General features: G+C 40.6%; 8 protein-coding genes and 3 long non-coding RNA genes across 22 annotated transcripts; 6 read left to right on the forward strand and 5 right to left on the reverse strand.

Moving 5' to 3' along the window:
* The first annotated feature begins 843 nt into the window (after positions 1 to 843).
* Positions 844 to 6046, forward strand: PDP2 (pyruvate dehydrogenase phosphatase catalytic subunit 2). Of its 6 annotated transcripts, none has more exons than XM_051629120.1 (3): positions 1231 to 1262; positions 2400 to 2450; positions 3871 to 6046. In XM_051629120.1, the coding sequence occupies exon 3, from the start codon at positions 3925 to 3927 to the stop codon at positions 5527 to 5529; it is 1605 nt and encodes a 534-aa protein (XP_051485080.1). In that variant the 5' UTR covers positions 1231 to 1262; positions 2400 to 2450; positions 3871 to 3924; the 3' UTR covers positions 5530 to 6046. The 6 variants fall into 6 exon arrangements, with proteins under 6 accessions (XP_051485077.1, XP_051485076.1, XP_051485081.1 ...); XM_051629119.1 differs by lacking the exon at positions 1231 to 1262 and adding an exon at positions 1615 to 2167; XM_051629117.1 differs by lacking the exons at positions 1231 to 1262; positions 2400 to 2450 and adding an exon at positions 844 to 1028.
* Positions 6047 to 7288: 1242 nt separating this feature from the next.
* LOC127389035 (uncharacterized) lies at positions 7289 to 19882 on the reverse strand. The gene is made up of 4 exons (XR_007890543.1): positions 19787 to 19882; positions 19643 to 19686; positions 14940 to 14992; positions 7289 to 7376 (listed from the first exon to the last, which is right to left on the reverse strand). It is a non-coding gene; the product is annotated as an uncharacterized LOC127389035 (long non-coding RNA).
* A 60064-nt stretch (positions 19883 to 79946) lies between these two features.
* On the reverse strand, positions 79947 to 83857 carry RRAD (RRAD, Ras related glycolysis inhibitor and calcium channel regulator). The gene is made up of 5 exons (XM_051629311.1): positions 83782 to 83857; positions 83305 to 83670; positions 83039 to 83112; positions 82311 to 82515; positions 79947 to 80841 (listed from the first exon to the last, which is right to left on the reverse strand). Exons 2-5 carry the CDS (start codon positions 83657 to 83659, stop codon positions 80564 to 80566), a joined length of 912 nt encoding a protein of 303 aa, XP_051485271.1. The 5' UTR covers positions 83660 to 83670; positions 83782 to 83857; the 3' UTR covers positions 79947 to 80563.
* Positions 83858 to 100070: 16213 nt separating this feature from the next.
* Positions 100071 to 102142, reverse strand: CIAO2B (cytosolic iron-sulfur assembly component 2B). The gene is made up of 5 exons (XM_051629312.1): positions 101913 to 102142; positions 101733 to 101810; positions 101337 to 101462; positions 100803 to 100848; positions 100071 to 100289 (listed from the first exon to the last, which is right to left on the reverse strand). Exons 1-5 carry the CDS (start codon positions 102054 to 102056, stop codon positions 100192 to 100194), a joined length of 492 nt encoding a protein of 163 aa, XP_051485272.1. The 5' UTR covers positions 102057 to 102142; the 3' UTR covers positions 100071 to 100191.
* Positions 102143 to 104572: 2430 nt separating this feature from the next.
* On the forward strand, positions 104573 to 114876 carry CES2 (carboxylesterase 2). The gene is made up of 13 exons (XM_051629685.1): positions 104573 to 104691; positions 105166 to 105370; positions 105801 to 105939; positions 106200 to 106333; positions 106845 to 106998; positions 107258 to 107359; positions 108235 to 108333; positions 108813 to 108953; positions 109942 to 110022; positions 110862 to 111009; positions 111808 to 111957; positions 114107 to 114179; positions 114330 to 114876. The coding sequence occupies exons 1-13, from the start codon at positions 104616 to 104618 to the stop codon at positions 114517 to 114519; spliced, it is 1692 nt and encodes a 563-aa protein (XP_051485645.1). The 5' UTR covers positions 104573 to 104615; the 3' UTR covers positions 114520 to 114876.
* On the reverse strand, positions 106762 to 115739 carry LOC127389316 (uncharacterized). The gene is made up of 3 exons (XR_007890618.1): positions 115629 to 115739; positions 112383 to 112449; positions 106762 to 110774 (listed from the first exon to the last, which is right to left on the reverse strand). It is a non-coding gene; the product is annotated as an uncharacterized LOC127389316 (long non-coding RNA).
* Positions 115740 to 116967: 1228 nt separating this feature from the next.
* Positions 116968 to 126215, forward strand: LOC127389313 (fatty acyl-CoA hydrolase precursor, medium chain-like). Of its 2 annotated transcripts, XM_051629683.1 has the most exons (14): positions 116968 to 117085; positions 117859 to 118063; positions 118625 to 118769; positions 119187 to 119320; positions 119661 to 119814; positions 120623 to 120724; positions 121659 to 121763; positions 121895 to 121945; positions 122841 to 122981; positions 123066 to 123152; positions 124172 to 124319; positions 124524 to 124655; positions 124967 to 125039; positions 125459 to 126215. In XM_051629683.1, exons 1-14 carry the CDS (start codon positions 117013 to 117015, stop codon positions 125631 to 125633), a joined length of 1725 nt encoding a protein of 574 aa, XP_051485643.1. In that variant the 5' UTR covers positions 116968 to 117012; the 3' UTR covers positions 125634 to 126215. The 2 variants fall into 2 exon arrangements, with proteins under 2 accessions (XP_051485643.1, XP_051485644.1); XM_051629684.1 differs by lacking the exon at positions 121895 to 121945.
* A 307-nt stretch (positions 126216 to 126522) lies between these two features.
* On the forward strand, positions 126523 to 131405 carry PDCD2L (programmed cell death 2 like). Its single transcript, XM_051629686.1, has 7 exons — positions 126523 to 127210; positions 127349 to 127512; positions 127623 to 127692; positions 128067 to 128470; positions 129557 to 129670; positions 130601 to 130749; positions 131250 to 131405. The coding sequence occupies exons 1-7, from the start codon at positions 127085 to 127087 to the stop codon at positions 131378 to 131380; spliced, it is 1158 nt and encodes a 385-aa protein (XP_051485646.1). The 5' UTR covers positions 126523 to 127084; the 3' UTR covers positions 131381 to 131405.
* Positions 131406 to 132272: 867 nt separating this feature from the next.
* Positions 132273 to 150727, forward strand: UBA2 (ubiquitin like modifier activating enzyme 2). Of its 3 annotated transcripts, XR_007890617.1 has the most exons (18): positions 132657 to 132874; positions 136991 to 137074; positions 137341 to 137411; positions 138533 to 138597; positions 139035 to 139135; positions 139282 to 139403; positions 140020 to 140087; positions 142454 to 142575; positions 143421 to 143520; positions 144062 to 144222; positions 145050 to 145143; positions 145242 to 145354; positions 145820 to 145975; positions 146557 to 146653; positions 147238 to 147343; positions 148148 to 148284; positions 149432 to 149557; positions 149645 to 149682. XR_007890617.1 is itself a non-coding variant. In XM_051629682.1 (17 exons), the coding sequence occupies exons 3-17, from the start codon at positions 137407 to 137409 to the stop codon at positions 149824 to 149826; spliced, it is 1629 nt and encodes a 542-aa protein (XP_051485642.1). In that variant the 5' UTR covers positions 132273 to 132279; positions 136991 to 137074; positions 137341 to 137406; the 3' UTR covers positions 149827 to 150727. The 3 variants fall into 3 exon arrangements, 2 of the variants coding, with proteins under 2 accessions (XP_051485642.1, XP_051485641.1); XM_051629682.1 differs by lacking the exons at positions 132657 to 132874; positions 149432 to 149557 and adding an exon at positions 132273 to 132279 and having other exon boundaries at positions 149645 to 150727; XM_051629681.1 differs by lacking the exon at positions 149432 to 149557 and having other exon boundaries at positions 149645 to 150727.
* A 9088-nt stretch (positions 150728 to 159815) lies between these two features.
* Positions 159816 to 241300, forward strand: WTIP (WT1 interacting protein). 4 transcript variants are annotated; one of them, XM_051629612.1, is made up of 9 exons: positions 159816 to 159964; positions 160092 to 161618; positions 190295 to 190396; positions 217477 to 217544; positions 229375 to 229437; positions 231747 to 231877; positions 232889 to 232940; positions 234693 to 234761; positions 237117 to 241300. In XM_051629612.1, exons 2-9 carry the CDS (start codon positions 160145 to 160147, stop codon positions 237267 to 237269), a joined length of 2112 nt encoding a protein of 703 aa, XP_051485572.1. In that variant the 5' UTR covers positions 159816 to 159964; positions 160092 to 160144; the 3' UTR covers positions 237270 to 241300. The 4 variants fall into 4 exon arrangements, with proteins under 4 accessions (XP_051485572.1, XP_051485574.1, XP_051485576.1 ...); XM_051629614.1 differs by lacking the exon at positions 159816 to 159964 and having other exon boundaries at positions 160082 to 161618; XM_051629616.1 differs by lacking the exons at positions 159816 to 159964; positions 160092 to 161618 and adding an exon at positions 181695 to 181736.
* On the reverse strand, positions 237200 to 243346 carry LOC127389277 (uncharacterized). The gene is made up of 4 exons (XR_007890606.1): positions 243208 to 243346; positions 241793 to 241956; positions 239312 to 239884; positions 237200 to 237265 (listed from the first exon to the last, which is right to left on the reverse strand). It is a non-coding gene; the product is annotated as an uncharacterized LOC127389277 (long non-coding RNA).
* Between the last annotated feature and the right edge of the window lie 447 nt (positions 243347 to 243793).

Consider the following 243793-nt stretch of genomic DNA (forward strand, 5'->3'; position numbering starts at 1 on the left):
TTGACAAACAAATTAAATAATTACATCAAACTTAAGATAATTGTTTTCATGTGTGCTATAATATTGTCCTGAAATCTTTAAGGTGACCTTTTTTTTTTTTTTTCTTGGTTTGGTCTGCCATCTGACATGAAACTATGTTTAATTGAATTAATAATAAAAAAAAAAAAGAAACAGATGAATGCTCAGACTCACAAAGTTGATCCTAGATCCTTTCACTTGAGATAACCAGGGAACACATTTATCTCATGCAGGGTATCTGCAACACATTATTTAAACAAAAAACGCTTCAGTGCAAGAAGGCAGGAGAATGAAGAAATGCACTTGTCGTACCAGAGACTCTTGTGACTTGTGACCCTCTGTTTTTGCAAAATCACTGTTACAGGTTAAGGCAAGGACTACTTAGTAACCAGGCCGTAATACACAATAACTACTTATTAACCAGAACGCACTTTGGGCCCATTCCTTGTCTAAAACCACTCAGTAGAAATTGTAACCAGGACAAGCAGTCACATGAAACCAAGAACAGCGCCAGCAGAACGAGCCTCTGTGCTTGTATGGCCCGTAATTTTCAAAAGGGCTTTGAGATTTTGAGCCTCGTCAGCAGGTGGCCTCACACTGAAGAGTGTATTTAAAAATATATCGAAAAAAACCCGAAACAAACAAAAATCCTAAGGACCCTTCCTCAAGAGGATAACACTTCTTGAACGTTTTTAATGGGGAAAAAAAATCAGCAAGTTGTGTTGTTTTTTTTCCCCTAACACACCTCATCTCCCTGCGCTTATCGCTGCCGCTACCACCGGGCCCGGGCCCAGACCCAGGCGGGACGCAGGAGGGGCCGCCCCGGGCCCTCCCTCCGCGCTCCGGGGCCGCGGCGCCCCGGGCGGGCCCGGGCAGGGAGGCGGCGGCGGGGCCCCTCCCGCAGGACCGCTCCTCACCCTCGGGCCTGGCGGCTCCTCCGGGACGGGCTTTACCTCGACCCTCCGCAGCCGTGCCCGAGCTCTCCGGCCGAGGAGCTGCTGCGGGGAAAGGCAAGCGCTGGGGAGAACATGGCGGAGGGGCGGAGAGCGCCGGGCTCGGCTCCCGCCACCCGTCCCGCCGCGCCCTGACAGGAGCCCCGCGCCGGCCGTCGCTCGGGGCGGGGCGGGGCGGGGCGGCCGGGGCGGCTCTGGCGCTGGGGCGCGGCTTGGTCGGTCAGCGCTGCCGCCCGCGCCGAGCCGGTGAGCCCGGAGCCTGCGGGGGTCGTGCGGCGGCTGCTGCGGGCGGTGGGTGCGCTGCGCGGGGCTGGCGGGGCGGTTATGGCGGTTATGGCGGTTGTGGCGGGCAGCCGCCTGAGCCGGGGCGGGAAGGAAGCGTCGCTGCCGGGCCGGGCGCTGCGGCCGGTTCCCGGGGGCTGGCCTGGGCGGTGGCCGCCAGCCCTGTGGGGAAAAGCCGCGGGATGCGTGCGGGGTAGGGGCTGTGTGTGTGATGGGGGCGGCTGGGGAGCTGGAGTGGGGTGGGGGTTGGTGTGCGCGGACCGTGTGGGGTAAGGGTTGGGTGTTTATAGAGGGTGTGGGGCAAGTGTCCAGAGTGTGCGTGAGGGGAATGTGGGGACTGGGGGGCTGTATGTGGTGAGGCCTGGGGGAGCTGTAAAGCTAAATGTGACGAATACGTGTTATTTCATTGGAAACGAAGTCGGCGTTCCTCCTCTGTGAGCCCCCAGTGCGTGCCTGACTGCCCAGCGGCAGCCGAGCTGTGGTGTGGGGGCAGTCAGGGTTTCAATGACTGCACTAGTTCGCCTGATGAGGAAGTGCCGCCGTGGTGCTGGGGCGGTAGGTGTGCCAGGCAGGGCGCCTGAGGTTTGTGTCATTGGCTCTTACATAATGGGCCTTTGCACGTGGCTTTTGTTACCGCTGCTGCCGTGTTTTAATGCGGCTTGTGCTGGAGTGGCCACTGGATGGGTGTCCCGGGCAGAAGCAGTGGGGTCTGCACACTGTGAGTGGGTAGGAAGCTAAGGATGCCAACACTGTCGTTACAGGCAGTGAGTAGCAGTGGTTCAGAACTGTGCTCCAGCTCTGATCGGTGCTACTTGACCTTAGGCAAACACGTGTGCACAGAGTATTAGGCAATTCTGCTGCTAGGAAAAAACCCTCCACGTCGCTGCGTCTGTCAGCCAGATGATGTGAACAGGGTAAGTTTGTTTAACTGTTTCTGTTGGGCTTTTGAGTCAAGAACATAAACGTCGTCTATATTTCAACCTCACGTGCCTTGGAAGAGCATGAAGAGAAAGAATCAAAAACAAGATGGGAAAAGATTGGCAACTAAAGGCTTGTCTTGCACTGTTGGTGCTTTTGCCTGGTGGTGGAGTTAGCAGTGTCAGCTCTCTTCCAGTTAGCTTTATTTTGGTTGTGTTTTCTCTGCAGTATGACAAAAGGTGTTGTGTTGGGAGATGCCAGTGTCCCAGGAGACTGCAGGTGAGCCTCCAGCAATGAACTGGCATTGCCTTTTCCATCTGCTCTCCTGACATAAGCAGTAAGATGTTGCTGTGTCTTCACCTGTTCTCATAGGGACCCCGGAATTATGGTTCTTCTTGGTGGGGGCTTGCCTACTCTTTTCTGTTGTTAAGTTTGTTTTTAGGTCCTGCTGATTTCTTAGAACCAATTTCATGCAACTGGCTGGGCTGGCATCTTCCTATTTCTCATTCAGTGCCTGGATAAAGAAGCAATATTGCAGTAGTATGTAGCATCTTTGGCCTGAGACCATGTTAAAACAATATAGTTTTATTTAAACTCTGAACCACTTTCAGGTGGGCTGTAGCACTTTGTGCTCTAGGTCTCATGTCATACTAGCATGATCTTTTGGGAATAATTGTACTTGCAGTGCTACAATACAGTTAGCTTTGAAATCCACGGGGAAAGTTCTGTTGTGGTGTTAGCAGGTGGTTGTGCTTAGCAATTTCCCACAGTTTGAATACCTTATTTAAACTAGGAGACAATATGAGATAATTCCCCCATGGCAACTGAAGAACTTCAGCTGTTCAGGTGTCTAGGTTTTAGTGCTGTTGGGAGCAGAACTCTTCACATCTGCTTGTTCTGATTGCAGTCTAAAGTAACAAGTCAAATTGTAACATGTAAAAGTTGTCAGTGTAACTTTGCTATACCTTTCACTGCATGAGCATGCACGTGCTGTGATAAAATGCATTAATTAACCAGTGGTGGAATCTGCCTTCAGCTGTGCAAACAATCCTACTTGCATGAAAGCTGGTTAAGATCCTGAAGGTAAAAAAAAAAAAAAAAAAAAAAAAAAAAAAAAAAAAAAAAAGTTGTTAAGCTAAAACAGAATTGGGAAAGTACACTAGCTTGTTATAGATGTGAGGGTCATGGCAATTAATAAAAATCACTAATTTGCCACACCTTTCAGTTTTTCTGTGGGGTTTGAGTATTGATCTTCTCTTGGGTTTGATATTTAGAGTTGTACTGTAGCAGGCTTTTAAAAAGTTCTGCATTAATTGTCACTTAAATTTGTTTCCTAACTCATTTGATCTGTTTGTTCTGTGTCACATTAGATGAAGCCTTTCACTGAACAGTTTACATTTTTTGTAATGTTGGAATTTCTCTTAGCCTGGAAAATAAAAATTAGCTTTTTTGATTAATTAACTGGAGAGGGCCCTTCATATCTGAAGCTAAATACACCAAGCTTAAAATTAAGTGAGGGATTATGTAGCACTTGTAAGATCCCTTCCAACACAAATGGTTCTATGATTCTCTGTCTATAGCAGTCTTTTTTGGAAAAAAGTTGTGAATATTTCTGTGGGGTCCAGAGTTACTTTTGTATTTCTAGAAAGCTTCTTGTGAACAATCTAAAATTTATACCTCTCCTATTCTTATATTCCAGGCTATAAGGACATTGTCTATTACTGAGGGAACGTGCTCACTTGTGGAGTGACTTATGATGTCAAGAACTGTGTCATCCTGGATCTTAAGCTCAGCAAGAAGCAGCATAGTTTTAAAAGGGAGAGGACGTCTGTACTCTATCTGTATCCCGAATAGAAACAAGGTAAAATGGAAGCTTGTTTTCTCCAAAACACATCTCTCCCCTGCTGGGAGCTGCATCTTAGACAATACTTTTTCCTTGCCAAAAGCATTCCGACACACTTCCACCGAAGAAGAACATTTCTCTTTCCAGTTGTCTCCATCACAGATCAATGATATACTGCGAGCAGGCGAATTATCCCATAAAATACTGGATCTGAATGGTAAAAATGCAAATTCTGTGTTGAGGTTTGAAAGCAACCAGCTGGCATCCAACACCCCTATTGAAGATCGCAGAAGCGCAGCCACTTGCCTGCAGACGAAAGGGATGATGTTTGGGGTCTTCGACGGGCACGCGGGCTCCGCGTGTGCCCAGGCGGTGAGCGAGAGGCTCCTGCATTACATCGCGGTTTCTCTCATGTCTCGGCAAACCTTGGAGGAGATCGAGCTTGCTGTTGAGTGCATGAAGCCAGCACTGCCTATTCTGCAGTCGCACAAGCATCCAAGTGATGTGGAGTATCAAGAAGTAACTTCACAGTATTTTGAAAACCTCCGGGTTTACTGGCAACATTTGTTGGACCTAGACACTGAGCCAGGAGTTGGTTTAGAAGAGGCCATGATATGTGCATTCAAAAGATTAGACTCAGACATATCGCTGGAAGTGCAGGCTCCCCAGGAAAATGAATTGATGAGAAATATTGCTCTTCAAGTAGCTTTTTCTGGTGCAACAGCCTGTGTAGCTCACGTTGATGGTGTTCATTTACATGTTGCAAATACTGGTGATTGCAGAGCTATTTTAGGGGTTCATGAAGAAGATGGAACATGGTCTACTCTCCCCCTAACCCGGGACCACAATGCCTTTGATGAATTTGAAATTAGAAGACTGAAGAGAGAACACCCTAGATCTGAGGAGAAAACCCTGTTTGTGAATGACAGATTGCTGGGGATTCTCGTGCCCTCCAGAGCTTTTGGAGATGTGCAATTAAAATGGAGTAAAGAATTGCAACACAGTGTTCTTGACAATAGCTGTGATGTTGAGGCTTTAAATATTTTTCAGTATGTGCCTCCAAACTACCATACACCCCCTTATTTAACTGCAGAGCCTGAAGTCACATACCACAAATTAAGAAGCAAGGATAAGTTTCTAGTTATTGCTTCAGATGGACTATGGGAGCTGCTAAGTAATGAGATGGTTGTAAAACTTGTTGCTGGACACCTTACAGAGCTTAATGTGCAGAAACCACAACTGGCTTTTGAGAAGCCAGTTAATTTGGGTTATATGCACAGCTTGTTACTTCAGAGGAAGAACAGAGGTGTGGCTTCACTTGACCAGAACATAGCTACTCATTTAATAAGGCATGCAATTGGGAGTAATGACTATGGGGAGGTGGACCAGGAGAAGCTTGCTGCAATGCTGACACTGCCTGAAGACCTTGCAAGAATGTACAGAGATGATATCACTGTTACTGTAGTGTATTTTAATTCAGAAACAATTGAAAATTATTACAGAAACAACGAATAGAGACTTGCACTCCTGCAACTTTGCCAACTTTGATACTGAAACTGTTACTGATTTTCTCTAATAGTCAAGCTGTTACCAGTGTCTGGAAGTTCCTAAATGTGTTTGTTACTAGTCTTGAAAATGACTTTCTAGAAGTAAGTTTGGTGAAAGTTCCTTGAGTTTCGAGGTCTGTAAACACTGAAGAAAAATGTTTGATGAAATTTTACTGAAATGTAACTGAACTAAAGATTGCTGACCCAGTTCTGATTCCATGGGAAACACTGGTAAAACTTTTCGAATGAACAAATGAAACAAATTTCACTGAGACTGATACAATTTATTAGTCAGATGAATAATACCTGTTGCTGTATGGAGTATAAGAAGGGCTCCACTCTTGTGGAAAATGAGTAGAATCCTATTGAAGCACTGTAATTGAATAAATCACCAAGCCTTTATTTGCTGTAACCATGTCAAATACTTTAATGAAATGCCTTGTATATGTGAAGACAATATTAAAGGAGGCTGTTTAAAGAGCTCAGGGACTGTCAGGTATTGATTTTTTTTTTTTTTTTTTTTTTTTTTTTTTTTAAGCTAGGGAGCAAAATAATATTTTCTTCTACAATTATTTTGAAGTGTGAATACATATTGTCTTAACCTTGTCCATGGACTTTTGTGACAACTTAGAGCTCAAACACACATGAGGGACTTCACATTTCCCTGTTTAGGAATAAACAGTATTAGAATTAAATGTTTTAAGTGTTGAACTAGCTTAAGGAATATACCCTTTTATTAAGAATTTATATATGAAGTGTTGTGCATCAAATCCTTCTACTGTAATTTAAATCAAGTTTGACAGATCCAGAAATATAAAAGCCCAAAATGTAAGAAAGCAAAAGAGGACCTTTCTCTTCAGATCTAACTGAGAAGAGAGAAAAAGCAGTGCTGAGATTTCACCAAAATATGTTTAATGTTTATTTTATTCCTGCCTTTGGACATCAGGTTTTCCTTATAGGTTATTTTCTTTAATGAATATGTTTTGATCTCTGAACATATGCCTTTGTGTATTTTACAATTATTTTCTTTTATACTGTGCTTTTTAGAGTGCCAATCCAAGCTAGTCACATATAGTGACTCTAGTGACTCTTGTTTATCCACAGCAGTAACTGTTGCCTGCAAAAATGTGCACCCTGGGAATATAGGACCGTTTACTGCTGTTGCTGCTGAGTAAGAACTTGTGTGGGTGCAGTAGGGTAGACAAAAATCCTGCTTTTTTTCCTCTGAATTTCACTTAAAAGTGTTATCCTTCTGTCATTTAGCAGTTGAAAAAGTACTTAAATTTTTCTCAAGATCTTAAGTAGATGAGATCTTGGGGCATAAACTAGTAGCAGTTGTGGTCTTGGGGCATTTTGTGTACTTTTTCCTTCCAGAGAAAAGTTCTCAGTGCTTTTCCAGGCATTTCAATGTGTTTTGAAGATTTATGAGAAGGCAGCTAAAACCATTTTAAAAATATTAATGCTTTTGAGTATTCAGGTTTGACCTGTAATTCAGTGCTACAATTGCAATCACTGAATGCATCCTTAAGAAAGTTTTGTTCTGAAAAACCCATCTCTTGTTACCTTTTTTTCATCTAGTACATATTTGAATACATCCAGCCATTTGACCTGGAGGCAGGTAGCCCTGTTTTTCACATAAAATGAGCAGGTCTGTTCCCCTTGATACTGACAAAGTAAGATTGCCTTGAGAAATCTGACAGTTCTTGGTGACAGGGAAGACCTCGGGTATGTGCAAGATGTTACAGAAGTCGCTGAAATTCTTGTTGCATGTACCCCCATCCTGAGGTGCTGGTACAAGGGAGGCTGAGACTTGACCTGCCAGAAAGAGGCAAACAGTGAAGGTCAGGAGCTTCGTCAGCTTCAGGAGGGTCTTATCTACCTACCAGGCAACTGAGTGAGAAGGGGAGAGCTCAGCAGCATTCCCAAACTCTTTTGGCTCTATGTGGGCTGTTTCCATTTGCTCTTACAAATCCTTTTGTGTGATTAGTTACATGCTTCATTGCTTGGAATTTAGACACAAGTGAAAAAATGCATTTCTAGACTACCTCTGAATAGAGAAATTACTTAATAGTGTAGATAGAATAACACAGGGGCTAAATCATTACAGCAGATAAGAAGCAATACATTTTTAATGAAGAAAATATATAAAACTTTTTATGTAAATTTGCAACTGCAAAAGTAATGTAGTAAACCAGCTCGTGCAGAGTCATAAAAGAAAAATAAGCTGTTTTGTTCTTTTCACCAAATCTAAGTCATCTTTTCAAAGAGTCATTGTGGCTCTATGTCATTTAAGTGTTACTCCTGGGTATGTTTGTAGGTTGTTAAAACTGCAAATTGATAATGATTGCTTTGGGGAATGCAGTTGACAGTAAGAAAGGCAGTATATCTGATTTCATGTTAATTTTTCTTAGTTTAACATGCAATACTATAATTATCCTACTGTGGAAAAGGATAATATTAAACTAGTCAGAGGTTTGATTAATTTTTTTTAATGCAAATTGTGAATGTAACTGCACTGTCCCTGAAATTTGTTGCAGGTGGAGCCTTTGACATGCTCTTTTTGTGTTTTTGTTTTTTTTTTTCTCCATGCTCTCTGAAGTGTTTTTCATTGCTTTGACGTGGCTCTTACATCACTACTTTATGTTCCACAGTTCTGTGGTGTTTTTTTTTAACAAAAAGTGTTTAGATTTCAATGTGTTACTGAATAAATCGTTGATTTCGTACTTGCAGAACCAAGGTTGGCCAGGAGATGTCATCTGAGTTTTGCAAAAGGTGAGCCGAGTTATGACTTGTCTCATTTCACTATTGATATTTTTTTGTAGCATAATTTCAGGTGCTCATGAAAAATGGAGAAAACCCCCACCACTCACTTAAACACATCTGAAAAATTTAATCTGATTTTATTAGTACTTCCAGTTTATTAGCTGGGTAATCTGAGCAAAAGTTTAGTTAATTATTTTGCCAAAACCAAGTTTTAATGGCCCAAGTACCCTAAGTTGTTAAGCTTTGTGGAAAACAATCTCCTTGTCCTGGCAATGCTTGGTACAGGATGTGAAAATGAAGCCAAGAAGCACTTTTCTGAGTTTCTTGACAAGTCTCCAACTGCCCAAGAAGCTTCCTAAGCTGAGGAAATATTACTCAACCACTACCCAAGTGTCTAGCTCCTGCTGTCGTGCAGCTCAGAAGCTGCAGGTGGCCACAGCTGCCCCATGGCTATGGCGTAGTTTGCATTTGGACCACCTTCTAGTCTGGAAGTTACATTGAAATACTCCTAGAGAAGCTTGCTGTTATGAGGAGATGGAGATCTTCTGTTCAGCTGAGCTGTTTGCAGAGATACCTTGGTTCAATCTTGTTGTCAGCCGGGATTCTTGAGTAAGATGAGGGCTTGAGAAATCAGTATTCAGTTTTTTTAGTGGTGAAAGTTATTAAAAAAAAAAAGTTTACAAACATATGTAAACCAATAAAAACTACACATCCATCCCTAAATCTGACGTTACGACTCAGAAGGAAGCTTCCTGTTTGCCCATGGTTTTTTTGCTGTGGTATCCCCTGTGGATTCCTAAGGCATGTACATAGGACAATCCTCTGATTTGCAGAGCTGTGTTTATGAATTAGAGATAATTGATGTATTGTTTGAACTATGATAATAGCAGAGAGTAAATTCCCTTATGACCCTGATCCTTTTTCAAAAAAGTGCCTAACACTGCTGAAAAAGGTAGTTACTTATTTTTATTACCCATTTGTTTGTGGGAAGTCCTGTGTCTTTGAAATCTTTAGCTACAATAGAGCAGATTGCACTAATCAATAATCTGAAAGTTTCTCTGGTGCCATTATGCAGAAGAGAGCATGGAATTCTCTATAAACAACACAAAAACAGTGTGAAATTGCTCCCCTTTTACAACTATGTTACAAAAAAGGAAAAGGGGTTTCAATTTCATTTTGACTTCAATTTCTGTGTGGTTTTCAGATCCCCTGACATAAAAGTAGGTGTACTCAGCTATCTTAATTTCCTTTTCTGGACTCCTAGTTAATTTTTTTAATGTTTGTTTTGTTTTTTTTCTCCAGCTAGGCTTTTACAGGCATTCTAGTGTTATTTTCATTGAATGCTAGTAATAAATATTTCTACCTTCTTCACCTGCCAACTCATCTTTTATTCATCCTGTTGATGAAAACAGTCTCCTGTGAAACTTCTAGTGCTGAAAGAGTTCCAAAACTTTCCAGTTATGGATGTAGTAGATCCTTTCTCAGCTTAGTGTAAGAATTTTCTATTACTTTGTTACACATTTTTGAAGAAGCAAGGAATTGTAAAATTCTGATGTTTAATTGGAGTAAATGTTGCAACAGGTGAACCTGGATTTTCTTTATGTTTCTATTGCAGAATGCCAATGTTGTACCAAAAAAACCCCCTGGCTGTCCTTATATTTCAATAGAACTTCAGAGGTGTGGATTGTTGCAGCAGTACCTCAGGTCTTTATTCCTCAGCCACTGCTGTGCTTGCATTAGGCAGTGGTACCAAACAGACAAGAGAATGTCTTGGGAACTGCAGCTGAGAATAAATTAATTGGCAGCGTGTATTGATTGGAAAAAAGGAAGAGCCCACAACACTCTCTTCTTTCATTGTAGGGTAAGAGTGTGCTTGTGTAGGAATTTGGGGAGATAGCACTGAGTGAAATCCAGCTCAGTGATCATTATTTTTTCTTATATATATTTATATGTGTACCTAAAAAAACCCCATAATTTCTCTGCAGACAAAAAGCAAGAACAGTAGACAAGCTATTATCCCAGGCAGTCATGGTACAAAGATATACTACTTTAAATATATTTTTAAAATATGAAAATGTGATTTTTATGCTCTATGAAGAGAAAGGAGAGGTATGAATGTGCACCTATTTAAACTTATATTTTCATCTAAAGATGTTTTCTATACTTGACTAGATGAAAACTCAGCTGCTTCAAGAGCTTTCCCATGAGCTTAATTAGAGGTATGACTGCATGTTTCTGTCACACTCCTTAGGAACATATCAAAGTTTGGCTCTGGTTTTCAAGATGGTATGGGATGAAAAACCATGCTAATAATGCAGGCACTGCTTCTGAAGTCAGGTCTCTTGAGGCACTGGTCACTAGGATCATTATCCTCTGAGCTGTGACAGTGTATGAAATCAGTAGAGTAGAAAGTAAGTAAATGTTAACCTCTAAATCATCAGATTTTGGACACTCTGACCTGGAGCAGAAAATATGTGGTTGTACTATCCCTTGATATCACATAAGATTTCACTACCATAACATCCTATAACTTGATCCAGAGGCAACTGACCTCTCCTTGAGAAACCTGGAAGGAGTATGAAACTCCTAGATGTGTATGCTCTAACTGCAAAAGGGATGCAGTTTTAGATGTGCAATACCTGTGGCTGGTGATGGTAGGTCTGTATTCTGAAGGCCATGCAGCAGTATTTTGGATATTGGCTGATAGAGTGTATTTTTGTTTATTGCTGACCAGTTTTTGAACTTTGCTTTTTTTTTTGTAGCAGAAATAGTTGAGATGAATAACCTATTCAAGCCCAAAGTTCAAGTTCTATTCATCCTTGCTCTCCAAACGAGGTATTTCCATTGTTCATTATTGTATGCCACTTGCATTTCAGTCCTGAACTCATAAATCATAAATGAGCTCAAAGTATCTATTTCCCTCTTTCAGCACTACCTCTATCTAGTATTTGCTGACATGGCTCATTATAACTTATTTTTGAGTACAGTCAGACCTTGTCTGCTGAACAGATGAATTCACTGTTGCAAAAGAGCCTATAAATAGAATTTAGAGGCTACCAAAATGAGAAATTCTACCTCATTAAGATCTCAGCTGGAACAATGTGATCTGATATACAGAAGTTTTGAGCTAGTTAAATGAAAGTAAATACTTAACTTACTGGTTTTAAACCTTTAAATTACAAATAGGCTATTTTTGTATTGCTAGTGATAGAAACCATCTGGGAAAGAGACTCAATGAAAGGACAGAAAGAAGAAAACTACTAAAGTAGTTAATATTAATGAAAAAAATATGAAATGTATTAAGTGGAATAAACAAATGACTTCTGGTACTCTGAGCTATCTTCTTCAGATGAGGCTTGGTTAAAATTAAAATCTTGTTACCTGTGCCTACCTTCCTTTTATGTAGGAAGCAGATAATGTCTCTTTTATCAGTACTTGGTGCTGAAGTGGTGAAGTAAATTTATGGATATGTGTTTTTATTTTGGTAACTCAAGTAGGATTACTAATGGAAAATGCATAAATCCTCTAAACTATCTAGTCTGTTGGAAGAATAGAGGTTTACTACATCAGCCCAACAGTCATGTCCTCTGGGGAACCCTGTGAATAACAGTGCCTTCCAGAAGTCAAAACTCTGGTTCGGGGCTGTGCATGAAGGCTTTGCCCTCATTCTTCCCTCTTAAAGAATTACATTATCTTACTGTTTTCTACCATCCTTCTAGGACATTTAACTTCAGCTTTTTGACTGTGTACTGAAACCAGGTGAGTCCATCTGTTGTCTCTAGAACCAAGAGTTTAGAGGAGAAATGACATTATTTTCTTTGCAACTTTGTAACTCATTTAAAGCTCAATAATTTAAAATACATAAGGGGCCTGTGAATTTGAATAAGCTTTTAGGTTAGATTTAGATTGGACATCAGGAAGAAATTCTTCACTATGAGGGTGGTAAGGCACTGGAATAGGTTGCCCAGGGAGGTTATGGAAGCCCCCTCCCTGGAGGTGTTCAAGGCCAGCCTGGATGAGGCTTATGCAGCCTGGTCTGGTGGGAGGTGTCCCTGCTCATGGCAGGGAGGTTGGAACCTGATGATCTTTAAAGGTCCCTTCCAACCTTCACCATTCTATGATTAAAAGAGGACAGTTTGCTTGGATAGTTGTAGTTGACTGTTCAGTTGACTGTACATGGACCATGTACATCCTGCTTGCTATGTTCTCTGCTTGCTAAACTGTAGATGCACATTTTTTTCTCTGAAGCTACTATCTATAGCATAGTGCTGCTGTCATGGACAGGACTGTAACGTGAAGTGGTGGTCTAGATGGAAGCCAGTTCTTAGCCATACAGGCAAGGCTAACACTTAACCCAGGAAGAATGAATGAGTTATTTCTGTCTATATCTTATTTTTCTTGTGCTTTTCATTTTTATTGGTAATACATGTCACTTCAGAGTTATGCCTGTCTTTCTTCCTGTGTTTTTGAACACTTATATTTTAAAAGTAATTCTTTCATTTCCCTAAAACAGTAAATATCTAATGTAGCTGTGTAGATCTATTTATTTGACTAAGCATTTCTTGGCAAAATTAGATTTATTAAAGCAGATAACTAGCACATTCAGAAGTGAGAAGAAGAAAAACTAAGGCTCAAAGATCACACCTTCCTTTTACTTGTGTTGTATTACAATTTTCTGTCCCTTCTCCAAAATGTAAAAAAAATCCTAAAATTCTAAGCTGCATTAAAGCAAACCCTATCTCAAAAACAAGCAAGTATGAATGGGTAGTCTACCTAAGCAGGTTTTTGCATGTTTATGAAGCTCAGAGGACTCAAGAGACCGTAGCAAAAACCTGCATATACAATTCAAAACCAACATACATTCAGCTAACTTGCTGTCTATATAGTATCTAAGCTGAAAACACAAAATTACTTTAAAAAATCCATTTAAGTTTTAAATTAGTGATCTTCATAACAGTAGGGGCAGTGTAAGCTAGGACTGATTAAGGCAAAGAAAGGAACATAAAAATATGTGCTGACCTGAAATTTGCTGTGCTCATTTAAAATTGACTGAGGTGCTCCTTGTGTGCTAGACTTTTTCCTTTGGTCTCTGTAAATCTGTAAGCCTTATGTTCCTTCTTGCAAAGGATGTGTTGAGTAAGTTGTATACAATGCTTTTGGAAGGATGAAGTTAAAAACAATGTATTGCCTAAATTTTTTTAGGCAGTGCACACTAGATACACATTTTGCCAAGAGTTGTCCTTATGCAAGGAAAAAATGTATTTAATACATTGGGGGGAAAAAAAACAAAAAGGACAAACTATTAGCAAGAGATACTGAATTGGGATTATTCAATCGGGAAGTTTTAATGGTGTGTCTTGCCTTCTTCTGTCACCGGGTGAAATACAATAATACACATCCTTAAAACGTATATACTGTGCTCAGGGTCACTGTCCCTAATCAAAGTTGCCCATCACTGTTACTTCTCTAAGTAGTTCTATGTATAGATGTTGACCTGCCTTATTAGTCAGCAGCAGCCAATACAGCATGTTGCCATCTGACTCATACCAGGTTTAATTGGGTACTGATGGATGGGTGAATAGTTTCAGATAAAATAAGAAACTGCTTACAAATGTCATTATGTCAAATCAGGCTCTTTTGCTTTGACAAAAAGCCTTGTTAACATGTATGATGTTGTATAGTCTAGATGAGAGCACAGTACTTTCCCAACAATACCACAAGAAGGACTGTGTCCTTGGGAGTTGGTTGATGTCAAAGCTGTACCAAAACAACTTCAGTGCACATCCAATATTGAGTTTAGGTCACTGAAGCAAAACTGGTTATTTCTTAACCACCTCTGGTCATGTAATTGTTAACACACAAGCTAGGAAGCCAATTTTAAGAAGCTGTTACATTTCATAGTCTTAAATCTTTTAAAGATGATGATTCACCAGCTTTATTCATTAATGGCCTTCTGATTCATTGTTGGTTATAGTGGAAATAGATTTTTATATTGCATGATAATTGTTCATACTGCTTTATAAAGACTGTGCAATTATTTATATTATTGGTTTCTCTTTGGAGGATTTATAGCTTGTCTGTAAAACCTATAACCTGCTACAGCATTACAGCAGTCTCTATCTGGAAGTGATTTAAAGTGGTCATTTTTAATTTATGAAAAGGTTTTTCTTCAAAAAAAAAAAAAAATCAAAGCATCCGTAGCATATTCAGCAGCATACAGAACTCTAATGTTCATTAAAAAATGAAAAATGCAACAATTCTCTGTTGGTTTAGCTCAGCTGGAGTGTTTCATAGTCACCTTTCACAGCCTCACACACTGATTTTCACAGGATAAAAACTGGAATGTTTGGAGTTAATAAAAATATTACAGGGAAATAAAGCCTGCAGTGATTTTTTGCTCAGGGAAGGGATGAAAAACCTTAATTTTCTATAAAAAGAAAATTCATAACTTTCATCAGCACTTTAAAAGTTAAATGGCTTGTTCAGGAGCAGCTTAGATAAAATGAAGTATTAATTGGTAAAGTTTCACTGTCTATAACTTTAGCAGAGCAATTCAGATTGAATCATGACAATACAGTGACATTTGCATTTAAGGCCATATTTGTTTCATCTTACCTTGTAAGGAAACTTGATACTGTCCCATAACTGGTTGTGAAATATTCTGCTTCCTGCAAAGTAGAAATTTGGAGCATTCCTTATTGTAAGTTTGCTCATTTCAAGTCCCTTTTAGGAACAGTCACTACCTATAGGCTGACTTGTATCAGCAGTTTTATGGTGAGGCCTTTTGGTTTTTTTATTGTTTTCAGCATTAATGCATATTTTACTGTATTGCCTGGGAATTCCAGGGACCTGGCACACTGCTGGGATACCAGAGCTGACTAATGGCACCAGATTGCAAATGTTCTTTGGCATGTCAAGATTAAAGAAACTGACTTAGTTTGGAATACTTCTTTTGGTTCATAATAAGAAAAATAATAGTAAAGACAAATCTGACATTTAGCATTTTTATTCCCATAATTTGGTCCAAAATATTTTGTTTAGTTTGTTTAGGTTTTTTTAGAGCACAAGAGGATTAATGAGATAATCTTATCTTTTACAAGGCATTGGAGATGGCAAAGTAATAAGTTGTACTAATACTGCCTTTAATGTACAAAGGATTTTACACCCTAATTCTATGATAGGTTTTGTTTTGTTCTCATATTTAACTCAAAACCAGTTTTAAGCCAATAGTTGTTTGGAAAAAGACAGGGAAATGAAGCAAATACAACATAATTTGCTTACAGTTCAGAAGGCACGTTTTCAGTGAAGAACAAAACTGGATGAATATAAACTTGTATTAATACACAGTTGTGAAATAACTGCACTGTACTGCTTGCTCTGCCTGAGCAATTATGCTTGATATTTTGGGTTTGCCAAGGGAGCAAGGATATAGTTTCAGCCAAGGACACAGATTTAAGCATTTGACTTGCTAATAAGGGCTTTTGTATGGTATCCAAGATTACTTCTGTTTTATTGGTAAACTGGGGAAGCGTCTGTGGCTGCTATTTTGAGTTTACTTGTGTATTATTCTGAAAAGACCAATGATGACATACTCCTTGCCCCTTCCAAAACCTCTGTCACTAATGGCTATATATCCATGTCACTCAGAATTTTTCTGTAGCTGTGCCTAAGTATTTGTATTCTGGAAGTGGGGAGACTCTTCAAGAAAAAGTACCAGTTAAAGTTCTATCCACTTCAGACAATAGTAGAAAGATAAATCTGTCAATGAAATGTTCTCATATGTTTTTTCTTCTGTATGTTTTCAAAAATTTTTCAGTCTTCAGTCTCAGAGACTAGAGGGTTTTTTTTCATCCCTAGATATTCTAAAATTATCTCCTCCTGAGTATAAAAGTAGTAGTGGTTCAGTATCTGCTGAAACTATTAACCAAGTTTCCCAACTTAAAGTCTCAAGTAGATTAAATCATATCTGCATTATGGAACAGAACTTGTCATAGCAAGTTTTAAGATAGCTAGTGCCTGGGCTATGGAACATGTCCAGATAGAATTCTGGGTCCAGAGTTAGTTTATGTACAGTGAGTTTTGCCATCTCTACAGTTGCAGCAAAGTTGTGTCTTACATAACCACACCATATTGTGGAGGTGTAATACAAGGGCACGTTTATGACAAACCATACCTGAAATCTGTTTGGTAAAGGACAAGCATTGCAGTTATTTCTACATGCGGAAATAGAGTTTTAATTATACTGATTGACAAGCAAGAGTAGTGTTGGAACTGGAGGTATAAAAGCTCATAAGAAGTTTGCTTCAGTGGTGAAAAACAAGTTAGAGAAGCAGCATTCAACTGTGTCCCCTTGGGCTATCTCCATGTCCCAGTGCAGGAAGAGAGTCAAGTTATAACCCAAACACTGATGTAAAAGAGGCGTAGAAGTAGTAGCTGTTCAAATTTAATTAAGCTTTGAAAATTTGACCAGAATGCTCAAGCGAGTGATCTAAAGAGAAATAGAACAATTCTATTTTAGTGCTTATGACTGCATGTGAAAGCAAAGTAGGCAGCTCATGTCACTACAATCTACATGAAATGCAGTATCATTTATTTATCTGTTTTGGTTAACTTTTTGTGCCTATTCTGCATTTAGTAGACTGACAACCTATGTTTCAACAAATGTATTTTAGGAGCAAGAATGTATTCATTTTCACACTTAGGCTAAAGATCCTCATCAGTCACCTCATACTTCCCCCCCACAAGTATATGTAGGGAACAGAAGAGTTGAACTAAATACAAGAAAGGGATCATGCCAACTGTGGGTGGAATTTCTAGATTCTGAGTGTTAATCAAAGGAAGAGAAGATGGTAGTGTAAGCAGTCTCATTGTCTGGCAACAAGAGCATCTTTCTAGATTGTTGCTTGAGGAAAAAAACAGGTTTCTTTGCTGATGCCTCACAACTCGGAGCATGTGGGCAAGAGAGCTTGTTTGAAATATGAGGCTGAACATTGTCTGCTTTACAGTAAAACTATCACAGCTCTTCCAGAAAACAGACAATAAATCTACTGTTGAAATCTGGAGGTAGGAGGAGCAGAGGTGTATTCAGAGATGCTCGTCTTCCAGAAAAGGTAAAAATGTTCTGGTCTTGCACTCTGCTATGAGTGGAGAGGGCTTCACACACAGGATTTCTCTTGATTTCCAGCAAGGGAAAACAAGGAAGATGCTTTAATGAGAATGTGTGCCAAAAATGTTCTTCTAGTGCATCTATTTTTCAGCACAGATTCTGTAGACTCATAGTTCTGACTATGAAAAGACTTCAAAACAGATAAGTTTGCTGTGACTCCAACTCTTATCCTGTGCATTTAGAAATTTGCTAATCTACACTGTATTCACGTCTGCTGAAAAGTCTATTTATATCTGTTTCTGGAACGGGAAGGTTCTTCTGTAAGCTAATAAAAGGTGACTACACATGACTGTCAGTCTAGAGAAACTCCCCAGCTCTGACTGACAGCTGGTGCACGTATTACACAGATGACAAGAACTATTCCATTCTCGGTAAACCACCTCCTCACTATTTAGCTGCCTTTTGCTTGCCAAATGTTAATTACACAAATGTCTGTCTCTCTGTCAAGTGTGTGTGTTGGGGTTGTGGAGCATCTGACTCGATGCTAGATGTGTACTTTATCAGTCATCTGGTTTGCTGTCAACAGAGTCCTCATTTTCACCTACTACAACAAACTGGGTATGAGAAAAGCCCTTCTAAAGATTATATGCTTGACAATTTGCATGGGATGCGCTCAAACAATGATGCTCTCATTTGACACCATTTTTTTTTTAAATCTTGGAAATAAACCGATAATACTTATGTGTAAAACCAACAATCCAATGTTGTTCTCTGGTCTTTATAATTGGTATATTTTTTTTATTCTTTCCCTTTAAAGACTAAGTTACAAGGGGAATTCAGATATTGAGTTGCCTGTAGCTTTCATAATGGCATTCACCTTATTTGGTTCTATTTCAGGCTGAAATGAAGAGAATTTAAAATTACTCCTCTCTACCTGGCAATGTGCTGTCAACTGCAGGTTGTGTGCATTGTTCCAAGTATTCTTATTACTTGTCTGACTCAGACTGAGTAATGTAATCATAAACCTTATGAATTTAAGATATATAGTGTTTACAGTTAAAACAGACAAGCCAGTAGAAAAATACAAGAGTCAAGGTTTTGACCTGTTGTTTGGGTATCCATTTGGAGAAATTCTTATTCCATTGAAGTCACTGAATCCACACAAGTGTAATGTACTCAGGAGACTTAGCTGGGGTATTTATAATGAAATAACTTCCAGAAAGTTCTCCACAGCAGGTTATAATTATCATCCTTAAAGTGAGTATGTAAGCTGATAAGTCATTAGTAAGATGCGTGGTAGTCTGCACCAGAGTTTGTTTACAAAGGGAATTACTGCACATTAATGGTATGAATTTAGTCTGCAAGCCATTGTGCAGTAGCTCTGTGTGTCCTCTTAAGACAGTTCTTTAATGAAAAGTGTTGCAGTGGCATTCAGTGAACAATATATATAGCTAGCTACAGTATGGCACTGAGGAGTGACCAGCTCTGACTCCAAAGGCAGCAAACAGTTACTGGTGTGCAATGCTCTTCCCTAGTTAAAAAAAAAAAACCCTCTTGGTGGGACATTTTGTACAGTGCTGCATTGATATGATTGCTTAATTTTGGTTTTCATCACAGCTTGCTGAAGGAGATGTGCACTATCTTTCATTTTGAGGGGTGACATGCCCTCAATTTGGAGCATTTTTGTGCCTGTGGACTGATTTTCTTTTAAACTGCTTGTATACAGAAGATAATGCAAAAGAGATAGTAAAAAGCATTTCTTCATACCGGTTTAATGATCATGCTCTCTAGACAAACCTGTTAGTCCCTCCTCAGCAAAGATCATCTGCCCTGGTAGGGCTTAGCCAAAGAGGTTTCTTCTGCTGCAATTTTCTAACTTTCAGATTTTATAATATTAGTAAAAATGAGAGAAACTTGGTGTATGACAATGCAGCTCCTCTCTGATGATGAGCACATCTCTCTTAAGCTTTAATACTTAGCAGTATTTTAGTATTTTTTTCTGACAAGTGTCAGTATTAAAAATCACTCCTGAATTTTTAAGGTGAAAGAAGGGAACTTTCTCCTATTCAAAATAGCTCATTGTTTTACTACAGATTTTTCTATTGCCTGTATTCTGGTTGACAGCATAAGATAGGACTCTGTGTTGAGCCTATTTTCTGTTGTTTTCCCAAATAAAGCAGTTCTGGCAGATACAGTACAAGAAGATACATACTCTTCCATAGGCTGCTTCCTGGAGACACACTTAACTGTGGAGATCTGAAGAAGGCAAAGAAGAAATCTGCTAAACCACAGGTATATACATATACATTGTATATTAGTTTTTAGAAATAAAACTCATTTTTCTCACTTGACTTACCCAAAAAGCTTAGTAACTTTTCAATAATTTTGTTTTCTTTTGTTCTTTCCATTTTACTGTTTACAGGAAAAGCTTTCCATGGGAGGTTAAAATCTCTCTTCCAGCATTTGAAACAGTCAGGTGCTAAAAGGAGAGACAGATTATGTACAGAGGGAGAGGGACAATTTACTAGTTAGGTTAACATCCATGAATAAATTCATTAGTATGCCTTGGGGGGAAAGCCTAAAAGACAGAACTTTTACCGAATGACTAGGGGATATTAACATCAGCAAAAAGCCAAAACAAATAGGTATATGAAGCTCTGTATGCAGCTGCAGCAATTGCTGCCCAGGCTTTGAATCTAATCTGGTCAGACTTCCAATCCTTTCAAAGTAATTATGAAATGAATTGCATTCAGTAGTGTACCTTGAGCATACCCTGTTAAAATAGGACAAGTTGGAATCATCCTACTTTCAGCCTTAAGCAGCCTTACCACACTGGTATTTAGGACCATATTTATTTACAAAAGAAATCAGATCCTATTCACAGGCTTCTTGTGAAATTAACTTTTAAAATTATTTCCAATATTGGTAAAGTGTCCATAACGTTGATTATTTTTTTTTTCCTATTAATGTAAATTGGCTGTTATGTCATATTGATCAGAAGGGGAACATCAGCAAGAAACAAGGTATCTTAGAATTTCTTGAAGTGACAGCTTCTTAATACCCCAGCACCAATTTGGAAAACTTCATGCAATAGCTGTCTCCATTTTCTAGGTTAGCTATTTCTCCAGTGAGTACAAATATCCAGTAGAATAAACATATTTCCCTATCTCTAAGAAAAGCCATAAGCACTCTGACAGCACCTATGCTGTGTTCAAAACAGGTCATGTAGGCTAAAGATCATGAAAGTTTCTTCAGGCTTCTGTGCCAAAAATAGTAAACATTTGGTATCTGAAGTCAAAGGGTTGCTATAAAAAGATGCCTGTAAGCCTGTGGAGTATCCATGTCATTCGTCAGGAGGGTTTATTTTTGGCATGAGAGTTGACACTGCCACTTACAATCAAGGCAGATAGAACATTACTGAACCGTGAGCTCCAGGAGCAATGTTGCCCAAAGAGCACTCTGGCTCTCACGTGAGGAAAGCCAGGGAACGTTACTGTCTGAGAGCTTTGTATCTTGGAGAAGAAAAGATAATTATGTAACACAGAACTAAATAAGTCTTGGTGAAATCTTCTAAGATGTGCATTTTCCAGAACAACTCAAAGGCCTCACATGTGGTGACCCTTTCTGTAGGCCAGAAGGGCAATACACTGCATTGTTTATCAGTCAGCAGTGGTTGTTTAAGTGTCAGAAGAAATGCTCGTTACCCAAGAGCAGAGTTTGAAGGCTCTCTGCTATCACAGCATTTTTTGACCCCCATACTTGAACCCTGGTGCAGCTGGGGGTTTTTTATAGTTGAAGTAGAAAGCTATGTTTCCAAAAAAAGTTTGTATCTGCCCACTTTTCTGGTCCTCAGTACTGTTGTATCTGAGGACTTTGCAGTCTTAACCTCGAGAGCCCCTGCAAATATTTTCAGGCAGCAAACTGAGGCACAGACAAGCCAATTACTTGTTCAAGGTCACAGAACAAATCTCTGATGGAGCAGGATGTAAAAGCAAGTTCCCAAAGAGTGGTTGTCCTCTGCAGGACTGCCAGCTTCTGACAAAGGGTATCCTTTGGTAGAAGACTTTATTCTGGCAGATAGACTGAGCCAATTTATTTTGCTGGGCTTCTGGAGTGCAGCTATATCCAAATGCTCTCTTCTGGCCAGAATGTGCTGCAAATGGCAAGATGCCATACCAGTGTGCTGGGGAAGGAGACTTAGCATGGAGAGAGCAGAATGCAGGCTGGCAGCTCGGCCAGCTGTTCTTCCTGAGCTCTGCTGCATGGTGCCTGGTGGTTTGCACCTGGGCAAAAATGACTCTTTGGTGACCCCTGGCCTCTAGTCTGCACAGGTGTAGTACAAGGTAGGATCTAGGCCTTAGTCCTTTTCCTATTAAGCAAAGCTAATGGATTATCCAGCTTCAAATTCCCATTTCTCACTGAGGCTGAGAAAGTTGGGTAGGCCTCGATGCATAGCAAATAGGTAAAAAACAGCTGAGAGTGTCAAAGCAATTTTTAAAAAATTATTTCTCATTATTTGTATACTGCTTTCAGGACACACAGTGTCCATTAGATACACTGGGATGTGTTATTTAGTACACCTTTACAGGACATACAGTTTGTTCTGGCTTGGCAACAGTTTGAAGAGCATCCTTCTATTACCTAGGCTGCCTGGGAGTTCCACAAAGATTTTCAATGGCTTTTTGTGTTCAATTTCCACCTCACTGTTTCTGGCAACATTTCTATTTCATACAGACATGTTCTACAGAATAGAGACTAAGGAAAATGCCAGAAAAATTACAAGGAACAGAGTGTGTGTGTGACTTCCCTCTTTCCCACAGATTATTAAAGCAGAGACAGCTCTCTGAGCAATTCCTTTCTTTCTGCAGGGTTCCGTTTCCACTTAGAGCCACACTTCTATGGTTTCTGTTTCTCTGGCTTACATAAAATCCTTTTGAGCATTGAAAATATTTGCATCCAGTCCTTGCATACATTACTCTGTTTGCCTCCAGCCTTGATGTTATCATCTTTAAAATTGTGTAAAAAGCTCTGTTTTTTTCCCTATTAAATGATTAAGTAGACTAAAATCTTAGAAGTGTAAACACAGCCTGCTTCTAGTGTAGATGTGAAGCAACTCTGCTGAAGTTAATCAATTGTATGAATTCAAAAACAATTTACTCAAAGCAAAATTAGACTTTGAATACTGCTGACAACAAATTTTCCGTCACAGGTTTGTAATACAAATCTCTTTCTGCACAAGCACTGAAAAATTTAAAGAAGTCTAAAACCAATACCATTATTTTGCCCCTGAATTCTTGTAAAATGAAACCCCTGCCAAGTTTCCAGGGAATGTGTTTGATAAGGACTGGGCATCCTTGTGACCTTACAAAATACTCTCCTAGTGTGGGAATATATCTTAAACACTGTGACCAGTAAGAATAGTAACATTGCTAACTTTGTAACAGATAGCTAAAAACAGGCTACTTCACACCTTGTGTAAATTATTCCAGTATCTCCTGGATGATGTGCGAAAACCAACGTGTGAGGCTGGAGGTTTGATTTTTAAAAATGAAGGGGTATGAGAAGAGGCAGCTCAAATGATGGCTCTTGGGTAATTCAAACTGTCTAATCTGTCTCCTTTCTTACTCTAAAGTTACGCATGAAGGTTTATATTGCGACCCAACCCATTAATGAATAATCGGATACATAATTGAGGAGCTCACATCACTTCTTTCCATAGTTTGTTGATGGAAAAACAGCACTTCAGAGATTAACATTCGAGTGATGTTAAAAGTATAGGGGATATCACTAAACAAAAATATCACAAAAATGCCCTTCTGCATTCTGTTGGGGTCTAGAAATATCCCCCCTTTCTTCTTGTGCCTCTTACCATTTATTTTGTATTTTTAATGAACTGAAGCACTGCAGAATTTGATGCATAGGTACAGAGGCCTACATGCTGTGTTAACGATAGCAATTGCAATATTAGCTTGTTAAGAAACTGTTAGTCCCCAGTTGCTAAATCAAGCACAGAAGGTGGTTTTGAGGGTAAGCTATTTAATTCTGGTTGTATAAACTCTGCTTTGTAACACATTACAGACAATACATAAAATTTTACAGTTAAACCCAGTTATACTGCTATTCTTGAAGATAACTTTCCTGACTTTCTCTATAGGTGTGTTCTGTTGTTAGACCACAGAGTTCACTTCACAACAGGGCTTGGGAATTATATAATAAACTAAAAAAATACATTGAATTAGTACAATTTGTTCTTAGATTGATTAGAGAGCCAGGAAACAGAGTTTAGAATAAATCTGCTGTCTAAAATAGATGGGGATATCCAATCAATATATCCATTATAAAAAACTAGTCAAGATTATGCAGTCTGACAGAATGCACCAGCATGAAAATGGCCATTGTTTATATTTTTGAATAGTCTTGACCCAAAGCTGTGTCTGCAATTGACATTTCACTGAAAACTTGTGATGACTTAGTGATAATAAACTTTGTAATAGAATTATGAATCTTTGTTTTTGACAAAACTCAGCTACATTTTCAAATTGAGTCTGATGTTCAGAACTTCCTGCTTCACACTTTAGGAGCAAGAAGTAATTTGAAAATTCAGAATAAGCTTTGCCAGTAAGTTTACATAAGAGTTGAAGGGAAAGAAACAAAGGCAGGCACTGGCAGTGTATTTGCACTGAAAACAGGTATGTTCAGTGATTTGTGTGTTTTGGTTTTGTATCTGCATGGCTCTCCTGCTATGTTGTTTTACTTGAGAATTTAGAAGTTCTTACATGTCACTGAAATATATTACATCCCAGCTTTGTTATTTCGTATTCTCAATATGAAAATTAAATACATTTGTAATATTTACATCACAAAACTGAAAGTTTTGCATCGCTTTCACTGCAAGTTCCTATCCCATGACTGAATGGATAGCAAGATACTGCATTTTATTGGAACCTTGAGAGGAAATTGACATTAAAATGTCAGAATTCAGACATTCTTTTCCTAAATAACTCACATTCGAAAATATTCTCTCATATTTTCTAAAATACATAGTCTCTCAACCTTAAGAAAAATCTCACTTTTCATTCAAGTTAACTATTTACCTTGGCTCTATTATTTTTTTTTTTTTTTTTTTTTTCCCCTGCAATTACTGTTGTGCTTTTCTAAGAGATACAATTTATCAAAATGATGTGACAAATTAAAATTAACTGTAACTATTCTTTATTACTCTACTGTATCTTTCCAAATTTACCTCAGCTTTTCTGTAGATACAACTGCAAGGTGCTCATCTGCTAACAGCTGGATTTTTTAAATATTGCTTGATACACTCCATGCTATGTAGATAAAATTTTCAACTAGACGCTGCAGTGTTCTGGGAATCCTTGCATAATCTGCAATGTGCTATAAATAGAACATGCACTCAATGCAAGGAAAGCATGACTTATTTTGTAACTATATGCTTGCCACAGATCCAGCTTCCATCGAAAGTCAAATTCATCTTGTCAGGGCTGCCAAGATGTCAGTCAGGCAGAGAAAGCTCTTGCAATGTGCAAGGTGACTTTTCAGACTAAAGGGAGGAGGAGAGGAAGGAGGTTTCCCTTCTGCTGAGTAACTGGTTTCAGCCCTTTTACTAGACTCTTTATCTTCATATTGAGATCCTCTCCCACACGGAGATAAAATTGCCTGTTGAAGAAGGTCTGCAAGACACTGTCCTGAGTCTCTATTAGGACCCTGTTGGTACCAGCGTGTTTGCCGCTGAAAAGAGCTGAACCTTTGCAACACAGAGTAATGAGGACATAAGTGAACAATTGTACCTTCACCCTATTTCTGTATGCCATTCACAGCTGCTGATTTGATGGGAGAGGTGGTTTGGTGTTCCACAGGAAGGAGTCTTGTGGAGACCACCACAGCCCTTTTAGCCACCACTTCCTAAGAGGAAGTGCAGCTCCCAGTAAGGAGGATTCAGTTCCTCTCCAGGCTTCTCATCCCACTCTTGTCAGACCTGGTGGCTTGGACAGGGAGAGGAGGCAACAGCAATGTGAGAACTTGCTTCCTTTTTTATTATTATTATTCTTTTTCTTCCCAGTGTTTGAAGGACATTTTAAGGGAAGAAGGTCATTCTTTTTTGCTTTTTCAGAGCTGTAACACGTTTTGTGTCGTCCTTAGACCTGCTCTTTTGAACCTTTCTGAAGCCATATGAATTACTTGCCTTTGCTGTTAAAATGGAAAGCTCTGCAATACAAATCTATTTTGGTCTTTTCTGCTTGTTCTGTTTGTGAAAGTTGATTCCTTCTTCTCATTCTCTTCTATGAATGCTCCTCAGTCAGGTCATCAAATAATTGCAAAGTCTTCATTCCCAATAAGCTGAATTTAAAAACATCAGTCTTTCTTACCTGATTTCTCCGAAACTCCAATGTATCAAAAGACCTAACCTTAAACATTGCTGAAGTATAAATCAAATTGGAGGATGTTAGGGAGATGGACAAACAGAAACTCATTGCTATAGCCTGGCTTTCTGAATGTGTCACTGAAACAAATTAATTTTGAAACTAAGAAAAGAGCAGAAAGTAATTTTGGATTTCTGACATTTTCCTCACTGAATGAGGAAACTGCTAGTTGGTAGATAAACTTTACTACAAAGCAGTCCCTCTTGATGACTTAAGAAGTTATGGTGAGATCACCACAGCAGAGGGAATCCTTATGAGCCTGAAATTTGTCACAGCTTCAGTGCAACTCTTTTCTTTCCTGCCAGGAAAATTTTATGTGGCTGTACCACTTGTCTTAACTATTTCTATTTTTAATAGGCCTCTTAAGCTTACTGGCAGTTGCTATAACTGAAAACAGACCTTATCCTACTGCACCCTATGCTTGGGTGCATTTGGGCACATGTCCAACTTGAGAGGGAACATAAGACGTCTTTTGCAAAACTTCTCAGATGTGAGCTAGACTACAATGGCATTCTGGAACAGTGTTGCAAGATAGGTGTAAACTCTGAAAATATGTTTAGAAGCAGTTTCCAGGCACCTGGTTGCAACCTGGAGGAATTTTGGTATTTTTCGCAGTTCAGTGTTGTTTTGATCACATGCAAAGAGAATCAGCCACCAATTTCGAATGAGTTCTGTAAAAACCCCTTCCCTAGAAAGGAAAGCTTTGATGCAAAGCACAATTCTAAACTACTAGGTATGAGTCATTACAGTAAAAGAGATGTAAAAGTTTGCCTCTTAAATGAGCATGATTTATAATTTTTAAAAAGAAATCAGAGAAATACTTAACTACTTTGAAGGTTTGGAAGCCCCAAGAAACATCTGTAGAGCCATTATTAGCAAATGACTCTGAAGATTAGCCCACTTCCTACTCATTGGTATAATGGTATGATGCCAAAAGTAACAAGGAAGAAAAATGTGAGCTCTATTAAAACTGAATTTAGAGATCCAGATGAACATAGAACAGTGAAAAGCCTAAATTGCTGGGTGCTCTTCAACATTTTCAGTTCCCTTGGCTTTTCTGAAACCTCATACATGGTCACAGCACTTGACACAGCTGGATCTTCCTGGTGTATCGTCTTTGAGCTCATGCTCTTACAGAAGTCTCACCAATCTCTACCATGAAACTGTTAAACTCTAAGAAATAATAACAACAAAGCCTGATTGAATTTATGAAAGGAAGTTACTAGGCAGGACACAAATGCTAATCATAAGAAGCATTTTTGAGAAATCCAGTAAAAGTGGCAGACAACAGGCAGTTGCTTTTGAGACTTGCTAGTGTCAGATACTATTCAGTTTTATCTAACCACACATCATCTGGGGACTTCAAATCTGTTTTCCACCAATCTCCAAATACCTTACAAAAGTGCATGTACGATGCTTCACTACAGAATAATTCATTTCCTGAATTACTACAATCTTGATTCAAGGAGCTCTACTGTAATAGTTTTTTAAGATCTTAGTAGAAAACCTCAAGTCCTTATACACTCATATGGAGTTGTATACTTGACAGAAGCCAATAGCTTGGCTTGACTCACAGTATTGGAAGTGTGATTCCCAAAATAGCATATGGCTGACAACAGGCTGATATCTAACTAGAACATATTCTTTTCCATTTTATCAAGTATATGATTTTTCAAAGAAGGTCAGTTGGTTGCTGCAACCACACAGAGATTTCTTGCATGATGCAGAAATGGGCACTAAAATTCATTAGTGCTAAAAGAAACCAGGGATAACTAGGGTTGTTGAAACTAAGTATCTTTTGAGACTGAGTGAACTAATGTCCGAGCACAGCCAGAACTGATAAAGAACACAGACTGTGCTGTCACTGTCACTAGAGACGCTCAGCAAAATACAGAAAGACTGAGAGTACAATAAATGTGATGAACACTTTCAAAGCTGGGTGTAATAGCATTTGTCCTGGTTTGAGCCAGGATGAAGCTTCTATCTGTTCTGCATTCTATAAGGAGATATTGCTGGCTTTGACTTCAGGGAAAAAACTTTACCCATTTATGAAATTATTAGTTCAAGGAAAATCTGTTTTGAGTAAACTCACTGGCAACATAAACAAACATGTTGCAGTGTTTTCTTTTTTGCCTAAATATCACAGGCTTATTGCTTTAAAACATTTATACAACTTGCTCTTTGTTTAAACTCCACAATATAGCCAAAAATCTTCACACATTGCTCTACTGAGCTTATAACTACTTTGTTGCATGATGATAGGTAACTGTGTTTTGTGAAATCAATATATTGCATAATTCTTATCCATCATCCTGAAATGAGATAAATGAGGATTTTTACTGAAAGATGATACATTTTAAATAAAGCTATTAGGGAGAGAGATTGTCTTTAACAGAACATTAAGTGTTAAGGAGTGGTAGATGGGTGAAACTTAGTAGTTCATAACTGCACAAAAATTGTTTGGAGGTTGTAAGGGCTTTAATATTTCTTGTCAAAGCACAGAGCTAATGCTTATTGACCATGGCAGATCTATGCTGTTATTTCCAGGGTGGCCAAACAACACCACCAAGACCAAATTCACTGACCATGCCATCCATCAGCCCATGAGCACGACTGTCAGGCACCCTCTGGAATCATGCAGGGTTCAAGTATGCCCAGCAGCTTAACAAGCCTGGTAGGCTGCCTGGCTTGCCTGGGCTGGCTGCCTGCAGCCTCCTGCCAGCCCGACCCTGCAGCTGTGTGCAGCAAGGGACTCTGCAGGCAGCTGCCACACAGCAGCTGCACCAGGCAGCACTGTCATGGACACAGCCATTTTGGAGTTGCACAGACAGAACAACAGCAAGCAGTGATGGATATATACAGGAGTATCTCAGTAATGAAAAAAAAAAAAAAAATGTAGATACAAATGGGCTTATCATTACTCCAAAATGGAGATCTATTAGCAGCTTGGGACTAATGCGTCTAGAGAGTCATAGAATATTGTTCTAGAAAGAAAGCCTCAGCTAAGCATCAACCTCAACCACATAGTAAGAAAATTATACCATGCCCTTTGTCACCAGTGTCCTGAAAGACTTCCAGCACTGGAAACTAAAGTACTCCTAAGTCAACTGTTCTGGAGTTTCACTATTATTGTTAGAAGGCTTTTCTAATGTCTAACCTGAACTTTTGGGTTTTTTTCTGCTCAACCTGGGCAGGGTTTCACTGCTTTCCCAGTATTCAATGCTTTTAAGGAACACAATCCTGTTCTGTTCATTCTTGCATAAAAATGAAAAGATCCCTCATGAAGCCTTCCTCTGAATTTTCTTAATCTCAGCAACAGCTTTCATAAAGAATGGCTCCCAAAACATATTCCAGCCAAAGATGCACAATTGCAAAGTAGAATAAAAAGCTACTTCATATATGTCCTCTGGAGTACACTTTCATTTCAGCCTCTCAGCTGCTGTCTTCCATTTTTTGTTACCACATTGACAGTGTTGACTGGTGTTCAGCTTGTGAGTCACTGAGATTCCCAGGTTCTGCATGTGTTGCCTTATCATTTGTTCCCCATTTTCTATTTTTGCAGTTGACTATTTCTGTTTGGAACAGTATAGCACTTATTCCTATTGACCTGCATTTCTTTTCAGACTGCTTTCCAAATATATTCTACACACTTGCAGTCTCTCTCAGCTTGCTAGCATTTGCAGATTTAATAAGCTCTGTCTCTACTACATCTTCAAAGTCACCACTGAGAACAGCAAGCAGCACTTGTCTGGGACAGACTGCTGCAGAATGATCCAGCACGATAAGCCCTTCAGTTTTCACTAGGAATCACTGAAAATTGCAATCTCAATATAGTTTCCAAACAGTCCCACACCCATCCCACAGCAGCTTCACCTAAAGGACAGTTGTGTGCTGTGTATGTTATACAAGAAAAAGGCCAAAGCTTTACTGGAGCCAAGACACTTTGACTCCTACTTGTTCCTATCCATTCACAGGACCAGTTACCTTTGATAGAAGACAATTAAACTGTCTTGACAGAATTTGTTCTAAATATATCTATAATATCTGCGAATCTTTGGAGTTTTTCATGCGCTTATACACATTGTGTAAGAAAATATTTCAGTATTTTTCTAGGAATTTTAATTAAGAGGTAAAATTTATGATTCCCCAGCTGCTAACTGATTCACTTTTTCTTAAAATAAGAACTGTTTCTTCTTATCTTTTTACTTGGTACCCTGGTGTACCAGATCTCAAAGATAACTATTATGAGTTGTGGAATTGCTTCAGTTACTTTTTAAAATATCCTAGGATGAAAAAGCTTATCAGGCTCACTTGATATGAAAACTCCCTAGCTTGTGTTTTTCCTCATCTACATTAGGATCTTATCCCTCCCTCTCTGGTACTAATTATGTTAGGCCCATGATATTGCAACTGATCGTTTTCAAAGGGCTGATAAAAAAAACCTAGTAAGCACTTCAGTTTTTTCCAGAGCTGCCATTTGTTCATCTGTTCCAAGTAAAGTATTTTGACTTTTCTCAGATTTTTTCTTTACAAGCAACATGTGGCTATACTTCTGCACACACACAAAGAACAGATCCAATTCCAGAAGATTCTGCTATGGAAAATTGTTTTAGTGCTCAGCTCAGCTACTGTTGGTCAGATTTCTTAAAATGCAGATATACAAAGCATTTCCTTTTGTTCTGCAGAGCTTGAAGCAGATTTTTGGCCTATCCCAATAAAAATCTCTGCCTTGAGCTGAGAACATAATTCAATAGGTACAATATGTATGACTTTAAAAAAGTTGCTTCACTTTAAGCTACACACACCTAATTTTATGGTCTTCAGGTTACATACAAACATTTGTTTTTTTCAGAGAAAATAAGCAAGCAGAAATTAGGAGATTACCATTAGAGAGAACATTAATCACAGGATTACTCACAAGAACACAGATGCTCAAGGAAGAGTCACGTGGAGGATGGAAACATACTCATCACTAAGCTAATGACATCTTTAATTGCTGTCCTTACAAACAAAATTGAATCAGTGGAGAGGATTACAATTTAGTTTGGTTTATAGCATGAACAAATCCTGATAATATTTTAGCTATTTTAAACAATTTAAGCTCCTAGGAGAATATATCCTATATTCTCTTATATCTGAGGAGATATATCCTATATTCTCCAAAATATTGCAGAACATAAACTGCAATTATATTCTATCTGAGACAGGGAATGACTTATTTGGATCTATGTCCCTTGACCTTTACATATATGTAGCATTATGTAGTTCATGAGCAATCAAAGAAATGTTATCTTTGCTTGGACAACCCCCTTCTATCTGACATCTGGCAACCAGTAACATTAGGAATGCTGTGATTATAGCACAACCTGAGACACTGCTTATTTCTAATGGGGTTTATCCAGCTCATTATGAAGTCATGCAAACATGTGAGCAAGTTATCAAATGATACTACTTTATTAGATATTCCACAGGAGTTTCAACCTGTGTGGAAAAATAATTGGCCTTCAAGGCCAGATTGAGGAATAGATCTATTCCTAAAGCTTAGGTGGTTGATCTCAGTAGTAGCCTTCATAATCCAGTGCTATGGGAGAATTTGGAAGAGCAAGCAGAAGAGATCTGGAGAGCTGCATGCTGAGCTGGAAGCTGTTTTCTAGGGAAAGAGTGGATACAAACTGGATCTTACACTCTGCATTGCAAGCAATTTTATTCTCTGCAGTCTGCAAGAATCCTCTGCCTGTTTCACAGATTTCACAGCTCTCATTCCTCTTCCAAATGATATCACTTCTGCTCATTCACTCACAAAACTGAGCAGGGCTTCCTTTTATATCTTGAGAAGTTCCTTGAAGAAATTTATTGGTGGTATCTCCTTTTCTGGTAAAGGCAGTTGCTTAGGAAGGACGTATGGAAATGTATGTTATTCGTCCTTCTTGCTTAAAATATATCAGAGCTCAAGACTGATTTCCATATTCCCTATACTGCAGAGTTATTCTATCTTTATGCCCTTATCAGAAAAGCAGGGAAAATTATAACTAAAATGTCAGGCATTTCCGGATGTTTTAAAAACATTCAAAAATCACTGTTTTGGTGCTGGATTGCAAATTAAGCTCAAGTTTTATTTTGCATACAAAAGGCCTGGATCCTCAGAGATTTATTTTCCTCAAACCCATTTGACTTCTATGGGAGTTAGTGAGAGTTAAGTGCCAAGATACTCCCATAAACATCAGCAAGTGAAATCTTTGATTTGCTCTGGCCCTCAGTTTCGAGCAAAATACAATTGGCATTTTGCAAGATCCCTCCTGTAACGGCAAGGCAGGGACAGATACACGTTTTGTCTTCTTTGATTGCCCATTGCAATTTTTCTTCAATTATAGGAGTTAAATGTTCTCCCATTATATGAGAACACCCTGCATCTGCAACTTGACTGTTTCAATGTACCCTGGATTTGCCTAGGTTACTTGTTCCCTTCTGAGTTGTTTATGTGCTGTTCCCTTGTCTTTGCTGTTGGGCAAATGCTAAAAATAAGAATTTGCTTATCTAATTTGTATGGATCTTCACAGTGTATGTGATTTCACTGTCTCCTTTCCCCTCGAGCAGTGGACAGATTTTCCAGACCTTATGACTTTGGACTATGCATTCATTGCTGTCATAAGTCAGAGGATTTTTCCTTTCAATACTGACATGTCAAATTAAGATACCCCAAATTTTTCCATAGGGAATAGTTATAAAGTACAGATTCTGTTTGTTCTAATGGGGCTCTGGATCTACTAACTCTGATCTAATCATATTTATTTCCAGTCCTGGAAATCTAATTAACACCTTGTGGAATTGTTTGCTGTAAGCATGCCTGAAAATATGCTGATACCTATGAACTGATTTTTGTTAGATTGTTTTTCTTTAGATTAGATGGATAAATTGTATTTTGTGTCAGATCAATAATTTGTATGACAGGAGAAGAACCAGAGTAAGCTGCCCTTTGATGTCACCCCCTATGCTAAAAGCGTTGCTAGAGATGCCATCTTGGAGAAAGATCAGGTTATTCTGTTTTCAAGCCTGTCCTGTCACTGTCCATTCTACCAAAACAGCTCAGTAAGTTCCTGCTTGTCAACTTTGCAACACTGTTTTGGAAAAAGTAACTGCAGTACAGTGGTCACCAAATGTGCTTTTTCTAGTATGGTTTGGATTTAATTAGAATAGGCACATATTTCAATTATGAAATAATTGAATATTCATGAAGCAGTAGCAAGTTGTAAAATGTACCTGTGAATGGCAGTTTGAGACACAGAGATGGTTGCTTAAAGGTACATACAGACAGTTTAATTCCTGTTTTAAAAGGTCTAATGCAAAATCTTTTTCACATCAAGAAGTATGATATTCAGTGCTGGTGTTTACAATACTGAATATAGCTCTTAGGACTATCTTATCTGTGTATATTCTTTTATTAACTCAGATCAATAAAAAAGTTACATACCTGAAGAAGCTTACAGATGGTAGGGAGGATTAAAAATGCAATTTCTTTTCTTTCTATATGCATCATTCTCTTTTTGAGTTGGACTCTGATGTGGAGAAGATAATCAGGGCAGAGGGAAAAAGAGGGAGGACTCCGGAGTACTCATAACCTAAGCCCAAAGAGTATGAAAAAATCATTGATAGTGAAGGTATTTTGGGTGTTTCTAGAACTGTATTTTTAAGTGTCCTAACAAGCATACGGGTGGGCATATTAATTCCCTGACTATGTCCTCTCGTGGTTGGAATTTTGCCTCTGGAGTAGAACTGACCCTGTGTTTGAATAATAAGCTTTTGCTCAGCAAATGCACTAGACACGTCACAAACACCTCCACACACACACACACACACATCTGGAGCCTACCTGAGCTAAAAGCCATTTAAAAACACAGGAGCTTTACACAGGGACTCAGTTCAGCACCCAGTTTAGTGACCAGCTGGCAAAACTTTTACTTTGAGAGTAGATCTTTAGCCAGATTCTGACCTCAGTTGCACCAGTATGGATAAAAATTAATTTCCAAGACTCTGACTGAATTTCTCCAGTAAATTCACTGTCCCTGAAATCAGAAACTGTTTCTTCCTGTGCAATCTGTTTTATTCTAGGATAGGTCAGTTTCCTGGAGGGAATAATGAAACATCTCAGACATCTGGCAAATCTCCTCTCTGACAATGATACAGTGTTAAAATAGGTCAGTGTAGTTCAGGGTTCTTTTTCAGTCCGTAAGATGGGAGACACAGGAGTCTCTTCTAATACAGAAAACTGAATCCTAGGAACACTGAGATCAGTTATTAAAGGGAAGATGTAAAGAGATATGAGAGCACTTTAACAAAATAAATTAAAATGTTTTAAGACTAAAAAAACAAACAAGATTAAATTAAGTAAATACTTCTAAGTAATTCAATGCAGTGTTGGCTACAACTTACAAGTGCTTGAAAGGTACTGAAAGGCAGTATGACTCCAGTGGAATAGTATAATACAGTGTATGTGTTAGCATAGTATACAAGACACTGACTGCTAGCTTGCACGCTTCTTCTCTGGACACGTTATTATACTAAAATGTAGGAATAACCAAAGAAAAGTTAAAAAAGGAAAGAAGCAAATAAAGTAATTATTTTAAATTTAAAAGTAAGAACCATGAACCGACAGTAACAACTGGAGTTGTTTGAAAGCAGATATAGCTTGTAGCCTTTGAAACGAGGTAAATAAAACACTATTTTTAATAACATTAATTTTTCTCTTTAGATAGAGAATAAAATTCCAGTTCCTGCATAATTAGTGGCAACTTTGGAAGCGAGCTGAAATGATCCGTAGCAAGAATAATTTCTGAAGGTACATACATCTAAAGGAAGTGTATAGCCTATCAATATGGCAGACCCAGAGATTTTAAAACATCTGTTTAATGAAAAAGTAAAACAAAATAATGAGCAGCTGGAATTAGGTCAAGCCTACAACAGAATATTTAATTTGGCTTCAATGAAAGGGTCTGGATTTATCATTTGTTGTTAATCTAGGCACTCTGCTTGTCCTCATTTATCTTCCCTTCAGAGCTACTGAAAAGAGCTTCAGAAATACATTTCAGCACATTGTGGCAACAGTCTATGCTCACAGCTAGTACTGAAGAAATAATGTAATTAATTGCTGTTATGTAATGGCACTTGGCAAATTAATGTGGACTGCTACAGATTAAACAAAACCTAGAGCTATTTTCCGGAACAGCATTTAGAAACACCTTCACCAAAGACCTGAAACACCCAAATATTTGACTTATGTTTTTTTACACAGAAAACATTGACATTAATGACTGTTGGTTAAAGGTGTTGTAAGGAAGACTCTTGAGATTAAGAGCTCCTGTGTGACTGCTGAGTAAGGACAGTGCAGCCTGTGTACTGAACCTAGCTGCCCGTGTCACAGTCCCGAAGCTTGTTAGATCCTGTCATCTCTGCTAAGATGGCAAGGCCATTCTGTAACTCCATTGGCTCCTGGTGATGAAGTGATGTGGTCTGAAATGTGCTGCATAGGGAAGCACAAAGTACAATGTGCTGCTTTCCACTAAGGCACATTCCCAGCCAGATCCATTAAGATCTTGTGTGTGGATATTAGGAATCATATTCTGAAGTTAATAACCTAGGGTTTTTTAATGTCTACCTCTTTCCTCCACAATATGGGAAGTTTAACCAGAGCTACAGTTCTTAAGTCTACACAATCTGTAAGGGCCTCGCAAGGACCACCAAGCACTGCAACTAGAACATTTCCTGTGTGAGGTCTTACACCCACGAAGGCACAGAGTGCTGACAGAAAAACTGTAATCTGTGTGCTTGGTAAAGGAGGCTGCTCAGGGAGCGCTCAGTTTGAGAGGAGCTGTGGGTGGGATGAAGTCAGGAAGGCTGCCAGGCTACCCTGTGACTCAGAGGGGGAACTCCCACCTACGTGGGGGAAATTCAGAGCCAACAGGCAGAAAAACTGAGGCACCAGTTGTGGGTGGCTTAGCTGATTTCTGTAACACCCTCTGGAGATCTGATCCTGTACTAGAAGAGTCTGATGACAACAGCCAGCCCTTGCTTGTTATCAACCCCATCTAAAAATGAAAACAAAATTAACATTTTTATTTTTGTAAATGGGTCAACAAAACAATCTCTCTCTATCCCAATGACTAAGAGATGCAGGTAACCTCTTTGTCTCAGTCTGGGAAATTTTAGAGTAGATTAAAATATTTGTTGCTATTACTGCATACTTGCATCACAATCTAAAGAGATGAAGGTATTTTGAGGGGATTTTTTCTTAAATTATCACTCATATAATATTTCCAATATAATCTTTAAATTTTTCATCTGCCCATTTACACTGATTTTTAAATTCCTTTTTCCTTTCCTGTTTGAATAACAAATCCCGAACAACAAATTCAAACTGCTATTTATAAAGTGCAATGGGTGAGTTGGGGCTTTTGCTGATTACAATTTAAAGTTTTCTCACTTCTGAACTTTCATGTTTATCCAATAATTGTGGGTTTTTTTCTGTTAATCCTATTGTGAACAGAAAATCAGGGCATTGATAAGAAAAGCAATTGCATAAATCTGATTTTATACTGTGGATCCGCTAACCTGTAATTTAACATCTGAATATTTGATTTTGATTGCTTACATTTTTATTGCTGGTAGTTCCTTCCCTTCAGGACTCTTTGATTGAGGCTGCTCACCAGAAATCACATGAAACATCTTATAAAGCCTTCCTACCTGTTTATTAACAGGCATTGCAGCCGAGCTGCTGTGGTGCTGGAGCTCTTCCCAGGCTTGACACTGCTGAGGGGGCAGCCACATGCAACGGAGCTGGGCGGAGGGACGGCCTCTGCTGCCTGGCCATGGGCCGCTTTCCTCACCGCTGTGCCCTGAGGGAAGAGGGGCTGAAGGATGCATTGGGCCGCAGACGACAGCCAGGTGGTGTCAGTGGGGAAGAAGACAGCTGTCTCCTCTTCTTGTCCTGAAGGGCTCACTGGGGCAGGCCAGCACCAAGGCCTGCCAGCACCCTCCCTCAGGCGAGGCGGCCATTTTCCCCACCAGTGCCTTGCTATGGGGTATGGATGCCACAGCCTGTGACTAACTGCTCCTGGTCAGACCAGGCAGCTGTCTCCCCCTCAGCATCCCGCTCTCAGATGGCTGGAGCCTGTGACCACCGCCGGAGAGACAGCTGTCAGCACCCTGAGGCCCTAATGGCCCTAATGACCTGGGGCCCCACCCACACCCTGCCCGCAGGCCCTGGGACTCCGTTTAAGCTCAGGTGTGGGCTGTCAGCTCTCTGTGAGCCCTGAGGTGCTAGGGGTGGTCTCCTGCTTGGCTGTGGCCACACCTGCTACGTGCCTCTTCATCTGTGCATCTTCAGGGTGAGGAGGCAGATTTTCCCGCCGCTGCCTTGCTCTGGGGAGGCTGCAGCCTCAGGCGGCGAGGCAGCCGTCTTGGTGCCACAGGCTGCCCTGGGGCAGCTGCCCTGGCAGGCTGAGGTGGCTGATGTGGGTGCCCCTGGCCTGAGGCAACTGGCAGCTCTCCCGATGGTACAGGATCCCTCAGGAGTCCCAGGTATGCCAAAAGCAGTAGGTTGATGTGTAAATTTGTTACCTGAATGTAAAAGTTCCACCTTGCCAAAGGCTGGATTCTGACATTCCTTCTAGTTTTCCCTCTCAAAGGGGCTGTTTCTGTGTAGCAATGTTGCTGTGGCACGATAGTTGTGCCTTCACGAAAAGGTTTCAGCAAATGGAGGGAATCAAAGGGCAAGGTTTGAACTGGCTTCACCCTTGGTAGTCATGTTGCTTCTGTTTTTTTGTGGTTCTGGTGCCATTTCTTTGAGTGATGGGGACGTCTGGCCAGCATGGAAGGGAATCTCACAGTTACTTTTTCAATGTTTTTCCAATGTAGCTTTCTTTTTAAAATATGTGCTCTCTATGTACTTGGCCAAAGGACAAGACAAAAAAAAAAGGAATAGGGGCAGTTTTTCCTACTCAGGGTTTGCTGACAGCATCATCTGTGATGTTGCTCTTTTTCTTACCAAAAAAAAGAAAATGTTCAAGCTAGCTGATTGCCCAATTTTAGACACACCTCAATTGCTAAGTTCAAGCACAGATACAGGCTTTCCCCTAATCTTTGAAACTGAGGATTTTTTTGTATATTTTAATGCACAAGTGAATTCAGCTTTCAGTTCCTGTAGCAGTGGTGCTATGACTTTTATGTGTCCACAAGAAGGCGTTGCTTCAATAACCTTATTAATTCTGCCCCTCCTCTGGTGCTTCACACAAAATACTGATAAAATTATTGTTCCTCTGGAGTATTATCAATTGCAGTGTCTGCTTCTTAGGGCTTTTTCAGATTAATTCCAAACTAAAAAAGCTCAGTGGCTTGAACAAAAGAGAGACACAATTTTACCAGTTAGATTTATATTTAAGTGCTGTGAAAGTAAAACTTCTCCTGATGGTGTGTTTGGAGGTTTTTTTTTCCCAGAAAGGTAATTTTTTTTTTTTTTCTATTGAGGATATGCTATTTTTGAGAATGTTTGGGAAGGGTTCGCTCTTTATTTCTATACTATTTCCATTTGTATTGTACCAGTTAGGACCCCAGCTATGATCCAGGATTCCCACTGTGCCAGGCAGAGCATGAAAGTGCATTCCCAGCCTCAAAGTACAAGGTATCTTACTGACTTTGCAGTTTCACTTTACTGCATTACTTTTTATTACTATTTTTGTGTATTCTTACTCTTTCTACTTCCAGTTTGATTAGTAAATACGGGCTTTTTACTGATCCTTTTATCCAAGAATTCCTGAGCTCTAATCCCATGTGTGATATTCACTCAGTGCAGGCAGAGCTACTGACTTGCTTATCATACTTAACCTGGGGAAATGTTTCATTTTAAAACCTGTTAATTTTCACCACCTTGTGGACATTTTTGAGGACTCCTTTGGAATAAACTGTGATCATCTAAAATGCTTAAGCATTTATTTTTAACATTATTTTAAGATGGATTGATTCCCTGATCTTGTTCACCACACATTTGGCACATCAGTCATGCTGGCACAGTGCAAGAAGCAATGTGGTTACAGCTGAGAATAGGAACTGTTTAAGTTGGCAGTATTTGCAAGAAAATAGCATGAGGAGCCCAATTAGGGTATGTGGATGCTTGAAACAGTTGGTTCTGCCTGGTAAGGCAAGTAGGTGATGGGAAGCAGTCAGAAGGTGAGATGTCTGACTGTCAGAGACTGTCCTACCTCAGGAAAAAGAGAAAGTTCAAGTCTAGGTGGAAAAGTTCCTCTCCCCAAAGATGTCTGATAACTACTGTTGCTAATATTTTTCATTGCTTGTCTGTGAATGCTTGTTCTGCAGAAGAAAATGGAGATGTCTCACAGATCTGTTCTTACAGTGACAATGCAATTTTGTTGAAATCTAAAATGAAACTACAGCTTTAAGATGCACATTTAAGATGTGTTATTTAAGGTGTTGCAGCATTCTGAGGATGGAAAAAATGTTTTAAAATATGCTTCATGTTTACATTCCTTGACAGTAGTGGTTCTATTCTTGTTTTTTGTTCATTTACTAATAATTCATTGCTCATTTTTAAGCTGCTTTTGGACTGGAAACTTTTCTCTTTTGACCTTTTTTTAGCTGGTGTTATTTCTGGGGCTGAGTAAGTGTTGCACACTTCTACCATGAAGGCAAAAATTATGTGTGGGAGATTGAGAGGACTTGTCAAAATCATCAGCATGTCACTATAAACATCTGACATTTGAACTGTCAGGCTTTAGATATTAACAAATTAAATTTCAGCTCCTTTAACTGGTTGCTGCTAGAATGTTAAGGTAACTCTGTCAGAATATGTTTTCTGGACTGCTACAAATAAGAACTTCATCTTAATTACTTTAGTAGAATGCTAACGTCCTGGAGACACATTGGTAAAGCAGTTTAGGCAATTCATATTACATTTGAATAAACAACACCTGGCTGCCCAAAACAAATGTCATAGGAACAAACAGTATGCTTACTTAAATGTAGAGTCACGAAAATACTATCATTAGATAATATTTTATTGGGTCTATCAGGTGAGGACCTGTGGTATAGCTCGTTTACACTTTGTGTAGAAAGGATTTCGTTTTTGAAATTACAGAAAAATAATGGAAACATAGTTTCAGATTTTTTGTTTTATGGACAGTTGCATACCTATAGTTCCAATAGTACCAACAAGGATGCCAGAATCACTGCAGAAATCACTGTAGGCTTGTCTTCTTTGTATTGTCTGTTTTTATTACATAAGCAAATAGTCACTGAGACCAAAAAGAGACCAAAGTACCACTTCCTCCAAAGGGGAGGGCAGCCTGTCATGGGTAAATGCACTAAATAGGAAGAGCGCAAGATCAAAGTGCATGCGGAAGCACCTTCTTGTCTGAAAAACTGGAGATTAAATTCCAGTTCTGCAATGAGACCCAGGCCAACAGCCTGTTACACAGAGCTGTAGCTCTTAGCAGAAGCAGGTCCCACTTAAGGAAGTATTAATATTGACCAATATTAATATTGACCAAAACTTTCTATTTCTTTCTGATAACTATTAACATGCAGCAACTACTCTTGCCTACTGCTCTGGGGCAAAAGGAAAAAATATTCCATATATTTTTAGCTATGACCAGCAATGTGCCAGAGACACAGTAAAAAAAAATAGCTGGTGAATGTGCTTTAAAATAGTAAGAAACTTCTTCAGCAATAACAACTTTCCATCCCCACTTAGCATAGTCAGCTGTATAAACTAACATTTTTGAAGCAAGAGCTCAGATTAGGCTCAAGTTTATATTTAGCAGCCAAGTTTCAGTTCTGAGAATGAAGGTTTAACCCTAATATGGGATACTACTAGACACTGTTAGAAGTAGGTGAATAGCTTGAAATAATTAAATGATGTGGTTTTGTTCATATATTGTCTGCAAATATCTGCACTTAAAAAAAAACTTATTGTCAATCAAAAAAGTTTGGCAAATGCTTGGTAGGAAGAAAAAATAGCTCTGTTGTACTCATCAAAACCTATTGGGAAATTATTATTATATGTTAAACTTAAATCTAAGCATGCAAATAGTCTTTCAGAATTCAGAGACCCAAGTTATACCAGAAGCCTGGTCCAAAATAGAACAAGGAATCCATCTAGCACAGTGGATTGGATCCTTGAAATTTAAGGGTTGAGAACTTAGTTTCAAAAAGGGACTAGGTCTGTATATGGGCAAGCAGTCTATGTAAAGTTATACTGGTTGACACTAAGACAATTTCAATGGATGTGTTCAGTCTCACAGTTCAAGGCTTGAAGAAGTCTCTACCAGAGATAATGGCATCTAAAATGAAGCTGTGATTATCACTCAAGGTTACTTTTGCAGGGTACTGGGTGAAGGGCAGCTTTGATTTGGTAAAATATGCATATTCATATCCATAATTTTATTGCTTATAGAATTGGGACCAATATCTTGCCTGCAGTCTTGTGAGGCTGTATTTTGCTAACAGTCTGATTTCTGCAGCAAAGCCCATTCAAGGAGATTTTGTGCTGTATTTCACTTTCCCTTTATGCTAGCACAAGGATCGATGATTAGGTTTATACTGTGACCTCACAAGCATTATATTGGGTGAAGCAGGACTTGGGAACTCCAAACTTGTGTCACTGCCAGAACATGAAGTACACCTTCGGGTACTGTACTGTAAGTAGGAGCAAGAGGTTGATGCAACCCAAAATCACTTTGGGTGCAGCTATGGCCAAAGCAAGTGCAAGTTGCCTGAAGGTTGAAGAATCTTTTATTTTGCAGTCTTCTATTTCAGCAGAATTTCAGCTAGAATTGTGTCTCTGAATTGTTTCTTTAAATCATCCCCTGTGTTAACAAGTCAATTATTGCTACATTTTATTACTTCTAGTGCTGTGTTTTTTAAAAAAGAGCTGTAGGATAGTGATCCGATTTTATGTGACTGAACCACAGTAAAATAGCATAGCATAAATATAAAATGTTTCCATTTATCTTTTCAGAGTGTTCACACTTAAGATGTTCCACTTAACAACCCTTAAAATAGCCACTGTAAATTATTCCCTTTCAAACAAAGGAGAAATACATGCCAATTATTCACTAGCAATTTTAATAGCAAACATCAAAACATTACAGGGAGCATTGAACCTAAGCATATACTGAATCATATGCTCTTAAGACTAAGTGCCTACTGACCATATAAGATATAATTGGGCTTTTTGAAGCCCCTTAGGGACTCAGCCAAGACACACTACAGTGCATTAGCTGTTTAAAAAACCCAACTCATTAAGCTGGCATATTATGTATTAGACCATCATGCAACTTCATTTCTTTCTAGTTCATATAGAATCTGTGAACAGGGTCAGGATCCTAATGCAGAATAAATCTCATGAAATAATGAAATTTCATGATAAACACTGTCACTAAAGATAATGTGTCTTTACTGCAGATCAGGCCCCGAGTGCAATCACTGTGCTTTCTGTCAGTATTTTGCATTTACTGCTGCATCCTTTTCCATGGATATTCACAACCAATACTGCCAGATCATTCAATAGCTGTGCCAAACAAGGCCCAGTATATAACTTAGTTTTTCATCTTCAGGTTTGTCAACAGTTGACATCTGAGGCAGTGACTTATCAAAAGAGAGACATACCCCTGAAGGCACATCTCACAGGCCTGCAATGTTGTAGCTGCAAGTTGCAAATGAAAGAAGGAAGCTAAACCTGTTCAAGTTCAATGTATGTGTGCTGCTCTGGGTTGAATAATTGCTGCTTGGTCATGCTTATTTGCTTCCTGTTAAACTTTCTGTTTAGCATTACTGGGCTGATTTTCAAGGAGCCATTGAAACTCGGGCATGTTGGAGAAACCATAATATATGCTTACTGAGTAAAGGTACCAGACTGTGCTGAGTCCAAAATGGGAGCTTAATGCAACCGAAGAGGTACCAGTTCTGGTTTACTGCAGTTAAAAACAGTGGCCATAGCATCTTATATGAAGAGGAAAACCATGCCTCTTTCCCACAAGAATTATACATCTCCTGTGTAGGTAGATGACATCAGTCTCACAGGTGTCACAGTTGAGCTTTCTTTTTATTTGGGCCCTTTGTGGTGTGAGAGCCATCAGGAACAGCAGCATCTGTGGCTGGCCCATTTCTGTGAACTGTTTCAAGTGTGGGGAAAGAAATCACTAATGAACAGTATTCTGGAAATAAAAGTGAACATGGAAGTAATGTAGGAAATACTGTTTTAGATAGGCAATGCTCAATCTGCCCTGAACTATCTGGCTAGATAGTACCCTATTCTCCAGCTTCAAAGTAAAATGAACTTATCTGGCAGCCCTTCTTAAATCTTACCTTTACTAGAATCAGATCTGAGGCCTTAATCAAGGACAAGGAAGCTCTGCACTGATGCCTGTTGGCTAATATAAGAGCAACTCAGGTCACTGCCGCCTTCTCTGGGAGGGAATAATTTTCTTCAGCTGTGCTGTAGGAGTAACAGTCCTTGGCCTTTCCACACTGATGAATAAGGGCCTGGAGAAACTTGTGAGCAATATTTATAAATGGATCTTGTAGGTCACTGACAACAGCAGGAAATAAACATGCTGGCAATCTGTTCTTAATTCTATTTTAAGATGCCGTGACTTCTTCAGTAACAGGTACAACAACTCAGCCCTTCAAGGCCAGAGGCAAAGATCCATATACAATATAAACTGAAGGCTCTTTTCCTCAGACTTATGACACAAATACTGGAAACTCCTGTGGTGTAGGCCCATTCCATACTCCTCCTATGACTCCTTTTACACATTTTAAGTGTTATTTGCTCAGTATTGTCACCATTGCTACCCTTCACTTACTAGCCCACTAGGCTACTAGGCAGTATGAAAGTGAATTATATTATTTCCTACCTTGTTCAGCCTCCTGTATCCCTTGCATTAACCCTTAAGTAAGTTTCAAAGTCTGTCAAACAAGATTTATTATGTAGACTTTTTTTAACAGCTCATATTTCTTCTTAGTTTTGTGACTTCATCTCTTATTAATGTGTCGAAGATCTAGCCAACAACATAAGCAGACTTTCGATTTCTCCTCTGCTTATTTAGTAACGTGCTTTTCTTCTACAGCCCCTCTCTGAAAGTGAATACCACTATTGTAAATCCTTGCCATTATATCAGCAATTTCTTCCAAATACACTGGAACTGCTTTTCCACCCAGTTATCACCATATTTACTTTAGTCTATAGTATGAAAAAAGTTTTAGGAAGCTGCTAACTTGCTAACAGAGTGATTGAGCAGATAATTTATATAAACAGTTCTCATTATTAAAATGTGTTTTTTCAATTAAAATACCTTATCTGGACAGATAATTACAATGGTGTACTGTTGGAACATCAAGTGTACTCAATCCAGATTAGACATGCAAGAGAAAATAAACAGTCTTGGACAAGTTTTATTCTATTCAGTTATTTCCTGCATTACTGAATGAATTTTAAGCTTTTTATTCAACAAGTCTTAATTTCTTTCCTTGTAGGGAATCAGGGTAGGCTTTTGAGAGCAAGATTTTCAGCTGTTCTTTAACTATTTAAAACTGTAGGTCATGTGCATGCAAGGAAAATACTGCTATAGTCTTTTACAGAATACCAAGTTTGCAAGAACAAATCTTCACTTGCATGCACAAATGTCTGAGATTTTGTAAGCACGAATTTAGAAGCAGCAGCTGAAAATGCAGTCTCTGCTGTGTCATTACCACATTGCTAAGAATACATCTTACAATGTCTATATGACTCATGTCTCAGGTAATATGTGATGTCTGGAAAATAGAAATTTTGAAGCAGAATCAATATAATGCCTTTTTGTGTTGCATTGATTCAACTTAATTTAAATAAAATTGCATAATTTTAACCTCCCACACAAAAAAAGTTATTAAATCAGAAAGTAGAAATAAGGACAGAGGAAGGATGATCAGAGGATTGCAAGAGAAGTCTCAGATATGTTAGTCCACAAATTCCAAGTGATTCAATCGGTATGTGTAGTTCATGCTAGTATTTCTCAAATTACAAATATAAATTACATGGCTAGGGAGTCTTTTCCAAAGCTAATGGGCAAAAAAATTGGTGTTAAATAGGCCATGAATTCTCCTTTCTTGTCAGCACGAACAAACGTACTTCTTACCTTTGAATCTCAGACTGTGATTAATCTTTCAAGCAAACAGTTGGGGATTAGTAAAAGTAACAAGCCAATATCCATTAGGCCCATATGTATGATCCTGCTTCCAGTACCCTAAATTATGAACGCACTCTTGGAGATGGGCTGGGAATGCAGCCCCTCTACACCAGTGAACATGAAGCTAAGATGTTAAGGCCGAATAGTAGAAGCTATTGCATTTCTTAAAAGAGAGGCTAAGCTCTTTCCAGTCCTGATTTTGAAGTTGCTCAGGATTGGGCTTTTGGAGTGCTTGATCCTATTTATATTTAGGAATGAATCATTACAGTTGCTTCTTGCTGTAACTGCCTATAAAGAAATGTGATCACAGTCCTCTTGTTGATCTTGCCCTCTTTAAGACATTCAATGATTTACCATTCAGCAGTTGTTGCTAGCTCAAGGTGATGTGAGTGCCAGCCTCTATCCACTGCAGCCAGCTCACTACAGCCTCGTGTGACACAGATGAATGCTTAAATTGCAATACTTGCTTTCATTCACAACGGCAAGAGTAGATTCTCCATCTGCTGTCACAACTAGGTGTGAATCAGACTGAAAAAGAAACATCCCTGTCCAACTTACTTGGAAGGGGTTTTTTGGGTAAATTGGTTGGTGATGTCACCAAAGTGTGAATCACTGCAGGGAAGTAGCTTCTAGAGTGATAAATGGCTGGTGCCTGTGTGCTGCTGTGCTTGAGTTAACAGCTCTGGTCATTAGAAATAGCCTGCTATTTTTTACAATTAGATTGCTTCTCAGTGTCTGCTGATTTCAAAATAGTTTTTGAAAAAGAAAAGTCAAAATGAAGTTTTGATGTTTGTGACGCTCAGTGTAAACTGGATTATCTGGTTGCCAGCCCCATTGACACATAGAAAGCAGAGGCAATTTTTAAGTCTAGCTGTTTCAACAAGGCTGTCATATATGCATTTTGAAAGCAGGATGTATTGCTATTAAGGCCTTCAGCCCAGTGAGTGCCATTTTCTTTAGGTGCATTCATGTTGTATTTAAGGATATGGTGGTGTGACTTTAAGGGATACTTTCTCTATTTGGTAATGAAACAGGTAACTTTCTTCTTAAAACACATTAAAAGACTTTTGTTGTATAAAAAAAAAGGATTTTGGTCACACTGCTGTAATAAGTTACAGTAAACTTTCTCAGTTGTAATCAGCAATACAGTTTTTCAGGAATAGTCCACAATCTCAGAGGTTTCTAATAGTCCTTGCAGTATCCACTCTGTACCACAGAGTTCCTCCAGAGGTCTAAATGTGCAGTTAATCTGTCTTTCCAGAAGTAAATTACATACAAAAGAAGAGTTTTATTGGAAGACAATTTCATATTGGGTTAGAGAAAACAATCAGTTTTGACAATCCAGTCAAAGGACAGGAATTTGAGGTCAGAAATCTGTCTTCATGTTGCCTTCAAAACTAACAGGTGCACTTTGTATAAGCAGTTTCCATGGACAACTGTGAGGCTGGAGATTACCTAAGACACAGCAAGTATGTTTTCTGCCAATCATTTGTCCTACATACTCTTTCATCGATGTGCAACTTATATCCATGTGTGCCACCTCAGAATTTAGTCTGCAGTCTGCTCTGCTTGTCCTAAAGAGAGATGGATGGGAAGATGCTGTTTTCTATTGCAAACCCCAAGAACCCCTCAGAGCTTAGATGTCTGGAATATCTGAAATACTAGAGAAGCCAATCAGTGCTCTAGGTGGGAGGAAGTTGAATTCAGAGGCTTGAAAAGGAAGGAGCTGAACTAGCCAGTCTAGAAAAGGAACATTGATGCTAACAAGCTTTGAGAAATGATACAGACATGGTAAAACTCCCCATGAAAAGATGTGAGCTTTGAGGAAACAAACAAACAACAACAACAAAAATTAAAAACAAACAAACAAAAAAACCCACAAACCCTAGGTTATTGGTGTCTCTTTTTTAAAAAAAGTTTCTTTATGTGGTATTCCCTTGTATTTTGCCATTCTGCCTTATTACTCAGTGGCTTATCTACCTTAAAAATAATCTGTACTCTTGTGTTAAAGTTGTTTATTGTAGGCTGTGCTTTGAAGGAAAACATGCATTAGCTTACTAGTGCTTGTGTGCTTCCTGGCAGGGTGCCAAAGCATCTTTAGCTTTTACTGCCTCAATTTTAATCAGAATTGTAGACTTGTGCATTCACAACATGGGTAACATTTTCAGTCTTACCCTGGATGTTCCTTAAATAATTGCAATGTCCATTTTAGATGCTGAATAAAAAACAAAGCATCAGTCTTTTATGCTATTAAAAACCTGTAAGTTTTAAGACTGACCACAAATGACATAAGCATTTTCAAAGCATCCACATCTTTTTCACACTCTTTCCTCAAATGGTGGCATTCAAATGCTATTATGTACAGTTTGTTCCCTTGTGCTAATTTGACCACCTCTCCAGCATAGTTAAGGAAATGAAGTCTTCATGTCCTTTTGAACAAAAACATCTCTCAATTAGCATTCCTTATAGACTTTGGCTATTTATTTGACAGTGAAATATGTAAATATGGCTATAATTAAGATGTATTCATCAATGATACCAGCTAAAATTTCTGACTAAAGTTCTTGTTACAGTTCTTGCCAGGACATCCTTTATGAAGAGTGTTTTGTATGTGGCTGTATTTTTTTATTAGTATTGTTTCTCTGCCTCTTTATACAATGCTGAAATTTTCCAGGAGATTATGGAATAGATGTGTAGTTTTAACTAAAAATACTAATGAAGAACTAAAATAAAGCTGACAAAGTTCAGCCAGCACCCACCTCAGTTATACAATGTGGTTGCCAATAAACTTGCAAAAAAACTGGCAATAACTCTCAAGTTTATTTGACTTCCTAAGGAAACAATTTGAGGTTTCACTCTTTTTTTGCTAGCATTTACAAATATTTTTCTTTTATTAAATTTGAGGTTCTTCAATTAAATTTCTCAGAAATAGGGTTTATACTAAGATTTAGTGAGATTCTGTCTTTCTTGGACAAATCTAGATCCTGTCTAAATCCATCTGTATACGAGCCCATTTCTCAGTGCCTTCTTTTCTTTTGCCTCTTGATGTTTGCAGGTCTTGGTGTTGATCAATCTCTCCTTAGCCCGTACTGCTACGCATGTAACAAGAATTGCTAGTATTTCTTCTTCTTCAGCTATCAGATATACTAGACTATTTTGCAAGGATCTCCTGTTACATTATTAGCAGCACTGTTTAAGACATCCATTGCAGGCCAGCAAGTGTATCAGGTACAGCTCAAATTTACATGCAAGATTTCACTGAGGGTGTAAATCCCCTTTTCCCCCATCTGGCCAGGGCACAGTTCCCAGTGCATTCTGTGAAGTGTGTGCACTGCTTTCTCCTGCAAAGAACTAAGTTTGTTCTGTAAACAGTAAAGGGAGCCTGTGGAGTTTTTGCCATGTGGCCTCTATAGTAATGAATATATGACCAAATCATTAAAATGAAGATGAATTTTCACCACAGTATTTCCAAGAAATCAAAGGATTGACATTTAATAATGCTACACTCCTTCCAGAGAAAAAGAACTGGAGACTCACCAGGTGAGTTTAGTAGGTAAATCTTCTATTGCCAAAGGTGAAAAATGCAGCAGGACACAGTTAGAGAAAAACCTAGGTTCTAGTCCTATTTATTTTTTTTTCTTGGGCCTTTTTTCTTAATTTCTGGATGTAGTTTACACTCTTAATATTTCAATGGTTTTAGTGTTTTTACAGTTAAGGATTAAATCCTCCAAATTAAGTTAAACACCTTCATTCCCTCCATCTAGCCTGTATCCTCCACAGATAAATATTTCTCTGAAGAAGAAAAAAGCAATTAGATTATTATACCCTGCCTAAGCAAAACTCTGACTACAAATGAAGAATACAGATCAGAAATAGTAAGGACAATTTCTCTGCCTACCACAGTAGTTTGTTGAACACTTGAATTTCCTGTTGTCTTGGCTGTGGTGGCTTACTTCCGGACATGCCTGGCTTGCATCAGGACAGTACACAAACCACAGTAAATTATAGGGATGGAGTAGGATTATTAGTAATCTTGATGGCTTACCAAACAGTAAAACAAAGTCAGCATTTATCTCAAAGATTTTAAATGAGGTTATAATAAAGTACTCATGATCACTCTTTAAGGGCTACTCTATAAACACAGATCAAATAAACACATCTGTGTTCTGAAGGAGTACCCTGTGTTGCACTTAGTATCTGTGGTCTCTCCTGAGTGATTATATTTGTGATTACCTGTCCCCATCACTGGTTTTGTGTCTCTCTGAAAAACAGATTTGTGAAAAAGTAGAAAACAATTACTTGTTTACTTTCCTAGTTAATTTAGCCGTATTTTTAATAGCAGTTACATGAGCACTTGTGTGTTCTGTGTTCCTCTTTCTTTTAAACTAATCTCCATAATCTTGCAAGATAACAGTGATGGGTACAAAGACTTCAAAAGAACAGACAGCATGGTGCTGGGGGTTCATGTTACAGACAGTATGAGGTTTGTTTCATCCTTGTTTGCCTGCTTGCAACTCTCCACCTCTTGTCCAGAGACAGAGGAATTCATTTTTGTAGCTTTTAGTGGCAGGATGAACTGAATGCATTTTCCCTATGGATTTTTTTCCAGAAATGTGACTGACATGTTGATCAGAGGGAGGAAATGGACAGTCTTTTTCTTAGTAAATTACAAATTTATGCTTCAAATCCTACCCTTCAGAAGTCTAAGCCAAGCTCATTGAAATCAGAGGAATTAAGAACTCCGGAGAGTAAGACCAAATTAGTTAAATTTGGGAGAGGACTATGGATTTGTTCATCAGACCTTGGGATCTAACAGTCTCAATTCTATTCAGGAATTCACCTAATTAAAAACCAGCATTTCCTGGACCATCGTTACATTATTTAAGTGTTCTGGTGTCTTTTAAAACAGTTCAGTCTTTTCCCTTTGTTTCCAAGTTTTCAGACTCTGGCCACACATCTCCCACTGACAGTATGTTAAGCCCCTTCAGGTTCAGTGTGTCTAGACTTGCAATGCATCAAAATACATTCTGTTAGTGTGCTTTCTCCATTGTTTTCTTTAGCTGCTTTTGTGTGGAGAGAGAGGAGCTGAGTGATGCTACTTGCTGCTCCCTAGACATGCTTCACTGTGTGAAAGGGAGAGGGCCTCCAAGGGAAGATGACAGTGAGGAGTGGCATCTGTAATCAAGCAGAAGAGAGAGATTAAAGCTTGGAGAGGCCCACGAAGCACAGGTAACCCCCATTTCTAAGGACTTTGGAGAGTACTGGCTCCTGAGGAACAGAATCGCCAGAAATACAGGTTTGCAATTTTTCCCTGTAGAGTATTCAGAGTTTAACATGTGTCCCTCACGGATAGTGTTGCCATATTCCTCTTGTTAAGAATATCTTGTAGAGTCTCTGCTGGGATGCAATAGGTTGTTTTATGTGCTAAGGACAAAATATCTTTTTAGATGGTAATACCAAACTCCTTACTTTTGTAATCTGAAAATTCGGCAAAACACTATTTGTACTTCTCACATGTAAACAAATAATTTCAAAGCCCAATTCTGAATTATCATTTTCCACTTCTGTTTTGGACAGAGTTTGTACTAAAATTTGTTTGCTGATAATGGCCAGTCTTGTCCAAGCCTGTACGTGTGACCTTATTGATTGAGAATTCACTGGGTACTTAGTTTTGAATATTCTGTTTTTCCTTACACCACTTTGTCAGAAGCTAAAATTTCCTTTTTAAGTGACATGCAGTGACCAAAAACCTACTGTTCTAGCTGACCTCACTGAAAGGATATCATTACTTACACAGCTGCCTGCTTAAGAGCATTAGCACTTTCACTGATGACACTAGAAAGCCAAGGTTTTACCCTGTCATTGACGTCAGTAGAAAGGTAAGGCTGGTTTACACAGAAATAAACCAATAAGGATGTACTGCGTTATACAATTACTAAAAGATAGCTTTTTTTTTTTCTCATTGCCTTTATTAGTGACTCACAGTCCCAGAACAAAATCCACATCATGTTTTAATGACTTCTATTGTTGCCTTTTAGACCTGAAGAAAAATGCCTGCCTATAGCTCATTTGATAGCCCTTAGCAAGCAGATTTCCCACTAGCATGAGGAAGAGGTTAGTGTAAGGAGTGAAAGACTAACAGCCCCCTCTTCTAATAGTGAAGACAACTGTAGAAATAATTCATGTTTTTTCAAGTGCAATGACTTCACTGTTTGCTTATGCTGAAGTGTCACTTGCCACTTCAGTTACAGCCAAATTGCTTGGTTAAAGTCAAGGAAAAACTAAATAGTAGTTCCCAAGAGCTTAATACTACGTTCTAGGAAGGAGGTAATTTAATTTGAATTTAAGAAAAAAATGTTTGTATCTCCTGTTTTGTTCTGTATCTTTATATTGGACTCTGCTGAGCTTTTCCAGACATGAAACAAGGGAAATAACTGCTTTTCATAAAAAGTGGAGTTAGCTTGAAACTTGTTTGAAGCAAACTGAGGTTTTTTCTTTCATTTTTATACTGTTTCAATGCCATGGGAAGTGATAATAGTTGCCTGTGATTCAAGCAGGCATGTTGGAATTCTGCATTACTCACAGTAATTACAACCTGGAGCTGCTTCCAGTTTATATCTATATATTGAACAATCTATGCTATGATTTACCCTACTAAAGAGAAATTACTGTTACAGTAAGTTGCCTGGAATGGGTAGGTTTTGTCCCATTCTCTCTTTGCAGAGTTTTAGTATAATAATGTCCTGTCTGAGGAGCACATTCCTAGGTGATACCATCTTAGAAATAATTAGTGAAACTGGTACTTGCACTGTGATAATAAGAAGAGGGAAATACTTCAGTAATTGATAGGGAAAGTTCAACAGATGTTTTTTAAGGGACTCTACCTGAATTTTTAAACAGCTAATGGCTGAATTGAAGTTGTGATTTTTGGTGTGTTGTAGTCTCTTAATTTGAGCCAATTTTAACCCATTGGTTCACAAGCTGCAGATGACTTTTCCCTCAGCATACCAGATGCTCACAGTGCTGATCTATGGGTCACTTAGGCTTGCAGGTTCCATCTTCAGAGAAGTGAGTGAACTTTGATATAAGAGCTTTATCTGTTGTGATATATATAAACCAGAAGCACAGTAAAATATACAATTTTTATAAACTTTCAGTGTGAACAGATGACTCATTTTTCATGAAGGTACAGAAGTAGGTATACTGATAACAACTGTGACCACTTTTAGCTGTAGGAGTAGGAAAGAGATTATACCACTATAATAATTGCTGTAGTGTTTATACAGTGCCTCATACACATTTTTCCCACTTCTTAATTAAAATTAGTTAATTTAGTATTATATACTGTTGGCAGCGTTATTGATACATTTAGGAGCTCAAGTAGTCACAGTACAGCTGTTCTGTGAGCTTTATCAAAGTGTACAGTTTATCCATGTCTCATCCTAGAATCAAAATTTAGGATAAACTGACAATGTGAATTAAGCAGAGAAAAAGTAGAGTAGGGAGAAGAATAGGTGAGAAAGTGTTGTTGCACAGAAAACTTAATGTTCTGTAACTGAGATTAATAAATATACCAGGCAATACATCCATTTATCCTATCCAGCCTTATATATGCAAGTGTAATTAGATTTCAAAACAATGAACTAACTTTTGTGACAGAGTATCAGACTACAATTAGCCTGATTTCTTGTCCTAGTGAAATTAATTTAAATTTTATCACTGACTTTAGTGGGAACAAAGTTAGGTCAGCTCTTAACCTTTGTCATAGCTGTCTACATATGAATGTGATTAAGCTGCTGAGTAACTGAACATTATTCAATACTCCGGAGTGCAATTCTCTAAAGTGTCAGCACTCCTTTGACAGCTAGCTATTAGGGTGAAGTTTCCAAGTCTGGTGTGTTAATCTGTCCCCTCTGAGATCAAACATGGCACCTTCTATAATAAGAATGACAACATCTTAATGGGACAGATAGTTATCAAGGATGCTTAGAATCTCTTCTGCATTTTGTGCTGTTTATCTCTGTCTTAAGCCCTCCCGTGTTATTCTAAAAACAGCAGAGAAATATTGAGATTGCAAGAAAAGGCTGTCAATCTTATTGAAGCTGGTCTTAGTTTAGCAGAGCATTTTTCTAACCTAGCAAGCCATGTCTTCAAAAAACAAAGTTGCACCAAGGAAAGGAGACCTTGTCAAACCTGGAGGAGTAGGTCAAAACTCTGACCTACTGTAAAAGCTTCAAGAGACACTGGGTATTTTGAAGAGTTCTTACCAGTGTATAGCCATGCAAGTTAGTACACACAGTGTGCATGCTGTTATTGCAAATATTCTAAAAATTCAGACTTTGATTATGGATTTACTCACTGAAGTAAAGGTGGTGCAACTGAGTCCTAAGTAAATTATTATTCTTTCTCAGAGCTGCAGTGGACTCATCATAACTTTACAACGTGTGCTACTGCATGAGAATAATTCTCACATTTGCCTGTATCTTCCTTGAGTGCTGTCTGTTCCAACTCCTGGGTGAATACTGGCAAGTTGTCGTTGTCACTCTCATCTATCACTGCTATCAGCAGCCTAAGTGGATCACTGTAGAGTAGCCTATCACTGTTTCCAGCAAGAACCTGAATCTCATGTTTATACAGTTCAAACTGATGAAAAAAAACCCAAATAATTATTTATTGTTTTCTTTATTAATCTTGGTAGAATCCAGCATGAATATTACCATTTGTATAAAAACTGCTATTATCTGCAGTATAGGTGTAATATTCAACTCCCTTTTCACACTATTTTTTTTTTATTATATGTAGGACTGAAAGGGGCTAAGATTCTGAAAGTTCTGTGTTGACCTGCACTTGTGTCACAATTTGAAGCAGGATGAGCAATTAAACCAGTGACAGCAATGCTCTTGATCCCCTCCCACCTAGGTAGGAAAAGGAGAAAGAATAAGGAGAGAGACTTCCCAGATTGAAAACTGAACTAGACAGCTTTAATCAAATGCTGATAATGAAAATATGTACAATTATATGCAAGTATGTGCAGGAATGTGCAAAACCCTATTGTCCACCCCCCCAGCAACTCCCACAGCACTCTCCTTAGCTGTGAGCAGTTCCAAAATGTCCTGGACCACTTCAGAGATAGCAGCAGAGCAGACAGGAGGTGAGGGTAGAGTTATGAGTATCAGGAACACACAGGCCTAGGGATCAATGGTGATGGATAGATGGAGTCCTCCCCAGATGCTCGCCATGAACAGAAGAGAAGGGAAGAAGGAAGGGCTTGACTTTTGTGATCCCTGACTTTATACCAAGCCCTGTATAGATATATATGTATGGAATATCTTTGGCCAATTGTACTGTCCATGTAGTCCTCTCCTCCCTACAGGAGGGTTGTTAATATGATTCTTCTGCTCCTTTAGTATCCAAAGCAGTAGATTCAACAAGCAAGTGTCTTTGGTAGTAACATAAACATTCAAGTGTTATCAGTCCACTAGCTGGAAAACTTGTGTGCTCCCTAAAAAGAGAGTTCGCTGAAGACCAAAAAAAATATAAATCAGTAAAGTGGCTTAATCCTGGCTCAAACCAGGACATTCCACACCTTACTCCAGGCCATCTATTTTACATGCATGCTTTGTTTTACCAGCTGTCAAATTAAGGAATTTCCCACAGAGTTAGATTTCTTTGAGGTACATACTGTACTTCACCATCTTCCATCACACATCAAGTATGTCCAGGTCCCTGAGCAAAAGCAACCCCCTGACAGGCTCAAACCAGGCCAACGTGCTACTTGTAACTTGTTTTATATGACTTTTTTGAAAAGGTTTATTATAGATTCCACAAAGCTTGGTGTTTAATTAGCAGAACTAATAGAAACAAGAAGAGAGGAAAATGCAGGAGTGGACAGATAGTGTGTTTAAAAAAAATTCCTCCTTTTCCCCCTCTGCCAACTGTGTCTTCAGCTAGAGGGAGGAATAAAAGTTAACTCTTACGCTACTCCATGGACTGTGCTGGTAGATACTCTAAACTTTTGAATTGCCAGCCTACCTGGTTTGGAAGGGTTGCATCACCAAAACAAGCTAAGTAGTCAGTCTTGTCCAGAAGCTGACAGTTTCTCCCATGAGCTGGGCTATAAAAGGCAGAGCTAGATTGCTTTCCTTTTATAAGTTTCTCTGACAAGTATTAATCACATTTCAAATTACAGTATTTTCACCGGCAGTGTGTCTATAGAGATCTTCAAGCTGGACTTCGTTGTATTCACTATTCTCAGCTTTATGTAGACCAGAGAAAAAATGCTAACACCTAAAGGTAAAATGTGTTATCACTGACAGAAAATAGATTTCAGAATTCCAGATGACAGCTTGCAGGCTTTCCTTATACATAGAAGTTCCGAGGCTCTTTCTATAAATATCTAGGACCATATGTTACCATATCACTGAAACATCAATAAACTCTTTTCTGCTACAGCCCTTTTGAAAAGTGGGCAGTAACATCATAATAAGGACATCTAAAAAAACACAAGACAAGGTAGCGTAGGCCATAAGATCTGTACTGTGTGTCTACCCAACTCAATGTTTGGCTCAGTATTTCTTCTTAACAGTGCTTGGTTTGGGCTGATGAATTCTGGGATCAAGTTTAATAGAATGTGAAACAGTATTCAAAGCACAAACTTTCTTAATAGTGCTTCTGGCAGACCCACCTTGCTGCAGGAGAGCCCAGGCGGCTTTCTGTGCTCACCACTCCTTGGGAGAGCCCTGAGTAGCACCTTTAACTGTAATCTGTTTCTGTCTTCATTGGGACAGAGGGTAGGGTTTTCATTCTGACTTTTCAGGCAAATTACAGTTATTTTCCCTGGTATTTTGGGAGAATTATGACTACTTACAGAGTGAAATATCATGAGATTTAGTCCCATGAAAATAACTATGGAAGGAATGCAATACTGATGTAAAAATGTAAACAGAGTTTATGCTTCAAATCATAATTAAAGTTAGAGTTGATAATGTTTGAGAAATCACTCTCTTTATAGTTGAGGGTCAAATCCTTCTCCTAATCCAGTACAGCTTTCTGTACTGGAAAATAGAACTACGTTCTGCAGTTAATATCAGCAGCCAGTTCCTCAAGGGAGGAATGTAACAGATAAGGCACTGAATGGAATATAATTCCTAGGTTAGTCAGACGCCATCTGTATGAATTTGGGCAAATTACTCTACCTCATGCCTTTTCTTCTTCTGTAGGAGGAGATTAAATCACTTTCCCACTGCCCAGAAGTGCTGAAGAACTTTCCATTAAGAGTGGCAAGGTGTCATACAGGGACTAAATCCTTGTGTTGTGTGAGATAAAGAGTTATTAGCAGACAAAGATTGCCTCTTTGGCCTTATCTTTCAGAATCCTGTTGTTTCACACATGTAAATTTCCTTAATCCATATTAACAAAATACTGAATGCACTCAAATCTTCTGAGCACTAGTTCAAGAAGTTGAAGTACAACTTCAGACTGATTGTTCCTTGTATTTATGCTCACCTCTGCCTGACTCTGTCAAGGTCTAGTATTGTGTAAATGTTTCTGGCTGAATCAATTGGGGGAAAAAAAAACAACATCTGAGGGGAGCTTCCCCTCAAATAGCAATGGACTTTTCTACCTTGCCACTGAATCTGGAATCATGGGTAAAACATTAATGTAAATGTAAATATTACAAGATTCAAAAACAAAACAACAAAAAAAAGACCGTTGGAATGGTTTGGTCTCAAGGACAAAGGGTTCCTCAAAAAAAATTACATTTTTGCTGGCAACTACAAAAGATTGCTATTAAAAATAAGAGGGCAAGAAATGTAACTGCCCTGTAGAAATCATGTGCTAGCAGCACTGCCCAAGCATTTTGGACGGACAGTGGGAAATTCTTGTGCTATCATTCCATCTCCTTGCCTATCCTGAGTATGAATCAAGAAGCTTGTCTCTGGTGTTAGCAGCCTAGAATTTGTTCTTATCAAAATAACTTAATACTTCTTACCAGTTATTCTTTTTAGAGAGGGAATGGGCATCGGGATGAAAGTAGAGACAACATCGCTCTTGCATCCAGCTGCAGTACAGTGTGTGCTCTTAAAGCAGCTGTGGTTGAAGACTGCCAATGTATTTTGCCATAATAGGTCTACTAGCTATAGAAGGCAACTGGAAATTAAGAAATGCTGGCCTTAGAGATTAATTTCTGCCAGACTCCTTCTATGTATCTATCCGTAGGCAGACTGTTTCTGACTCTGAAGATAACCAGTTTCTGTTGTTTTTAACTGGATTTATGAATGAACTTCTAAACACCCAGCCATCACTAATCTCTGCCTCAGTTATTGTAGCATATAATATGTCATTTTCTCAATCTGCTTTGAGATAATCTGAATATATAATTATGTTATTCAGACTTCTGATGAGTTAGTGCAAGCCTCTACAGTTCCCCAAACAACAGCATTTTAGATCAAATAAATTCAAAATGGAAATTATTAAATAGAAATGAAATAATTAAATTATTCTAGAACTTTGGGACACATTTCCTTGCTGTTGTATGGTGTAATTCTTCCATCGTCACAAGCCAAAGCAAAATCAAATCAGTGAAAGCTTTACCTGACATCCTTTGGCAGACTGAAAGCTAACTCATTTTCAGATTGATTTAAATATAAAATTGAATTAGTGAAGCTAAAAATATTTCTGCAGTACTGCACTGGTGAAAAGCAATAAACAATTTTATGCCAGACAGTCTGAGGAAGAATGGACAGCAAACTGAGAAAATGATAACTTTTTTTTTTTTGCTGTTACCATGGAAATGTAGCTACAAACACTTGTGTTTAGACAGTACACTCCTCATGAAATACAGCTTGTCAGTTGTTTTTATAAGATATGAACCCTTTCGACTCCATGGATGCAGAACAGTTCCTAAGAAGGAGAAAGGAGAAGGTGACTGTTATAAATTAGATGTGTGCAGGGCCTCATCAGCCCTCAAAATAACATGGCAAAGCCATTATGGAGGCCTCATTCTAATTTAAACATCCATTTGTTTATGATAGAATTAATATGCTTCTTGGGTGATTTTGTTTGGATTTTGTGCCTCTTAACCCATATGATTGTATTCCCAAAGTATGCAGATGCAGTCATGTGACTCAGTTCCCTCACAGCATTACTTGCTTTGCTGTGAGGAAAGAGTGAGAGCTCTAATCCATGTTTAAAATAAGAATGTTATTTTAAGTGACCTTTTCCTACCCTTTTTGCATCTTTGCATGCCTGAGGGATTCCCTTTGGAGTTCCAATAAACAGACCAACAGCAGGCTTTACTCTGTGCATTAGACAGCCCTGTGTTTCTGTTACTGCTCAAACAGTGCAAGCTGAACAGGCAGTTAAAGTTGAAGAAAGAAGCTGGGAAAATGCAGCACTGATTTTAGGTGTTTCAAAAAATGTAGGGGTAAAATAGAAAAATGTGGAGTTTAGCCTTTCAATGAGAAAAACGACTGTCAGTCCAAAACACAGGCATGCAAATGATTTTAAATGCCTTCATGTAAATGAAATACTCATCTATTGTCACTTGACGATCATATACCTGAGATCATTCCCTGATCTTCTAATTAAAATTGGCATGTTGCCATACATATTTTTCTTTTGCTTTTCAGTGCACAACACAGCAAATCTGCTTTCCATAATGAAGCTGTGCACACGGCAGCACTTCTGCAAATGCAGAAGAGAAGGCTGAATTTAATGGGATTATTCATAAGCCTGAATTAATCATTGGTTTGCAGTACCAAAGTCAGTGTTCCTAATCCAAAGGAATTACTCAATAGATCTAAGGCTGCTGGAGAATGTAATCTCATCTCAGCTCTACAATTTTGAAAATCAGATCTCCTGCCTTACCTTGGAAATAATTTGAGGATAACTTGCATTCAGGAGTTCTGAAGGAGTGTGGCACCTGGAGCTACTGGGGTGTTTTCTACAATTGCAATTTCCACTGAAGGCATAATATCCTAAGAACTGATTCTCTGAATCTTTGACTTGCATGATTAGATGATAATTGCTGACCCGGGATGTGTCTAGCACAATGCTGTCTTCAAATAAGAAAGAGTTTCTGGAGACATTTTTAATTACTTTGCAAAAACATGACAGCTAATCTAGGAACATTAATTTTCGTTCTCTTCCTTGTTAATTGCTGCCAGATAATTAGAGTAACTGTTTTGCTACAGAGATATTTCTGTATTATCAATTGTGTCTATTTTTCTGTCTTTACTGGTGTTTCAGTTCAGTTTTGTTAATGCCAATGATAGTAAGGTGGTGGACATGACATTTCTGTTGAGCCTGCTGGAAGGGAAGAATTTGGGGCACTTCTGGGTCAGTTCTGTACCGTATTTTCCATGACACCTACATGTCTTTCAGAGGCTTGCAATGATTGTACTGGTCACTTGCTGCTGATAATGGTGGGTTGCTGTCTGCTAAACCTCCACTTTAAAGTGACTGCAGCATCTGCTGCTGGAAAGGAACTTGGGCATTGTGAGGGAAAGGTCTCCAAGGAGCCTTGAATGAGAGGTGCCAGGAGAGATAAGCACAGATTCTGGTTTCTGAGGAGAGAGCTGCTCTGTTGAGGGACAGATGGAGTATGTAGGCAAATGGGAGACAGCCACCTTAGAGATCATACTGATCTTGTTGTAGGCAAAGCTGTGGCCTGTCCTCACTTATGTGGTGATAGTTTTCATGACAGTATGACTGTGCAGCATGCGGCATGGGGCACTGCCTTCGCATTGCAGGCAGTTGGGGGAAGAGTTTTCAGAAACTGGGTTTAGGGAGGTTCCCCTTTCCATTTCCAACAGAGGCGCCCATTCAGACAAACTAAAATAGCTCTGCCATCTCCTAGATCCTTAGGCACCAGGCATCCTGGTCTGCCTGGTGTGCCAATGTGATGGGTGTTACTGTCTAAGGCTGGACAGAGATGATGTCAAGCTAGCTCATGATGACCAGTGTTTCCCCAGTGAGGATGGTCTCAGACCCCTGAGAACTCCAGCAATTTATCCCTGAATTGCAAGTTGCCTCCTACCTTCCCCTCTGCCTGGCTCCTCTGTAAGCAGAAGGTAGAAAGTAGCCCTTCCCAAACTGCTCCTGTATAGAACTTTCCTCTAGTTCCAGAACTTTGCTAGATTAAATTCTTGCTTCCTCTGTGCAAGTAATCTCATTGACTGGAGTCAGGAATGTCAGGAGTGGGAGGGCATGTAGGGTTTAAGTTTGTAATAAAAGAGCCTGGCAGAAGGATGTTCTTCCTTCCTACGTTTCTGTTGAGCTGGCAATGCAGCTTTTTCTGTAATGAGCCTGTAGTGACTAATACCTGAAAGCCATACAAATTTATCTGAATTCTTGAATGGAGGAAGATTCTCTCTTCTGTTACCACAAGTGAGGCAGAGGATGTTTTTGCTTGTGTATCAGAGGATGAGATTTATATCAGGTTGCTCTGTCAGTACAAAAGTAATAGCAGCAAGGACAGATAAATTAGGAAAGCCTAGTGTTTTTCAGTCTTTTTACCCAAAAGAGAGTTATGTGGGTGATGTGTTTCTCTGTTTAACTGTTCCTGAAACAGAGGAAATCATGAATGACAGCTGGATTTTAGACATTGGAGGAGCAATACTGAACTTGAAGGCTGGAATAAGCTTATTTTTATCTGAACCTTTCTTTTTGGAGTTTGTTTCTTAATTTGACACATATTCAGTGATAGTTTGGTTAAAACAGACTTCTTATAATCCAAGAAACTAGCTGTCCAGAATCATCATTGCTCCTGGCTGCTGTTCTGACCTTAGCCCTTACCTAAAACATAAACAAGGACCTTCTTAAGTGATGGCCACCAGCTGTTTTTCCACGAAGGAAGAAACTTTTTCCAGTTCCACTAAAATGCTTAAAATTGCTGTTTTAGCTTTGAGTTTGTTTTAAAGTGCCCTTCCCATTATGGTGGTCAGCCTTATGTAGCATTTGGAAATTTAATAATAAGTGAAAAATACATTGAGGACCAGTTTACAGTCTAGAGTTTTTAATAGGTGTTTTTTGTGTTATTACCAAAAAAAACCACAATAGAGCTGGCCAGGAGCACAGCTCTGTGCCGTTGTAACACAACACAATGATGTACATTTAAACAGCATTGTAACCTGTGTTGGCTTCTTAAAAAATGAGATTGCTATGCCTTCCTAATTCATTCTGTTATTGCTTTTGAATTGTCATGATCTACTGTTACATTTCCAGGAGATTTTTTTCTCTATATAAAACATCATTTGCAAAATGTCTAAGGCAGGAGAATCTACTACAGAGCGAGCTTGTTGAAGCCCAAGCCCAAGACACTAATTCTTCAGTTGATGTAGCATGTGATTAAAAAATTTCTGCTGGCTATGCTGTTTTAGGGAAGCAGACGCTTGGCCTTTGTAGTTCTCTTTTGCAGCATTTGACATTATTATTTTTTTTGCAGTTTAAGGAAAGTGATTTTTCCATAAGTCTTTTTGCTCCCTTTCCCTTCCTTATTTCTTTCTTACTGATGCAAAATAATATACACAGTTTGACACAATTCCAAGTTATGGGTTTAAAAAAATCTGTACAGATTTATTTAATCTCCTACCCATATGTATTTTAGCTGCACTTTCCAAAATTTTCTATGGCAGTTAAATTATTATGAACTTAGCCTCTTGAGAGTTTTTCATACAACACACAATGACTGCAGGAGAACAAAAATAACTTCAAAAAGACCTTTCACTGCACTTCAAAAGCAACTAATTCAACCTGGTGATGCATTGTGTGGGTGTACAGAAAGCATCAGGTGGTGTTTTTCAAGGATAACAATTTGCACATTCTCAGCTGTACTTTATAATCTGTGGATTCAGAAAAAAATTTGCTGTAAAACTTTGTGTTTGGATTTTATTCATAAAAGAAGTGAGGATAGGAGTCATCGAGTCCAGAATCATCTGGTGGTAGGTGCCTTGGGATACAATCTGGCAGAAAGTTTTCTGCCTGGAGTCACAGAACATCTCGGCATTGCTGAGATTATTATGCAGTGCCACTCAGAGTGAGTAATGCCAAGGTATTTAATTTCTGCTGCTTAGGTAACTTAAAATTAGAACTGAAAAACTGATGGAATATTTTAAGCAGATATTGGTAAGGGCCTTTTTAATATAAAAACAAGGTGTTCCATGCTGTGACAGCTGCTGTGTTGTGTCCTCTTCTTTGGTTACTCAGTTTTATCACTATTGCAGTGATAGGATAGGATAGGATAGGACAGTGTTATTGTAGGGAGTTGAAGACTTTTTGTAGTAACAGCACCTAAACAGTTCTCCAAACCTAGAGCTTATTCCAAGTTCTAAAGGAGACAGTACATCCTTGAGCCTCTAAAAACATTCCTTTGTTTAGTTCACATGCTTGTCTGCATTCTACATAGTCTCAAAATAGATAACTGACTCCTGTTTCCTAAGTCTTCAGCTCTATAATTGTTCAAACACTTAATACAGAGCAAAGGAGAACTACCCAGCTGTATCTCACCTTCTACAGATAAAGAAATAGCCCATGTCCTTGGATCGATCTGGGACATATGCTCCAAAGGTTAAACCAGAGCCTCTGTGAGGTTTTTATAATGTAACTTGGCATTTGGTGTGGGTCATTAGAGTTGGTAACGTGGCCATGCACGAAGGATAATCCAGGTTTCAAGACTGTAAATGGATTTTGTTGAGACAGTAATTTATCTAAAACACAGTGGGTTTCAACATGACAAATGCTTTTTATAGAAATTTTTGTCTTCCTAGCAAGCATCTGCGTATTCTGAAAATATTAAATGCGTTGTACTTGTAGGCATTTCGTATGGAAGTTTGCTGGTTTCTTCAGGTGGAAAAAACAGGGCAATGTGTACCTTCCCATCATTACTGTGTTCAAGCTGATTCTGCGTTCGCTGCCTGTTTGTTTCTTTTCTTAAGCTTAGGTTTTTAAATCTTAGGCTGCCTCAAATACCTAGTGTATATGAGACATGTTAGCAAGAGCAAATTTATAGCACCTTTTAACTGAAGCATTTAAGGGCCTTCCAGTATTTTTTACCAGCCCTGTTTTTCAGGCTCAAAGTTGCCAGCTCTCATTATATTTGTTGCCTTTTTTAGTAACCCATCTGCTGGCAGTTTTGATTAGGCTAGTAGTGAAACAGCATGAGATTTTTTTGACTGTGCAGAAAACCTTTAAAATGAGGCCTGAGGCTGTAGGCATGTGGTTCTTTCCACTTGTTGCTATTTACATCCTTCAGCTCAGCAGTTGGAGATGTTTTACAGATTGTATGTACTGGTCTCTGTCAGAAATGTTTGGAGAAGCCACAGACAGCTCCTTGCTGATTTTGTTCTTAAACTCTCTGAACGAAAGCTTAACCTGAGAATTTGAGTCAAAGAACTTACTTAGCTATATGCTATGTTTCTATGTGTGATGAGTGTAAGGAAGTCAAAAGTAAGCACATACGCTGAGTTTGAGTGTCTTCAGGTACCTTTGTGTGTCTCCATACGTCAGCTAAATCCCCTGATGACAGGCTACCAAGGTTACAAAACTGAAACAAAGCACAATGTTCTGTACAAAAGATGGAAATGTGGCCCTGATGTTGGAGCACCTTGTCTGCTGTAGTCATCTGTACCACTCCAAATGGAGTGGAGCACTTCCTCCTGCGTTGATGGTGTTTCCTTTTGCTTTGCATTGAGATCAGTTGTGGCCCAAGAAATGTAGCAATAAATCAAACATGGGTTGAGGCCTGGGCGTCTCACTAGGGGTTTACTCAGGGGTGGCAGTATTTCGGAAACATTGTTCTTTTAACATCAAGTGTGAATGAAACCAAATTCTCTTGTCTCCCTAGCAAGAATGAAATAGACAACAAATTGATGTGTTGCTTAGAGGGGCTGTGGCCTTATTCTAACGTGGTGAGTTTCCCAAATGTGAACAATGTCCAGTCTTTTCTTTCTGTATTTTAAAACAGTGTTGCTTTATTCTTCAGAATGAAACATACTTTGAAGTAGATACTCCAGTTTTTACGTTTGTATGTGCATTTAGCAGCTGATAATAGCTTTTATATTCCACAATAGAGGTAGCTGTCTTTATGGTCAAATCATAGCCAAGCTCTACCTTTGTTTATATGTCAATATAAGTGGGACTTGCTAGACATAGTGGAGAATTTCCATGTGTTCATAGCTTATGCAAACAGAGAGCATTTCATAAATGCAAATGGAATGGTCTTATCAGGATCATACAGTTTGACATGCATGGGGACTCCCAAGAGACCATGTACAGGGTCAATATTTGGAACAGTAGTAATATTTAGACAACTGTTAGAAAAGTGCTGTTGCATTCAATGTCAGTGAAGAAGCACTATGGATTGTAGCTCCACCTTTCTCCTACTTTTAATTTTTTCTCGAGGTTTTGTTACAAAGTAGAGTAAGTTACAAGTACTCATTAAACTCATTTAGTCTTCGCACTATGAATCCTTCTGCTGCTGTGGCATGAAGTAACTTTTGCCTCTCCTGCAAACATGGCAATACAAGGCAAGCCTTTTGTTACATCTACAATACAACAAATATTGCTGTTAAAAGCTACCTTCTGAAACATGATGCAAAACATCATGATCAATCCAAGCCAAATGAGTATGTTGAAGAAACCATCATGCTGAAGGCAACGAAGTATTTCAGACAGAAAAAACTTCATGTGATTAATCAAGGATCTTCTTCTCTGGCTTACATGTCATTTTCATCCATATGATAAGCCAAAGTTGAGTGGAATTATTCCTGATTTGTAACAATATGAGAGCAATATAGTACCAAGTAGGTCATATTCGCTGTTGATTTTTCCCTCACATCACGACTGCTTGACATCTGTGCTAGCTTTAAAACACTTGCTATTTAATGTAGGAGCTTTTTATACAATTTCAGCTTGCTGTGTAGGGTAGAGGAAAATTAATCGTGGTCTAAATTTAATCCCTTTGGGATGCATTTAGATATGAGTAAGAGGACTTCTAAAAATATGTTATCTAACATGCTTTAAAAGTATATTTAAAAAAAAAAAAAGGCATTTTAATATATGTATATAGATTGAGAATACCTCTACAGGATCACCTCCAGAATATAGTGTATTATCTTCTGTGTTGCCACACCAGTCTTTCACATTCATAATGTATTACCTAAGGTGGTCTATATCCTCTTTTTTCCGTTGGAGTACACACACATTCTTTTGCATTGTAAGTAAAATATGATGCACCTGATTTTCTCACTTTTGACACTAGTAGACCACAAGCAAATATAGAGCTAAATTTAATAGATCCTTTTTCTGGGAAGCTGGGCAAATCCCTTCAGTTTAACTTTCCAGAATGTCCCCAAAAGATGAGTGACATGTCCTTTGCTTACTATTTGAGGTATTAGGGCTTGTGTGCTGAAACAATGAGCACAGAGTGCCTCATCGGATACCACAAGTCCAAGTTATAAGCTATTTCAAAACAATGGACAAGCTCAAGAAGTGGGCCCACATGAACCAAGTGGAAGGTGTCCTGACAAGGCAGCCCTGGTATCAATAGAGACTGAGGGGTGAAGGGATTCAGAGCAGCCCTGTGGAGAAGGACTTGGGGTTACTGGTGGATGAAAAGCTAGTTGTGAACTGGCAATGTGTGTTCACAGCCCCGAAGACCAATTGCCTTCTGGCCTGCATCAAAAGAAGCGTGGCTGGCAGATTGAGGGAGGTGATTTTGACCCTTTGCTCTGGTAAGACCCCACCTGGAAAACTGTTGTTTAAAATTTGGCCCTTATTTACCATTCTGTGACATCTTGATGCTCACCTGAAGGCAGGTAATTTTCTTTCTATTTTGGACTTATGTCCCAAAGGTTTACACTTCTATTTTCCCAATTTTTCTGACAAACAGAATCATTTAACATAAAGACTTGGCTACACTAGAAGTTTAAAATAACAACCTAAAAAGATGAAACAATCTCACCTTATATGAAGGTCCTGAAATCACCCCTAATTCCTTATTAAAATGCTGTCTCCTTTTGACTTTACATTTGGCTAAGCAATAACATTTGCTGTTCAGAAATATGTTGGGAAGTTTATCTATAGAACTAATGATAGAACAGTCCATGATTCTAAAATAGTCTCCTTTTAGCCTGCTTATCTCTTCCCTGACATTTCTTACTGAGCATCAGTGAGCAGGCAGCTTTGTACTGGCATCTGAAAGCAAGTCTACAGCAGCAGCGTGCAAAAGGCTGTGGAACAAGCAGTCACATGGTTTCTATATTTTCTCTCTTTGTTTAATGTGTTCATAATGCCAAATGGTAAATTTAAAGAATGCTCTAATCCCAAAGAGTAAGGCATGGTATTTCTCCTTCCCGCATGGATGGCTGTGATTATCTTTGGGGAGTCAAGGCATTTTATATTTGTTCTTCTGATACTCAGTTCTAGTCTTCTCTCCAGGAGAATAAATAATTTCTGGACTTTTTAGTCTAAGCACCATATAATTTCTATGAAGTGGATTCTTTTAATGAAATGTTTGTAGAAATTTGCAAAGATCAGCACATATGATCTGTAAAACCTTTGGCTTTGAATGTAGGAGGGGAGAAAGGAAGATGCCTTTTTAGAAAGGAGCTGGGAAGGTTGATGTTACCTTGCCATGCTTGCTAAGAACTGCAGAGAAGACATCTTCAGACAGCACTGCCATATTGCCTCTTTTCATCTTTTACTGCTGTGGTTAAAGTAATGGAATTCAATTCTGGATGCTAACCTTCATATTTGAGTTTGAGTCTATAACTTTGTCTCTGCTTGTCACCAGTATACATTAATGTGTAGAGTCATGTACATTTTCTGTCTTCAGAGAAACAACTCCTAATTTGGAGGCTGCAGTGCATACTTGTGTTTATAGCCAAATACATCAGCTATAGATTTTTTTTTTAATTGGCCTCATATTGAAACTCCCTGGGAATGAAACTAACTTTGTTGTTAAATGTGGTCTGAATTAGGGTCGGAGGAGACCTGTTTCTCAGGATAAGTACCCACAGAATTGTGGTCTACTTATGGAATAGGCTATGACATGTGATTCTGTCATGAAAAGGGTTTAGGAAATACAAGAGGTGTCTGTAAAATTGTCACCGTGAAATAGGTAAGCCCTCGTCATGCTCATCTGAATAACCACCATCAACCTTGAATCAGGTCTAAATAAAATCTCAAGGTAATTAAACAGACAGGCATATTACACAGGCAGCTGCTCAGGTGACAGGGTTACTGGAATTACAAAAGTCATGTGGAAGAAATTATTCTTATCCCTGTCGAAAACATTTGTTTATAACATTGCTGACCATCAGACAACATGGTGATGTTTGAACTGACAGACTGATAGGTGTCTTTTTTCCATTATTTCCTTATAAATGCTTTCCACAGATTACGTTTTGGGCAAAAAGCATAGAGGAAAATGGAATGATGTCACAAATACATCTTAGCCTATTTAATAACATAATGTGACAGAACTCCTTGATACATACCTAACATTACTTTTTAGTTCTGATACAGTGTACCAAGATAAAATATATTTCTCAAATATGTGATCCCTATATATGCTGTATATTTAGAGAGCCCACAGAGAAGATAGGACATTCCTCATTAGTTAACTAGAAGTTACCTCCTTTTATTTACTCAAGAGCTAGAGTTAACAATGCTGTGCATAGTAACCAGTGAGAGAAATCCATAGGCCAGTACTACTCCTTCTAATGCAGAGAAATGTGGGTTTAACCAAATCTTGAAGGAGACTCTACATTGTACCTTTTTGTATGATGCAAATCCAATGAAACACTAGTCTGTTCAAAACAGCACACATGATTCATTGCTCAGAAGGAAGCATTTTATGTATGTATATATGTTTGTTTATTTGCTGTGTTGTGAATCATGACAGAGAAAGAAAAAAACATAAATAATTATAGGCTGCTCCTGTAACTCTTATGAAGAGTGACAAGACCTCACAAGAGTTTCTTAAGTCTTTCTGTAGTAACCAGAAGGTTTGAAGAGCAAAGAAATGGAGACCCTGCTTCTTTAAGACTGATGTCACTGCCTAGACATCAGTATTACAAGAAATGTCAGTGACCTTTTCTGTAATACATATTCTTTTATTGAAAAGTATGGTATCTGAACGAGACAAAGAAACACACACAAACTAACTCTTGCAAAATTGGGAGAATGTATATGGTTCAATATTCTGTCAGTGTGCTGTACATGCAAGAGATTTATCTGAACATTTATAAGTCTTCATCAATAACCTCCTACAGTGTTATCGCCTTGTTTTCTTACTTTTCTACCTTACTGGGTTATTGTCTTTGTCAGCCTACACCCTTTATATCTAATTATGGAACGAATGCAATAATAAGCAGACTGTGGACAGATGTATTAAAAGGTTACAAGGCTCAGCTCATCCAGAATTACAGTTAGACCTTTGCTCAGGGTGCAAGCTCCTGGTACAGGTTCATAATGTTCTTCAGGGGCAAAATCAAATCAAACTTGTTATGAACCAGAAAAGAGTATCTGTGCTACAAAGGACTCTTTTGGTGCACTTTTATTCTTAGAGTCATCACGATGTTAAGATCCAAATATCCCATTACGATATATTGCTATGAATCTCTATCTTCGGTTTAGCCAACATTTCTGAATATTTGGATTCAGCTGGACCTTGCTGAGACCTTAGCTTGTTCAGAGAAGCTGTAATTAAAGCTTGCCCCTGCTGTTTGTCATTGGTGCAGACCAGTCAGCACTGTATGGCAGTACTGAGAAGCTACAGCTTTGCCATTTGCGTGTATGGCTGGACATGGGGTGAGAAGAGAGGTAGGTAACCTGCACAAATAGGATTTTCTGCAGAGGCTGCCTCAGGATGATGTACAATACCCCCAGGCCTCCTTTGCACTGCGCCTTGTTTATCTGTATGCAGCAGACACCTCATTTGAGTAGATTCCACACTGTTTGAGACTCACTTTGCATAAAAATTTAAAAAGGAAGTAGAGAATGGGGCCCTCTGAATGTCATTCTGATCTCACAGCAGTGTAAGTTCACTTAAACTGAATAACTCTTGGTTGAGGACAAATAGGTTTCTGGTTTTAAGCATGTGGCAAAGGCAAATACTTGAAGTCAAGCATGCCTTTAAAAACTTAGCTTAACTGTATGCTTCAGCATGGTGAACTGAGATCTTGTCAAAGAAATAATGTGAACTTAAATATTTCTATGCCCAGTAATAGATTTATATTTTCTTTAATTGGAAGGGACATTCCAGATTTGTAATGAAGAGTAACAGGTCACAAATTTGTACTTAAAAGCTTATTTCCTTATTTTGATGCTAATAATATAAAAATTTGGAAATTTAATGCAGTTTTAGTCTTTGTCAGTGATCAGAGATCATCTCTATTACAGTATTCTACTGTTTCTCTTAACAGGGGCTTTTATTATTTTACTTTATGCTGCATATGGAGTCCTACAATGTATAGTCTTTGGAGTCCAAACATGTGCCACAGAAAAGTGGCAGGATTCATTCTTATTGCCCTAGTACCAGTAAAGACTTATTTTGGCTATATCAGTAGTCATGTAGCAGAAAAATTTAAAGGAAGACCAATCATTTGCAATACTAGTGGAAAAAAAAAGCAGATATTTTGAAAGCTTCTGTATATAATAAGATCTAAAAGGGGTGACTTTTCCAGTTGACATATTTTGTAGGTTAGAAGCATATCTATAGATTGTATTACAGAGTACCACTTAGATCATATCAAACTGCTCATAACACTACCATATACTGTTTTTTCTCAGCTGCTAATAAGTATCCTACTGTGCTAGGATAATTTATTTCAGGAAAATATTGCCTCATACAAGCTTAATATGTCTCAAGTGGCAAGTATACTCACATAAATTTTCTTTTGGACCCTTAAGCCAAAAGAAAGAGTAAAGGAAAAAAATATTGACTGATTTCTAAAAGGACTAACTCCACCTGCTGTGGTTTCTGGGTTTTTTTTGTTTGTTTACAGCTTCAAATAAAATGTTTCTTTTTAAGACTTGAAGTTTTAACTAAAAAATCTGCTTTCGTGTTTTGAAGCAGTCAAGCCTTCAGTAGTCTTAAATAGGGATAGCTGAGAGGGGTGGAAATTTATAGGAAATCTCAGCTAACACGTTCATTAAAGAGTAGAGTGAGCTTGCTAATGTCATTGGTGCAGTAGTGAATAGTGATTGTCATATTTCAGCTGTAAACTAGACTGATGGTAGTTCTATAGGCACAAGCTAGATAACTGAGGTCTGATCTTTAAATATCCCTATGAGTGGTAAAAGGATTTCTGGGTGAAATAGGAATTTATTTATACTGGAATATTTGAAGTAGTGATTTTCTCGATCTTATTCAAGAAGAAAAATGATCATAAGTACAAATCTTTGAAAATATAATCATTAGAGCTGTTTGGAAAAGCTTGTTTACTGAAAGGCAAATGGTGAAAGACTGATATGTGGAAAAATAATTTTTAAGGCCAGCTATGTCTGCTGTCTGGCTCAGTGTCAGAAAATTGGCTTAATTGCATCCTTGGTATAAACCAAATTTTTAAAATTGCCTACATTTAATTGACCATTCCCATGATATAAAGCAACAAAATCCAACAGTGGATGAATGTCTTTGATTTCTCCTGTTTTCATGTAAGTACTGGACACTGTTTTAATCTGTCGATATTTTCCTGGTGTCTTTTAAATAAATTATTCTGAGGGAAATACACTGGTTTACACAAAAAAAAAAAGAGTAATGCCATGATGGATGTTCCGGTACTGCAATTAGTCATTAGAGCAGTAGCTCTGCAAATATATCTACACATGTTGATTTGAATTTTATGCAGGTAGCATCAAGCTTATGTTTAGATATCAGCATATCAAGAGAGGAGCAATATGTCAATTTTAGTACCCATCAGCTTGTATCAGAGGGCTCTAACCATTGAAATGTGTGATAGAAGAGCTTTGATAATTTCTGCTGCGGAGCTTTAAAATTATGTTCTCAAATATGGATGGCACCCCTCATGTGAGGAGTATCCAGGTATACCCTTAGCCCTGCCTTGCCTGGTGGCTTGAGGTAGGTCAGCCAGATGGCTGAACTGCTGGACATGCACTTGCTGGCAAAGAAGGTAGTGTGGAGAGTGAGCTGAGGAAGGTCAGCTCTCCAAATCCTCCATCGTATTTTTGTTTTCTTAAAGTTGTTCCTTTGAACTCGGTAAAGCTCTTCTGTGGCATAAAGTGTGGCGGGAGCATATGCCTTTGTAGGACTCTGACCTCCATTCTATTTTCAATAAAATAAAATATTCTTCTGCAGTTTTGTTGTTGTTAATTGCTTTCCAGACATGGAAACATAGTTTTGCATTTACTCATTCAAATATTCAGGATGTTGGAAACAAAAATAATGAGGAAACCTTTACTGGGTTCATTTTCTTCATTTCTCTGTCTGAATGCATCCACTTGTCAAAACATTCTTGTGCAAAACACATAAAATCAACTATAGGTTTTGATTTCTTTGTGTGCATAGTTTGCTAATTTGTTCGAAGTCAACTTAAAAATAGAACTGATTTTCTATTTTGTTCTTTTCCAAGTTTCTACATCTTTAATGCCAGAGGAAATATAACTCTTGACTACAGTCAGGTCTAAGGGAAAACTTAGTGGCTTCAACAGGGTTAGCATTTAACCTGTTGTATTTGCCAGCAGGACTGGGCAGGAAACCATTTTCTCGCCACATGATTCTTGGAGACTTTTTTTTTTTAATTCACAGCCCCAGGTCACACCCCCAAAATACACTCAGTTATCATCATGTAAGTGGAGGGCAAGTGAAAACAAAACTCATCAAGCAGTGATTCTGGAACCTAGAGCAATTTGACCCAGATCCATCTATATTCCAAGATATCCTTGTTAACTGAAGTGGAATGGGTGTGAATTACAAAAAAAAAAAAGTGCTCCAACTATCCAAGTAGTGGGCCTTTCATGATTGCTTGTTTTGGGGGCTTAAAAGTCCTGAGCTGAACTTGGGTGTCTTATTTAATATGTCTTGCATGTCCTTTGTAATTTAAGGATAAACAGAACAAAAGCCAATCTGAAATCTCTTAATTCTTCTTAGTTCCATTCCTATTGACATGGCAGCGAAGGCTCAGCACCTTCATTGCTAAATACATGCCCCCAGTTTTACAATTCAACTGACTATTTTCTTTTTGTGCTGAAACTTCAGGTGCCATTCCTATACTTTTCCATTTTTCACCAAGTGACCTTAATAAACCTTTTGCAATGTCATGTAAAATGTTTTAGAAATTTGAATGGTTTTGGCAGCTTTTCTCACAAAAATACAGTTAAATTCAAGGAAGAGTACAGAAAACTGCCTAAACTGCATCACTTTGGTTAACCAATCTCAGCATGTATTTATTCCCTGAAATGGATGGTATTTTACTGGATTATGTTAGTACTAGGTGGCATTTTAATTAAATCTCTATCCTGCTGTTAGGAAAGAGTTTTACAATCAGTGAATTAAAAATAGCCCTTTCTTAGTTGGAAGGTAGAGGAGGAAGGGTGGAGGTGAAGCTCTGAGAGGCAGGAAGTTTCCCACCAAGCACGACATGGAAGAACAAACTCCTGCTTTAGCAGTTTAGAGACCTTTTCACTTGGTCTTCCTCAGGCACAGCTCCTTGCTGAAAGCAGCAATCCCCATGCTGCAGTTTCATCTTGAAGCCACTCAGACAAGAAAATAGTACAAGTGATGTTTTTATTCCTCCTGTGATTGCACTCCCTTTCTCTGTTTCAGCCCAAGAACCCCTGCATTTGGCTGTAGAGATTGGGAAAGGAAGAGCTGGCAGCAGGGGTGTTCAAAAAGTGCATGGGGCATCTGGACCTACAGGTCTGTTCTGGCCTGTTTGTCCACTCTAATCCCAGCTGTAATTCCAGCAGTGAAGTCAGGTGGTTTTCTTCATAAACACTCCAGCTCTTCCCTTGAATGGAAATACAAGTAGCATATAGATACAATTTCAATGCTTTCCTTTTTGCTGTCTTTTATGTAACTTCTGCAGATGCTAACATAGAGTCAGTCTTCCTATGATTTCCAAAGTGAAAAAAACCTGGAAAACTCAATGTAAAACAAAGGTGATTTTATAGACATAATTTTGTCTTTGATACTTGCCACCAGACTTAGCCTACCCAGCATAAAACTGCAAGTTTAGAGTGCCTCAATGCTTAAAAAACTCTTAAAAACAAGCCTACAAAATACTGACAATAAATATTTTTGTTCAGCCAAGACAGACCTGAAGTGACCACCCAGAATACTGATTTTCCTTTACAATATTCACAACATCCAAACTCCTGTCAAAATTTGTCTGTGGTTTGTTCTTTTGGGCTTGACGTCTACTCTACATCATACTCCTCAGATGAATACTGTATTAGCAGATACTTAAGCAAAGTTATTCAAAAAGAAACATAAAAGCAGAAAAAACGCTCATGACTGCAGGGCTCAGTTCAGAGGCTGGAGATCTCTTTATTCAAGCTGGTGGGAGGGACAGGTAGGGGCAGTGTGAGTTTAAAGGGGTCAGTCCAAGCCAGCAGAAAAGAGAAAGTCAACCAACTCTCAATTTCTCTGGTTAAAACAAAAATTCTCCTTAATCCGTCTTAATCCTGAAGGACAGAACATTACCTTGGGACTGAAATAATAAAAACTCATTAGTTAATTGTTAACCTTGTAATTAAAAATGAAACAATTACTCACCAAGTCAGGATCTGTAGAACTTAACTAAGAATTTAATTTGCAGCTCATTTTCTGGAGGCAGGGTGTAAAATTGTTCATTAAAAAGCTCTTAACACTTTTTTTGGGTTTTAATATGTTTTTAAAATATAACATGCTGTCTTCTAGAACTCTTGAAACCGATCTAAAAAAAGTTGGACATTCTGCTAATCAAACCCTTGGGAAGGCAGAAGGTACATTGGTGCATATTTGCATCCTAAACCTTTGGCTATTCAGAGTTTTACTCTGGTACTTGAATAGCTCAGTTTTTGAATAAATGTTGTGCAGACATGCATGGATACTTTAGCTCTCCAGTATCTTGAAAAAAAGAAATGGCGAATAAGAGACAGATGCAGGAGGCATTATTTGCTTACTCAGTGCTGTCTACTGCTTTATTTTTGTGCTTATTTCACCTCTATGCTATAGACATGTTTCGCATTATCTTTTGAATTACTACATAAGAGGAAAAAAAAGAAGAAAAACAGATCTGTGGGTAATGGCTGCATATAAATGCATTCATTGTGTATTTATCATAGATAAGAACTGAGTGTCCTTACTTGCACAAGTGAAAGCTGCTTATTGCTAACGACAAAAAAGTCGAGTGAGAACAGCCTAGTCTTGTAGCTTCTGTTTTGTCCTCTTATTTCAGTTTAATACGGTGACTTTAAATCTAGTGCATAATATCAAGATGAAGACAGAAAATGCTTATTCTTGATAATGACTGCTGAGTTCTGCATTTTCTTTGTTTCTCTAACCAGTTTTTCCTTTTTGAATGTAATGGATTACTGCAGTGCTTTGGATTGTGAGTTGTAAATCCTGCATAGAAGTATTAATTTATTTTCTTAGTGTTTTCAAAATCATGTGAACTTTCAGTTTCTCATATCTTTTGCCTAATTTGTTTTCCTTGAAAACTCATGTGTCAGACTTCCAAGAAGATTTTCCATATGGGACTGGATAGGAATGATAGAGATCCAGGAACTATAATAATAGTCAGAGGGCAGAAGAGCATGCACAACAATACTCTATAGCTGAAAGGATTTCTGTTGAAAAATTATATTGAATGAAAATGAGAGGTGGCTGTCAGGTGGTATAAGTTTTGTCTTCTTACTCCATCTGCAGATTAGCTAAAAATCTTCCGTTACTTTTTGCCTTGTAAATGCAACAGTACCTCTGACTTTCATTTAGTTTGCTGTTCATGTCTCAAACAGGGACTTATGTGCAGCAAAATCTGACATTTTTATCTAGACTTTATTATGTAAAGCAATGAGCTGGGGACCAGGTTCGTGTTACAGCTGTTGACAGATTGTGTTTTTCACTAAGTCATGCAGCAGCAGAGGAGTGCCACTCTCCCGTTCCCACTGTGCTGCTGAGCCACTGCTGCAAGGGTGACAATGTGTAACAATGGAGATTGGAAAGATAAAATTCAGTTGACATGAAAAACGTGTGACAAAGAAGCCCTACAACTGAGATACCCATAGCTGAAAAATCTGTGAGAAATCTGTTGGCACCGTTTTTAAATTCAAAGTATGTTCTAGTTCAGATAAGAGGTATTTGTGCTGCTTTATACTTTTGCATCCTTAAGAGTAATAAACAGGGCATGATTTCTTGCAGTTACCATTGCAGTGTCAAATGCACCAAACTGTTGTGGCCTGAATACCTGTAACAAGATACTTGAATACCTGCAATTAGAAATGCCAAGATTGTTCTTGTTGAGCAGTCTAAAATCAAGTAATGCTGCTGACTTTATAGTGAGTTCAACAAGCACTGTAGCCAGCCAAGGAACATGCAACAAAATGAAGCTTCTTCAACATTAGGCATCTCCGAATCTTCTCTAGACCATCACTTCACCTAAAAATGTATAGAAACCTGGGCCTGAGCACAGAAGTTACATACTTATTTTGACCTAGCCAGCTTAATTTATGCGACTGTATCTCCTACTACCTGGAACTCCTGAAAGCTCTTTGTTAAGCATAATGCATTACAATCATCCCACTTAGGTGTGACAAAAATTACCATTCTTCTGCCAAGGCATCTACTGAACTGAAAACTGTCATTCCCAAAGTAAGGCTCACAATCCCCAGTGAGACTACAAGCCTAACAGTAGCGTAATTATTTATGTTAGTGTAATGAGGCTGATGAAAGTGGGACTTACTGCCAGAAAAATAGCTGAGGAGATTTTTATGGGTCTGACTAGACTATTCTGAGTAGATGCACTTGCTGAATCCCATCCTTTCTCCAGCCCTGGTTTCAGACCTTAGACAAGCTTTTTTAGGAGAGTGAGAAAACTAATATTTTCAAATGTATTCTATTTATCTCAGTCTATGAATCTGCTAAATTTCAGTTCCCATTAATATTTTCATTGCCTGTGATAAATGTGGGAAATTTTATTATAAAAAGAAGCTTTTGGTTCCTAATTGGTTTTCAATTCATACAGATAGTGTATTTATAAATAGAAAAAGAAAGGAGAGGGGTAAGAGAGAATAAGGTAGAAAAGAGTCTTTAGAATATACACTGCCCATCTTACTCAGTGGCCAGAACATTTTTTTTGGTACACAGTTAATACTATTTTGTTGGTGAAGAACTCAGTGTTGAAGTAAATTTCTTAGCCTGCTTCTTACCTTCTACTGCTAGAATCCTTAGTACATTTTAAAGTTACACAGTGTTGCTCCCCACTTAGATTCTGAACAGAGGGTTAGAGAAATCTTATTTGCAGATAAGCAATGGGCATTTGATCTCTTTTTATCCTTTACTTTTCAATTCAACATTCATGTCATAGAGCACAAGGACAATTGACATAATTTACTTTTTCAATTTCTAGAAATTAATAACTTTGACAGTATTTGAGCTCAAATATTCCTTTTTGCAAAAAGGGGGTCAAACTGTCCATTATAATGCCAGAGATCACATGTAATGCACAGACACCACCTTTGCCTGCAACTGTAGATTCAGTGAGATCTCATGTATGTAATGTACATACAGTTTAATCTGTGCATTGTCTCTGAATAAAAATAAAAGCACTAAAGCAAATTGCAGCATATTATGTGTAAGTATTACCCCAATTTTTTTAGACTGTCTTAGCAATCTTTTATCATACACTGGATTCTTCTCACTGTCAGCTCACTATACTTCCCTTTTCAGTAAAGAACAGTGATGTTATGTAATGTTACTCTGTAGATCGTGCCTGTTTTTTCTAGTCCTATTTTGAAAAAATACATCTGAGTAAACTGACATTTTTGGTCATGCTAAGTCTTCCCCCAGCAGTTAACATTTCATCTATATTTATGCTTTGTGGTTTTGACAGATGGAGAAATTATTTTCTTCACATTTTTCATATGGTGAAGAATTTACAGGAGCTATCTTAGCAGTTGCAAGCAGAGGAGGCTTCAATTTGTTTACTTAACACGTGTCATATATAAAAGGCAATGTCCTTCCAGTGTAGTTGTTAGTATCTAGCTGTTCCAAATGGATTTGTGCCAACACAAAATCCACCACCACAATTAGGAGTAACAGGAACTTCATCTGCCAGCAGCAGTGAAGTCAGTAAAGATTAAATGACTGGGTGAACTGTCCCTCAAATTAAACTTGATGTACATTGGCAAAAAAATTAGAAAACTCACACCACTGTTACCCCTTACACTGCATTCTACTCTGGTAATAATCAGAGAAAATACTGCTTTCTGGGACTCACTATTTTTCACATGATGTAGATTCACCCCATTAATGCCAAGAATCAGAGCATCCATCCTGATAGAATATCTCAAATTACAAAACCAAATAGATGGCTTTCAAATGCTTGAGGATACAAATAACCTTTTGAAGAAAGTTGGTTTTTAATGGCATTTGACAGTTAAAGTGTCCGTTACTGACTCCTAGCTGGTGTTGCACATGTACTTCCAAAAAGCCCACTTGGAAATTCCACTAAATGACATCTTAGAAATTAATTTCTTTTCTGGGTAGAAAATATTCCAGGAGATACAAAATTTCTGCAAAATAGTATTCATGGTAATACTTCTATAGCATAGAATATCATCTTAGTCCAGAGCTGCAATAACAACAAATCCTACCCCTCTTCATGAATTACAGCTGAATTCTGCTAATCTCTGAACAAACTAATGAAAAAAATTAGTATAATGTGGATTTGAATAAGTATTTTATTGTACAATATTAACTTATAGAATACATGATAGATTAGCCCAAGTTTCTTAGTGATTCATAGTTTATTGTGTCACAGTGTCCTATATGATATACTTTCAAGATATGAATTCTTTTCCTAAGTTTAAATGAACCTCTAGAAATGCACTAGAGAACCTTAGAAATACTTCAGGCTTAAGAGTTGTCCAAACTTAACCTTTGAACTCCTGAACACAGCAAAACATCTGATTTGTAGGTCAGAGCATGCAAAAAGCACAGATGCTAACCATGGCCTTGGAGAGGCTTTGCAGCTGCAGTTATGTTGCAGCAGTAGGAGAGATGTATCTTAAACTCTGGGATTGCATCCCATTCTTTGTATTTATTAGGGATGGAATAAAATCTTGCAAGTCAATCGAACATGTCAGTCCATTCCTGGTCATTCTGAAAGCACAGGGCATCAGAAACACAGAAGCTTTACGAATGTACAGGGAGCACCACGTAGTTTTGTCAGTAACTTTAACGTGTATGAATAGGTATGTGCCAAATTTATGCACATTAATTTGGACAGACTTGCCGTAGTTTTCAGGTCTAAAGCAATTGCTTTGGTCCTTCCATGTAAATAGAGAGCTGGTGCCAGACTCTACAGTGGTTGGACATTCCACTGATAATAATTTGCCAGGAAGCAAGGCAAGTGAAAAAAAGCCAAATCCAATTAAAATGTATCATCACATAAATGTGAGTTTTGGCAGCAGGACAGAATTACTCACTTTAGACTTCACTCAGGACACAGAATCAACACCTCTTTGATATGAAATGTGACCCATTACCAGCAACATATGCTAAACTGTGCCTCTAACCTGTTAGGTCCATCAGCAGCACATCAGGGGGCAGTAATTCTACAGAGCATTACCTACAGAAATCAGATGAAATTTCCTGTGGTACTAACTGTTCACTGACGAGTGCCCGAGCCCCAACTTTGGGCTAACCCAAACTGTTATTTGTTCCAGCTCAGGGAAGATCAATGTAAGATGTAATAACTGCTGCAGTTTGTCTGCTGTATGGGGAAAGTCAGCCCCTACAAAATCATGGACAAACAAAGCTCCCAGGCTGCTGGAACACTCTTGCTAAAGAAATGGACTCAGGCAGGGACAGGAGAGAGGCAGAGAGAAAAGCGTATGTTTTACTGGTTTTGAGAAGTGAGTTTATGGATTAATTTCAAGAGAATGTATCCTATCAAGAGGTATTTATAAAGCAAATGCAGTTAAGTCTAAGCTTTTCACTGAGACATGATTGCTTTTTAACTTCATGAATAGGAAACAGGGAAACATAATGGAAACACATTAATTATAACACAGTAAAATGAACATAACTTTAACAGCGCTGAAGGTCACCGTAAACCACAAGTGAAGTCTACAGCCTTGTCCACCTGCTTGAACTTTTTGAAACCACTGGATGGTTATCTACAGGCTTGCTAGTAGATTAGAAACGTACACTGCTCCCCAAGAGGACGGGGGAAGACAACAAAAACAAATTAAACCTAAATCCCTGCATTTGCTTGTTGACTGTAACACTAGGTCTTCAAGCCAGGAGAGGACTTAAAAAGTAGAATGTTGCAGGCTTTAATTTATCAGTATAGACACAAGACATCTATCTAACTAAAAGCATTATATAGAGGTCTGCTCCTGCCAGAGCTGACAAGAACAAGGTTGAAGATGAACAATAATATGAAAGATCAAGTTACTCCTTCCCAATATGAGCTGTTGAAGTATAGTGTTCATAAAAGCAGCGTTTACTTCTTAAAGAAACTGTCTATTAAAGAAAAGGACACAGGATACTCCTTATTCATCTTGTTCCAGAACTTACCTGCATAGTCTGTGTATAACATTTTGTACAGTGAAAAAATGTCTGTATAAAAATACTGCTGTCTCATTCTTTATCCATACTATGAGAAAAGCACAGTTTATTATTACAGGAAATAATATTTTATTATAAAATCTGCATGTAAACAAGTAACAAATTAATTAGGTAACAGTTAATGGAAGTGCAAATTAATTAATAAAATGGTATCTGTTCTGTATTTTAATCTATATATATATAATTTGTTTTCTCCCCTTCTAATGTGGTTCTATTCCTCCCTCACCACATTTAAGTTTAAAAAGATTTATCATTGCTTGCTTTATACTAAAAAGAGTGTACGAGCCTGCGTACAAGTTTTCAGTTTTGCTCTGCAAACGAGACAAGTCTATGGTGATACATATCATCATCCTTTCTTATCTCTGCATCTCTGGTATCCACAGGACAAGAGGATATATAACATACGTACACAGTGAAAGTGTGGGCATGTCAAGCCACTTTTTAAAAGTTAGTTCATTTGCTTGCACACATTGAAACTTAAACCATTGATCAATGAAGCAGTGTAGTGTAACTTCTGGACTTGCTTGCTCCTTAAGGCATTTTTGAGAGTCTCAATTGATAAGTCTTTCTTCTTATCACCATAAGGATTATATATACACTTCTTATAACCGTCAAATGCTCGTTCATCACCCATGTGCAGCATCTGGCCTTGCTGAAGGCTTCTAAAGCACAGATAAGTCATGGCAAGACTTTGATTTTGCTTTGAAAGCCATCTTCTTATTGTTCTTTGCCACAATTCTCCCAAGGAATCGCTTTGCCTTCTTGCTTATGCTTTCTCTTCTTTTTGTGTTGGCCATTCTCCTGGCATTGTCTTCTTTACTATCCTTGCGAAGTCTAATTTGCCGAACAATCCCTTCAAACAGGTCCTTAACATTATGATGAAGAGCAGCTGAGGTTTCGATGAATTTGCAGTCAAACACAACAGCACAGGCCCGTCCCTCTAGATGGAAAAAGAAAAAGGGGGATGAGTGGAGCTGGACATTTTCTCTTCATATATACTGACAGAAAAGCAAAACAGAAATTGACTTTCAGCAAGGAAAGTGCCTTCAATGCCAAAGAAGAGCTTTACTATATGGTTGGAAAGTTGAAACTTGCACTAATGGTTTTGCCCCCTTACTCCTGGTTTTGTTGTGGTATGATCAGAATCTCATTTGACTGATGGTACCAAGTATAAGACAATAAGAGTCCTCTAGGCAGACTGTCCCAGTTTTGTTTAAATCTTAAGCTGATATAGGAGAGGCACCTGGATGCATGCTTGCTGTTGGATAGGAAACAGTGTGAGGTGCAGAAAGAAGTTTATTTCCTCTGGAAATTCTTGAACAATTGTGCACCTCTGCCTTGCTGTAACAAGTGGGAGTTTTCCGTGCTAGCGACAAATGCAGCTGATATAGTCTACAAGGTCACGTCATTGAGCAGATGAGAAAGGTCATGAATCTGTACATTCAAAATGCAAGATGCACAATGTCTCAGACGTAAGCACGTTACTCTGGCACATTGCTGCAGTGCAAATTTCCGTGTTCAAGTTGTAACCCTGAGCAAAGTTCCAATGATTATGACTAGGAAAGGTCAACCATGCACTGCCTGGTTGCAACCACCAGCCTGAAAAAAGTGGTATCTGATGAACTCAGTCAATTTCCTGTCCAGGTATTTAACACAGGGAACGTGGTGCAAGAGATGGTTCATTTCCATCAAGGCACCAATATTTCAGAGTATTCTTCCCAAAGAAGAAAAAACCCAAACAAACCAAAAACCAAAATGACCAAATGTTTAAATAAAGTGAAGTTACTATCATGGTGTTGGCAGTGCTTATTGTGTTCTAGTCACCAAAATGCTGGCTGGAACTAACTGAGAAAACTCTCACTGATCACAGCCGGAAAACACGTAGAAGACTATGTTGTGAGAGCCTGGTCCCACCAGTTCAACTCAAATGTGATGAAATCATTTCCAGAAGAAAAAGGATTGTTCAGGCTGTATGGGAACCCTCTTGTCAAAGGCTGTCTGGGTTCATATATGGCACTCCCATCCTATAAAAAGCATAGCTCGAGCTACCAATCTTGAGACTAGCAAGTGGTGCTGCACACATAGAAGGCAATTCAAGATTTTCAGTTAATGCTGACCAATAATGAACCCTACACAAACCAGTGTGCTGAAGCAGCAGCTCTGATACTTTTTTCTCTGGTACTGCAGTTCAGAGCATTGCTCTGCGCAGTCACAAATCTTATCCCTCCATCTCCACTATTTTCTGTGGTACCAATCCCCTCAGCATGGCCCAGCTGGCTTGATTTCTCCAGTACGCCTTTAATTGTGTATTTTTCTACATCAAAACCACACCATTTATGTTGCCCGTGACCCTCCATAGCCTTTGCTACTAATTTACACATTACTAAATAAATGAATAGTGTCTCTTACCATCAACTGAGACTTCCCGGGACCTGACTAGGTCACTCTTATTGCCCACAAGAATAATAGGAATGTCTTCTGTTTGTCTTGCTCTTCGTAGCTGGATTCTTAGTTCAGAAGCCTTTTCAAAACTAACTTTATCTGTAACTGAATATACAATAATATAGGCATCTCCCATTTTCATGCAGTGATTCTGAAGCCATTGGCTGTCATCCTAAAACAAAAGGCAAGAAAAAGATTTATTGCACTGAGAAACCTATTCAACAGTCTGATCAATTATTTAATTATTGTAAGTACCCTAAAAATATTTTTCTTAGCTTTATTATGAAGCATCAGTAAAAGTAAGCCAACCTCCCCATTTTTTGTAAGATGTTGTTACTTATAATAAAAACAAAATTCTCTTGTTTCCAGAAATAGTATCAGATCTGCACGGATCATGTAACAAATCTCTAATTTTACAGTAATTCCCTGGGCTGCTCATGTAAGCTGCTGCTTATTCAGAGCATTAAGGGATTCGCAGACCGGTCCTATTCAGGTTTTTTAATTGTCTGCCTCACTACAACAAATTAATTGCAGGAGAGAACAAAGGCAGCACGAATTCTTAGGTTTTTGTCACTTTATAACGTTACTGATCTGACCGAAGATAAAGGCAGACATAGTTGTTCCATTTCTACTTTTTTTAAAGAGTGAACCACTGAACAAGTCATAAAGAAAAAGTGTCTTAAGTCTGTACGTACCTGCTCCCATATATCAAACACCACGAGAGATGCTTCTTCTCCGTCAACTATAATTGATCTGTCGTAGGTATTCCCTACAGAAAACAAAACAAAACGGTTCAGGAAAAAGTTACTCTTCTCCATCCCTGCCGGCAGCCTGGGAGGAAGGGGGTGGCCTTAAGGGATGCCCGGGGAGGTGCGACCCGAGGCGCCCCGGTAGCGGTAACGCCGCGCCCTGCCGCTCCGCCCGGGTCTGCCCTGCGTCCCGCGCAGCCCCGCGCCCTCACCGGCTTCATCCGCATCCGCGCAGTCCTCCACGCCGCCGAAGATGCGGGCCAGGCTGGTCTTGCCGACGCCGTGCTCGCCCAGCAGGATCACTTTGTAGAGGCTGCTGTCGGAGTCGCTGCCCGAGGAGATGACAGAATCGGAGGAGTCGGAGGCCCAGCTCTCCCGGTGCGCCTCGCCGGGGCTGTACGAGGTGCAGCGCACCAGCCCGGAGAGCTCGTCCTGCGGGAGGGCGGCCCGCAGGTCCCGCTCGTCCACCGGCATGCTGCGCCGGTGCAGGTGCTGGTGCACGGAGAAGGGCATGCTGCCGCGCCGCTTGTCCAGGCAGCGCAGCTTGTCGCCGCGGTTCAGAGTCATGGGGTGCTGAGCTGCGGCCAGAGAAGAAAGAAGAGCTGTCAAGCCTCGCCGCCCCTGCAGCGTCCCAGCCCCGGCCCGGAAGCACGGGAGAGCCCCGCCGCGCCCTGCGGAGCACCGCTTACCTCGGGGGGCTCCGCGGAGGGAGGGAAGCGGTAAGGGATCCCCGCCGGTAGCCGCCCGTGCTGCCGCGGGAGCTCGCTCAGCGAGTGCTGCCGCCACCCCGCGCCTCGCCCCTATTTATGGCTCCGCCAGCCCGGCCCGGCCCTCCCCGCCGTGACGCGGGGCTCTGCCAGCGCGGCCGTGGGCAGCGCCCAACCCCCGCGGCACCGCCGATCCGCTCGGCTCGGTTGTGCGGGGGCGGGGAGCCCCGCCGGAGGGGGACACGGCCCAGGCTGCTGGCGGCTGCGGGGGGGTCTGCGGCGGGGCTGCCCCCGCCGGCCGCGGCGCTGTGCTCCCGGAGAGAGCGAGCGTCCGGAGAGACGAGGGGTGGGCGAGGAGCGGTTCCGTGGGAAATACCATCGAGGGAGAGGCTGGGCAGTGAGGCTGGCGGGGTCTGCCCCACTCCCCTGCCCGGCCCGCGGGGCTTTTCTGTTTTGCTCCCCCGGGGGAACGGAGGGCAGCGTTTGCTGCCGATGTCGCTTGTTTCCACTCGCAGCCCTGCGTGAGGGAGCGCGTGTTCCATGCAATGGGCTTCCTCGGCTTGTTAGGCCGTGTGTCATTGTCCAGGACTTGAGGTACCGTCCTGGTGTCTACCGCAGTGTTAGGAAGAATATTTGTGTATTTTCAATATTTGCATTACTTCGCGCATGCTTTACTTAATGTTTAGGAATGGGTTATGAGAAAAGCACCTGTGTTGGGTGTTTCATTTGTATAGTAAGCTTGCCAATATGTCCTCATGCAGTGTTAACGGTTTAAGAGGGCAATCTAAAAAATAAAGGTCAAATTCTTCCTTTGATTTCACCTGAGCAGCAAAATGAGACAGTGAAAGTCTTATCTCCTAACTGACAGTCATTACCATGTGATCGGGTGAAGAAACGACTAACCAGATAACTATACTTGTATTCTGAATGGCTCCCCCAAGCATCGTGTATACAGTTCATTGTTTACCTAGCAACCAAAACATGTTACACATTTTACACCCAAAATAGCTCTGGCTCTTGCTCTGAAAAGATTACAGCCTCATCAGTGCGGGAAAATCCCTGTGACTCTATGTAGAGATAGTTGCCATCGAATTCGTGAAAGTTTAAGGGTTTACAAGTCAGCTGCAGAAACAAGGCTAAAGAAGGCAAGAGATAGGGAGGTAATGGAAATTAAGGCATAGATGTAGGGAATCAAGTAAGAGGAGGAAAGGATCTCTGGGGTTGGGCTATAAAATACTATAAAATATAGCATACTGGCTCAGAAATATATTTTTCCCATTACATGTTAAACTTCTCAGGCTATTTAACTGCGAGATAAACATTGAAAATACTTTAAAGGGACTGACCACAAGGAATGGATATTTTTCTCCTATGAAATTAAGTGAGGAAATATTTTGTTATTTTCAGGAGCAAATTGTGTTTCTCCAGTCCATGCTTTTGGGGTGGTTTTGGCCCTTTCCTCCTGGTAACTGCAGTTTGACATGTTAATAGGGCAGCTAAAGATCACCAAGTCCTTGCAGCAAGTTCTCTTTGCCTGTCTCACAAAATAGCCACCAAAATAGCCTTGTCAGTTTAAATAGTCAAGAGTTTGGTGGTGAAACAAAGTGAGTGCTTCAGTTAACTGAACTGAATTATAAACCTCTGGTTAGCATTTTCAATCATATTTGAATAAATTATGGTTAGCATTTGAAGTACACCATCATTACTTAACTTGGATAAACTGGATTCTACCAAACCATCTTGATGAATCTGTTTTATATATACAGTTAATCATGTAAATACACTTCCAGAAATTATATTTGTTAACTTTTTAAAAATTTGAATGTTTTGGTTTAAAATTCTCATCTGAAAATATTCTGAATGAGTTTATAAGTCTTTCTTACATGCCTTTACTGTGTGTCAGGTTCAAACTTTAGAAATTGACATATAAAGAGGGGATATTTTTAATTATTTTCTTTGTGAAAGAAGTGAAATCTGAGGAGCGTCAGAATCAAAGATACAGTGTCACTTTTGTGCCACATATAGCACTGCTGACTGGATCCAAACTAAAAATGGGAGTTTCATTGACGGGACTTAAAGTTGACATATTTTATTCCAGGCCTTATGCTGATGAGAATTATGAATATTTTAATGATGTAAATGCATGATAGAAACCTTGCTAGCCAAAAAAACAACAAGAAACCTATATGTAAAAGTTCTAAATAAGAAAGTTGGGAGGACAGTGTTTCAGCAGGAAAAGTGACTGAAATTTAAATAATACCTCATAGGACTCATACAAAAAAATTAGGACTCTGTGGCAAATACTTGTTTTTCTGCAGCACCCAGGTACAACTAATGAATTAACAGTTACAGAATACCACCATGGTTACCAGATACTACTTGGGATCTGGTACTGGGTTGTGTGAGTTGTCCTTTAACAGTAAGTGAGGTGGCCTTGGATAAGGTCCCTGGGGCTCACTTGCTCCTAGACGGATGAGTACAAGTTGCACAGAGGAGCACTGTGCCAAGGCAGTTGGGTCTGTCCTCCACAGGATTTGTGCCTGGAACCAGAGAGAAGGAGAGATCGCAGGGGTCACGTAGCTGGTTTATCTCCTTTGATCTTAATAGGTCCAGCTATTTTGTGAAGTTGGAAGGAATTAACAGATAATTCAGGTTAACCACTTGAGATGTACAACTTAACAACTTTTTCACATAGCATGTGATTTATTTGCTGTTAATTATTGCTATAAATTAATGTATACATTGCTATGGCAACTGCTGCTTTCAGTGGGGTGCACATGAGACCACAGGCTTGAAATGCTGATTTTTTTAGTTTCTTTGAAGGATTTTCAGAATGTGTCCTTTCTCACCTGCCCTCCATTTCCACTTCAATATGGCTGTACTTCTAGAGATATATTTAGGATATTTTAATGTCTTGCTTTTCTACTTTCAATTTCTACTGTTCTACCTTCTACTGGTCTAGGGTTTGTTGTAATTAAGTGAGTGCTTCAGACACATGCTTGATATTTTTAGTAAGCCTGATACACCATTCCTTACATATTGAAATAGAAACTGGAAATTTTATAATTTTGTTGGATTTTACATAGAGCCAGACCTGGAGTCTACGACTGTTGAAGGTAACTCCAGGTCGCATGGCAGGCTGTACGTGCAGTGGATCAGTTGTCACAGCAGTTGTGGTAACCCCTGCTGTTCTAGAGTCATGAGTGACCCCTGAGCAGCTCAGGTGCCTGTCCCCTGCAGTGGCTGTGTCATGTCACCAGCAGCACAGCTGCAGCCCAGGGGCTGCTGTCCGACCCAGACCCTCACTGCATGAGGAGATAGCACTTAACAAAAGTAATGTGCAAATTCTGCGAAGGCCAGAAGCACTGGGTTAGTTTTGGTCTCAGGGACCCCGGTCAACTACATCCCAATTATCAGGGTATTCTGGAATCTTGGTGGAGCCACTGTAACCTCCCATTTATGAATTAGTCCAAAAGCTTCACTTTTGCTTGGCTGCCCAGTATCTGTGGTGTGTGTCCTGTAGTTCTCATGGAAGAATCTGATCTGAGACTTAGAAGGAGAGGAGCACCCATGCCCTGTATCATGTGGAATTGAGCACAAAGCTCTCTAAAAAGGGATTACTTTTTTTTTTCTTTCCAGTTTCATTTTTTCTTCATATGATTTTCGCTTTGCTTATTTCATGTGCTTTTCACTTACAACACCTTTGTATTTTACAGGTGTAACATATTCTGTTTTGTTGTGGTTTTTTCTGTTATCTCATTCCTTTCTTATTCTCTCCTTTTTTTCATTTTCAGTTTTTTGCTAGTTTTTAGGAAGGGACAGTGTTCACTTCTAGTTCACTCTCTTGGTCAGAATACTTTTTCATAATATGGAAAATGTAAAACATGCAGTACAGTCCTGTTTTTCCAGTTATTTATTCCTGTGGTAATCAAGTTTGTGCCTACAGTTTCTTTATGCTATATTATGCACAGAATGCATTTTATGATCTACATTACAAACAGAGAGTTTGCAGAGGGTGCAGTGATACCTAAACACCTAACACCAGACCTCCTACCCATTGAATTTTCAGATAAAAAAGCAGAATTTGGGGGGTTGAATGTGATATGTAATTCTGCCTCATCAGTGTTTGTTCAAGGTCAAATGCTGTATTATAAACAACATTTACATTTTTTACATCAAAACAATATTATCACTAAATTACACTGTTTGCTTTTGTTGCTGTCTTACATTGAATTGTTTAACATTTGATTAGGAATAATGGAAATATTTTGAACAGCCCAAAGGCTGGATTAGCAGTAGTGAGGTTTGGGAGAAAGTGTTGTTCTCAGTGGCTCTATGCTGGAAGACGTGAGTTTCTCCTCTCCTCACTTTTCAACTCATCTTCACTGCCTCATGTCTAATTAATCAGTCATTATATGGGTGAAGTTATTTCTGTACAAACAGCAGAGATATCCACAAAGATCTGTTCTTGCCAAGTTAAATGAAGCATTACTTCTGCAGAAGCATGAGTCTGGCTGCCTCCCAAGTACCTGGACTAAAAAAGAAATAGCAGCATTTATTATTATTTTAATTACAGAACTGGCAGACTCAAGCCAGTGGGAGAAGAGACAGAGGCAGCAGCAGGAAATGTGTTGGGTCTTTCTAACCTAAGCAAGAGAGGAAGATACAAGGAAATGACCAAAAAACCCCAAACAAACCAAATCAAAGCAAAACAAAAAAACACACCACAACCCAAACCAAACAAACAAACCCCACATTTTTTCCTTACCCTACAAGAAGTAGGATATAGTGCAATTGTGATGTCAAGTTTTCCTCACCATCACCCATAAAATCACAGATTAGCATGTGCTGAATAGATATGGGCTAACTGGTTCCATTTGTATGTATTAGAACTCTTCATGTGTAGCATATGGTTGAGCTTTGAGTAAGCTCAAAAACTTCTACTACTAGATAACCTCAAGACCAACTGAGCATATGTAGTATATTGTGGTATCTTGCAGTTAATATGTAGGGATTTAGAAGTAGGTACAGTTTGAACTGTATGAGAAACTGTAATAATGGTGGAGCTTTCAGCCTTAGCACTAATTCCTTTGCCAGAAAGTCTGATAAAGGTTACATCCACGCTGAACCTGCATTTGGACATTCCAAAGAGAGGGCAGCACACACCTTTGGCCAAGGAGCCATGTTTTTTTCTAAAATTGCTTTTGTATTTAATGACCGGTGATACTTTTGATTGAATAGTGGCAGCCATTAATTGGAGCTGCAACAGTAACAAGAAAAATGTAAGCTTTGGAGTTAATGGAAATCAACATACCTTACAAAGCTCACACAGAGAGCCAAGGGGGAAATGCAAGCAGAAACCTAACGAAGTCATTATATCTACAAAAATAATGAGAACTTGGTTCTTCTCACAGTTACTGTGCTTCCTCTTGGCTCTAGACCAGAAACTCTAGAGGTCACTGACAGGCACCACAAATAAATGCAGTACTATTTGTGTTTTTCAGGTAAAAATTTGTTAAATAGGTACACTTAAAATCCATTGCCTGTAACATAAAGCAAAGGCCTCTGTCTTTCTGAAACAAGAAATAACTTGGGATAAGAGTGTTTGGAAATGTGGTTCATCTTCCTGCTACTCTGGATTTCTCACTGCTTTGAGTAAGCTCAAAAACTTCTGCTACTAGATAATCTCGAGACCAACTGAGCCAGGTGAATCATTGCTCTGAAAAAAGGAACTTGCACAAGAGGTATATCTGATTTCATTTTTGCTTGTTCAGTTCCCCTACTTATTTTTCACGGAGTGCACCATACTACTAGTGAACCATCCTGCTCAAATATACTTGGGAAAAGCATTCTGTCTCAGTCTAACTTCAAATCTGAACTGACTTTTAGTTTTTCAGATTTGGGTTTACTTCTCACTTAAATGGTAACTGCTCGTGCTAAACCCTGCTACAAGAGTCAGAGTCTGGATACCCCGTTAGTTGCCTGAGTCACCGTGGGGTGGACTCCTTAGCATGTACTGTATGCGATCAGCTGTTTGCTCCTATTGCATTTCAACTTTGGAATAAAATCAGAACATGACCTAAGATATTTCCGTAATTATTTTCTTCTATTACCCCTCATTCCTCTTTTTCCATATTAAACCTGTCACAGCCAATGTGCATGACATACATCATCCATCCATGAATGGAATGCTAAATATCCCATTACAATTCCTGTGGGATGTATACTCCTTAGTGTGGATTTCAGAAACACTTCACGAGAAATATCTAAAAGTCTGATACCATGAAAAGGTTTCTGAATTTACAGATTGCAATGGACACTTGGCTTAAGGAGTGAGCAAAGTAAATGGCTGGCTGTTTCACTGAGATATACATAGTGGTAAGGAAGCAAACTGTAAATGTGAGATGTATTGTTTACCAGCAGTAGCTCTTGGCAAGAGAAATGGATCTATTTACGATAACAAATTAAAGGAGCTGTTCTGGGTCAGACTCAATTTACAGCCAGTTTCCAGCCGTTGTCAGCAGCAGCAATCTGAAGAATGAACAATAAGAGCACAATAAACACAATTAAAGCTCCCCTCATACAACTGCCAGGCTAAAAGTATTCCTTTTGTTCAGAGGCCCTTTATTTGTTTTTTCTGCATATTTTTCTAATTTTCTATAGCCTGCAATACCTCCATTTACTGTATGGTGCAGCAGAGAATACAATTTCCCTTATGTTGTCTTCACACATGCAATGATTTGATAGCTTTCTTCAGTAGTTACCTCTCTCAGCTGAGGAACTTAGAGAATTCAGTCAATCTTTGTATAGAGATAATCTCTCCTTGCCCTTCTTTGTATTTTTTCTAATAGATCTTTTTAGAAGTTAGGGGACAAGAATCACTCAGATTAGAAACACAGATTATTCAAACTGCATCTGCCCATGGACTTCCACAGTGGACGGTGCTTTCTGCTTTCTTTGTTAATTCTCAGAATTCCTAGCATCTGTTTACTCTGGCAACAAAGCACTGAGTAACATTTTCATGGACCCACTGTAACCCTCCTTTACAGAAGAAATAAGAATTGAATAGGCAGGAAATTGGATAGAAAAGAGCCTAAAGCTGCCCTCGAAAACCCACAGAGTCTGTTTCTTTTCTTCCATATGCCTGCAGGACAATATCTTCAAAAGTTGTCTGTTGGCAGGTATCTTTCACATAGTACTACAGAAAAAAAGCACAGAAACTTGCAGAAGGAAAGTGTAATTGTAAGGGAAAACTTTTATGTAGCAGTAGATTACAGTGAGGGTGCCAGGAGCACACCAGATAGTGAGAGTGACAAGGCTTCACTTGTGTCACAAAGGAAAGAAGATCTAGGGATGTCGGGTCTGAAAATCTGGATGAAGTGATCATATTATAGATGTTTCTATGAATATGACAGGTGAACAAGTAAAAGTCTCCTTGCAGTGAAAACCCATAAGTAGGAGTAGACCTGTGGTCCTCTGAGGAAATTACCAAAACACTGCAAGACACAAAGTCACATAGATCCATCACTGAGTGACATGAGACAGAAACACAATTTATAATGTTTGTGGCAATATAAAGTGAAACTTTAACTGTGCTGCCCTCTTCTGTGTAGCAGATAAGAAAAAAGGACAAAGATTTTTTTAATCTATCTTTTCTTACACAGAGAAGTGAGAAGTGGTGGGGACCAGAATTAAAACATAGCTGCCCTTTTGCTTTCAGTGATAAAGTCTGGTCTTGTTTCCCTTGTGGGAAAAACCATTTCCCTTTGATTTCAACAAATTAAAGCTTGAAGCAGGGACAAAAACTCACAGCCACCGAGAAGAATCGTGAATTTGAATTAGAAAGGCTTTATACTTCTTTGTAAAACCAGTGCAGAATTTATGGTGTCTTTTCCTGTCGGGAGTGATGCCATGGAATCGTTAATGTAAAGTGTATACGAATTTAGATGTGAGAGATGTTATCATCTATTCCAGGAGAAACTCAGAATTTGTCCAGTTGGAATGTGCTGAGTTTTGCAAATTCCACATTTGCATCACAGCAGTAATAGGCATTTCTGCTTCTTTTAAATGTCTCCTTTCCTGCTTTGCTCTGCTGCTACACAAGATATTCTGAAGAAGACCTCAAAAATTCTTAGTGTAGAACTATACTGCGATCAAATAAACTGTCTTATTTTCACTTGAAATTGTCAAAGTACTTTCAGATTTTATTATTGAAAAAATGTAATAATAATTAGGATAATCAAAATATGCTTAATTATTTACCACTTTCTCAAAAAAAAAAAATCACAATCTAGGCTCATGATAAAATACAGAGAGTAAGCACAAGCATAGACTAAGGAAATAGAATGATACGAAGTGTGTGCCTTATATAAAGAGGTTTATAGACAGTAGACTTGAAAAATACTTTTTTATGAAAGCAAATGCAGATCTTAATTTCAAAGCCATCCCTGACTAGAAGAAGTTGAATAAAAACTCCAGTGCTCAGAGTCTCTCAATCCTGAAGATAGAACTGCAAAATCTTGTTGCATATCAAGGACGTTCTACACCCAAAGCAGTTACAGCGAAGCAAGTAAGAAATATCTTTATTTCTTCATTCATCTTATTCCTCCCTCAAGAAACTTCCCCACATCTAGTGAATGCCAGGATACTGAAATCTTTGGCAAGGCAGTGGCATGCTGAGTTGCTGATCACACTGGAGAAGTGCCAAGGAATTATTGCTCAGCTCTCAATCTCTGCATGCCTCATGCTTGAGGGCAGAGTTCCCTGTCAGAGCTTTCTTTGACAGGCATATTACAATGTAAATCTTTGGGACTTAGGCATTTTAAGGGGACTTTCTTAATTTTCCAAATCATCAAAGCTATTTACATTCAAAGAAGGACTCAGTGATCATCCCGTTCTCTGGTGGTAAGGAAATTAATCAAAGGGATTGCATTTAATGGCATTTTTTCCCTGTTACAGTTTTGGGAATGAGATCAGAATCAGGCCTTGACAGGCTTTTCCCTTCTCTACACTTAGTCACAGCAGAAATTAACATGAACCAGGCAAACGCTTCCTTGGCATTAGACTCTCACGTCAAAAGCATCAAGTCTGTGATTTCAGTGCCTGCTCACTCATCCAGGGCTGTGGGGGGAAATGGTCTTTATTTAACAATTAATGTCAAAAAGAATGTGATGAATACAGTAAATTGCTTTTCTGAAAAGCCTCTTCCTTTTTACACTCGCCTCTTCTTTCATAATCTTTACCAATGAAAGGGTTATATATTTGCATAACTCCTCTGCTCAACCACTTCAGCACCACCAGAATCATTCAGATGAATCTTCAGCCTTCTAAGGTAACAGCAGCATGTAGCTAGGCAACAAAAAGAATATAGTATTTTCAGGAAGGAGGACTTTTCTAGATGATCTCATACAGATGCCGTTCTTTTTTCACCTTATAAGAAGAAAATTGTTCATTGGAGAAATGAGTCTGTCATGCTGTCACCGTCAAGTCATATTGCTCTATAGGCTTCCCTTGATTAGCTGGGAAAGAAAACAGTGCACTGTGTACTGTTCCCCTTCATTTCTCCATAGCTATTACATATTTGTAAGGGTTTTTTTACAAAGACTAAAACCCACAAACAATTTGATGGCAGATTTCATTAACCGTCATCCTAATTAAAATGGAATGCTTCAATAATTACCAAGTCAGCTGAAATAAATTGTATCTCAGATCAGCTGAAACAGTGTCAGCTTTAAAAAAGAGATATTGTGAGTGGAAAAGGCATCCTGTACGTACAGTCCATCACTATGTGCAGGGAGAGAGCTGTTGTGAATGGTGAACACTGGTTTTATGCATGTGAAGGGATTCATTGAACTGCAAGCAGAAAAACTGATGTGATCTAGCAGGTACAGTGTAGGCATCGATGCCTTGGTGCCCTGGATAAGGGCGATGAACCAGGCAAAAAGACAATGGTGGAGCTGCCAGGCCAGCTTCTGGGCTTTTTGGGGACTTTTTCCAGCCCTGATAGGCAGCAGGAGCTCTGGGATGTTGGATGAAGACATCTTTGCTTGTTTCTCATCTGGGTTTTTGCTGACCAGGTGTCAGGACAGCTGCTGACCCGTGTGAAATCGTAGCACCATCTGCTGGGTTGCTGTTATCAGCCTCTGAGCCACACCAGGATTCACCATCTCAGCTCTTGAGTTCTGCTATCCCCCATTTCCCTGTTTCTCCTATATTCCCTTTTCTACATCTTGTTGATTTGACAATTTGTCTCTACATGCAAAAAACGTATTGAACTTGCAGAGCTTTCAAATTTTGTTTGCCAGTCTGGGTGCAGCAGGGCAGCCTGCATGTCAGGGACAGGCTGAGCATTATTGCTGGCAGGAGGCCCGCGGGCACCTGGAAAAATCTGTCCTAGAACACAGCAGTCCTGCTCAAGCTGTCCGTGCTTGTGGAAGCACATGCTGTGTGCACTGCAGTTGCTGTGACAAGTATGTTTTCTGTTACAGACCTGAATGTAGGCAACAAGAGACATTACATCACAGTCTTGGCAGCTTTCATGTATGTCTTTCCTCTTTATTCCAGAGCCTGTTCTATGGGATGGCTTCCATTCTTCCTGGCTGGACCACGGCACAACTCATACCACATTGTCTCTTTCATCTTGTCATTCTTTGTGGTAAAGCAGGAGTTGCCCACTTAGGCATGCAAGCAAAAAAAAAAAAGACACAATTTATTTGTAGATACTGAAAGATTCAATAAATTGTTAAGAGGATGAAGACTGGATTACAGTAAAATGTCAGAGAAAGTTACACCGTCTTCCTAACATTCGTAGCAAAGTGACTGCTGTTTAAAGGATTAGTAGAATATGCTGCAAATCCTAAACCAGTGCAATCCATTAATTGATGTGTATAAAATTTGCATCCAAGCTATAGTGTTTATTTGTTCAGCCATAAAATGCAGAAAACTACTAATTATATGACTTGGTAACTGCATGAGTACATCTCCTGTGAAGTGTTTAATCTACAGACAATCTGAAACAAAACCACAAATGGCACACACATTTAAAGTAAGGCAGTTATAATTGAGGTTAAAGCTGATATATTGTTTACTTTTTGTTTGAGAAATAAATTGTCAATTGTTTTAGTTTCTTCTTACCAACAATATTATTCTTACTAACAAAAATAAATGTGACAAAAGTTGATCACTTCTATGCTAAAAATATAATTCAGAGTAAAACTTCAATTAAAGCTGTAAGTTTGCAGGATCAGAGCTGATCAGATTGTGAGTCTGAAGAGAAAGGCAAGGAAATTGTTTAAATAACAGCTTCTGTTTCAAGCTCATAGTCAGTTTTGTCATTAGTAAGAATCATTAATCAACTAGAATTTATAGGTCCTTTGCATTGACTCTGTTTCAAAAAACAATATCTAAAATCCATTGTTTTAAAAATAAGTACCAGTTTGAAGAGAAACAATTTATGTGACTCATTGCTAATATTTATTTTCTGTCTACCTCAAAAGTAATGGTGTTTTCTAAATTGTTGGCTGCAGTGCTAATGAAACTATTCTATGATTTTCAGTAATAAACTGGTTTTCTTCTATTAAAACTGTTAGGAAAAAAATTGGAATCTATTGGCATTTATTGTTTTTCAGCAAGCATTTCAGACTGCATGGATGATTTATTTGTCACTTTGCAGGGTAAATAAAAAGTACTGCTTAGACACCTTCATAGTCCTCAGACAGAGCATGTGCCAGCTCTTCCATTAGCAAAAATGTAGAGAAGTTAAGCTGCCAGGCATTCTGGGGTTAAGCAAACTCTTGACAATCTGCTGAGGTTATTTTGGTCAAAGCCATGTGTGACACATCTGATGGGAATCCAGATGAAACTAATTTGGGTAAATTAAGAAAAAAAGGGCTATGCTAAACCATAATCTCAAAGTTACATCAAAATAATGGGGAGTTTGGCAGTGATGACTTGCCAGTTGCTTGGATCTTCCTGCCTGGCTCAAAGCCACCACAGCTGCTGCCTGAGCTCTTTGGCCACTGCACTTACGATCTGGCAAGGCGTGCATCTCCCTTCATTAATTTAAATAATTAGTTTTACGTAGATACTTGTCCTGATCCTCCTGCTGTTTGTGACTTACCTGCAGTGGGACAGCAAAGGCTTTCTCTTTATCTGCAGCAGAACAAGGGCAGCACTGGGGTGGGCTGTGTAAACCCAACAAGAGAGGACAAAGGGGGGCCACGCTGTGGCCACACCTTAGCAACAGGCCTTACATGGGAATCTCCCCTTCAGGCAACCAGCTTATGGGGAACAAGGAAACCAGAGGGGTAGGAAATGTTTAGCACACAGTAATGGGAGCTCACTTATTTTTCATGAAATTTGGAGAACAAAGTCTCCTACACTGTAGGGGCTGCCTGTTCTCCATGTTACCACAGACCAAGGCTGGACACATCCCCCAAAGAGAGGCAGCACAGTGAAGTGTTGTAAGGCCCTGCCATTTCCTTCTCTTTCTATTCCTGTGCCTCCTCAAAGCTCCTAGGCAGCAGCTGCTCCCCATTGCCACATTTTATTTGTTAAACAGGATTGCTAGAAATTAACTTCTGCCCTGTTCTCTTCCTTCAGCTGAGCTAATGGCGGGAACCACAGACTATTTTAAATTCTGTGCTAAAGAGAACAGCCTTGGCATCTTAAGTTTGCATGTGCTGCAACAAGATGCTGAAAAGCAGCAAAACTGATGAGACAACTGGCAAGTTAGTCAGCAGTCCTGATGAGTGTGTGGAATGAAGCTGGGAAAGCAGGGTTTCCAACCAACCAACCAGGATGTTTTCATCACTGTGGACAGGGCTGCCCCTTTGGTCCACAAAGGAAAGTTCAGGAATGCAGATCACGTGCTGCAGGGTGCAAAAGCTCTCTACAGGTAGGACAGCAAAGAAGAAATGTAGTAATTGCTAGTAAGAAATACATAAGGTTACAGAATGTGATAGTATGTCTTCTGCAACTACTGAAGTGTGTTGGACAAAATGAGGGCTCTCTACTATTTATATGTTTTGTAAAAATATGTATTTTTAGCATTTTGTGGAATGAAAAAAGTTTTATGTAATTTCTTTTAAGTGTTGTTGGGAAATGGTTGTGAGACATACTAACAGACTTAAACACACAAATAACAGCCTCAGACTTCCCTGGTTTTATTCTCTTTGCTGATACTTAGCTTTCCACAGTAACATTTGAAAGATTTTGCTATAAACTTTTGTTTAGGGAAAAAAGTTGATTCTCCCCCTTGTTCAGTCTGTATTTATGCCAAGCAGCACCTTTTGTAAAGGAAGGGAGAGTGATATAGTTGCCTGCTTGACAGGAGAGAGGGAAATTTTTTTAACAGCTATAAAAAAAAGAAATTGTAAACCAGGTAGTTTATAAATCAAAACTCCAGAGGGAGATCCTTATCAAACCACTTCACTGATGTAAACACATCAGTCTTAAGCATGGCTAGAAGACTGAAATAACTTTAACAGTTCCTGATACATAGCTCCAGCCAAGGAGCACAAGAAATACTGTCACTGAAGTGTGAGGCTCTTCCATGGACAGTTCAGTTACATCTTTGGATACAAAGCTGATGAGCTGTTTCCCTGCTGCTCATGAAATTAGGGGATGGACAATCTTCAAAAAGTTTCACATTGCTGGTATGAGGCAGCAATTATGGGAGCAGCTGGGAAAAAGTCCATTTTCTCCCAGAGAGCAGGACTGTGTGGGCAGGCCCAAGTATGTGCAGTGTGATGGAACCTGAAAGGCACAAACTGTGTTGGTCTGTGGGCTCAAACAGGCATATTACTCTAGTGCACAACACAGGCAGTTGCCCTAGGGATCTTCTGTTGCAGTGTTTGCAGACTGAGAGAAGAGAATGCCATTCAGTCACCCTGCAAGGCTCTGCCCAGAGCCTAGGAATGTGAAACAGATGTCTGCTTCTGGCATTTTTCCTGGACTTGAATGAGGCTGTTTGTATTCAACACACAACTGCTCTAAAGGGTCATATTTTCTGATGGAATGTGTCCTATTACAAAGCATTACAGAGGCTAAATTTAAGGGTAGCTTTTTGGGAAAAGAAAGGTCTGAAAAGAAGTATTTGTAACAAATTAATGTTTTCTTCTCCCACTTTATCTCCATACAGCAGATGCCAGCTAACAATCATTAAAAGCAGGGAATGGAAGATTTTAGCTAGGACTGGTGGTACACTGGACACTTGCTGAATAACAAGCTGAGGGAGCCTGTGCAGGAGGACCTGTGATCTTCAGCATGGTAACTGTGGCTTGTCTTTACTGTTGTTTCTATCATTTAATAAATAAAATATCCACATCACTTAAAGAAACATACCAGATCTAAATTAATTGAATTCTCCATCCCTAAGCAGCATAAGTCAGATATTTTATTTATATCCCACAGTAGAGTCCCTTTACTGAAAAGCTGTCCTCCAACTAAATACTGTAAATTTAAATAATCTAACTACATACTGTTGCTTTTCTGAAAAGGTAAATGGTTCAAAGTGCACCCCAGGGTTACTGTGTACAATGTGCTTCACGAGGCAAGTGCCAACATCCAAATAAATTATTTAACACTATTATTATTAGTGAAGAAAGCTAAGCAGAGGGATTGAACAAAGCATAATTTACTGATTCCTTCTGCACTGGGAGTACAGGTTGAAGCAATCTGTTGGCAGCTTAGTCATCCTTCTGTTTTCCCCCTGGCACATATTTGCATTCCTTTCTTCCCCAAAATCTGGGAGTGCAAAATTAAATTCTAATTAAAAAAAAAAATAAACCCAGAAAAAAAATCAACCAAGCGTGTTGCCTACAAGCTGCCCACATGGATTGCCATGTTTGAAGTTTCATTTGTGGTGCAAATGTTGGCAATGTCAGAACAAATCAGTGCAGTGATTCAACAAGAGAGGCAGAGAGAAAAGATAGTATTAACAGCTGGGTCGTTCTGCTCTTTTCCCAACATTAATACCACATGAATACTGTCTTCATTTATAGTTTAATTAAAATATCCAAGCAAGCACTGGTCATTCAAAGGATGCTAAGGCAAATAAGCAGATTAAGGCTGCTGTAGAGTTGGCTTTCTGTAGAAGCCCTGTGCAAACTGTGAGTGGTTTCTGAAACAGGGAGATTTGGGTTTGTTTCTGTCCTATTTTGCTAAGTGACTTTAGACGTAACACTTTAATCACCAGCGCCTCAGGTTCCTCAGCCACTCAACACAGACTAGATTGGATGACTAGCCTGTTATTCACTTGGTGTTCTTAAGTTTCATCATTTTTCAAATACCATCTGAGATCCTTCAAGAGAAAATACTACTGAAATATAAAGCATTGCCATCAAAAAGGCAAGCACAATTTACTTTTTGAAAAGTGTGTTACTTTCTAGTTAACTGATGATGAAGGTAACATGTATGTGTACAGGCACCAAAATACCTGATAGGATTTCTTTAACAGATGGTTATTTTTCCATGTAATCTGTGATTAGAAATAGCTTTTTTTAAAGTTAAAATTAATTTTGGAATTATATCTTAATGAATTTTTCTACTATCAATTTCTGCCAACGACAATAGTTTCGCAAATGCCACATTGTGCAGACCAGAGGCATAGGCTAGGTATTACTACTAAATCTCAATACATTTGTCATTTAGCTGTCAGACTTTGCCAGGAAAGTTTTTCAGCAGAGGGTAGCTGGACTGTTCATACTGAAAGCTATGAATTACTCTCTCTTATATTGTGGCAGGTGCCATGAAAAAAACACCCACCTCAAAGATACTGTATTTCGTACCACAAATAATGAGTAAGTAAAATTAAATCATGTTTTATACTGTTCTAAGGAGCCCTCCATATTTGGCTAATCCAAGTTCATATAATAAAACCAGGCAGATGATTTACAAGTGCTTACACTTATTGCTAATATGTGTTACAACTTTGCACACGTGAACTTACAAAATTTTTCATGTCTGAAGCTAAAATTATATTAGCAGTCCAAAAGAGTCATATGAATGTAAAGACTTAAATTGACAACTACCTTGGTGTACCTGTAAAACTACCCTGGTCCACCAACGTGCAAAATCCACTTCCAAAATGCAGCTGATAACTAATTTTGAATAGTGAGAAACCAGTTGAAAACAGCTTGAAACAAGTATTTTTTTAAAGACAAATTCTACCTATGCAATGACTAACAACAATTAAAAGTAGATTTTAATTATTTTTGTAGTTCCCTATAAGCTCATTTCCCACATACTATTTTTGTAGGAGTAATGAAACATTTTAGGAAAATCCAAGTGATTTTATTTTGCTTACAGATATGCGTATAGTGCACCACTAGCATCACCACATATACAAAATGAGTTTAAATAGCAAATACCAACAATTTCCACATCAGGCAACTACGATCGAGCAGACAAACACTGATTCACCACTTCCAGCAAGTGAGAGTTTTCCAAAGCAGCTGCTACACGTTCTTTATCAGCAAGTTGTTTATTAACTGTACAGGAAAAAGACACAAGAAAATGGTCAAAACATTGGTATACAATGGCTTTGTTAAAGCGTTTTACATTAAGACACATAATCACACTGTTGCCATGGTACTCGGGTAGACTGGTAATACACACTGCAGAGCTGCAGTTTGAAGTCAAAGCTACCACGTTATCACAATTGAAACCAGCAAGCTGTTTATGCTTCAGCAGCAGGGAGCTACACAGGTGTAGGTGTAACACAAAAGGAAATTTCCTGTCAGCCTCTCCCCATTTTCTGAGTCCTCCATAACCCAGGAAAATCAATGACTAGTTGTGAGTACTGGTTGCCTGAGGGGATGTAAAGTACAGTACAGAACATACTTGAGTGTCATTATTACACACTCCTGTTCTGTAACATCCCCTAGCAGCTGACGCATGTGAAGTCCCAGAAACTAGACAGCTGCTCTGCAGGTGTAGAAGTCTCTCTAATTTAAAAAAATAAAACAAAAAACAAATCCACACAACAGCACTGAAAACCTTACCTGCATGCTCAGAGGCATGTGTTCCTGGTGTTATGTGAACATCCAGCTTAAAAAGCACCAAAAAAAAAAGAGGACAAGTCAATAAAATATTGGAAGCTCAAGTTCAAGCTATTTAATAATAAAAATGAGGCAATAACAAAAAGAGGGGGGAAAATAACATTCTTGCCAATAACAGTTACTGTAGCTAGCAGAATAAAGTTAAGTCTGAAATCACAGAATATTCTGCATTCCCACCTGCTTAAGCCCCCTTCAAACAGAAGGTGAGGCACCAATGTGTCCCCCTCCTGAGCACTGCAGGTCACTTCCCTCCATAACCCCATTCGCCCTTGACACGACTGTCACAGAACCCTAATTCTGCATCAGTGCTTCAGTCCACTGCCCTCTGTGGCTCCTGGAGTGTTTCCCTCACTCATCACATGAAATAGGCTCTAAGTTATTTTTCAGTTTAAATTAGCCAGCCTGTTTGTTTTTTCTTTCTTTCGTATTTTCCAACACCATACCCCTATTTTGGTTCCAGAGCATTTCATTACTCACCTTAAACCTCTCAGGCAGAGATCTGATCAGTTTCACTTTTATGGAGAGGCCGATTAACGTCGCCATGCTGCAGTGAGGAATGGTGGGAGTGAACTCCACTGTCACTGTGCTTTCTGCATCATTCACCTGTTGGAAACCAAACACTCTCATGTACAAAATTCACTGGCTTTACCCCAGGCTGGCTGGGGGCGTTGTATGTGAAACGCAGCTTCAAGCTGTACTTTGCCGCTCATCGTTTTATTCACTGACACCTTAAAACTCCGTGTTTAGCTGCAGGAGACTCCTAAAAGAAGCCTCTTTCTCGTTAGAAAAGAAACAGTTACGTGGACCGGGCGGCAGCAGCAGCACCGACCGCGGCCCCGGGCGCGGCCGCACGCGCAGCTCCGCGGATCCCACCTTCACTCGCACTTGCTCGACGACATTCAGCTCCTCCAGGGTGAGGGGGTGCTCGGGGTCGTTGATGGAGCGAATGAGATGTGCCGGGTTAAGGAACGCGGAGCTGCAGCGACCCGCCCTGCCCCGCGGCCCCGGCCCGCCCGCCCTCGGCCCGGCCCGGCTCCCCCATCCCGGCAGGATATCGAAGATCTCCCGGTCGTCGATGGAGTCGGGCAGCTCATCGTCCTCCTCCTGCGCCGTCACCGGCCGCTCTCCCGAGCGGCGGTAGATGAGCGGGTTGGCGTTCTCCAGCGCGGCCCCGCCGCCCGGGCCCGGGCCCACCATCCCGCGCGCAGGCCCCGCCGGGCGCTGCCGCCACCGGCGCTCGGCGGCGCCGCTGCCGGAAGGAGCCCGGACGCCGTTCGGCGCCGCACCGGGGCGGGGGCTGCTCCGTGCCGTCGGCCGGCGCTTTGCCGGGGCAGCGGTGCTCTCCTGTGGGCGCGGCGCGGGACGGGCGCGCTGTGCGGGGAGCCCCGAGGGCGCGGTGCCAGCGGCGGGGCCGCCGGGGCGGGAGGCGTGCGGGGCCCGGGGCACAGCGCCCAGCTGGAGCCCGAGGCGAGGCGGTGGCTTCACTGCAGCCAGAGCCTGTCAGGGGCCGCTGGAGGGAGCTCGGTGCTGGCAGCGTGCTAGTGATTAAAGCTGTTTCCTTCGTCTTTTACCTAGTGCCCCTCAGACGGAGGGCGGCAGTTTCCCCTCTGGCTGGCAGAAAGTAAAGAGGCTTTGCAAGGAGCTGAGAGCTGCTGCTTCAGAAGCTGTTTCAGCAGGAAGAGCTGTATCGTGGCTCTGTAGCTCAACGCTGCCTTTTAGACGACGGTGGTTACCTCAGGGGCACTTCTGCCTGCAGGGAGCCGGGCTTGCCCCCTGCGGGACCTGCTCTGAAGATTTCCGATATGTTTACATAGCTGCTGATATTTTAAATAAGATAAGCAAACTACCTCTGAGCAGAAATTCCTTTTATCTCTGTTTTAATATTGGGCTTTTTTATTATATTAAGTTAATATCTATATTACATTAACATTAAAGTTCACTTCTTAATCTAGTCCTTTGTTGAGTCGGTCTTTCAGTTAGTGTATGTTGTTTTGGATAATAAATTCTGTTGCTAAGCATCATGTTTTTGGCTGTTTAGGAAATACGAAGCTGAGCTGACTGAAGTGGCTAAGATGTTGGTTGATTTTAAAAGCAAGTTTTGTTTGCTTTGTTTTGTTGTTTGGTTTTTAATTGCATAAAGAGTTCAGTTTGGCAGCACAAGAAGTCTGTATTTGTTGGATTTAACAGTTGGAAGGTGTTCAACTTAAGTAGCCTCATGCAATCCTGCTTTTTCCAACCCCTTGTTCCCTGTCTCATCTACAGCTGCACATGGATGGATTTATACATACAAAGGTGCATACAGCTATTTCTATATGTTGAAATTTGTCTGCTCATTTTGGGCTGTCCTAGTCCACAAGAAGAATGGACAAAAATCCCAGGGCTTTTCACATTGGGCTGGAACAAAAATAACTGCAACAGAAAGGATTTTCCAGAAAGATTTGAGGGAAGTATAAAAAAGTTCTGTTTTACAATGCATATTTGCTCAGTTCCAGGTGAAACTAATGAGAAATTGGCACACTCTGCACAGCTTTCACAACCCAGAGACTCAGGAACTGTGTGAGAAGTAGCAAGTAGCTCTGAATTACCTTGGACTGAAAATCTGTTTTACCTATCTCATTTGTGACCCTTTTTGTTAAAGAAGTGGTTTACTCTGACAAACCTGTTCCCCAAGCAGGATGAACTTACACGATGCATGGTTTGTGGGGAAGCTGGCTGCACGGGCTTTATGAGTGCCCATGCTGGAGGTGAAAGCAGCACAGAGGAGCCTGGAGTGGTGTGTTTTGCAACTGAATGCTCAGGACAACACTCATACACATGTGAAACGAATCAAAGGTGGAAAGGCAAAGAGTCTTAATGTAGAGGGTATTTTGCTAGTTGAAGATTTAGGTTAGTGGAGCAGGTTGGGCTTGTAAATCCAAGCTTATTTGCTTACGGCCAGCCATCTACACTGAGAGATATCATGCTACAAAATTCTGTAGGACTTTTTCAGCCTACAGGTGAAAACTGCTGGATTGCCAGCCCATTTCCACTGTAGAAAGCTATCTTGTAGAGAAAGGGAGATGATGGTCTTTCTCATTTTGAGGGAAGTACGTAGCTCATGAGGTGCTGGTAAATAGACCTTGCTTTTTGACATCCACTGAGGCTGTTGTTACAGAAGAAGCTATAATCTGACCCTTGACTTTAATCTTCCCTTTAATTTTGAAAAATGCAGGCCTAGTTTTATTCAAGAAGGGATAAAGAACTAATTTGGAGGCTGGAGGCCAGTCCCCACTGGAAAGCACATGTGTTGTCAATGACAGTACCAATGTGCTAGCCCTCATTAAAACTTCTGCAAGATTTTTCTTTTTTTTTTTTTTAAATTGTTACTTCTGGGATTTATTTAGGCTGCATTGCTGTTTCTTGGTGAGGCTTTTATTGTTTTGGGGTGGTTTTTTAATAAGAATTTATGTATTGACTGCTCTGGAATCTCTTCAGAGCATTTATCTTTTCTCTGCTTGTAGGATTAACAGCAGATTAACTGTGATTAGACCTTTTGTTGTTGTTCACAGTAGGTGTTGAGTCATTTTCAGATCATCCAACTAAGGGATTGTATCTACATTCTGTATCAAGTACAGCTCTGACAGTGCTTAATGTAGTGCTTGTTCAAAAAGTAATTTAGCTGCACTCCCTACTCAGAGTGCCCTTAGCAGGGACCTTTGTACCTTTCTCTTCTGCATAAAACCACAAAATAATCTAGAGTCCAAACAGGGATGAAAAATGGCTCCTCAAAGACAGATTTCTTTGCTATGCACCTTGTTTTGTAGTATAGTATTCATCACTTGCAGGAAAGAAGGTGAGATGCATAAATCTGTTATTATTGCTGTCAGGGAAACAACTGCACTAACAAGTGGCAGTGTAGTGATTTTCAAATGTAGTACATATCTCTGGAAAAGTATCCTAATAAACTTGATGCAAAAATTACTGGTTTTGTGAGATGAAACAATTTCCGAGATGATTTTATGAAAATAAAATTTTCTATCTTTCTTAAAAGGTACAAATCAAAAACCATTTCTGAATTATCTACGCAAAATATTTTTTAGATCTTGTTGGATGATAAATTTAGAAAATGTTTATGGTTTTGGCAGTTGCTGTTTGCTCTGAATTTTGTTTTTAAACTTCATGCTCTCGCACAGTGAGTAAACTATCTTACCCAGTTCCATGTGTCACTGGCAGAGACAGCTATGGGAGTGTTTGGCAAGGGGTGTCTGTCATTGCACAAAAGCAAAATGAAGACTGAATATTTTTTTTTACCTTATGTGTTATTTAGGACAGGCTGGTGCTGAGCCAGAAGTGACTATTGCACTTGGGCGGCTCAAAGGGAGACAAGCAAATGTGAAGGGGACAGACAGACTTGTAAATGCTTTCCTTGGGATTCCTTTTGCAAAAGCACCTGTTGGATCCTTGAGGTTTTCCCCACCTGAACCACCTGAACCCTGGAATGGTCTGAGAGATGCAACTTCTTACCCACCAATGTGAGAGTTGTTCTGTTCATTTGTGTGTAGGACCTGCTCACGTTTGTCACTGTTGCCGTGTTTGTTAGGGTACAGGGGTCTGATGTCTGGCAAGGAACTTGTATTGACTGGTAGCAGATACACTGCCAGTTCTGAAATATCTCATAAGAACCCTGTGATTAAGAACCATAAAAAATTCCTGAGAATGTCCTGTCTTTGGAAAGTACTTTCTCTCTTTATACTGTGCTGAAACAATTCAGCTCTTTAAGTACAACTATAGAGCTCTGCTTTACAGGTCGCACCTCTAACTGTACTTAAGTAAGGCAAAGCTTGAGCACCCTGTGGGAAATCAGTCTGTGGGGCAAAACAAAGTGTGTTTTTCTCTATCATTGTTACATAGTTGCTATTGCAGTTTAATTGCTAATAGTCACACTTCCTTTCTTTTGTAAAGATGCCCTCAAGATCTGTCCCTGCTGAAAACAGCTGAAAAAAACTTTAAAGAAAAACACCTTCCGTTCCAAACTTCTGAGGACTGTTTGTATCTAAATGTGTACAGCCCTGCTGGTTCAAGCAAGAAGGACAAGTTACCTGTATGTAAACCTATTGTACAAACTCATGCAGAGCTTGCACCTAATGACAGCTCCTAAATCACTTAATTGCTGTTGAAAATGTGATGCTGCATTATCGGAAGTGATACTATTATGTAAAATTCAAAGTCCACCAACCTAAAATTCAGCTCCCATTTTGCTTCAGTGATTTGGAGTTCCTAATTCTCTGATGTTGTCTTACTTTTTCAAACAAAGTCTACCAAGCAATGTATAAAAGTGTGTCTCACCCTTTTGTCTCTAAGGTAATGGTGTGGATCCATGGAGGCAATTTTATATTTGGTGGTGCTGCTAGGTATGATGGTTCTGCACTATCAGCCTATGAGAATATTGTGGTAGTAATCATTCAGTACAGACTTGGACTCCTTGGATTCTTCAAGTAAGATGGCTGTTAAACTTTTTACAAAATATTTCCTATCATTTTTAAAGCCTGGGTACTTTTGTTTTCTAAATCAGCTGAACTTCTATACCAGCTTCCCACTGTTACACGGGTTTAAATATACATAGTTGACTGACATCAGGACTTTAGAACATATAATAATGTCTTTAAATTCCATTTGTGTTGTCATTTGAATGTAGTCTGCTATCAAATCATAGTTGAGCTTATTTGGTTCTTCATAGGATTTTTGCTCTTGCCTTGACTTCCATCCATTGGTGTGTAAAGCAAAAAATCAGTGTAAATGCCAGGAATCTAGCTGTGTGGGGTGAACCAAAAGTAGAGGGAAGTCAGTGGGGCTAAGATCTGACCATGGAGGTCAATGAGCTCCACAGATCTTTCCTTGGCCGAATAAGACACTTGGCACAAAATGTAAGTCAGTGAGGTTTATTTTATTCTGTTATTAGAACTGTTGCTCTTTCTGAGAAGTTGGCTCATGCCACTTTTCTTTCAGTACTGGTGATGAACACGCTCGTGGAAACTTGGGATTTCTGGATCAAGTAGCAGCTCTTCGGTGGATCCAAGAAAATATTGAACACTTCGGTGGAGATCCAAGCTCTGTCACACTCTTTGGCGTATCTGCCGGAGCTTGCTCTGTTTTTGCACATGTAGGCATGAAGTAGAGACACTAAAAAGTAGTGTCTTTAAAAAAAAATCTTCAGAAACTCAATTAGTGTAACATTTCATGCTTAATCTGATTTTTCAAAGTCAGATTAACGGCACATTGGGCTAAGTCGAGACACTTCCCTTGTAAACATATGAAAATGTGTAACTCCCCAGGGAATCCAGCAGTCTAGTGAAGCATAGAGTTATGGGATAAGAACCTTAATGCAGAATAAATTCTTTCTGTTATTTCCTTCTTGGCAGGTTTTGTCTCCTTTGTCTAAGGGCCTCTTTCATAAAGCAATATCAGAGAGCGGAATTCTAATCCCCAGTGAAAAAGATTTACGTGCTTCAAGTGACCTTAAGGTAGGCTCTTTTTTGGGTTTTTGGGTTTGTTTTTTTTACATTTTAAGGCCTTTACAACCTAAAATATGGTATTTCTTATATCTAATTATTTGGTTAAAAGAGAAAAGGGGAAAATTTGGTTGTGTATTATGCAACAAAGATAAAATTCATTCTCATGACTTACCTATAAATATATGGGTTAGCACTATGTAAATTTTCACTCAAATAGTGTATTTCTTTTCAATCTTACTGTGTTCTTTTGGTGTTGGAAATAGATTGTACAGTTACATGATTATAATATCTGTGGGTCAAGTTAGGTATTTACACACCTGCCCAGCTAAGCATATGTCCATTTTTGTGCACACAGTAACTTAGGAAATTTATTATTGAAAGTTTAATTAGAATCCAGAGAGGCATTCAGTTTTTATTAAGCTATGGTCTTTTATGTAGGGCCTTTATTTTAAGTAAATTAATTTTAAACCCAAATAATTAATGAACCAATTAATTTTTAAAGATATTAAATTCCTCTCTATAAATACCTCCTCATTTCTCATCCTGAAACAACAGGTAGTAGTAATGTAAGTCTCTCAAAAGTTGATTTTCTGAATTTTCTTGCCTTATTTGTGTTACAACCTTGTAACATCTCAACAGCAAGGTTTGTTGTAGAACAGTGAATGGAAATAGAGCAAGAAAGAGAAGTATACCAGAGTGATTTCACTTTGTGATCAAACTGTCATGTTTCTAGTAAAATGAAATACTTGAATACCTATCAAGCTCACCTAAATCTGCCCTTAAATAAAACTATTAACAGTACTCTGTATAATAATTTTGTGTTTATAAATTCCTTGAAGATCACCCCAGAGCTAACAGTTCTTGTCTTTGTTAATAATTTTCAGAAAATTGCCAGTATATTTAAGTGTGAGATGAGCAGTTCACTCTCCCTGATAAACTGCTTAAGGAACCAGGAAGCAAATGATTTAGTCTTTAAAAGTCCGGTAGGTGAAACTTCACTTCCTAACAGATTTTTTTTAATGGCATGTTTGCAAAACAGCTCAATCTCTGCCTAGCTCGTGATTAGCCTGTTTCAAAGTCGATTTTTCCTAACTTTTGTCAAAACACTCCTGAAATACTGAAATAATTCCACATCGTTTCTCTTTAGAATTTTCAGTGGAGTGTCTTGGCACCTGTAAAGTTGTAAGCAAGACTGGAGCACACATAGGTTTTGATGTCAGTTAGAGGCAGCACAGGACCAGGGAACCATTACTTTACTCCATACCATGACCCAACCAGCCTAGTATTTTGTACTGTTGGACAAAACTATGAATGTGTGTTACAGTGGCCGTAGATACTCAAATTTCTTAAAGCTGCTTTTTTGCACTTGGAACGTTAAATATGGACATTTTATTCTGTGATTTGAAGGGAAAATGGAAAATACTATTAACAAGTAACATGATATTTTTTTCTCTTCCTTTAGGAAAACTCATTTATACCCTTAGTTTTGGATGGAGTATTTCTTCACAAGTCACCTGAAGAGATATTAGCTGGAAAAGAATTTAATGCAGTCCCATATATGATAGGAGTCACCAACAATGAATTTGGCTGGAATATAAGATCTGTAATTTAATGGCTATTCTTCATTTTTTTTTATTTTTCTGTTAACCGATGTAGGCAGCTCTGATAAGTTATTTGCTGTTAGGACACCTTTTATGTATGGCCAAAAGCCTTTGCATTGTTGCAAATGTATACAAGGTAAACTTTGCTTGCATTATGATTCTGTAGGGACGTACAACCAGTTGGTCACAGAACAGTGAGACAGGCTTTATCCTGCAAGTTAAACTACCTGATGTCTTTGGAAAATTAATTTTATACAGTATTTTCTTATCCTAAAATTTTAATCCCTCATCCAGTCAGAGAGAGCGAAAAGTATTCAACAGTCAAGGGCTTATTACTAAAAGAAAAATGAAACCAATCTTTTCCCTCACAACACATTGATGTTATACACACAGTATTCAGGATTGATACATTGAATATTTTTAAACGTGGCATTGGCCACCTTAAACAGCTTAACCCTGTTTGTCATTATGAACTCTGAATGCTGGTTCTATCAGTGCCCCTCTGTTCCTTCTTACTATGCAAAAAGATCTATTGGTTGAAAAGCTCAACTGGGGACAGAGTTTGGGGATAGTGTGGGTGTCCCATCTGTTCTCAGTAGAACTAGAGAACTAGAGGCAGAGTCTGCCAGTGACTTTTAAGATCTCCCCTACTAGAGGGGAAAATAAATCTGTGGGACAGAAGCAGCTTTTCACTTCACTTCTGCCCTAATGCTTTCTAGTCTTGTAAGTTTCTTAACAATGTGTGTGGATTTAAGGATAAGCTACTTAATGTGAGTGGTTTATGTAGAAACCTTCCCCAAGGAAACATTTACTGCAGTAAATACAAGCTTTTCAAGTCAGCTGCTGCATCGTACAGCATTTCTGCATACAATATGATGCTTCAAAAATAAACACTAGTCTTAAGAATAAAGTGGAGTAACATTCCAATTTTTTAAATACTGAAAAATTGTAATGGTGCTAATAATACTCTTTTTTTTTTCTTCTCTGCAGACATCAAAAATACCAGCTTTGAAGGAAATAGGAGATAAAAAATCAATCACTTCAGCTATAGAGCTTTTACTGCCAATGCTGGTAAGAGCTGTTGCACTAATCTAATTTGGGAAGTGAAATTTATTTTTCATGCAGAGAACAGATTTTTGAAGTTTGGTGTTCTCTAACTTCCTGCTTGAGTCACAGTTTTACTAAGACTTGAGGTCATGTTATGCTTTGGGAAGAGTCTCAGCAAAGCTGAAAGGACTTTGGTGTATGGGGTTGCACAGAAATAGGACCGAGTCAGGCCTGCAACTGGGGGAAATACCTTTTTCCTTCTAGATCCCTGAACCAATATTTTTATCTTATGTGTTTGCATGTAGGGTTACTGTAATAGTGTTCCTCATCTTATGGTTTCTGATGGCCAATCTCCTGGTTGATGGGTTTCAAGGCAGGATTGTTCAATATGCTTACATTAAATTTATATTTTAAGTAGTTTCTTTGCATTCTTAGTATTTAAATGCAACTTTCAAGCAGCAAATTCTAACATTAACGTGAGCTGTGTTTGGAGATCCCATTGGTCTTGCCCTGTAATCTAACAGTAAATATATTTTTCAAGGACTCAAAGAATTTACTTTTGTTATTCCCATCTCCTGAAAAAAAGCAGAAGCCAAAGGTATTATCAGAAGCAGTTGATGGATCTTCATTGATTCCTGTAGAGTTTTAACCCATAAAAATCTGTTCCAAATTGAGGTGATTGTCTTGGTTTGTTTTTTGGTGTTGGGTTTCATTGACCATAATGGTTTCCCATCAACATGGGTGCTGTTCTGGACCTTTGTGCCTTTGCGGAACCCCTAGAGTTTAAAATATGACATTTTTAGTTGCTAACTCTAAGAGTGGTAATTTGTCTTTTAGTTTCTTCTTTCCTCTTCTTCTCTTAGTTTATACCATCAGAGTTTTTGCCTGTGATAGTGGATGAATATCTGGGAAACACAGATGATCCTGCTGAGCTACGGGACCGATTTCTGGACTTGCTAGGGGATGTAGGAATTGTCATGCCATCCGTTAAAGTATTGGATTATTACAGGGGTGAGCTAATGAACATCAGAAGGATGTTCAAACCACTTGCTGCATGCTGGATCAAATTACACAAATTCTGTCATGTGTAGGCAGCCCTTCTTGAGATTCCCACTGGGAAGTTGATGGGAGTGCAGAGTGACATAGATCTGCAGGACTGTGTGAGTGATACAGATCTGCAGGATTGTGTGAAGCAAGTGTACAAACTCCTTTATCTTTGTGCTAGTGTCATGCACTTGCACTCATAGTCATAATATAATGAGAGCAGAGCATGATAAGACAGGTAAATGTTTGCTAAGTGAAGTATACAGGATTAAAATTAAAACATTAAAGCAACCTGGAATTTGTCCTTTGGCCCTCTGCTACTTAGGAAGTCGGCAGCTCTGCAGTCAAGATTTTCTGCTATTCAAGTGTAGACAAGCCGTTTCAAAATACTCAGAACTGGAAAACAGTTCAATGTTATTTTGTTTCCTGTTAGTTTTCCTGGGTGAATATTTCTCTTTCTTTTTTGTTTTGTTTTGTGGGGTTTTTTGTTATGTTTTTTTGCTTGGTTTGATTTTGTATTTGTTCATTTTTTGTTTGTTTATTGGGTTTTTTTGTTTTTGGTTTTTTGCTTGGTTTGTTTTTTGGTTTAAGTACTGTGAGTTCTTAGTTTTGAATTTAAAATATAAATACATATTTGAATGTAACATTCCATTAAAAATGTGTCCAGTATAAAAAATTTGGCATATTTGAAGTGGTATTTTAAACAGCTGATGTTAGCCATAATTTTATGCATCTCATCTTTAACTCTCTACATGTTACATCTAGCGTCTGGAGCTCCTGCCTACTTCTTTGAATATCAGCATCGACCCACTTCATACCGGGATAATAAACCAGAGTATGTGAAAGCTGATCATGGAGATGAAGTTGGCTTTGTCTTTGGAGGACCATTTCTGGCTGGTGATATTCAGCTACGTAGTAAGGAACAGAACATTCAGTATTCACATACAAATTACTCTCATAACTCTGGCAGTATTCTGTCCAGTAGTGCTACTTCCATTTTAATCAAACTAAAGTGCATAAATTAACAGTGAGGCCAAAATATAACCCTTTCTCCTGATAGATTTTTTTTTTACACTGATTCACAGTCTTCTCCATTCTTTATAACATACAGATTGCTGTTTCTGAAGCACACTAAGTTACACATGTTGTCAATAATTTAGCAAATAGGGCATTTGCTAGAAAACAGCACTGTCATTATACCAGCTCTGTTCATGAATTTTCCAAATTTTTTGGCTGAAAAATAAATTGAAGGAATAACTTGCAGGGGATTAGCAGAATACTTGGGAAGGAGGAAACCTAGACTCTCTTCTTTTCCTGATGAATTTACGCTAGTAACTCACCCTTTCCAGGAAATCCCATGGGCTGCCAGCCTCCAGAAAATGGGGGACTCAGTCTCTTTTGCAGATACTAGAATCATAGAATCATTAAGGTTATGAAAGACCTTCAAGAGCATCAAGTCCAACTGTCAGCCCTACACCCCCGTGACCACTAAACCATCGCCCAAAGCACCACATCTACCCGGTTTTTTAACACCTCCAGGGACAGTGCCTCCACCACCTCCCTGGGCAGCCTTTTCCAGTGCATCACCACTTTTTCACTGAAGAATCACAGAATCCGGAGGTGTGAACCTCCCCTGGCACAACTTGACCCCATTTCCTCTTGTCCTATTTCTAGTCACTAGGGAGAAGAGGCCAACACCCACCTCACTACAATCTCCTTTCAGGTAGTTGTAGAGAGCAATGAGGTCTCTCATCAGCCTTCCCTCCTCAAGGCTGAACAGCCCCAGTTCCCTCAGTTGTGTTGATTAGAGCGAGGCTTGGACCTCCAGTGTTGCATTTTTTGTGTGGAGATCTAATGGTTAGGTTAAAGACTATTTCCTCCCATGTCTCAGTAAGTATTTAAGCATATAATTCAAAATGCAGCTGGTCCATTGTGGAAGGATTAAGGGTGCAGTCCCAAAATGGCTATTGCCTTGTCAGTCTGGGCATTCTCTCAGGATTCTGGAAGTTTGGTTCCCTCAGGCAGAATCCCATGTTGCTACAGCTCAGATGAATGTGCCAGTCATTGGACAGTTTAGATGCAAGATGCCACATTCTCAGGAATATTATGAATCCAACAGTTTGCTTTCATTGCATATGGCTAAAACAATAATACTCATGATGGAATATTTTCTTTCCCATTAAACAAATTAGGAGCAGTTATTATTTTGTCAAAGAAACACAGAAATTCTACTTATTTTAAGTGAATTTACCATTTATTCTCCTTTTATTTTTATCATTTGCACAGTAGTTCATAGTCTGTTTCAAAGCCTACGTAAAAGAAAGTATTGCCTTTTACTCCATTGAACTTTGGAGCTATCCATCTATGTTGTAAGTGTTTGTTAATCTGTTACTAGAGGCTTTTTTTTTTTAACTTTTGTTATCCTACATTAGAAAAAATTATACAGTTCTTTTTCTATTTGCCTGAATTTATTGATAGCGTTAAAATAGCAAATATTTTCCTTGGTGTATTGAGTTACATTTATAATTCATAACACACTGTAACTAAAAATATTTTCACCTTCCTGATATAGTGGTCATTTGTGTAACCACGTTTAAATGAATATTCTTGAAGTGTTGAGACATGGAAGGACAGCACATCGTATCAGAATGAAGAAATCTTTGCCTAGTCCATCTTTGAATAATTGAGAGGATTTCAGTTCCACAAAGGTAGAATGAAATCTAAGAAACTAAAACATGTGGCCAATTCCTTCAGTTGTAATGGGACTCAGGAGACATGGGTTCTTTTTTTTTTGGTTCTGCTTCGGTTTCCTGAAAATCTACAGGTAAATCACCTTATTTCCTTGTAGTCAATTCCCCAATTTGTAGAACAAGGATAATTATGCTAATCTTATTCATAGAGTGCTGAATTCTTCTCTTGATGATTGCTGTATTACTAACATGTTGCAGGCACGGTGCCTCTGCTGTCGTCAGGAAATTGTTACAACATATTCAGACTGAAACTCTCCTTCTGTAGTAGCAATGTTTTGATTTCTGCCACATGTCATCATTATTTTGTCTCTTAGGTGAAGTTACAGAGGAAGAAAAGAACCTTAGTAGAACTCTAATGAAGTACTGGGCTAACTTTGCTCGAAATGGGTAAGTATCATGAGTTTCACTACACTTATTACTGGTTTGTACTGACTCCAAAGTGAATTAGCTATTGTGTTGATTCAGTCTTAACTGCTGTGACTGAATTCCCCCCTTGACTGAAAAGGGCATTCACTCTTACTTTCTTGTTGCTTCCAGAAATCCTAATGGGGAAGGATTGGCTGACTGGCCATCTTATAACCTAAATGAAGAATACTTACAGATAAATCTACAACAAAAGAAAGGCAGAAAGTTGAAAGAAAAGAAGGTAGACTTCTGGAGAAAAGTGATGTTTGAAAAGGCAAATAACCAAAGAATGGAAAACAAGAAGATTAATTCAGAGTTGTAATTTACAGTCTAAATATGCACATAATAGGCAAACTATTAGGACAGTAAAAGAAATTACTTAAAATAATTATGAGGATAAAATAATGTTTCCCTTCTTTTCACTTTTTTTTTTTTTTTTGGCAGTTATCATACTTGCAATTATTCACTGTAATAATTCCAACTTATCTTTTTCCCCGTCGTATTCCTTTGATTCTTCCTGGATACATGTCTACAACAGAGACCTCACTTGTTAAATACATGTACTGGATTTCCTGACTGCTCAGGATTTTCTGTCACTTCCCCATGACTGAAGACAGCATGTAGCAGCAATATTGTTTCAATAAAGTGAAATCAATAAACACTGAGTCTGCAAGTAAAACTGCCATTTGACATCAAGTGTCTCAGTGATGGTGCATAAGTTTGGGTCTCATTTAGATACAGAAGTGTCCCCTTTGTGGAAAAAAAGAAATTGAAATAAAAAATATTCTGCTTGTTAAGTCAGTTTTACAACAGAGTTAATATATTTCTGACTGTTGTGATACATAATAGGTAAATAGTAGTGCTGGAATTAAGAGTTCTGTCAAATGTTACAAACAGGAGAAGCAGTCTCCACTATTCATGCTTTCTTTGTTTTAAATTTAGCAATAACTCTCTCAGAAGGATCAGTGTTGATAACATTATTTTCACACTTTCTCTTTTCCATGGTGCTTTACATTGTGCTCTGTTTGCACTGGGTCCCAGGCCTTCATTGCTAGAACTGGAGAGGGATTTGTTTATCAGAATTATTCCAGAGCACTTACCAGCTGACATGCACTTGGACTGCCAAGAAAAGTCTTGAACATCACATTTCAGTGTTGCCTGTATCTTATTTCTCTGCTATGTCTTGGTTATTTCCCATATCTGGCTCCTAGGCTGCTCCAGCTATCCCAACCATGTTCCTGACCTTACTGGTACCTCACAGCAGCATTATGCAGCTCCATAGATCCTATGGGACACAAGACATCTGTTCCTACCTCTGTATCTCTGGAAAAATGTAAGGTTGTTTATAGCTAATAATGTCCTACAGCAGCTAACTGGGCATCCCTTCTTTCTGAATTACTTTATTGGAAGAATTAGGGTGAGACTTCCTACCTCTTGCTGCCCAAATGCTGTTGCCAGTCTGCTGCAGCTCAGAGCTCAGTACAAAGGGCAGGAGTCTCCTCATTACCAGAGCAAATGCTTATGATATCCAGCATGCACTGAGTGTGTACATCTGAAGCTGTCTGCCAACAGTCTGCTCCCTAAACAATCCAGTTTAAAGTTGACTGTGATTTACCTACTAGGGCTGTAAATCACACCTGTGCAAATATACTTAGGGAGATTTGGAGTAAAGTGCACAAGCCCAGCCATAGCAGACAGGAGTACTAGGCGCATAATATATGTGCTGAACTGATTTAATGACTGGGTGCTTGTGGCCCACTTAGCTGAAAAAAGTGCAAGCAGTAAATTAATCTGTAGAAATGCTTCTTCTGGCAACTGAGAGTTCTCATGATATAAAATTGCACAACAGCCTTTCTGGGGCAAGAGCTACTGAGCTTAAAAACAAAACAAAGAAAGGCAGAGCCCAAAGCTTATGTGTAACTAGAACAACCTTTTGGTCAGCATGGGCAGAAAATATCTTCTACTTCAGCTGTCTCCTCCCTCTTTTTCATATCATGCTCCAATGATAGATGTGAGTTCATGCTGAAGTCCATAAACCCTCCTGATTTTTCAGAGGCATAAAGCATATAGTTACCACCCTAATTCTTTTAATATTGTTTCCACATTACAAAAGCTGAGAAATTATCACTTTAGTGTTGCAAAATTCATGTGTTGATTTAGGTACAAATCAAACATTCCTGAACATGCAGGACTGCATGACAGGTGGAGTATCCACCCTGCAGTAAAAGCTAAGATTTTTCTAGTATTGTTTTTGTTAAAAAAAAAAATCTCCTTGTGACAATAAAAATATCTAAACTTTTGCTTCAGCAAAAGTACATTTTTTAGGAGTATTGTTTTGGATTTGCTCTTTGTGGCTATATTGTGGCTTACATTGAGATATTAATACCAAAATGAAGTGAACAGATGTAATAAATGAAAAGTGTAGTTCCCTTCCAAGTCTCTTCACTGCATAGGTGTCAGGAGATCTTAAATTCATTCTGAAAGCTGGTGGTCTTACAGCAGCAGGGTGAATCTCCTGGTGCAATGCAAAGCTGTTTTCAAAGCATTTTAGAGCACGTGCAGAGGCAGTATGAAATTTGTGGGGTTACTCTGCCAGGCAGGATGTCTCCCTGTGCCTGTTAGCAGCTAAGCTGTGTGTACTCCCCTTGGAGCAGTGGTTTCCAGGCAGGGCAGTTGCTCTGGCTGCTGACAGCTAGCTTGACTCACAGCTTGAGTATTGCTTTCTCCTGTCCATGTGCCTTGCGTAACAGTTTTACCTAACAGACTATATATAAGGCAACATGCTGAGGAAGTAAGTATGTGACTAGCTTGCAAAATGGCAACTGGAAAGGACACATCTCTGCTGTCCTTGATTCTCACCGTTGGGCTCACAGTGCTGGTAGCTACTGGTAAGCTTCATTAAGGGGTTTTACCTATTGCCTTCCATAAGGAAATCAAGCACATGTGCAGCTTGCTGACCTTGGGGAACCCCAGCTTCATTGAGGGAGCTGGGCACCTAACCTTGCTGCATAGAAATTAAATCTGAATAGCAAATAGTTCTTAATTTCTTGTTATTATTTGTTTTTAGTCATTTGTATTACCTTTTTTGCTAGTAGAGAAATCAAATTCCTGTACTAAAAGCTTGTCTGCTGAGGCAGAGCAGAGCACAGTATCACATTTGTAATATGATAGGGAGAACTTTCACACCAATCTTAAACCTAATCTTACCTAAATGCTAACAGTATTTGTATATGCCAAACTATTTTCAGATGTTAGAAGTTTTTATTTTGGCTGTACATACTACTAAGGGTCTGGAATATAGTTTGTGTATTCACTGACCTTTACTTAAAAATGAAATGTCTTTTCCTAATGAGAGCAATCTATTGGACTTTAAACTAACAATGTGGATCAAAAAGGACCAAGATCTACATGCAATTCCTAATGTGTGTGGATAGTAAGACAATACATGTGCTACACCTGAGGGAGATTATACATGGAAACCTATCATAATGAAGGCTGAAAAAATGTAATCTATACTGATTAGAGTTTGCTGAAGCCCTATGTATGAAAATTAATTGTTTAAGCAAACAAAATGTGTATATTTAAGTAGCTAAAGCTATTAAGAATCTGTCTGTTAATTACAAATAGACCAACTATGTGGTTTTGTGCTCACATCTCCCAGGACAAAAAGCAGAGCAACCAGAAGTGGTGACCAAATATGGGAAAGTCCGAGGGTACCAATTCAAAGTAGATGCAGCTGAGAGGAGTGTAAATGTCTTTTTGGGACTTCCTTTTGCTAAGCCTCCAGTTGGACCACTGAGGTTTTCTGAACCACAGCCACCTCTGCCATGGGAAGGTGTCAGAGATGCCACTTCCTACCCACCAATGTAAGATGATGACAAAACCACTGATCTTTTAAATAATTTTATATTATATGCAATTCCAGGATACTGATGTACAGAGCATGCTGAGTGAGTCACATGCTTACTAGGACACATAAGAAAAGCAGACCACTTTTAGTCTATATTGTACCTGTCTTGTTCTATTTGTACTACTGCCCTTGTTTAGTGCCTCAAGCCTAATACCTACCATTACAACATAAAAAGTCACTGAGGATGTAAAAGAATTATTATTTTTATTGAAGTAATTTATAGCCATATGCCTTTCAGGTACATTTCTGTAACATTTTGAAACACAAGGAATCATATCTGCATGTCACTGAGTACTGCTGTAGACTGGCTTCTTTTTACAGATGTACTTAACGCCAGGTCAAAGGAAAACAATATACTAAAAGTGAAAAAAGAAGTTGATGATTTCTGTTGCAAACAATCTAGAAGTGTACTGGAGATTTATTCCTGGTTTGCACTTTATTTTGGAAGTATAAAAAAACTACATGTTGTAGCTTTGAGGTTTTAATTATTTCTGTTGTTATGTTTTTATCCCTTCAGGTGTCTACAGGATCAAGTACAAGGACAGTTTTTTTCAGATCAGATTACTAATAGAAAAGAAAAAGTTGCCCTTCAAGTGTCTGAAGATTGCTTATACCTAAATGTGTATACACCCATTTCTACATCAAAAAAGGAGAAACTGCCTGTAAGCAAAATCATTATAAAACCTTCAGCAAAATTATTTTACAGCAAACCTACAACCCATACTATATTAGACTTAGATCAAGTTACATGCTTTGCCCCAGTAAATATATTCTGCAGTTAAAAGATACACAAATTAATATTTTACAAATAACATTTTATTGTCATTTTAGCTAGGTAAGGTTTGATTTCCTCTCACTGATCTGTGAAAGATCACAGGGCACTGGTATAATGTAAATATGTAATAAAAACAATGCCATTTTGTAAGTCTGCAGGCCTCATATTTTAAAGATTTCAACCATTTGTGAAATGCAATCTGACTCAGGAGTGAAACAGCACAAAATATTGTATTTTGGTTTATATTTAGTTTTTATCATTAGCTCTTATCTGTGCTAGGTTGTTTCTGGGTTTGTCTTTCCAGGTCTTTGTATGGATCCATGGAGGTGGACTAGTTTTTGGAACAGCTTCATCATATGATGGTTCAGCATTAGCAGCCTTTGACAATGTGGTGGTTGTAACAATTCAGTACAGATTAGGTATCCTTGGATATTTTAGGTAAGATACTTTGTCTCAGATTTTGCTACGTGATTTCCAAAATTATGTGTGCAAAGACTTTGTGAAGAGACATGCAGAATATTTGCTTGTGCAAAGAAACTATACATTTCTTAATTAAACATGCAACAGTCGGTTACAATGTACGAGTTCCAAGTCAGCTTCCAAGTCTGTTTCTGTTAGATTGCTCCTCTAATCAAAATGCTTTCTGAGCCCTTCATTTTTTGGTTGTGTGGAGAATCTTTGTGTAGAGAATGGCAACTGATTTCTTATAACACAGGTTGTAGTTTTCTCTGCTGTTTCTTGCATTGAGCATTTAAGCAACTCTATTCTTTCCCTGCAGCACTAGGGATAAGCATGCTCGGGGTAACTGGGGGTATTTGGATCAAGTAGCAGCTCTTCAGTGGATTCAGGAAAACATCATACATTTTGGAGGAGATCCAGGGTCCGTCACTATTGCTGGAGAATCTGCAGGAGGAATCAGTGTCTCTGCTCTTGTAAGTTCACAGTAATGCTGAGGTTTAGTTACTTAGAGAAAAAAAACAACACTGTCCACATTCATTTTTGATACCTGCAAGAAAAGTGAGAGAAAAGGGATGGTTTTATCATAACCGACACATCACCTTGACCTATTATAGAATGTGATACCAGCACAGCTTCTGATTGATCAAAACGTTCTTTTCATACCCGAACCTTGTAGTTAAGACTTAGAATGTTATTACTCACTTACAAAATTAAATTCTTGGGGGTTATTTTGCAGTGCCAAAACCCACAAACATTTATCCTTGTGAGATAGCTGAACTAGATGTGTGCTTTGTGATGCTCAGTGATATAAAATTTTTACACCAACACTGAGCACACTGGCTGAGATGTTCTTCTCCAGTCTCTCACAATTTGGTACAGATCAAACAGTGAAACAAGAGTTCAATACACATATGATAAAAATTCCTGTTTACTAAACTCCTGCCCTCTGGCCAATAGTCCTTTATTACTCTTTTGCAGCACAGCCAGGCTGTTTTGGCCACCATGATATTCAACCCATATCTGGTTTGCAGTGTAGTTCCATGAAGTCTTGGAATCAAGATGCTGTGGGAAGGGAAAAGGCAGGCATGAGCTTCTTATCCCTGGTAGTGCTGCCTAAGCCCTTTGTATAACTGAACTATGATCAGAGGCTACTGAATAACAGTCTTATGACACTTGTTTTAATAATGTTTTAAATGGCAATTCCTGATATTGAAATTCTAACTCAGTGTTCACAATGTAATGCTTGCCATACTTTTAATGCTTGTTCTTGCTTTTTTACAGATCTTATCTCCCCTGGCTAAGGGCTTGTTCCATAAGGCCATTTCAGAGAGCGGTACTGCAATCAGGGTTCTGTTCACTGACCAGCCTGAGGAGGAAGCAAAAGTGGGTATTTGTGGCAATTTTCATTATTTTTCTAGATAGTTTTGTGTACCTTGAACTGTTTGTTGCAAAATGTAGAAACAGATTTTTTTTCTTGGAAACTACAACTGCAGTCATTAAACACAATATTTCTGTATGCAAATAATACATGTTTAATGATGCTTTGCTTTTCAAATACCAAAATGTCCATGTATGTTTCAGTGAAAGCAAAAGACCAATGAAGTGAAGAGAGAAGGCAGGGAAGGAGTGTGAAATGTAAAATAAAATGATAACATATATTGGCTTCAAAAGTCAAGCTATAATTTTTTTGCCAGAAAATGGCACCAGATTCTGAATACTCTTCTCTTCCCCTCCTGTTTGATGCCTGTTGTGTGCAAATAAACAAGACTTTATTAAATTTGTTAATATTTGAAAAGAAGAGCTGACTTCAAGCGGCCACTCTCCCCCCCCTCCTTTTTTCTTTTCATCTACAAGAAACAACTTTCCAGAAACTAGATTTGATAATCTAGGATATAAAAGAAGCAAAATTGTGAGGAGCTTTGTCTCTCTAAAAAACTGTTACTCCACACATAAAGACATCATCAAGAAAGGATTAATGTGCTCTTTCTTACCATCTACATGGTTGTTTTCTGACTGTGCATCACTAACTCCTTTATGTCATCCTGCCTTCTCAGCTCAGCATATTATTTACCAGAATTACTATCTTGGTCTGTTTCTGTATTAAAATATTTTGGAGGACTGTGTTTTGTCCTTCTGCTCAGCCCACAACCTGAAGGGTTAGAAGGGCTGCTTCTTCTCTACCTCTGTAACTGGAACATATCTGGCTTCAGTGATCCTCATGCCGTTTAGACTCCCCCTGCTGGACTCTCAGGTTGGGTGGCACATAAAGCCTTCCATGGGAAGCGTATAAAAAAACGTTTGTTTTTATTGATTGCAGAGAGTTGCAACTGCCTTTGGCTGTGAAAAATCCAGTTCAGCTGCAACGGTTGAATGCTTAAGAGAAAAAACTGAAGAAGAGATAGTACAGACACAAATAAAAATGGTAGGTGAAAGTATACTTCTTGCATTTAAATGACATTTCAAACTGTATCATAACAGAGTATGCTATTTCTCTGTTGGAATAATGGGAGAACTTGAAGTGAATGTAACATCTGACTTTCTTGAACTTTTCAGGATTTGACAACACTGCAACTATGCTATACTTCACTTGAAAAATGTGATCAGGTTACCTCCTTTTCATTCTACATGGACTTTGAACTACTTATGTTTTGCTGTCATGGTCTACTAGGGGAATGAAAAGAGTGTATGAAACAGCACAGTTTGCCCTCGAGAACCTGAAAATTAGTTAATATAAGGCTTCCGTGTTCCTTTGCAGTTTCAATACATAAGTTAGTTTTTCCACTACTGCTCCACAAATCCATGATAGGATTGCCCTAACTAAGGAGAGATGTAAATTGGCCCTGGAAGAGGGCCACAAAGGTGATTGGAAGGCTGGAGCCTCCTCTCCTGTAAAGACAGGCTGAGAGTTGGGGTTGTTGAGCCTTGAGAAGAGAAGGTTCTGGGGAGATCTTAGAGCAGCCTTGCAGTACTTGAAGGGGCTACAGAAAAGCTGGGGAGGGCCTTTATACAAGGGCTTGTAGTGGGGATGTGGGGTAACAGTTTTAAGCTGAAGAGGGTAGGATTAGGGTATATATTAGGAGGAAAGTATTTACTGTCAGGTTGATGAGACACTGGCACAGGTTGTCTGGAGAAGCTGTGGCTGCTTCATCCCTGGCAGTGTTCTAGGCCAGGTTGGATGGAGCTTTGAGCTACCTGGTCTAGTGTGAGGTGTCCCTGCCCATGCAGGGGGGTTGGATCTAGATGATCTTTAAGGTCCCTTCCAACCCAAACCATTCTATGATTCTATGATATCATCACCTATGTTTCACAAACACTACAAACATGCTTATCATCACAGAATCTTCTGCTTAGTGCAGAAAATCTGTCTGAGAAAATTTAGATAATTCTTGTATTTTCACGTAACACTTTATTTCGGTTTCCTTTGGAACTACAGTAAAAATATGAATTTTTTTCTTGAAGAAAAATTTGTGTTTTAATGAAGCTTTTTTGTTCCCTCCAGCCTTTCCTGTTTGTCAGTGCATCTGCAGATGGTGTATTTTTTCCAAAGAGTCCCAGTCAATTGCTATCTGCAAAAGCGATCAATGCAGTTCCATATATAATAGGAGTAAATAACTGGGAATTTGGATGGGTACTTCCTATGGTAAGAGACTTATTATGTCATTATTTATATCTCATTTTGTTAAGATAACTTTTTCTAATAAATCTGATTCTCTGTATCACACAGCTAATGAAATATCCGGCTTACATAGATGGTCTGGATAAAGACGTTGCTCATCAAGTTTTACAGAGCTCCTTAGCATTATCATTTAAGGTAATAGATTATTTTCAGAATAATCCAGTGCTGCTTCTTCACTGATCAGATTTTATATTTGTACTCCTGGGGGGGTATATTTTAGAGGCAAACTTTGTTCTGTTTGACAGCTTCCTACCATGAGGCAGTAATGGGCAGCAAACATAGTGTATTCCTGTTGCCACTAGAGATTGAAAATACACTTCAAATTCCTATCCTAAATACCCCTCCTTTTAAAAAGGGCTTCTGTGAAAATCCAGGAGTGATTCAGGTACCTAAACATAGTTCTCTTGTGACACTTTAGATATCCTACGTTACCTAAGACAGGATTGATACCAGCAGGTATGATACAAGACCTGTGTAACACACTGCTTGGAAACAGTATCTGGAGACTAGAAGGGATAACAGGAGATTTTTTTAAATGTTACTGAGAGACCAATGTTTTGGTATCACAAGTTTTTACTTCCCTGTAACTTACAAACCTCTTAGCTTTCTGGTTCCTTTTTGCTCTCCTGAAACTACTAAATATAGAAAAATGCAGATTAAAAGTTAAGAATTAAGCACTCTGTAAACATGGCCAGTATTTGCAATGGATGATTCAATGTCACAGACACCTGTGATGAACTTGGAAAGGCAGAACCCAGGCTTGTTCTGAAAGGGTGTAAATTCAGGTCATCTACTACAATAAATGAATGTTATGAAATCCAACAGGATTTATTTTCTCTCATGAGGGTTATTTCCACAGAAGGGAGAACAAACTACTGTATCTATTTATAAGCATCACTGACTGATGTTTATCTAAAGACCTGTAATCTTTAGATCTTCCAAACCTCTTTTCCCTGAGAACATCTATATCTGGTAACTGTGGAACTCCCAGTTCTAAGCTCTGAGCCAGACTCTGGCCCGGTTGAGCATTCTTTCTGAAAGAAGGTAACATTTGGGGGTTAGCTAGGGACGTGCAGGTGGCACACTCAAAAATTGCTGTTACTCTTTATAGTATTGATCATCATTATAAGAAGTATATTTGTTGTTAATTTCAGAGTGTTACTTCAGAACTTGTTCATCAAGTATACAATGAATACATAATGAATGCAGAAACCCGTGCCCAGGTGCGAGATGGCCTTCTTCATGCAGTAGGAGACTCCCTGTTTGTTCTTCCAGCCATTGAAGTGGCTAGATATCATAGAGGTGAGTGTCTAACTCAGCATCTACTAAAAGATATGTAGAATTCCATCCTGGGGTGTGTTTATGGACAGTATGCATCACACTTCTTCATCCAAAAAACTGACAGTGTTTTCGTTTTATCCGATTTCTTATAATGAAAGTTTATCATCCATGGTGGCAGGTATTTTCAGCTCTCAAACTAACACTTTTCTGTGTATTTTCTACTAGATGCTGGCAACCCAGTCTACTTTTATGAATTTCAACATCGACCAAGCTCAGCAACGGGTGTTGTACCTGAGTTTGTAAAAGCAGATCATGGAGATGAGATTGCCTTTGTCTTTGGAAAGCCATTCTTAGCTGGTGATGTATCCCTGATTACTAAAGCATCCCTTTTAACACATCATTATTATTAATTTTACTTACTGGAGGGCTTCAAGAATAGCCTTTCTCTCTTAAAAACACTGAAATCAACATAAGCAGTTTCTGTCTTTAGTAGTATTTACTTTTCATTAAATCATTCATCTGCTGTTCTCTCCTAGAGCTCTTCTCAGGTAACATCCCCATAGCTCAGAGTAAAAAGTTGAGCTGATTACAGTCTATTGGAATTGATAGAGCTGCTTCTTTTTTATTATTTAGTTTTTAATGTTGCCTTTTCATCTCTCACTTTGCAGGGTATGCTACAGAAGAAGAAAGTAACCTTAGCAGAACTGTTATGAGATACTGGACTAACTTTGCTAAAAATGGGTGAGAATCATAATGCTAATTGCAGCTCAGGTTTTGTCTGTACTGCATGGAACATAACAGCAAGACTTACATGATGGCTCCTATAAATGTGGCAGAATTTAAGATAAATATTAAAGCAAATTCTTTCTATTCTTAATGATTGCAATAAAAAAAAACCAAACCTTTTAAATTAAACTGCAAGTAAAAAAAAAAAAGAAAAGGAACAACAAAAAAAAAAGAGTGGAGTTGTTGATCCGAAAGTATTATTAAACATTTGCTATTACACTGGTGAGCACCTTGATAAAAAACATCCAGCTCTACCGATACTAGAATCACATCATCTGAGCTTATGTTAGTTTTCTGAACTGCTCTCAGCCTGAGCAGTCAGAGCACAACTGACAGGCAAAGGGGAAGCTAACTTCTCCTTGTGTTATTTTCAGAAATCCCAACGGAGAAGGCTTGGTCCATTGGCCTCAGTATGATCTGGATGAAAGCTACCTGGAAATAGACGTAATGCAAAAGGCAGCAAAGAAGTTGAAAGAAGACAAGATGGAGTTTTGGACACGGCTCACAAAACAAATGTTGAATGGAGGGCCAGAACACACAGATTTATAAGAGTTGGGGAGGGTACAGTTTGCTTTCAAAGCCCAAAGAAAAGTCAAACAAGATTAGTTCATCATGATGTAGAGTTTAATAATCACCTTCTAACTCACTGTTATGTAATATGCTGTCATGATCACAGTGAAAGGAGAGAATCAAAGGAAATCTGGAATGTTTGTGAGACTAAAAATCAGTATTTACTGAAGCAAGCAGGAAAAAAACCCACAATCTTTCAGGCTCAAAAAAAACCCACATGGAGTCTATTCAGTGCATATCAAAAGAGAATAACGCTCCTGTGAGAAGGCAAAATTGACAAATACTGAAATCTATAGGAAATTATCTATGCAGAATATATCCCAGGTGTCAGAATATGTTATATGCTTATTCCCCTCTTATTTCAGAAAGGAATGTTCCACTGTCATTCTTTCAGCCTCTTTCCACTTTCTTTAATTAGAAATAGTTTGTAGGGAGGAGAGCATCCATCAAAAAACATCAGTGAGACAGGCTTGACACCTCACAAATGAGGACAGAAAATCTCTGCTTGTTTTCTTGTTTTGTAAACTGTTATAAATAAATATTGGTTTTGATTTTTTGGAACTTCCTTTTCTTTCCCTTAACTGATATGGACTAATACTAAGATCTTATATCACACGTAAGTAATACAGCAACCTTTCTAGGAAGTACAGTCATTGTGAAAGCTCTTATTTTATTTATATGTTGATTTATTAACTATTCAGGAGCATAGGAGCTCACAGAAAACATTCTTTTTACTCTACAGGTGCTGAAATACTGTCCTTCTGCAAAAGGATTGGACAAAAACGTAGCACTCAAGCATTAAAGAGCACTGAATCTTTCACAGTAAGAGGCGATTTTAGTGTGCTAATTGACTTTTACCTAATGAGGGTTGGTGCCTCAGACCTGCACTAGTTCCTGCTTTCCCCCGTTTTCTTGGGCACAAACACTGGGCAGAACTTCCCGAGTTCCGTGATGTCCCTGCAGCCAGCGCCAGCTGCGGGCCCCAGGCTCGGCCCGGCTCTGTCCCCTCGGGTCGCTGGGGCTGGTGCCCAAGATCCAGGAGCTGCTCTATGTGTCTGAGGAGAACGAGCTATCCCAGAAGGGTATGGAGCCATGAGCCTGAGACAGTTACGTGAAAACTCACAATAAGATGATTCAAGTTTTGGTGATGTCAGGGAATTCCAGCTCTGGAGAAGCGTTGCCGGCTGGCGGTGCCGCCGCAGCTATCGATGAAACGCCCCTTTCAGCTCCTGCAGACCCCTTGCTTCCAAGCGGAGCTTTAGCCAGGAGCTCTGAGGCACCAGCTCTGAGTTTTGGTTACGTTTTTTCACACACTCCCCGCACTCCATCAGTTCCAGCCTCAGCCCGCCCGCCGCCTGCGCTGGGGCAGCGCGATCCGCCGGGGCGTGTCCGCTGGCGGCCGCCGTAGCGCTCCGCGGGCCGGAGGTGCCATGGCGGCCGGGCCGCCCGTGCTGCTGGGGCTGCGCGACGCCGCCATGTCGGGGCCGGGGCCGGGGCCGGGGCGAGGGGGCGGCCAGGGCCCCGCCTGGGCCACCAACAAGCTGGGCGGCTCCGCGGTAGGGCCGGGGCTGCGTGGGGCGGGAGGGGCTAGCGGCAGAGGGGCCCTGCCCCCCGGGGGCTGCCGGCCCTGGGCGCCCGCCGGGCCGTGCCCGTCGAGCCGTGCCCGTCGAGCCGTGCCCGTGCTGTTCTTGCAGGACTGGCTGCCCTCCGTGCGGCCCGGCTCGCCCCGCTGCGGGCTGTGCGGGAGGCCGCTGGCGCACCTGGTGCAGGTGTACTGCCCGCTGGAGGGGTCCCCCTTCCACCGCCTCGCCAACGTCTTCGCCTGTGCCGGGAGGAGCTGCTGGGGCGCGCCCCGCAGGTGAGGGCGGGCTGGGGGGCACACCTGGGCGGGCAGCCTCGGAAACGCCCTTTAGCTGGGCGGCTTCGTGCCTTACCTGTCTTTTGTTTCTTCCCTACGGCACGGTAAAGCTGGAAGGTGCTGCGCTCCCAGTATTTGCAGACACAAGAAAAGGCAGCAGAAGATCACAGTGTAAAACAGGTATAACTAGCAAGCTGCCTTCTTGGGTTCTGTAGTAACTGTGCTTCAGGTAAATGTACCTAAACTAGCTGCCAGTGGTCAAGCCAGCAGCCAGGGTATGGCAACATGATGTACAAATACCATTCAGAATGTCAGTGAATTCTTGTTCTGTTTCTCCAGTGTCAGGTGTTTTTTTGCCATAGCTCCCCTGCTGTGTAAAGTAGACGTGGGTGTGCTGGTAACTAGTGCTGTGAGGAGAATAGGTGAAATAACACAAAGCATTAGGTTGAAGTTTCAGGTTTTTTACATGTTATTAAACAATATTTGAAGTATGTGAGGGTGACTGATCTTGACAATGTTGTTCTTCCTTTTTTTGTTCTTTTTGTACTTCTTAGAAACAAGAACCAAACTTTACTGCAAAGGATTGGTGTGATGAAGCAGATGACTGGGGAGCCTGTGATGGAGCAGAATATGCAGGATGTGTCTCCCTTCAGCTGCTTGGCTTAAATGAAGTGGGGAGCAGCTCCTTGTCCAGAGAGATGGAGTGTGCATCCCAGTTCCAACAGCTTCATTTGTCAGAATCTGTGGATGAGTCAGATTCCCTGAATACACATCCTCCAGTCAGCAAGGGAGTGGTAATGGCAACGTCTGGTTCAGCTCCTGTGTTCCAGCCCTTTTACATTAGTGTTGTGGATGAGGACGATTACACTGGTTTCCTTGATACAGATCATGCAGATGAGCTATTGAAGGACTATCAGCAGAGAGAGGGGGTTGATTTGCAACAGTTGATGTCAGAAAGGTGAGAACAGGTCTGGATCTCATGTTGAAACTGAAGGGATTACATACTTTCCTGTATGGTGACTGATAATCTAAGTCTGACTCGCACTAAATCTGGATGTTTTTCCTTTGTGACAGGGTCCTGCAGGAATCATTGGTGTGTAGCACTTTGCTGGGAGAACTTAGCAATGCACCCAGTTCTGTCAAATTTTGAGTTATTCACAGATTAATCTACTTCTGAGTGACTGAACAGTTGGAATGTCCTTGGGCTCCAGATAGAGCAGTGAATTGTCAATCTCTGAAACCAAAGCAGTGGGGTTTACACATCTGATGACAAATGGCATGAGTTTATATTGTGACATGTGACTTTATTTTTATTTCCAAGGCTAAAGCTTTTCTTGTATTCCAATTGCATTTTAATTACTTAAAAGTTTTTACTAGGCTGGGATGACTGGAAGATTCCCAAAGATTTTGTAAACATTGTCTGAAAAAAACAATTTTTGAATGTAGTTACTGAAAATATTTTTAGTATTAGCTAAGGTAGTCACAGGGAGCACTTATATCCAGACCATCTATCTTTTGATTATATTAATGCATACAGTGAACTTTCCTGAATTGTGGACAACAAATATTTAACTTTCTTTGATAACTAAAGCTACTGTCAGTTGCAGAATCTGCATAGAATGCTGTTTAGTAGTTGTGTCCCTGTTGAGTTTTGTTGGCCTTTATAGAATCATGGAAGTTTAATTACACTTAATTCAAAGTTTAAAAAAACAAAATAATTATTTAATAACTAGGACAATTTCTGCAAAGTTACCGAAGGAATGATTTTTTAAGGAGTAAGCAGGTATCTGGTGTATTTGAATTTCATGTGGTAGTTTGAAACACTGTTAGTAACTGTAAAGCACCAGAAACTGAAGAACTCAAAGCAAAATACTCACTTGCAACCTCTAACAAGAATTGCCTCTTAATTTAAGATGTGTGGTGTTTTTTCAAGGTACTTAGAATAATCTAATGGGAATGTGTAGTAACCATTGCCTGTTTAAAGCATGTGTGTCATCCTGAAAACCTCATTGGAAATATTTTTTATTTTTGTTTTTTCTTACAGTTTTGCAGGTGAAGGTGATAATGAAAAATATGAGAAGAGTGAAGTCAAAAGCATGGACCACACATTCCATAAATTTATGAAAAGAATATCTGTGTGTCATGAACAGATTCTAAGGTATGCTGGTATCTGGTTGTAACAGGGAGATACAGAGCATGTACATGGATTGTTAGTACATCAAAAAAATCAAAATTTCCTTGGAAACAGAGGTGTGATTTTGTTTCTTAACCAAAAAAAATGCTAAGAGAGCTGTTTGGCCTTTGTTGTCAAACTTCAGTCCCTGGCTGGGCTTTTTTATGCAAAGTTTAAGTAGATGAGAAGCAAAGCAGGATCAGAGACCTGAGGTCTGGCTATGGGAGAATTTCTTCAACACAAGACCTGATTAGAATAGACCCAGATTGTCTTTGAAGACTTTCTGAAATCAGGCATGGAGGGTTTTTTCAAGAGACAGTTTTGAGATGGAAATATAATACCCAGTGGTTGGCTGTTGTGACAGATTTCTGAGTCTGTCTCTCTTCTGAAATTTTGTAGCCTAGCTCTAATTGCTTATGTCTTATTACTTGAGATGTTACTCAAGTAAGAAATTACAGTCTGATCTTGGTTTCCTGTTATTTGTGGAGCTACAATAGCTTTTATAATAAAGCATCAGTTCTGTGGTGTAACTATAGTGGTTGTGAGGGCTATTCTGTGTTGAATATCTTTAACTGTCAGTAGCTAGGATTCCATGTTTCAGGAAAGTGTAGTTTGTTTTGTTAAACGGGTCATGTATGGCACATTTTGGGGATGTCAGTTCAAAGCATTTTTCTTGAAATCTAGCTCTTTCCTTAAGACTTTCCAAGTGTTGACCTTTCAAGTGTTTCCTGCTCTCCATCTTTATTCTTTAACGGCTCATCTGAAGCTTGGGCAATTATTCTGCCCGTTATGGTGTTTTTTATTCAAGCAAGTTCAGAAGTTTCAGAGAATCCTGAACGCTGCTGCCAACATGTACGTTTTCTGATGAGATTTAGATACAAAAAATATAATTATTTTTTTCATTTCTTCTCTTAGATACTCTTGGGGTGGCCAGCCTTTATTCATAACATGTCCTCCAGCCAACATTAACCAAGGTATTCCAGCCTGCAGTAACTGTGGAAGCAAGAGAGTGTTTGAATTTCAGCTCATGCCAGCGCTGGTCAGCATGCTCCAGAGTGATTCAGGTGTGTTGACCTTTGTCTTAGCTGACTGAATAGTAGAAACAGTCACTGCCATTTTCATTTGCTCTTGCTAACCACAATTAATTACAGTGATCATCTTGTATAGAATCCACTGTTTCCATTATAGATTTCACTAAGCAAAAGATACAACTCTAGTTTATGGACACTATGATAGCAACTTCATTTGCTCACTGTTGAATTTTAAGAACAGCAATGTACATAACTCCATGACCTTGGCAGTAATTTTTCCTTATTGCCTCTTAAATGAGGTTTTGGAAAATAATAAATACTGTCAGATAAGAGTGGAGACACTTAAGAAGCTCTTTGAAAATTCTGCGTCAGCTTGCTTTAAAATCTTTGAAATTAGAAAATGCTATGTACATAGGAGACTGAGTATGAACAGTACTTCCTGAATTGGCAAAGTCTGAAGTAGAGCAGTAAGCAGTAGCCCCTGATTATGTATTTTGTCATACCTTTATGTACCTCTGTTGTTTTCTTTATAGATCTGTCAGTGGAATTTGGAACTGTTATAGTTTACACGTGTGAGAGGAGCTGTTGGCCAGCAAATCATCAAACCCCACTTGAAGAATTTATTTTTGTACAAGAAGATCCAGATCAGAAATTATTTAAATAAATTGTATTTCTCTGCATAGGTGAAAGGTCTGTTGGTTTTGGTTTTTTTTACTGCAGTTGAAAGTGTGCAACAGAATGAAAAATGACATTTATTTGATAACATGGTGCTTATTTTCAGGAATAACTGATTGAAGTATGTGTTAGTGTGCCTCTGAAATGTGGCAACAGAAAACTGGCGTGATTTGGCTACACATGGAAATTTAAGTGTAGTGATTGTTTCATGATTCTAGTTACAGTTAACGTTTGGGAAGGAAGTAAAGGAGAAAAGTGGTCTTATTGCAGTTAGTGACACTTAGCATCATCATCAGCCAAACATGATCCAGTTTTTAGGAACGGTTAGAAGTGGAAAACTTAATGTAAGATTTATTTTTAAAAAAAAACAGCAAATCTGCTTTGTTTGACCATAGATTGGAAGTTCAGTGGGCAGTGCCTGAAAGAACCTTGCTGTCACTACAGTTTTCCTATGATGAAGCTTGTCTATATGATTTTCCAATGAAAGATGTTACATTTGCATGGTTAAATGAGCTCTGACAGTCCCATTGCTTTGGATGGGGAACGAGTGGAGGTTTTCGTTGGCTCTTCCAGGAACAGAATGGGGAGGCAGGTACAGCAGCTGCAGCCTGGTGCTGGCAGGGTAATTGTGCTGCTTCAGTTCAAACAGTTTAAATTCTTCTGTAGACTTCCCTGGTGGTTTAGGCTAAATTGCAGTGGTTTAATTTACATAATGGAGGAGTAATTTAAGTAAGTGTCCTTAAAGCTTTTTGTACAGGTTTAATGCTGCAGCATAAATTAATGCACTAAAAGAGTGTGTTTAAAAAAAAGATGGCATATGTTTGCAAAACTACTTTTTTTTTTTTTTTTTTTAAGAAAGAATGTGTCTCACCGTGTCAGCTTCTAGAGGTGAGTCGGTTGACTGAGTGAAACACAAACTCTTGTGCAAGGCCTGGACCCCACTGCGGGTGCTCCCCGGTGGGGCTCAGCCTGCCCTTCCCCAGCTGTGGCAGGGAGCCCAGACTGCAGTGTGTGGGCCACGCCGGGGCCGCACGGGCGGCTGCAGCGGCCAGGCGAGGGCCGCCCTTGCCGTCAGGCGGTGCCCCCGGTGCGGGACGGCGGGCATCCCGGTGCGGGACCGCGGGCCGGCGGGAGCGGGGCTCGAACCGGCGGCTCCGAGCGCCCAGGCCCCGCCTTCCTGGGCGGTGCGCGGGCCGGGGCCCTCCCCGCCGGCAGGGGGCGTCTGCGGGCGCGGCGGGCTGGCGCCGCTCTGGGCTGTCCCGGGCTCGGTGTCCGGCGCGCGGCCCGGCGGAGGAGCGCCGCGCCGAGCCCTGCCCTCCCGCCGTTGTTCGCCGCCGTCATGGCCGCGCCGGTGTCGGGCCCCTTGCGCAGGGAGCTGGCGGAGGCCGTGGCCCAGGCGCGGCTTTTGGTGGTGGGAGCCGGCGGTATCGGCTGCGAGCTCCTCAAGGACCTGGTGCTCACCGGCTTCAGCAACATCGACGTGGTGCGGGCCGCGGCCGGGGCGGGGGCCGGGGCGGCGGAGGGGCCGGCGGGCGGCGGCGGAGCGAGCCCCAGAGGGCGGCGGAGGGCAGGGAGCGGGCCCGGGGCCCGAGGGGCCGGGGCGGCGGGCGGCAGGGCCGCGGCGGGCGCGGGGGCGCTGTGGCGGCGCGACCCGGCCCCTCCCGCCCGCCGCATTGTCTGCGTGTTTTCAAACTGCTCCCGGCCCGCCAAAGCTGCCGGGCGAGGCGGCCGCGCTCCCCTGCCGCGGGGGACGGGCCCCGCCACACAGGGGCCGCGGCCTGCGGGCCCCCCGCCTCAGACGGGCCCCGAGCGGCGGTGCCGCGGCGCCCGGAGTCCCCGCCGGAGCGAGCGGGCCGGGGAGCGGGCGGGCCGGGGAGCGGGCGGGCCGGGGAGCGGGCGGGCCGGGGAGCGGGCTGCCTCCCCGGGCTGCCTCCCCGGGCTGCCTCCCCGGGCTGCCTCCCCGGGCTGCCTCCCCGGGCAGCGGCGGGTTCAGCCGCGCTGGGCCGAGGGGCGGCCTCGCCGCGCGGGGAGCCCCAAGATGAGCGCTCCGGGGGGCGTCCGTGAGCCACGTTTGCTGCCCGGAGGTGGCTTGTTCAGGTCTTGGTTCTGCACAGTGCCGCTGTGCTGGTGCCGCGGGTCAGGGTCCGGTGGTGGAATGCAGCGGCCAACAAAATACGTGCGAGGTGAACTGTATTTTTAGATACTGAGTTGTAAAACTGTCAGTCTTCTTAGTCCGGTCACGATAGCTTCTCGCGGGCTTTTGCTTTCACTTTTGCTTCCTGATGCTGATCTCTGTACGCGAAGGGCAGCGTTGAGAAGGTGGTGATGGACAGGGGGTAGAGGGAGGTGGTATTGGCAGAACTCTGATTACTTATCATTATTAATTCCTCGCTGTGGTTACGAAAAGTATATATGTTTTTGAGAAATTATGGGAATTCAAATTCAGCTAGAGCACAGGTCTGATTCCTTGAACACGTTTTTACTCGTGTGCACCTGGGCAGGAGTCACAGCTAAGAATTTTGTATGACAAGTGTTAAGATTTTTTTTTTAGAGTCAGGCTTGTTGAGCAGAACATATTAGAAACAGCTTGTGTCTCAAACTGTATCAGCTTGTAAAAGAGTGCAGCTACTGGTTTACCTTGTTACTGATGCAGCTTGGGCCTTTCTGCTGAAATACCTCTTAAAGCTTGCAGGATATGTTTAAGTGTAATTGCAAATTGTCCCTTGGATTTGAGTCTGCCACTGGGAGCCTATCCAATTTTATCATTGTACTGATGATGAAGTAAATGCAGAGGAGTGGAAGCCTGCATTTTAGGCACTTTTTTTTCCCACCTCTTATGTTGTTTGTTTGTTTTTGTTTTTTCTACCTTCCTGTGTCTTTGTGTGCTCCTGCAGTCCCTTATAATAGGAAGAGTTTAATATATCCTGGTTTTCCAGTCATTAGGCAAAAATATCTATGGGGTATGATTATTGTTTCACTTATTATAGTTTGATTTTTTTTCTATTGTCTTTCAAGGCCAGCTGGGTTGGACTCTATAAACTTAAGTACATGTTGGATCAGGGCCATCTTCATTTAAAAATACCATTGGCAGTGTTTTGTGCAAGACAGTCATGTTTTGATAACATGCAGACTGGGTTGGCAAAAGACAAGGCAAGAGCAAAAAGAGAATTGTTACATATAGAGGAAATTTGCTATTAGGACAATAAATTGCTTTTGTCAGTGTTTGTGACATAATTGAGGGTTTTCCTTGGTTACTAAGTACTGTCACACTTGAACACTTGAAAATGCTTTTTATTTTTAAGTTGTGCTTTATTTTTTTTAATATAAATACTAAAAGAAAGTAATAGTTCTGAATACCAGTCAACTCATAAATACGAGACTTAAGTATACCTTGCTGATAGGCACTGTTGTTGTTTGGAAGAGAAATTTTGTTTTGAAGAACAAAATCAAATTATTCAAAATCCAAGTCTGAATTAAGAACATGAATGTGTATCCCTAGGAAATTCTGAGGCCTTTCCTTCCAGCTTATCAAAATAGGAGCAATGTAAAAGTTATTTTAATAAAAAAACTGTTAAATTGAGATTATTCTTAGCTAGATTGTATCTTCTATTGAGGTTTCATGGTCTCAAGTATTCTCTTTAAAGAAAAATTTCCCTTGCTTCTTTTGGCCTTGGTAGTACTGTTTAATTTCTAGCTTATGTCACTTGTTATCATCTCCAGTTAAAACACTAAAAGCTTTCTGGGTAGTGGAAGTTTTAACAGAGTTATGCACTTAGCCATTTGCACTTGAGTTTCTTGTGCTTTTTGACTTTGGACTAAGCAAGCTTTCTGAGTATATTCTATGAAAAAGGAAAGGAGATATGAATGTGTTTTCATACAAATAGCATTTTCATTGAAAGATAAAAGACCATGGGTAGTTACTAGGATACGAAGGCTCATGAAGATTGACAGTCTCTGCTTTGTAATAAATTTCTAAAACATGGTTTATTTTCTGTATCCACATGTGCTTTTATTTAGTGTCTAAATAAAACTGTTTAGCTCTTAACAGTTCTTGGTATATTAAAATATTAAAATATTAGATAAAATATCAATAGCAATATATAATTTACTATTTATATTTTTTAATTAATCATAAAAATGTTAATATTGAAAATATTTAATTGTTGAGGCTTTGTGCAGCCTGGTCCAGTGGGAGGTGTCCCTGCTTATAGCAGAGAGGTTGGAACCTGATGATCTTCAAGGTCCCTTCCAACCTTAACCTTCTATGATTCTATGAAAACATAATCCTTAAATAAAAAATATTACCTTCAGAAAACAGGAAGCTTAGTCTTGGAGCTTGGATCTCAACTCCAAAGGATCTTAAATGAGAAGGGTGTGGCATACTTTTTTTTATTCAAGTTTGCTTAATAAAATTAAAAGTGTATGAGGACACCCTCAGTAGGTCACGTTTAAACTTCACAGGGCACAGTGGGTCTTTTACCACTCTCCATACAGCTGAAAGTGTTACTGTTTGGATACATCAGCATTATCTCTGGGAATCTGGGAGACACATCTCTGAGGCTTAGAAAAATTGTCTCACACCCCTCCTAGTGAAAAATGTTAGGGACCAGAGAGGACTTCTTGAAAGAGTGGTTGATGAAAAAAAGATGTTTAATTATGGGAAAAGTAGTGGCAACAAAGATAAGCATAAACGTTCTCAAAGTTCTAATTAAGTCTTCATTCTTGAGGGGGTAAAGACATTTGAAATTAGTGTTCATGTATATATATTAATAGAAACATGGCTGTTGGGGGAATTACAGTCATGGCATCCTTTGAGGTTGTACATTGCAGGTGTTCTGCGGTATATGTTTTTAAAAATCTTGGTTGTGGGATTGGATTTTTTTTTTTCATTATGCATAGACTTCATAGTTTTTTAATACGCACTTAAGCAGTTAAGTCCTGGTTACAAACAGCAGAAGCTTTTGCCTGCAGTGTATGAATTAAATGACAACACAGCTCTCAGTTTACTGATTCAGTTGCTTAAAGCCATGTTCAAATCTGAAGTTGCAGTACTAATTAGTTTGCTGAGTAGCCTTTCTTGGACCTTGAGGAAGTGTGGCTCAGAGCGAGTGTCCAGTGGGGTGGTTAGTCCCATGAAGAGTCTGCCTGGACCTGTCTAGGCTGATTTCTGCAGTATCTCTTGAGTTTGTACGCTGTGCTCCTGATGAATTCTTACTAGAATCTTTCTCCTGTGGTAAACAGGACAGTCATTTATTGACTTCTACTAACTACTGTGTACACATACCTTAAAATTAATGTTTGTTTCTAGTAGGGACTCTTTCTTTAGAAAGTTTCTTGTCATGTTGCCATTAATTTTTTACATAGGAGTCCATAGTTTGCAATTATTTAAAATGTATGGATTCCCAAAGATCATCCTCGTACCTTAGGTGATCCTTGTACCTTTACAGTTGCTGTAGGGCAGATGTAACACCTGTATGCAGGTATAAAAAGAGGTCTGTAAATTTTATGCATCTTGGTCAATCACATTTGCTTCAAACTGTTAATTATTTTGTTCCTTCTATTTCTGTGAAAGTGAAATGACTCTCTTGTGTGTTTATAGATTGATTTGGATACTATTGATGTCAGCAATCTCAACAGGCAGTTTTTATTTCAAAAGAAACATGTTGGAAGATCAAAATCACAGGTGAGGAAAAAAAAAACAAAGCTCAAGTCTTACTCAGTATTATTTTATGGACAGTCTTAGAAACGTGTCACAGTTTTGTTTCTACTGTGAAGAGGTAAGTGTTGGTTGATCATACCTATCCACAACATTTCATTATAAAAAAGTATTTAAATCTCTTAAGGTAGTCAACTTACTTGATACTATACTGGTATCGAGTCTGTATTTAGAAGGAAGGAAGAAATAATAAGTGGTTTTTTGTTTTTTTGTGTTTTTTTTTTTATTTCTAGGTTGCCAAGGAAAGCGTGTTACGGTTTTATCCAGAAGCTAATATTATAGCTTACCATGATAGCATCATGAAGTATGTTTGTTTTTAAGCTCTAATTACATGTTTTTATTTGCAAGTACTCTGTTATTTAAATGCTACAATGGTGTGCTTTAAGATATTTTACAAAGCTACTACAGTAAGAAGAAATAGCTGTAAATATGAGACTGCCACACACCTGAGTGAAAGTGTAGATTTTGCATGAGTTTTCTTGAGCTCTGGTAGTAAGCTCTAGTCATTTGCTTGTGTCTGTTTTTCATTTTATTAGCAACATTTACTGTTTAAGCTTCTATACTATAAAGATGCCCTCATGTCATGAGCAATAATTGAATTAAAATAAATGTGAATGTGGAGTCTGTGATTAAAAAAATTGTTTGTGTAGGTAGCTAGAGTATGATTTTTTTTTATGCCCAAAACTGTTAAAATTTAATCTTTATGATCCATAACCAGTGGCTACAGTCCAAGATTATGTAGATTTTCATTAGCTGTTTCCTGTGGTTTAATCTTTATTTTTCCAGTTTATTAAAAGTTTGTATTATGTAATACTGAATTTAATTCTGCTGCTATTAGCCACTTAAACACTGACTCACTTATTCTTCTCCTGAAACTGTAAAAGCTTTAATCCTGTTTCCTCTTTACTCTCTTATTTCCAACCTTCTTCTTTCAAACAGAAAAATGCAATGTAAAGATACTAAACTGTCCAGATTTTGAAATCCCGTATCTTGGCTTCTAAGGGTATGGAGGCACAATAAAAACCAATTGAGCTATCACAATATAATTAGTTACCAACAGTGTAATGAGCTATTTACAGTGTGCACGTTTTAGCCTTAGCTGATAGTTTTTAAGGTCAGTTACCACAGCTCAGCTGATTTACTCATTAGGTCAGAGCAGTATAATCACTTTTCCATTGTCCGCCTGTTTCATTGGTCAAATTAGTACTAATTGCAGTAGCTTCCTTCCAGCAGCATAAAATTCATGCTTTCATCCAGCTTTAAAATGGGCAGAAGACAAATTGGGCAGTTAAAGACTAGCAGTAATATACATGTAATTTAACACACGAACATCAGCCCACCCTTTGCATGTGTATAGTTTCTGTTGTGATATAATAACCAACAACTTTGATACGCCATTTTGACTACTGGTTTTCTTTCCTGTAGCCCTGACTATAACGTAGAGTTCTTCCGCCAGTTTACGTTGGTTATGAATGCTCTGGATAACAGAGGTGATGTTTTCACTATGATTTTATATTGGTGATGGAAATACTGTTGCTTGTTTGTTCGTGGAAACAGAACTGTAATGTGTTCTACACTTAGAACTTCTGCAATGTCAGTTAAACAAGTATCCTCTTAACCCATCTGTAGTTTGAGTAATGTTTGTTTGCGCCACTAGTAACTTGAAAGGGTAGTTGGTATTTTTACAGGTGTTTTGAAAGTAAACATTAGCTGCTCTGTTGCTGTTATATGTAACTTTATTCAGTTGTGTTGCTTTATTTCCTGTTAATTGGAAGACTGACTCTGTGAAAAAGGCGTAGTGCTCTATAATGAAATAAGACAGATTACGGATAAATGGTTGCATAGGAGGCTAGTTTGAATTTGGAGAAGTAAAACATTTTTCTTCTGCTTATTAATTTTTTTCTTAAAAAAACCTCTTGATTTGCAGCTGCCCGTAACCATGTGAACAGGATGTGTCTGGCTGCTGATGTTCCTCTTATAGAGAGCGGAACTGCAGGCTACCTTGGACAAGTAACAGTTATTAAAAAGGTTAGGTTGTGTGTTACTCTTGTCGCTTTCACTTTAAATCATTGGCTGTTTTAGACAACAGAGAGTTGGGTGTTTTGAGATGCTGTTAAAATAACATACACTATCAGTAGCCTTCACAGTGTGACAAATTCTTCACTTTTCTCTAGGGAGTGACAGAATGTTATGAATGTCATCCTAAACCAACTCAGAAGACTTTCCCTGGCTGCACAATCCGGAATACGCCATCAGAACCTATCCATTGCATTGTGTGGGCTAAGTATTTGTTCAAGTAAGTGATTTAAAAAAAAAAAGAAAATAGGTACTGTGGTTTACTTCTTGTTTCTAAAGCTACAGAGAAATTAAGTGGACACACATTTTTGGGGGTTGGGTTTTTTTGGTGTGTGTTGGTTTGTTGTTTTTTTAATGAATATGGATTTTAGTGAAAATCTTCCGTTTTTTGATGTGGGTTTTGGGGTGTGTTGTTGTTTTTTTTTTCTTTTAATACAAAGATGGACAGTTGGTTAGTACTTAAACTTTGCTGTAGTATCACAGAAAATCTAGCAGAGTAGTTTGGTTCAGCAGTGTAGATAGAGGTTACCTTATTCTTCACCTTGGTGTGAAGTTAACACATTTTTCAGTTTCACGTATGTATCAACAGATGTAAAGTGTGCTGGGATCTTGGAGGGCTGTACTGCAATATAAGGCTAGGGGAACTATTGAGTGAGTAATACAGAACTATTGTATTTATTTTGTTAAATCCATGTGTGATGAATCCAAACCAAGGGTAATGTGTTAAATAGCACTCTGATAGCAAGAATTCTGAAGTGCACATGTATCTGTTAGCAAATATTTAACCAGATATGATGAAATTCTAGTGTTGTATTGTTGTTCTTAATTATTTATAGCCAGTTGTTTGGAGAAGAAGATGCTGATCAAGAAGTCTCTCCTGACAGAGCTGATCCTGAAGCTGCCTGTGAGTGTGATACAAGCTGATAGCTTACCCTGTTACTTAAATGTTCTGTTTCAGAGATTTTTCTGTACAATTCTTAAGGTTAGAGTTCAGCTCCATTTTCTTTTAAGAGAATTCCATTTACTGTACAACAAAGTTTTGAGTGTGTTAATAGTAGATTCACTTACAGACCTTCATGCACACTGTGCATAATTTAGTTCCCTCATACTGCCCCGTATTAGGTATTTGAAACAACGTCAGTGTTCTGTTTTGTGGGGTTTTTTTGTTAACTTGGCACATAACTTGTTTAAGTTAACGTGAGACCAGAGGTTTTTGCATGGAGAATGTGCAAAAAGTACTCTTCAAAATGACAACAGTTTAATAAATAGTTTCACCTGTCAGAACTGTGGGTGTTGTGGGCTGCATAAAACATTATTAAAATGATTGTTTCAGCTGTTGTGAAAACTTTCTAATGCACTGTAAGATGTGTCACTGGTGCTTACTAGTTCTCAGAAAATGTGGGTAGAAGAGCTGTGAGGAACAGCATTGATACAGTGGCTAATCATAAAGTTCCAGTTTAACACATGCAGGTGTAAGATACATGATTTAGGTGAATAGGCTTGTATCTTTGGAGACATTTGTTCCCTCTGCATCAAACAGTCTTCTCTGTGTGCACAGAAACTTGAAGTACAGATTAAATAGAACTGGTCTTCACTAGGTGACCTTTTTTCCATATATGTTTGGATTTGATGGAGTGCTTCCTTCCCTGCAGCTGGGAGGCTTGTCTTTTGAACTGAGGACTGGGAACTGAGTGATGTTTTTAGGCACTTGGCATTTTCCTCTCCTAGCTGAGGGATTGCAAGGAAATACAGGCGTTGTGTTTAAGCTGTTGTAGCCTGAAACACTTCAATATTAATCTACATAGGAAATACCACCATTTTGAGTGATGTTTTTGTAGCTATTTAATACTTTTCTGTAAGGACAGTAATTATAGTTACTGTGAATATAAATAAGCATCATTGTTTGTTGCTTCTTTTGGATCTTTGATAGATGAATGGACTTGGGAGAGGAAGCTTAGAGGAGATCCTCCAACTCTTCAGATTCCCTGAACATCAGATAGTGATCACCTGACAGGTTGTTCCTACAGGAAGTACAGAATTGAATAGCAGAATCTTTAAAAAGAGTTGTGTATAAACTCACTTAAAACAGCAGCTGCTGGAATAGTTGAAATGTAGCAGACATGAAGCCACTTATTTCCGCAAAGATACCAGAGCAATTATAGGAAGACCTGAGCTGTAGCCTAATACCTGTAGTGTGAGCAAACTGTCTATAGCAGTGATGCTGTTTAGAATCAGTGGACATATGTGGTGTATCAGGGAAAAGTCAATGCAAGCTCTGTAAAGGGAAGTTGTACCTTGCCTGGGGCTCTGCAAGTCCTCTGAAGGAAATGGCAAACTTGTGGACAAGTGTATCTGGTTCATGCTGGTTTGAATCTGCAGAAGGCACTTAAAAACTTTTTGTGGGAAAACTGGAGAAGCTAAGCAGCCATAGGGAGAAAAAAGGATGAAGATCCTGAAGTGGATAACCTACTTAAATAATAGAGAAGAATGGTGTTCAGAGGAGTGTCTCAGATTGGGGATAGGACCATTGCTGTTTGGTGTACATGATTAAGCAAAGTCACTTAGAATAATAACGATGAGGGCTAACTGCAAAAAATAGCAGAAAGCTTCATAATACTGAATGACTGGGCAGTGAGGACATCAGGTAGATTTGGTGCAGATAAATATGAAATTATGTATATGATGCATTGGTGAAAGGAGGGGAACCTTTGCAAATTTGTATATAAAATTATGATCTCTGAGTTGATTTTTCTCATTCAGTCAGGATGTTAATAGATAGTTTTATGAAAACATCCACCTGCTGCTTTTTAGGAATCACAGTAACAATTGCTGGATGTGACTGGGTAAGAAATACAAAACTAGTAACATCAGCATGCATGGAATTTTTTTATATATGGATGACCAGAGGTGAGAGCCCAATTATTATTTTTTTTTTTGGTGGTGTTGAAGTTCTAACCAAACTAAGACTCTTCAGCCAGGAAAGGAGACTACTAAAAGGGAATAGAGATTTATGAAATCAAAACAATATGTGGAGAAAATTAATAGGAAACAATAGTTTACTCTTTCTGCCAGTAAAGGAAGTAGGTGACATGTAGTTAAATTAGTGAGTTGCAGTTGCAGAAGCAAACAGGAGTAGTTGCTCTGTGTCTAAATCAGCTTTTGTTGGGTGCAGTAATGCCGTTTCATGGTCTCTATGTAATTTTGGTTGTTGACTGTAGGGGATTTATTTGGATATGCTCTTCCTGTTTTTGGTTAATGCTTTATTAATAGGGGAGCCAGCAGAAGCAGAAGCCAGAGCACGAGCATCCAATGAAGATGGTGACATTAAACGTGTTTCAACTAAAGAGTGGGCTAAATCAACAGGATATGATCCAGTTAAACTTTTTACGAAGGTATCTTCTTTACCTCCAATAAATGTCTTTATTTGAAGTGTATGAGATTCTTTAAAGTTAAGTCAAAACCCAGCTAGCACACTTAATACTAGCCATCAACCACGCAGTTACGTTATGACTTTCCACCAGTTGGCCTTTATAACACGTGCGTGTGTGACGTCGTTCCATCTGTGCTTCCGCTGACAGCTTCAGCAGCTTGTCCATAATGTACAGAAAAAGCTTAATTCAAATTACTTTAATATGAAAAGGTAAACTTGAATCCTGTAGGAGTTTCACTGGGCATAATCAGAACTATTTGGATGACCTAAAAGCTGTCGATCATCATCTATGTATAATCAGACTCAGGTACAAGAAAATACAAACTGGTTGAGGAGTAGTTCTAAGTAGTTGCTAAGATTGGATACATAGAGGGAGTTAGTATAGAATGTAATGTTGATAGGCAGTAATAACTTGAATTTGGAAATTCATTGGCATGTAGATAAGAATGTCTTGGGAACAGTATGCAAATACCTGTAGTGATGGCTTCAGTAGGCACATGAACCAACTGTTTGGATTACTTTTTCTTGATTTTTGCTTTATCTAAACGCAAATTAATCAGAGGTGTGCCTGTTTTATGCAGTATTAGAGAATGGGGAATAAAAAGTTTTTTAAAATCTGGGATTTATTTTTTTTTCCTGTGGAATTTGATTTTTATTTATGTGGGTGAAAATATTTTCAAGGAGAAGAGCAAAACCTCTTTCATAAATCTAATGCAAATTTTTCAGTTTCACAGCAGATGTAAAAATAAAGTATGCCTCTCCCTTCCCTTTTCATTTTAATGTTTGTTTTGTTTTAATGTTTCCTAGCTTTTCAAAGATGACATTAGATACCTGCTTACAATGGATAAGCTGTGGAGGAAAAGAAAGCCTCCAGTGCCACTGGACTGGGCTGAGGTACAAAATCAAGGTAATTTTCTCTGCTCCCACTCTGTATTTGTAAGTCATACCTGCTGTTTGTTAATGCATCTCTGTGGAATGTACATTTCCTCACTGTTGAGTACTGATAATGAACATGTTGATTCTTTGTGATTCCTGAAGATGTAAAATTTTTCTGTATATAGAAAATGTTTTTTCTAAAACTGTTTTGCAGCTGTTATTTTAGATACTTGGTGTTGGCTGTAGAAAGGTCACATTTTACCAAGTTACATGTCATCTTATTCTAGGAAATTTTACCATAAGCATAAAGACATTTATCTCTGAAAGCTGAAAAATTACATTAGCTGTGATTTGTGCATGCCCAAGCAATGGATAGAAGTATAGCTATAGTTGCAGTTTTAAATGCAGATTTGTTGTAAAATGATTGGGCTAGTGAAGTTTGAGGATATTGTTCTTCAATTTAGAAAAGATTTAATTTTGCTGAATCTGGAAAATTCTTAGCTCTTTTTGTGAGGACTTCTATGGGATTAATAAGTATTTCTGATATTATTTTTTTTCCTCTTTTCCAAAAGAGAAAAATGTATCTGACCAACAAAATGAATCCTCCACAGTCCTGAAGGATCAGCAGGTTCTGGATGTCAAGAGCTATGCACACTTATTTTCAAAGAGTGTTGAGACCCTGAGACTTCACCTGGCTGAGAAGGGTGATGGAGCAGAGCTTATATGGGATAAGGTTAGTTTCCTAAACACGTAAGAACCAGTTACACTCTACGTTTGTAGTACAAATATTAATTGGACTCATGCAGCTTCATTCTAAAATAGTGCTGCTTAGAATAAAAATGGCAGCTCAAACAAATATAGATGTTAAACATTGTATTTTGTAACTCACTGTGTATAAGTATTAACTATTGGGTTGTAAAATAACTTAATTCACCAACTTTTAAAAGCACAAATTCACAAGTATTTGTCTTATGTTGAAAATGTTTTAATAATGCTGTTTCATTTTTAACTTTGCTCTAGCTTTCTCTAAAACTTGCTCTTATGCAAGTGGTTTGTAGCTATAGTCCTACCAAGCTGTACGTAGTAATTAGCTCTGACTACAGGCATGTGACACAGTAAGAGTTTTGCTGAAGCAAAACAAGAATTTTCTCCTTCAGCACCAGAGAAGATGTGATCTTCCTGCAGTCAGTTGTCATTTGGCATAAGGAAAAAAAAATAGTTGATAAATATAGGGGAGATAAAAGAGTAAAATAGTGTTAGAACAGATTGTAAAAATTGTTCTGTTTTTTGAAACTGAGCATAAAGCATTGTAAGATTTAGGGTTTACGCTTTATTTTGACAAGGCATTTTAAATACACTAATTCACTACTAAAATACAAAGTACAATTTCTGTCTAAACATACCATCTGAAAGAGGAAGTATATTGACTTGGAAATGGAATATTGTACAGACTTTTTTAAAAAAAACTTTCTGGTTTTAAGATATTAGGACCCGTGTGTTGCAGACTTTTTCAAATGAGTAATCTAATTTTAAGTACGTTTTGCATTAATTTCTTGTCAGGATGACCCTTCTGCAATGGATTTTGTCACTTCTGCTGCGAACCTCAGGATGCATGTTTTCAGTATGAATATGAAGAGCAGATTTGACATCAAGTGTAAGTATAAAATACAACATTGTTTTATTTAAATAGTAATCTTAACTTCTCCTTTTCTTTTACTGGTGAAAATCTGAATACTGTTACTTATTTTGCAGCAATGGCAGGAAATATTATCCCGGCTATAGCTACTACCAATGCAATAATAGCTGGTCTGATAGTGCTGGAGGGTTTGAAGATTTTATCAGGAAAAATAGATCAATGTAGAACGGTAAGTTGAAATAAGATGCTTTTACTTTCTCACTATTTATTTTTCATTTACAAGTCATGTTTTACCTGCTTTGACTATTGTTTAGTTTTACTGTCTCTCACTTGTTGCTTCAGTAGATTCTCAGTGTGCTGGGAACTTTCAGCCACAATGAAAAGAGAAGTGGAAGTCTCAAGGATCATTAAATTCCTATGCTCTAATGAAAATTGGCTGTTGGGTGGGAGAGAGGAGCAGACTGACATCACTTGAAACGTGGTTGTTTCATCTGTTTGGTGACAGCTGGTCAGTCAGCACAGGTGTCATTGGGGACTAGCCATAATATTCATGTCCTCCTGTTCAGCAGGCATGTCAGAGAGGATTAGGGAACAGCATAACCAGTGGGACTCAAAGAATAAATCTGTAGGAAAACAGGTTTTATGAGTGCTTTTACTTATAGAATAACTTATTGTATTCTTACCTGCCCTCAAGATTTTTCTGAACAAGCAGCCAAATCCCAGAAAGAAGCTATTGGTTCCTTGTGCTTTGGATCCACCAAATCCTAACTGTTATGTATGTGCAAGTAAGCCTGAAGTGACTGTGAAACTTAATGTACACAAAGTTACTGTGTTAACACTCCAGGATAAGGTAAATCTTTAATATTAAACTACAGCTTTCATTTTTATTCTAATACTGTAATTTATTAAAGCTAGGGTTACATTTATTAAAGGTAAATGTAAATGTATTAAAGCAGTATATTTTGTGTGAATGTCAGCTGTTTGTATTCGCTCTACATTTTGCATTTCTCTCCGCTAAAAGAATTGCCAGATTAGCCAATATGCCTCTTGCTTCTGTGTGCTTGTGTATCTTGTGAAAGAATGTTTGTGGTTTTTAACTTACTGATATTTTTAAAGCCTGTTTATATCTAACAGCAAAAAAAAAAATTTCTATTTCAGTTGAGTAGTTCAGTAGCCACTTCACAGTTGCGCAGTTACAACTGATTTGTAAATCTGTCATTTTATGAAGTATTCTAACAAAATTTTTAGAATCTGAACCTGTAGGTTTCAGACAGCAAAAATATAATTCTTTTGTTCGTGGAAGTAAAAAAAAAAGTATAGGCTTCCAGCAGATGTCTGAAAATTAGCCAGGATAAGGAAATCAACATAATTCAAAGTCCGTCCTTTTCTAAATATCAGATGTTGATTAAATAATGATACTCTTTTTTTCAGATCGTGAAAGAAAAATTTGCTATGGTGGCACCAGATGTACAAATAGATGATGGAAAAGGGACTATTCTTATCTCTTCAGAAGAAGGAGAAACAGAAGGTATGCACACTGAAGCTTTTTAGTTACTAGTAAATAGAAAAACTAGGAAGAAACCAAGATACACAGAGTAGAAATATAGCAAATGTTCTAGTGTTCATCTTGAAGACTAATATTTGAAGAGAACTGGATTTGCAAGGATTTAAGTGGCTTGAGAGTAGCTAGTGGTATTGTCTACAAGCCTGTGTGTCCAGTTCAGCTTTCCTCTATAAAGCACTTTAGAACTTGGACTTGGAGGATTCCTTTCAAGAACGAAGTTCCATCTGTTTTCTTATTTTTTGATTGTGGTCTTTCTATGATGCTTGTAGGTGCTATTGTAATACAAAGATTCTCTCCAAATTGGTCCTAAATGTATTAATAGTTAAATGTTTGAACATGATGCATGGGGAGTAAATAAGTCAAACATGAGTAGTTTTAACTCCTGATAAGCTTAAATGTCAGCTTTTACTTTAAATATAGCTAATAAATGTTAATCTTACATTTCTACATAAAACTTCTGGAGTACTCATTCAATCAGATTTAGTCAGGTGTAGAGGGTCTTTTATAAAAACAGCTGTATACACTGCAGTTTTTCACTATTTTTCTAGCAAATAACCACAGGAAATTATCAGACTTTGGAATTCGAAACGGCACTCGGCTACAAGCAGATGATTTCCTCCAGGACTATACACTGCTAATCAACGTGCTTCATAGGTAAAGATTCTGAAATAATTATTTTTGTGTATATATGTAGAGGAATTTCACAGGGTATTTCCCATTCAGAATTTTAAATTCATTTAAAAAGCTCAAAGATTACTCTGCAGAAAGAAACTAGAGAGGTAAGAGAGGAATTGTTATTTCTTATTCATTTATAGAGTGAAAGGGGGGCAGTGTTTCTTTTGGGGATCTTTTTCTTGTGGGGTGTTTTTTGGTTTTTTTGCCTTCCCAACAGTAATTGGAAAAAGTTTATTTGAACAATTCATCATCACACAACATAGAAATACAATGCAAACCAAATGTACTTTTGGGGCAGCCAACAAGCCAGAAATGCCAGTTAAAAAAACAAAAATATAACAACCCCCCTCCAGCCTTCTGGGCTAGTAGGTCCTCTGCTTTGACTACTTGTGTTCAGCTAAAGCAATGCAAACAGAAGTCACTTGGAAATAGTGTATTTAACCCTGGATAAGTAATATGCGTATTATGTACAGTAAATTAATACACTGCACTTTCAGTGAGAATTAGAGTGTGACATGGAGGAAGAAAGGTAAGCTCAGGTAATGATTTTTCTCATTCCTAAGCATTGTAAGTCATGGCAATGGGTGGAACAGTGCATATGAATAGAAAAAGTATAAATTAAAAAGGAGGACTGAACATATTTTCCTCTTCTAATGTGTTTTTCTCATTTTGTCATAGTTGCCAGGTGCTCTAATACTTGAATGACACCCTTGCCTTGTGAAAAAGACGGGGGGGGGGGTTATTTCCACCTGGTTGCTTAAATGCATATGTATTTTTCTGCAGTGAAGACCTAGAAAAAGATGTAGAATTTGAAGTTGTTGGTGATACCCCTGAAAAAGTTGGCCCTAAACCATCAGAACCAACATCCAAGAACATTACCAATGGTAGTGATGATGGAGCACAACCCTCAACATCAACAGGTAAGTAACACTAATCAATATTAAATAAAACTAAGGAGTCTTTCTCTAGTTCAGTCCAATTTAAAAAGTTGTCTTCAGTTTTATGACTTAACTTTACCAACATGAAATAAAATACATTTAAGTTGCCTCTGTCTGTAAATAAAATATTACATAGAAAAAGTCACATTTACAATTGTTTCCAAATGCACATTCAAGATTGCTACCAAGGTTTAAACCTGGGCATCATTTGCACAGTGATTTAAAGTTAGACTCGTTATATCTGATGGTCATGCTACTGCTTGACAAAAAAGAATCAACCAAATTTGCCAGTTTTTCCCTACAGATGAAAAACTACTTTGTGGATGTGTGTTTGATCATGTTTAATTTTGTTAATTTAAGAAGTCTTTATTACATAGAATAATTCTTTTTTACCTGTCAAGCAAAGCATGGGAAGAAGGTAGTTCTTGTTATCCAGGAAGAAGTACCATCACCTACCTAACATAGAGGGTTTCTTGGAACATACTCAAAATAATTTAACTTGGATTAATAAGGGATATTTAAGCACTGAAGGGTGATGTACTGGAAATGTCATACTGTTTTATAGGGGTAGTGTATGAATACCTGTTGTGACAGATATAAGTTAGACATCTGTGGTTCTGTCTTATACTTTTGGATGATGTTCCTTTGCCTGTCAGATGGTCCTATTTAAGATACGTGCACAAGTATGTAGTCATTTCCACTTGCCTCTTCTTTCAGAGGAGATTAAATGCTAAGAACATTGCTAAAATTTATTTCAAATTATCATTTAAAAAGTAGCATAAAATTAATTTTTACAGTGAATTTGTACTTCAAGCAAAATCCACTAAATGTCTTGAAAGTGCATGTTTGGCTCTATTTTCCCTTCTTTATACTGTCGTTATCCTCTAGCTCTTTGAAGTCTGCTCACCCTTCCACTCCTCCCTCTTTGTGTGCTCTCTCTCATGAAGCATGGCTTCTAGTGGGAGTTCTGTTGACTGTCCTAATGAAAGGAGGGGCTGCAATACAGCTCTCTGTGTGTAAAACTTTGTTTCTCAAGAACTGCTTCAGATAGCATGTAATTCTTCTGTTTTGCACATGCAAAAAAAATCACGCTAACTAATGCATTTCCCGTATGTTTGGATTATTGCAGTATTTGCCATACCTCTAGTGAAGAGGGAATAACCATGTGAAAAACCTATTTTATACTAATTTCAGAGAAGATAAAATATTTTTGCAGGTGAATGACAAAGAATATGGATAAAGAATGCTCCAACATGTATGTGTTGCATCAGAGTCTTAATTTTATGTGTGAAATTTGGTTTGAGGGTAGATTATCTTTACAGCATCCATGTCTTTTTTGCAGCTCCAGATCAAGATGATCTATTGATTATTGATTCGGACGGCGAAGGTACTTCAAGCAACGTTGATGATGATAAGGAAAACAAAAGCCTCAAGAGAAAACTAGAAGACAAAGAGAGTGTTGCTACAAAGAGAGTGCGTACTGAGCAGACAGAAGAGGATGATGAAATTATAGCATTAGACTGAACATGCAAATGCCCCTTGACAAAATGATTTGGTTAATGTAATACAGTTACAGTATACTGTGTCAGGATGTGAAAAATGTCCAGAACTAGACTAATTTTAGGGCCTTTGTTCAAGTGAATACCAAACCACTGGCTTAAATAATTTGTGTCTGTTTTTCTTGATGATAAAGCTCTCATCTCAATAGCCTCTTTCAAAAGTTTTTCCATATTAATTCCATATATTAAGTGTAGTAGAAACATAGTTTATAAATCTTACAGATAAGTATTTGCTTAAACAGTCATGGAAAAAAGCATGTTATTTTTGTGTAAATACCTTTTAGGTATAATTCAATAGTAAAAAAAAAAAAAATACTCTTCTTTAGAAAAGGGTCATAGGCTGATGCCTAGATTTTAAGTAACTACAATTTTATTTTTTGCTTGAAGAAAAATATTGTTAGCCTAATCCTACACATTTTTCACACCCTGAATAAGTAAAGAAGAAAGTTCAATAAAGCAAATTAGTGCCATGTTTTAACAGTGTTCTTCATCTGGCACTATGTACATTACTGTAAAACTGTTAATTTACTCAAGTTTTTCAGCTCGTACTGCCTGGTATGTCAATGTAAGAAGCAAATTTTTGTGTATTGTTACAGTTTCAGGTTATTTATATTTGATGTTTTGTAAACTCAGATACTACTACTATACTGTACATCTGATGGACCAAATAAATGACATCTGAAATACTTGCTATATTTGCTTGCACAGTCCAAGTTTATGCTGACTTATGGGATTTTACTATGTATAGCCTTCAAAAATTCCTGTATTATTTTCATTTTTCTAAGCATAACCTAGTAGTACAGAACTTAAGCTTCACTTGTTTGAGGTGAAAGGGGAATTTTTTTAATAAAACTTTTGTGAATGTTTTTTTTCTTGGCCTCTTCAGTTGGAGCATTTGCACCACCACGCACACACTTTCACCACCTCATCCCTTCAGAGAGAACTCACTGCTCTTTTACACGTAATACTTTGTGCACTGGACAAAAGTGCAGTGTTTAGAATCAGGATCTTGAAACCTACTGCATTTTAGGTACTTGGTAGCTCTCAAAACTATCAGTGTTGACTCTTGGAACGTGTTAATCAGCCGTTTCTCTCACTTAACTTGAAATTACTTGGTGTTCGTGAACTAAAGCTGCTTCTATTAATACAGGATGCAGAGTTAGCCTTACAGAGCAGAGGAACTGAGCTGACAAGATTTATTCTGTAACAGAATTAATTGTTAACTGTATAGAGTTATGTAGAAAAACTAAAACCAGTACCTTTTTAGGTTTTGGTTCCAGGTCTGGTTCTGTCTAGTACAAAGGTCAGCTCATCATCAGTATTAAATTGCAATGCCATGCAAAACTGTGATTCTACAATGCAATTAATGCTTTGTTTCTTCTTTTAGGTAGTGCTAGTAATATTCAATGGCTTGCTTGGAGGCATAATACTCCAGTATGAAATTAAATCCTTTTGAGTTAGCTGCTTCTTGGCAGCTTCTTGGCCAGCTGCACTGAAGACGGAGGTAAAGGTAAATAGGAAGTGTTACAGAAAGGATTTTCAGTGCTACAATTGGAAGCTTTTACAGGTCTTGCCATAAACAGTTGAAGCACTAGAATTTAATGTCTGATTACATCTTTCACAAATTAAGGCTGATGTTTTTTTAAGCTTTACTAAAAAATACTGGTTTATTAAATTTTATTTAATTTTAAATTACTATTTTAAATTAGTAGTCAAATAGCTTGTGTAGCAAGGTGTGCATCTCATTGTGACATGACAAAGCTTTAAGCTGATGGCATGTGTGGCATGTGTAACATGTCTTGGGGTAGTGTCATCCAATTTCACTCACTGAGAAATTTCCCTGTGTGTACTGCTTGGTATGCAGGAATTTAGCTTTCTAATTGTTTTAATTATTATTTTAACAGTAGAGACTATAATACTGGTAACCTTATTGCATTATTTTTTTCTGAAGTTGAGAGTGTTCATGACTTGTAAGTTGAATGGTGTAAGAGCTGAATCAAAATAGCAACATCAGCAGATGTGGGGCTGAAAAAGGGTTGGGGCTATTCAGTCCCACTGGCTTCTACTCCTTTAGTTATTTGTATTCAGTGTAAAATGACAGTATCCAAATTATTTCTTAAAATATTTGGGATGCTGCTGTCCAAGAAGAAACTCGATAGTTTCTCAGGGCAGTAGACAACTCGCTAATAAGGACAGATTGCAAAAAATGTTGAGAATAAACCAGGCTTTGTATCTTAGATGAGGAATATCATTGCAGGACATGAGTTAGGTTAAGTTTGAGAGAAGCATTAAGTAATTTCAAGGATGCATCATACTTTGGTTTGCAGCATGAAAGGTAGTCTAGAATCTAACTACATAAGCAAAAACATCCTGAGGTATTTATAAGATATAATTGTGTTGCTCTTATCTGGGTAATAAGTAGTTAGATGGTCAAAAAATGCTCCTAAATCCTTCCTGTGAAATAATTTAAAGTGAATGGGTTTTAATATGTTTTTACACAGGCTGCTTCTATAGAACATATGACAGCCTGTTCATATAGTGTCAGATGTTCTATTTGGTTCTGCTTAAGTGTGGCAATACTGAATGAACCACTAAAAATGCAAACTGCTTCTGTGCTAAATGAAAAACTGCTTTTCAGAACTGATGGAGTCTAAATGTCCTTAATTGGCTCCTAGTCACCAACATTGTGTTTATGTAGAACTTTCCAACTTAAACTTGCTCTTGAAAGCAAGTTATAAATTGAAGCAATTATTAAGCTCTCATGTAATTAGAAAAAAAGGCAAACCACGTTAAACTGACAATTTGTTCAAGACCTAATAGCAATAATATTATTGTGGAAGGAAGTGTAGTTCAAAGAAGATTTCAGTGTTAAAATGGAGGAAATTATACTCAGTGCTTCAGCTTGGCAAGCCTGATGTAGATTGTGACTTTGCTAAAAATTTTTGAGTTAGGCTCATTAAATCAGTCTACAAATTTCTATTTGCAGTGATACAAATTGGGTCTTCTGTCATGCAGCTTTCTCTAGTTGTTTGTTTACACTGATGCAAATTTCTGTAGCGCAGATTAACTTCTCTGGCTGCTTTTCATAGTAACAATTCATTCTTAACATCTGTGTTTTATTTACTTAGAAAATTTCAGTGCTATGTATGAAAAGGACAAGAGAAATAGTGAAATATTTTAGTGTAGTTGCAGCTGAGAGTGTATCTAGTATCTGTGTATGCTATTAGTTCAATATCCCTTTTCTGCAGTGGTGCATGGAAAGGAATATTGACCACTATTGATACAGAAGTTAACTAGAGATTCCTTAGGCTGCTCTGACTTAAGGTGAACAAATTTCTAATTAATTTCCTGCAGTCTTACTATCTAAAAAAAAAAAGCAAAAAAAAAAAGCAAGCAAGCAGAAGTGCAACCTATCTGATGCTCAGAGCAACTAGAGAATCACCCCTGAGGGGCAACTGATGGAGAGTTCTGGAGAAAGAACTTTTGGGGCCAGGATGATGGGGAGCCCTGTACCAGCCCATTCCCTAACGGGTAACTTTAACCTTTAGGTAATTATTTAATGTTTGTACTAGTTCTAGGTGACATTTTAATTTTACCGTATGACACCATTTCATAGTTGAACCACAGAGAGAGATGCATACTTTCCTGGCGTGTTGACTCTGGCAGCTGGCAAGCAGATTGATGGGCCGTTTCAAGTTCTGACCTTTACAACAAAGAACTCTTGGTAACCATTTATTAGATCCGAAAAAATAGACTTCTGTTCAGTTTGTATTGATATTATCTGCTTCAAGCCTTATCTCTATTGCCCCAGAACTGTAAATTTGGATTAGAAAACTGAATAAACAGTGAATTAAGGAAAATTAATTTTTTTCCCTGTGTTCTGCTCCTGTGTCTATAGGTAAAGGTAATTCCTTTCTTCTCTTTGCAGTTATAAGGAGAAGCCTTCAATTTTGTGCATCGAAAATACTGAACATGCAAGAAAGGAGCATCATAGAATCGAAGTAATATAAAAAACCTTACAGAAGTCAGTCATGTGGTTTTTGCCTGCCAGTGATTATTTCTGGGCTAGTGTCTAAGCAGAATGATTACAGAGGACATATGCCTACACACGAAGGAATAGGAGGGGGAGTGAGTGTAATGCTTTCATTTGGAGACCTTGATTATTTTTTAAGGAAGGAACAGGATGAAGTAAATAAATGTGCTCCTAAGATACAGTTTGATAGCTGTTTCTACTGAGAAGAAAATTGTTATTTATATATGTCATGATCTGTCTTTCTCATCAGCATACTTCTTCACATGAGAAAAAATGAAAAGTTTTCAATATGATTTCCTACAGAAAAGCTACAGAGTTGCTCTGCCTGTCCTCTGCAGCAACATTTGAAGCTACTTGCAAATTAAGCAATTACATCAGCGATCTCAAAGCTGCTGCAATTTGACAAGTAAGTGGCTGTAGATAAAGAGAGACAGACCCAGAGAAGTGCTCCTGTGGTAGCACTTAACCTTTTTAGGTGTGATACTCACACACGTCCCTGCTGGTGAGTGTATAGAAGTCCAGGTAGGAGCCTGCTGCATTTTGCACATCTAGCCAGTGCTAACTGGAGGTAGCAGGAGTGTGCTGGGGAAAGAGACTGGCTATAATACCTAACTAGAAGCTTGCAAAGCTGCTAGAAGCTGTGGATATTACAAAGAGGACAGAGAGAAGGCTGTATGAAGGTGATCCTGGGAGAGAATTAAAGATGTTCTAGAGGGGGAGTGCCAGAGACAGAAGAGCACTGACAAGTCTGTTGAGGGATGCAGGTGAACATGGTGTGAAGAATCTGGAGGTTCTGTATGTTGTGGCTGAGGACTGGGGTAAGTCCTGTAGCAGTGGAAGAGGTCTATGGGACAAAAGGGGAGACAGGACTGCTGCATTACTGGAGATTTGGAGAGTAGGTTACAAACTGGAGAATGCAGAGGATGCAGGCTACAGACCTGCAGGAGACTGGCCGTCGTTAGTTCCATTGCTTATGGAACAGCTCTATACTTCCTGCATATTTTTTTCCATTTTCTTTCAGTTAACAAGGGTTATCTCTGTAATACCATTTTATATGGAAAATACCATGAAATGTAAGTGTAATTGGTGTTCAACAAACCAATGTCCTCTTTCTTCTGAAATGATCCTCATCATAGCTGAAGTGTGTTGTGTTGTCAGGTCAGGAGGCCTGGGCTCATAACCTGCCTCACTTCTTGTGAGGTGCATACAGTTAGTCTGATAACTTTCACCAGCTGAGAATAGGGACATGTGTTTACAAGTCTGGCCCTCACATGGTGTTTCTACTTTATATTAAATGCACTAGTGGTTTCTTTGCTGGATTATGGTTTGCAGTATTATAATCAGGGCTTTATCATGTCAAGATAAAATTTAGCTCTGCAGAGTCCCAGGTTTGTTTTTATATTTCCAAATCTCTGAAATAAGAAGCAGCTATATAATCTAAGACCTCCTTAAAAGTCTTAAAAGAACTAAGTGGGTGCACTGCTAGCTGAGCTGGCCAACTAAATTAGGTATTTATGCAAATATTGTAACTGTGGTTAAGCTGATTGTGTTTGAATATATAGTGATTATGGCCAGTGGTTGCAAGGAAGTATGACAAAGGCCGTGTGCAGTCTCCAAAGTATGAGCCAATAAACTGCTTTGGCCAGAAGTTTTATTATCTGAAATATGTAAGAGAAGTGGAATATGAAACTATAAAAGAAATAAGATACATAAATGGTATAGTAATCTTAAGTGCTTGGACATATGTTGTCTGTCTAATCTAGCACGTTCACAAAGTGCTCGTTGTGACTGGAATTTTACAGGGTCTGTCCCAAGCTATATTTGTGCAGCACAGCAAATAGCTGCATTTGTAATAAATGAGAAGAATGTAAAAAATGTTAAATAGTGCTTTATTGCATATTTAGAATGAGAAATAACCTGTAAGTCTGCAGAGTAGTGTTAGTAAAAAATATTTTAAATAGTTGTGCCTAGCAAAGGTAGCCATTCAAATACAATGTGTTCTGTCTACCAGAAGATGGTGCCCTAAAACACATTCGATAATTTCAAATTTTAAAAGCTGTGATCATCTGCAAATCACTATTGTGAAAAATAAGTCAGAGCAAGGTGATTTGCACATAAATCACCCAAGTCCAAATATATATTAATAATCAAACTTCACATTCCAAAAAGCTTGTTTATACTTAAGGTTATCACAATACAAATTCACATACCCAAACAAGCAAAGCAATATAAACACATCTATCACTTCAAAGAAAATAAAAACTTCAGTCCCCCCTTCCAAAATAAAAACACTTCTCAACATATTTTTTTCTATGAATTTCACAAGGTTTTTTATGTTTTGTTTTTTAATTGTGATTAAAGCAGACCAGAGAAAAAGAGTAATTATATTCCTCACCAAGAAACCAATCAATTTTAAATCTGGGAATCAGAACAGTAAATCCCTAAGTAATAATAAGTCTTATTTACCTTGTGGACTTCCAGGTATAGTTTCATTGTTTTCTTAATGTTAAAGACAAGGAGGGAAATTGTAAAAAATGAGGTGGCATCCAATTCAATAAGCAAAACTGTTGAGCAGCTTCAAATTGTTAAATTGATGAAGTGAGACAAAGAACACTCTCCTGTATTATGTCAGTAAAACCACACCTGATACAACATACACCACTCCAGCAGCCAGAGGGATTTCTGCCATTGTCTTCAAGGGCGAAACTTTCACCAGTGAATTCTTACATTTACAGATTCTCTGCTTTGTTGGTAATAAAGTGTTTGCAACTCGGGGAAAGAGAATCCCAGCAGACCATCAGGTCTCCCTGCCTGTTGGCTTGGACAGTGTTTCCTTGAAGGCACTGGCAATTAGAAGAAACAGGAGTGCACTCCCTGTGAGGCCCAGCCAGCTGATATTCACAGATCAATAACTCCACCTGGCTTTTTTGCTCCCTTTAAGTCTTAGACAAAGAAGTTTATTTAACCAGGAGCAGCTGGCTTTCCTTAATATCTGATTTACTGATATAACTTAAAATCAGGTGTAAGGACTACCTCACCAAATCAAGAAATCAAGCTCAGCTTTTGTAATACTCTGTGGCAGCTCTTGTGCTCTTACCTGTGCAAGTGTGAGTCTGTTTGTGATATATACATTTTACTGTTGAAATTAAGCAAATATATTTAAAATAAAGTGGGGAAGAAACCACATCAGGGTTGTCAAGCTGTAATTGCCCAGTATTATGGGTTTTCTTGTACATAACAGTAGGCAAAATGATGGGGTACTTGTTACAGCAACAGCAGCTTTAACTCTACACTTTTTGTTTGCACAGCCCAGCACATATGGTCCTCTGTGAGGAACACAGCAGTGCTTGAGTGTGCTATGTACCACTGCAAACATATTTATTTCACCCATGTGGGCTACATCTGTGGCTACAGTGTGGATAAATGTTATGTTCATTATGTGTATGACAGAAGTACGATTTACTGGTGAAGAGCAGGTCTGCAGTATTGGCCTTGCAGCAGGGCTGAGATGGGAACACTGCAGGGATACTCTGGACCACGGCTGCAGCAGGCTCAGCTGGGCCTTGCTTTGAGGATTTGCTTATTGAGCACAGGCTTTCAACAGTAAAAGTAAGTGATTTTTATTATTTTATCCACATTGCTCACTCAGAAGGGTTATTTCCTTAGCTTCCCCAGATTATCTCAGTCCACAGAATTTTCCCCATGAGTTAGTAATACTCAACAAAGCAGGTTCTTTACAGACTTATGTACCAAGAGGCTTACTGTAGAAACTTGCTACCTGCTGGCACCAGAAGCAGTATAAAACTATGCTAACTCAAAAGGTGGAACAAGGGCAGATTTGTGGCTCAGAAGGACAGAGCTCCTGCTGTATCTTACACTTCTGACTTCACAGAGCATCAGCTCTGCAGTTCCTACTGCAACAACAGCTGCTCAAAATGCTTCCCTGCGTAAGTGCACAGGGCCTCCCAATACATCCTACCCACTCTGTTAGATTAATAGGAAAGTTAACTAATGTGGTAAAGTTTTCTTACAAAAAAACACAATCCCCCCCCTGCTCTGGCAGGGGGTTGGACTAGATGATCTTTCGAGGTCCCTTCCAACCCCTATGATTCTATGATAAACTTCAATTAATTTTTCATTACTTGTGCTCTGATGAACCAAGTTCCCAGATTGACCATGAGCCTCTCCTCATTTCTTAGGAAGACAACCTTATAAAAACTGGCAATAAGTAGTTCAAAAGAACAGAAGAGAACATCCTAATACAGGCCCTTGGAACTACTGAAGAAGGAGCTCTGCACCTGTACACTTGAAGGCAGCTGCCCACAAGGTGCCCACTGCTCCAAACAAACTTTGTACAGGAGTCCCCTGGTGGGGCAGATGAGGGCTCAAGTTAATGGTGATTTCCATGTGTTCTGCTGAAGGAACCTCTGGTTTTGGCAAGTACGTGTATGTTCATATTTGCACATTTATGTTCATATTGAAAGTGAATTACCTCTCCTATGTCTAACAGATTTGCTTTTCAAGTCTTGCTCTGTACATTTACATGGTTTGTTGGATTATTTTTTTTTCCTTTGCTGTCCCTGCACATATAAACAAACAGATTGCCAATCAATTGCCCTCCACAGCCAGGGACATTTTTGAGTACACAGTTGCCTTTAATGTTTAATTAGGTATGATAACAGGATAAAATGTTCTTGGCACAGCAGAATGCCTACGGCTCAAACTTGCAACATACTTCCCTCCTCACAGGGTGCTCAGCACCCAGCAGTGTGAGGACACCACAGGTATCTATTGCTGCTTCATCAGCATTTCTACCATCAACACAAATGATCGTCAGGGATTTGCAGCTTAGTGGCGGAAAAAAATCCCAACCCGATCGCAGACCGCGGTGCGGCACCAGAGGTGTCTGCTCCCCCGCCCTGGGGGAGGGGGCGCGCCCGGCGGGGCCGCTGGGTGCGCGCAGATGTCCCCGGCAGGCAGCGCCGGGCTCCGCGCCGCACCGAGAGCCCGCTCCTGCGAAGTTACACAGACGGCAGCACGCTTTTTACAGCTCGTGTCAATTAATGGACTGCTTTAGGCCACAGTATGTTTATCGTGTGTCTTAGTGCTGCCTTTAAGACTAAAAAAAATAACTGCAAATAGCTATCGGTCGCCGTGCTAAAAGCACAGGTCCCGTCAGCGGAGCCCCCTGGCCGGTTCTGGGGATTCTGCACAGGTGGGAGTCCTTCCCGGCAGCGGGGCCGGTCCCGCCGCCCCCGCACCCCCCGGCACGGCCCTGGCGCTCCCGCTCCCGCGGGACGAGGCCGCGCGCCCCGCCAGAAGGTTCTCGCCAGGGGCGCGAGCGGCTGAGCCCCCGGAAGGCGGGAACCCCGCGCGCTCGCTGCGGCGCCTCCCTGACAGACCCTCAGGGCGCTCCCCCCGCAAGGGCTCCCCGGGGCGCGGTGACAGCCCCGCCAGCCCGCGGTGAGCAGCAGCACTGCCCGCCGGTCCAGGACAGAGCTCGGTGAGCGCCGGCCGAGAAGAAGAGCGGGCGGCACGAAGGGGAGCTGCCGGCCCCGCCGCCGAGCAGCGCCGCGGCCGCCCTCTCCCTGACTGACTCGGTGAAAATCATTGTTTGGCTCCGGCATTAACTACATTCCAGCGGGACGCAGCGCCCAGTCTCCTTCCTCGCATTCCTGCCCCACACAAAGGAGTCCCTGCCTCGCCGCGCCCCGCGCCCCGCTCGCCGCCCCGCAAAGCCCCTCCGGGCCGGCCGCCACCTTCTCCCCCCACCCGGCGGTGCGGGCCGGGCCGCGGCCCCGCGGCGGGGCGGCCGGCCGGGGGCGGCGGGGGCAGGGAGTCGCCGAGCGCAAATTCCTCCGCGCAGCGCGCCATTGACTGGACCGAGCAACTTATTTAAGGCTGGAAAGTGACACAGGGGCTCCTCGTCTCCAGTCGCCGCGCTCCGCCGGGCAGCCCGGCCGCACCGAGCCGAACGCGCCGCGATGCCGCTGAGGTGACTGCCGCCCCGCCTGCTCGCCGCCCCGCAGCCCTCGGGAGAAGGAGCCGCATCCTGCCGCTGCCCCGCCAGGTCCGCGGGAAGGGGGCTTTCTTTTGGAGTGTTTTTCGTTTATTTTTTGGGCTTTTTTTTTTTTTCTTATCTTTTTTTTTTTTTTTTTTGGTTGTTCCTCTCTCTGCTCCGCGCTGTGCTTTCGCAGAGTTCGCCGTCCCTCCCCCCCTCCCGCCCCGCGCCGCCGGGCTCCGGCCGAGCATGGAGAAGTACGAGGAGGACATGGCACTGAAGGCCACCAAGTTCATGGAGGATCTGTCCCTCTACGAGCCCTGCCCGGAGGGTCTGTACGGACGGGGCGGCCGCCGGGACCTGGCGTTGCACCCCGACCTGGAGGAGACCAAGCGGGTCATCGCCGCCCACATGACGGCGGAGCAGCGGGGCCGGAAGATGAACGGCACCGCCGCGCCGCCGCCGCCCGCCGAAGCCTTCCCTGCCGCCGCCCCCTGTGGCAAAGCCTACCCGCCCGCGGCGCCGACCGCCCCGCTCCGCGCCGCCAACGGCCGCGCCGCCGCCGCTGAGCCGCCGGCCGCGGGGCCGCCGTGCTGCGAGGAGGGCTTGTGCACCCGCTCCGAGGTGGCGCTGCCCTGCTACAGCGGTTTCACCGACAAGGGCAAGCGCTACTCGGCCGAGGGCTACCGCTACGCCGCGGGCAGCGCGTACGAGGGCGGCTACGTGGCCAAGGGCGGCGGGCGGGCGCCCGGCGGTCCGGACAGCAAGTACGGCGCCGCTAGCCCGCGGGCCAGCCTGGCCGCCTCCTCGCCGGGCCCCGTGGCCGAGCACGGCAAGTTCTCCAGCCCGCGTTCCAGCCTGGGCGGCGCGGCCGCGCTGCCCTACGAGAAATTCTCCAGTCCCCGCTCCAGCCTAGTGGTTCCCGGCCAGGAGAAATACGGTAGCCCCCGTGCCAGCCTGGTACAGTACGACGGTGCCGCCCTCAGCCCCCGCTCCAGCTACGCCAGCACGGCCAGCGACACCAGCAAGCACTCCAGCCCCCGCGCCAGCCTCACCAGCTACGACGGCGGCGGCAGCAAGCCCAGCAGTAACCGCACCAGCGGCATCAGCATGGGCTACGACCAGCGCCACGCCAGCCCTCGCTCCAGCACCGCCAGCCAGTACTCTTGCACCACCAGCCCCCGCTCCAGCTACTCGGACTCCAGGTACGGCCCGCCGGGCAGCACCGAGCCGGAGGGGGCGGGAGGCACCGGGCTCTCCCTGGCCAGTCCCCGTTCCAGTCTCTGCGGCCCCGAGGGCCGCGGCGCGCCGGGAGCCGCCGTGGTCAGTCCCCGCTCCAGCATCTCCAGCCAGAGCTCGCGGAGCTCCCGCGGTTCCATGAGCGCCTACCCCGAGCTGCAACTGCCCTCGCCCCGCTCCTCCCTCCTGGGCCCGGGTCTGCAGGAGGACGGCGCCGTGCCCGAGCTGGGGGATGTCTACCACAAGATCCATGCCCAGTCACCGCCGCGGCACGACCAGCAGCACCTGGCCGCCGCTCCCGAGGCGGCGTCCCCCTACGCCTACAGCCCGACCAAAAGCTCCACTTCGGCTCCCAAATTCAAGCTCCCCTACCAGGTGACCCCGTGCCGGGAAAGCGGCCCCAGCCAGGCGGAGAGGCGGCTGGAGGCGCTGACGCTGGAGTTGGAGAAAGAGCTGGAGATGCACATGAAGAAGGAGTACTTCGGTGAGTGAGCAGCCGGGGTAGGGTACGGGCGGCTGCGGGGCTGGAGTGGGCAAGCGACTGAAGGGCAGTGCTGTGTGGGGCCTGGCCGGAGCTACGTGGGTTTTGCTGCGGTTAGGGTGAGTGTGTGATGCCTAGGCTGCCCTTGAGAGGTACCTGTAGAAGTCCTGTACACGCTGTCGAACTGGTCTAACCAAGAAGTGCTTGGACCATATCTCACTCCTGTCTGTCTCCCGTCTATTTCTTATGCGATTTGCCAGGGATATGTGGTGCTTCCTCTTCCATGTGCGGATGGGAAACTTGTCTGAGGTGCTACAGAAGCTGTTTGTACTGTGGGGGCTTACAGTGGCTCTCATTTACCTCCCTTTCTCATGGGTTGCTTCACTGATAACCTGCAGCATCTCTGAGGTTGTGGCTTTGGAGATCATGCTCTCAGGCCATCCGTGGTAACTTAAAGATGATGAGCATGGCTGGTGAAGCAATTTTTAGTGCTTTGTTGATTAAAAACTTTGTGCTAATTCAGCATGCCTGTGGGAGCTCGGCATTATCTTTGCCTCGTGAGGCCTCCCTCGCAGGGTCTGCTGAGTACGTGAGGCTCGCAGGGGTCGGTGTCATCCCTGGGGTGGGAGAGGAGAGCCCTCAGTCCTTGCTGAGGCTAAATCAGCCTGCTGGTAATCTTCTGAATTTTTCTTGCTTCTTTATAGAGCAAAAGTATCTTTCTGAAATGAGTGAACATGTTTTGTAGTCACATGGGATTAAGCTTCCCTGTCTTTCTCACTTTGTACTGCGTGGAAAAGGCCAGAATGCCTTTGAAAGATAATCCTGGAGTGTGCAAATACTTCCCTGTTTCTTCTGTGCTGGGGACTGCAGATGAGCTGGGCAACTGTGGGACCTGGGCAGCCTTCTGGAGCAGTTTGTCCTGTGTTTGAATGAGAGGTGAGGGCTCTTGTGTAGGGATGTAGAACTTGTGGCAGAGGAGGGAGAAAGAGGCCTAAGAAGATGAGGGGCTGTGGATGAGCCAGCCTTCATCCATAGGCTTTATGGGGACAGGCCACAGGGGAGAGGCTTGCTGGTAGTGTGTGATTCGTGTGATTTCTGACCAACATGAGTGTTGCTGAGGATGGAGACATGCATTATCTGGGTTGCTCATTTAAACATGAGGATTCAGACTGCTTTTGGCACAGCATTAGTTTGCCCTGCATGGAAGGGAGGAGTTGCAGGTCTTGCAAGCATTTCTGAAATGCTTGTAGAAAGACAAACCTGGGCTGATCAGCAGAGGTAGGTGGGTGAGTAGTACCATCTCCTACAAGGAAAGCCCGTCTGTGACCTGCAATAGCATAGTTTCTACAAGCTCTTGTGCCCAAATGAAGGAAGCTGAATGCAGTGCTTACTGCCTTCCTCCTTCCGGTGTGTGGCTGATAAGAAAGTTGATGGCCTGCATCTTTTGCTGGGTCTGGCACCTGGTGTGGTACTTCTCACCAGCTGAGTGACTCCAGCTGAGGACAATAATGTTTTTTTTTCTGAGTATGTGCAGTAGCTGGATAGGGAGCTTGTTAACACACGTAACTGTGAGAAAGGTTACCTTCAAAATTTCAATGATATGCATCGAGAGGTTGAGAAATAAGATTTATCTGGAGTAAGAAACAAGATAAAACTGTCCTGAGCCTCTGAGAGTGGCTTCCAGTGGCCAGGGAAGCTGGGTGTGTGATCAGAGACTCCAGGAGCAGCCCTGGGGAATCCATGTTGTGAGTGGGTTTTCCTTACAAGAATTTGCCAGTTGTGAGTGTCACTACTGCAGGTATGTTCTGAAGTGACATGTTCCAGCATGCCCCAAACCTTGGTGGATCCATCCTATGTAGGATCAGCAGCAAGCCTGTGCTTTTATGCATAGAGAGTGTATGTACCAGCTGCTCTGTAGGTATTTGTTGAAGCAGCACAAAGAAGTGCTTCTGTGACTTGCACCCTGAAAGCAGATGAAACCCAGAAGGTGCATTAAAAGAGAAAGTTGATTTGAGAGTTGTTGAGGTTTTAATAAATCCTGTTGTGCTTGATCCCACATTGCTGGTTCTGATCACCCATGGAGGTGAATGCTGAGCTTCATCTGAGCAAGCTCATGAGGGGCTGGCAGGGACAAGGATAGTGAGAACAGGATGGAGAGAAGTGTGCTGTTTAGTTTGATTTGAGGTAAGAGTCTTAAAAAAGTGTTAACAAAGGGAAGCAAGGAGAAATGTGCCAATTTGTGTAGCAGCTCGCACATATTACAGCTGAAGTCTTTCCTTATGTGTTCATTCCCTTAGTGCTGGTATTTGGCACACTCCAAAGGCAGTTGCAGGGTGTTCTGTGATGCCCATGGAGAACAGAAGTGTTGAGTCAATTGTCTAATGAAGGCAGAGGGAACAGAGGAGATAGTTTGATAGTCCTTAATTAAATGAGCTCAACTGTCTAGTGAGTAAATGCTTATATGAGGACAGTGATAACTTTACTGTGCTGTGGCCTCCCCCCTAAAAAAAAAAAATAATATTTTTTTAATTGAGCAGTGTTTTATTTTGAAACAGGTTAAGTGACTAACCAGTCCTTTTTGGATGAGGAGCATCTACCCTGCCTTTCCTCTCTTCGTGGGTCAGTTTGTCTGAGTGTTTCCCAAAATGTGCTCATGCTGGCAATCCCTGGCTGCTCTTCCATACCTCACTGCTTTGCTTCAGGAGAAATCTGTAGTCTGAGGCAGATAAATACAGGTTGGAGGACATGGGCAGGGTTTGAGCATTGGAAAGGCTCTGGGGGAGCCACGGAGTGTGCAGCCTGGCGGGTCTAGGGGACTGAGAGCCATCTTTGCTCGTGCTTATGTGAACGTCTCTTACCAGCACTGTGCTGGGATCTTTGCTTTACTGTCTCATCTTCTCCATCTTTCCCTTTCTTCTCATAGGCTTCAGTGTATCTGTAGGGAGAAGGAGAATGCCCTTCTGCAGTTGGTTTAATGTGACTGAGGATGACAGTGCCCCAGGAGGGATTCTCTGCATCTGCCCTACCCCCAGTGCACAGCTGTGAGGTAGCACCCTGCCACTTCCAAATGCTCCCACCAGCCTGTTGTAGCCACATACACTCACTGACCTTACTGAAAATAAAGCCTGCAGAGAAGGAAGGGGAAAGAGAGGATTTTTGCAGGCTGGATTTGAGAGCTGCTCCAGTTCATCTGTGTTGATGAGGTGACTGGAGCTGACCTAAGGGTGAGGGTGCAGAAAGAGGGTTCAGAGAGTCTGTGCCTTTGGTAGAGGTCTGGAGTTGGATGGGGTTAAAGCTTAGAGACTTCATTCCGTTGTAGCTGCTTCTTCTGAGACCCCTGTCAAGGTACTGACAGTTCAGCAAACATGCTCAGTTTAGTGGTAGTTGCTGAGAAGTGAGATGATAAAAACTCACTTAACTGTTCTAAGATGAGCATTCATATGTGATAAGGTGAATTGTCAAAGTTGTGTTACAGTTGTGTTTAAATTTAATGTGTGTCCTGAGGTGTCAGCAGAACGTTTGTTGGTTTTTGGAAAGTCATCAGGTCAGATGCTGTCTTGACTTTTATTTACTTTGCAGGATTCTTCAGTTTGATATCTAGGTTTTGAAAAAAACAGTTTAAGGCAAAATTGGGATTGTGGCATGCCCATCCAAATCAAAGCAGTCCTTGAGGGACTGACTACAAACCTACACCTTGTCACCTACCAGGTGGGGAAATGGCATAGCATTGAACAGTCATGCTGATTTGGCTGTTGGTTTTTGAACAAGATTTCTCCATATGTCCTGTGACTCTGCTGGTGTGTTGTCAGAAATGGAAGGAGAGTTGATGGGGGGACACGGACAGCAATCATGCACTCCCAGCAGCCTAGCTGTGTTGCAGCCATCGCCCAACAAGCCCTGTCTGCTCATTTTGATCAGGGTAGTGGGATCCAGTGCAAGAAGTGACTTAATTGTCTGACTGTCTTGAACTAAAGAGGAGGTGAAGGAGGTACTGTGAGACTAGGGAGGCAGAGAGAATGTGGATTGTTTCCTCCCTGTGCAAAGTCTAGAGACAGACCAGCAAGTTTGCAATCTTTCTGGTGTCCTTTGACACCCCTGTGCAGTGCTCTTCGTGAAGGTGGCTTTTCTAATCGCTACACACTGAGCATCTTCCCCACCCTTTGCTGCCACCTCATCATCCCCTGTATCTCTTGCAGAATATAGCAAGCTTGTACCTCATATAGAACTCCTCAGTGAGAAATGACCAGTCCCATCACAGCAAGCTGATGGTTTTCTTGTGTTCCACAGGTGCATTTGTCTGACTCTTCTCCACCCTGAGGGAAACGGCCCCTTTCTCGGTATCCTGTGAAATAACAAGCAAAGCAGGGGTTGGTTGATGTCTGAGTGAGGCACAAAGTCTGGATTATGTTAATAACTGTAGTTAATTGTCTAGCAAAACTCTGTTCATACCCTAGAAAGTATGCTTGACTTTTGAGAGCTCTTGGATGTTTCCAGTAAACCACCCAACAGTACTGGCATACATTTTCTTGGAGCACCACCAGGAAATGCTGCTGATAACATCCTGTTGAAAAGCCTTTGGCCTGGTAGGTAGGTTAAGGGAATGAATAGATCCCTAGACACATCCGCACCCTTTCTGCCCTTGTGTACATAGTCATACATGCAAATCTGTTTCTTTGCATTGAGAAATCCTGCTGGCATTGCAGGATTGGCTTTTGAACCCTACAGTGTGTTTGTGAGTTCAGAGTTGTATGTTCATGTTTCTTTTGTGTGTTCAGGTTGATGTGATAAAATGGTGTATATACAAGTGAGATCAAAATTAAGCCAGATAATGTTAAGTCTCTAGAAGCTCCATTGCTTAAAGATGAAATTTGAAAGTCTGAATGTAATTTAGATGAGCTTGCAGTTGGTGAGATGCATTTGCTGAGGTGTTGCTTTTTGTTGTATGATTTCCTGAAGCTTTCTTGGTGAAATATTAGATCTTTCCTGTTTCCATCAAAACAGATGTAACAGTTGATATATCATACTGTTTTTGAAAATAAGCAAAGATTTCTTGTCTGGGAATTACTTTAATTTCTCTTTTTCTGGATGTAGAAATCCATTCAGCTTTGATGTCCTTGAGCTTTTGCAGTCAAGGCTGTCCTGTGAAAAAGGGTTTCTTTTCTACCAGTTTGAGCCTTTAATAGGCAAACATCTAAATAGAAATAAACTTGAATGGTGTAGTCTCCTGAAGTGTTCAAACAGATCGTGTACTTCAGAGTTTGGTTTTGCTAATCTCCCAATTACAGCTGGAAAATACATTGCTGAAACTGATTTGAGTGGTCAGGCTTTTTTTAGCTGAAATGCAAGAAAGCCCTCAAAAATGAGGTCAGAGAAGGGAGGTATGTGTTCACTGGCAAAGGTGCAAGAAGAGCTGCAGTGTGAATTAGCAGCATCCTGCTGGCTCACAGCTGCCAGCAGCCTGCCCTCCTGTTACTGATTCTACCCTGAGACCAGGGGCAGTGCAGACTGTGTGCATGAAGGGGAGAGTGAACAGTGCTGCTGCTTGTGCTTGAGTGCAGGAGAGGAGTGGGGAAGAGTGTGGATGATGAGCTGAGTGAGTTAAGAAAATAATGGTAGACAGTGATGGGGGAAGCCTGGAGCTGGGGGTCCTCCAAAGGAAGGAAGGTCCAAGAAAGTGGGGGGAGAGAACGTGGAAAGAATTCAAGACAACGAATAAGATGTAAATAAGTGTGATAACACAAGTCAGTGGACCTGGAAAAAAGTCCTTTTTTGTCTGTGCTACGGAATGGCCTTTGAAGGATGTGGGAGTGGTCCCAGATGACTTATTGTAGTCCCTACTAGTCATGCACATACTTGAGTCTCCCTAAAGTTGGAAAGTGATAAACCATGTAATATGTAGTAACAGGAGGGGAGAGATGTGAAATATGTGTGTTTATATTTTAGGTGCATGTAATGTACAATTAACAGTAAATGGAAATTTGGCCAGTACAACTTGCACAAAAGCATGTTATGAGTGGGGACAATGGCTTTCTTACCTTCACTTTCAGGAAATTTGTGTGAATAGGGGTTATTACGGTGAATGTTTTTTGCTTGTGTTTTTTTTTGTTTGTTTGTTTGTGCTTTTACTCTTGGGTTCTCTCTGCATTGTTATAAAAGCACTGTGTGCAGAGGGGGATGGTGACTTCCAAAGAACCACCATGTGTTTTATTAGGGCTTCCATGGTTGAGGTTTCTGTTAAAGAGGTTTGGATGTGTAACACAGAGTTGGCATAGGCAGTGCTGTGGTATAGTAACTCCGGGTTTGTTACCGTTTCCTGCCGCCTTACAGCTTGGGAAGGGTACCTGTATGTGTACCCCTGTGAATGTTGTACCTGGTTGATTTTCAGCCACTGGGTGATGCAGCACTGTGGAGAGGGAAGAGACGACCCTGTACCTCTAAAGTAGAGGAGATGGTTTACATGCAAAATGCCTGCAGAGAAGGAAGTTTCTTTTTGCCTCTTTCAAAGAGTCTGTACCCTTGTGGAAAAGGATACTGGTTTTTGGGGTTTCAGTGGAGCTCATGTTGCAGTTCACTTTGGTTTGGAGTGGCTGTGCCCCTGGTGATTGCAGTGCCATGGTGCTGTGATGTGAAATGCTGAGCAATTAATTATATCTGCTTGTTTTTTAAGGCCTTGTTACAAACTCTAAGCCAGGTCTGTATTGCATTCCTGAAGTAGGAGGTTCTTAAATTCCCTGAAGTAACATCAAACTTTTAAGGGCATCAGGGAGAGATCCCAAGCAAGATTCAAAGTAAAAAAACTGTTCCTCTAGAAGAGTTTAACTTGTATTGGCAGCTGTTAACCTAGCTTCTGTGCCTGATCCTCCACAAAGATTTATGTGGGTGAGTGTCCCAGTTAAATCATGCACTGGAAGTTTGTACATGGTAGTGTGTAAATTGGGAGTAAATAGTTGAATGGATTCTGTGGCTGCTGTATTTTGCAGACTAAAATGTGATCTGGTTGTGAAGGAACAGGTAACTGTCAAAGTAGTGGTAGTTACATGATTGAGGTTGATGCTTCTTAATGGAAAATTTCCATGAAGTTGTATAATTTTTACTTTAAAAATGTGTGAATGCTACAACTTCTTGTGCTCCCGTTCTGTGGCTGGAGAAACTAGGTGTCTTTTAGAGTATAATGTGGTGTTTGATTTTTATGCCTGTTCTGAACAAACTGCCTTTTCTCTCACAGGGCTGGGAATGTGCAATATAAAGCAAAACTCATACAGCAAACAGGAATAAATGCAGGAATGTGCATGGTGTCTGTTTTATTATGAGATTAAAAAGGCTCATTTTGGAGGGCTGCGTTCAACTGCCTGAAAGGTTCAAGTCCTGACAGGATGGAGGTACCTGGGGCTGTGATGTGGCATTGCTTGGAGATGCTCCAGGGGCGTGATGGCTCTTGAGGCTGGCAGCAGGATTCCTGTTGGCTTATTTGGGAGCAGGACCAGCCTTCAGCTCTTAAAAAAATTAGCAGATGTGCTAAAGATTAACCAATAAATGTCAGTGTTTGGCTGGATTTTACTGCTATTTCTCATTGTGTCTATATGGATGCTGTCTCTGGAAGTGGATTTTGTCCCTCTTTTTTACGTTGGAGCTGATATTTCTGTTGTGGGGTATGTGTTACCTATTTCTCTTAACCTCAGTGTGTTGTTTTAACTCCCTGTCAGTGTTAGCCTTGTTTGTTACTGTGCCATGAGACAGAGGAACACAAGAAAACAGCCAAGCAAGTCATATATCTCTTCCAGCTGGAGTAGTTCACATTGTCTGAAACTTCATTCTGTGTGTTTTGGAGCAGTTTTACCAACTTTAATGTCACATTTTTGTGTTCCAGCAAACTTTTAAGAAAAGGTGTATGACTCCTTAAGGAAAAAACCCCAGCACCCCAGAGCACAAACATTCATTTAGTGCTCAGCTGAGAGCTACTGTGCATATAAAATATGTAAGAGCTTACACAGGGGGGTTCAGCTGGGGGTAAGGATTTATTGCTAATGGTGCCTATTTCCAAATTTGAGATGCTGGAAAAATTCCTCTCGGCAGGTTTTGCATGAAAACCTGTAGGCAGTTTAGTTTAAAACTGTGTTCCCGTGTTGCTGGGGTTGTTGTGGTGCACATGTGCTGACAAGTGCAGCCCAGCTGTTGTCTCACTGAGTGTGAGAGCCCTGCTCTGCAGGCCCTGACCCTCTCTGTTGCTGAGAGAATGGGACAACAGTGGCAGCTACTGCATGACTTGGAAGAAAGGATGTATTGGACTGATGTGGTTGGTGCTGGCTGGTCTGGGGTCTGATGATGGCTGCTGTGCTACAGGCATGATTAGGATTTACCCCATGATGAGTTTTTGGTAGCCAAGGTACGAAGCAGAGAATTGAGTTCCTCCAAGTGTCAGGGATGAGAAGTCAGATGACTTTGAAGAGGGATGTGATCAGGTTGATATAACAACCCAAATACTTAAGGCTGGATTTGGAGGAGATAGTTAATACTAAGGTCTTCCATTCCAGGCAGCAGCACTGAAATGCATCTAGCTCACAGTGAGGGTTGATGAGGATGTTTATGAATAGGAGAAGAGCAGAGAAGGCAATGGGCAAATGTAAAGAGTATTAATACCACATATTGTCATGAAATAGCCAGGGAGTGGATCAAATAGACAATTAAGAGGCATTTAGTAGATTCCGAAAGGTCAAACCTAGTTATATACCACTTTTTTTTATAAGAATTCGGCTGAAAAGGGCTTATTTCAGTTCAGAATGTGTTTACAGTTTTTTGTTAAAAGTAGATAGCTATTGTGGAAGAACTGCTGGGGACTCTCAGATGTTTTCCTGGCCATGCCAACATTTATTTAATTCGCAAGTTGTTTCACTTGCGACACCACTGAACTTCTGGAAAGTGAAAACAAGATGTTTTCTCCCTTTTAATGTGGCCAACTGAAAAAATTAGAAAATTTCAAAGTTAAAATAAAAGGAACGAAAAGCCATTCCTAAATGCAGTTTGACAATTGTGCATATTTAGATGCTCCAGCTCACTTGGATCATATTTCTTTTGGTCTGTGGAGACCCTGTGGCCTCTCCCAGGCATGGGAAATACCCTTTTGTTTTGGCGGTCATTGCACAAACCCATCTTGTCTGTGACAAGCTTGTCCCCAAGTGTATGCAGTGCAGCAAACTGGGATGCCATGAGTAAAGCTCCTGGGTGGAAGCTGGGTTGTTCTACTGCACTTTCTCCCTTCATCAGTGTTCCTTGTGTGGCAGCAGTTCCAGCGCATGGGGTTTCAGGGAGCATCAGGTGAGGCCAGTCCAAAATGCTTGTGCCTGGTTAGGTTGCTGTGGTGCATTGTTGAACTTGAGACACGGGGCCAAGCAACTGTTTATGGATATCCCAAATTTAAATGCGAGTAATTTGAGGTTTGCTTTTGTGTGTCGGCTTTGCAATGTGCAAAACTGCAGCATGCATGCAGGGTGTAGTTGATGGAAAATCTTTATTAGAAAGGGATTTCTAATAAGGTGGGGAGAAGTATGACTCTTTTACTTTGATAAAATCAAGTGCTAACCTGACTGAATTGGGACAGCTGAGATCTGCTGCTGTGGCTTGATTCTGTTTTCCTGGCCTCAGATAATGATAGTGCCTTCAGCATTATTAGAGTAGGATCTTGTGTTCTTTGTTCCTGGTGTGGAATGTGTACTCAGCCCATTTGTTTAGGCCAGATATTGACTGAATTATTAGCAAATAATCACTGGGGGGGAATGGTTTTGAGCAAGGGGATAGTGAATAGGCTTTGCCACTTATCCATGGTTTGTTCTGCTCAAAGCAGCTTGCTAACCTAGTGCTGCTGTCTGCTATCCTGCCTGTTCTTGTCATGAACATGAAATGCAGCAGGATTAGACTTATGGTCTCTGTGGACTGTCTCACCTGTCACTCTTCTTTCTATCTCCCCATAGCTAAGTTAGTTCAAAGAGAATGTTGATACTTTATTTTGTGGATTTGTTGTTTTGTTTTTTAAATTAAAAAGGTAGAAGAAGCAAAAGATACTAGGAGTTAGCATAGGCTGAGACAGAACAGCTGTTTATACAAGGTGGTAGAAGGAGTTGTATTGGTAAAGTGTTGGATCTCTCTGTGTTTCTTTCTGTTGTGGCAGTTGCCATGCTGTTAACCTGGAGCATTCCAGTTCTCAGGTGTAGATGGGGAAAACAGGTAATTCCTCAGGGGACAAGGCAGACGTTTTGATGAATGGCTAATAACTGTTGCAGCTCTTTTATTTTGCCAAACAGTTATGTGAAAATTCTCTGCAGTTGGTGGGTTGCCCATTTTTAATCAAAGCCATGTTTCCCTGATATAAACATTCAATACAAAACAGAGCTGCACAACAATCAAGTGTGTTAGTCCAGATTTTGGGCTGGTGTGAGAAACAAGCATGTCATTTTCTGAAGTGTAGGTCAGTAGCTCATCTTAGAAAGTGTCTTGGCTTGTTGTACCTGTTCCTGGATAGAGCAGGGCTGAGCCTCTGTGGTGCAGCCCTGTACAGTTGCAGTGGTTCCCAGCAAGCCGTACTCTTGCTGCAGTGGAAAACCCCTACAGCTCAGGTGCACAGCTTAGTGAGTTAACACAGAAAAAAACCTTAAGATGTCTCAAAATAAAATCTGTACAAGGTATGGATACTAAGTAATTAATTTAGAAAATTGAACATTTCTCTGATAAATCAAAACCTCCCATATTCATGACAGTCCTGTTGAGGTCACAGGGGCATGTTTGACTTGTTTCTGACAGCTTGGAGTCTAGTTGTTTTTATTACACCACAGAGATCAGGGAATAAACAAATTCACATCTGTGTTTTACCCTTGCTGTCTTCTTCTGCCTGGCCTGCCTCACTGCCTCTGTACTTCCCAGAATGTATCCACATGGAGCTGTTGAGTTGGCTGCTCTGTGCTTCGGCTGTAAAAGTGATGTGTGGTTTGCTTAAAAACTTGGTATCTTGACAGATAGACACAAATTTCCTGCAAATTATGATATAAATAACAAAGAGCAGGTGGAGTAAATGGTGTGAAAGAGGGCTATAATGCTCCGTTAAGTCCTGCTGACCTCTTTCAGCTTGTAGGAAGCCAGTTAACTGTGCTGCATTCCCAGGGTGTTCCGCTTGCTTGCAGGAGATGGTTTTATGGAAGATGCATGTGAATCGTAGGAAGGCTCCTTGTTGCAGAAACTGGGATCCCACTCTCCTGGGCCTGTGAGAAGAGAATAGATCCAAAGACAGAACCAGACTTCTCTGTGTGTGATTTCAGCAGAGGAGGGTGGAGTTTGTGTGTGATTCTGTGATTCTACATCCTCTGCTTTTCCCCTTCTTGTTATCTTCTGCCCAGAACAGAAGTCACTTGAAGGTATCAAGATCTAAACCTGGAGAGGATGTAGGGAGCACAGGAATGTGGATGATGGGTTTAACACCCATTGCCTCTGATCTGCAGGTGGTTATAGAGAACACTCTGATGCTATGTCCATTGTGGATGAAGTGCTGTGAGCTCTGGGTATTGTTGCCACTTTTTTTCCTTTGCTTACCTTTTTTGCAGCAACATAATAGATCCTGCTTACTGATACTTAGTGTGTTTTTCCTGAAATTTTGGTGGCCATCAGCTGTTGTCTCATGTTTTTACAAACAGTTAGAAAAATTACAGTTTTTACAAACAATTGCCTTTTTGCTTGGCCTGGAAGGAGTATCTGCCAGTCTCATTTCTGTATGTTAGTTTTGAGAGAGTCATTCCTGTGCAAGATTGGCAAGAGTGGCTGTGCCAGGAGGTCTTGCCTAGTCTTGGAGAATGGTACAGGGCTTCCTTGCAGCTGCACAAGTAACACCTGCAAAGCAGATCACTGCCCAGTTCAGACTGTCGAAAAAAAATGAAATCCATGGCAGGTTTGGGCTTGGAGCTTTGAACACAGGTTTGCCCCATGCTGTTTTTTTTCTGGCAGATTGGAGGCATGGCAATCCAGTTGCCATACTCCACATTGCCCTAGGGCTTCAGAGGCAAGCCTCTGCCCTCATGCTGTGGAGTGAAGGACTCGGAGTGCCACACTCTTTTAAAGAACAAAATCAAAAAATCTTCTTGACCTATTAAGAAAGGGGGAAAAGGGAAGGAGTAGCTTGGGTTAGGCTGAAACAGCCTTGCATGCTGTGTAAGAGCAAACTGATGTTATTCTTCTGGGAAAAGGATTTTTCAGCCCCTGTTCCACACCTGGGAAGAATTCAGGCGGGTGAAGAACTAGCCCAGAAAGAGGTGATCCCCAGAGGCTGATTTGCATTTATTCACAACAGAAATACTTTGAAGATGCTCCAAGTGCAGACTTGCAAATCAGCTTTCTGGTGTGCCAAGTGTGTGAAGCTCTGCCTTTCCCTGCTGCTGCCTCTGCTCCCCACCTTGCAGGGCCTTTGGTTCCCCATGGGGCTCCTGGCAGTGACGACTGGCAGGAATGGGGAGCAGCTCAGGCCCATCTGGCTGCAGTGGTGGCCTGGCTCTGGCTGGGCACCCCGTCTCATTTGTGTCCATCTAATTTATTTCTGTAGCTCATGAAAGAAAACAAAACAAAACATGCTATTTCCCAAGCTTAAGGCCAAATCTTGGACTCCTTTGTGAGCAGAACTTCCTCTGAAATTATTGGATGTTTTGCTTGGTTAAAGACTGGCAAATTGGGAAGCCTGGTGTTAGATTATTGCAAGGTCAGAGAAAGGGTGCATTGCATGGTTTCAGGGGGGGGGAGCACTTTCTTTCATGTTTCTGACCAAGTACTCCAGGAATGGTAAGGCTTAGAGCTTTTTGATTTCCAAGTAGGTTGGTCCACACAGCATGCTAGCAGGGGTAATTTTGCTGGTGGGATGACAAGCTGAGGGGCTCCTGAACGCCACTGCCTGGGCTCTAGCAGAGCAAGGGACTCATGTACCTCACTTCCCTGTTCATCAGCGGTGCTGTATGTCATGCCTGGGGGTTTCCAGCATGGACATGAACCCACCCATGGGAACTAGAGGTCAGTGGCAGCAGCAGTAGTGGGGCAAGGGTAGGCTGTTGCTGAGACCACAGACTGTTCACAAATGTTAGCTGGATCTGAAGCCACAGATGTCAGAATAACAAGTGATAGAAGCATTTTTCCGTTTTCCCCTTTTATATCCAAGTGTTTCTTCCTCTGACTCTTCCAGCCCTCAAGGTGGGGTAAGAATGATATCCACCAGGTGATCCCAATGTAGGGGAATGCTAGGTTGTAAGGTTTATTTTGCTTATATATGTTTTTTATTGGATTTGGCCTGTCACCAAACTGGCAGTGAGATAGATGGGAGTCTTCCCTTCTCAAGGGACAAGAACTACACACCCAGGTGGCAGTCATTTGTAAAAACATCTCCCTAAGCAGTAGACATTCCTGTTTTGAAGAATCTGGGACTTGAGCCTGCATCAGCAGCACACTTAGTTTTGCACACATTTCCACCTGTGACACTACTGTTCTGAAAAAGCTAGTTACCAGCCAGAAATAGTATTGAAATAAGTCTGTGAATAGATTGTTGTTTGAATTTTTTGGACTTGACAGCTTGCAGTTTCTCACTGAGCAGTTGACTTAAGGGAAGAGAATAAGCATTGTTTTGGGGTCTAAAGTAAAGTAAGACTGACTCCAAGGTCAAATGTGACCATTTCATAACAAATAGTTGCATGTTTGTTTTTATCCTGCAGCTCAGGGCCAGGGCACTGAATTTTAAGCCTCAGGGAAGAAAAAAGGTGATATAAGCTTCTGTACAGCTTGAAGTATACATATGAACTGAGAACAGCCCACATGTTTGATCCTAAATAGGAATAAATACATTTCAAGTTTTCTTCTCCCAAAGAGCTCTGGGATTAAGTCATTGAGAAATAGTAACAAATAGTGCACTGGGCAGTATTATAGAGGGAAAGAAGAAGTTGGAGGCTGGGGGACATCCAGTATTTCAGGTCTGAGTCAAAGGTCCTGCTGTCAACAGATGCTTAGATACTACTTCAGCAGGTAGAAGGCTGAAATACCTGCCAGGATTTAAACCTAGTACTGAAGGGGAACACAGTTTTGGGTTTTTTTCCCTTCTTTTTTTTTTCCCTTCTTTTTTTTTTCCCTTCTTTTTTTTTTCCCTTCTTTTTTTTTTCCCTTCTTTTTTTTTTCCCTTTTTTTTTCCCTTCTTTTTTTTTCCCTTTTTTTTTCCCTTCTTTTTTTTTCCCTAGACACGATGTAAGGTGATTGACTAACTCTTACATGATAACACAGATCTTTACAGTGTGTGTTACCTGTTGGTTCAAGGAAAGGTAGGGAAAAGGATGCATGTTCATCCTGTGTTCCCCCTACCAGAGATTTGCACAAGCTATTCCTGTCAGCCTGAGTCACTGACACCACTGCAAGATAAAAGCTGTCGTTCCCATCAGGTGAAGGGCAATGGGCAGCAACCATTTGTAGTGATGGCTTAGTTTTTCTTGCTTTGTTTGAAGAAACATTTCTGGCTATGATGGAAGACAGCCAGAGGAGACTTTCTGTGACCAGTACTAGATTGAAACAGAATCTGTTTTAATTGAGAATAAACAATTATTCTGTCCGTAAATTGGATAAATAACCGCTCTCTAGAAATTATAAAATCCTTCATCTCTCAAAGGCACCAGTGGGAGAGGCAGAGGATGTATAGGCACCAACTCTGTACATCACTTTTAACCTTACAGAGACAGCACAGTTGAGAGATTCTTTGTAGATTTAGTAAAAGCTACCCTTATTCCCATAGATTAATCTAGAAACAAAGGCTCTAGTAATTTTTAAAAAGGCAAAAAACCCTCAACCAACAAATACACTGATTCTTTTAGTTAGTTTTCAAAATAAGTTTTGTGAGAGCTACTCTTTGTTAGGTTATTTTTTTAAATGAACCTTCACAAATGTTATTTCTTAGTGGATACAGTGAAAGGAGAAATTCCAAAAGAGCTTTGCTGCAATTAAAGGAACTGTTGCATTAGGTTAGTGATTTAGTGCATGAGAAGGAAAATCCCAACTCAGTGGTTTACACACTGATCCTGAGTGTTCTGATTAAAGGTCACACTAAGAAATATGTTTATTTGGAAGTCTAAAGAGAATCCACCGGGGAGTTAGATTTCTAAGTAGGAGTGAAATGTGTAAATATTCACAGGTAAGTCTTTACTTGTCCCTGTCATTTTATTGTAAATTTAGTTAGCTAAATCTTTAACTGAAAACAGAAGTTGAGTCTCCAGTAGTACCTGCAATAGGGCAGAGTATTCCTGTAGACTGTCCTGACAGGATATTGCATATATAAGTTCTGTACCTTGCTGACTAAAATGTGTTATAAAGTTACTAGGAAGAAGAGAAAAGGGGTCTGGTTGATTTTTCAAGGATTGCTGCCTCCAAGCTTGAGAATGGTCCATCCTGACATGCAGCAAGTTGAACAAGAGTGACAGAAGGCCTGCATGGATGAGCAGGGAGCTCCCAAGAAAGAAGTGGAAATAGGGGCAGGTGGCCTGGGTGCAATATAAAAGCACTCCCTGAGCACACACAGTTGGGGTCTGGAGTGCTAAGGCTTGCCTGGAGCTGAATCTGGTGAAAGATGCAAAGGTCAAGAAGCGCTTCTGCAGATGTATGAGCAAAAGGAAGACTAAGGGAAATGGGTAGGGGTACTGGGGTGGCATTCTATGATGAAAAGCTTGGTGAATAAGGAGAGAGCAGTGGATATTGTTGATCTCAGCTTTAGCAAGGCTTTTGATATTGTCTCTCATAACGTCTTTCTAGGCAAACTGGAGAAGTACAGGCTACATAAGTGAACTGTGAGATGGACTGAAAACTGGTTGAGCTGCTGGGCTCAGAGTTGTGACTAGCAGAATGAAGTCAAGTTGGAAGCCAATCAGTAGTGGTGCCCCTCAGAAGTCAATACTAGGGTCAGTACTGTTTAACAAGTTAGCAGATCATACTGCACTGGGATGAGTGGTTGATAGACTAGTTATATGTGTTGTCATTCAGCAGGACCTTCATAAGCTGGGGAAATAGGCTAATGGGAAGCTCATCAAGCTCTACAAAGAGAAATGCAAAGTCCTGCACCAGCTCAACAACCTTGTACAATGGTATGAGCTGGGGGCCCAGTGGCTGGAAAGCAGCCCTGCAGAAAGACCTTCTGGGGTTCTACTCAACATGAGCCAGCCGTGTGCTCTAATGGCAAGGAAAGCCAGCAGCATCTTGAGCTGGTATTCATCTTGAATCATGGGGATACCAAAGCTGAACATAGGCCCTGGATATACCCCTGGGAGCTGGGTACCAGTATGCTTTGTCCATGCACTCCATATCCCCAGTGTCTAAACAGGGGACCACAGGGCCTGAAGGGCTTGGAATAGACTATGTCAGCTTCTGCTGTGCACAGGTCTTGGGTGGGAGATGTACCAGCTCCTACCCAGTACCCAGACGGAAGGTCCCACTGCTCTGATGTGAGTGCAGGTCTCATCTGGTCTTTCCAGTAATAGCTCGAGTCTGCTTCTCAGGTGGACCTTCTCAAACTTAAAAGACCGCAAGACACTTACCACATATATAATAATCAGATGTGATACATCTTTTACTGCTTTTACTGCTTTTGTCATGATCCTAATCTGAACCACTGCTTTAATAGTAGAGAAACTATTTACCACTGACGTTGCACTGAGCTCTGTAACTATCAACAGACAGCGCAATTGAGGTGGAAAGGGTTACCTCTCTTATCACTCCTCTGTGTTTTGCTGAGCATTTTAATTAAAACCAGATAGAGGAAAAATTTTCACACTGTTCCCAATTTTTAGTGATTTCACCTGCTGTTAAATTGTATCAAGACATAACACTGTGGGGATGATGTAAAAAGGAATGAATGTTCCTTTTAGCTGCTATGAATAGAGGCTTCTCATATCAGTGAAGTGTTGACTTTATAATTATGAAAAGATTATATGTTTCTGTCATTTTTTAGCTGGTCCTCTAAGATGTAAGTTAACATTTCACCACTTTGCATAACCTTTCAAAATGGAGGAAAGGTTTGGCTGATAAATTGTGTAAGATAGCAGTATTTGGAGATGTTTACTGTAACTAACAAAGTGGAAAATTACCTTCCTAATCCTTTGGTCTTTCCTGTCTGCTCTCTCTTTCCCCTGTTTGGCAGTTCTTGAGTTTTATTTTTGCTGCCTCTAGAAAGATTTTTAATGAATTGTCCTGAAGATGTTTGCTCCACAACTGCGTTTTAGTTATTTTTTTGTAAGTGCTGCTAAAAATTTAGCCACCACTCCTTTGCTGTGTGATAGTTGTGGGTGATGGAGCTGATGAATTAATCACAAAATGAGTGATGTCTGGGCAGTGGGATGGTAGAAGAGGTGGTGGGGTGTTAGGAGTGGGAGAGAAGAGTATCTTGCCTCTTGTTCACCAATCTTGCTTGAGTCTGGCATCCAGCCCTACAAGAACTGAGTCCATCTTCCAAAATTCATGCAATCTTGGCATGGAGATGATGAGCAGGATGGGTGTGGAGAAGACACAAAGTGCTGGTTCTGGGAACAGGCCTGCTATGGTGTGCAGTTGGGTCCTGCAGTGCTGTAGCTGGTTGGCAGCTGCTGGTGTCTGTTTTGTGAAGACAACTCTTGTTGGGCTCTGGGGGACCGGTGCTGCACACAGGGTTTGTTTTGAAAGGAAAATGCTTTGTCCCCTCAAACAAATAGTGTTTGACTTTTGCCACCGAGGCCAAAGTATAGTTAGCTGTTTGTATCTCAGTGCCAAGTGCTATTGCAGAATGTGTGTTCTTTAATAGGGAGCAGCTTAGCACTTTGGTTAAGTTGTTGCAGGTTTCTCTGTAGAGGTTACGGACCAAGGTTTTGGCTGCAGGTACAGTGGGCAGGTTGCAAAAAGAGCAGATGATGCCAAAACCCCATTATAGTTGGGGTGGGCCTCTTCTGTCAGATCCTATCTGAAATAACTCACTGATCAGCATCTTGTATGTTTTTTTACTCCGTGCCCAGCTTTTGCAGAGGAGCCAGGCACTTCTGTTGTTGGTCAGTTCATGAGAATATAAGAAGCTGGGTGATAAAAAAAAAACAAGTGTGCTCCTAGGCATGGAGAGGGCTAACTCTGAATGGTGGTTTATCACTAGCTGGGAAACGGTGCATAACTGAGTGCATCAGCAGAGTCTTTTATGCATACTTCTTAATGCCTGTTACCCACTGTTCTCATTCAAGACAACTAGAAAAAAAAAAGTATAGAGTTAGTTTTCTGGCCTTCTGTACCCACTCTGTTCTTCTTTTGTGCCAAGATGAGTGAGATGAGGACAATGCAAGGGAAGAGGGGTGGTCCTGAGTGTGACATTTTTGCATTTCTAGATCATTCATCTGGATGCGGATCAAGCGAGTGTTCATATTTCTATCAAATTAGCCAGGCAGACCACGTACCCTGGAGTTCATGCCAGCTGCTAGAGAGCAGACTGTTACCTGATCCAGAACTGACAATACCTGATCCAGCAAAAAGTCAAAGCAGTCCAGACAGATGATACCTGACCTAGCCGAAATTCTGCCAATCTGAAGTTAACCATCAGTAGTGTATGCTGTGTGGCATCTCTATATGGTACTAAGCATTGTAGAGCTGGATTTATTCAATCATTGGAGCATGGCCTCACTCTGCAGTGCTGCTGTCTGTCTCGGTGGAAGGGTCATAATTGAGTGAGGTGAGATCTACCCACTTCTATGGGTATGAGCAGTGTTGGCTGGCCACAGCTGCCTGGGAGAGCAAGTCATTGAAGGTGAAAATGGAGCCTAGGTCCTTTCATGGTTGTGAGAAAGTCAGTTATCCTGTTGTAAGAATCATTGCAGACAGGAATCTGACTAAAGCCTGGAACAACCACCACTTGTCTGCTTTAAGTCTGCAGTGGAGGGCAGCCAAATGCATTGGACTGCCCAAGTCTGTGGAATCCTCATTTTGCTATGGAAGTTGGCAACATGTTGATTTTCTAATTCTTGCTGTTTCCTTCCCCCCCCCCCCCCCCGGTTGGATCCATAGAAAAGAAATGAGCCTACGTATATAGCATGTTCTATTGCTGTTGCCCGGAGGTGGAGGACGCAAAATTAGAATATCCTGTTTACATGTCATTAGTGCTGTGTTTGACCAGCTGTCCCAAGGGGATTCAGCTTGCTAGACCAGGACAGGCTTTTCTTATGGTCTGAGAGTCATCTTGTCCTACTGGACTAAGAGGACTGGCTGTTTGCACTAGCACTGAGCACTTCCTTGAACAGGGCCTTAGAGCTGCAGAGGAGAGTGGGCTTTTCACTGTAGCCAGGGCAAGGAAAGTGAGGTTTGCCAAGGGAAGGTACTTCAGAACTAAAATCTTTAATGAGCTGAAGATAGGAGAAACCTATGGCAAATGACTTTCTGAAATTGGTCCTGCAGGATGTCCTTGCAGGAAGGTGTATTCCTCCTCCCGACGTTCTCAAAGCATCCTTGAGTCACTTGCCTTGCAGTGACTGAAACCCCCCCCAAAACAACAACAAATAAAACCCAAAACAAACAAAAAAAAACAGTTCAGAGGGTTAGGGTGACAGAGGTTTTATAGTGATTTCCAGCTTCACTTTGGTGAATAGTTAAGTCTTTCTTAATAGCTTGCTATGATACCTACCTATAAGCATGCTTTTGTTTAAACAAACCTATTTTTACTTCTGGAAATCATAAAGAACCTCCTTGTGGCAGGCAAGAGCTAGCAAACCAGTGTCGGTGGCACCTTTATGGGGTGGGTGGTGGAAATGTGGGGCTGCTGTGAACGTGTAGTGCTTGCATCCTGCTTGTGGAAGGAGCTGCTAAATTTATAACCAAATGTGGTTACGTAATGCCGTGCCTTTCCAGAATGTCATGCTCGTTCTGGAAATAGACCGTTATCTCAGAAAATAGAAAAGTGCACCTGGAAACTTTTAGACTAGTCTCCTTGTTTAATCATAAACCCATTTTAAATACGTCAAGGAAGGCAGCTGTAATATATGACCTTTTTCTGCCATATATTAGAATGATGACTCATACGTGCAATGTCAAGAGAATGTAATGAAAACTCCAACTTGATGTCTGTGCAGCTGATGTTTTCAGGTCTGATGGGCTGTGGAGATCAGGGTGTTTGGGCTGTATTGTTAGTGCTTTCAGTATCACTGCTGTTACCTGGTTGTACATGGTTTCTAAATCAAAGCATTTAAATGATTCTGCCTCTTCCATGTCTTTTCTCTGAAGACCACACAGGTGTCTGTGGCTCCCATTTCATGTAGAAAGAGCCAAGATGCAGAAATTAAATGGCTTGCTAAAGACAACTTAAAGTCAAGACTGGAAAAGGGGGCTAGTACAGTAGAGTTGCTGGCTGGGTCTGTACTATGATCACTGTAATTAATACAGGAAAATCTGCAATTTGCGAATATACTGTTGCTAATGTGTGGCATCAGTAAGCATAAAGGAAAGATGATGCAAGCACAAGCTTTAAACATTTCACGTATGGTTTATTTATTCTAATAAAACGGTCTTGTTCTGTAAATCTGCTACTGGAAACAGCTGAAATGAAACTTAGCAAGTCCACATTCTGACCTGTGTTATGGCAGAGTAAATCTAAAGTAATGGTGTGGGCAAACATGTTCTCCACTTGGTGCAACCAGCTAAATGAACTCATATAAATTAAAGCACTGGTAGAAATTGCAGTATCCAGGTTAAGTAAAAAACAAATGCTTTTGTGAGTGCATTTGCAACCTGAATATTTTTTTTTAAATCTTCTCTATCACCATCCATGAACTGCCACTACTTCTGTTGCCTGTTTCATTGGAGTATGCAATGTGAAGGTCTACCTTCTTCCTAAATCAGTGTAAATACACAGCTGAGCTGAATGCCCCTGGTGCTCTACGCCAGCTTCTTAACAAAGAATTTGCTAGGAGCACTGGGGAGCTTGGGATGTTGGTATTACGTGTTACTGTACTGAAGTTAGGACCTGTGGAAGCATCATTCTCTTCTGTTGTCTGTGTAACCTGTGTGTGTGTGTCTTTGTTGTGTTTGCCTGGTGACTCTGGATGTGGTGGTGTGTCCTCCTCTGCCAACAGTAGCACAAGCTGAAGGTTTTCCTGACACTAGCTTGTCTTCACCTGATTGTTACTAATGCTGTGCTAGAAATTTTATGCTGAAAGAGACTGAGTTATATGTGTGATCGCACTCATTATGTTCCAGGCAAAATAAGTGTGATTTGAGCTGAAAGGCCTTGTTGACCTGGTACTTTGGTCTGTAAGAAGATGTATGTCCACAACGAGACGTTCAGATGTTCAGCAGCAGAGGAGGTGGTAGGGTAGGGAAGGGGCGTCATAGACATGGTTTCCCCTCCCAAGTAATTATTCCCAGTGGTGCTCTCCTTTATTTGCCCAGCTGTACGTGTCTCCTTGCATTGCTAATCCCAGTAACCACAAGGTACTTCTAGAAGCAGGATTTTCTTATTTGTCTTTTTTTAGTCAATAATTCGGTTGCTAAAGTTGTTTTCAAGTCCCCTTGTGCTGTGGTTGTCAACTTGAACATGAAGCTTGAGCAGTCAGCTGAGCTCTGAATCACAGACAAAGCAACCCAAAGTGGCACAGACGATAGAGCAGCCACGAGAACCACTCGGTCTTCCAGTTCATTGCCTCAGTAGCAAAAGATCTTTCTGTAAATGCCAAGTGGGAAGTATAAATCATCCTGCAACTGCCATGCACTAAATCAAGAAGCAGAGAAATGAATGAATATTTGTAAACCAAGTGTCAGTGTAACTAAAACACTGCGCAGAACAATAGGCCTGTAATGTGCCTTGTGCTGTCAGGAGGCTCCGTGGCAGAGTTGGAGATCCACACAAAGGGAAGTTATGCAGAGGCATGCTGGCTGCGGCCAAGGCAGGATGAACTCTGTGGAGATAGTGTCAGTAATTTCATGGTTCACAGCAGTAATTTCACATACTGTATTTGCTGCGCTAGCTTCAGGCTTTCACTGTGCGACTGGGTGGATCTACTTTAACAGTAATAAAAGCCTTCCCATTTCCAGCAGCTGCTAAACAGAGCTGATACTGACTCCCATGACATCTCCCACTCCACAGTGCTGACCAAGAGCTGCTGTAGTTTAATTCACCAGCACAAATATGCGCTGGGCTCATAGCTGCTAAAATAGAGTCTGGGAGGGGAGTGTTTGAGAGGTGTTTCTATGGCCTTCTGTGTTCCCAGATTCTTGCCCATCATCTTACCCTATGTTTGAAACTCTGGAAAGTTTCTGACAAAACAGAATAGCCCACATATTTACCAAAGCAAGTAGGAATAGGCTGAGCCCTGCTGACCTTCTGGCCCCATCGATCCCTCAGGTAGGTAAAGCTCAGCTCCTGTGTCCTGATGAGCACTGTCCTTCCTGGAACTGGTCCCAGCACTTCCCTTCATGGCCATGACCTCCCTCAACAGCTTGGTCCAACACAAGTCACATCCTTGTTATGCAATAGGCAGACTGGAGATAGTTAAAGTTATTTCAGGAGCTGGAGTTAGAACCTAGAGCTTGCTTCGACAAAACTTCAAGTGAATGTGAACTTTACTGTGTTTTTAACCAAACATGAACTAATCTCAAACTTTGATTTTTCTGAGTTAATTCTACACATGCATCCTTCCTCTTCCAAGCTTGTGTATTAATTAACTAAAACCTCCTGTAGGAGTCAGGCACTGAAGTGATGGAAGTATTTTTAAGTTAGCAAATATATATCTCAAGGGCTTAAGTAGTTTATTGGTGGGGTTTTTGCCTTCTTTCCTTAAGAAGAGCAAGATCTGGAGCAATCTCAATAAGGTTTAACAATGACAGCAAAAAGTTTCCTGGTCCACAGCCTGCTTTTTATCTTGCTTCTCTTAAGCTATGATTTACATTAGGTGTTGTGGGCCATCTTCCTTCAGTTTAACCTACTCCAGCCTCCAGCGTGGTTGCTGCAGGTAGCACATGGGCACAGGCCACACTTGTGTTACTGGATGGGGTCAGGTCCCTCCTGGCTGCAGGGTTCTGGGGTGCCAGGTGTGGATGGACTGTGGCTTGGGATGGGAGCTTAAAATGTTTACCTGAGCATTTCCCAGTTATTAGTCTGTCATTTTCAACCTTAATTCAAGATTTGGTTTCTTCTGAGGGAGAAGGTAGTGCTGGTAGCTTAGCCTGATAGTCCCTCCATTGTTCCTGCCACAAGACATTGTTGCTGAGCAAGTCCAGGTAGTATTTATAACCTGCACATACCAGATTTTGTGTTGGATATTCAAGTCTTGGTACATTTGCCAGGTATCTACCAGGTGACAAACTGAAGCCTTCCAGCGAGAGCTACCTGTGTTGGTGAGGGCTGAGGGGTTTACCAGGGCTGCCTCCCTTGCTCCTGCCTGGCTGCTAGGAAGAAACTCTGTCCCTGTGCCCTGTGTAGGTGCCGTGTTTCTTTTATCTGCTTCTGACTGGGAGATGATGTGTGTTGGAAGATTCCTCCTGTGGTTGTTGGAAGGAAGGGAGTATTTTTCTCATCTGAAGTCACCTCTCAGTATCAGAGCTGCCACAGTCCAGGATGTCTGCGCTGTAGCTGCTGTTAGCTCAGGCAGGTACTGCTGCAGCAGTGGCACAGCTGCCTGGACTTGGGGCAGCTCTGATGCTTCACTATTTACCCAGCTTCTTAGCCGAATATTTTTTTTAAAGTAGTAGCAACACCCTGTGTAAAACCTGCTTGGTGTGAGATCATCGGCTGCAAGTGCTGCAGCCTGTGTGGGAACACCTCCTGTGGCCAGTGGCACCTGAGGTGACTGGTGCAGCCCCTTCACAGCCCTCCTGCTCTTGTAGCTGGTCTGTGTTGCTGCAATTTGATTTCTTGAGCCAAGTTAAGGCTTCCCTCCTCCTTTGTTTGTCCCACTTGATGGCTGTAGGGTTTCATTTTCCTGCCCCTGCACCTTGGTGTGCCACAGGCATAGAAAGCTTGTTGGGGACTTGCATAGAGATGGTCTTTTCAGGTCCAAGAGAAGAAAAGGGGTTTTGAAGTAGCCTAGTGTGATGTTCACCCACCCTCTTCCCAGCACTGCAGCACGAACAGAACTGCAGAGGCAGAGGAGTCATCTGTGCCATGTGTTAGTTGTTAATTTTAGCTTCACCATAACTCTTGATGACAGGGCTTGGTTGTTTCCTACTGTAGGCAGCATGTAGCAGTTATCCTAGAGATATGGTGTGGCTGTAAGACAGCAAAGCTGCAGCTCATCCCTGAGCCGTGGCTTGCTGTCAAGGAGCACGATAGCCAGATTTCTCCCTCTGACTCAGGCAGCTGCTGTGTACTGAAGTTGAGAGGCCCTGTGGTACCATTTTTCTTGCATTTGTGCTAAATCCTTGACTTAAGGTTAAGTGAGGATGGCACAGGTACAGAGTTCCACATGTGTTTGAGAACAAAGCTTGGCCAAAAGGTGGTTGTGTATCTGCTGGTATGCGTACTCCATTTAACCTTTGTCTACTGCCTTTTTCCCAGTTCTGGGTACTTCGTGAAGTCTGTGTGAAGTACTAGCCCATGCTGGCATGATCAAAACAGCATCCCAGGGTTTGACATACAGGTCCTGAACTGAATTTCTAATGCATAGGCTGCTACAGGCAACTCTTAAAAGTACGTTATAGCAGTCTCAATAAAATTTGTATAGCTTTTGTATCCTTTCTGGGTTGTTGCTTATGTCTTTGTTATAATGCATTGCGTTGCGTCTATCTTAAGTCTGGAGCAAAATTATTGACAATATCAGAAAATACCTGTCTTATTTTCTCTTGGTGCTGATACTAGGATTTTTGCTAATGCACGAGTTATCCAGAGGCCATCATGCTTCTGATGGCTGTGTTGCCATGAGGTGCTGGAGACTTCTCTGGCTTGCATTCAGGGATGTTGTTCTGACTGACGTGGTCAAGCTCAGTGGAGTTGACTGGTTAAGGTGTTGAGGGTGCTGGCAAAGTGATGCAGCTAACTCCAGCAAGGAGTCTGAGAGTTCTTCCTCTTTCTAGTATCATTTTTGTTGGTGGCCTTTTATCATGGTCCACAGAGTTTGTTCAGTATCTACTCTCATGTTTGGTTAAACACTGTGTGAGGAAGCAAACATCTCTTCACTGCAGCGAAAGAATGTGGTGGTGCCGTGCTCGAGCCAGCTCAGCCAACGTTTATGCAAACTTTGGGTGTATGCAACATCTTGTAGCATCTTTTTCTAGTTGAAGAGAGACACCAGATTTGTAGGAAAGCTGATGACTTGGATGGAAATGCTGTCATTGTGTTCAAGAACTGAAGGTACAGTTGGCTGCTTAGGTGTGTCCAGAGGGGCAAGGAGCTGTATAAAGGCTGAAGCAGTTGATCTGAAGTCTTGTCAAGTTAAGTGTCAGAAATAAGACATGCTTGCTGTGTAACAGAACATTGTTCATAGGCAGTTTAAAAGCTTTGAAATTAAATCTGGGGGAAAAAAATGATGTAGCTGTTATGTCAAGGCTTTCACAAGCTTGCAGTGTGCAGTCTGGGCTGTGACTGGTGGAAAGCCAGACCTGAACAGCCATGTATGTAATCAGTGCTTTTCCTAGGCATTTATGAGCTCACGTTATACTTGCACCACAGCTGCTTATATATTTTCCATAATACGCTTTTGGAATTATGCATGTTCTTTTTTAGTATGCTAATCATCTCTGTGGTCATTCATTCCTGGAGTTAATGACTAGTGTCTTAGAGAAGTTAACGAACTGACAGCTGCTCATAACGAATCACTTGCTGGAGAGGCCAATGTAAGTTTAACATCCACGATAAATCCTTCTTTTGCTTCTAGTAGTTCAGTGGAGCAATGGCAAATAAATGAGGCAGTAACTTCATTTATCAAAGCACTTCATGACTGTATTAGATTTGTGCATGAGAGCTCATAGACAGAAGTGCCAGAAAATTACAGACTCTGTGTTTCTGTTTTTTGAGTAATACTAAGTGTAAATGGGAAAAGGTAGATCTCTCAGCATAACCTCACAGTCAGACTAGCAGCAGCTGCAAGTTCTGGGTACCTGGCTGGTGTAAAAAGATGGGCAAGAAGGGTGTGGATAGTTGGGGAGCATTCAAAGGTTTTTCTTCTGGCCCCATTGACAAGAGTGAACTGAAACTTCACACTGAGACATGATGCTGTAATAACAGATCTTGTTTGAAATGTGCGCCCCATGTTCTCTGCTGTGTGTGCAGCCCCTCTGGCCCCAGGGCCAGGAGAGACCAGGGTTATTGCAGAGCTTGTGGTATGTGATAGGACAGAGTACAGGTTTGTGGATGCTGTGCTGCTGCTGGGAGCAATTCCTGCAGCTGCTGGCTGATGGGATGCCTTTTCTGATCAGTGTCCGCAGTAATCAATAACCATCTTTCATCAGCAGTTAACCATTAACTCATGGCAAATAGCAGACCTTTTTCATAACCTTTGGTTACAAATAAATAGGCCTAACAGCCTAAGGCAACAATTTTTCAGGAGTTCAAATTTTTAGTCAGAGCTGAGCTAGCCAAGGACTAGCATTTTCCTAACAGACTGTAATTAACTGAACTGATGGATGTAGCTGGCAGCTAGTTTGTATTATATGCTTAGCTTGGGACATTGGTGTCCGATAAAGTTGTTGTTCCTGCTTCACTGAAATCAGTTTTAAGATTTAAAAGTAATCATTAATAGATATATTGGGTTTTTTTTAAATTATTGGTCTGAAATGGTGGTGTTGTGTCAGGATGTTGTACTAATTGAATGAAAGGCAGATCTCGTAATGATTTTAAATGAGGGAGTTAAAGATATAAACCCCAAGGAACCATGTGTTAATAAAGGTCTTTCTATTTTAATATTCAAATTGGTAGCATAGGATGATTCTTTTCTTCAAACACATTTTAACTTGACAGTATCCCATTTAAACTGAAGCAGCTCAGCTCCAGATAATGGTTTTCAAAATGTTTTGAAGAGCTGGGAGGGGATGGAGGTATTAATGGACATTGTGTTGTCTATAACGCTTTCCTTGTTGAGAGCCTGGGTGAAGTCTCAGCTGTATTATTGGGTACTGCTCTTCTGCCCTGGTTTACTTACCTCCACAGATCTCTACCTGCCAGGGACAGATGGTGCTTCTGGCTCTGATGTGGCCGCTTAGACCAGTTTATATGCTGGGAGTGAATAAAAGGAAGACCTGTGGAAACTGAACTGAATACCAAAAGCTTTGTTAGCTTAATTTTCTGCCATTAAAGTTTCTACCAGTTTGTAATATGCTAATTTATCTCCCAAACTGCTTGTATTTGTATGTTCTGCGTGTTTGCCTGTGTAAAATGTTCGCAGCACAGCAGGGGAAAATTCTGGGTGATTAAAGCCCAGTTTTGTAGTTCTCTAGTTCCTAGGCTCTTAAGTACATTCACAGTTTTCTTGATGCTAATGACTAATGCTGAGCTTGTGCATGCATTTGTAGAAGTGGGGGCTCAGAGACATTGGAGCACAGCAGTTTCATTATAGAGTTGTGAGAGGCAAACATGTCAAATTTTTTTTCTACTGTAGTATTAAAATAAATAATCATCACACACCATTGTCTTCAGATGTACTGTCATGCTACAATTGAATAGAGACCAATGGACCTTTTAGAAAAACTTAAAATCGATAGACCTGAGTATGTGACAGAAGGACATGAACTCTCCAGCAATTTGTTTCTTCTTCATGACCATACAGAAGCAAAGTGATTCCTGAATTATCTCACTGCTCTGGTTTGAATTTAGAGAGGTTATGTATAGGCAGAAATAAATGCATAGGCAGAAGACTCTTGAAGTTCTAACTATGGGGAAAAAGTTTTTAAAAAACAAGCCAAAAAGGACCCTGAAAACCCTGCTTTATAGAGTTTATTGAAATAATGACCTTTCCTGTGAGTTTGCTGTGTGTGGAGCTAACTGCTGAATTTGCCAGTGCTATGTTGGTTCTTCATGCTTTAGTCTTAGCTGGACTTCATAGGAGTCATCCCCAGCATCACCAAGACAGCCTGAGGCAGTGGAGTTGAATTTTTGTCTCCACTGAAGCAAAACTGCCAACCAGAATTTTTGCCCTTAGACTCTAGGAAGTTAGAAGCCGTGCCCTTCTGTTTTGTACTACTTATTCATGGAGAGTTAAACAATTCTTAAATGTGACTGACAGACCTGTTTTCTCAGTACTGCATGGCTTTCACCATGGACCAGTGCTCTTGATGTTGCACTGTTGGAGAAGGGCAAAGAGAAGTCTTCTGGTTTTTGGACTGAATTGTTGTTTTATTAGTGATTATTGAATGCAATATGGTGGAGCACTTAGTTGTAAAGGTGACATTCGATTTCTTGGGCAAATTGAGTTACTTCCAGAGACTGGATTTTCTGTCCCCTCTCATTGCACCTGTCTCCTTTGGATTTCTGTCTTTAGTCAGCCTCAGTCTTCATGCACTGAAACACCAGCAGAGGCTTTCGCCACCCCTTTTATTTTGGCATTTGTTCCACTCAAGCTGCCTCCTTCTGTCTTGGGTATTTGAATCTATTGAGGGTAAGAAGCTCATTGGTTATAAGGCCTGATGGAGGATATCATGCATATTATGAATCAAAACCTTGGAGCTGTTTTTAGGAGCTGCAGAGGATTCTGACTTCCCTTTCTTTCTGCTTTTTTTAGGTATTTGTATAAAATGTGGAAAAGGTGTGTATGGAGCGAGCCAGGCTTGCCAAGCAATGGGTAACCTCTATCATACCAACTGCTTCACGTGCTGCTCTTGTGGTAAGTCAGATCTACCATAGCCTTATTAAGTGGCTTCCTTTTGTTTTACGTACTCCTGTAGCAACCAGTGTACAAAGTGAAACCTCATTTTGCCGGCTTCTGAAGGCAAAATTCCCACACAAGACTCCAGTTTGGTGTTTTCCTAACCAACAGCCCAGAAAAGCAGTATTTTTTTATTTTAAGGGCTGCATTTACAAACTGGCTTCAACCTGGCCATGAGTACTACATACTTTCAAATTTGTGTTTATGGAACTGTAATGTGTATTGATAATTTTTACAGAAAATAAAATTTGTGTGGCCAAACCCATATTTTCCCTTTCTTTTTGCAGATGCAACTCATAGTCAAGTATGTATATTTGTAATTTCTGTATATACCTAATGCTCAAAAATTGTTCTCTTATGTTTGAATGTGATAAGAACAAATAGAAAACTGCATGTTAGAACATCTTAAGCTATTAGAATTTTTTATTTTGTAGAGGAAAACTTGCAGATGAATCACTCCTCCTTGCTGTTCTTAGGATCTTTTTAGGCTTCTCTCTTAATCTGAATTGATCTGAAAGTGATGCATTCTGTATGTGATTTGGGGAAGTCATGGCTTTGCCAGGGGAAACGGGACTTGGAAGACTCAGGGCAGCACTTGTAGAAGTGTTTGCCTTAAGCATTGTGAACTGAAGTTGGAAGCTTCCTCTGTGTCTTGTCTGTAACTGCTGAGAGCTCACAAATTCCCACCGAGTTCAAGGGGGGTATGAGAGCTCAATTTTTAGGAATCTGGTATTTTTTATTGATATACCCACACATTTATTTAGGTTTCAAATATATGAAAATATTTGCCTGGATGTTGAAGATCTTGTTGTGATACATAGCAAAAGATTTACTTTGAGCAGAATATGCCAAGCGTAAATTGTTTATAAAAAGGATTAATTAAGGATTAGAAAAAGAGTAGAAGATTATTGGCATGGAACCAAGTAAGTTGATAATGAAAAGACCATTGTAAAGTTCACTTGTGAAAGGAGAAGTGGTGTCTTTTCTCCTGAGATGTGTACAGATAAATATTGGTTTAAAGAAGCCTACAACCTGAACATAGAATTTGGTGACCTTTATAAATGACTCTGGACTGTTACTAGGTTCTAGAATAAACTCATTTCAAACCTTCAGGGATCACTCTCAGCTTTGCTGAAGTCTGACAGTGAATGAGTAGCTTTTTTGTTGGCTCCCAAAGTGAACAGCATCCTTCTTAGCGGCGGATTACAAAATATGATATTGGATTATATCTATCCGCTCTTTGCCAGCATTAACCTAACCTAATTGCATGGGTGAATTCCAGCTTCTCAGTGGCAGGCAAGGGTTTTTTTTTAAGTTGTCAGGATGCATGTTTGCTGCCACAGGGTTCTGCACACAGCTCATTCTGTTCCGTACAAGAATGTATAGGGCCTGAGGAATGTATTTTAACTGCAAAATACAAACCCAGCTTAATTATTGAAAAGCCCAACAAGATTTTCTGACCTGGCGTGGTATGTTTGGTCAGTGTTACATCTACCATAGGGGCAACTTGAGACGTGTCCATTCAGAATGTAGTTTTGCCCCACCCTACGGTGCTGGTGGAATTTCGTGATTCACACAGCTTTCTGTGAGTCACACAAGGAAACAGTGCTCCAGGTTGTCTTCCGAGCTCCGTGCTGTACTGCTTGTGGGCTTGAGGGGCCAGCTATCATCCACTAGGTTGTTTCACAAGTAAGAAAGGCTTGGATTTCCTTCAGTCTGTAACCTCTGATACAGTCCCATGGAAAGGGAAATGTTTGGAGGCTTTCTTATGTTAGGCACTGAAAAGGTGGATGTGCCGCTAATGTGGCAGTAGTGCCACATCAATCAAAGCTTAAGTTCAACTACATGCAGTGCAAATCAAAAGCAGAGCTTTCCCTGTCAACTCAGTTCTGAAATAGTACCAAAGTGAGCATAACTGGAAAGGGAGTGTTGGATTAACTCTGTTTTCCTACTTAATTTGGGCTGTGCAGTCCTTTAGAAAACCAGTGTGATTCAGGAGAATGCTGGTGGATCCAGACCTTGGGAACAAAGCAGGCGGGTCCCATCCATGGGAATTATATCCTGGAGTGTGCTGCTGACAAAGCTTCTCTTTGAAACAATCAAACAGAAACTTCTCACAGTACTGCAGTTTATGAACAGAGTTCACTTTACCTTCTATGTGTCATTGGTGGGACCCAGGTGAGAATTCTGTGCTCTAGTTTTAGTGCCTACCTTTAATGAGATGAGGAAAAACTGGAGAAGGTCTGAAAGGAATTACACAGATGATTAAAGGCTGGAGGAAAGGTGATAGTGAGAGCCTGATGTATTTAGGGTATCAGAAGTGATGGGAGGTACGTGTGGCTGGAGCGAGTAAACACTTTTACCAGAAAGCAGCAGTAGAAATTGGTCTCATGTACTAGAGGCAAACACAGAAGTTATCTTTTCTGGGGGCTGAAATTATACAATTCAAATAGGAAACAGGACAGTTTTTATATAGTGAGGATGATTAACTGCTGGAATGAAATACCAAGAGAAGTGGCAGATTCTCTGTTCTTTATTTTCAAATTAAGACCAAATGTCCCTTTGGAAAGTGTTTTGAGTCAAGCTTTTAGATTCAGTATATAGGTAACTAGTTGATCACTAATGACATTTGTTAGGCAAGAGGTCACAGCACACAGACTAATGCTCCTTCTGAGCTTTTGACAGGAGAGTGAAAAATGTGAGTACTTTCTACCCAACACAGTTCTGATACACTAGTTCCTATGTATACTTAAAAATTTGAGCTAGAGTGCAAGCTTGCCTTTCTTTTTCCCTCTTTTTCCCAAACAACAAGAATGATCCAAACTGTCCTCCAGTGGTTATCAATCTCACTTTCAGTGTAATGAATCCAGAAATAGAAGGCAGTGACTGAAGAAGTCTGCACCTGAAGACATTACATTTAAATAAGGGTCCAATATTTAACCAGCTACTATTAAAAATAAATAAGTAAATTCAAACCCTTGAGAAAAGTTGTGGTTTGGAGAACACTCAGGCTGAAATGTAGTAATGAGTGATGGAGCCTCCAAGGGCCTCATTTCACCACTCAGCAGTGAGTATTTTCAGTTCAGCAAAGACAAGTGCAGTTGTGCATGGAAGTTGAAAGAGACCCTCAACAGGAAATTCTGCCTAAGTCAGAGTTCTTTCTTAGGCACTTTTTTAAGTTTAACTTTTACAAAAACAAGATCCAGGTGCAATCTCTCAGGGTGCCCTGGTTGAAAAGGGCAGCATGTGGCAGAACGGGCCATTCTGCATCTCCCAGAGAGCATACAGCACTTGCCTAGTGCTCTCCTTTTCAACTCCCACCATTATATATCACACTGTTGCTGGAAGGTTTGTGTTTGCTTGTAATCAAGAGGAAAACCTAAAATACACTCACAGGTGCCTGCACCTCTGTGAGAACTCCAGTCTTGTTAGTGTAGAAGTGTGAGGAAGAAAGGATGGATTCTCAGGGATCTTCCGCAGCGATGGTGGTTAGTTCCTGAGAACATGGATGCAGAAAGATCAGGAAATATTTCCAAGATACAGTAAATAAACAGGAAACTTCTGTCCCCTTTAGAAGTTTTGGTAAAATGCTCAGATGGTAAATCGCTTCATTGTCATCCTAGGTTCTGGCAACTTTAGGATAAAACTCAGTAATATATTGATTCAGAGTTGTGCAGGATCTCAAAAAAAGGAGGTCGTGCCAGTGAGCTGAGGTCAGAAGAAGAATGGAAAGGAAATTACCTACTTAGCAGACACATTTTACACTTTAAAATAAAATGCTGTATTTCTGCCTCTTTAGTGTGTTCAGTGGGCTTTGGATAGTTGAGCCTTGCTACCATAACTGAGCAAGTTCAGCATTTCAGAACTTTGCTCTGACAGTTACTTTTTGTTATGTCTCTGTGTAAAGCTCTGTTGCCTTCTGCAAAAAGCCATGCTCCAGAACTTTTTTTTCAGTCAGGTAATTCTCTTCAGGTAATGTAAAAGCCAAAGTGATCTGGTTTCCTTGGGATCAAATAGTTCAATGTAGATCTTTATCCACAATCTCTTAGAGAAAACAACTGAAGCTTGTTAGGATGGTTTTAATGTAGATCCAAATCCTTTCTCAGCCCTAACACCACTGGAACCTTTTTTAGGCCTTGTATCAGCAAAACACTTAGAATGTATTTAAGCACATGTCTGTTACTCATAGGTAAGCATGCTTTGCTGAATCTTAAATAACAGATTAATTCAGGCGACATCATCATCTGTCCCTTCTGTTAAGTGTAAAATTTTAGCTTTGGCAGGAGTTCAGCTGCAGATTTTGGTTACGGAAGACAAGAGCTGAAAAATGTCTGCCTGAAAAGCTCATCATCTAATCCCTCTTGGTAGTATTTCAGACTATGACAGGATTTCTTGAAGAGTAATTGCAATTATGCCAGATTGCTTGTGTGCTCTAAGTCCTGGGCTGTATTTGATACTCATGACAGAAGATAACTGATCAGGTGCCTCCAGTTTGCAGGTCATAATACTCTCCACAGCATCTTTTCAGGCTGAAAATTTTAATCCAGTGGCAATGATTGTAGAAAATGGCAGTAAAATCTTTGCAATGAGGAATATTGGTTTGCTATTTGTTACTTTGAGGGTGTAGGAGATAGGCAGGGAATGAGCTTTGCAGAGGTAAGGGATTGAAGTCTTTGTACACTCAAAGCTGAGACATTTCACCATAAAAATGAGGGACACGTGGTATTCTCTTACATGAAGGCAAATGTTTGAGCATACCATTTGTCTTTCATTTGCACTTTTGCCACTGGTTTTAAGGCACAGGAAATCACTGCAAGATCAATCAGAAGCCTAAAGCAAACTGTATAATCCCAAAGGTATGCAGCTTATTTCTTACCTGATAGCCATTGATCAGACTGGAGTGCTCATGGGGCTTTTGTACAGCAGTTTCATTTAAGGGAGAGCTTGTAAAGGTATCACAGTTCAGTTGATTACTGGTGCTGCTACTGCCTCAGCACCAGCCTTTGTACAGACTTCACAAGCTCATTGCTACAAGCCTTTTAGAGAAGGGTCACAGCAAGGGCTGACAGCACAGCCATTTTAAAAGGCACAAGTGGGACAACTGTAGCAGTAGGTGTTACCCTGAAGGTATAAAGAGCAGTTCTGAATTAGCTAGTGCCCGCCAACTGATGTGAAAGGGGAATTTTTTCCTGGTTGTGGACACAACCTGCCCTAATGCTCATAGTCTTAAAGGCAGCAGCTCCCTTCTGTCTGAGGCCACTCAGTGTTGCTGTACGTAGCAGTCTATTAATAGGAGGCTGCTCATGTCCTGGCTTATAGGGAGAAGTTCCTTGTGACACTGGACATGGTCTTTCGCTTATATGCTGCCCTAGGTTGAACCTTTGTTGGCTTTTGGTGGTAGTAAGGCACAGAACATCTTAAGGGAGCTATGTCCCTTCAGTGTATATTTATCAGCAGTTGGTGAGTTTTTAAAATACCCAAATTCCCAGTGGAAGGTTCATTTTCAATTCATATTTGTTCTGTCCCCACAGTGTATTTTTAAGCTTGGCATGAGTCACTGCATCCAAATTGCACACTACCATACTTGCTTTGTAGCTTTAAATTCTATGTTAATGTGATTTTTGCATGGAATAAAAGTTCCATGTCAAAAGTATGAGCTCTACACTGTGTCCACCAATGTTAGAGCTGGTAATTACAGGTACAAATGTGTGTGTGTCAGTGGCTTTTAAGTCTTTGGTGCCTCATGGCTGACACACCTCCATTGCAAGTTCAGTATCTGCTCATCTGACTGCCGCCACTTTATGCAACTATTCTGAGCACATGGAAATGCAGCAAGAGCACTTAAGGGAGAGGAGCTAAGCAGTATTGCTGCAAGGGGTACATTGCTATGCAGTGAAAGTCTGCTGGGTAGCTAATACCCTTGCACACTTTGCCCTGCCAGGTTCTAACCACATACTGTCAGACCAGAGCAGACTGGAATTTTGGGATTTTTGGTCTGTAATCCTGCCAGAGCCATTGGCTAATACCTGCTGCTCAGGGGAAGACAAGCCGGCAGTGATTCAGTGCTATGCATGTGGGAACATTCCTCACCGACCCCTGTGGCCTGGAGCGTGAGAGCTGGATGCCCTCAACTTGCATAACTGCGATTGTTACTCATCCCCAGCTCAGACCCTGCGTTTGGATTGAATTCATGGCCACCTGAATGTTTGGTGGTTTCCAAGCCATAACTGGAGCTGGCAGTAGGTCCTGAGGCGCTGCATGCAGGGCAGTTACTTTGAGGTGTGATTCATGGGGAAAAGCCAATCGCTTTGGAGAGGTGTAAGTTTGGTTAGGAGAAAGAACTGAAGGATTTGGTGTATGTGCTGCTAAGACTGTGGCTTGTGTGGATGTGTAATTGAGATAACTTAGCATTGCTGCAGGAGTGCAGAGTTTTGCCTGAGTCATTCTGCATCTTTGGGATAAGTTACAGCCTGTACTTAGCCCCACACTTTCCGTTTAACGCCTATCAAGACAGATAGCTAAAAGCTATTTCAGGTATGTCTGCAACTGCAGTCCTAGACAAACCCGTTAATGCAAAATTCACAGAAAGGGAGGTGCTTGCTTTAGAGGCAGTCGGATGGAAGAGGTGACAGCTGGCTTCAGACAGCTTGGGTTCACCTTGCATAAGACTCTGAACCATGAATGAGTGTCAGCAAAGGAATGTAATCTTGTCTTCTGGGAATTAAAAGTCAAACTTGGATATTGGCCCATGCACAAGCCCAAGTACCTTTAGTACTGATTGGTAGAAAAATGTTTCCTTGATCTATGGTTAATCTGATAATACTCCAGGTTTTAGAAAAACAAAAAAAAGTTAGAATGGGAGAAGGGCAACCAGAAGTGTTTGAGATTAAACTGACACAGGAAACTCTTATTTAGACTGTATTTAGCTGGGTTTTGTATTTTAGGAGGTATTTAGTAGTTTATCTGCATTGCTGTCTGTAGTCCCAATTAGCCCTAGTACATCAGAGCACCAATCTGTGTGCTTGACTTCAGATAAATAGACCAGTACATTGTCTGTGTCCCTTCTACAGACAATACTAGTGGATGTTATGTTGTGAAGGGTTTTCAATTCTATGACTAAATGAAGTTAGCTCAACTCTAGGAGAGAACCTGTTTATGTAAGTGTGGCTCATCTGATTGGCTCAGTTCTGAGCCTCAATTCCATGGGACCATCTCAGATACTTGAAGATGTGTGTGCTTGAAGTTTTATTTGGCTGGGGGTGATTAATACAGAGTATCACTCTTCTCTTGAGGGCTTCTTCAGCAGCTATCATTGGTAGATCTGGAGGATGACACCCAGGAAAGATGCTGTTGATAGGTAGCTAAACAGCAGAGAAATGGAAAACGTCTCCATTCTCTTACTTCTCATTATCAGAGGGCCTGCATTGAAAGCTGGTGGTTTGTCTCTGTCATCTAGTTTATTTGAAAGGTAGTAACTCTCTTCTGCTATAATTACTCCAGCATTAAAATGCATGGCTTTTGATGGTTATTTTAATTGGTAGGGGTTGCTTGATAACTAATGATGGAAACTTTTCTATGTGGTGATTGATCATAGCTGTATTCCTCCCACAATATTTTTGTATTAATCATGTGGAACCAATCACTGACAGCACCTGTGATCCTTTCAGGGGTTGGAAAACACAGTACAAAAAAATAATACTCTCATTAGCAAAGCTTTTGCCTCTGTTTTTTATTTCTCTGTAAAAAGCACAGAGAACCTAATCACTTCCTTGCATAGTTTTGTGTTTGGAATGCCACCTATTGTTTAATGTAAGAAGATTTGTTCAAATGTCCCTGTTTCCTTGTCAGCATCTGTTATCTGCTGGTCTCAATTGTCTTAGTCTGAAACCCACATCTCTTGTGTGTTTTTTTTTCATCTTCTGCTCTTTTTTCTCTTCCCCTTTGCCCATTTAAATTTTTTTCTTGGAACACATCTCAGTTTCTCCAAGAGAAAAGATTCCCTTGGGCTGTTGTTGAGTTCATCTCTCAAAAGGGAAGAAATCCAGATAATCCAGAACATAGCACAGGCAAATCACTGACATTATCAACAGATGTTTCATTTTCCTTTTTCCAGGTTCTGCAATTTTTAAGTATTTCCTAAACAAAAAGGGGAAAATAGGTGGGAGGAAAAAAGTGAAGAAGAAAATTAATGAAGAGAGATACACGTGGCTGACTTCCTGTAATTTACCAGCCTTAGTTTCTGCTGTATGTTGTCCCTATCTGTTTTGCAAAGTGCTTAGTAAATGTTTTAGTGATGTCCTTGATCCTTTGCTCATCTGAAAACTAGAGCCCCAGAACATCATAGCTCTTTAAAATAATTCCTAATTTAATATAGATCGTAATCACTTCTTCAATAAATCAGCTCTATTTCTGTATGTGCCAATCAATTGTCATTAATCACTTCAGTACTCAGTAAATCAATTCTTCCTCCCACAGCAAACTGATAATTTCTTTTCTGGTGCCTATCAGTAAGTTTGGTCCTCATAAAACAGTCCATGTACTCAAACACATCCATGCTCATGCTTTTGGCCTCTCCTGTGAATATCTATCACCTGGATACTCTGCTATTGTTTGAATCTCAGTGTTCTACCCTTTGGATGTGTGGATCACAGCATTACTGCTCTGGACTGACCCAAAGTGTGGTCAGTGAGCCACCATTACTTGATTGTTTTCTTGGTGTGTTGGAAGGATTGAACAGTTCTTCATTGATGCATCCTCTGTGAGGAAGGGAAGGTCAGCTTTACATCTCCCTTGATTTTATCTTCTGTCTTCCTGTGTTTGCTCTGACACGTGCCTGCTCTGATATTGAAGGATTCAGACTTTATTTCTGATTGGGCATCTTTTGTTCTTAATTTCAAGTAAGCACAATGGATTTCTTTACTAAAGATCTTAACTGCATGTCAGTACTTTTTTCTCTAGAAAACAGTGAGCTTTCCCCCTTGCCCTTGGCAGTGTTTGAAATCTTTCTGTACCCCAGTCATCTGCTGTTTTGGCATTTTAGGCTTTTCCTGGATCCCCAAGTTCCCAGGGTTTGAAGACTCCAGACTGCTGGCAGGTCATTATCCTCTTACCAAGAAGTCAAGATCATTCTTCTTTGCAGCCATGGAAACTTCAGTCTGTCCTTCCTCACTAGCAAAGCTCCTTTTCCACACTTTCTGTGTACTTCTACAACTGAATCGTTTTCCTGCTGTCTCCGACCTTGGACTTCTTGCTGTCCCTTCCCTTGGTGACACTCTGCATCATGGTGGCAAGACCTCTCCCCCTTTGCCAGGCCACACACCCACCTCTCCTGCCCTGTGAATCCTGTCTAACAGGGACAGGAGCTCTCAGCAAGGGACACAGTGTGAAGTGGGAATCTGTTTTTGCCACTGCTGTTACGTGCATCCTCATGTGCTGTCTAACAAAAGGGCTCTCTTGCTTTGCACCTCATCTGTGCCTCCTCTCCAGGCTAGGTTACGAATTCACCCTAATAATAACTCTTGTTTACTGCTTATTTCGAGGCAGAGTTGTCTGTATGGCCTGAAAACACATTGATGTTCCACACCAGAAAGCAGTCTGGTTTTTATCTTATAAAGTCATTTTACAGATAAAAGGTTTCCACTGTCACTCTTAACCTTAAGGATGCTTTTACTTCTTGCAGGTCTAGCAAATCTGTTTCCCATAAGAATTCTGCAATGTACAAAGGAAAATAAAAGATTTTTTTGGTGAAGTTGTCTTCACATTTATAAACAGTGGCAGGAAACTTTGGCATTCTGTCTTTCAGGCATTCTTCTGGCAGAGAATCTTGGCAATTGACAGAGAAAAGTTCTTAGCCGAGAAGATTAATAGGTTTGTGGTCACAAAGGGGTAAATCTGCCCTGTGAGTTGGTGGTCAAGGTTTTACTCTGGTTGCTACAGGCTTCCTTGTCAACTTGGGCAGATTGCTTTGCCTGTCTGGCTTTGCCCTGGTGGAGATAATTCTTCTCAGTCACCTCACATGGGTGATACTGTGCAGGTTTCATTAATGTTTTGAAATTTTTTGGAGATACTGAGGTCAAAGTACTGGAGAAGTGAGAAGTTTTATAAATTATTAAATAATTATTGTTGTATCAGAAATAGATGCATTTGCTGGAGGAAACACTTGCAGTGTCTGGCAGCCAAGCCATACAGCTGCAGCAGCAGCATGCTACTAAAGATAATTACATGCTCAAATAATGCCTATTTACAGTTTATGGAGGACCATTTTGAGGATTATGTGTCATTAAATAAATGAACTAATGTAAGATTTAAAAAAGACTTACTTTCCCAGCACTGCTCCCCAGAGCCCTTAGTGCATGGGCCACGTGAATAACGTTCCCATTCCTCCATCCAAGCCTCAAGTTGTGTTTTTAATTTATTTTAAGTATCCAAAGAATGCTGTTTCCAGTATTCAGAGGACTCTAAATCGGATGTGAGACACAAATGCACCAGAGAAGCTTATCAGAGAAACAGGCTTGGCCTAAAGCCTACATAAACAACTATAATTTTTTTCTCATTTAAATGGCAGGACTCAGGAGGATTGGCTGATTATAGCTGCAGTGGATTGTCCCTAGTGCCCAGGGAAAGTGCTTTGGTGACCCCTGGTATTTGACATGAGCTGAATGTTTTGCCTGTTTATAAACTTAATGTTAAAGAATGACCAGTTTGATTCTGGTAAACTGACACCTACAAGTCACTTTCTGGAGTTATTTACCAGCTGTGGATGTTTTCTTCCTACCTTTGGACTTCTCAGAAGATTTTAGTTTTGTTTTAACACAGATGGAGAAGAGCTCATGTTCCAAACTACTCTGTCTCTTCCTCACAACACAGCACAGGAAGAAACACAGTAAATTTGATCTTAGCCAGAAAGCAGGTTTTTTGCCTTCCAATAAATACCACATTTCCAGAAAATAGATTTATCATAATTAATGGCCAAATCCAGTTTTAGCTAGTGTCAAAGTATTCCTGACTTCATCAAGAGCAGCATGAGCCCTCAGCTGGGCAGCTGGAGCCTGCTCCCATCACACTGACATTAATGGTGTGGTTTGCCCTAGGCAAACCTCTTCCCTCTACCTGTATAAAAAGCAGGTAATCTTGAAATACAGCTTTGATTATGAACACCATGCTAGAAAGAAAAATTATTTTATGTTTTTATGGAGAAACTCCTAGTATTTTAGCAGTGTGAAACCTGTATATAGGTGCCCTTCATTGAACTGACACAAAAATGGGAAATCTCTATGCTTGCACCTTGAATTAGGTACAGTAAATACTTGCTAACAACAAACTTGAAGCAAAACCCTGCCATGACCTCCATGATGGCCAAGGTCCATATCCAGTGCTCCTCCATTTACAGGATTATTGGCTCCATTTGGCAGTTCACAGGACCAGTATCTGATGGAGCACTGGCCCTGTGATTTGGCAGCCATCACAGAGACTGTGAGACACTAGTGTCAGTGCTGGGCTGCTGAGGGAAAGTGGTCTGATTGGGGCTGATACCCAATACCTAGATCTGTGCTGTCCCTTACACAGTGACCTTCTCTTGATGATCCACCCTCCCATGAGAGCTCATCAGCTCTCCTGGCTTGCCATTCAAATAAAGTAATAAATCATTAAAGTGGTGCAGAAAGCAGTGTGAGTGTAATAACTTTGGGTGTAGTCCTGTGTTTCTTGCCTGCCTTAAACATCCCAGCAGGTTCGGGGCATCCAAGGAGTGAGGAGGTGTTCCTCAGGGACTTGTGTTAAACATTTGCTGGACTCTTGGTCTTCTTGCTCCTCTTCTCACTTGAGGAACAGTTTTTTGCCCTTGGGCCAGTACAACCTTCTACCATTGTTTTGGGATAGCTGGGGCTCAGGTACTTCAGCATTTTGGCCACAATATTGCTATTCCTGGGTGATGAAAGGACCACCCTGAAAGCTGAAGTGGCAAACACCATTCCAGTCTCCCTGTGCCATGTCCTATAAAGCTGTGTGACAGGTGAAGATACGTAGCTCAGTGTGCTTCCATTTAGGTTTTAGTTTGCGTGTGACATAACTACAGGGGTGTTGCAGCCAGTGGAGGCAGCAAAGTGTTGCTTATGCTCCCGGGGCAGCTTCTGCCAAGGGGTATTTCACATACTCCTGTGGCCTTGTGCAGTCTGGGGCAGTGCTTCAGAGCACGAGGGTGCAGGGGAGGCTGCTGGCAGTCATGGCCTCTGAGATGGAGCTCAAACCACATGGTAGGCTCAGTTGTTTGTGAGGTTACTGGGGCTTTGCAAAGTCATTCCCAAAGTCCCCTGTGAGTGCTTACTGCCATGTGGTGTTAGAGGCAGGCTCACAAAACAAGGCCTCAAGTCCCACAGCTAGTGTCCCTTTGCCCAATCATCCCATGGAGTGCAGGTGGCACAGAAGCCTCAGATGCTTGGTGAGGGCTTCACTTGTTCCTTTGTGTACCCCGTTGCTCTTTTCTGACTTCACAAGCTCCCTTTATAGATGCAAAAGCTCCTGTATTCCTTCCCTTTCCCGTTTAGGACCCTGTATAATTTAATCTCCATATCTGCTGTTACTGCTTTTTACCCCATGACTCAGCTGGTCAGACCCTAGCACTGCCATCCCCTGCCTGCTCCTGCAGCCCAGCCCTGGCTGGGAAGGCAGCCTGCCTGTGTTTGAGAAGGGGCTCCCACATCCTGCCTGCCCAGCCCCCTGACTTCCTCTGGCAGGGACTCTGCTTCCAGCAGTGCTCCCTGCTCTCCATGCTTCCTTAGGCTTGCTTCTTTCTTCCCCTTTCCTCCAGCCCCCAAGCTGATTTTTCTTGTCTGAAAACACTGAGCCTTGACTCTTTGTTTGCCACGCTCCTGTAAACTTGCACTGTGGAATATTAACATTTAAAGTGAATGATGAGCTAGGCAAAGAAATGGAGGAGGGAAACTTTTAAAGTATCTCCTGTAAAAAGAAATAAAATCAGCAGTGGCTGCTGGCTTCTGACACACAACTGACTGTACTGGTGTAGGTGATTCGGTGCCAGCGCACATGCAGGATACAGCTGCTAATATCTGCCAGCTCTTTTACTTGTACCTGTGCAGAGTGAAAGGTGTATGATTTAATGTGTATTTAAAAGCAGGAGTGGATTTAGCAACTATTTTGATTACTGGCTGCTGTGTCTCAATGATTGTCTATCAGTGTGTTTTAAAACACAAGTGTGATATGTCCTGAAATTAAATGGGATATAGTCATGGAACCTCAGTCAACTCAGTTGGCTGCCTGGGTACTCTGCACTGTCACTCTTCCACTTGTGTACCCTGCAATTTTTTTTCCTGGAAATAATGCAAATAACTTCTTTGTGTGAGTGGATTACTGACCCTAGGAACTGCAGCAGTGTAAATTTAGACCTATAGAAACAATTTGCTGAATCAGTATTAACAGTGTAGTGGTTGCTAGAGCAGCAATCTCCAAAATGGGGTGCACACACCGTCCATTGGGGTGCAGCAAGAATATACTTAAGTAGTAGATGCATGTAATTTATAAATAAATATACAAATATTGGGGGTGCATGCTCAAACATTTCTTACTGATTGAGGAGCGTGATCAAAAAAGCTTGGAGACTGCTTTTCTAGAGGAAGAAAGTCTAAAGAATACACAGCCACTAGGACTTGTTTTGCTGTTTCTGTAAGTCATTTAGCAAAGGAGAGCATGTATTCTTGGAGAAGCGAGGGTGGAAGTCATCTACTTAAACTCCTAAAAAGGCATGTAGGTGAGAGCCAGAGGTCATGTTTTCTAAGCCTTGTTTTTGAACAGAGGGGTTTTTTTATTACCCTGGTTAAATTCTAGTAGCAAATCATCCCTGTTGTTACAGTTCTTTCCCAGGCAGTGCTGCATGAGGTTGGTTCAAGTAAAGTGGCTTGTATCTTAGAAGTACGGTGGTGTTTAGATGATGATGGTGAAGAAAATTTGGTTTTAGACACAAAGATGGCACAGCATGGATGCTGGTAGATGCAGACATACAGTACCTGCACCTGGAAACCTCAGAGAGTTTCCAGTTAAATATATGCAAAAGACAAAGTTACCCTTTATCAGTGAAGTTCTGTAGGTGATTCTGTGCAGTTCTGAGTTACTAACTTAGGGGTTTACAGTATTGGGTGTTTGTAGTTCTCAGTATAGCTGCTTTTTCATATTTGCTGTAGAGCTGCTTTTCTGTAAAGCCCATATGTTGGGCTAGCAAACAGGATATACAAAAGCAGAAAACCAGGGAAAATCAAAAGAAGAAATAACCAAATTTGATATGAGCATGGCTGAAGGCAGAGGTTTTTATTGTCTTAGTCACCACTGGCTGTAGTGGCTAGCTGATGTCTCATGCTGGGTAGGGAAGAGAGGAAGGAAGTGGATTTAGTGGAAAATTGATTGCATCTACTTGGGCTCTTTCCAGCTGAATCCTGAGTTAAGTACATTCATCCTGAACTAATCGTTGGGGAGAATTGGCTGAAATCTCACATACTTCTTAAAAGGAAAGCTAAGCATTAAGGGAACAATATCCTTATTGTACCTGAGTGCCAAAAGAAGTGAGTGTACTATCAAGAGTTCTATCTATTCAGCTCTGTCTTGGAAGCTTCTTGTGGTTTTAATGTGACCTGCTGCAGGAAGCTGTGGTCAGTCCACCACAAAACATAAAGGACAGGCTCTTTTGGAGGGCTGATTTCTGATTATATTTCAAATTGGCTGAGCAAGCCCCAGTTCATTTCAGTAAAACTGTAATTTTCAGTTTTATTTTATAATTTAAGACCTGTATCTAAGGTCCTAGCAAGGTTTTGTTCAAAGTTACACAGAATAAATCTAAAGTAATGTTAGTAACATTGATGTAATTGTTCATTAGTGTGAACAAGAGGAGAGCTGTCTCTCTGTGCAGTTCTTTCAAACTTACTGCTAAATAATCTAAAGCACATGCTTCAAAACTGGCAGAATGTTTTCATACTTTACCATCCTGAGAATATTTCATTTTTATCCCGCTTCATACTAGCCTTTCAAAGCTTTCTTAGCCCTTCTGGTCCTCAGGACCATTCCCTGATACATTCTTCCATTCTCACATCAAGAAAAGTGTTACAGGTGTTACTCAAGATGCCACCTCTAGGTATGGTGGATCTCAACAGTCTTTGTTGTGAAGACTTACCTGAAGGGAATTAGGACTGAGCACTGTAAGCTTGATTTCATGAACACGCGGGTGCCGTTGGTGTTGGCTGCTGAACACTTTCTGGGTATGACTCAAATCGAGCCTTGCTGGTGTGTTCAGGTTCAGCAGCAGTGCCCTGTGATGCTGCTCATACTGAGGTGCTGACACATACGATGCTGCTGGGAGGAAGAAAGTGAAATGTTGCTGTGCAAATTCGTTCCTGTTTTCATGAGACAATGCAGAAGATAGTTTAGGGAAATTGCTCATCTCCCTTAAGGCTCTTTTGCATGTTACCACAGGATTGGGTTATGTCCACTCCCTTTATTTCAACATATATGTATAAACTATTGAGAGAAGGTGATGCTGTCATCTCTGTGTAGAGGGGACATTCAGCAAACTGACTTGCCATTCCAGCTCTTGATCAGCTTTCTGATACTCTTCTTCAGAACCAGACTAAGCTATTATTTTTAGTTGAGGCTGAACTTGCATGAGAAATAGAATAATTACTTGCAAGAAAGAACCTGGTAGCAGTGGTGAGGGGTTTGCAGTGCCCTCAGTTCAACAAGTGTACTTAACTTTTGCTAGTTAAGTTTGTCAAGTGGCATCTCTGATGGGTTCCTGCCATGCTCTGAAAGATCAGATGGCAGTAGGGACCAAACATTTTGTTTGATCTTTTCTTTCTTTAACGTTACTGGAATAACAGTGGGTTCTTTTGGATGTAAACCCATAGAAATTATCTCCTTTGTGTATTATAGTACTTCACTTCTCATGAAGGCTGCGCATTAACTTTGGACAGTGCAGAATTTGGTGACTTGGTCATGTCTCCTGCATGGAGCTCACATGGATAGTGTGAAATTTTTGCATCAGGGACCATCAGTTTCACTTTTATGTGTCCACTTCTGTATTGTACAACAAGGATCTGAGTGGAATCTCAAAAAGCTGCTAGACAAAAATATCAGCTGTGCCTGTAACCTGCATCCTGTTCATTTCCAGGTGCAATTCAGGATTGAAGGTTTAGCTCACAACGCACTTCTCTAGTCTAGTGGTGATGGCTGTAGAGGCTGCTGTGTTCTTTAGGATGCAACAGAAGCTTGAGATCAGCAGAGGTTTAAAACAAAAGGGAATGCTTCATACAGTGCATAATGAAATTGTGGAACTTGCTGCCATAGGGACAGTGTGGAGGCCAAAAGTATAAATGATCTCATAGAGGAATTAGACAAATTAAAGAAGGATTGGTCCAGTGAGGCTATTAAACATAATAGTTATGATGCAACCCGTGGTGCAGGAAGGCCTTAAGTGCTGGCTGCTGGAAGCTGAGAGGTTATTCTTGGGAACACATGAGCCTGTGCAAGCTTGGTTTCTAATGCTCTTTCCCACTGAGCTTCCACTCCTGGCCAAAGCTGGAGACAGGATAACACGCTAGATGGATCCTCGTTGTTGCCATTATGGTGGTTCTTGCTAGAGCTTGAATGAAAACCACCCACCACGTTGCAGGAGTGATGGCCAGCAAGGCTGCTCGGGAAGGTTGCGTCCTGCGGAGTCAGGAAGACTTGGGCTGCAATAGGCTGCAGTTTGCAGATAGATTTATTTTGCCATAGAATGGGCTGGCACTGGGACCCTGGGATAGTGTGATAAGACAAATCCTCTTTTAGGTCCTGGCTTATAGGCAGCAGCTGAAAAAGTGGAATTCTTTGCTGATAATAAGCAGGGTCTGTGATGCAACCATGAAAGCTTCCCACATTGGAAGCTACCTTGAGGGAAGCATTGTAGCCCCTTCCCACCCAGCTTCCTGCGTGGCAGGGAGGTCTCATGCTTTCTACCTAGTGGTCTGTGTTGCTTTGCCCTCATTCTTTGGTTTTGTTGGTTTGTTGTTTTTTTGGGGGGAAGTGGGGGTGTTTTGCATGTGTAATAAAATAAAAAATCTTAATTGAAGTACATTTGGAACTGTATTTTCCATTTCCACTGTTAGTGTATCCACTTGCTAGCTTATTAAGAAATATACTTTTAAGATACATCTTAATATATAGGCCCAAAATAGCTATTAGAATGCAGGTTGTTTTATTTCTGTTTTAAAATATAGACTTGACTTACGCTGTTACAAACTCCTTTTCAATGTAAGTTCTTCTGTCAGAGCTCCATGGAAATAATTTATGCCTTAACTCTGAAATTGATGGGTGGTATGGGATAGAATAAATACAGAAGTGGGAGAGAGAGGAAACATCTGCCAATTTTAACTTTTGCAAATTATATGGAAGCTTGAAAGTATCTGCTAGGTTTGTAATATGGTCTGCACAGGAACGCTTTGCCTGAGTACCAGAGGTCAGAGATCTTCTTGTCCCTGCAGCATTAAGTAACCTTTTGGTTAAATAACCTGACCAAAGAGTTGGAGGAGGGAGAAAGGAAGAGAGAATTCCACACTAGAGTAAACATGGCAGGGAGATTATGGATACCCTGCCAAGAAAGGTGGGGTTTTCCAGCAAGGTAACAAAAGATATTAGCTATCTATCTACATAATGCTGCTGGAGACTGACAGTTTAAGTCATGCAGCTAGGCTGGAGCAGAAATGGACCTCCACGTTTTCTCCACCCAGTCTTGGGCTTGCTGGCTTCGGTGGTGGCGGATGATTCAGTGGTCAGAACAAGACACGTTACCTGCCTCCCTGCAGAAATGTGAGGTTTCTTGGCTGTAAAGGTGTGCTTTCTGGACAGAAGGGTGTTCCCTGCAGTGTGATAGGTGACACAAGGCTAAATCCTAGGGAAGATAATGAAGTTTTTCATTTTGACATCATGGTTGTTAAGGTAAACTGCAGAGGGGAGTCTAGAGTTTACTCTGGGCTACAAACATGTCAAAATGATAAACTGCCTTGTTTTCATCTGGATTTTACCACATGTTAGTGAGTGCATAGCAAAGACAGACTTCTCTGGTGAAGATAGTACCTTGGGGTAGGTCTGCAGCTTGTGCAAATTGTGCTGAATTCAGTAGTGCTATCACAATTTACATCAGCTGCAAATTCAGCTTAGCACAGTTGCCTGCGGTAGAAGATGTGTGGCACAGGCATGTCTGTGTCGCAGGAGGTGGCACCGAGCAGAGGGCAGGGCAGAGGCTGGGTAACAGCCTAGAAATTGAAATGGTAATTGTATTACACAAGAGCTTACTTCTGCGAGAGTCCAAGCAAAGGCAATGGGGGGGGGGGGAATAGTTAACTGCCATCTGCCTCTCCAGGACAGATCAGCTTGAGATAGAGAATGAATACTGACTTTGTAGCCACAGTTCATTTAAGCCGAAACTCTTCTTTATAGTGTACAAATGCAAACTAGTAAAGGAGCTTAAACGATGAAGGAATTTTCAATTAAGATTTAAAAAATAATTTTAAATTATAATTTATATTTTTAAACAATTTTATGCTTTCCCCACGTCAATATTTTTGGAAAGTAAATCTCCTGATCTCTTAAAAGTGTTCCTTCATATCTTGCTATGTCTGCCTACCTGATGATAATATTTGATTAGAATTTGTTCACAGACTCTGAATACTCTTTCCTGAAAGAATCTGTGTAAAGGGAGAAAACAATACACATCCTGTACTCCACCTTCATAGGCCTCTAGCATACGATGCCACCTTTTGTTTGCAAGAGTTTAAATTTCAAATAAAATCCCAGCATTCTTTTCAAAAAAAGGAAAGGGCCTCTCCCCTGCTTAGATTGTCAAATCCCAGACTAGCCCGGAATTGAATAGGCCAAGTCAGTGACCTCAGGCAGAAAGAATGTTGGTTATTTACGTAGGGCTTCTGCTATTTTAGCAGCAAACCTTTTCTTCTGAAAGGACAATGTATACTGTTTTGTGTTTATGGCCAAGAAAAAGCTTGTACATTTGAGATTTGCATCGTAATAGCCTCGTAACTCAATATACAGCATCCTCAAAAACAGCAGTGCAAGGCTCTGTTTTGTCTTAGTCTTTTAGAGGATTTTAACAGAAGTTCTCTGAAAAACCGTCCTAAAGATTCAGCTGCTTATATGTTTGCTTTGGTGGCTTTTTTTTTCCTCTGGAGTTTTGTCTTTTTTCAAAAACTAAGATTACACGTGGTTTCTTTATGAGCTATCAGGCTGGTGCTCAAAATATTTTGATGCATCTCAAGCTAAGTTGTGCCTGCAGCTTGAAACCGGGGAAATGTGTGTAATAAACACATCGAGCATTTTTCCTGAAATAATGGAAGATCTTTACAGACATTCTGGCCTGGTGGATGAGCCTGCAATTCCAAATGGTTTTTAAAGTGTGCCGTTCTCAATACATCGTAACCATGAGGAGCTATTGTGTGAGTAAAGCACACATTTAGGATCCAATCCTGCATTCCTTGAAGTCAATGGGAGTCTGAGCGTGAAAGGAATGCAGGATTGGGTCCTGAAACAGGGGAGCAAAATTGTGTGCCAGATTGCTTTGAAAAGAAGAATACAGCACATCCACAGTAGCCACTTTTCAGTGTTTCAGATTTCAAACGGCTGGAGTCTGTGAAAAGTGGCTTCTGCCAACATGCAGTATCTTCTATTCAAAGGAATTTGGCATTGATTTTTTTTTTTCCCCCGCTTCTATCTTAAAAACCCTGAAAGCCCAAGAAATTCATCCCTCCTTTCACAAAGCCTGAGCAATTGAGCATTGTGCGGGGGGGACAGGGCAGTGGCAGTAGGGGATGGCAGTTTCTCCAAGCCCAGGGCTTGGTGCTGAAGCACAGTCCTCACAACCCCTTCCTGCCACCAATACCCTGACCGAGGCTGCGGCTCGAACGCGGGACCCTGTCATGAAGAGGTTGTACTCAAGTTGCTTGGTGGCTTTGTGCGAGTCCCGTGGAGGAGACAGAGGAGAAAAATTTAATTAACAGTTATTCAGGGGCTACAGCAGCCTCGGTGCTCCCCATTCTGAAGTGGGTGGAGTGAAAGAAACCCCGTGTAAAAAAAATATACTTCTGTGTAGATAGGCAGTCATTAGCCAGAGGGAGAGATGGAGGACTGTGGGCCTAAACTCACATGTGAGTAAAGGAAAAATGGTAACAAATGAAAAGTATTGGAAGCTTTTGTTTGTTTTCTTTTGGCATACCCTTAATTCCTGGTCAGGTGAACCTCCTCTACCAAGTGAAAGAAAACATCTCCTGTGTGAAATTCTGCATCAGTTTTCTCCAGAGATAACTGGGTAGAGGAGGTAGCAGAAGTTGTTATTACTTAATATTTTCAAATATCTATTCCATGTTTGTAAAACTTCATATTTCTCTTGAAGTTTCAGCTCCTGAAATAATCTGGCAACTTAAAAGTTTAGCTTTTGCTTTTCAGAAATAGTAGTTGTCCAACCTGAGGGTTTGTGGAGAACAGGTGGGATTCTGGATGTTTCATTCACCCTTCAGCTGTTGAGTTACTTTGGTCCCAGTTTCTCAGTGACTAGAACATGTACTTAGAGAGTCATAGGTGGTCTTCAATGGGTGGATCATACCTTGCAATGCAAGGAGAGCTTGTAGGGTCTGTGCCAGAGTCTAGTTTAAGGCTGTGGACAGTGATTTCCTTCGTGGTGCCCTGTGCTGTCATTATGGTGTCCACAAGCCATACGGGAGGGAGACCACTTGGGCACCTGCACGGGCTTGGTGATTGATGGACCCCACCCCAGCCTGTGGGTGACACACTGAGATGTGAAAGTACGTCTGGTGCTGTCTGCAGCTGGGAGTGTGAGCAGCCCATGGATGGCCACTGCAGGCCAGCTCTGAATGAGAGCAGCTCCAGGCCTGTGCCAGGGGCTTTTGCAAAATAAAATTACCTGGTTTGGCCTGATAAAGTTACATTTCCATTGAGCGGTAATGGAGACTGTGGCCATAAGTGGGCAGCAGGCATGCAGATACGTTTGCTCAGCCCAAGCCACCTTGTGTTTAGTTTCACTTGTTACAGGGCTGTGGGACAGTATCTGGGAATTTTCCTTTCCTCTTATGATAGCTGGGAAATATTTGAGCAAATGTTGTTGTGTATTAATGCTGCATGTATGTTTACATGTCACTTAAGTCTGAACACGTTGAGAGTCTCTCACTTCAGATGCTAACATGAGACTGGAAACGATGCTGGTGTCATATCAGTCACTGCAGAGATGGTGTCTGAAGCAGTTAACAAGCAATTAGGTTCATGTTTGACATTGCTAACTAAAACAGATACACACAGTTTTTCAGTCAGGCATGAAGGGCCAAGGGCTGCCATGCTCAGAATGCTGTGTGAGCCATGGACCAAAGCTTCTGAAGTGCTGAGTCTCCTATTCAATCTTAGAACTGTCAGTTTGTCAAATAAGAAGTAAGGGGAGGAAATCCCAATATGAGAAGCAATGTGATAAGCCTTTTTTCTCCAGAAAGAGCTGTTAAAGAAGGGTACTGTGTATTTGTGTTGCTTCTGTGAGACAAGCCAGGAGCTTGTGGTGCCACTTTCCCAGCAGTAACAGTGCGTGGCCATGCCGGGGGCTCGAGCCAGCCCTCAACACTGCACAGGGCAGCCACAGCCTTCCCACCCAGCCCAGCTGCAGCCTGCACCTTGCTCACTGCCTGCACAGGGGCTTGTAGGGGGGCTATGCCCCCATGGGAGAAGCAGCAGCAGAGCCGAGGTCTGCGCTTGTGTGTGGTCAGACCTACCCAGGCATGTCCCCCGCCAACAGGAAAGGCAGGTACTTGAATAAAACTCCGTGACGATAGCTTGGGCTGTTCTGGCTTTTAATTAGCTCTGCTTTAACAAATTTCTTATCTTTAGCAGCTATACCTACAGCTGAACTCTTTGGTTGCACTCTGTATGGGGAGGTTTTAATCACATTTTCTGACAAAAATACAATCCTTTTGTTCCATGCAGCAGTAATGTTAGGCATAAGGAGGACATTATTAGTCATCTCACACTTTGTTCCCTCTTAACGCTGAAGTTTTCCTGCATGGAGTGATGAGAAGAGGCACGTTGAGGGAGATGATCATGGTGAGGAGGTACACTGGTGTACTTTTTTCAGCGTGCTGGTAGTCTCAGGGACACACAGGGCGTTATCTAGGAGGCAAGGCTGGGGCTGCAGCATTCCCATTATGTCAGAGGGGAGCTTCTTGTTTTTAAGTAGCGTCAGGCACTGAGACAATGCAGGCTTCTCACATGAACTTGCTTACACTACAATGCTAGTAAATCATTATTATTACCCAACGGTTGCATGTTTTTAATCATCAAAGTACTTAAAATATTATAATAATGCTTGGCATTTTTCAACATCAAAGCACACTGCAAACAGTAATTAGGTCTAATAACCATGCTGTGACAGTGAGGCATTGCTATCTCTTGTCTTACAAAGGCAAGGGGGGGGGGGATAGCCCCCAATGCAGTTGCATCATCCCGTGTGAGACTGGAGATCTACCACTGAAGGCTGTGACTTGATAAACTCACCTCCCTATAGGCAAATACACCACTGCCAGCACCAGCAGGGAGAGCTTTGAAGATGCTTTCCGGGCTAATGATGGGGGCAGGACATTTTCAGCACTCTTCCAAAGCACCTTCTTAAGACTGTAAAACCCGGTCTGGTTCACATTTTGTTCTGTGAGGGCCTGGAGCAGCTTTTGAAACAGCACTGGGAGAAGTTTTACCTCATCTTAGCTTCCTGGCTAGTGTGTTTTCACCCAGTGAAGTATTGTGGAGACTGGGGAGAAGAGTTGTGGACACCCTGTGTCAACTGTGGGTCATTTTCCCTTTTGCAAGCTGAATCTTTGTCTTGAGTCCTTCGCTAAAGCAACAGCTCTCTGGTTCCTTTTAATTTGCAACACACAGTGGAGAATTGTGCAGGAAGTAGTTGCTAGATAACTTAAATACCAGACTCAAGCTGATTAAATGTGGAAACTGATGTTAAAAACCTAGAGCTAATTCAGATTTTATACATTTTGTAGAAGTTCTAAAAGCATGGTTTCTTTTAGGTATTTGTCCTTTTGGTTGCAAACACCAGTTGTGATCATTCTTTGAGACAGAGTAATTTCCAGCTTGTGTTTTATTAAAATCTAGATGATGTATGGGGAACTTTGCAGTCTTTGCTGGAGCATTTGCAAGATCTCTGCCTCCTACCTGAGGTGGTGAAACTCCCTTTTCCTAGTTCTTGCTACCCCTCAGATGTGTGGGTGTTAGTCAAGAAATGTAAGTTAGTTGCAAGAAGCATTTGTTGTCACTGTAAGCGTCATTTTCTACAGTAAAACAAAGCTCTAAAGAGCACTCAGCGAAAAAAGGGCTTCTCTATAAAAGCTAGCGTTATGTGCCTGTGTGCGGGCTGCAGGCTGGGCAGCTTCTGTCCCTTCCCATGGTCCTCCTGTGTGTTCCTGGCTGACCTGCTGCTCTTCTGGTCGGGTGTGAAATAGCCTCTTCCTCCCTACTGTTGAAAACTGGTCTGACGGGGCAGACGTGCCAAGGTGGGTACCCAGAAGAAGGAGGAAAGAAACAGTGTTTGTGAAATCCCGTACTTGTGAACTCTGAGCTAGGCTGCTCATTATAAGTGCTCATTATTATTGTAATGAGCTATTGGCAAGTTGCATCAAGTTTTGTCAGAAACTCTTGACTTTTTTGTTTCAATATTATGAAAGCAAATAGTAACCCAGGCTTGGTTACACTCAGTCATTCAAAGGAAAGCCAAGTGGCAGGTTCTGTGTACCAGTGGGCAGGATGGTGCTACCATGTCTAGCTGGCCAGGCATTTGACTCAGCTGGCTAAAGCAATGTTAGGGTTTTTTAATTTCTGCTTGATTGACAATAATAGGTTATGACTACACAGAGCAGGCTGGGGCTGTGCAGGATCCTGAGTTACTCCAGGACATTGAGAAGTGAAACCACCTTGTCCAGGACATCAAGCCTGGGGCAGGTCCCTAATGTTGAGGTGCTGCACCTGTCCTGCTGCACAGCTGCCCTGGGGCTGGGAGGTATCAATGCTTTGTCTCCCTGGCTGCAACTGCCTTGATTTCCTCTTGATTGCAGTTTTCATATGGCGCCCACGTACTTTATGGAGTTTGGTGTTTAACCGTGTTCAATGCTGTCATTTAGCAAACTCTTGCAGACGGCAAACGGAATGTATGTTTTTGCTTCTGTTTCTAAAATGCAGCATGTAGAAGCCAATATGGTGCAGTCATGGCTGTTTGTGTGATAACTTGCTGTTTCTTGTTTATGAGATAATTATAGTATGATCCCTGAATGAAATCCTCCAAGGTAAAAGGCCTGTCTATCTAATTAATTATTGCTAATAGTAGTAATTATCATGTGAGCAAGCTGCTTGCCTGCTTTATGAGTTTAGGCAAGTCAGTTTTCTATTAAGTGGCTTGTTTTTTTCAGGTGTGAAATGGGGGAAATGGTATTTTCCCTCAGTTTTGAAAGGTATTTCTCTGCTAATGCTGTGTAAAACATGTATGTACCATGCTAGCTGTTTATGTTTGGCAGGCAGGGAGGCTTGCAGAGTTGGGTGTGAGCAGTGAGCAGGGTCTCACAACCTGTGTGGTGGCTGAGTTGGAGGACTAGAGATTTGCAGCTTTGCTGTGCTGGGGTGAGGTGGTTTCATGTCACGGGGTAATTAGCTGCCAAATGCATCTAGTAACGTGTCTTTGAGAGCCAATCTGAAACATTGGGTTTGCCTTGGTTGCTTTGGGTTGTAGTTGATCCATTCCTTCCCAGTCCAGGAAGCTGTGGCCCTCTTAGCTTTTGCTAGTGATGCTGTGCTAAGGAAACAACAGGAACAGAATTTGGGGTGTTTCTGTCAACCTGAGGACTGCCAGGCTCTGCAGGACATTCTTTTCCTGCAGAGATCCTTCCAGCAGTGTTCAGGATTTGTCCCTAATTACCTCTGCTGCTTCTAACCATAATGGGTGTGTGGTGAGGGTGATGGCCAGTGCTTCTCCACTTGAAACCAACACCCTGGCTCTGCACCAGCTGTGTGAGTGAGCAAGGTGGAAATGCTTCATCAGCACATCCAAGGCAAGTCCCTGTCCTGGGCACAGCCCCTTTGTTTCCGCTATCTAAAGACAAGTAGTGTATTAAAGCTGGGTCTAGCAGAGCCAACATGTCCTTTAAAAACCTATTCTGGCCTCTTTTTTTTTACTGCCCTCCTTTCCATTTACCTTTCCTTTGCTTTCACTGGAGAGGTTTAAAAACAGCTTGCATAGGCAGGAGAGAAGATCTAGAGGTGGCTACTCCTGTATCAGTCAAGAGAGGCCCTGTGACCCCCTGATTTTTTGTCCCAATCTCCTCATGCCTTGTTTTGGTGATGTGTGGATGGACCAGTTTTAACCTCACAGGAGGTGGAACAGTCGCAGCGCATTGCCCACACCACCAGGCTCCTGGTCCCCACCAGAGCTACCAGGCAGCTAGAAAGACAAACAAGAGCTGACTCCACCTACCAGCAGTATGGAGACAGCAGCCTGTGAGATCGACAGCCCAAGAATGTGCACACAAAAGAAGCATTTCCCTCGGCCACAACAGTAAAACCGCCAGACAACCACATGCAGCATGTGATTTCCCAAAAGTATCAGCCCAAATCCCAACTTCTTTGTGCCACACACTGTTTCCCAGGATTGGATCACAGTTGCAATGTGTAAAAGGCACTTTCAAGCACTGAAAATTAATCATATTTTCCTCAACGATGTTTATGGAAACCGTGGAGAGCACTCTGTGCTTGGCCAGTTGGCTCAGCTCACCAGCCCTCAGAGTCAAACCCTCCACAAAGATTGGCGGCATTTAAGGTGGAGCCAATACTGTGCCTCGGCAGGAGATGTCCAGGCTCATTCTGGGTGCAACAGCTTTGGCAGTGACCTGGGAGGGGCTGTCTGGTGACCTGTAAATACAGAGCCTCTTGGCCCTCTCCTTGCTCTGTGCTCCTGCTAATGGCAGCTGGTACACAGCCGGGCTCATTGTAGGCACCAGGCCATCTGCTTGCCAGTGCTGCAAATGGCTTCTGAGCACCCAAACAGCTGGGAGCTTTGGCCATTGGCACAGTGTTGGAAATAAGGTGAGTCAGTATGAGTGCATTTTGATTTGTCTCTCTCTAGTTTTACACTGATACAATGGTGTTGCTTTCAATACAATGGTGTTGCTTTCAATGGGAGCAGCTCTGGTATAAGACAGATCTGATCTGCTGTCTCTTAAAGATAGTTGGGTTTGGTGGTTTCTGATTCCTGGTTTTAATCCTTTAAGTTGGGACTCTCTGGAGTCTGTTGTGGATTTCTGCTGTAAAGGGAGCCGCCAGTTAAAGATGATCACACAGGCTTTGTCAATAGGGGTCTGCAAGCACTAAGGAAATGGCAAATGTTCAAACTTGAAAATTAAATGTCTTGTTTTCAGTGTGATTTTTCTGCCATTCTCTCTGTCACATGTGCCTTCTACTGCTGTAGTATCGCAGGCAGCTGTGGGTGTAGCTGCTGTGGCATCAATTAATGTATTAATATTTTTAAAGGTGACAGGAACATGCAAATGCAGTATCCCTTGTTTGGTCCTGTGGAGACAGACTCTTCACTGATGTTGATGGCAGTGGATATATGCCTGCTGTGATTTCACCTGCTGAGAAAATGGTCTCAATTTACAAATGAGCCTTTCCCCCAGAATTTTAATTTTTTTGTTTAGATTCAAAGTTTTCAGAAACTGGTATCAGCTGGGTTCTGTAACCTGGGCTTAGAAGTCACATTTAGCTGATAAGGAATTTGTTAAGTCAGGATGGAGCCAAGAGCCTAACTGACCCACATCTCTGGATGGACCCTCTGTGGAGCAGAGGGGCCAGGAACCGACCACAGAGACAGGCGCAGCAGGGCCTGCTTTGCACTTGGTGTTCTGAATGGGTTTGAGGGCAAAGCACAAAATTCTGACAGCACCATCTTTTAACAGGGAGAAGACTACGAGGAAAAGCGTTCTACAATGTCAATGGCAAGGTGTACTGTGAAGAAGACTTCCTAGTAAGTAAGATTTCAGGCATTTTTAAATTTTTTTAAACTAAATTGGTCTTTTATATCAGCTTGTTTGCTTTGAGAGACAGTTTAGTCATCTGGGGCCTCCTGCCAGTGCTGTAATTGGGAAGCATTTACCACTAAATCCATAAAGGCAGGATCAGGCCCTTGGTTTGAAGTGGTGGCTACGAAACCAAGTACATAACTGTCCATAAGCCATCACAAAGTGTAAATTATGAGAATAAACACTGGAGCTGCTCAAGCCTGGGACTTGAATTGCAGCCACAAAGCCTCGCCTGCCAAGCTAGAGCTCGAAGTCAAACATCTGGGGAATACCAATCATAACAAGAGGGGAGACGTTTTTGACTGGAGCACGTCATCCCTGTGTACAATGTTGCTTTGTTGCAGGCGCAGTTTTAATCACTGCTCTGCTCAGAGTGCTGTGGAGCTGCATTGTGATTAGCTAAAAACTGTTAGCCACGGAGGAGCAACTAATTTTCTCTCCATGCACCCAGAGCTTTTATAAATGCTTTACTTTAATAGAGACTGAGTAATGAAAAGAAAAATGAAGCTTGTTGCTGAGCTGTGTTGTTCCAAAAATAAAATATTTGTGCAATTAAGGGTGAGGGTTGTGCAGCACACAGAGAATTATTTTATAAGTGGCAGACTATTTATAATTAAGAGGACAGCATAGCTGGGAATTGAAGTTAGAGGGGAATGAAATATTTTAGCTTAGGGGATGATGGATTTGAGAATCAGTATGTTGATTTTATACCACCTTAATTTATGTATTGAAATACTGTTCATTTAGAAGCTCAGGTCTTCCAGAAAGACTTTCCATTTCTAATGAATATATGGCCATGCTTTTTGCAAAGGAATTATTCAAAGTATATCCCACAACAGAAAATGTTACTGGCAGTTCACAGTGCACAAATGCATTTCTCATCAACTCAATCCATAAAAACAATAGCACTTTTTAAAACTTAATCCATATTTGCCTTCATGTGTTGCACCTTTACTCTTAGCCTACCACACATGGAGATTGTTAAAAAGAGCAAACTGAACTTTGTGCAGAAAATAATTTTCTTGTTATAATTTAAATGTGTCACTGTTTTGCTTGCATTTTGGAGAGAAAAATATTTTTTCTCACTTGCTTTTTTCAGCTCTTTCCTGTGTTTCTGCAGAAGCACAGGGAGAGGGGGAGAAGAGGTGGCATGTGAGATGGGGGAGCTCAAACCTTTGAGGTTTTTATTTTGGACTGTGTTGGAATGTACTTTACCCTTGATCAAGCCCTTTCATCCAGACTTAATGACATGATTGTTGTTATTAGCTTGTAATTTCAGCCTACATATAAGAATTTTAAATCTAAAAATTTCAGTCTTCTGGAGAACATGAGCTTTGTTGGGGGAAAACCCTCTTTTGTTCGTAGACATGTTCTGTAGTAGGCTAGTGAAGGGAGATACTTGCAGTGATTTTCTCAAGAAAATGGAGGTTAAGGACCTCATAGGAATAAACTTTCTGGAAGTTAGGGAACTAGTGGGACATTGAAGGCACATATTTACAAGTCCAGATTCTTAGCAGATTACCAGTAGCGCAGAGGGATGGAAGACAAGCAGGCCATGGGACTCACTGTTGCATATGTCAGCAAAAGAAATAAAATTGTGACATTGTCACTGCCTGTGTTAAGCCAGCTGGTTCTCAGAAAGAAATTTCATCTTCTCTCCACTTGCCCCGAGCAAACGTCATAGCAAGAATACTAGGAATTACCTCGTTTCCCTAGTGAATCAAATTTGCCTATTTTAGAGTTCTGTGAACACAGAAAGCTCAAAGCTTTTCTCATAGGTGGAGAAAAAAGCTACAAAGTAGCAATTAAAAAGGAAATTACTTTTACTACTTCGTATTCCCTGGTTTTACTCCTAACTGCTCAGGAATTCCAGTAGCTAAATGCTGTTTCTTTATAACTGAGAATTTCAGTCTCTACTGTAACTCCAAATCTTAGTGCAGCTTTATATATGGATTCCCTGCTTACAGGACGGGACTGGGATAGTAGGAAATTTAAAGACTGGGAGGGAGGACAATTTGCTTGAAGGTGAATTAGTTTATTTTGCACTCTGTGCTCTAACCACTACCATGCAAGCTTCACAGGCCAAGAACAGAGTGCCAGCAGAGCTGTAGGAGCTGCTATGAATTATAACAGCCTGTGAAGTTGTCCCATAGCCTTGAATCCCCAGGTGCTCCACAGAGACAGGCCTCCTCCCTCTGACCCATCCTGTGTGAGTGCACGCTGCTACCTTCAACCATCCTTGTGCTGGGAGGCTTGTGTCTTAGACTGTTGCAGCCTTTTCCTGTCCAGTAAATGCAGTCAGAGGCAGAGGGACTCACATTCTGGTCTCATTCTTAGGTAAGAGGATAAGAAAGATTATTTTAGTTTGGGGAGGTAAACAGACCAGTCAATCTAGGAAATTTTAGGGGAGAATGGATATGATATTTATGGGTTTCTCCTTGTTATAAATGTTTAGCATCCTATAGGTGTCAATATTTTAATTCTCTTGTAATACTTCTTCTGGAGCAGTCTCCAGAGCTATAGTTGATGGCTCATACGTGCTACCTGGTTCTTTAACTCCCACTCACACAAGGCAGATGAGCTGTTTCTCTCTATGAAAGGTGATACGTGGAACTCACTGCAGTATTGTGTATGGTTCCTGAAGCTAGGACCTTGAGAAAAGCTGATCCTTACAGATGTTTGGCACCTGTTGGAAGAGCAGGGCTTGCACTCCTTGGTTAAGCTGTCCCTTTCCAAGTTCAGCACAGCACTGGTGACAGCCACTCCAGGGTGTGTCTCTTCCACCCCAGGGACAATTGCACTTCAGTGGTGAAATGCTGCATGGGTCATTTTTTAAGAGCTCAGTTGTCACTGAAAGCAGAGTGAGTGCCAGAGAGCTTTGGCTACCAAGCTGTTTCAAAAAAATGGGTCCTTATAAGTGACACATGAGGAGCTGCTAGCATCAAGCATTCAAAATCTGGGCCTTTCTTTGAAAAGTGCTTTTGATTTCTGGATGAAAGGTGTAAGAGAAATGTAGATGTTATCATTCATTATGAGCAATTTCCACTGTGCAGCCATAAAACTATCCAAAGCACAGATGCACCATCAAAACCTTTGGCAATAGCCACAAGGTGCATTCTTCTAGCAAATAGTTTTCCCACATCTTTGCTCTTAGTGAGGGTACAGATTATCTTTCTCTGAACCAGGCAGCTCACTTTGCTCATTTTTTCCAGGGAAGAAGTGCTAGAAGTTTTTAGATCCACTTGTGGAATTGTAGATGGGGAAGGGATGCCACAGGCCAGAGTTGTCCTCCTGAGAATGGTGCCAGCCTGCGTGTGCGGGGCTGCAAGTCAATGGTTGAGGGCTGGTATAAACCCTTCCCACCTGGAGGACATGGCATACCTCTCCCTTCCTTGTTTTGGCCAGCCTCCTGCTTCCAGCCCTGATTAGCTGCAGAATCTCCCAGTACTTAAAGCCAAGCCCTATGGGCTAAATGTAGGGAATGAATCAGATTTTTAAAATAAATTAAAAATTCCACAGATAATTCCACTTCTGCCTAAGCATGGTGTAGAGATGCATAGTCTCTGCAGTTCCCAGTAGGAGCACATCAGTAGTGATAGTGCATGTTAGAGTGGAAGGAGTAAAAAAGAACAAAACCAAAACCCCAAACTTTTAGTGGCTTTGCTTGAGCTCCAGAGAGGATCCAGTTACTCTTTTTCATGCCACCGTAAGGTAGCAAGTCCAGCAGTATCCTAGTCTTGTCTCAGCCCTGTTAGGATAGTTATTTCATGAAAGGAAATAAAACAAATGACAGTTTAATCTTTCCCTGAAAGCTCTTAGGACACAGATGGCTAACTAGCCATAACAGGGACACTGTTCCTGGTGAAGTGAGCAAAAAATAAATGCCTTACTGTATCATAAATAATCCCAGTTAGATGTTCCTGCTCCATTTTGTTGATAAATGACTGCATAATCATGGGTGAAGGAAAAATAGCTCAATAATTTTAATGTCTTTCCTTTTCAATGCCTAAACTGAAGAAATTTAAAAGAAATTACTGTTTTTCTTGGCAAAAAAGACTTTTAAAATGTCACCAAAGCAGCCTGAATCTTAGATCTATTCTCTCTTTTTTTTTTCCCCTCTTTTTTTTTTTTTGGTAGGCTTTTTCTTTTGAGGTAATGAACATTATTGAGTGGGGGTCCAGTAGAGGTTAAGAAATGAGAGAGTTTCCCTCCAGGGAGGAGATGAGAGGGAAAATGAACCTTGTGACAGATGTTAGTTACATTGCTTAATGCACTACTGGAAGACTCTCAGATGCTCTGGAAATAACCTATTGCAGACACCACAAGCTGCAGTGCATAGCATTAAGGTCATCCAAAACTTCCCCTTTTAAGATTATCTTTTTCACTGGCGCATAGCCTTGCCAAATTTAATCATTTAGGCTGAACTACTTCACGTTAGGTTTTTGCCTCTGGCTAACTTTGCTATCATTAGTTGTTGAAGGTTTCATCTAAAGCTGTTCATCTGTCTCAGTGAGTAAGACTGGAGGAAGATCTATCACTTTGCCCATAAATCCTCAAAGAGAAAGGCTCTAAAAACTTCATTTTGCACATGCCAACCATAAAGAGAGACTTGACATACTGCAGTCTTCCAGGAGGCTGTTGGATGTCCCCTTTTTGCCCTTCCCAGCCCAGAGAGTGGGAAATAGCCCTTCCCACTTGCTGGGGCCCTAGGAAGATAGTTTTTATGTAGTGTAATGGAAGCTGGTCTCAGCTGGAGTCAGAGGTTTGATTTTTCCATCTCGGCAAGAATAAGTGTTTGGAGATTCCCCCCTGGGAGGTGAGCACTGGGACTAGTGCATTAGTCAGAGAGCCCATTGCTGCTAAGAGAGACTCTCAGAAAAAATGGAAAAGGTAAGTGATTAAAGTTGCAACTTGTGTCCATCTCATATCTAATGGGAATCACAGAGCAAATGGAGTTCTAGATAACTGTGGTGATGTTGTATTTAGGAGACTCATCAGAGAACAGACATGGGTGTTTATTGATGTGTTTAACAGAATGACGGAACCAAAGCTTAGAAAGGGATTTGCTGCAATATTCCTGATGTACAGAAGTGCAAGGAAGTCTGTGAGCGTTGTAAAGGCACTGATGGCTCTAGGTTGGGAAAGGAGGTGCTTCCAAGTTCCAGGGACATCATGAATGCTGAGTGTTGCTGTGCTCCCAAATACTGTAACTGAAAACAAAGGCAAAGGGGTTATTGTGTGTTACTGTAACTGACACACAGGGGAGTGGTGTTCATGTTGTTACTTGTGTGTCTCGCTCCAGCCCTTCACTGCCAAAAAAATGCAAATACTTTCCTTCCTGGATTTTTGCTAAGTTTGTAGTATGCCAGTGGTCCTGGTTTTATTTTATAAATTAATTTGACAGTAATGATGATCGATTGAGGCATTCTGAATTGAAGTATTGCATCAAACCTACAGATGGGCTTAAAGTTCAAATTTTAAAATACTTAGGGATAGAAAAATGTTGATTGGTCTCTTTAAATCAGCATGAAGAGTGTGTAGAGCTGGCAGTTGGGTTCACCTCTCATTCTATAGTGCTGTGTGCAGTATCAAGAAGTTACAAGTCCATTGAAACTGGTGGCAAAGTCCCATTGACTTCAGGGGGGGAGGGTCTGGATTTTCTCCCAGGAGTTTTTAAAATTTTTAAAGCTGGAGGATGCTGCAGACACTGCGTGGCATGGCAAACTGCAGGTCTCCTAGCTGAAGAAAACTGGTGTTTTGAAATAGGAGACCAACTGGAGTTGGAGTTTTAAAGAGCAATACACAGGCAGTACCTAGGGCCAGGTGATAATTTAGGTGAACACACTATGATGAAATGTCAAATGAGTAAAGTCTATATTCACTAAAAGGATGCTCAGCATTCCTTGAACAAGGGTTATGGATTGCTAAATGGGTCACGGGAATCACTCTCTGGGCTTTGACAAAATAATATGTATGATTTCTGATATGTATCACTATGGAGCAGCTTTTGAAACTATCCTGTACTTTGCATTTTCTAGTGGAATGGTTTGAAGAGCATGTGAAAGTTCAGTTGGTTTCATGCCAGACAGTCCTCCCCTATTTCCTCTTGAGATGGTGATCCAAGAAGTCAGATTATCCTGGTTTTCTTATATTACATTGACAAGTAAATTACAATAACTGAAGCACACTTAAAAGAACTAGAGCTCTTTCTAATTACGTGTAACTCCTGTCAAACACTTGTAAGCAACAGCATTACTTTTTTTTTCTATGGGAGAGCTAGGAAAAAGAATGTGAGAAAGGGGTGTGTTTCCACTTCTGTAGTAAACGTTGGTATTAGTTGCTGTTATGTTTTGAATTGAAATCTTTCAACAACTGTTTTGAACAAAATCCAGGTTGTTTTTTCCAGGAAGGTATGTTCTATTGTAGACAGTTTCTTTGGCAGTGTAGGTAATAGATGGTAGCAGTGACAATAAACAACCTAAAGCAAGATTTACAGTGCTGTGCAATGAGAAGTGTTCTGCAGTGTGAATCAAGTTAATTGATTTTGGGCTGTATGATATGATGCAGAGTTAAAGTTGCTTCAGCCGTTTTTTTCTTGATCATCATCATTGTAAAGCTTCCACAGGACTTTGTTTAAGGAAGATCTAGGTAAGAAGATAATTATTGGCGCTTAATCAGACAGAAAGTTGCCTTTGTGAGTGCTCACACAGGGTTCTCTGAAGGCTCTATAGGAAGTAAATGGCTATTCCCTTCTTAGAGGCTATAAAATGCCTGACTAAGGCTAAGGCAAAGTTAGCTACCAGCTGAATTCCAGATTTTTGGCAGTTTTGTGTGTAGCAAGACCAACAGCTACCTCTGTGCAGAACATGAAGTCCCTCCTTGCCTTACTGTGTCCTTCAAACATAACAAAGTAGAGATGCAGAAGCAAGAAGATAAGGTGTTGCAGTAGTGTTTCCTCACTGGCAGCAAGACAGGCTGAAGCAACAGGGTATATTAAAGGGTTTCAGTGAGATGAAGAGTAAAGTTCTGGACTATTTCCCTTTGGTTTAATCTCTGCCACCTGACATGAGGCTCCCCCGTCTTTGAGCCTGAGAAGGCCTCATTTTGTTCAGTTCTCTTTAATCGCTGCATTTAAATGTGTGTGTAAAAAAACCCAACAACAACAAAACCCCATCTGCATGAAACCAAATTTGATATTCTCTCCCTCTCTTAACGTGATCCCATGAATTTCTTGCATTGTTGAGTCCCATGTACTAAGGGTCCCATGCAGAGCACAAACAATAAAGCAGTGAGAAGACAGATGCTCTGCTAATGGGAAACCAAGGAGAAGAGAGTCTGTGAGGGATTACAGGCAGCCTGGGGTTGGAATACATTATTAGCATAGCACCCAATTCAGAAATTGGTTTTCAGAATTAAATGCCTGAAGCATTTTGGCAAAAACTCCTGATCATCCCTCTCAAAAGCCCTTAAAGCATAAAAGAATAGGAATCTCAAGTCTGGGCTGAGCAATCACATTTGGTGACCTTGCAGGGCTGTAACCATGAATTGTAGTTTTTATGGCTTCATTCCATTACCAGGGCAGCACCTGCCACACCTATTGAAACGTAACCCACTTGATCTGCATGCACAAACCTTTAGCAGGTTTTGAACATCCTCATCAAAGAAGAAAATGGGCCTGAATGAGATTCCAGGGTCTGTTTCCAGGAGGAAGGTTTTGTTTTGTTGAGTGCGTAACAGCAGGGAAGTGCATCAGCCTCTCCTTAGGCACAGATGGAGAAGCAGCAAAGTCTTTTTCAAAGATCTGACATTGCCTAAGGTAGAAAGTTTGGGTCCTGAAGCCTTTTTCAGGCATGCTATTTTCTGAATGTTTTTGCTTTTGAAAATCATGATGAGAACATCAAATTTTAAAAGATCCTGGGTAGACAACCAAGTTTGGTTACCGGACTGAGGACAAACAGGAGAAATTGTTTCTCATAGTACTTGGTGGGATTATCCTCCATGCATAATTGATCATTATATGCTCAAAATTCATTGTTAATTTCTTTTGGGTATATTGCACATTAGACAGAAGAGTTATAAACCCCAAGATTATCACAAGAGTACACTAGCAGGCCTAAATATTCAGGACAGAGGGGGACTTGTTTTCCTCTTACATTGCATTCTTGGACAGAATCATTAGATTATTTTTTTTTTTGCCCATTTGATAATCAAAGTATAGTGGACAGGAAACAAAAGAAAAGTTCAGCCAGCCAAGTCTTCTACTTTATTCTGCTACTCTAATATAATCAACATATTTCTTGAGGTTTATTTATCCCAGAGTCTTATTTTATATAAGTATCATTGGGGAGCTTGATTACAAGGTCTTGATTCATGCACATAAAGTGAAATTTTAGTATCCTGGGAGAAGTTAAGGACAAGTTAAATATGGGAGAAAACAGCTGGGACCAAACAAATCAGGAAAAATAATTCACCAGGTCTTCAACATGCACTTGTTTTCTGTGCATCCTGGTAACTAGCATCTTATTTCTGAGCCATGCAAGTGGGAGTAAAGAGTAACACTTCATTTTCAGTTTTGAATTTCAGAGCTGTTTTTTTTATAACAACTTCTTTCAATGTTTTTATATATGTTTAATGAGCATACTGGACATATGGGAAAGTTCAGAATTAGGCTTCTTATTTGTCCTGGGTACAGACTGTCTGTAGACTTCTGAACATTTCTGTCTAGATTTGAGATTGCCCTGTGTTTACATCATATTACTGATCTGCCAACAGAATATATTTTAAAAAACAACAAAAACTGGCACATACGAAACCCTTATAGAGTAAGGCTAGTATTGAGCCCAGTACTGCTTACATCCCAAATGAAACTATATGTATAGAATACCATGTGTACAGGAAGCATAGCTGTGATTTGGCTTCTCCACTAGAGTCTTGCCCATCAGCCTGTATTACCTCACTGTTTCACCTGTTTTTCATGTCTCCAGATTACTAGGGTAGGCTGGTGTGCACAAAAGCTCTTTTCCCCTCCAACTCTGTCAGTAATAAAAGAAGCTATAAGTCTGTCGAGCAGAACCTCCTCTTCTCTTGCAGTTACCTAGTTCACAAGCTCTGGGGGACCTGTGCTTCTTCCACCCAGCCATATTGGAAACCCACCATCAGGGAGGCTCCTAAGTGTGCTGAGAGATAATAAAGAGGCCATTCTGCCTTGTCTGCAGACTGGAGCAAGTCACAACTTCTCTCTCATTGCACACACAGGATTTGTGAAATTTAATAATAATCAAGCGCTTCAAAGACAGAGGTTGCCAATTTTAATTAGTATTTTAAGACTTTGTTTGTAAGCTCTGTTTCTAAAACTGAAAACTTAACACAACAGCCCTGTTTGAGCTCTCCAAGCTAAGAACAAACACTGCAAAGCAGAAGTTGACAGGTGAGCTACAAAATGTAGAGAAAATAATTGTTTACCTTTCAACAGCAGTGTCCATGGTACTACTATCATGGAGAAAACAGTGCAGCTGTTTTCCAAAGCTGTTGCTCTTTTCCAGTCCAAATACATTGAAAGCACAAGCAGAGCTGAATCCAAACCCATCAAGTCTCCAGTTTGTCTGGGGTCAATCCTATGATCAGAAAAGAGTGGTAAAGGACAGCTCCCTGAGCCCAGGAAGTATGTTATCACTGCTATCAGACTTACTTTTATTCTGTGAATTCTTCTTAATTGGGTAATCCAGTTCTGGATATTTTTGACAAATAACAATTCTTGTGTTAAAAACAAATAATGGTTTTAAGTTAATAGGGTTAGTCATATAAAGAGCTATTTCATGTCGGCAAAACCTTTATTTCTGACAAGCAGTGTAATTTATGACAGTCTACTTAGCACTGAATGTCATTAATCTGACCAGTATGCCATTCTGTTCCTGGGGAATAATGTTCCTTCTTAATCAATAGCTGGGTAGGTGCTCCTTTGCATTCCTTATCACATGACAGCCAGATGGTACTGGTAAATTCATTCCAGGAGGATTTTAGAATTAGCTGGGTTTATACTATTGTTAATCCTCTGCTGTCTGCGCCACCAGGATCTACCCACCTGTTTCCAGTAACCCTTGATTTCACAACCTTAGGAAATAGTCTAGCCAGGTGGTTACTCAGATACAGTGCGGCCAAAAAGTTTCCCAAGCAGTGAGGCCTTTTTCTGCATCAGTAAGAAAAAGAAAAAAAGCAAACAGTGTTCTTGCAGAAGTAGCCAGCTAGGACTGCCCACCTCTATTTGTTCCTCAACACCCTGATCTCTTTTGATGAAGTTTCAAAGTTTCAGATTGCATGAGCTGTGTTCCTCAGTGCATAGTAAATCTGGGGCTGTGACAGCTGCCATGCCATAATTTACTTAATTTTTCAGCCTGTCAGAGTGTCTGGGATAACTTTTCCTTCATAACTGATTTGTTGCATAGCAACAATAATTTTGTCTCCAACCTATTGATCTGAAGTAACATGTAAGCCCCTTTCACCAATGAAAAGGGATACAAATGGTAGCTCTGGGCTGAGAACCACTGGCTTTTGAAATGAGAGGACAGTTAATCTCCACTAAACCAAGGAGGGAATGGAGCAAGCCATAAACTCTGTTGGGCTGAGGCTCTGAGGATGCATTAGATGCCAGAGCCAATTAACCTGTGCTCTGGGAGAAGAGTCCAGTTTACGTTCATACCCCCCTGTTCCCTGTCCTTTATGTTCTGCAATTAAAGTACATTTCAGGTGAGCTTTGCTACAAACTTAATTGTTGAAATAAGCATCACTGTGCAATACTGTACAGTAACTGGGCACTTTGTGGCAGGGGTGCACACACAGCACTTGGTTTGTATGGGACTGCAGTGTGTGAGGGTAAAGTTCAGCCACTGCAAATACCAGTTTCAAAGTGACATGGTTGTAGTTCTTTGGGCAAATGCCTCTTGCCTGTGGGGTAATTGTTTGGTAGGTCAGTCATCTAGCCTGATAACCTTGATATTTTTTGTATACCTCTAACTACAGGGCTAAAGACAGACTTTGGCATCTGAAGCAGGATCTGCTTTGGGGAGGCAAGTACAAAGTTAAGGTCAAAAACACTTGGAGCTTTAGTCCCAAGTGGGCAAAGTATTTCCCCACTGCCCAGCCTTCCTGCTTCCCATCGTAGCCGGAATGTGGGCTGAGAGTTGGGGTTTGTGTCATCTTTCTGAGGTTACCTTAACTGTTGCCCTTATCGTGCAAGGAGCCCAAGCTCCTACAACTGGAATTTTACATTCCTCCCTGGATATAAAGCTTCGTATCCACAAGGAAGCTAAATCCTCCCTGGGCTTCTCTTCATTTTTGCAGCTTGCACATAGCACTGAGTTAAATGTAGGTCCAAAATCTGAGGTCAGTAAGCATCTGGCCACTAATCTGAGCAGGAATCAGGAGGTAAGTCTTATGTTAATTTCTTCCCCAACAACAACAACAATCAAAAGAGTGAATTCAAGCTAATTCCAGCATACCAAATGTGAACTTGCCAAATAGGCTTCAAAAATCAAAATCAAAATTAATATTGTTACACTGGAAATGTCAATGTTTGCAGAGGACCAGAAGGGCAGGCTGGTATCTGAGCATGCTGGAAGGGCAGAGCAAGGCTTCTGTCTCACAAACTTTTTGTATACTTTACTATCATATACAGCACAGGCTGGAGAATAGCTCAGTGTTCACTCAGAACGTATTTCTGCAGCTAGAGGAGTGACTACTAATAATCCTTTTTTTTTTTTTTTCCTGTTGTTTGAACAGTATTCAGGTTTTCAGCAAACGGCAGACAAGTGTTTTGTTTGTGGACACCTCATAATGGAAATGGTAAGACACCTTACATTCCTAATGGCAGGATAGCTTGCTTTTCTTGTACTTTGGTAGTGCACTGTGAGTCATTGTGCTTTTTTCCTAGTCAGACTGTCCTTGTGTCTTCACTGCTGTCAGGGTAATTTGTGGAACTCAGGCACTAAATAAACAAAAACACCTTCTTGCTCTATTACTGTTAAGTACAGTGAATTGGGCCTCTTTTCTACCTGAGTTTATGGGAGGCTGTTGTTCTGCCACATGCCAGTTTAAAAAAAAAGAATTTTAATACTAAAAGGGGAAAATACAGCACAGCTTTGTTATGAGGACATGGTAAAGGAAAACAGGCTCTGCTCTGTGAGACAGTAGAATAGCAAATTTCTGTCAGTTGGATGGAATGTGGTGGTGCATTAACAAGAGTCCTGAGGTTTGTTGCCCACTCTGTGACTTGTTTTACCTTCTGCTGCTTGCTCCTTATCAGTTAAAACACATTGTTGCTACTGGGATTGGTAGGGAGCCAGTAGTCAGAGTTACTTTTATAAGAAAAAAAAAATCAAAGGGCTATGGGATTGGGCTGGCAGCATTTTGGTGAGTGAAAGTAGGAAGAATTTAGTCTTGTTTTTCCTAAGCAGAAATTCCTAAACAAAACGAAGTGGCTTGCACATCGAACAAGTGCAGATCATGCAGTACATCTACTTTCCTCTTGCTTTAAAGTGTATTTGAACCCCAGCATGCCTAATAGAAGCAGCTGTTGCACTGCAAACACTGAGGTTCGGTAGGAGCTGGAACGGAGACTTTTCTAATGAGGATTTTGGCTCATATCCTGGCACCACTGGTTGGACAAGGATATTGTTCATTTTAGCCCAAAAGCAAATTTCTAGAGTTGTGTCATGCTGGGAGGGGGAGGGATATCCTGACTTGCTTGCTTTGAGCTGGCCTTTAATTGCAGAAATCCCAGGCAGGAGTCCATAATATCTCGTTGGTGGAGCTCAGTAGCTGGAAGCTTGGCAGGTGCTTGTCTGCCTTTCTCTCATCAGCAAGTGTGCTCTGAGAAAAGGACACAGTGCTGAGATCTCTAGGAATTAAGCACTTACTCGGCTAATTCTTTCGTGTTCCTCCGGGGACACGCGCAGGACAAAGGAGCCTGCGCGGTGCTGGTGCCCGATCCAGGTGCTGTGCAGAGCAGAGGCTGCACAGCCAGGCCAGCTGTGAGTAGCTGCTGAGACAGCAACGCCTGCACAGAGACCTTTCTGGCGAGGAACGTGTTGCAAACCAAACGGAGCCTGATGCCACTTAACTGATCAGAGACCTACAGGCTTCATCAGAGAGAAAAAAGGTTAAATTCAGTTGCTTTTGTGCATTTTTCCAATGCGCTACTTCTTTTCTTGTTGATTTGAACTTCATTCATAGAATCATCTGCAGGGCCATGAGAGCTTGGCCTGTGGACATTTTTCATCTCCAGTTTATTAGCAGCTCCAAGCTGAACGCTGTTGCTAGCAGATACTTTTAGAAATTATCTTCCAAAAGTATTTCTTAGACCTGAAATGTATGCAATCTGTGCTACAGCTTGTTGAAAGCTGCCTGACCATGACATCATGTCTCGGTCTTGGCAGAGGTTTGGCGCATCCTCCTGGATGTCCCAGTGCCACACTGAGCATTACATACAAGGATGCCAGGGGGGAGGGCTTCTGTTCTGTAGCAGTGTAGCTGAGGCTGCATCAGGACTTTGAAACCTTTAAAATGTGATAGGGAAGGTCAGCATGGGAAAAGCCTTGGCAGATAGATGGATCTGTATCCTAACACATGGATACAGATGGAATTTTAACAGAAACCAATGGGCTCCTGTGACTGAGTTGTAACCAGTCATTAACTGTGGTGGATTAGAATACTTAATTAATACAGGAAGACAAATTTATTTGCTTGTTTTGTAATTTTACATTTTGAGTAATGACTGGTTTTGATTCTGTCTGTCACAGCCTGTTAAGTTTTGTGAATTAACTCTGTATCCCAGTAACTTGTATTTGGCTGCAACAGATTTTCCAAGCAGTGGTCTCTGAAGCAGTATTTAATTTCTGTTGGCAGTCGTGGCCTTGCCCAGCTAAGACTGAGGGGCGTGAGCCTGATTTTTACAGTTCTCTCTCTTTACTGAAACCCACTGAAATAAGCAAGTTGATTGTTTTAAAAGGCCCCTTGCTGACAGATCTGCAGAGTGGTAATTTCATCCTGAAGTGCTTTTCTCACTGTCATTAGTAAGAACCAGACACAGCAGAATATGGAGGGGGGGGATCTCATGTATGTGCATCCACTTATTTTGCTGTTTGCCTCTTAAGATCTTACAGGCCCTCGGAAAGTCATACCATCCTGGCTGCTTCCGCTGCGTGGTGTGTAATGAGTGCTTGGATGGAGTCCCCTTCACTGTAGATGTGGAGAACAATATTTACTGTGTCAAAGACTACCATACGTAAGTACACAAATGCACTGTGTGCTTGGAAAAATTATAGTAGTCAAATTATTAGTGTAGGTAAACACTTTGTAGTAGATTAAAAGGGTTATTCCTATTTGCTCAGATGTCTTTCAAGTTCTAAGTCTCTCACGTTGCATTTGGGAAGTATTTTAAAGTTATATTAACTTCATGGGCCCAGTTGGTATACACTAACGAGATGATTTTGGAAATTGAGTTGTGTCAGAAGATGTACTTCTCTGGTGGCTGTTTCTCTGCTTCTTCCAGGATTTTCAATACTAATTAGATTAAGGTAATTCTGCAAGTGGTTAGGTTCTGCTGGTGGTTTCTAAGAGCTGAGGTTCTGCTAATGCATGAGACTGGTGAGTGTAAGTTAGGTTATCCTAGACTGGATGGTGGACATGTAATTAGGAGCTGGTGTTAGAATTATTTTAGCCTCACGTGACAAACAGTTCATGGTTTCAGTGATTGCTTTTGGACTCCTTTCTGCTCCTACTTAAAGGCAACGTGAATGCTCTTAGCTCCAGTCAGCCAATAACAGCTTATGCAGCAAGAGTAAAACAGTCTGAACTCAACTCTGTTGGTACCAAGTTGACCATGCTAGGAGGATAGTCATAAAATGCAGCTGTGGATAAAACAGGACCATTTGATGTATTTAAAGTAGATTCTAGCCACCATCAGCCCTTCTCTTACTTAGCATGGATATGCCTTCCTGATGTCAGATGGTGACAGTCTCAAGTGTCTGGAAGAATTTGAATGGCTGTAATGAGTAAAGGAAGGTAAGAGAAAGGGCTTATGTGGGAAGGGGGCTAGATTCACTGTTCCTAGAAATCAGGAAGGCCTAAGCAGTGAAGCTGGGGTAGATCAGTCTCATCAAATATTGAGAGGTGTTTCAAATCCCATGGAACTTTTATTTTGCAAAAAACAAGGCATGGTTAGAATAGCTTTCTTTTTTTCTACTTTTTGAAGAAGCTCTAACTGCGATTTGAACACTTTATTCTTTCACTCTAGGGTTTTTGCACCAAAATGTGCTTCCTGTAACCAGCCGATCCTGCCAGCACAGGTATGTGTTAACACAGACTGACTCTATCTAAACAGCTGTTGGCAAATCAACGCCTTCCAAAAATGTGTTAGATGCTTTTCCCTCCCTCTTCTAGAATCTGTGCTATGTCAGATACAAAATTAAATACAGCTCAGTAATAATGTCACTCCCAAACATTCCCAGAGGTTGTAATAGTCACAGTACTTATACAGCATACTACTTTGTATCTCTAGGGTGCTTTCCAGATCTTAATTATGCTGTTACAAATCTAATTTAATTGAAAGCTCTGAGTGGGGCTCCAAGAGCAACCCAAGAAGTAAAGTCCTGTTTATTTTTAGAATCTCTCATTAGCTCAAGTAGCAATTTTCCTTGTCTGCTACCTTTGCATTTCTGATGTGGATCTGTTACAATGCCCAAACTTGAACAGACATCCGAGGGTTGTCCTGACCCTGCTAAAAGGCCACACAGTCTGTCATCCTGGGTTGGCAAGGTAATGAAAGTACTGAAAGAGGTGCAAAAGACAACAGAAAAGTTGGCTAAAAGGAAAGCCAGATGAATGACCCACTTGTAACCTCAGCCTGTCCTGACAGTACAGTTAGCATGGTAAGACCTCTGCATTAAGACATATCTCTTCTGCCTGTTGTGCTCTGGTGGCTGCAGGACTCAGAGTTCCTATTGAGGTCACTGACCAGCTCATTTGTAAGCAAGGGCCTCAGCACCTCCCTCCTTTTTCTCTTGTCATGTTTATAGAGCCAGAGCTTGCATCCTGCAAGCTGCTGTGCCCCCATGGCTAGAGCCTCCATCACTGCACATTACTCTGTCATTACTGTTTCTGTTAAATGGCCACATCTCACAGAATTAAAAACCTTATAAAAACTGAGCCAGAACTGCTTGTTCTGGTTATGGGATGCAAGGAGAAAACCCCTATGTAAATTTCACTGAATATGTGTCTTAAAAAATGACTTGAAGAAAAAAAAAAAAAAAGGCAGTCTGAGTGCTGACTCATCTAATAGGAGAGATTCCATGTTCTTTCCCAGGGAGGTTTAGGTTAGTTCAAGTCTAGCAGTGCAGGCACTAACTTGCCCACAGCTTCTCTCAGACATAGTCTACGTCATATCTGATGCTCTAACCACACCTGGAGCTGCAAACAATGTGAGGCAACAAATTTAAAGAGCTGTCTTCAGAGTAGATCAGGGAAAGAGCCTGTGAGGTGACAAGAAAGGTATGGGCTGCTCTGCAGGGTCTGGGGCTCAGCCAGGAATGACACAACTGTACCACATCCACTCACACTGAGATTTTCGTCTGTGCACATAATTACCTGCCAGACTGGTATGTAAATCCCTGTGGGGTATGTAGGGTGACATGTACAGGTGCAAAATAGCTGTGCAGCAGATGGTTTGAGGGGAGTACCAGTCCTGCAGAACTCAGGCCAGGATTTCTGCAAGGAAAAGTTACCCAATCAAGTAATTTTGGCTGTTAATTTTCAGATCCTGGGTACCCTTGGAAAATTTTTTCATTTCCAGACTAATTTGTCCCTTGAGGATGAAGTTTTGGCTACACTTCCCAAATGACCTCTATAGCTTAGATAACGTCAGACACCCACACTGCTGCTGAACAGCAAAACAAGCAGTGCTCTTGTACCAAGGGACAAGACCCTCAGTGGTCACAGAGGGAATCCGCCAGGGAAGGACCTCACCAAAGCAGTAGGTGACAGAAGAGTGAGAAAACTCTTCTTCCAAGCCCGTTCTTACCTTCTCTCTGCTTCCCCAACAGGGCTCTGAGGAGACCATTCGGGTGGTGTCAATGGACAAAGACTACCACGTGGAGTGCTATCACTGCGAGGTAAGCACCAGGCAGCAGCAAAGCTCAGCTGATCACCAGCAGCCTCGTGGTGGGTGCCCAACTCACACCCCAGGGTGCACTTGTTGGCTCTTGCACACCTGGGCAGGTAGGCTCTGCCCCGTGGCTCCTGGAGGGAGGCAAAGGGATGAGTGCTAGCTGGGCTGCAAGTGGTGCTGTCATCCCCTGTACCAAATCAATTTCTATTTTCCCCCAGCTTCAAAGCTGTGTTTGATTGTTTGGGATAAATTTTCTCAGCACTTCCAGATGGGGAGAGAATAACGAGTAGGTACCAGTTCACTTTTTCCTCATCTTCGGATACAACTTGTATAGCTGTGACCTGAGGAGACCTGAATTCATGTTGCCTGTGCAGGGAAGGACCCTCCTTCCTACACTGGAAAGCTTTTCTAGGTTATCTGTGTTTTTTCTATTCTGAATGAATATTGATTCTTTACTAGAAAAGGAGACAGGGATACCACTGATCTTCTGTGACCTTTTTGGGAGGAGTTTCTTTTTGTGCAGAATATTTAAATGTTTATTGGGGCAGATCAAGCTGAGGGATTAGTGCTTTTGCTTCAGAGAGGAAAACTGAGCTCAGTTCCAGCTCTGCATCCAGCAGCATGATGAGGGAAACAAACTCTTTAATTTGGGATCCCCCCAAAACTTCCTTTTGCTGTTGGTTTGGCACAATGATGCAACAAGCAAATACCCATACAGCTCCTAACGGTGCTATGTAATTCTCTTGGCACCAGAGGCAAAAAATGCAGCAATATCCTCCACGTGCTTTTGCACAGAAAGGTTTTACAGAGACTTCCAATTGAGGGAAAAAATTAAAAAATTCAGGTTATCTTGAAATGTATATGAGCCTAAATGTAAGGAAGACCCCCATCCACTTAGGTATCTCGTTCCAACAGAGATATCCAATACTTCATCCTTCTCTATTAATTTTTAAAGAGAAATTGGCACAGGAAATTGCAGCATTTTGGAGAGCTCTACTTTCCTCCTCCTTTTCCCCCCATCTACTGCTTTGTGCAGGCTTCACCTAAGATGACAGCTCCCTCCCCTTCTCTCTCAGGCTATTGACTTTATATTAGAATGTCCCAATGGGGGTTTATTTGCAGTTCTGTTTCATTATTCATTTCTCCATTCTCCTTCCAGTTTGAGGCAAATCAAGCTCCCTCCACATCTGCCCAGCATGCCAGAGGGCATTTATGTACAGAATCAGGGAGTTAACCATGTGTTTACAGGGGTAGGTAACCCTGTTAACCCTGCCTAGTGGTCTCCAATCAGGCTCTCCAACTGTACACACTCTCTCCAGATACTGCTAGAAAAATGAGTGCCAGTACTTTGAGGTACTCACATGGAGGCTTTTGTGACTTACGTGGCCACTTCTGAAATGCTGTTAATGTCATCGTCACCTGGTAGCCATGCAGAATCTGTGCTTTGGTTGGAAACTTTGCTGCTTTTCTGTGTCATCTCTTTCTTCTGCAACCAGTTACCTTCTGCTGAGGAGTTTCAGCTGGTTAGCAGAGCAGTAGAACCCCATTCTAAAACTGAAACCCACTGAGGAGGCAGGCTTTCTCATTGCAGAAAAGGAATACAGTTTTATAGAGGGAACAAGGTATGAACACTTGGCACATCTGTAAGGTATCTGATATTGTCAGATGCTAACAATAAATTAAATGACAAATCTTACCTAGAGGACTAAAAAGTTATACAACATATAGTAACACACAGAAAACTACCTTGGTAGAAACTTGGATTAAAGCCTTCTAAAAGTAACACTCCAGTGTTAAAGCTTACTCTTAAAACCCCTTTTTCATTCTTATTTCAGCATTGTAAAATTTGAGGATTTTAACCTGAGCTATAAAAGCTGAAAGATCATACTTTGTGTCCAATTAAAAACTTTGCACCGGTTTTCAATACTAAAATTACCTGTATGCCCAACTTGTTCAGCTTGCTTGTTGGTTGTTGTTAGTTTTTTTCCTTTCTATTAAGTGTGCAGATACATACTTAGAATCTTTGGTTTGTCAGGATTGGTCACAGCAATAGTTTTTAAGTAACATACTTGAAACATCAAATCCTAGCACAATCAATGCTTATTAGATGAGGAAGAGACCAGAATGGGAAACAACAGGGGGGAAATGCTGGGTACTCCTCTACACTGTGCTGTTTGATTTCAGTGATGTCATTTTGCTTAATATGAGATAGTCAAGGTCCACCTACCAAAAACTCTTTAGGTTGCGGGCTTTGGAGGCATGGGAGGGAGCTCTCGGGCTTCTGCAGGATAGCTCAACATTGCTGGGAGAAGACCTACTTGAATCACTCACTAATTTGGGATGTGTATGTTTCTTCTAGGATTGTGGCTTGCAGCTCAATGACGAGGAAGGCCATCGTTGTTACCCATTAGAGGGCCACTTGCTCTGCCACAGCTGTCACATCAGGCGCCTTAATATTAAACTGCCGTCACATCCACCTCCGAGCTACCCGATGCATGTCACAGAACTCTGAAAGACATTTCCACGACCAGTAAGCCATTTGAAAGAAAAGAAAAAAAAAATCTAAAAAAATGACTTTTCTGTTCCCTTAAAGATGAGATTCCAGTAATAAGCATCTAAACCAGCTATTTATTTTTTAAATCAGAGGTGAGGGGTCCTTTTCAGGTCTTGTACATATGCATTCTTTATCTGATGTTTTCACTGAGACACTGTCTACTTGAACAAATAATTCACCACTAAACTGTAACTGTAAATGGCAGCATTTCTAAAAAAAATGATACAAAGGGCTGTTCTGCATTTCCTAGTCACTTTCCTTCAGTGGAGATTTTGCCCAAGTAAGGAGTGTAGAATTACTTTCCAAAAGTTAGCACCTTATCATACTGCAGCAAGCATGGTAAGATAAATGCTAGCATTTTAGCTAGTTTTGTTGAATTCTGGTCTTAGAGAATACAGTGTCACATTTTAAAAAATGTAGATTCCCAGAAGTAGTGAATAGGAAGAAAAAAAGTGTTGTTAGCAGTGACAGTTTTCAGCATGGGTTAAACAATGGCATTCTGTGAAGAAGCATCTGGCCAGCTTTCCATCCTGCAAGGTTCCACAGTCATCCAAAGACTATTTAACTTGCAAATAAATGTGGCAAGCATCTCATAAAATATGTCTAAAAGAATGGCACGTGCAAGGTCGTAAAGTTACAGACCTCTGTAATTGCCTGCCATGTACAAATGTAGCCATGGTTTCAAAATGCATTTGTAGCAACGTGGTGATTTGGCACTTACTAAAGAATTCATCATTTAAAACTTGTTTTCCAGTAGGGTTAGGCAGCCCCTTCCTATGCAAAGGTACACTTGTCTTTATACTACTTGTTTTTGTACAAGACTTCATTTGTTGCAACTGCTTTATGATTGTATGTTGATACATTGTTAAAAAAAGAGGGGGGCAGTGGTTTTTGTATTATCTTTTCAGCTTTGTGTTCTTTTCTAGATGTACTTTTTTTGAACTGATTACGGTGATTGTCTTCATTGGGAAACAAAGTACAGTTTAGCAGAAATAATAATTTAGAGAGCCAGACCACTGAAACATTGGTGTTTTATAACAAGTATTAGATGTACATAGAATGTACACACTTTCATATTTTGCATAAGCTTTTACAGTAACCTCAGAGCTCTGGGGAAATACGTGTCTTCCATATAGGAAGTTAGACAAATGTTTTTATGGTTTGTTTTCTACCATGTGTTGATGATTTACATGCAAATCACACATCTGTATGTTTAAAAAATTCCTTGCATTCTCATGAGAATTGATCCAGCCTTCCTGAATTTATATTTTAAATACATCCATCATTGCTGTCTTCAACTGTGTCCAAAATTACAATAAAATAAAATTCTGCTGCTCCAGAGGAAGTGGAAATACCAGACCAGATTCTCCACATGTGAAAACTGGGGACATTTCCATGCCAGTCCTTGACACATCAAGAATCTGACCAATCCATTTGGAAATGATCCCATGTTAAATTCAGCACACAGACTGATGAAATTACTTATTTGGCAACACCATTGCAGTTTGGTTTCTTATGCTCCATTGATTTTTTTAAAGCCATTTGTGGTGCTCTTGAAAAGTACAAAGAGCAGCCAATGGACACTAATTTCTAAGTGGAATAATTAACTCCCTTAACAGAACTTTTTGATAGTCTGGAATTTCCTTATGGGGGATGAGAGGGGGCAGGAAAAATTCCTGTGAACTATTTATTTCTGTTAGTAAAGAACAAAAGGTATGTTTCCTGAACTTTTGCCAGACTTCCATTGGCCTAGATTAACCCATGCTACTGAATGCTCTGTGGCAAGTCAGATGCTCCTTTAAAAAGTTATTCCTAATTAATACAGACCGGTTTATAATTAACATATTTAATGTGATAGTCATGTTTTGAATGTGATAGTCCTGTTTTGAAGGAATTGCAGTGCAACTAGTGCCGTTTCTACAGCGTGACCTATGAGGCCTGGCCTGCAAAAGAGAGGACAGTGGGTGCATGCACAATTGTTCTGCTTTCGCAGACATTACCTCTGTGTCCACAGTCAGCAGCCCAGCCTCAGAGGGACGTGGAAGAACATGTGCCTCTCACTCAAAACAGCAAGTGCTAGAAAAGAGAAGAAAAAAAAATTGCTTTAAAGTGCTTTGTATCACTAGGTCAATTCCTTCAGGTTATTACAAACATGGAAGATATCAGAGCTTCAGGATAAACTTTTAGCATCAGCTGCAATGTAATACTTTTTCCATTTAAGGAAGGTGCTTTGGACCACATTTAGCTTTGAGGCATTTTTACTTGCTTGTCTTTACAATAAGGAATCCAAATGAAGAAAATAATCATTCAAATACACGGAGATAGTTTGGGTAGGTTCCTGTGAACAGTACTCACCGTACTGGAAAAATGCTTTGCTCTACCAGTATAGAAGCAAAACCTTCAACGTGGTGGTGATTCTGGTGTCCAGTCCTGCCTTCTGCCAGTGCCTGCCTTAGCACTTTGCCTCCTTCAGTGTCAAGTTTCAGTTTCCCCTCCAACACACTTTCCAAGGGACAGCACACGATTCAACATGTACATACCACGCCTTGACTTCTTTTGTTAACACGGGCATACTGTAGAGCATAATAATATTTAATTTCATTTCACATGTTCATTTGTCAGTCTCTCATAGTTCTACACAGATCCAATGTGTTAAGTATCATCATGGTAAAAATATCAAAAGGTAGTATTGCAATATAGAATAAGTAGTGTTTAAAACCAGAAAGCAGCAGTTGTTCCAGTATTTTCTATAGGCAGGTGCATTCCATTACTCTAATGAAGTACAGCTTTGTTTTTCCAGCATCTACTACAAAAACGGGACCTTGAGGGAAATTTACCAGTATTTGTGGTTGGTTGGTTTTTTTCCCAAGGAAAGAGAAAAATAAAAGCAAATCTAAAATAATGATGTGCTGTAGTCTTTAGTGCTAGTGACAGTTTCTGCACATTTTGCCTCCTGTCTGGGAAAGTATGTAAATGAGAAAACTTCTTTTAATTATTTTCTTAAAGGAGTATTCTTATGTTAAATCAGTTCAACACAGACAAACTTCCTAGAGTTCATTTTATGATCCAGTTGTTCTTCAGAAGCCTTTGCTACACTTTCAGAATATTTTCATAAAGTCAAAACAATAACAAGTTCTCAGTTGCATCAGGATTACACCTTTCCATTTTGGTAAGGAATCTGACAAAGTCCCTGCAGCACAAAGCCCTCATAGGCGATTCAGAGTCTCTCCTGCACTGGATCACAGATTCCAAAGAAAGGACCAAAATAATAATTTCAAAACAAAACAATGCACTCAGATAATTGAGCTTTCAGTGAGGGGTTTTGTTTGGGTTTCTTTCCTTTTCCTTTCACCTGTGTGCACGTGTGTGTGTATATATTTTGTAAGGTGGAGCTTCAAAAGGAAAACATGGTTAGAGGAGCTCTTTAAGATCAGAAATTCCAGAGTAGTTAAGTAAACCAAAGCTCTAAAGGAGACAAAAGCTGCTTTCTTGTGTTTCAAGAAAAGTTTAAAAGTTTGTGATTCATCCTATAACTAATGCCGTAACTAGAGTATATAATTTGACTTAAATTAAGTTTTCATTTGAGAAATATTTTCATTTTCTTTAAAAGAATATAGTTTTCTTCCAAGAACTTGGACCAACATTGATTTTTATTTTGTAGGAAATATATAAATTCCCAGTTTGTATATCATGTAACTAGTTTACATGCTGAAAATATACATTAGTTTAACTATTTTTGTATATATATCCTTGTAAAACCTTTCCATGTGCTCTGTCTTTTAGTCTTTAGAATTACTTGTGGTTTTGTGTTTCAGTGTTTGATTTCCTTGATTGTTGAAGAAAAAAATTGGGAAATGTAGATTTATTTATCTAAAGAAGAAGCTACTTGCTATCATCCTAAGTTATTTAATATTAAAGTCAGAAGTTTCATTTAACCTTAGATGCTGTAATCTGCTTTTTCAATAAAGACATTTTGTAGTTATCTCTGATTTTGTAGTTTGTTGCATGGAAGTATTTTATTTTTTTTTAATCTAGGTGGGAACTAAAACCAGTTTCAGGAGACCCTTGTATTGCTTACAGAAGTGCCTAACTGATATTAATTGACTGCAGCTGCATTCATGAAAGATTTTTGGTCCTCCAGTGCAAGTGTTACTAATTAAGGTCTAAAATGTGCCCACAGCTAATGCTTTGCAGCTGCACTTAGAAAATAATTTAACCACTCTGGCAATTTTTAATTAAGCTTTAACCAGTCTGGCCAGTTCACATATAGGATAGTCAGTACTGAGGAACACTTCTTTTTCAAGACTCCCATTATTTTTTTGAGTTCCAGAAGAGAAGTGCTTGCCTGGGCTGTGAACTTGCATAGCTTTAAGCACTCAGACCCTGGCCTGGGGAATTTTCTTTTTTTTTTTTTTTTTTGCTAAGTCACAGTAATCCAGAGCTTTGATAGGATCAAAAAGATGTTTTGAAATATATTTTACCTTTCTGAAGCTCTTTGCTACTTTCTTGTCTTCAGCTTCATGGCACAGGTGGGAGCTTAGTCATATTTACCTTCTGCATGCAGTGGTCCTGCAAGAGCTCTAGCATCTGTCAGCCTAAAGGAGCATCAGTGCTTTTGTCTCAAAGCTATGGCCAAAAAGGGTACCTGGGGAAAGAGGCAAAAAAACATTTTCTTCCTGGTTTCCACATATTCAGAGGGTTTCCTTTCCATTAAGCTGGTCAGTCTGCCATCCTTGTGGATGCTCTTCCCTTCAGTGACTTGTAGACCTCAAATAGTCAGAAGCTGCTACTTCAGTGTGATGCCACCCTCTCCAGCAAAGAGGTCTGCTCTGCCACCCTGGCTTTGCAAAGTACAAATGACTTTACATTTGGAAATGAAACTCAGTGGTGGTTTCCACACAATGGCTATTTTGGCAGTTTTTTTTTTTCTTTTGTACAGTCAGAATGGAAAGAGTTACAAATGCCATAATTGTTTTAGGGACATGGGCTGCACATACATGCTCTGAAACAGATTTACCACACTTCTATAGGGCCTTCACATATATGCTATTTTTTTCACTCTCATAATTAAAAAAAAAAAAAATCATTTAAAATGAGCAATTCATGTCCTTGAAGGAAGGAGGAAAAAAAAAAAAAAAGTACAAAGACTGGTCAACTCAAAGCATTTTAATAGTGCCTCACCACGTGTGTGGCACAAATGTAGTCAATAAATTCTAGGACATACTCTCAACGCAATATGAGTTTATACCAACCCATAACCAGCCTGGTTTTAAAGAGCAGAGTACTTACTTAAACATATGAACTGCCCTTCCTTGCAAGAAACAAATACTGGAAAATGAACATCCATTCACTGCACAGAGGTTGTGAGTGAGGATGCAGCTCCCAAAGGGGAGCACCACAGATGGCTGCAGTGTCACAGGACTCCCTGGCCCAGCATCCGAGCCCCCGGTGTGGAACAGGCAGCAGTTTGGTGACACATGGTTGCTAACCTGGCCTGCAGGTTATCAGGAGGGCTTTGCTAGCCTGGCTAGCAAGCCTTACCAGCCATCCCCAGGTCTGCACCCTTTGTCTTGCAGCTATTGAGTAAAACAAGGATTATTTTTTTTTCAAGTCATCTCAAAGCTGAACCAGAGACACTTGGCTAGTGCTGGGAACCATTAAGAATATGTGAACTAGGCTGATGAGGCTCACATCCCTGTTAATCAGCTTTCACTCCCCCTAATTTATAGACTTGTAGAGGAGGTTGGACAAAACTTCAGGAGGTGATCTGGTGCAACAGCCCACCAACACCAGACACACTCAAAGCAAAACATGTATGTGTGTTTATAGTGCCTATATATATATATATATATATAGAGAGAGAGATTATATAGAGATATACAGAGATATATAATACCTTAAATATTCCCTTGAATGCGTCGTTGGGGAAGCTGGAATTGCAGTCTCATTGCTGCCATTAGAGTATATCTTGATCAGCTCAGTCCAACAGGTAATAGCAGAGCTTCTCAGTGTTCACATTCAGTGTTCTAGGTTTCTTTCCAAGCCACCAGCTGGCTGGATCCCATGCCTTTAACTTCACACCAGCCAGCAGGACAAAAAGGTGGCAGAGGCTAGGAAACAAAAAAGGGCAAAGAACTAGCGATCTGCTGAAAACAAAGCAAACAACTTTTGGCCAAGTATGAGAGCTGCAGTTTGCAAAAGCATGGCAGGGTTTTTGCACAGGCAACAGCTGTGATTTTTTTTTTCCTAAAACTTCTCAATCACTGGTTTATTCTATACTAAACATTGGAACAACAACAGACACTTTTACTTGTGAAATCTATTTAAAAGCAAAGGACAGCAGTAGTCTGCAACTACATCCACTTTCCCATCCAAGAACTCACCTCATTTCTCTGAAGGCAGCTTAGGGCAGCAGCAACCTGCAAGCTTCTTCCTGCTTTCTGCCCTACTTGCAGGTCTGATTTCATGCAGCCTTAACAAGC

The sequence above is a fragment of the Apus apus genome, chromosome 11 (assembly GCF_020740795.1).
Source record: "Apus apus isolate bApuApu2 chromosome 11, bApuApu2.pri.cur, whole genome shotgun sequence".
NCBI classification, from domain to species: domain Eukaryota; kingdom Metazoa; phylum Chordata; class Aves; order Apodiformes; family Apodidae; genus Apus; species Apus apus.

Coding starts and splice junctions, on each gene's coding strand:
- PDP2 (XM_051629117.1), top strand. CDS start 3,925: ATGATGTCAAGAACTGTGTCATCCTGGATCTTAAGCTCAGCAAGAAGC.
- RRAD (XM_051629311.1), bottom strand. CDS start 83,659: ATGACTCTGAACCGCGGCGACAAGCTGCGCTGCCTGGACAAGCGGCGC. Junction 83,113..83,304: donor CGCGGATGCGGATGAAGCCG/GTGAGGGCGCGG, acceptor TGTTTTCTGTAG/GGAATACCTACGACAGATCA. Junction 80,842..82,310: donor CCGGGAAGTCTCAGTTGATG/GTAAGAGACACT, acceptor TTTTCCATCTAG/AGGGACGGGCCTGTGCTGTT.
- CIAO2B (XM_051629312.1), bottom strand. CDS start 102,056: ATGGTGGGCCCGGGCCCGGGCGGCGGGGCCGCGCTGGAGAACGCCAAC. Junction 101,463..101,732: donor TCGAGCAAGTGCGAGTGAAG/GTGGGATCCGCG, acceptor GGTTTCCAACAG/GTGAATGATGCAGAAAGCAC. Junction 100,290..100,802: donor ACATGCCTCTGAGCATGCAG/GTAAGGTTTTCA, acceptor TTTCCTGTACAG/TTAATAAACAACTTGCTGAT.
- CES2 (XM_051629685.1), top strand. CDS start 104,616: ATGGCTCCTCAAAGACAGATTTCTTTGCTATGCACCTTGTTTTGTAGT. Junction 105,940..106,199: donor GCAAGAAGGACAAGTTACCT/GTATGTAAACCT, acceptor TTTGTCTCTAAG/GTAATGGTGTGGATCCATGG. Junction 110,023..110,861: donor AGCTTTTACTGCCAATGCTG/GTAAGAGCTGTT, acceptor TTCTTCTCTTAG/TTTATACCATCAGAGTTTTT.
- LOC127389313 (XM_051629683.1), top strand. CDS start 117,013: ATGGCAACTGGAAAGGACACATCTCTGCTGTCCTTGATTCTCACCGTT. Junction 119,321..119,660: donor GGTATCCTTGGATATTTTAG/GTAAGATACTTT, acceptor CTTTCCCTGCAG/CACTAGGGATAAGCATGCTC. Junction 121,764..121,894: donor TACAGACACAAATAAAAATG/GTAGGTGAAAGT, acceptor TGAACTTTTCAG/GATTTGACAACACTGCAACT.
- PDCD2L (XM_051629686.1), top strand. CDS start 127,085: ATGGCGGCCGGGCCGCCCGTGCTGCTGGGGCTGCGCGACGCCGCCATG. Junction 127,693..128,066: donor AAGATCACAGTGTAAAACAG/GTATAACTAGCA, acceptor TGTACTTCTTAG/AAACAAGAACCAAACTTTAC. Junction 130,750..131,249: donor CATGCTCCAGAGTGATTCAG/GTGTGTTGACCT, acceptor TTTTCTTTATAG/ATCTGTCAGTGGAATTTGGA.
- UBA2 (XM_051629681.1), top strand. CDS start 132,731: ATGGCCGCGCCGGTGTCGGGCCCCTTGCGCAGGGAGCTGGCGGAGGCC. Junction 143,521..144,061: donor GGCTGAGGTACAAAATCAAG/GTAATTTTCTCT, acceptor CTTTTCCAAAAG/AGAAAAATGTATCTGACCAA. Junction 145,976..146,556: donor TGTTAACACTCCAGGATAAG/GTAAATCTTTAA, acceptor TCTTTTTTTCAG/ATCGTGAAAGAAAAATTTGC.
- WTIP (XM_051629612.1), top strand. CDS start 160,145: ATGGAGAAGTACGAGGAGGACATGGCACTGAAGGCCACCAAGTTCATG. Junction 161,619..190,294: donor CATGAAGAAGGAGTACTTCG/GTGAGTGAGCAG, acceptor TGCTTTTTTTAG/GTATTTGTATAAAATGTGGA. Junction 232,941..234,692: donor AGCCGATCCTGCCAGCACAG/GTATGTGTTAAC, acceptor CTTCCCCAACAG/GGCTCTGAGGAGACCATTCG.